This window comes from Dendrobates tinctorius, unplaced genomic scaffold, assembly GCF_039654945.1.
Source record: "Dendrobates tinctorius isolate UK_male_01 unplaced genomic scaffold, ASM3965494v1 ptg000028l, whole genome shotgun sequence".
Taxonomy (NCBI): Eukaryota; Metazoa; Chordata; class Amphibia; order Anura; family Dendrobatidae; genus Dendrobates; species Dendrobates tinctorius.
This window is the reverse complement of record NW_027361696.1, coordinates 74,394,793-74,683,150: the sequence shown is the minus strand read 5'-3', so window position 1 is coordinate 74,683,150 and position 288,358 is coordinate 74,394,793. Positions and strand designations below refer to the sequence as shown.

The window sequence follows — 288,358 nt, the reverse complement described above, 5'->3', positions numbered from 1 at the left end:
CATTTTGTGTTGTTATATTGGTTTACCTGGTGAAAATAAACAAGTGAGATGGGTATATATTTGGTTTTTATTAAGTTGCCTAATAAATCTGCACAGTAATAGTTACCTGCACAAACAGATATCCTCCTAAGATAGCCAAATCTAAAAAAAAAACCCACTCCAACTCCGAAAAATATTAAGCTTTGATATTTATGAGTCTTTTGGGTTGATTGAGAACATAGTTGTTGTTCAATAAGAAAAAGAATCCTCTCAAATACAACTTGCCTAATAATAATTATGCAAACAGTATATATATATTTATATATATTTATATAATTACCTTGTAATGTTTTCATTTCCTGTTCTGTCCAGATGTCACCGTATCCCAGAATTCCAGGCGAAGGAAGTTCACTGACCGCCATATTGGGACACCCAAGTGTTGGATGTCTCAAAATGGAAACTGCTGCTGGTACCAACCTATTGTGCGGTGCCACCAGCGGAACACCTTCGCACCACACACACACACACACACACACACACTCATACACTCTATATGCCGTACGCACCACACACACACTCTATACGCCGTACGTACCACACACATTCATACACACTCACACAAACACACACAGTCTATACACCGTACACACCACACACACACTCACTTACACAGTCACACTCTCATTCACACCGTCATACTCACAGTCACCCTCACAAAATCAGTCACACTCACAGTCACACACGCACACTCACACACTCATACTCACACACTCACACTCATACACTCAGACACACACTAACATTCACTCTCTCACACTCACACTCAAACTCATACACTCACACTCTCACTCACACACTCACGCTCACACTACACTCACACTCACACACTCAATAGGGCAGAGAAAGTACGCCTGCGCAGGAGCCGCAGCAAAAGTAAGAAGGAGGACGTCATCGCTAGAAGATGGGAAGCGTCGGACCGGACAGCAACACCCATCGGACCAGACCCGATCCCGGGGTGAGTATAATCTAACTCATTTTTCTTCTCTTTCAGGTAACATCGGGGGCTTATCTCCAGCATTACAGAATGCTGTAAATAAGCCCCTGATTGTGGTGGCTGCAGCTTATAGGCCGAAAATGGGGTGACAGATTCCCTTTAAGTAGAGTTGAGCGAAACGGGTCGAAAAATTTCAAAAGTCACCGACTTTTGGTAAAGTCGGGTTTCATGAAACGAAACCCGACCCTAGGGTGAGGTCGGCCACGAGCTCGGTGACTTTAGCGCCAAAGTCGCATTTTAAAAGTTTGTTTTCCGCCCTTTTTCAGCCAATCAGGATCCACGGACACTGTGGGCAACGTGATGACATAGGCAGGGGTCACCACCATCTTTGAGAAGGGCATGCAAGTGATTGGCTTGCTTTGGGGGGCGTCACAGGGGGTACAAAAGGGCGTGCACGTTGACCGCCATGTTACTCATGCTGATCTCAGAATAGGGAGAGCTGCTGATGATGATTCTGTAGGGAGAGCGTTAGGCAGGGAAGAAGACACCAAAAACTGCTTCTGCTGCTAGCGATTTTGCCTGTACAACACACCAGTCACTGTGTGTGCAGTGCAAGTGGAGGCTATATTTTGCTGGATCAACTGTGTTGGTTGTTAGGCTGCCTTATAAGACTTCCTTATAGCTGCATTGCTGTTTTCCCACTGCTCTGCAAACTGCTTTTTTAAAAGCAATCCAAATTTTTTTTTTTGCCCAGGTGAGGTACTGAGCGTGCATTTTTTCACACCATACAGCGGTGTACGCTCCTCACACAGTACCGTGTAACGACTGCTATGACTGCCACAGTGAAGCTATCTGTGTGTGACTCTGTAAGGATAAGTCGAGGACATGTTCCGTTATTACAGACCTCCACCTTCTAGTTTTGTCTGGTTTTCAAACAGATAAGTATATTTGCGGTTTGATCACATTCAAAACTATAGAGAGACAGCGTGTGTCAGTCCGTATACTTAAAAAACACGGAGCTTGACAATTTTACGGACACCGGACAGCGGTGTACGTGCACGCTCCTCTCTCAGTACCGTGTAATGGCTGTTATCACGGCCACAGTGAAGCTATCTGTGTGTGACTCTGTAAGGATAAGTCGAGGACTTGTTCCGTTCTTACAGACCTACACTCTAGGGAGATTCCTATTCTGCCCAATTATATATACACCTTGTAGTTTGTCATACACTAGCCAATTTCTGCCTGTGACATAGCAGTGTGATATTCACTGGGCCTCACACAATCCAACAGTGTCCACAAGTGTGTTCAGAAATTCTACATCTCCCCTGTCCTATAGTGACATTTTTTCACACCTGCGACATTGAGCCTGTGACATAGCGGTGTGATATCCACTGGGCCTCACACAATCCAACAGTGTCCACAAGTGTGTTCAGAAATTCTACATCTCCTCTGTCCTATAGCGACATTTTTCACACCTGCAACATTGAGCCTGTGACATAGCGGTGTGATATTCACTGGGCCTCACACAATCCAACAGTGTCCACAAGTGTGTTCAGAAATTCTACATCTCCCCTGTCCTATAGTGACATTTTTCACACCTGCGACATTGAGCCTGTGACATAGCGGTGTGATATTCACTGGGCCTCACACAATCCAACAGTGTCCACAAGTGTGTTCAGAAATTCTACATCTCCCCTGTCCTATAGTGACATTTTTCACACCTGCGACATTGAGACTGTGACATAGTGGTGTGATATTAACTGGGCCTCACACTATCCAACAGTGTCCACAAGTGTGTTCAGAAATTCTACATCTCCCCTGTCCTATATACACCTTGTACCTTGTTTTACATTACTATATAGTTTGCGGGATTTTGTGTACATTTTTACCAAAAATGAGGAAGGCTTGTGGAAGAGGCCGTGGAATTGGGCGGGGGTTGCCAGCTGGTAATGATGGTGTAGGTGGTGGATCTGATGGTAGTGGCAAAAGCAAAATAGGACCGAATGCAGGAGGAGTTGAGCCTGCGTCATCGTCTGGCTCCACAAGGCCTCGAAGGCTTAGATTTCTAGGAGTTGGCAAACCGCTTTTAAAGCCAGAGCTTCAGGAAAAAGTTTTGTCTTACATTGCTGACTCAGCCACCAGCTCTATCGCCTCCTCTTCTGAAGTTGTAAAAAATAAAAGCACTAAGTCGTCATTGGAGGCTCATGTTCATGAACCACACCTTTCCTTGTGTCCTTCACCCCAACCAAGATTGAAGGATGACGCAGGCCATACAACTGATTACTCCATGGAGCTGTTTTCACATACCATGCCTGGGTTATCAAGTGAAATGGTGAATTACCCAGGCCAAGATGAATCTGACATGGAGTGCACTGATGCACAGCCACTGATAGATGACTCTGCTGGTACATTCACTCAGAGCACTACATTGTCCTCGCAGTGTAATGAGCCAGATTCTGACCCTGATGAGACTCAGGTGCCCCTTCCCGCATACTATACCACCATACACGGTGACACAGAGGGAGGTGCACATGACATTGAAGAGGAGGTGATGGATGACCCAGTTGTTGACCCAGATTGGCATCCATTGGGGGAAGAGGGTGCTGCTTCCAATAGCTCAGATGAGGAGGAGGAGCATCCACAGCAGACATCGACATCGCAACAGCTGTTATCTGGCAGGCCCGGAGCACTCCAAAGACAGGTTCCAAAAATCAAAAGAGTTGCTGGACAGCTTGTCCAGACGGTCAAAATAGCACAGCGTGCTAGGCCGCAAAATGTCTTCCAAAGTAGGAAGAGTGCAGTGTGGCACTTTTTTGAACAAAATCCTCATGATCAGGCCAAGGTTATCTGTAAGAAGTGCGCAAAGACCTTTAGCCGAGGGAAAAATCTGAAAAACTTGAATACCAGTTGCATGCTTAGACATTTAACCAGCATGCACTTGCAAGCGTGGACACAACACCAAACCTCAAGTACCACATGTGCAACTGATCACAAAGAAGGTAGTCAGCAACGCTACATTGTTTCCCCCACTGTAAGCCCACCGGTTAGCACAGCAGCAAATGTTGAGGTGTCATTGCAAGGCCAAAGCAGTCAGGGAATCCCACTGTTATATCAATGAAAGACTGAATCTAGGCCATCAGAAAGAACACCAACTCCATCACCATCATCAACCCTCTCTCAGTCTGCCCTGTCCACCGCTAGTTCCACCATATGCAGCTCTCAAGTCCAGCGCACCCTCCCAGAGACTATGAGTAGGTCAAGAAAGTGCTCAGTCTCTCATCCGCGTACACTGGGTTTGAACGCCCACATTGCCAAACTAATCTCGTTAGAGATGATGCCCTATCGGTTGGTGGAAAGCGCAGCTTTCCGCGAACTCATGGCCTATGCAGTACCACGCTAAGACCTACCCAGTCGCCACTTCTTCTCTCGCAAAGCCATCCAAGCCCTCCACCATCATGTGAAAGACCGCATTGGCCATGCACTCAAGCAGTCAGTGAGTGGAAAGGTGCACCTCACAACAGATGCATGGTCCAGTCGGCATGGCCAGGGCCATTACGTGTCCACCACTGCGCACTGGGTTAATGTGGTGGATGCAGGGTCCACAGGGGACAGCGGTGGTGGGACAGTGCTGCCTAGCCCACGGTATAGGAAACAGTTGGCTGTAGGCGTTCGACCCTCCTCCTCCTCCAGAAGCGAAAGCTCGTCCACAGAGCGCAGTCGTACGAGCACTCCATCTGCAGCTGCCACTGTTGCACACGAGGTGTCCCCCTATCGAGCAGCTAGTGGAAAGCGTCAGCAGGCTGTGTTACAGATGATGTGTTTGGGCGACAGACACACCGCGGAGGTGCTGGCCGAGTACTTTCAGCGACAAACTGAGTCATGGCTGGGCAGTATAAATCTTGAGGCAGGCAAGGTAGTTAGTGATAACGGCCGTAATTTTGTGGCAGCCATAGCCCTTTCAAAACTCAGCCACATACCTTGCTTGGCTCACACCTTGAACCTGGTGGTGCAGTGCTTCTTCAACAATTATCCGGAGTTAACAACCCTGCTCCAGAAGGTGCGAAGACTGTGCGCGCACATCCGCCGGTTGCCTGTACACTCCATTCGTATGCAGAAGCTGCAGCGATTGCTCCACCTTCCCAACCACCGCCTCATTATCGACATTGCAACAAGGTGGAACTCCACCCCGCACATGGTTGAGCGGCTGTGCGAACAGAGGCAGGCCATAATGCATTTGTGGGAGGATACACGGCCAGGCACTTTGAGAGCAGACTTGGAGTTGACAGGTGTGCAGTGGTCGAAGCTGAAAGACCTCTGTAAAGTCCTTCAGTGTTTTGAGGAATGCACACGGCTGGTAAGCGCAGACGATGCCATCCTAAGCATGAGCATCCCACTTATGCGTCTGCTCATGCAAACTTTGACGCACCTTAAGGAGCAGGCGTCTGCAGCCAATGTTGACGAGGAGGAAGAGGAGGAGGGAATCCTTGATGACATTCAGTCATTGTCTGCTCAGGGACCTCTCCTGGACGAGGTGGAGGAAGAAGAGGAGGAGGAGGATGATGATGGGGATGATTACTTAGGGGAGGAGGATGCATCTCGTGGGGCAAGTGAAAATGTTGGCATGGCAAGGTCTGGTACAGGGTTTGTGCGTGACTGGAGGGATGTGGATTTGCCAGAAAGTGCTCCTCCAACCAGCACTCGCAGTGCATCATTGACACCGGGAACATTGGCCCACATGTCAGATTATGCCTTGCAGATCCTAAAAAGGGACCCCCGCATTGCCAAAATGATGAACGATGATGACTACTGGTTGGCCAGCATCCTGGATCCACGCTATAAAGGCAAATTACAGAACATCATGCCACACGAGAACCTTGACCTAATATTGACTAATAAACAAGCAACTCTGGTAAACCGGTTGGTTGAGGCATTCCCAGCACACAGCAGCGGTGATGGTTCTCACACGAGCCGTACGGGCCGGGGGCAGCTTGGCAGAGGTGTTCATGGTGCACACAGCAGAAGTGGCGTTGGAGACAGGGGTTTCATGACAATGTTCTGGACTGATTTTTCAAGTACCGCTCACACAACTGGTAATACTGCATCGATGGAAAGTGACAGGAGACAGCAGTTGTCAACTATGGTTACAAACTACTTTTCCTCCCATATCGATGTTCTCCCGCACAGGTCATTCCCCTTTGACTATTGGGCCGCTAAACTGGACACCTGGCCTGAATTGGCACAATATGCCTTACAGGACCTCGCTTGCCCAGCTGCAAGTGTGCTATCGGAAAGAGTCTTTGGTGCAGCTGGATCAATCCTGACAGAAAAAAGGACCCGTCTGTCAACCCAAAATGTGGATGATCTAACCTTCATTAAAATGAACCATGCATGGGTTTCCAAGGATTTTGTCCCACCTTCCCTTGATGACACATAGGTTGCCAGAAAAATGGCTTGCTTTGGTCCTCCTCCTATTCCGCGAACTTGACCTATTTCGCCTTTTGCAGCAGCTGAATGTCCCACATCAACATATGCCACTTTGTAAACCACCCTAACTGGGCTGCCCCCCCATGGCCGGGGTCACCACCTAGCGCACGAAACCGTGCAAGTGCCGTTGCCCTGGACAGATGGGTAGGCCGACTCTTGGGCGCGGGCATTGGCACAGGGTCCCTCATAGTGCAATCAAGTGTCTCTGACGGTGGTGGTGCACACCCACCGTCAGACACACCGCCGTACTATGAGGGGCCCAGTGCCAGTACCGACGCCCATGAGTGTGCCCCCCTTGCTTGGGCAGAGCCCCAGCATTTGCAATGTTTACCTCTCCCTGCTCCTCCGCTGTGTAGTCTGGGCTGTCAAATCCTTCACTGGGAGTGCCACTACAAATTAATTGAACTGAAAGATGATGGTTAAGATGTAGCTATGCCCTGTCCTGCTGGCCGGGCTCTAGCTCCAGATGATCAATGACTTCCATTTCTTATGGACGTCGACTCACAATGACATGCAGTGGTGGTTTATCATCAGTTTTCGCAGTTTTCCTACTCACAAACGTGTGACATTCCGGCGCACATTATAAAATGTGCTCTCTCATGCCAATCAAATAGAATCGCCTACGACCTGTGGCTTCTGTCTTTTGCACTCCAAAGTTACGTGACAGATCATGATAGCCAGTGTGCACTATGTTTACATCGCTCCCTGTGATAAAAATTGGATTGAGATGAGTAACAGCGATGGAATCAACGGAAGTGCGATACAGCAAGACTTTATTCACAAAAAAGTGTTTTCACTGTCTCAACACACAAATTAATTGAGGGTCAGCATCGCCTATGAGAATTGTGATGGAAGTTTTTCCCGTGAATAGTAATTCCTAGATTTCTGCAATCACTAGCCTTTATGTCAGTAATTGTATGCATCTCATTTCCTATTGCGGAGAGGCTGGACTGTATTACTGAGACAGAAATATATATGAAGATTTAAAAATAACACCAAAAGTATATAGTTGTGTGCGCCTCAAATGCATTTCCTTTTTTCCACTTTTTAGATTGCTGTGTAATCCATACTGAGAACACGTAGATGTTACATGTTTAAACTATGCCATATATACCTGCTATCCAGTGATAAAGTACCCTTTCTCAACTTTGTACAATCTGGTCAAATCCATACTGGGCCTGAGAACATCTGAGTCTGCCTCCTGATCTATAGACATATATTTTTAATGTGTAAACTAGGCTACATATATACGTGTTATCCGGTGAAACTATACCCTTTATCAACTTCCTACAATGTTGTTGAATCCATACTGGGCCTGAGAACGGCTGCCGAGCTGTTAAGCAAGCTACAGCATCTGTGGTTTGGACACGTAATTTTTTCAGGAATGACGGTTAGGCCTAACTCCGGAATTGTGGTTGACCTGAACTTACTGGGAAATCATCGTTCACGGGGAATAATCTGAATCCCAGATCCCCATCACTAACGGAGTTCAGCAGGTTATCTGCACCTGTAAGCGACAAAAGCTGGTCCTTTCAGTGTAGCGTGCATGCAGCCCTGGACATGTACGGGAATGCTAGATCTATTATTGCTCGATCTCATGTGCCAGAGCCTCGCTTATCCCTCTAGTAAGCTTGACGCGTACTGCGGGGGCATGCCGGAGTCTCGTTTGTTAACGGAATAAAGCTGAGAAATCACAAGCACAACTACAAACACACATACCACACCACACACAGAATCGACAAAGCTTTCAAAGTGTGCATCTTTTCTTTAGGTGGCATGGTTGTGGTTTCCCGGGTGGAGTCCATTTAAGCCACAGGCTCCACTCCTGGTGGTGCCCTTTTGGACTTGCCTTTAAGGTTCAGCTTTGCAATCATACTGCCCCCGGAAACCAAAAACTTTGCCTTCATGGACGCTGTTTCGAGGTTCGTGGGAATAACGCCGCTCGATCAGCAGTCGGCATATGGGTCGCCCTCCCAGGGCTGTGGGGTACTCGGTACCGGGCCGGTGTCAGTGGGATGTGTCACAGCAGCGGTGACCCGGACGGTGGCCCTGGGCGCCCATGTAAATGGCGTGGTATAATGGTAAAGAGTTTATATAGATAGTTTGACACCACCTGTGGTGTTCGGCAACATAGATGTTAGGCCGACGCTGCATGCAGATCCTCTGGGACTGATGGTGTTGTGCAGCAAAGATGGTGAAGCTCCCCACAGGTGGAGCTGGAGTCCCAGGGAAGTGTAGATGTAGTGATGGGGGAAAGGCACAGGCGGTGTAGGTGCTGGTACCCAGATGTAGCGGTGCTGGAATAACTGTAGGACACCAGAGCGTGCAGTTCCAAAGCTTTACTCACAGTCTGCAGGTTACACAGATGCCTGCCTCCGTGCTGTGTCCTCTGGGTCAGGACCTCAGTCAACCTCCAGGACCAAAATGGAAAGCTCCCTTCCAACACTCCGCCAACATGTACCTTCCTGAACGTCTCCTTTCTAGCGCTTGTGGGGGAAGCACTCACAGGACCGTGGTTCACTGAAGCGCCTCCTGTCTAACAGATGTTCCTCAGACTTTACTTGTATGGCAGACAGCTGTAGCCTTTTCCTTCTGGCTCCCACACGTTGATGCTGGGGCCTCCAAGCCTTAGTTGGGTACAGAGCATTTATAGCTGCTACTTCCCCCGGTTTCTGCTGCAGGAACGTCAGTGTCCCTACAAACTCGGAGACCGGAATCCGGACCATGCGCTCCAGCTAGGAGTGAGCCTTAACTCTGTTCATCCTCCAGCTCCCCTTCTCACGTCCACACACTTCCCCTTCCCTGCACAGAGTGCCCTAACTTACCCCCTCCCGACCACAGAGAGCAGCTCCTCAGCAGTCAGGTTCAGAGGTCTCCCTGCTAGCCTGGAGTTGGAAATGTGTTGTGTGTTGGTTTCACTGCTAGAGAGATCCTTCGTTGCTCCCAAGCTTGACAACACACTCCCTAGGAGGAAGGTAATGCTACAGTGGCGACAGTACTCTTGGGGACACCACAAGTGCACTGAGGCCCAGCCACTGCTGGATGCTGCTGCTGGTACATTGACCCAGACCACTACATTCCCCTCGCACTCTACACTGCCAGAATCTGACCCAGAGGAAACTCAGGTTCCCCTTCCCACATACTATACCACCTTACACGGTGACAAAGAGGAAGGTGCAGATGAAAGTGCAGGTTCCTTGAGCAGGTGGGGGGGGCATACTCATGGGCGATGGCACTGGCACAGGGCACCGCATAGTACGCAAAAGTGTCTGCCGGTGGGAGAGCCTAAACAGCCAAGTGCAGTGAGATGGAAGATGGGGACGACAATGAGTTCAGAGTAGTGCAGGGATTCCCTAGCAAGGAGACTTATGTAATTGTTTTCAATGTTGGGACAGCAATTTTTGGGGAGCACTATACTCTGGTGAATGATATATGGGGCCCACCATACACTGGAGCATTCCAAAGGTGGACATCAGACACTGGAGCAGCATTTACAGGGCCCATTATACACTAGAGCAGTAGAAATGGGGCCCATTATATATGGAGCATTATTTGGGCCCATAAGACAGTGGAGCTTCATCCATTGGGACCAACATATACTATAGAATTATGTGGAGCTCATCATATACGGTTTGTAACATTATATGGGATCAATGATTCCATATGGAGAAATATATGGGCCTCATTACTCTGTATAGCGCACTAAGCACTGGCCATAATACTGTATGGAGTTATATACTGTCCGTTTTTGAAGGTACTGGAGAATTTAAAATGGATATCAGTCATGAGATGTAAGAAGTGAAGTATTTTTCATTGTAATATACTGCTATTTCTCTGCCGTATCGAAGCATCATGAGTTGTGGTATGTGTTAAAGGGGCGCTCTTTGGCCCTGGGCCCACGAAAACCTGGAGTCAGCCCTACCCCCCCACAACTGTAGCCAAATAACCCCCATTTTTCAGTGCGTAACTAGTATTATGAAGTAAATTAAGGTTGACAAGCTTAAGTAATAAGAATTGATGCTTTTGGCATTCAAATGGGCACTGTTGGTGTGTTTCCTGTCCTCCTCTCACTGCCGACTTTAATTCCCCATTGACTTACATTGGGTTTCGTGTTTCGGTCGGACCCCCGACTTTTCCCTATAGTCGGCCGATTTTGCTCGACCCGACTTTTGGAAAAGTCGGGTTTCATGAAACGAAACTCGACCCTAAAAAACCAAAAGTCGCTCAACTCTACCTTTAAGGTGATACCGATATATACAACATATGCCATGAATGGCGTCAATCGGATGATTATACATTGCGCACCTTGTTTACCAGCAGCTCATAAAGCATCCATATAATGTTATACAGGCTAGATGGAGATGACCACCAAGCGTCATCACCTGACTGCTAGCTGCACAATTCCAAGCCATGCTGATATTGTACAGTTTGTGTTTTCTAATAGAGGTACATAACAAGTAATATAATAAAATATCACATTCACAAACACATTACAAGTAAAGACTAAAGACTATTTGATATAAAATACATTAATTGCACGTAACCCTAATAAAGGAGCATAGATTGCAGAAGTACAGTGAATGTAATAATTCTGGTTTGCACATTACATTATTTGTCTCCTGCAAACGACACAATAACAACATTAATCATCACAGATACATTAAGGTTTTTCCTCTAATCTATTTATGCACATTGTCCAACTATCCCATGAGTACAGATCTGTCTTCTGGAAACTACACTGCGGAGACATGTAAAATAGGACTCTGTACGCCCGGGGAAGTGATATATACCGCCTTAAATCATCACTTCTGACTTTATTGCTATCCAGACATTTTTCGGTCATCACACTCTGTGTCCTAGCTGCGGAATATATTGTAAGATCGATTTACAGACGATGTCATGGTGACTTCAAAAAAGTAAACTTTATTACTTTGTACCTAAAGTTTAAAGAGTAATTATATATCTTGATCAGCCATAACTTTAATACCTCATATCCTGTAAGCCTATTTGGTTTCATCAACATATCTCTACCCTAATGAGATATTGACGTCACAAGACCTCAGAAGGAGTCATGTACTAGCACCAGGACATCAGCAGCAATGTAGGGGAGTTGAGCTCTGACAGTTGCTGTTAACCATTTAGATGCTGCTGACAATCTCTGGGTTAGCGTGGCAATTGGGGGCCTGCTGAACGCCCCAGGCACTGCCGACCTGTGATGCTCAGCCTCAAGCCGGGGTCACACATGCGTGTGCAATGCGAGAAACTAGTGCATCAATACCCGGCACTCAGACCGGAGTGTACAGCTGCATAGAAATACATGTAGCAGCACACTCTGGGCCCGAGTGTTGGCGGCAGTGCCAGGTATTGATGCGAGAGACTCGCGCGAGTTTCTTGCATTGCTCTTGCAAATGTGACCCCGGTCTCAGGCTGAGTTTCATAGGGAACCTCCATTTTCGATATATATGGCAATATTGTGGTCATTAGATGACTGCAGGTTCAAGTAATCTAAGGGGACTAAAAAAAATGTAATGAAAAAAATATTTTTGAAAATAAAAAAATATATAAATAATTGAAACATCTTCCTTTTCACACGCAATGAAAAGAAGAAAAAAAAAGGTTTTGAAAATAAAAAATATATAAATATTGAAACATCTTCCTTTTTACACGCAGCGGGGAATACTCATGAAGAATGCAGGATGCAAGTCATATAGTGGCCAGAAATTGTCTTAGTCCTCATGTACTTACACAAGTAATAGTCCCTACTTATTTTAGCACCTTTCCTCTTTTTGGTCAATTTACTGACGAGCTTAAAAAAAACTTTCTCCACCCAATCGTTGGTTTATGAGATGGACGATTTGTGGCTGTCCTGGTCAACCACTAGAGACTGCCGGTGCCAAAAAGTGCCCCATGTTGCCCTAGGAGACTAGCATTGCCCCAGTGTAGCCTATGTCTCTGATAATGCAATATTTCAGAACTTCTTGAATTTGGTCTGGACACAAGTGCCACAAAATTTAAACAGAATTTTTTTTAATATTGCTAGTATTATGGGCATTTGGAATAAACTTTCCAATACATTTTCATTAAGAAAAAGGTTTATTTGCTGAAACCAGAACGCTAGACTATCTTCTTAGATTGTATGTAGAAAATCTTCTTAGATTGTATCTAGAATATTATTCTATAATTGTCAGTAACCATAGACCAGCAGTGAAGCAGATAAAACAGAAGTGAACCTTAAACCTATTACATCATCCTCCGGCTTTTAGTAAAGTCTCAGTTTTCATTGTTCCCGGTGACATAGGAGCCCCGTGCTCAGCGCTTGCCTTCAATGTGATATGTTTGCATTATTTGTAGATAGTAGCAGATGCTCGGGGAGTAACAAGCTCCCCATAGATAGAATATACACAACCACCGAGGCGCAGCTACGGTATTTATTGGGGGATCAGGCAAGCAGCGATTCATTACAAAGTCAGCGGAGTGTAATGCCGGGGTGTTCGGTGTGGGATTAGGGCTTGTTACTGGAGAAAGCGGCTACTGAAGAACTGCTCCTAAATAAAAGATATAATCCTGTTATAATGCACCCAAGTCCAAGGAGCAAAGTCAGGGCATTGTGACATGACTTCACGATATAACTCATAACAGTCACCATCTGCCTGCCCTGAGAAAGATATGATATAGAGAATATGGGAAGCAAGATGTGCCACAGTCCGCGCTGCTGAATCCACAAAATCACCTGGGATGCAAGATGTAGTAACAAAGTACTGCTTTATTCCTTCCTACACGTTTCGGCGCCCTTCCTGGCACCTTCCTCAGGGATATTACACCAGCCATAGGAGCAGGGAATTTATAGCCCCTTCCATTAGCAATTATGGGTGTGTTCTGTTTACATATGATGTCATAATGGTCATCACTGGGGGAGGGGCCAGCATTTTTGGCACAATTTCACACAAATAACATAATAAAACAAGAAAATCCTTCAAAATACTTGCTAAAATGTACATAAAAATCCTACCAGTAAAATGATATAAAGACCTTCATAAAAATTGCAGCGGAAACATTGCCAAAGTATCCAGACTGTCAATGCAAAAACAAAAAAATTTTTTTTTAAAAATATCTGAAGAGACAATTTGCATAATTACCATATTATAAGATCATCTCTTTATTCTTCATGGGTTTTTGCTATAGTGTCATTTCTCCATCCTTTATGGGTTTCTTTCATAGGATCACCTCCATGTTCTTCATGGCTTTCTCTTATAGGATCATCTCCATGTTCTTCATGACATTGTCTTAAAACAGGATCATCTTCATATTCTTCCTGGCTTTCTCTTATAATAGGATCATCTCCATGTTCTTCATGGATTCCTATTATAGGATCATCTCCATATTCTTCATGGATTCCTACTCTTTCGTATCTGTTTCCTGATGCCCTATATCATATCTTTATCAATACAAAAAGGGTGGGGGAACAAGAGGTGCAATAGTGCCCTATCACTAGTGACACTACGATGTGAGTGGTGTAATGCAGTTCCACTCACCTATTCCGGTTGTGTGACCCACAACTGGCTTGAAGACATAACACAGTATCAGCTGCTGCAGGACCTCCACCGACCACTCCAAAGTGGAAAAACTGCCAGAGAATATGGGAAGCAAGATGTGCCACAGTCCGCGCTGCTGAATCCACAAAATCACCTGGGATGCAAGATGTAGTAACAAAGTACTGCTTTATTCCTTCCTACGCGTTTCGGCGCCCTTCCTGGCACCTTCCTCAGGGATATTACACCAGCCATAGGAGCAGGGAATTTATAGCCCCTTCCATTAGCAATTATGGGTGTGTTCTGTTTACATATGATGTCATAATGGTCATCACTGGGGGAGGGGCCAGCATTTTTGGCACAATTTCACACAAATAACATAATAAAACAAGAAAATCCTTCAAAATACTTGCTAAAATGTACATAAAAATCCTACCAGTAAAATGATATAAAGACCTTCATAAAAATTGCAGCGGAAACATTGCCAAAGTATCCAGACTGTCAATGCAAAAACAAAAAAATTTTTTTTAAAAAATATTATCTCCCGACTTTCAGGGTAGTAGAACCCATGTGTTTACTGGTTTCATTTTTTTTCTCTTGTGACTTATGTTGAGCGCCACCGTTCTGCTGGTATCAGTGCCTTTGGAACATAGGTTCTATGAACTATTTTTTCACAAAACTATCCTGTTAAATATGTGATACTATGGTTTGTTAAAAAATTATTATAAAAAATTGCAATGAACAATTTTCTTTATTTTTGTTTTGTAGGAGGGAATCAAGGAGCGATGCCACTATTAAATAAAATGGATTATTTCTAAAATTAACTGCTTTTAAAAAACTTATTTTTATTTTCATTTTTATTTTTATTATTTATTATCAATAAAGAATTATCTAAAAATTACTATTATATAATCGTATTATTAAAAATGGCCTGAAGAAAGTATCTATCATCTTCCGTATAGTTATGGTCACTATTTTATATATTAATTGTGGTGGTGTCACCCATGAAACGTGTGTCTTTTGGTCTAGCACACCTGGGTTCAAGTCACAGGTCTCCATGCAGGCATAAATGACATTGTCTTTTGTAATATCAGGAAAAATTATAAATTGTTATGAGCTTATGCATATTAAATTAGGGAATTGTGAAATTCTAGATAGGATACCAACTTTGATATATATTTAAACAAAATAAATGTGTCATTAGGTGTATGTGAGACATTAAGTGTTTAGATATACCCGTGCGATCAAAAAAGTAGTCAGATGAAAAAATAAATAAAATGAAAAAAGATAGAATGAAAAAATAAAGTGAGGTTTGCTTAAGTGTGTGACATAAGGATGCAGGAATTCCTCCTACTATGGTGCGCCTTTCTTACCCACTCAGGATGTGACCAAGAGAGGGGGGGGGTTGGGGGATTATAATTTATATTAGTTCTGAAATTATGTTTAGCCCTCTCGGTTTTAATGTGTCCAGTTTAAACATCCAATATTTTTCACGTTTTTTGAGCAGCTCGAATCTGTTGGGTATATTCACTGCTATATGATCGATCGGGGTTATCTTGATTGCTGTTGCATCTCTGTTATGATACGTGTCATAATGGAATGACACTCCATGTGCTCTATACCCACTCTTATGTGGGTCACACAACCGGAATAGGTGAGTGGAACTGCATTACACCACTCACATCGTAGTGTCACTAGTGATAGGGCACTATTGCACCTCTTGTTCCCCCACCCTTTTTGTATTGATACAGTGAATCATCGTTTCTGTGGGAGAGTGACGGTGGTTGGGGCTTAGCATCCCGTTTTGGAACAGAGTGCTGCATAAATTTTGCGTGATAAGATGGACTATTTGCGTGGAAGATTTGCTTCCAGAGAGAAGTTGATACAACGCACCATAGGTACTGGTCGAACATCTTCTGAGGATAATGTGACTGGTGGTGAGAACTTTGGCGATGAGGAACTTAAGACTATGAAGGAACTTTTGCATGCTTTGGAGGATGCCCTCAAAAAGGAGGTGCAGTATGGCATTGATGCCCGGTTTTTGGCTGTTTACATAGAGGAGAACATCTGCCCCAGGGGGCTAAGATTGGTATTGAATTCTCCATTTCCTGATGATAATGACTTTACTACAAATTGGAACTTTGTTTTGAGAAAATGTATGAACACGCTGTTGAGTATTTTATGTGATAAAAGGTCAAAACTTGCAGATGCTGCAACAGAAGAAATTAACATAATCAGTGCAAGCTTGAATAGGTTTAATGCATGTACTGAATTTAAAAGAATATATTCTAATATCAGCACTAGTTTGACGCAAATCGAACACGATACAGTAATTAGGAAGTCCAGGAAGCTCAACAGAGATAGACAGGACTATTCCCAGTACAAACCTGAGATGGAGAATAATACATATAGGAGGAATAGAACTCCCACACACCACAAAGAGCATAGAGGAAGGAGTTTCTCCAACAGCTCCAGGAGGGGTAAGACCCCTGGTGAGAGAGATACAAGAAATAACACTAGTAATAGTCAAGACAGTCAAAATACTATAGATTTTAGGAAGAATAATACGGAGATAGCACCTATTGGGAACAAAATGCAGACAGAGACAAAAACAGTGTCTAGGCACGGTCCTGAAAAATCCAGCACACAGGGACTGAACCTAAGATCTACGGTGACTGTGAGCACTAATGAAATTGAGACAATGGATGAGGAGGAAATAGATAGCAAAGAGGAGTCAAGCCTTTTTCCAGATGAAATATTGGATGATGAGGGTTTCATCGTGATAGAGAAATTACCTAGCAGCATGACAAGATTAATCAATGGGGATAGGAATATAAACAAAGAAGCATCCAATAACGAGCCAGCTAGCAGCAATCAAGTCATTACTGTAGCACAAGTACATAATAATGCAGAGGATCCAAAACCTGTTGGAACTGGAACAGTTAATGTTGATGAACATCTTAACAAAATCAAAGAACTCATCGATAGAATCAACAGAGAGAGGCCCCTAGACCCAATCATATTACATGACAATAATAAGCCATTGAAAAACAATAAAAACTCTGTACCCGACTTAATGATTATTACAGAAACTGATCAGAACCAGGAGGATTTAATCAGTATAGTAACACCAACACCTATAGAAACAGGTAGCAATACCCCTACACAAAAGGTTATATTAGACAACTCAAAAAATCAAAATAATGGCATAGTTCCTTTTTTAGCTGCTGTAAACGTAACAAATCAAAATATAACGAAATTTTTCAGTCCCGCTCTTGGAAAAAGAAAAAAAGAGGAAAAAGAGGAAGAGGAAATAAAGAAAAAAGCAAAGATCACTTTCCGGGATTGAAACAGATAACGGTAACTAATAATAATGTCATTAATTTATCAGATTATTCATTGACAGAAGAAGAAAAGGAGCTTCTGAATAAGGGCTTACTTTTCTGCCCCACGAACCAACCAGACGATTTTAAACTTTTTATAGATGTGCATCAGTATATTAGGAGGTTGACTCTCAAAAGGCATTTCTTATTAAAGCCAGATGACACGAAAGATAACAAAAGTGAAGCACCATCTGATCCTACTCTGAAAACAAAATCCAATTTCTATCCCTTGGAAAGTAGGGGTCATATACTAGAGACGTTCCAAGACTTACTATTAAAAGATCTTAAAAAGGACACCTTAATGAAGAAAGCCGGCAACTTAAGGGGGGATAAGAATAATCTCACGAAGAAAGAGAGAGAAGCCCTGAAAAATTTGGGTAAGAATAGTGAAATAGTAATTCGGGCAGCCGATAAGGGGGGCGGCATAGTGATACAAAACACCAATGATTATAAAAAAGAAGCATTAAGATTATTGTCGGACACTAAATACTATGAGAAAGTAAAAAATAACCCGTACCCCACATTAACAAAAATACACAATCAAAAAATAAACATGGCATTCCAATAGGGGATAATTAATAAGGACTTAAAGAAGTTTCTAATAAAAAGGCAACCCCCCATTCCATTCCTATACCACTTGCCCAAGATTCATAAAAGCTTGGACAATCCCCCTGGGCGACCAATAATCTCAGGAATTGATTCCCTGACAAGTAACCTTGCCACCTATATTGATAGAAATTTACAGAAATACGTGGTGAAATTAGAAAGCTATATTAAGGATTCTACGGATATGATCAGGATTTTGGGAAGAATCACATGGAAAAAATCATATAGATTTGTCACCATGGATGTTACATCATTGTACACGAATATAGGTCATGAAATAGGATTACTCTGTATTGAATACTACCTAAAAAGAGACATACAATTGGATATAAGGAACATCAACTTCATTCTGGATGGCCTAAATTTCATATTAAACAATAACTTTTTCACCTTTGATGGTGACATGTACCATCAAAAGTATGGTACAGCTATGGGTTCGAAAACAGCTTGTTCGTACGCTAATCTTTTTATGGGTCTTTTTGAAGACATACATATATATGGAAACAAATACAAGAATGGCTTGGTTTTATATAAAAGGTTTATTGATGACTTATTCCTGATCTGGGACACGGAAGTTGGTGACATGGAGGAGTTTTTCAGTGACATCATTAATAACCACTGGGGGATAAATTTTGAACGAACAATACATGAAGAAAGCATCAATTTCCTGGACCTAACAATTTTCTCTGATGGCACAAGGATACATACAAAAACATACTTTAAGCCTACGGACAGGAATTCATATATTGACTTCAGGAGTGGACATTACACAAAATGGCTGCGTAATATACCGGCCAATCAATTTAGAAGGATTAAGAAGAATTGCACTTCCAAGGATGACTACGCTTCTCAATCTGAAATACTCAGAAAAAGATTCCTAGAGAAAGGATACCCAAAAAAATTGATATCCAGCACACAAAAGCACAGTGGAGAAATCCCGCAAGAAACCCTCCTTATACAGAAAGACAGAAAAGGGACAGAGAAGAATAAAGCATTTAATTTTATAACGACTTATAATAATTGTCACAAGTCAATCAAAAAATGCCTTCATAGACACTGGCACTTACTTCTAAGTGATCCAATATTAAAATCCATTGTACCTGATAGACCAGGAATTACTTTCCGCAGGGCGCCAAACATTAAAGGGATAATAGCTCCTAGTAGGCTCAAACAGAAGACAACCACGAATTATGCCAAAGTACTGCAGAAAAAGACATCAAAATGTAGAAAAAATAGATGCCTTTGTTGTCGGAGCATCCAACAGACAAGCAGCTTTAAATCCGCATCAACGAATGAATCCTTTACCATTAAACATGACATGAATTGCTCTACAGAGTTTGTAATTTACCTGCTTGAGTGTCCATGTGGCATGCAGTATGTTGGCAGAACTATCAGACCACTTCATGAGCGGCTAAACAAACATCGTTCAAATATAAAGAGTGGGTATAGAGCACATGGAGTGTCATTCCATTATGACACGTATCATAACAGAGATGCAACAGCAATCAAGATAACCCCGATCGATCATATAGCAGTGAATATACCCAACAGATTCGAGCTGCTCAAAAAACGTGAAAAATATTGGATGTTTAAACTGGACACATTAAAACCGAGAGGGCTAAACATAATTTCAGAACTAATATAAATTATAATCCCCCAACCCCCCCCCTCTCTTGGTCACATCCTGAGTGGGTAAGAAAGGCGCACCATAGTAGGAGGAATTCCTGCATCCTTATGTCACACACTTAAGCAAACCTCACTTTATTTTTTCATTCTATCTTTTTTCATTTTAATTATTTTTTCATCTGACTACTTTTTTGATCGCACGGGTATATCTAAACACTTAATGTCTCACATACACCTAATGACACATTTATTTTGTTTAAATATATATCAAAGTTGGTATCCTATCTAGAATTTCACAATTCCCTAATTTAATATGCATAAGCTCATAACAATTTATAATTTTTCCTGATATTACAAAAGACAATGTCATTTATGCCTGCATGGAGACCTGTGACTTGAACCCAGGTGTGCTAGACCAAAAGACACACGTTTCATGGGTGACACCACCACAATTAATATATAAAATAGTGACCATAACTATACGGAAGATGATAGATACTTTCTTCAGGCCATTTTTAATAATACGATTATATAATAGTAATTTTTAGATAATTCTTTATTGATAATAAATAATAAAAATAAAAATGAAAATAAAAATAAGTTTTTTAAAAGCAGTTAATTTTAGAAATAATCCATTTTATTTAATAGTGGCATCGCTCCTTGATTCCCTCCTACAAAACAAAAATAAAGAAAATTGTTCATTGCAATTTTTTATAATAATTTTTTAACAAACCATAGTATCACATATTTAACAGGATAGTTTTGTGAAAAAATAGTTCATAGAACCTATGTTCCAAAGGCACTGATACCAGCAGAACGGTGGCGCTCAACATAAGTCACAAGAGAAAAAAAATGAAACCAGTAAACACATGGGTTCTACTACCCTGAAAGTCGGGAGATAATATTTTTTAAAAAAAATTTTTTTGTTTTTGCATTGACAGTCTGGATACTTTGGCAATGTTTCCGCTGCAATTTTTATGAAGGTCTTTATATCATTTTAATGGTTGGATTTTTATGTACATTTTAGCAAGTATTTTGAAGGATTTTCTTGTTTTATTATGTTATTTGTGTGAAATTGTGCCAAAAATGCTGGCCCCTCCCCCAGTGATGACCATTATGACATCATATGTAAACAGAACACACCCATAATTGCTAATGGAAGGGGCTATAAATTCCCTGCTCCTATGGCTGGTGTAATATCCCTGAGGAAGGTGCCAGGAAGGGCGCCGAAACGCGTAGGAAGGAATAAAGCAGTACTTTGTTACTACATCTTGCATCCCAGGTGATTTTGTGGATTCAGCAGCGCGGACTGTGGCACATCTTGCTTCCCATATTCTCTGGCAGTTTTTCCACTTTGGAGTGGTCGGTGGAGGTCCTGCAGCAGCTGATACTGTGTTATGTCTTCAAGCCAGTTGTGGGTCACACAACCGGAATAGGTGAGTGGAACTGCATTACACCACTCACATCGTAGTGTCACTAGTGATAGGGCACTATTGCACCTCTTGTTCCCCCACCCTTTTTGTATTGATAAAGATATGATATAGGGCATCAGGAAACAGATACGAAAGAGTAGGAATCCATGAAGAATATGGAGATGATCCTATAATAGGAATCCATGAAGAACATGGAGATGATCCTATTATAAGAGAAAGCCAGGAAGAATATGAAGATGATCCTGTTTTAAGACAATGTCATGAAGAACATGGAGATGATCCTATAAGAGAAAGCCATGAAGAACATAAAGATGATCCTATAGGAGAAAACCATGAAGAACATGGAGGTGATCCTATGAAAGAAACCCATAAAGGATGGAGAAATGACACTATAGCAAAAACCCATGAAGAATAAAGAGATGATCTTATAATATGGTAATTATGCAAATTGTCTCTTCAGAGAGGAAGAGGACTAGAACTCTAGTGCCACCTATTGGAGTTAGCAATCCTAAAAGTCAATGTTGACCCTTTAACGAGCCTAGTTGCATGACTTAGGATAAAAGTCAAGCCAGAATCTCCATTTGCAGACACTGTGTTTCGGGGTACTGCCCCTCATCAGTGCAAAGTGGGAGATCTGGTTTGGCTGTGAGAGAGGCGTCTGACCGATATCCAAGAAGTATCATTTCTCCTTGCGGAGAATGACATGCTAAGTATGTTGAGGTGAGGAGACTTAAAGCCGCAATGCTCCTCTGGGAAATATGCTAATTATGCTCTTATAATAGAAACACATGAAGAATAGGTAGACAATTCTATAGCTAAAACTCATGAAGAATAAAGAGATGATCCTATAGCAGACCCCATGATGTATAGGGAGATAATCTTATAATAGAAACAAATTAAGAACAAAGAAACAATCCTATAGTCGAAACCCATGAAGAATAGGGAGATGAGCCTAAAGCAGAAACCCATGAGGAATAGGGAGTTGGTACTTTAGTAACCCATTAAGAATATGGAGATAATCCTTTAGTAGAAAGCCATGAAGAATATGGAGATGATCCTATAATAGAAACCCATGAAGAATATGGAGATAATCCTGCTGCTGTGTTTTCTTTTTCTATATAATGCAGCTATTATAGCTGGGACATGTTCACACCTAGGAGGTGCTGGTCAGGTTTTTTCTTTATATTTTACTATTGGAGGTGTGACTGCCTCCATCCTGACTCTCCCATTGACCAGTAGGTGATGTACTGTATATCAGTTCTGCTTACCCATTTGAATTATAGGCTCATGGCTCAGGAGAGACATGTTTTGTCCATTTAACTGTAGGCTAATAGCTCAAGAGAGGTATGTACAGTAGAACAAGGACCCAACAGAGGGAGGTCACCTTGCTGCAGTTGATGGGCATAAATAGATTGGCCAATTTATGCTCTAAGAACCTTCATTTTTGTAAGTTCATCTTACTGAATAATAATACAGTTTAGATTCAATGTTTTCAGTCAGCGTCGGACTGGAGCACCTTGGGCCCACCAGAGAAAATCATTCTTGGGGCCCACTATGTAGCTACATGGAGATAAATACAAGACCACCAATTGTGCGGTAAAACACGCTAATATCTGGGTATAATATAAGGTAGTACATGTCTTAATTATGTAGCAGGAGTTGGGGTAGCCTCCCTCATAGAATATAAAGCAGCCCCCTCATATAGTATAGTGCAGCCCCCTCATAGAATATAATGCAGCCCACTCATAGAATATAATGCTGCCCCCCTCACAGGGTATAATGCACCCCCTCATTGGGTATAATGCTGCCCCCCCCTCATAGGGTATAATGCCCTCCCTCATAGGGTATAATGCTGCCCCCTCATAGGGTATAATGCTATATATATAAATAGATATAGATAAATATAGAGATAGATATGTGATAAATAGATCTATGGATAGATAGATAGAAGATAGTTAATGTATAAATAGGTAGATAGATAGAAAGATAGATAGATAGATAAATAGATAGATAGATAGATACAGTTAGGTCCATATATATTTGGACAGAGACAACATTTTTCTATTTTTGGTTCTAGACATTACCACAATGAATTTTAAACAAAACAATTCAGATGCAGTTGAAGTTCAGACTTTCAGCTTTCATTTGAGGGTATCCACATTAAAATTGGATGAAGGGTTTAGGAGTTTCAACTCCTTAACATGTGCCACCCTGTTTTTAAAGGGACCAAAAGTAATTGGACAGATCAAATAATTGTAAATAAAATGAGATAGATATAGAGAGATATGGAGATAGAGAGATAGATAGATAGATAGAGATAGATAGATATAGAGATATATAGATAGAGAGATAGATAGATAGATAGATAGATATAGAGAGAGATAGATAGAGAGAGAGATAGAAAGAGAGATATAGAGATAGATAGATACAGAGAGAGATAGATATAGAGCTAGATAGATAGATAGATAGATAGATAGATAGATAGATAGATATAGAGAGATAGATAGAGATATAGTGTCATGATCCAGGCTGGATCTGACAGGTTAAATGGATAAGTGAACTTTTTTTTCCTTTGGCTAGGTGCCAAAGTGATGTGATTGCCCCCGGTGGCCATTAGAATTATCACACGTGGTGTCGTTCATTCTGAGTTGCCCCGGTGGTGGTGAGCGGTAGTGCCCTTTAGTTTCTTTGGTTTAATGTGCACTTAATTACAAATCAGGTGTTAGGCTCTGTAAAAGAGAGTCAGGTGTGTTCAATCACTGTTGGTGATATTGTGTGTTCATTTGGCAAGTAAGCCTGGGTGAGGAAGGAGCTGAACACGAGTCCTGCGCAGCCCAGCCAGAGGGGATGAGTGGCAGCTATGTGGTCTGCAAGAAGGGCTGGCATGGCGTGGTGGAGTCACAGTTTATGGTTTCGGCAGGAAGTGCTTGCATGGCTTGGTGGAGTGGCGACTATGGAGAGAGTTGCACTCAGCATGCAGGACTTGGTTGCTGGTAGCTGGACTCAAGCATGCTTGACTTTTTGGGCAGGAGCTGAACTCATCTTTGGGACTCTGTTATTGGACTTCTGCAACTGGTGGTGGACTCTGCTCCAAGGCTGCACTATGGTGAAGGATCCAGTTATGGTGATGGATCTGGGTGGAGGAGAAGATGCACGCAGGTGGTGGCTCTGTTGCTAGGAGCGTACGCAACAGAGCAAAGCTAAGTGGTGTTTCCCCTGTTTGTCATCTTTCCTCATGTGTGTTTTAGTGCAGTGGTGGGATTAGTTTCCGCACCGACCAATTCCCTAGTGAGGGTTTAGGTCAGGGCGAGCTAGGGTTTTTAGGTTCCTGTTGCGCGCCCGGTGCAGAACCGGCATAGGAAACGTTAGGAGTGCAGGGACACTGGCTCAGGGGAGCTCAGGAGGTCTCCACTTCCCTATTCCCTATCGCAGGGCCCACCATTGTTAATGTTTCCCAGGTTTCCCTTATTGTTTAAATTCACCTTACTGGAGGCGGGGTTTCCAGACTTGTATATACGTGTAATGTCTAAATTCGCCAGTTGGAGGCAGTGTATCCAGCTGCACGTGTTTATTATTTAAATTCGCCCCACTGGAGGCGGTGTATCCAGGGTCACGTGTGTCATATGGGTTCGCCTTGCGGTACTCGCTGCGTCCAGACACACGTGACCATGACATTATCACCAACCATACTTTTTTTTTTCTGGTGAGCCTTGGCCATGTGGAGACCTGTGAGTAACTGCTGCCGGGCCTCATTGAGGTGAGTGAGGAGCGGCATGGTGTGTTAGAGCCGCTGCAGCAGCAGTTAGCAGGGTCTGGGGCCTCTGCTCAGATAACCAGGAAATCAAAATGGCGGCTGCGGTCTTGCAAAAAGCCCCTAGAGTCGCTGCTAGGGAGCGGGACTTGTTCATACAGGTGGACGTAACCAGACAGGTGGGTGGAGTTGGTGATCCCCATGGTGCTGTCTGGGGTTCCGCGAGGTGAAGGGGTACGTCCCTGTAGTGAGCAGACTGGTGTATAGTCCGCGGGGCTCACGCCAAATCTTCAATACCACTGAAGAAGCCGCCCCTCCTGGTCATGTGGAGGCAACCAGAGAGTGTATTTTTCCTCCATATTCCTGCGGCTCTGGCAAAGTGCCCCCTAGAGTCGCTGCTGGGGAGCGGGACTTGTTCATACAGGCGGACGTACCCAGACAGGTGGGTGGAGTTGGTGATCCCCATGGTGCTGTCTGGGGTTCCTCGAGGTGAAGGGGTACATCCCTGTAGTGAGCAGACTGGTGTTATAGTCCGCGGGGCTGACGCCAAATCTTCTATACCACCGAAGAGGCCGCCACCTCCTGGTCGTTTGGAGGAAGGCAACCAGCGAGTGTATTTTTCCTCCATATTCTTGCGGCTCTGGCACTGAAGCCCCCTAGAGTCACTGCTGGGGAGCGGGACTTGTTCATACAGGCGGACGTAACCAGACGGGTGGGTGGAGTTGGTGATCCCCATGGTGCTGTCTGGGGTTCCCCGAGGTGAAGGGGTACGTCCCTGTAGTGAACAGACTGGTATATAGTCCGCGGGGCTCATGCCAAATCTTCAATGCCACCGAAGAAGCCGCCCCCTCCTGGTCGTTTGGAGGAAGGCGACCAGCGAGTGTATATTTCCTCCATATTCCTGTCCCCTTCTCCTCCAGGTGTGAGCAGCAGGCGCGCTGCGGGGGAGTAGGGACAAGTCTCACCCCTCACCATTGGCCACCTCTAGGAGGCGCAGACCTCATGGTGAAGGGGTTGGAGGGTGGTGTCCCTTGGTGAATAGCGGGGGTGTGAGTGTTGTGGCACAGGGGGACCCCTCTGTTGTCGAGTCCAGAATGAGTTCACCAAAATATGACAAACGAATGTGTGGCAATAAACGTTCCGGTCCGGACCTGTGTGTGAACGAGCATGTATGGGTGGCCACCAAAAAACATCTTGTGGAAGTGTGTTGTGGAGTCTGATCAGCTCATAGCAAACATACACATACATAAACTCGTTCCCCAGGTCGGCGCTGTGGAGATGAGTGGTGCCTCCAGAACATATATTGCCAATACCAGCGGTGCGTTTGTCATTAACCTGAAGTGTCTGGTAGTGGTGGGGTGAAGTCAGGATCTGGGCGTCCCCACTGTAGGTGTTTCCCTAATGAGGAGTGGTCTTGAGGGTCCAGAGGCCTCTCATTAAGGAGTGGGTACTGTCATGATCCAGGCTGGATCTGACAGGTTAAATGGATAAGTGAACTTTTTTCCTTTGGCTAGGTGCCAAAGTGATGTGATTGCCCCCGGTGGCTATTAGAATTATCACACGTGGTGTCGTTCATTCTGAGTTGCCCCGGTGGTGGTGAGCGGTAATGCACTTTAGTTTCTTTGGTTTAATGTGCACTTAATTACAAATCAGGTGTTAGGCTCTTTAAAAGAGAGTCAGGTGTGTTCAATCACTGTTGGTGATATTGTGTGTTCATTTGGCAAGTAAGCCTGGGTGAGGAAGGAGCTGAACATGAGTCCTGCGCAGCCCAGTCAGAGGGGATGAGTGGCAGCTATGTGGTCTGCAAGAAGGGCTGGCATGGCGTGGTGGAGTCACAGTTTATGGTGTCGGCAGGAAGTGCTTGCATGGCTTGGTGGAGTGGCGACTATGGAGAGAGTTGCACTCAGCATGCAGGACTTGGTTGCTGGTAGCTGGACTCAAGCATGCTTGACTTTTTGGGCAGGAGCTGAACTCATCTTTGGGACTCTGTTATTGGACTTCTGCAACTGGTGGTGGACTCTGCTCCAAGGCTGCACTATGGTGAAGGATCCAGTTATGGTGATGGATCTGGGTGGAGGAGAAGATGCACGCAGGTGGTGGCTCTGTTGCTAGGAGCGTACGCAACAGAGCAAAGCTAAGTGGTGTTTCCCCATTTCTCTTTAGCAGCGGGGACAGGGGGTCCCTCCGTGCTTCCCTGCGACCCCCACAGCAGCGCGATGTGCAGCGCCGCTGCAGGGGTCGCCTTCCCTGTAGGTCCCCGGATTCAATATGGCGACGGGGACCTTCAGGGGCCTGCAAGGAGCTGGCTTCCTCACTGCCCGCAGAGCACAGGCATGAGGAAGCCTGCAACAGTGCCTGTGACAGATCGCTGATCTATCACAGCGATCTGTGATGTGACAGATCAGCGATCTGTCACAGGACAGTGATGTCCCCCATGGGACATTATAATAAAGTAAAAAAAAAAAAAAGGGTAAAAATAATTTAAAAAAAAAAATCCCCTAATAAATTCATTTTTTGAAAATAAAAAAACAAAAAAACAATAAAAGTACACATATTTGGTAACTCCGCGTCTGGAATGACTCACCCTATTAAACTGTCCCATTAGTTAACCTCTTTAGCGAACCCCTTAAAAAATAAAAATAAAAAACGAAGCAAAAAATAATGATTTATTATCATACCGCCGAACAAAAAGTGTAATAACGCACGATCAAAAAGACGCATATAAATATCCATGGTACTGCTGAAAACGTCATCTTGTCCCGCAAAAAACAAGCTGCCACACAGCACCATCAGCAAAAAAATAAAAAAGTTATAGCTCGCAGAATAAAGCGATGCAAAAATAATTATTTTTTATATAAAATTGTTTTCATTGCATAAAATCGCCAAAACATAAAAAAAGACATAAATGAGTTATCGCTGTAACCGTACTGACCCGAAGAATAAAACCGCTTTATCAATTTTACCGCAAGCGGAACGGTGTAAATGCACCCCCCAAAAGAAATTCATGAAACGCTGGTTTTTGTTCATTCTGCGTCCCAAAAATCGGAATAAAATGCGATCAAAAAAGTCATGTGCCCAAAAATGGTACCAATAAAAACGTCAACTCGTCCCGCAAAAAATAAGACCTCACCGGTGGGTCAAAATATGGAAAAATTATAGCTCTCAAAATGTGGTGATGCATAAACTATTTTTACAATAAAAAGCGTCTTTTAGCGTATGACAGCTGCCAAAAATAAAAACAGCCATAAATAGTAAATCAAACCCCCCGTTATCACCCCCTTAGTTAGGGAAAGCTAATAAAATTAAAAAAAATGTATTTATTTCCATTTTCTCATTAGGGCTAGGGTTAGGGCTAGGGTTAGGGTTAGGGTTGGAGCTAGAATTGGGGGATTTCCACTGTTTTGGTACATCAGGGGCTTTCCAAACGTGACATGGCATCCGATCTCAATTCCAGCCAAAAAAGTTAAATGGCGCTGCTTCCCTTCCGAGCTCTGCCATGTGCCCAATTAATGGTTTACCCCCATATATGGGGTATCAGCGTGCTCAGGACAAATTGCACAATAACTTTTGGGGTCCTGTTACTCTTGGGAAAATAAAGATTGGGGGTGAAAAGATCATTTTTGTGGAAAAAATATGATTTTTTAAATTGTATGGCTGTACGTTATAAACCTCTGTCAAGCCCTTGGGGGTTCAAAGTGCTGACCACATATCTAGATAAGTTCCTTGGGGGGTCTAGTTTCCAAAATAGTGTCACTTGTGTGGGTTTTTCACTGTTTAGGTACATCAGGGGCTCTCCAAATGTGGCATCGCGTCCAATCTGAATTCCAGCCAATTTTGCAGTGAAAAAGTCAAACGGCGTTCCTTCCATTCTGAGCTCTGCCATGCGCCCAAACAGTGGTTCCCCCCACATATCAGGTATCGGCGTACTCAGGACAAATTGCACAATAAATTTTACAGTCCAATTCCTGATACCCTTGGTAAAATCAAAAAATCGAACCTGAAGTAATTTTTTTTGTGAAGAAAAGTTAAATGTTCATTTTTTTTTTTAAACATTCAAAAAATTCCTGTGAAGCACCTGAAGGTTTAATAAACTTCTTGAATGTGGTTTTGAGCACCTTGAGGGGTGCAGTTTTTAGAATGGTGTCACTTTTGGGTATTTTCTATCATATAGACCCCTCAAAGTGACTTCAAATGTGATGTGGTCCGTAAAAATAAAATGGTGTTGTAAAAATGAGAAATCGCTGGTCAACTTTTAACCCTTATACAGTGGGGCAAAAAAGTATTTAGTCAGTCAGCAATAGTGCAAGTTCCACCACTTAAAAAGATGAGAGGCGTCTGTAATTTACATCATAGGTAGACCTCAACTATGGGAGACAAGCTGAGAAAAAAAAATCCAGAAAATCACATTGTCTGTTTTTTTTTCATTTTATTTGCATATTATGGTGGAAAATAAGTATTTGGTCAGAAACAAAATTTCATCTCAATACTTTGTGATATATCCTTTGTTGGCAATGACAGAGGTCAAACGTTTTCTGTAAGTCTTCACAAGGTTGCCACACACTGTTGTTGGTATGTTGGCCCATTCCTCCATGCAGATCTCCTCTAGAGCAGTGATGTTTTTGGCTTTTCGCTTGGCAACACGGACTTTCAACTCCCTCCAAAGGTTTTCTATAGGGTTGAGATCTGGAGACTGGCTAGGCCACTCCAGGACCTTGAAATGCTTCTTACGAAGCCACTCCTTTGTTGCCCTGGCGGTGTGTAAATTACAGACGCCTCTCATCTTTTTAAGTGGTGGAACTTGCACTATTGCTGACTGACTAAATACTTTTTTGCCCCACTGTAAATTCCTAACAAAAAAATTTTGGTTCCCAAATTGTGCTGATGTAAAGTAAACATGTGGGAAATGTTAGTTATCAAGTTTTTTGTGTGCCATATCTCTGTGATTTAAGAGCATAAAAATTCAAAGTTGGAAAATTGCGAAATTTTCAAACTTTTTGCCAAATTTCCATTTTTTTGCACAAATAAACGCAAGTTATATGAATGAAATTTTACCACTAACATGAAGTACAATATGTCACGAGAAAACATTGTCAGAATCACCGGGATCCATGGAAGCGTTCCAGAGTTATTACCTCATAAAGGGACAGTGATCAGAATTGTAAAAATTGGCCCGGGAGTTAACGTGCAAACCACCCTTGGTAGTGAAGGGGTTATTGACCTTGTAGGGGGCATAGAGAGTAGAATTTAAATATTTGCAGATGACACTAAACTCTGCAGGGTAATCAATACAGAGGAGGACAATTTTATATTACAGGTGGATTTATGTAAACTAGAAGCTTGGGCTCATAAATGGCAAATGAGCTTTAATGGGGATAAATGTAAGGTCATGCACTTGGGTAGAACTAACAAGATGCATAATTATGTGCTTAATTGTAAAACACTGGGCAAAACTGTCACTGAAAAAGACCTGGGTGTATGAGTGGACGACAAACTCACATTTAGTGGCCAGTGTCAGGCAGCTGCTGCAAAGGCAAATAAAATAATGGGGTGCATTAAAAGAGGCATAAATGCTCATGAGGAGAACATAATTTTACCTCTATATAAGTCACTAGTGCAACCACACTTAGAATACTGTGTACAGTTCTGGTCTCCGGTGTATAAGAAAGACATAGCTGAACTGGAGCGGGTGCAGAGAAGAGCGACCAAGGTTATTAGGGAACTAGGGGGTCTGCAATACCAAGACAGGTTATTACACTTGGGGTTATTTAGTCTGGAAAATCGAAGGCTTAGGGGTGATCTTATTACAATGTATAAATATATGCGGGGACAATACAAACACCTTTCTAATGATCTTTTTACTCTTAGACCTGTGACGGGGACAAGGGGGCATCCTCTACATCTGGAGGAAAGAAGGTTTAAGCAGATGCGGATTCTTTACTGTAAGAGCAGTGAGACTATAGTACTCTCTGCCATATGATGTAATGAGTGATTTCGGACTAAAATTTAAGAAGGGACTGGATGCCTTTCTTGAAAAGTATAATATTACAGGGTATATACACTAGTCTCTTTAATATTGTGTTGATCCAGGGAGCTAGTCTGATTGCCGTATGTGGAGTCGGGAAGGAATTTTTTCCCCAATGTGAAGCTTACTGTTTGCCACATGGGGGTTTTTTGTCTTCCTCTGGATCAACATGTTAGGGCAAGTTAGGATAGGATATGGGTAGAACTAGATGGACTTAAAGTCTTCCTTCAACCTTAATAACTATGTTACTATGTTACCTACTGATCACTTCTTGGACCATGGATTCTGACGAGAATGTTCAGCTAGGCAAGGATCTAATATGCTTCATTCGAGTTGTGCTTCAACCCTACAACAATTCCTATAGGTGAACACTTGTCTATGTTACTATGTTATACTCTGCACCCCATCTTGACTGAAAAAATACAGAAATGTATAAATTTTTGCAAATTTATTAAAAAAAGAAAAACTGAAATATCACATGGTCATAAGTATTCACACCCTTTGCTCAGTATTGAGTAGAAGCACCCTTTTGAGCTAGTACAGCCATGAGTCTTCTTGGGAATGATGCAACAAGTTTTTCACACCTGGATTTGGGGATCCTCTGCCATTCTTCCTTGCAGATCCTCTCCAGTTCCGTCAGGTTGGATGGTGAATGTTGGTGGACAGCCATTTTCAGGTCTCTTCAGAGATGCTTAATTGCAGGGGTGGGCAATTAATTTTCCTGTGGGGCCACTTGAGAGACCATGACTGTGGTGGAGGGCCGAGCTTGAAATTAATTGTACTCAATGTTAATTTATTATTATTAATTGTATCACTTAATATTGAGCAGAATTAAGTATGCTGACACCCCCCTATATATCTTTAAACCCCCCACAGCCCCTTATATACAGCATGAGCCTCACACAGTGTACTACATATGCGGCATGAGCCCCACACAGCCTCCCTCATATGCGGCATGAGCCCCACACAGCCATCCCATATACAGCATGAGCCCCATACAGCCTCCCTATATATGGCATGAGCCCCACATAACCTCCCTATTTACAGCATGAGCCCCACACAGCCTCCCTATATACAGCATGAGCCCCACACAGCCTCCTTATATACAGTATAGGCCCACATAGCCTCCCCATGTACAGCATGAGCCTGACACAGCCTCCCTATACATGGCATGAGCCCCACACAGCCTCCCTATATACAGCATGAGCCCCACATAGCCTCCTTATGTGCAGCATGAGCCCCACACAGCCTCCCCATGTACAGCATGAACCACAAACACCGTCTCAAGTACAGCATGAGCCCGACACAGCCTCCCCATGTACAGCATGAACCCCACACAGCCTTCCATATACTGCATGAGGCCCCCACAGCCTCCTCATATACTGATTGAGCCCCACACAGCCTCCCCATATATTGCATGGGCCCCACATGGCCTCTCTATATACTGCATGAGCCCCACACAGCCTTCCCATATACTGCACGACAGTATACATAGCCTCCCCATGTGCTGCATGTCACCCCAATGGCCTCCCCATGTGCAGCATGCCACCCCTATAGCCTTCCCATGTGCTGCATGCCACCCCCATAGAATCCCCATGTGCTACACATCACCCCCATAGGATCCCACAGCCTTCCTATATACTGCATGACAATATACAGCCTTCCCATAGCCTCTCCATGTGCAGCATGTCGCCCCCATAGCCTCCCCATTCCCCATGTGCTGCATGCCACCCCCATAGAATCCCCATGTGCTGCATGTCACCCCCATAGAATCCCCATGTGCTGCATGCCACCCCCATTGAATCCCCATGTGCTGTACGTCACCCCCATAGAATCCCCATGTTCACCCCCATAGAATCCCCATGTTCACTTCCATAGAATCCCCATGTTCACCACCATAGAATCCCCATGTTCACCCCCATAAAATCCCCATGTTCACCCCCATAGAATTCCCATGTTCACCCCCATAGAATCCCCATGTTCACCCCCATAGATGCTGATACAGTTGACCCTGCGATGACGAACGGGGGCCCACTGCTGACATCGGGCTCCCCCACCTGCTCAGGGGACTCTTAGCGGCCGGGTGGCAGAGCAGGGAGATCGATTCTCCCTGCACTGCTGCAGAATGTAACTGTATGGGCTCGCTGTGCATGCAAATACAGTTACAGTAGCATAGCTCTGGGTGGGCCCCCTCAGAGCATGGGGCCCTGAGCGACCGCCCCCTTTGTCCCCCCTGGTAGCTAGGCTACTGGTCTGAATACTTATGACTATGTGATATTTCGGTTTTTCTTTTATAATAATTTTGCAAACCTCTACATTTCTGTTTTTTTCAGTCAAGATGGGGTGCAGAGTGTACATTATTGAGAAAAAATGAACTTTTTTGAATTTACCAAATGGCTGCAATGATACAAAGCTTGAAAAATTTAAAGGGGTCTGAATACTTTCTGTACCCACTGTGGATAGATAGATAGATGATAGATAACAGATAGATAATAGATAGATAACAGATAGAGAGATAGTAGATAGATAAATAATAGATCGATACCAGATAGATAGATAATAGATGGATAAATGATAGATTCCTTGCTTTGTACATGAGGATATTACAGTGGAATCATTACATTTACAGCACTTTTATGTCTGTGCTCATATGCCATTTTCTCAGAATCTGCCGGGGACACCAGAACCAATTAGTTCTGCCTAAGTGTTTTCTGATTCAGAGGGAGTATGTGTGTCTTGTGATGGGTGGGAGGGCTGCTTGTATATACACAGATCCTTGGGGGGATCACTGAGCACTCAATGAAGTGTGGCACGTCTTGGCAATCCCCCAACACCTACGGGCAATGTTTTTGTGAGCCCTTAGTCTCCCTAAGTAATTACCCTGGAGACTAGGGATGTGATGAAAATATCCTTCATTACATTGCGCTGACAGGGAGCAGCTGGGAGCTGGACCACACTGATGAATAACATTTTTGGGCACATCTTATGTGATCATGTGTTCTCTCCCTCTGATTGATATTCATTAGGCTGGTGAAACACAATGCACTACAGCTTTGAATTTCATTTATTTGATCATTATATAGGATTAAAAAAAATCTGCAACTGATATGGAACTGATACTTGCCCCTCAACCTGAACCTTATATTAATTTGACTTGTGACCCTTATGACCTTCTTAAAAATATCTAATATCTAATTTTTGACCTTGACAAGGAACTCTGACCTTGATGGCTAGTTATTAGGGTTTGGTTTATTTAATCTGTGTAAGTTATCAGAGACCGTCAACAGGGTATCATGTTTGTTGGGCAAATCTATGGATCAGATACCTGGGCCAGAAATTAGTCTGTAGGTCAAATATCAGGGCCATGAAACATGCTGTGAATCAGAAATCAGATAGGAATTGGGCTGTGAGTCAGATATCATGGCTAGGAAACAGGTCGTGGGTCAGATATCAGGGCCTGGAATTGGGCTCTGGGTCAGATATCAGGGCCAGGAATCAGAAGGGGTCAGATACCAAGGCTGGGAATCAGGGTGTAAGTCAGACATCAAGGCCAAGAATTGGGCAGTGAATGAGATCAGAGCCAGGAATAGGGCTATGGGTCAGATATCACGGTCAGGAATCGGGCTTTTGGCCAAATATATGGGTCAGGAATTAAGCTGTGGGTCATATATCAGGGTCAGGGATCAGGCTGTGGGTTAGATATCAAGGACAGGAATTGGGCTGTGGGTCAGATTTCAGGGAAGGGAATTGGGATATGGGTCAGATACAGTGCCTTGTGAAAGTATTCGGCCCCATGGAACTTTTCAACCTTTTCTCACATATTATACTTCACACATAAAGATACCAAATGTAAATTTTTGGTGAAGAATCAACAACAAGTGGGACACAATTGTGAAGTTGATCGAAATTTATTGTTTCTTTACATTTTTGTGGAAATTCAAAAACTGAAAAGTGGGGCGTGCAATATTATTCGGCCCGTTTACTTTCAGTGCAGCAAACTCACTCCAGAAGTTCATTGTGGATCTCTGATCCAATGTTGTCCTAAATGACTAATGATGACTGTGTGTAATCAAGTTTCCGTATAAATGCACCTGCTCTGTGATAGTCTCAGGGTTCTGTTTGAAGCACAGAGAGTATCATGAAGACCAAGGAACACAACAGGCAGGTCCGTGATACTGTTGTGGAGAAGTTTAAAGCTGGATTTGGATACAAAATGATTTCCAAAACTTTAAACATCCCAAGGAGCACTGTGCAAGCGATCATATTGAAATGGAAGGAGAATCATACCACTGCAAATCTACCAAGACCCGGCCGTCCCTCTAAACTTTCATCTCAAATAAGGAGAAGACTGATCAGAGATGCAGCCAAGAGGCCCATGATCACTCTGGATGAACTGCAGAGATCTACAGCTGAGGTGGGACAATCTGTCCATAGGACAACAATCAGTCGTATACTGCACAAATCTGGCATTTATGGAAGTGGCAAGAAGAAAGCCATTTCTCAACGATATCTATAAAAAGTGTCATTTAAAGTTTGCAACAAGCCACCTGGGAGACACACCAAACATGTGGAAGAAGGTGCTCTGGTCAGACAAAACCAAAATCGAACTTTTGGCAACAATGCCAAACGATATGTTTGGTGTAAAGGCAACACAGCTCATCACCCTGAACACACCATCCCCACTGTCAAACATGGTGGTGGTAGCATCATGGGTTGGGCCTGCTTTTCTTCAGCAGGGACAGTGAAGATGGTTAAAATTGATGGGAAGATTGATGGAGCCAAATACAGGACCATTCTTGAAGAAAACCTGTTGGAGTCTGCAAAGAACTGACACTGAGACAGAGATTTGTCTTCCCACAAGACAATGATCCCAAACATAAAGCTAAATCTACAATGGAATGGTTCACAAATAAACGTATCCAGGTGTTAGAATGGCCAAGTCAAAGTCCAGACCTGAATCCAATCGAGAATCTATGGAAAGAGCTGGAAACTGCTGTTCACAAACGATCTCCATCAACACTCACTGAGCTCGAGCTGTTTGCCAAGGAAGAATGGGCAAGAATTTCAGTCTCTCAATGTACAAAACTGATAGAGACATACCCCAAGCGACTTGCAGCTGTAATCACAGCAAAAGCAGGCGCAACAAAGTATTAAGTTAAAGGGGCCAAATAATATTGAACGCCCCACTTTTCAGTTTTTGAATTTCCACAAAAATTTAAAATAACTAATAAATTTTGTTCAACTTCACAGTTGTGTCCCACTTGTTGTAGATTCTTCACCAAAAATTTACATTTTGTATCTTTATTTTTGAAGCATGATATGTGGGAAAAGGTTGAAAAGTTCCAGGGGGCCGAATACTTTCGCAAGGCACTGTATCAGGACCAGGAATCAAGCAATGGATAAGATATCAGAGCCAAGAATCAGGCTGTGGGTCAGATATGAGGGCTATGAATTGAACTGTGTGTCAGTTATCACAGCCAGGAATCAGGATGTGGGTCAGATATCAGGGCCAGAAATCAGGCAGTGAGTCAGATATCAGGGCTAGCAATCAAACTGTGAGTCGGATGTCAGGGATAGAGATTGGGCTGTGGGTCAGATGTCAGGGACAGGATTTTGGCTGTGGGTCGGATATCGGGGCCAGAAATTGGGCTGTGAGTCAGATATCAGGGCCAGGAATTGGGCTGTGGGTCAGATGTCAAGGTCAGAAATTTGGATGTGGGTTAGGTATCAGACCCAGGAATTGAGCTGTTGGTTAAGTATCAAGGCCAGGAATTGGGTCAGATGAAAGGGCAAAGAATCGATTTTAAGGCCCCGTCACACACAGCGAGATCGCTGATTTTGTGATGCCACAGCGATCTCACCAGCGACATCGCTGTGTGTGACACGCATCAGCGACCGGCCTCCTGCCGGGTATCGCTGATTGTGCAGGAACGTCCTGGGCCATATTTTGATCGTTGGTTTCCCGCTGACCAGCGTGCATCGCTGCGTGTGACAGCGAGAGACCAACAATCAGTGACGCTGGGAGCTGGTATCCAAGGTAAACAGCGGGTATCTAAGAGCCGTGCGGCTCTTAGATACCCGCTTTTTACCTTGGATTCCAGCTTGCTCACTGGTTCTGATCGCTGGTGAGTCTGTCTATGTGACAGCTCAGCAGCGATCAGCTAACTATGTCCCAGCGATCCCATCCACGTCGGATCGTTGGTGGGATCGCTGGGACATTGAAGCGTATGACAGGGCCCTTAGGTCAGATATCAGGGCAAGGAATCAGGCAATAGATCAGATATCAGGGCCAGAAATTGAGCTGTCCATTAGATATCAAGGTCAGTTATTGGGCGGTACATCAGATATCAGGGCCTGGAATTTGCCTGTGGGTCAGATATGATGAGGGCCTGGAATTTGGCTGTGTTTCAGAAATCAGGGCCAGGATTCACATTGGTGAGTAATGGATCAAAAGCTAAAGTTATTCAGGAAAACTAGATTTCATGACCAGTTGTGAAGATCAGATTTAATGGTTTTGGAGAAATGTCGATGACACTCTCCAGCTCTGAGACCTGAGGATCAAGTTATCTGGCTATTGATCAGATTTGAAGGACATTAGTAACCTAGAGCTCAAATAGAAATCAGATTTGAAGTACACGGGTGAAGTGTAGGTCAGATTCTATAGAATATACTGTATTTGATTTGATGGACATTTGTGAAAATCAAATTGTACGCCACCGGTGAACCATGGGTGAGATCCTCTGGACAATGGAAGGAATAAAGGAAGTGTTAAAAGAGGGACTATAGCAAATGGTCAGTTTTCTACCTTAAAAATGTGCTGATTATTCATAAAGATGTCACATTCTTTTTGATTTGATTCTAACAGGATTTATCACCTATAGTAAATAATTGCTATTTTTGCAAGAAAACTTTGACAAATACAAGATCAGTTGCCTATTTCAATAATGAGAGACAAATTGTTTTTTACAGATTCTTTTATGTCGCCTTCAACTGAATTCTTGTTAAGCTGTAAAGGCTACACTGATGTCACAAAAAAAGCCCACAATGGTAGATAGGGCCACAGCAGGCGCAGCTAGAGTAGGACCGGACGTGACTGACAGGGGTTTGAAAGTAGTTTAGGTAAGGGTTAACTACTAGTTTTGCAGAAGGGATGACTCAGAGGTCAGGTGACATAGAGTGGGTCTGGGTCAGGATTGCTTAATTGGGTTATGCAGGGGTGGAGTATTTGAGGTACCGTATAAGAGGAAGAGGTTCACAGGGGTGTGGCTGCCATTCAAGATACGGGACCAGGAAACATCCCTCCCTTCTTTTTGGTTTCCTTGGTATTGATCAAACTATATTTGTGGGTGAGGTATTTTCGTGTTACAATTTATGTCATAGAAGTCAGAGGTGAGGAGGTCAGAGATGGCCTCAGATAAAGAGACCGGGATACCATTGGAGGTATGGCATGGTGACCCCATATTATTATGTGTGGTTAGTTCCTGCTGGGACGGTTCCCAAGGAACAGGAAAATTGTTATACAGGCAGTACTATGACGGTTTATCAACCCCGAGTTGCAGTGGTGCTACTGGAGAGTGTTGTGCTCCAGTACTGACAAGGGTTGGGGCCCATCCAGGATCTCCTCAGTGAACTGAAAGGTGTTATACTTATTCAAGTAATTGTTCTGTTGAATAAAAGTTGCTGTGGCCATTTATGTTCCATCATCACTCAGTGTTATTTTGTCAATTATTAATGCCGTAGACACTTTGCAATAACCTAGTCAAGACATTTGAAGGGTGCATTGAAGGTGATGGTAAAGAATTTACCGGGAAAGTCAAGAATTGCCAAGTCTTCTGATTCATTGTGTTTATTTTTTTATTTTTATAAATTTTGCTTAATTGCATGTAATACACTTCCTATGGCCTGATAACTTGAGCTTTTGGGTGGATTAGTGGTTGTCTCCTGTAAAATAGTTACGTGACTTAACTTTTGTTAACCTATTTGATTTCTAATTTATGACAGGCTGTGAGCATGATCACCATATTACTTTTACTCTTATGGCCTAACTACCAGGATATTCTTTAAAGCCCAAAAAGTCAATACCAACCCCACTTTTCTAACTGGTTTCTCAGATACAATGAACTCAGTTGTTATTAGCCATCATCTTTTAGAAAACACCCCCTCTTTGAGAAGACCACCCTTAAATCTCTTGTGAAAAATTTGGAGTTCCACCACATCATTTGCATACTGACTATCTTTGGGAAGACAACCCCCAAGAAGAAGACAACACAATTTTGGACAGTTATCTGGTTGCACTATAAATTCGATAAAATATTTTTGGCTGGAATGTCTAAATAAGTTACAAGAAAATAAGAGCAAAAGTTTTAGGCACGTGTTGGAGAAAAAAGGCAGTTGAGGGAAAAAGTGCTGGAAATTAAGAATGCTTTTAAAATAGAAATAGAATATTTTTATTATTGTCACTTAACAAAATATAATGTAAGTGAATGAACAAAAGAGAAATATTTGGTGTGACCGCCCATTGCCTTCAAAAGAGCAGCAATTCTTCTAGGTACACTTGCGTACAGTTTTTGGAAGGAACTCAGTGGGTAGCTTGTTCCAAAGAACTTGAAAAAATAAACACAGATCATGCAATACCATCATCAAGGCATCTGATGGACGCCAAATATATTTTGCAGCAGAACAACGACCCCAAACATCCAGCCAACATCATTAAGACCTCAACTTATAGAAGAACAAGTAGCCCTGGAATTGATGATCTAGCCCCCACAAAGCCCTGATCTCATCATCATCCAGTCTGTCTGGGATTACATGGAGAGACCAAAGGATTTGTGCAAACAACGTCCACATAAGATCTGTGATTAGTTCTCTGAGATGTTTGGCACAAAGTCCCTGCTGAGTTCCTTCCAAAATCATTTGCAAATACCTAGAAAAATTGATGTTTTGATATTATTTTGCAGGGTAAGGGAGGTCACCAAATATTGATATAATTTAGATTTCTCTTTGGTTCATTCACTTTGCATTTTGCTAACTGAGAAAAGCAAACTGTTAACACTTCTATTTTTGAAAGCATTCTTTCTATGCAGCATTTTTTCCTCATCTTCATAAAATTGTTGCACAGGTGATCGCAATGAACCAGAACAATATAGAAAAAAAGCTGGACAAAGAAGCTGCTGAAATTCACCATCCAGAGGGGAGAAGATGTCTTAAGGTTCCTTTATTAATAATATATTGGTGTTTTGATACAGAATTGGTATCTTCATCAAGCCAAGGACTATGAATCCGAGACAAGGTAATGTTCTTCTGAGCGTGAGATAAGCAATGATGCAAGAAGAGCAAAAGAGGATAGCAAAATTACCAAACCCATTAGCAAAGTTCCCATCTGAGCTCAGGTGCCCCATGGCTACCATCTAGAATAATATTACCACCTATTCAACGATATGAAGTCCATGTAGTCAACATACATCTCCTCAAGGTCAATGCATAGTCTACATTAAGACATCCAGCAGGTCATGACTGAAGTCAAATAATTCATAATAGTGGTGAATGGTGAAACATTATAGGCTACAACTTCGATCTTCCGCATGAACCACTGACCCAACTCTGCCTTCGTAACCCTCTAATTGCACCGTCCTCTGCTTGAGCGAGCACAGCTGGCAAATCAGCAACCAATTAAGAAGTGATTCATGGAGAGCAATTGTACCAGTTGTTAATGGGACCTTGAGATGGAAAGCCCAGATACAATGACACTAACTGTTTAATTATTGACCAAAGATTGATTATGGTTCCCCAGGGTGTGGAGGCACGGGTGCATTGTACTGTGACTTGTCAGGAGCTGTAACATAGTGTTAACAGATTCATAAACCTGCACTAGGACACCACGAGCCCCATTAATGACACAGACAATAAACTAGTTGGCCAGGGAAAAATGTCAGCATTCAGTCAGATAAGATCTAAAATTAACAAGCCAAATGGACTAATAACATAGAGAGCCGCCATTTTGTATGTTGGTTTTACTCCAGAATATACTGGCATAAAATCCTGTCATGTGTGTGTCCGAACACCAGATAGTGTGCATAGATTTAGTCTTTAATTTACATGTGGTAGAGGGCAGATTACCACTCCATTTGGCTAAGCCCCATTCATTTAAAAAATTGTGTAAAAAGCAGATGAAAAACAAGTACATTTTCAAATTTTTCCGTAAAACAGATGTACGCCACCAGAATAGGATGAGATCAGCTAGGATTAGATCTGTAAGGACTCCAAAGCACCTGATTGGCCTGCTTTCATAGTACATGCAGCCTTGAATTTCTGTCCTGTTCCTCTGGGAAAATGCTACTTCCATAATTAAATTCCCAGGAGAGCATTGCATGGTCTACAAGTCTCGCTACGTCTACTTTGCGCTCTAGACAAGGAAAAACTTTAGTCATTACATCTCTATTCAGAATTCATTCATCGAGACAACCAGTTCTCCTGCTTTGCCCTGATGATGCGTAAATACCCTGAAACCCGTGTCTGCAAATTTTATGGTTTGGCTGTTTCACCTAGGTCATGTGACAAGGCCCTTTAAATGTTTGAAATTTACCCCTTACATCTCCCTTCAAAAAGTAACTCATACAGCCAACCAGTTCTCTCCTGCTTTGCCCTGATGAAGAGCAAACACACCGAAATATGTGTCTGAAAATGTAGTATTTGGTTTGTTTTCTTTATTCAATTCACTTTTTAAGGTTCAATATTAATTTTTAGAAAATATCCATCTAATAGGTGGCCGTATATACAAATTTTCTTCCTCGCTGAAGTGACTACTTGCATCTTTGCTTCTATGAAATTCCTAAATGATATTCAAAGGCTGACCCTCAATGTGGAATTCATTTATCATCATCATATTTTCAGGTAGAGATACAAATAGCTATAATTGTTAAAGGGGACCTGTGAGCATTTTACTCCAATTAAAGCTATACCTTTTTTTGTAGCGATTTGATGTGCTAGTCATGATAAATCTATTATAGAAGCCATTTCAGGCTGGGAGTCAACAGGGGGCTTGTCAGTGTACTCAGACTGTTTCTTAACCGCTCTCAGTGCAAGGACGTGGTTGAATCAGACTTTTATGCTAGATTTCTCATGACTCGAACATCGTATCTCTGCAGAAAATACCATCTTTATTGAGGGCAAACACTTTCACAACCTCCCGACTCCTTCCGAATGTACAAACGTGTCACAGTTTTCTCTTTAAAGAGTAACTAAACAGTGGAAAAAAAACATTTTTTAGAATTCTATCCAGCACTGAAAGTTATTTAAGTCTGCAAATCATTTTATTATGTGATGTGGATTCAGTCCTGTAAAAAATGTATGTCTATGTGTCAACTTACACCCCTTGAGAACTAAGGGTCAATCAGCTTAAAACTCCACCCCTTCATAGGAGTCTTTAGCCGAAGATTTGGGCCAATGGTATGACCAATTCTATTTCTGACCAAGATAATTGGTTCCAAATTGTCCATGAAGTGATTTGTGTCAACAGATTTTTGCAACCTAATCTTAAAGCAGTATAATGTAGGGGCAGTGACTCTGATTCCATTACTTACTGGGTTGTTTGTTGTAATTTTGATAAAATCATAGTTTTATCAGCAGGCGATAATCGTTTCAGTACTAGTAAACCTGCTGCCAGTTAGTCCAACCACGCCCCCTCATTACTGATTGGGTGTTGGGGGCGTGGTCAGACTACAAGGCAGCAAGTTTACTAGTGATAATCTACCTCTGATAAAACTATGATTTTCTCAAAACTAAATCAAGCAGTCCGGTAAGTGACACATCATTGGAATCGGGGTCTCTGCTCCCATGTCATGCCGTGGTCAGGTTTGGTGGCAAAAACTTGGTGCCATTTAAAATGTACCTGTCACCAGTGTGTAGCTTCCTTTTTGTTTAAGAAATAAATGGGCTGCCATATACTGATATCTTTATTAAATATTACCTATTATCAAAAATAGTGCCATGTGTCCCTTCAAATGAACCATCCTTGCAAAAGTCAGGTCCTAACTTCTGGGTTGGGGGATCCCAGGATGCAGAACGGAATCTCACAACAATCTGACCCACCATTTCCATGAAAGCAAGAAATCTCACATGTTATCATGAGATCTAACGCTTTGAAGGAAACCAGACTTCTGACATACTTTACTAAGCATTTACCGATCAATAACTGCTTAGTACATAATGCATCAGTGCTGATTTCGCTCAAAGCGTGAGATCTCATGATTGAGAAACAGTAGTGGGGGTTAATGCCTAAGGGTTAAGATGTATTTTAATGCATTTAGTGTGGTAGAAGTATAATATCCCCTGGGGCTGCAGTTAGCTGGGATGGGGTTAGCTGTAGTGGTCAACCCAGATGGGAGGGGGAAACTGAGTGCTAGTGACAGAGGCAGGAAGTGACAATTCAGTTAAAGGGAATGTGTCACCCTATTTTTCACCTATCAGCTGCGGCCACCGCCATCAACAGGGCAGAGCTGTGCGCCTGCACAGGAACCAAAGAAGAAGACGTCACCATTAGAAGATGGGAGGCGCCGGACTGCAACACTCATCGGACCAAGACCAGACCGCCCCTGGGTGAGTATAATCTAAAGGCCCGTCACACACAGCGATCTCGCTAGCGAGAACGCTGATTTTGTGACGTCACAGCGAGATCACTGTGTGTGACAGGGATCAGCGACCGGCCCCCCCGCCGGGTATCGCTGATCATGCACTATCGTCCTGGGCCGTTTTTTGATCGCTGGTCTCCCGCTGGCCAGCGCGCATCGCTGTGTGTGGCAGCGAGAAACCAGCGATCAGCGACGCTGGACGCTGGTTTCCAATGTAAACATCGGGTATCTAAGAGCCATGCGGCTCTTGGATACCCGCTGTTTACTGAAATAGCACAAAAAGAGGACTTAAAAATCCTCCAATAATAGAAGAAAATAGCAAAACAGCAGAAAGGTTTACCCGTCCAGGCCTCCAGACAAATGCAGTGGACCCATATAATTAAGATGGCAACACAGGTGCAAGAATACCGATGAAACAACCGCTCACAGCCTACCAATGCATGGAGGGGGCGGCTGCCTGGTATGTTAATGCACAACAAAAAACTTGTATGCGGCGCTGTTCACACTATGGCAATACACAGCATCCAGGCCAGCCTAGTAGTGACACCCTTCTATTAGCTCAGGCGAGCTGCCCAGCGCTATCAAAATGCATGCCATGTGAACAGACACTGCAGTTTACAAGACCAAATGGGCCCAACTGCACCCTGAATAAAAAGTGCAAAAAACACATTAAAAAATGAGTATTAGCTGATATTTTGGCCAAAATACGTGAGCCAGTAACCTGCGCCAAAGGTCTCCACGTTTGGTTTTGTAAACTGCGGTGTCTGTTCACATGGCATGCATTTTGATAGCGCTGGAGGCCTAAACATACCCGTTGTTTACCCTAGAAACCAGCATGTACGCTGGATTCTAGGGTAAATAGCGGGTATCCAAGAGCCGCGCGGCTCTTGGATACCGCTGTTTACCTTGGAAACCAGCATACACGCTGGTTTCTAGGGTAAACATAAGGTATCCTAGAGCCGCGCGGCTCTTAGATACTCGATGTTTATGTGGCGCCCCCAGGAGTATGGTCGCCACAGTGGCATTGCCTTCCTCCAGGGAGGGTGATGTCAGGCTTGGAAGCAATGAAGGGTCTCTCTAGCAGTTAAACATAACATGCAGCACAGTTCCCACTCCGGGCCAGCAGAGGGAGCTCTGAACCAGAATTGGGGGAGGAGTGCTCTGAGGGCCAGGAAGGGAAAGAGGAGTTAGTGTGAGGAGGCCGAAGTGAGTAGACGTGGAGAGAGAAGCTGGAGGTTGAGCGGAGAATAGAGAGCTCACTCCTAGTGATAGCGCATGATCTGGAGCCTGGTCTCCAAGGTTGTATGGATACTGAAGGTCCTGCAACAGAAACCAGAGGAATAGGAAGCTGTAAATGCTCTATTCTAGGGATGGGCGAATCCTGAAATACTCGGAATCGCTAGACTGTGACGAGTCCGAGTCGGCAACTCGCTATTCGTTGCAAGTCTAGCGAGTCCAATGTTAATGAATGGGGATGCGAGTATTGCAGCGATTCCTGTGCTGAGAGAGAGAGATACCTAAGACTCCTATTTTTTTTTTCAGAGTTTAATACAAGCAATTCTAGTTTCTTAGCGATTTTGTGTCAGCAGGGGGACACAAAATCGCTAAGACTCCTATTTTTTTTTTTTTTCAGAGTTTAATACAAGCAATTCTAGTTTCTTAGCGATTTTGTGTCAGCAGGGGGACACAAAATCGCTAAGAAACTAGGATTGCTTGTATTAAACTCTGAAAAAACTAGGATTGCCATTGATTTGTATTGGACTCGTTACTGTGCGAGTAATCGCTTGGAAACTCGCAGAGTACCGACTCCTGCGAGTCCCCTACTACTCGCAGAGTAACGAGTCCTAACGAGTAGATTCGCCCATCCCTACTCTATTCCCAACTAAGACTCGGAGGCACAACAGCAATGGGTGAGCCAAGAGAAGAGATAGAAGGCTACAGCTGTCTGCCTTACGAGGTAGATCCGAGAGGAAACAAGAAGGAGGGACTTCAGTGTAACACAGTACTGCATGTACCTCAAGTAAGCGCTAGGAAGGAGACTACACAACCTATCTGCATAGAGAGATTCCTGAGTTGCTTCCAGGCTAATCAGCTCCTGTGCCATCTGTAATCTGGACCCTGGACTGCACTTACAAAGTAAAGGTAAAGAAACTACATTCCGCTGTGTCCTTGCCTTCTTTCTGCAACTTCTCCAGCACTGCTACATTTCTGTGCCAGACACTACACCCTCTTCCCCAACACCGATCTACACTGCCCTGGGACTACAGTCCTGCCTGTGGAGGGCTACACCATCATTGCTGCACCACACCATCTGTCCCAGAGGATCTGTCTGCAGCGTCGGCTTAACATCTTCATTGCCGAATACCACAGGTGGCGTCACGAATAGTGTTGAGCGATACCGTTCGATACCCAAAAATATCGTATCGCCCGATACGAAAAAAATATCGGGTATCGCCGATTCCGATACCGGAAGTCCCATTCAAGTCAATGGGACTTCCGGTATCGGAATTAATAAAAAGCCCTTTATTTCCTTGTTGGCTAATTCTACATAATTGAAAACAAATAAGAATCATGTAGAATGTATTGTGGGAGGTGGAGGAGACATTAAAAGCATAGTGGTTTATTCAAATCACATGGCATAGCATTAATTCCAATTTTTTTTTTCAATACGTTCGGAGTTAAAAAGATATTGACTATGTTAACCTTTTTTATATTTCGTCAGATATGTACTGTATGTTTCACAACTTCCATGCTCTTCACCTTCTTTTGTACTTCTCCCACACTTTCTCCTTCATGATCCGCAGCAGTAGCATTTTTTTCATCAACTTTTTCTTCACCTTATTCATCTTCTTCTTCTTCATCTTCTCCCCATTAATTTTTTTTTCCATTCTTCATATTCTTCTTATTCAGCTATTATTAATTTTAATATGCTATTTCTTCATCTTCTTCCTATTCTTCTTTGTCTTCATTTTCTTATGGTGACAGGCATTCCTCTAGTACTTATCTATAAAAGTTATAAGATTACACCTTACGTTCTGCCTGTCACAAAAGATTTACAACAGGATTTGTCCGCGTTCAGTTTGGCCTGCAGCAGCAGGCATTTTCCAGGGGCACCACCAGGAGGAACGGACTCACCCCCATTTACTGCTTAGTCTTCTTCTGCTTATAATTTTGATTTCTTCTATGCTGATTTTTAGTCTTATGCTTAATGTTCTTCTGCTTTCTGTTCTTCTGCTTTTGCTTCTTCTGCTTCTTGTTCTTCTGTCTTTTGTTCTGTATCTTGATGGTTGTCTTCATGTTGTTTGTCCTCTTGGTCTTATTATTTAGGGTCATATTTCTGGTCTTCTTTGGTGTGGTCTTCAGGGTCGCCTTCATCAGGGTCGTCATCATGGAGATCACTGGCACCCGGATGGGTAGCAGAAGGAACAAGAGCCAATGGCACTACCGAGGACCAACTGACGGTGCTGGACCACGGTTACTAAGCAGAAGGTACCTGTGCTAAAAAGCACTACCAAGGACCAGCTGACGGTGCTGGACCTCGGATACCGAGATGGAGGCACCTAGGCCAAAGGCTGTGGCGAGAACCAGCAGACAGTGCTGGCACCCGGATGGGTAGCAGAAGGAACAAGAGCCAATGGCACTACCGAGGACCAACTGACGGTGCTGGACCACGGTTACTAAGCAGAAGGTACCTGTGCTAAAAGCACTGCCAAGGACCAGCTGACGGTGCTGGACCTCGGATACCGAGATGGAGGCACCTAGGCCAAAGGCTGTGGCGAGAACCAGCAGACAGTGCTGGCACCCGGATGGGTAGCAGAAGGAACAAGAGCCAATGGCACTACCGAGGACCAACAGACGGTGCTGGACCACGGTTACTAAGCAGAAGGTACCTGTGCTAAAAAGCACTACCAAGGACCAGCTGACGGTGCTGGACCTCGGATACCGAGATGGAGGCACCTAGGCCAAAGGCTGTGGCGAGAACCAGCAGACAGTGCTGGCACCCGGATGGGTAGCAGAATGAACAAGAGCCAATGGCACTACCGAGGACCAACTGACGGTGCTGGACCACGGTTACTAAGCAGAAGGTACCTGTGCTAAAAAGCACTACCAAGGACCAGCTGACGGTGCTGGACCTCGGATACCAAGATGGAGGCACCTAGGCCAAAGGCTCTGGCGAGAACCAGCAGGCAGTGCTAGAACCCGGGTGGGTAGCAGAAGGTACCCATTCAAAGCAAAGTAGCCAGGCCGCAAGCCGGCCGCAGTTACCGAAACCCACAGTCCTACAGGGGGTCCATGTCCCATTGGCACTACGGATCCAGCCTTCAGTGCCAGTTCCCGCAGCCCACATAGGAGTCACCTAAACTGCAGGCACCGTAGAGTCGGCTAACCCGGCCGCAAGACGACAGGACAACGGATTGGTGGCCTAGTGACCTTGACACTATCCGGAAATAGCAGGCATGCTGGAACCAGGCTGGGCAACAGGGAGTACCCGTGCCAAAGACACTGCTGAGAACCAGCTGACGGTGCTGGAACCCAGATGGGTAGCAAAAGCTACAAGAGCCAATGGCACTACCAAGGAACAGCTGACGGTGCTGGACCATGGTTACTAGGCAGGAGGTACCTGTGCTAGAAAGCACTACCAAGGACCAGCTGACGGTGCTGGACTTCGGATACCGAGATGGAGGCACCTAGGCCAAAGGCTCTGGCGAGAATCAGCAGGCAGTGCTGGAACCCGGGTGGGTAGCAGAAGGTACCCATTCAAAGCAAAGTAGCCAGGCCGCAAGCCGGCCGCAGTTACCAAAACCCACAGTCCTACAGGGGGTCCATGTCCCATTGGCACTACGGATCCAGCCTTCAGTGCCAGTTCCCGCAGCCCACATAGGAGTCACCTAAACTGCAGGCACCGTAGAGTCGGCTAACCCGGCCGCAAGACGACAGGACAACGGATTGGTGGCATAGTGACCTTGACACTACCCGGAAACAGCAGGCGTGCTGGAACCAGGATGGGCAACAGGGAGTACCCGTGCCAAAGACACTGCTGAGAACCAGCTGACGGTGCTGGAACCCAGATGGGTAGCAAAAGCTACAAGAGCCAATGGCACTACCGAGGAACAGCTGACGGTGCTGGACCACGGTTACTAGGCAGGAGGTACCTGTGCTAGAAAGCACTACCAAGGACCAGCTGACGGTGCTGGACTTCGGATACCGAGATGGAGGCACCTAGGCCAAAGGCTCTGGCGAGAACCAGCAGGTAGTGCTGGAACCCGGGTGGGTAGCAGAAGGTACCCATTCAAAGCAAAGTAGCCAGGCCGCAAGCCGGCCGCAGTTACCGAAACCCACAGTCCTACAGGGGGTCCATGTCCCATTGGCACTACGGATCCAGCCTTCAGTGCCAGTTCCCGCAGCCCACATACGAGTCACCTAAACTGCAGGCACCGTAGAGTCGGCTAACCCGGCCGCAAGACGACAGGACAATGGATTGGTGGCATAGTGACCTTGACACTACCCGGAAACAGCAGGCGTGCTGGAACCAGGCTGGGCAACAGGGAGTCCCCGTGCCAAAGACACTGCCAAGCACCAACTGGCGTTGTTGGAGCCCAGGGACAATCATGGTGTAGGCCGAGGCCTACTTGGTGATAGTTTTAGATTGTTTGTAGGCTACAACAGACTGTCAACGTGCTCCAATTAGGCATCTGTCTCCACTCTGTTTCCAGGATTTCACGTGACCACCAACACCGCCAGTTTATGCGTACAGTAGCCGTCTGCCCAATCCACACGTGTTCCTGGGTTACTGGTGTTCTGTAATGTCAGCAGATCCCCTGATGTTTGTCTGCCAATGTCTCCTGCTCTGTCCACCTTCCCACCGCTTGCAGTGGGAAGGTGGACAGCGCAGGAGACAGTGGCGGACACACATTGGGGGATCTGCTGACGTTACAGAACCCCAGTAACACAGGAACACGTGTGGAATGCGTGGACGGCAACTGTGAGCAGGAACTGGCGGTGTTGGAGGTCAGGGGAAATACTAGAGACAGAGTGGAGACAGAGGCCAAATCAGAGAATGTTTAAATCTGAAGTAGTTACAATTTGGAGGCAGCAGCAGTTTGCCCTCCACACAGCAGGGGATCAGCTGACGTTACCGAACCCCACTTTCACATGAACGAGTGTGTTTTTCTGTGTGGACAGCACTTCCGAGCACCAACTGGCGTTGTTGGAGCCCAGGGACAATCATGGTGCAGGCCGAGGCCTACTAGGAGCCAGGTGTAAAGCTGGGGTATTTTGACTTTGGAGGGAGCAGGACACTTTGCCCTCCACACAGCAGGGGATCAGCCGACGTTACCGACCCCCACTTTCACATGAACAAGTGTGTTTTTCTGTGTGGACAGCACTTCCGAGCACCAACTAGCGTTGTTGGAGCCCAGGGAGAATTATGGTGTAGGCCGAGGCCTACTTGGTGGCAGTTTTAGATTGTTTGTAGGCTACAACAGACTGTCAACGTGCTCCAATTAGGCATCTGTCTCCACTCTGTTTCCAGGATTTCACGTGACCACCAACACCGCCAGTTTATGCGTACAGCAGCCGTCTGCCCAATCCACACGTGTTCCTGGGTTAGTAGTGGGAATGTAGACAAAGCAGGAGACATTGCCGTGCTCACCTCTGGAGATGAGCAGATGTTACAGGACCCAGGTAACACAGGAACAAGTGTGGATTGTGCAGACGGCACTTGAGAGCAGAAACAGGCGGTGTTGTAGGCCGGAGGAAATACTCAAAACAGAGTGGAGACAGAGCAAATCAGAGAACATATTAAATCAGAGGTAGTCAGAAGTTGTAGGCAGCAGGAGAGTTTGCCGTACACACAGCAGGGGATCAGCTGATGTTACTGAACCCCACTTACACATGAGCGAGTGTTTTGTCTGTGCGCACAGCACTTCTGAGCACCAACTGGCGGTGTCGGAGCCCAGGGAAAATCAGGTAGCAGGCCGAGGCCTACTTGGAGCCAGGTGTAAATCTGAGGTTGTTTGACTGTGGAGGGAGCAGGACATTTTGCCATACACACAGCAGGGGATCAGCTGACGTTACCGAACCCCACTTACACATGAGCGAGTGTTTTGTCTGTGTGGACAGCACTTCTGAGCCCAACTGGCGGTGTCGGAGCCCAGGGAAAATCAGGTAGTAGGCCGAGGCCTACTTGGTGGCAGTTTGCGATTGTTTCTAGACTACTACTAACTGTCAACGTACTCCAGTTAGGCCTCTGTCTTCACTCTGTTTCGAGTATTTCCTCTGGCTTCCAACCACGCCAGTTGCTGCTCTGAAATGCCGTCTGCACAACCCACACTTGTTCCTGTGTTACTGGGGTTCTGTAACACCAGCTTCTCCCTAGAGGTGAGTCAGGCAATGTCTCCTGCTCTGTCCACATTTCCACTACAAGTAGTGGGAATGTAGACAAAGCAGGAGACATTGCCGTGCTCACCTCTGGAGATGAGCAGATGTTACAGGACCCAGGTAACACAGGAACAAGTGTGGATTGTGCAGACGGCACTTGAGAGCAGAAACAGGCGGTGTTGTAGGCCGGAGGAAATACTCAAAACAGAGTGGAGACAGGGCAAATCAGAGAACATATTAAATCAGAGGTAGTCAGAAGTTGTAGGCAGCAGGAGAGTTTGCCGTACACACAGCAGGGGATCAGCTGACGTTACTGAACCCCACTTACACATGAGCGAGTGTTTTGTCTGTGCGCACAGCACTTCTGAGCACCAACTGGCGGTGTTGGAGCCCAGGGAAAATCAGGTAGCAGGCCGAGGCCTACTTGGAGCCAGGTGTAAATCTGAGGTTGTTTGACTGTGGAGGGAGCAGGACATTTTGCCATACACACAGCAGGGGATCAGCTGACGTTACCGAACCCCACTTACACATGAGCGAGTGTTTTGTCTGTGCGGACAGCACTTCTGAGCCCAACTGGCGGTGTCGGAGCCCAGGGAAAATCAGGTAGTAGGCCGAGGCCTACTTGGTGGCAGTTTGCGATTGTTTCTAGACTACTACTAACTGTCAACGTACTCCAATTAGGCCTCTGTCTTCACTCTGTTTCGAGTATTTCCTCTGGCTTCCAACCACGCCAGTTGCTGCTCTGAAATGCCGTCTGCACAACCCACACTTGTTCCTGTGTTACTGGGGTTCTGTAACACCAGCTTCTCCCTAGAGGTGAGTCAGGCAATGTCTCCTGCTCTGTCCACATTTCCACTACAAGTAGTGGGAATGTAGACAAAGCAGGAGACATTGCCGTGCTCACCTCTGGAGATGAGCAGATGTTACAGGACTCAGGTAACACAGGAACAAGTGTGGATTGTGCAGACGGCACTTGAGAGCAGAAACAGGCGGTGTTGTAGGCCGGAGGAAATACTCAAAACAGAGTGGAGACAGAGGGCAAATCAGAGAACATATTAAATCAGAGGTAGTCAGAAGTTGTAGGCAGCAGGAGAGTTTGCCGTACACACAGCAGGGGATCAGCTGACGTTACCGAACCCCACTTACACATGAGCGAGTGTTTTGTCTGTGCGCACAGCACTTCTGAGCAACAACGGGCGTTGCTGTTGCCCAGGAAATAAATTTCAGGTCATAGAAACATGAACACAACAGGAGACCTGGATCCTGTTGCCAGCCAATTATTTAATCTGGAAGAGGACTGGCAAATTCAGGTGAGATCCAGGCCTTGTTCATTTTCACAAAAGTAAGCCGGTCAACATTATCGGCGGATAGTCGCGTGCGACGGTCTGTTACCACACCACCTGCAGCACTAAAGACACGTTCCGATAATACACTGGCAGCAGGGCAAGCCAGCACCTCCAATGCATTCTGGCTAAGCTCTGGCCATGTATCCAGCTTAGAGACCCAATACTTGAACGGGGAAGAGCCGTCTGGGAGAACACTAACAGGGCACGACAAGTAGTCTGTCACCATCTGACGGAAACGTTGCCTCCTGCTGACTGGAGCCGTCTGTGATGGTGTAGCCGTTTGTGGCGGTCCCACAAAACTTTTCCACATTTGGGCCATACTGGCCTTGCCTTGTCCTGCGGCACTGCCTCTGCTACCTCTTTGTGCAGAGCTTCCTCCACTGCCTCTACCCACATGGCTGCTTTGAAAAGCACTACCAGCAACACTTGCGGGGGGAATGGAGAACATGATGGCCTGCACAAGTGTTTCTTGGTACTCCCGCATTTTTCGCTCCCGGTTCAACTGTGGTATGAGGCTTTGTAAGTTGTCCCGGTAGCGAGGATCTAGGAGGGTGTACACCCAATAATCAGCCGTGTGGAGAATGTTGGCGATGCGTCGGTCATTTAACAAGCACTGCAGCATGAAATCAACCATGTGCTGCAGACTGCCAACTGGACCGGAAACGCTGTCCCCAGCTTCAGGCAGCATCTCTGCCTGCTCAGCATCACCCCACCCTCGCTGTACACACTGACTACTAGAGCCTTGTGTACCTCCCTCCTCTGGAGAGATGTGTTCCTCCTCCTCCATTTAAATCAACAGCCGCGGAGACACCATCACATGTTTCTCAACGCAAGCAATGACTAGCCAGGTCTTTCACCGGGAAGGAACAACCACGGGAAGGGCAGTCTCCAATGAAGGAAACCACCTATGCCAAAACATGGTATCCATCCACAGACAGCTGTTTCGGGATATTGCCCCTCATCAGTGTGGAGTAGGAAACTGGCTAGTAGGAGCAATGCCTAGTAAAAGACTGCGAAAATGAGGATGAGTGACCTCATGGAGATCAACATCCAACACTGCGGAGACACCATCACATGTTTCTCAACGCAGTGATTCTAGAGCAATTCCCCCATCCCTTATGGGAAATATGCAAAAACATGTAAATCAACAGCCGCGGAGACACCATCACATGTTTCTCAACGCAAGCAATGACTAGCCAGGTCTTTCACCGGGAAGGAACAACCACGGGAAGGGCAGTCTCCAATGAAGGAAACCACCTATGCCAAAACATGGTATCCATCCACAGACAGCTGTTTCGGGGTATTGCCCCTCATCAGTGTGGAGTAGGAAACTGGCTAGTAGGAGCAATGCCTAGTAAAAGACTGCGAAAATGAGGATGAGTGACCTCATGGAGATCAACATCCAACACTGCGGAGACACCATCACATGTTTCTCAACGCAGTGATTCTAGAGCAATGCCCCATCCCTTATGGGAAATATGCAAAAACATGTAAATCAACAGCCGCGGAGACACCATCACATGTTTCTCAATGCAAGCAATGACTAGCCAGGTCTTTCACCGGGAAGGAACAACCACGGGAAGGGCAGTCTCCAATGAAGGAAACCACCTATGCCAAAACATGGTATCCATCCACAGACAGCTGTTTCGGGGTATTGCCCCTCATCAGTGTGGAGTAGGAAACTGGCTAGTAGGAGCAATGCCTAGTAAAAGACTGCGAAAATGAGGATGACTCCATTGACTCCTCGTCATCCTCCTCACTAAGTGTCCCCTGCCTGGGCCTTTGTGTGGAAGCACGTTGCGGAGATTTGCCAGAAGCAGATGGCATTTCTGACTGCTCATCCTCGACCTATTCAAAAACCTCCTCACTTAGTGCTTGTAAGGTTTTTTGAAGCAGACAGATGAGGGGGACAGTCATGCTGATTAGTGCATCATCTGCACTGGCCATCCGCGTGGAGTCATCGAAGGCACGCAAAACTTGGCAGATGTCCCTCATAGTGGCCCACTCAGTGGTGGTGAAGTGTGTCCGGCGCACAGTGCGACTTGTTTGCGCCTGATGCAGCTGGTACTCCATTACTGCTGCCTGCTGCTCACACAACCGCTCCAACATATGTAATGTTGAATTCCACCTGGTGGGGAGGTCACATATGATGCGATGTTCTGGCAGGCGGAATCGGCGTTGCAGAGATGCAATGCGCGATCTTGCCATGCTGGAACGCCGCAAGTGAGCACACTCTAGGCGAACCTTGTGCAGCAGTGCATCAAGATCCGGATAGTCCCTCAGAAAGCTCTGCACGACCAAATTGAGCACGTGTGCCAGACATGGTATGTGAGTGAGGTTGCCTAGGCCCAGAGCTGCCACTAGATTTCGGCCATTGTAACTCACTACCAAACCTGGCACAAACCACACATCGCTCTCCTGCTTGATGGCATTCCAGAGCTCCTGTGCTGTGTGGCTCCGATTCCCCAAAGAAATTAATTTAAGGACGGTCTGTTGACGTTTGGCCACACCTGTGCTCATATCTGGCCTAACAGGCTCACGCAGTGCTGATTCCGAGGAACTAGAGTAGGAGGAGGACTCAATATGTACAGACTGCATTACTGCAATCCTTGGAGTTGGCAGAATACGTACAGAGCCACTCTCCAGATCTGTACCCGGCTCCACAACATTGACCCAATGGGCAGTGAGGGAAAGGTATCATCCCTGTCCATGTCTACTGGTCCACGCATCGGTGGTCAGGTGGACCTTGCTACTGACGGCATTTAGTAGCGCATTTTTAATTTTTCCCTCCACATGCTTTTGCAGGGCAGGGACGGCTTGCCTGCTGAAATAAAAGCGGCTGGGCACATTGTATTGTGGAACTGCCAATGACATAAAGTTCCGGAAGGTGTCAGTCTCCACCAGCCTGAATGACAGCATCTCAAGGGCCAGTAGTTTGGCAATGCCTGCATTCAGAGCCAGTGCTCGGGGATGGTTTGCCGAGTATGGCCGCTTTTTCTCCCATGCCTGTGCTACTGATTGCTGGTGAGTGGCCTGGGAGTGTGCTGATGACTGCGAACGTGGTTCAGTGGGTGGAATTTCACTGGGTCTCTGGACAACAGTGGCAGTGGTTCTTCCATGGCGTTCCAGTGAGGAAGCCGAACCAGCTGTGTGTGAGCTGGAGGAAGAGGCCCTAACACGAGCTGAAGAGGTGGTAGGTGCTGCTGAAGGTTGGCCTACATCTTCAGTGTGTAACTCCACCTCGTGCTTGGTACGCACATGTTTCCACATATTTGTGGTATTGAGGTTGGTCACATTTTTCCCTCGTTTCACTTTCTGATGACACAGCTTGCATTTGACAAAGCAAATGTCATCTGCAACTGTGTCAAAAAAAGACCACGCACTGCAAGTCCTGGGAGCGCCCGTTTTGTGTTTTGGAAGAGGATTGCTCCTGACGGGTGCCAAAGTGGAGGCTACAGGCAACCAAGTCTGCCCCCGCCCTCTCCCTCCTCTTTTGGCCGTTCGGGGAATTTTTTCCTCAGAGCTGCTCCCACCACCTTCCTGTGGCTGACGCCATGATGGGTCAAGGACCTCATCATCTCCACTCCCCTCTTCAAGCACCGGCTGGTCCTGGGTTGTCTCGCCAGCAGCGTACGCACCAGAAATTGGCAACTGAGTCTCATCATCATCAGATGAGCACTGAGGTGTGCTGACAATAGGCACTGGCCCACCCGCCTCTTCAGATTCAGAGGGACAAAGCAGTTGCGCATCACTGCATACTCCCTCTTCTTCACGCTCTAGAATGCTGCTTGGCTGGCCACCTCTTTCCAAGCCAACAGATTCTGAGAACAGAAGTAAAGATTGAGATGGCTCCTGTCCAGGGCTCTCCGACTGCCTGGGCAATTTGGCAGGTGGTGAAGAGACAGATGGTTGCTCTTCAGTGCTCTGGCCTTGGGAGGATGCGGAAGTCATTGAAGTGGATGCGTTAGCTGCCATCCATCCGACAACGGCTTCAATTTGTTCGTCACGCAGCAGTGGGGTACGGCGAGGTCCTACAAAGCTGCACATGAAGGACTGTTGCCTGGTAAAAGTGGGGGATGCCGGGTCACTGGTGGCCGCAGCAGACACCGAATCCCCACGTCCTCTCCCTGCTGAATCCCCCCGTCCTCTCCCTGCTGAAACTCCACGGCCACGACCACGTGCCTTACTCCCTGCCTTCTTCATCTTGGTAGACTGATAAAGATAGGCAGAAAAGTAAAAAAGGGGTGGCTTAGTGTTCTTATTCCTGAACACCTGCTAACCAGTATAAGAAACACTAATTTGGCTAAGAGTGTGTGTACTACACTTTAATATGATCTAATGTGGCCTAGACAACTGTAAAGTGGAGTGTTTGGTGAACTTTATTTCCTTTTTTTTGGGGGGGGGGAAAGAAAAGGATGTGACCAAAGTTTGAAAGCTATAGTATCACAAACTTTTTGGAGCGATTACAATGCAGGAAGCTAACCTACAATGCAATTGATGAGGCTCCAAAAAATAGGGTGATACTAGTCTGGCTGGCCCTGAAGGGCACAAGCCAGCAAAAAGGCTCCTCTATCTAATCCTATATAGTGTTTGCAACCAACCAATGACAATGGATGCGGTTGGAAGCACACTAATATAGGAGCAAAAATCTGGCTAAATTAGCTGCAAAAAAAGGACTATGTATGAGGCAGTGACGCACGCTGAGCGGACTACAGCTAGCGGTGGCTGTAGAACACACTGCAACGTGAGCTGCACTCACACACAGAGAGACCTATCAGACAGCCAAAAACAGTGCAGAGAAATGGGCTATAGCACTGAAAGGCTGCTGAAAGGCTCCGCTGTCCACTCCTTTAGTGTTTGCAACCAACGTATATGGATACGTATGGAAGCACACTATACAGGAGAAAAAAAAGCAGCAATAAAAGTAAAATGTGTATGAGGCAGAGACACACGCTGGGCGGCCTACAAGCAGACGTGCCTGCAGGACACACTACACAGCGTGGGTCTGCACTCACACAGCCCTTGCAGACAGCTGTGAACACTGCTGCTAGGCAAAAGAAATCTACAGTGGTGGTTTATGTAGCCTGGATAAAGCACAATATTGTTTTTAGAATCGCTATTTCTAACTGTCCCTCATAGTCTTCAACAGCAGCCTGTCCCTAACTGAATTCACAGCAGAGTGACCAGAAATGGCGGCTGCAGCGGTTTTTATAGTGCATCATGGCATCATTTCAGCAGCCAATCACAGCCATGCCAGTAGTTAACATGCCTACATGCCTAACAGGATGTGCCCACACTTCTGAGGATCCCCATTGGCTGAATCAAATCGAGCGGGCTCCTAGCATTATGGGAACTTCCGATTCCGGTATTCGATATGAAAAAAGTATCGGAACTAAGTATCGGAATTCCGATACAGATAATATCGGCCGATACCCGATACTTGCGGTATCGGAATGCTCAACACTAGTCACGAAACATTCATTAATAAACTTTATTCCATCACTCAACATTCACCCTTTTACATGGGCGCCCAGGGCCACGGACCGGGTCACCGCTGCTGTGACATTCTCCTCTAAGAGACTGGCCCGGTACCGAGTACTCCACAGCCCTGGGAGGGCGACCTATTTACATTGGAAACCAGCTTGCTCGCTGGTCCTGATTGCTGGAGGGGCTGTCTATGTGACAGCTCACCAGCAATCAGCCTAATGATGTCCCAGCGATCCCATCCATGTTGGATAGTTGGTGGGATCACTGGGACATTGTTATGTGTAACGGGACACTAACTCTTTTTTCTTATCTTTCAGGCTACATTGGGGGCTTATCTACAGCATTACAGAATGCTGTAGATAAGCCCCTGATGTTGGTGGCCGCAGCTGATAGGCGAAAAATAGGGTGACAGCTTCACTTTAATGGGAGGGCAAGAGAGCACATGCAGCAGGAATAATGGGCTGCTAGGGAAGAGGTGAGCTCAATATCCCATCCCTAACCCACCTCTTCAACCTTTCACTAACTTCCGGTACCTTCCCTTCTGCTTTCAAACATGCCACAAGCAAGTCTATCCTTAAAAAGCCAACCCTCAACCCAACTGCTATGTCCAGCTATTGCCCAGTATCGCTGCTCCCATTTGCTTCCAAACTCCTGGAGCTGCACGTCCACGCTGAACTTTCCTCCCACCTTTCATCTAGCTTGCTCTTTAACAATCTACAATCTGGTTTCCACCCCCATCACTCCACTGAGACAGCCCTGAACAAAATTACTAACGACCTACTTACAGCCAAAGCAAACGGACAATACTCTATACTCCTGCTTCTAGACCTGTCTTCTGCTTTTGACACAGTTGACCACTGCCTCCTACTACAGATCCTCTCCTCCTTTGGCATCAAAGACCTCGCCCTATCCTCGATCTCCTCATACCTTTCCAACTGCACATTCAGAGTCTCCCAATCCCACACTACCTCCTCATCCCACCCTCTCTCTGTTGGAGTCCCCCAAGGCTCTGTTCTAGGACCCCTACTCTTCTCAATTTATAATCTTGGCCTGGGGCAACTCATAAAGTCCCACATATTCCAGTAGACACTACTGGATTCTGGCCCAGACGTCCCAACCTCAATCTATTAAAATGCTTGTGCATGCCCTCATCATCTCCCACCTCGACTACTGCAACATCCTTTTCTGTGGCCTCCCTGCTAACACCCTCGCACCTCTCCAGTCCATTCTTAACTCTGCTGCCCGACTAATTCATTTCTCTCCTCGCTACTCCTCCGCTTCTCCCCTCTGCAAATCTCTTCACTGGCTCCCATTCCCTCAGCGTATCCAGTTCAAATTACTAATACTGACCTACAAGGCCATCGATAACCTGTCTCCCCCATATGTCTCTGAACTAATCTCCCGATACCTTCCCTCACGTAATTTCTGGCCCTCCCAAGACCTCCTTCACTCCTCCACACTCATTGGCTACTCACCCAACCGTCTCCAAGACTTCTCCCAAATATCCCCCATCCTCTGGAATTCTTTGCCCCAACATGTCAACTATCAACCAGATTCGGATCCTTCAGACAGAACCTGAAAATCCACCTCTTCAAAAAAGCTTGCAGGCTGCAATGACCCCGCTACCTCCTCACCACTTCCAGAGATATTGCCTCAACCAACACCGGAACTGCTGCAACCCCCCCAACCTACTGTCTCTTTCCCCACCATCCTGTAGAATGTAAGCCCGAAGGGTAGGGTCCTCTCTCCCCTCTGTATCAGTCTGTCATTGTTAGTTTGTTTACTGTAATTAATATCTGTAATTTGTATGTAACCCCTTCTCATGTACAGCACCATGGAATAATAATAATAATAATAATAAAATTCAGGACAGCAGATTGCCGTAAATACCTTACGTCTAATGCAGAGGCGTAGCTAGGGTTTTGGTTCAGGGGGCGAAACTTCTGAGTGGGCCCCTAACCAGGTAACTTTGATTACAACTCGGTGACGCACCCTAATAGTGGATGTAAGAGATGACTGCGCTGTTACTGAAAATAATCTCTATATAAAGACCAATAGTGTTGAGCGACTTTTGATTTTTTAGGGTCGAGTTTCGTTTCATGAAACCCGACTTTTCCAAAAGTCAGGTCGAGCAAAATCGGCCGACTAAAGTCGGGGTCGTCCCGAAACACGAAACCCAATGTAAGTCAATGGAGAATTAAAGTCGGCAGTGAGAGGAGGACAGGAAACACACCAACAGTGCCCATTTGAATGCCAAAAGCATAAATTCTTGTTACTGAAGCTTGTCAACCTTAATTAACTTCATAATACTAGTTACGCACTGAAAAATGGGGGTTATTTGGCTACAGTTGTGGGGGGGGAGGGCTGGCTACAGGTTTTCGTGGGCCCAGGGCCAAAGAGCGCCCCTTTAACACATACCACAACTCATGATGCTCCGATACGGCAGAGAAATAGCAGTATAGTACAATAAAAAATACTTCACTTCTTACATCTCATGACTGATATCCATTTTAAATTCTCCAATACCTCCAAAAACGGACAGTATATAACTCCATACAGTATTATGGCCAGCGCTTAGTGCGCTATACAGAGTAATGAGGCCCATATATTTCTCCATACGGAATCATTATTCCCATATAATGTTTCAAACCGTATATGATGAGCTCCACATAATGCTACAGTATATGTTGGTCCCAATGGATGAAGCTCCACTGTCTTATGGGCCCAAATAATGCTCCATATATAATGGGCCCCATTTCTACTGCTCTAGTGTATAATGTGCCCTGTAAATGCTGCTCCAGTGTCTGATGTCCACCTTTGGAATGCTCCAGTGTATGGTGGGCCTCATATATCATTCACCAGAGTATAGTGCTCCCCAAAAATTGCTGTCCCAACATTGAAAACAATTACATAAGTCTCCTTGCTAGGGAATCCCTGCACTACTCTGAACTCCTTGTCATCCCCATCTTCCATCTCACTGCACTTGGCTGTTTAGGCCCTCCCACCGGCAGAGACACTTTTGCTTACTATGCGGTGCCCTGTGCCAGTGCCATCGCCCATGAGTATGCCCCCCCACCTGCTCAAGGAACCTGCACTTTCATCTGCACCTTCCTCTTTGTCACCGTGTAAGGTGGTATAGTATGCGGGAAGGGGAACCTGAGTTTCCTCTGGGTCAGATTCTGGCTGTGTAGAGTGCGAGGGGAATGTAGTGGTCTGGATCAATGTACCAGCAGCATCATCCAGCAGTGGCTGGGCCTCAGTGCACTTGTGGCGTCCCCAAGAGTACGGTTGCCACTGTGGCATTGCCTTCCTCCTAGGGAGTGTGTTGTCAAGCTTGGGAGCAACGAAGGATCTCTCTAGCAGTGAAACCAACACACAACACATTTCCCACTCCAGGCAGGGAGACCTCTGAACCTGACTGCTGAGGAGCTGCTCTCTGTGGTCGGGAGGAGGTAAGTTTGGGCACTCTGTGCAGGGAAGGGGAAGTGTGTGGACCTGAGAAGGGGAGCTGGAGGATGAGCAGAGTTAAGGCTCACTCCTAGCTGGAGCGCATGGTCCGTATTCCGGTCTCCGAGTTTGTAGGGACACTGACGTTCCTGCAGCAGAAACCGGGGGAAGTAGCAGCTATAAATGCTCTGTACCCAACTAAGGCTCGGAGGCCCCAGCATCGACGTGTGCGAGGCAGAAGGAAAAGGCTACAGCTGTCTGCCATACAAGTAAAGTCTGAGGAACATCTGTTAGACAGGAGGCATTTCAGTGAACCACGGTCCTGTGAGTGCTTCCCCCACAAGCGCTAGAAAGGAGACGTTCAGGAAGGTACATGTTGGCGGAGTGTTGGAAGGGAGCTTTCCATTCTGGTCCCGGAGGTTGGCAGAGGTCCTGACCCGGATGACACAGCACGGAGGCAGGCATCTGTGTAACCTGCAGACTGTGAGTAAAGCTTTGGAACTGCACGCTCTGGTGTCCTACAGTTATTCCAGCACCGCTACATCTGGGTACCAGCACCTACACCGCCTGTGCCTTTCCCCCATCACTACATCTACACTTCCCTGGGACTCCAGCTCCACCTGTGGGGATCTTCACCATCTTTGCTACGCAACACCATCAGTCCCAGAGGATCTGCATGCAGCGTCGGCCTATCATCTATGTTGCCGAACACCACAGGTGGCGTCAAACTATCTATATAAACTCTTTACCATTATACCACGTCATTTACATGGGCGCCCAGGGCCACCGTCCGGGTCACCGCTGCTGTGACACATCCCACTGACACCGGCCCGGTACCGAGTACCCCACAGCCCTGGGAGGGCGACCCATATGCCGACTGCTGATCGGGCGGCGTTATTCCCACGAACCTCCAAACAGCGTCCCTGAAGGCAAAGTTTTTGGTTTCCAGGGGCAGTATGATTGCAAAGCTGAACCTTAAAGGAATGTCCAAAAGGGCACCACCAGGAGTGGAGCCTGTGGCTTAATTGGACTGCACCCGGGAAACCACTACCATACAAGCTACAGAAAAGATGGACAGATTGCAAGCTTTGTCGATTCTGTGTGTGGTGTGGTATGTCTGTTTGTAGTTGTGCTAGCGATTTCTCAGCTTTATTCCGTTAACGACCGAGACTCCGGCATGGCCCCGCGGTACGCGTCAAGCTTACTAGAGGGATACGCGAGGCTGTGGCACGTGGGATCGAGCAATAACAGGTCTAGCATTCCAGTATATGTCCGGGGCTGCATACACGCTACACTGAAAGGACCAGCTTTTGTCGCTTACAGGTGCAGATAACCTGCTGAACTCCGTTAGTGATGGGGATCTGGGATTCAGATTATTCCCCGCGAACGATGATTTCCCAGTAAGTTCAGGTCAACCGCAATTCCGGAGTTAGGCCTAACCGTCATTCCTGAAAAAATTACGTGTCCAAACCACAGGTGCTGTAGCTTGCTTAACAGCTCGGCAGCCGTTCTCAGGCCCAGTATGGATTCAACAACATTGTAGAAAGTTGATAAAGGGTACAGTTTCACCGGATAACACGTATATATGTAGCCTAGTTTACACATTAAAAATATATGTCTATAGATCAGGAGGCAGACTCAGATGTTCTCAGGCTCAGTAGGGATTTGACCAGATTGTACAAAGTTGAGAAAGGGTACTTTATCACTGGATAGCAGGTATATATAGCATAGTTTAAACATGTAAAATCTCCGTGTTCTCAGTATGGATTACACAGCAATCTAAAAAGTGGAAAAAAGGAAATGCATTTGAGGCGACACAACTATATACTTTTGGTGTTATTTTTAAATCTTCATATATATTTCTGTCTCAGTAATACAGTCCATCCTCTTCGCAATAGGAAATGAGATGCATACAATTAGTGACATAAAGGCTATTGATTGCAGAAATCTAGGAATTATTATTCACGGGAAAAACTTCTGTCACAATTCTCATAGGCAATACTGACCCTCAATTAATTTGTGTGTTGAGACAGTGAAAACATTTTTCTGTGAATAAAGTCTTGCTGTATCGCACTTCCGTTGATTCCATCACTGTTACTCATCTCAATCCAATTTTTATCACAGGGAGCGATGTAAACATGGTTCTCACTGGCTATCATGATCTGTCACGTAACTTTGGAGTGCAAAAGACAGAAGCCACAGGCCGTAGGCGATTCTATTTGATTGGCATGAGAGGGCACATTTTGAAATGTGCGCCGGAATGGTACACGTTTGTGAGTAGGAAAACTGTGAAAGCTGATTATAAACCACCACTGCATGTAATTGTGAGTCGACATCCATAAGAAATGGAAGCCACTGATCATCTGGAGCTAGAGCCCGGCTAGCAGGACAGGGTATAGCTACATCTTAACCATCATCTTTCAGTTCAATCAATTTGTAGTGGCAGTCCCAGTGAAGGATTTGACAGCCCAGACTACACAGCGGAGGAGCAGGGAGAGGTAAACATTGCAAATGCTGGGGCCCTGCCCAAGCAAGGGGGGCACACTCGTGGGCGTTGGTACTGGCACTGGGCACCTCATAGTACGGCGGTGTGTCTGACGGCGGGTGTGCACCACCACTGTCAGAGACACTTGATTGCACTATGAGGGACCCTATGCCAGTGCCCGCACCCAAGAGTCGGCCTACCCACCTGTCTAGGGCAACGGCACTCGCTCGGTTTTGTGCGCTAGGTGGTGACCCCGGCCATGGGGGGGGCCGCCCACTTAGGGAGGTTTACAAAGTGGCATATGTAGATGTGGGTCATTCAGCTGCTGCAAAAGGCAAAATAGGTCAAGTTCGCGGAATAGGAGGAGGACCAAAGCAAGTCATTTTTCTGGCAACCTATGTGTCATCAAGGGAAGGTGGGACAAAATCCTTGGAAACCCATGCATGGTTCATTTTAATGAAGGTTAGATCATCCACATTTTGGGTTGACAGACGGGTCCTTTTTTCTGTCAGGATTGATCCAGCTGCACTGAAGACTCTTTCCGATAGCATACTTGCAGCTGGGCAAGCGAGCTCCTGTAAGGCATATTGTGCCAATTCAGGCCAGGTGTCCAGTTTAGCGGACCAATAGTCAAAGGGGAATGACCTGTGCGGGAGAACATCGATATGGGAGGAAAAGTAGTTGTTAACCATAGTTGACAACTGCTGTCTCCTGTCACTTTCCATCGATGCTGTATTAACAGTTGTGTGAGCGGTCCGTGAAAAATCAGTCCACAACATTGTCATGAAACCCCTGTCTCCAACGCCACTTCTGCTGTGTGCACCACGAACACCTCTGCCAAGCTGTCCCTGGCCCGTACGGCTTGTGTGAGAACCATCACCGCTGCTGTGTGCTGGGAATGCCTCAACCAACCGGTTAACCAGAGTTGCTTGTTTAGTAGCCAATATTAGGTCAAGGTTCTCCTGTGGCATGATGTTTTGTAATTTGCCTTTATAACGTGGATCCAGGATGCTGGCCAACCAGTAGTCGTCATCGTTCATCATTTTGGCAATGCGTGGGCCACTTTTTAGGATCTGCAAGGCATAATCTGACATGTGGGCCAATGTTCCCGGTGTCAATGATGCACTGCGAGTGCTGGGTGAAGGAGAACTTTCTGGCAAATCCACATCCCTCCAGTCACGCACAAACCCTGTACCCGACCTTGCCACGCCAACATTTCCACTTGCCCCACGAGATGCATCCTCCTCCCCTAAGTAATCATCCCCATCATCATCCTCCTCCTCCTCCTCTTCTTCCTCCACCTCGTCCAGGAGAGGTCCCTGAGCAGACAATGGCTGAATGTCATCAAGGATTCCCTCCACCTCTTCCTCCTCGTCAACATTGGTTGCAGACACCTGCTCCTTAAGATGCGTCAAAGTTTGCATGAGCAGACGCATAAGTGGGATGCTCATGCTTAGGATGGCATCATCTGCGCTTACCAGCCGTGTGCATTCCTCAAAACACTGAAGGACTTTACAGAGGTTTTTCAGCTTCAACCTCTGCATACCTGTCAACTTCATGTCTGCTCTCAAAGTGCCTGGCCGTGTATCCTCCCACAAATGCATTATGGCCTGCCTCTGCTCGCACAGCCGCTCAACCACGTGCAGGGTGGAGTTCCACCTTGTTGCAATGTGGTTGGGAAGGTGGAGCAATCGCTTCAGCTTCTGCATACGAATGGAGTGTACAGGCGACCGGCGGATGTGCGCGCACAGTCTTCGCACCTTCTGGAGCAGGGCTGTTAACTCTGGATAATTACTGAGGAAGCACTGCACCACCAGGTTCAAGTTGTGAGCCAAGCAAGGTATGTGGCTGAGTTTTGAAAGGGCTATGGCTGCCACAAAATTACGGCCGTTATCACTAACTACCTTGCCTGCCTCAAGATGTACACTGCCCAGCCTTGACTCAGTTTGTCGCTGAAAGTACTCGGCCAGCACCTCGGCGGTGTGTCAGTCGCCCAAACACATCATCTGCAACACAGCCTGCTGACGCTTTCCACTAGCTGCTCGATAGGGGGACACCTCGTGTGCAACAGTGGCAGCTGCAGATGGAGTGCTCGTATGACTGCGCTCTGTGGACAAGCTTTCGCTTCTGTAGGAGGAGGAGGAGGGTCGAACGCCTACAGCCAACTGTTTCCTATACCGTGGGCTAGGCAGCACTGTCCCACCACCGCTGTCCCCTGTGGACCCTGCATTCACCACATTAACCCAGTGCGCAGTGATGGACACGTAACGGCCCTGGCCATGCCGACTGGACCATGCATCAGTTTTGAGGTGCACCTTTCCACTCACTGACTGCTTGAGTGCATGGACAATGCGGTCTTTCACATGATGTTGGAGGGCTGGGATGGCTTTGCGAGAAAAGAAGTGGCGACTGGGTAGGTCATAGTGTGGTACTGCATAGGCCATGAGTTCGCGGAAAGCTGCGCTTTCTACCAACCGATAGGGCATCATCTCTAACGAGATTAGTTTGGCAATGTGGGCGTTCAAACCCAGTGTACGCGGATGAGAGACTGAGTACTTTCTTGACCTACTCATAGTGTCTGGGAGGGTGAGCTGGACTTGAGAGCTGCATATGGTGGAAGTAGCGGTGGACAGGGCGGACTGAGAGAGGGTTGATGATGGTGATGGAGTTGGTGTTCTTTCTGATGGCCTAGATTCAGTCTTTCGTTGATATAACAGTGGGATTCCCTGACTGCTGTGGCCTTGCAACGACACCTCAGCATTTGCTGCTGTGCTAACCGGTGGGCTTACAGTGGGGGAAACAATGTAGCGTTGCTGACTACCTTCTTTGTGATCAGTTGCACATGTGGTACTTGAGGTTTGGTGTTGTGTCCACGCTTGCAAGTGCATGCAGGTTAAATGTCTAAGCATGCAACTGGTATTCAAATTTTTCAGATTTTTCCCTCGGCTAAAGGTCTTTGCGCACTTCTTACAGATAACCTTGGCCTGATCATGAGGATTTTGTTCAAAAAAGTGCCACACTGCACTCTTCCTACTTTGGCAGACATTTTGCGGCCTAGCACGCTGTGATATTTTGACCCTCTGGACAAGCTGTCCAGCAACTCTTTTGATTTTAGGAACCTGTCTTTGGAGTGCTCCGGGCCTGCCAGATAACAGCTGTTGCGATGTCGATGTCTGCTGTGGATGCTCCTCCTCCTCATCTGAGCTTTTGGAAACAGCACCCTCTTCCCCCAATGGATGCCAATCTGGGTCAACAACTGGGTCATCCATCACCTCCTCTTCAATGTCATGTGCACCTTCCTCTGTGTCACCGTGTATGGTGGTATAGTGTGCGGGAAGGGGCACCTGAGTCTCATCAGGGTCAGAATCTGGCTCTGTACACTGCGAGGACAATGTAGTTCTCTGAGTGAATGTACCAGCAGAATCATCTATCAGTGGCTGTGCATCATTGCACTCCATGTCAGATTCATTTTGGCCTGGGTAATTCACCATTTCACTTGATAATCCAGGCATGGTATGTGAAAACAGCTCCATGGAGTAATCAGTAGTATGGCCTGTGTCATCCTTCAATCTTGGTTGGGGTGAAGGACACAAGGAAAGGTGTGGTTCATGAACATGAGCCTCCAATGACGACTCAGTGCTTTTATTTTTTACAACTTCAGAAGAGGAGGCGATAGAGCTGGAGGCTGAGTCAGCAATGTAAGACAAAAGTTTTTCCTGAAGCTCTGGCTTTAAAAGTGGTTTGCCAACTCCTAGAAAATTAAGCCTTCGAGGCCTTGTGGAGCCAGACGATGACGCAGGCGCAACACTTCCTGCATTCGGTCCTATTTTGCTTTTGCCACTACCATCAGATCCACCACCAACACCATCATTACCAGCTGCCAACCCCCGCCCAATTCCACGGCCTCTTCCACCAGCCTTCCTCATTTTTGGTAGAAATGTAGACAAAATCCAACAAGCTATATAGTAATGTAAAACAAGGTACAAGGTGTCTATAGGACAGGGGAGATTTTGAATTTCTGCACACACTTGTGGACACTGGACACTTTTGGATTGTGTGAGGCCCACTGAATATCACAGCGCTATGTGACAGGCTCGATGTCGCAGGTGTGATAAATGTCACTAGAGGATAACGGAGATTTTGAATTTCTGCACACACTTGTGGACACTGGACACTTTTGGATTGTGTGAGGCCCACTGAACATCACAGCGCTATGTGACAGGCTCGATGTCGCAGGTGTGAAAAATGTCACTAGAGGATAACGGAGATTTTGAATTTCTGCACACACTTGTGGACACTGGACACTTTTGGATTGTGTGAGGCCCACTGAATATCACAGCACTATGTGACAGGCTCGATGTCGCAGGTGTGAAAAATGTCACTAGAGGATAACGAAGATTTTGAATTTCTGCACACACTTGTGGACACTGGACACTTTTGGATTGTGTGAGGCCCACTGAATATCACAGCGCTATGTGACAGGCTCGATGTCGCAGGTGTGAAAAATGTCACTAGAGAATAACGGAGATTTTGAATTTCTGCACACACTTGTGGACACTGGACACTTTTGGATTGTGTGAGGCCCACTGAATATCACAGCGCAATGTGACAGGCTCGATGTCGCAGGTGTGAAAAATGTCACTAGAGGATAACGGAGATTTTGAATTTCTGCACACACTTGTGGACACTGGACACTTTTGGATTGTGTGAGGCCCACTGAACATCACAGCGCTATGTGACAGGCTCGATGTCGCAGGTGTGAAAAATGTCACTAGAGGATAACGGAGATTTTGAATTTCTGCACACACTTGTGGACACTGGACACTTTTGGATTGTGTGAGGCCCACTGAATATCACAGCACTATGTGACAGGCTCGATGTCGCAGGTGTGAAAAATGTCACTAGAGGATAACGGAGATTTTGAATTTCTGCACACACTTGTCGACACTGGACACTTTTGGATTGTGTGAGGCCCACTCAATATCACAGCGCTATGTCACAGGCTCGATGTCGCAGGTGTGAAAAATGTCACTAGAGGATAACTGAGATTTTGAATTTCTACACACACTTGTGGACACTGGACACTTTTGGATTGTGTGAGGCCCACTGAATATCACAGCGCTATGTGACAGGCTCGATGTCGCAGGTGTGAAAAATGTCACTAGAGAATAACGGAGATTTTGAATTTCTGCACACACTTGTGGACACTGGACACTTTTGGATTGTGTGAGGCTCACTGAATATCACAGCGCTATGTGACAGGCTCGATGTCGCAGGTGTGAAAAATGTCACTAGAGGATAACGGAGATTTTGAATTTCTGCACACACTTGGTGACACTGGACACTTTTGGATTGTGTGAGGCCCACTGAATATCACAGCGCTATGTGACAGGCTCGATGTCGCAGGTGTCAAAAATGTCACTAGAGGATAATGGAGATTTTGAATTTCTGCACACACTTGTGGACACTGGACACTTTTGGATTGTGTGAGGCCCACTGAATATCACTGCGCTATGTGACAGGCTCGATGTCGCAGGTGTGAAAAATGTCACTAGGGGATAACGGAGATTTTGAATTTCTGCACACACTTGTGGACACTTTTGGATTGTGTGAGGCCCACTGAATATCACAGCGCTATGTGACAGGCTCGATGTCGCAGGTGTGAAAAATGTCACTAGAGGATAGCGGAGATTTTGAATTTCTGCACACACTTGTGAACAGTGGACACTTTTGGATTGTGTGAGGCCCACTGAATATCACAGCGCTATGTCACAGGCTCGATGTCGCAGGTGTGAAAAATGTCACTAGAGGATAACGGAGATTTTGAATTTCTGCACACACTTGTGGACACTGGACACTTTTGGATTGTGTGAGGCCCACTGAATATCACAGCGCTATGTGACAGGCTCGATGTCGCAGGTGTGAAAAATGTCACTAGAGGATAACGGAGATTTTGAATTTCTGCACACACTTGTGGACACTGGACACTTTTGGATTGTGTGAGGCCCACTGAATATCACAGCGCTATGTCACAGGCAGAAATTGGCTAGTGTATGACAAACTACAAGGTGTATATAGAATTGGGCAGAATAGGAATCTCCCTAGAGTGTAGGTCTGTAAGAACGGAACAAGTCCTCGACTTATCCTTACAGAGCGACACACAGATAGCTTCACTGTGGCCGTGATAACAGCCGTTACACGGTACTGAGAGATGAGCGTGCACGTACACGGCTGTCCGGTGTACGTAAAATTGTCAAGCTCCGTGTTTTTTAAGTATACGGACTGACACACACTGTCTCTCTATAGTTTTGAATGTGATCAAACAGCAAATATATTTAACTGTTTGAAAACTAGACAAAACTAGCAGGTGCAGGTCTGTAAGAACGGAACATGTCCTCGACTTATTCTTACAGAGTGACAAACAGATAGCTTCACTGTGGCCATGATAACAGCCGTTACACGGTACTGAGAGAGGAGCGTGCACGTACACGGCTGTCCGGTGTACGTAAAATTGCCAAGCTCCGTGTTTTTTAAGTATACGGACTGACACACGCTGTCTCTCTATAGTTTTGAATGTGATCAAACAGCAAATATATTTAACTGATTGAAAACTAGACAAAACTAGAAGGTGCAGGTCTGTAAGAACGGAACATGTCCTCGACTTATTCTTACAGAGTGACACACAGATAGCTTCACTGTGGCCGTGATAATAGCCGTTACACAGTACTGATAGAGGAGCGTGCACGTACATGGCTGTCCGGTGTACGTAAAATTGTCAAGCTCCGTGTTTTTTAAGTATATGGACTGACACACGCTGTCTCTCTATAGTTTTGAATGTGATCAAACAGCAAATATATTTAACTGTTTGAAAACTAGACAAAACTAGAAGGTGCAGGTCTGTAAGAACAGAACATGTCCTCGACTTATTCTTACAGAGTCACACACAAATAGCTTCACTGTGGCCGTGATAACAGCTGTTACACGGTACTTTGTGAGGAGTGTGCACCGCTGTATGGTGTGAAAAAATGCACGCTCAGTACCTCACCAGGACAAAAAAAAAAAATTGGGATTGCTTTTAAAAAAGCAGTTTGCAGAGCAGTGGGTAAACAGCAATGCAGCCATCAGGAAGCCTTAGAAGACAGCCTAACAACCAACACCGCTGATCCAGCAAAATATAGCCTCCACTTGCACTGCACACACAGTTACTGGTGTGTTGTACAGGCAAAATCGCTAGCAGCAGAAGCAGTTTTTGGTGTCTTCTTCCCTACCTAACGCTCTCCCTACAGAATCAGCAGCAGCAGCTCTCCCTATTCTGAGATCAGCATGAGTAACATGGCGGTAGGCGTGCACTCCCTTTTTTACCCCCTGTGACGCCCCCCAAAGCAAGCCAATCACTTGCATGCCCTTCTGAAAGATGGTGGTGACCCCTGCCTATGTCATCACGTTGCCCACAGTGTCCGTGGATCCTGATTGGCTGAAAAAGAGCGCAAAACAAACTTTTGAAATGCGACTTTGGCGCTTAAGTCGCCGACCTCGTGGCCGACCTCATCCTAGGGTCGGGTTTCATTTCATGAAACCCGACTTTGCCAAAAGTCGGCGACTTTTGAAATTTTTCGACCCGTTTCGCTCAACTCTAAAGACCAACATGGATATTACTGCCATATGGTCAGTGGTAAATACCAGTCCTACAAAACATATAAGTGATTACTGCACAGTTATAGTTGGTGACTTACAGCTGACATTCTTTCTGATGGAGTCGTTCACTTTTCACGTCTTTTCCATCCGGCCCAGACCGACACTGACAATTCTCCAGTCAGGACTCGGCTACAGAGATTACAAGAAAGACACGTTTCACTTCTCATATTACAGCTCCATCACCATCTATCCCCAACCTGCGCAAACCCCTCATCCTGCTGATACCCCAATGCTGAGCCGCTGCTGCCATATGTGTCCCTATTACTGCACCTGATACCCCAATACTGAGCCGCTGCTGCCATATGTGTCCCTATTACTGCACCTATTGTGTGGTTCTGTGTGACCTCTAAACTCTAAAACATCCCTCTATAATATAGTAATGCTAGGTGCAAGTGCCCTAGAAAACAGTGCCCACATTTTCCCCCCTAGAATGTAATATTGCCCTGTGTGTGCTCCTATGACAGTCACAGTAACCTGAGTTCCCCTATAACAATTAATGCCCACTTTACCTTAAATAATGTCCTGAGTCTCCCCCCAGTACAGCTCTCCTATACACAGTACAGTATAATGCCCCCTCACTGTATACATACTGACCCCTTAATATCCCCCAATGATGGCTCCAACACTGTATGATGTCCCCCTCACTGTAATCCCCACACTGTATGATGGCCCCCTAGATAGCCTCCATATAGTATAATACACCAGATAGTCCTCAATATAGTATAATGCAGCCCCCATAGGCAGACTCCCCCTTAAACAGCCTGTAATGTAAGGCAGCACCCCCCAATAGGCAGACTGTAGTATAAGGCAGCCCCCCATCCCCTATAGGCAGACTGTAGTATATGGCAGCCCCCCATCCCCTATACGCAGACTGTAGTATAAGGCAGCACCCCCATCCCCTATAGAAACAGAGAGAGAGAGAAGAACAGAGAAAGAAAGAAACAAAGAGAGAAAGAAATATTCTATAAAGATACTATACTCCTACTACTGCAGGACATATCATGATCCGCTCACATGGCTGGCATCCCTGATTCCAAGGCGATCCCGCTGTCCACGCTGTCAGAGGACATGGTGATGGATCTGAAGCATTCCCTGAAGTGCCTCCATGGTTCCATCACAATCTCCTCCTGAAATTACCTCATTTCCGCTTCCAGCACATCACTTCCAGTGGAACATCACGTGCAAGTTTTAAAGTGCTCCTTGGGGCTCCGCCGTGTACTCCTGTGTCCGTGGGAAAGTAAGCTCCCAGCCGGGACAGCAGGGCAAACTCTCAAAATCGTGACTGTCCCGCTGGATCCGGGATGTTTGTTACGTATGAATGCTCCCCACCAAACACCTTGCACACGCACGCCTCCGCACACCTCATACACACACAATTCTGCTTTGTATGCTTCGTACACACACGGCTCCGCTCCATACATCTTGCACACACACGGCTCCACTCAGTACACACAAGGCTCCACTCGTGAACCTTGTACAGACATGGCTCTGCTCCGCTCCATACACACACGGCTCAGCTCTGTGCACTTCGTACACACATGGTTCCACTCCATACACCCCGTACACACACGGCTCTGCTCTGCCCCCCCTATACACACACGGCTCTGCTCCATACATCTTGCACACACATGGCTCTGCTCCGCACACCCCATACACAGGCGGCTCCGCTCCGTACACCTCGTACACACATGGCTCTGCTCCATACACCTCATACACACATGGCTCCGCTCACCCCATACACACAGGGCTCCGCTCCGCACACCCCATACATACGCGGTTCCGCTCCTCCATACACCTCATACACGCATATCTCTGCTCTGTACACACGCGGCTCCGCTCTGTACACCTCGTACACGTGCGCTCCGCTCTATACACCTCATACACACACAGCTCTGCTACATCCACCCTGTAAACCAATCCTGACCCCACACATAAACTTGCCCTCATCCAGCACCATGACAACCAGCACAGCCGAGTCCTGCATATAGAGGCCCCTGATCATGTTACCCCTGACTCCGCCCCTTCTGTGACCTCATCACAGGTCCTGTGCACAAAAAATAGCCCAGCAATGTCATTGCTGGCTGTGAGGTGGGGGCCCCCTGCTGGCACCGGGGCCCCCCTGCCTGCTAAGGGGCCCATAGCGGCCGGGTGGCAGAGTGGGGAGATCGATTCTCCCTGCGCTGCCACAGAATGTAATGTACTACAGTTATAGTAGTGTAGCTCCGAGTGGGCCCCCTCAGAGCGCGGGGCCTGGGGCCACCGCCCCCTCTTCCCCCCCCCGGTAGCCACGCTACAGGTCTAATGGCAAAGGGCAACCTCGACATGGACGTCGGGGGCCAGGGGCACACTCAACTCGGAAAGCTAAAGATGGAGTCTGATAGGAACTGAAGGAGTTAAATTGAGTTCTGTCTATGTTGCATTCTCTTGTTTAAAACCTTATCTGTTCTTCGAGGAGATGTCTCAGACATCTCCCTTGTGAACCAAGGTCAAATACCTCTGCTTTTTAGCCTACATAACTTTCTTTGTAGAAAACAAGTTGTGAAATCATTTTTTATACTGCGCATGTCTGTAAATGTCTAAATTCTTTACTATAAAAGACGGAAGCCTAACTGATAAGCCAGAGGCGTCTTGATAGGCATCCCGAGTGGTTTTATACAGCTTGTGTCTGTGTTATCCTTCTCGACGGAGCAATTGATTAGAGACATATAGTGCTTCACACCTAAGAACATCGGTCCTTCAGATGAAAGAGTAATCTGAGGGATCCCGACAGTTTCCTGGCGCCCGAACAGGGACCTGATATAGGCACCTCTCCAAGACTACCCGATCTACAGACCACTCCAGTTACTGATGAAATTGTGAACAGCAGACCTAAACACCTGGCCAGGTAAGAGATCAATTTTTCTCTTCTCTGCTCTTCATAATCTATCATCATAACTAAGGTCTGTATAAAGGGGAATCTAGTAGAGGAGGGGGCCGTAAAATCAGGTCCATATAAGAACTCTGAGGAAATCGGGTGTGACACGCATATGTAATTTCTGCTCGAATGAGAGGTTACTGTAGGTTCTGTGTGTGCACAGCTATTTTTAGAAAAAGAGCTGATGCAAATCAAAATGGGAGAGGTCTGACATTACGGAATATAAGGCTGGGTGAACAGTCCATACTGCGCAGCCCGGACGGACAAGTTTTTCACAATAGACGGTTCCGCACTAGGAATAGAGGAGGTTGTTGAATGGCTACTTTGATTTGAAAGGTTGTGGAAAGTAGAAAAATAAGCTGCACAGTAGGTATTCGTTCAAAGAGTGGTGATATTGCCTAACTGGGCCATGTGACAGCGTCCTTTCGGGGAGGTCACCGCCTAAGCTTAAATCAACACCCTTTACGAATAAACCTTGTGACAGATAAGAGTGTGACCGAATGAGCACAGGACCGTGAAATGAGCCTGTGACAGGATATGACTGAAGAACCCCGATAGATGGACACTTTGTTTACAATCCTGTGTGTTGTGGGAGTATTTCTGTTCGGATGCTACATAGCATATAAGTACACGAAACACGTAGTACACCGAGGAACAGACACTCCATTTAGCCTGTTAGCACCTTAGGAAGAAGGTAACGAGGTATAGTAGAGCCTAGTCTTGAGCTTACCCAATACACCACCTAAGGCAGGGGACTAACAGGAAGACAACAAGAGAAACAGGATAAGAATAAAAGATAAAATGGGGAACAGTCAGGGAAAGACACCTGAAGAAGGAAATCGGTTATGTGATATAATTGAGGATAGATATGGAAGTAGTGCAGCAAAGAACCTGGAAAAAGTATTAATCAAATCCAAAGTGCAAGATAGTCAGGCTGTGTGAATCCTTGTATATATGTCTATGAGAACCTCTGAATAAGATGAGAGATGAGTAATTGAGTATAAAAAAAAAAAAAAATCAGTGAATGAGCACGTATGAATGAATCATCACACATCATTTTTGTGTCAAGAGATTTGTGACCTTTCTAGTTGTGGTGGAATCCCGGACAGATGCGTTATAGATATTTCAAATCTACATCTGAGACTGAATGAATTGAGTAATGATATAGTTCGTGTTATATGTGGCATTACATTGTAAAGTTTCCTGAATGTATTTGGCCAGAAAAAGGGCAAGGCATGGTTAATCTCATTATACAGTTATCTGCCCTTACAGTGAAATCCCGTGATTTTGAGTTTCTTTGTAGAAATTGATTTTGATAAGTCTAAAGAACTACAGAATTCTGTGAAGGACGACGCTGCATTCTGATGGGAGGAGGGAAGGATGGAGCTGCGTAGTTTTTCTTCTCCCTTCGCTCTTATCTCTGCTGAGTGTGAGCTGTGCTCAAAATTCTCTGTAATTCTATCCGTAAGGTACGCGCTGAAAGATTTGTGCATTTTAAAGCAACAGTACTTAATTGAAGATTGGAAGTTAAAAGTAAGATATGGTGCCTAATTTAGAAGGGAATTGTAAGTGATTGCTTGGTCATTAATGTGTTTGAACCTGCTTCTAGTTGTGTGATTGATTTGTATAGCAAATTGTGTCAAATTACAAGAGACAGAGAAGGAAGGAAGCAGTAAAACAAGTGGGACAAATATTGAAAAAGGCAAAAATACCAGAGTGTGAATGTTTGGATGTACAAAAAGGCACAGACAAGGGAAGAAAATAGCAAGTGAATAAATGATGCTTGAGAATGTGCAGCAGTGTGGAAGGTGTATTATGAATGTTTGATTGACAAAGTGTAACCAGAGACCCAGACAAAACAGATGGACTTGTAAACACTGTGGTCAGACTCAGACAAATCCAGACTGAATAGCTATTTGTGTGACCTGTGCTACTGACCTAAGAGAATTGCACTAAATCCTATCCAGACAAGATCATAAGAAGCTGACATAATAGTGTGGATAGTGGGTAGTGGGGACATTGACCTTCGAGGAGTAAGCTGACAGTAGACATCAGACGGCCAACCCCATCAGGACCTAGAAGTGTGACTAGAATAAGAAAGATACAGGTGTATTATCCCTGGAGCCCCTCTGACCAGCTAGCTTTGCTGAAGCAGCTGCCTGCCCCTGAAGACCAACCATTCCCGTTTTACAGACACATAAAGGAAGTACAGCAGACATATAAGTGTACCTGGGCAGACCTAGAGAGGTTGGTGAGTTTAAAGGCAGGTGACGCACTAGATCATATAATTAAGACACACAGATGTGACAAAGAATCAGGCTTGGGGCATGGATGATAAATCTGCACGATCTGGGGAGACGTACTGTGAGTCACTAAGACAATGGGCTGCAGTGGAACAATCAGAGCAGTCTGTACTCCTGACTAATGTGACACAGCAAAAAGGAGAGAGAGTAGAGATGTACTTTGGACGGTTACAGCTGAAATGGGCAGACATGGGGTACATTTGCATAAACCCACTTGATGTTAGAATACTGGTGAATGCATTCATTGACGGTATGAACAAAGACTTACGAGACGCAGTACAGACAGCCAGACCTGAATGGAGACATGTAGATCCGAAAGACCTCCTTAAGGTAGCTAAAGAAGTTGAGCAAACAAGGACAATAAGACAACCTGTCATGTATGCTGGAGCACAAGGAAAAAAGTGGAGACGTAATAGGGAAGACATGTGAGATGACACTGACGTTTCTTTTGACAATCTATTCCCCACATGACATCCATGCCATACTCCTACAAGTTCAACCAAAACATCTGTCTATGCCCAGATAGCTCTGACTTGAGTGTGCTCTACTAATTCCTGAGTATGTCACTCCTCAAAAGATGTAACGTTCTGAATCCAGCCACCCTCCTGCCTGTGGATTCAGAAAAGGGGGAATTGGTGACCGTATTGGCAAGTGAGGAAGGATACTTTGACATGACGCATGAACATGTCTGCAAAGAACTGATGAGTCAGGAGACAGTTGGGTTTGCACACATTCATGAAAAACCTGTTCCTAATGCAGACTTTGAGTTTCTTTTTTGTAGATGGCCCCAGATACCACCAGGATGGACGATTCTACACTGGATATGCAGTAGTATCCTCACATGAGGTAATCCAAGCGGAACCACTCTCTCCTCACATGTCGGCGCAGGAGGCAGAGTTGAAGGCACTCACTGAGGCGTGTAGAGCCGCTGCAGGTAAAGTCGCTAATATTTTCACAGATTCGAAGCCCATTAAAAATGCAGAGCTGGTGAAACAATTGATGGAGGCATTGATGTTACCAGTCCAGGTTGGCATTGTCAAGGTAAAAGCACACACAAAGGTGATTCCGTGGAGGTAGAGGGCAATAGAAGGGCGAACGAGGCTGCTAAAATAGCACAAGGCGGCCTAGAGAGAGCAGTGGACGGTGGCGGGGAGTCAGCGTATTCCAGCCACATTGGGTCTAGATGTCCTGAAATCCCTCCAGCAAAAGGCTGCCCAAACAGAGAAGGTACACCGAGGGAGACTGGGAGCTGAGCTGAACTCAAATGGAGTATGGGAGAATAAGGATAAAATGTGCCCACCAAAGTCCCTGTTCCCAATCATGGCGCAAGCAGCACATGGCCCCAATCACACCTCAAAAAGTCACATGTGTGCCATGGTAGATGCCTTCTGGATCGCTCCTGGCTTCAGTTGCGCAGCCGCGAAACTTGTACAATCATGCCTCATCTGTGCACAGCACAACCCAGGTAAAACAGTAAAAGTCCCTAAGAAAGCGACACCTAGGCCTCTCTACCCGTTTCAGAGACGGCAGATTGACGACATACAGCTACCAAGGTAGGAGTGTATGCAAATATCCTAGTATGTGTAGATCTCTTCTCTGGATGGCCAGAGGCCTACCCGGTGAAAACGGCTACAGCTCGAGCCACTGCAAAGAAACTGGTGATGGAACTAGTACCACGATTCGGTGTCCCTGAAACAATTGAATCAGACAGAGGTACACACTTTACTGCTGAGGTAATGCAAAATGTAATGCAAATGATAGGTGTAGAACAAGCATTTCATACACCCTACCACCCACAGAGTTCAGGGAAGGTAGAGAGAATGAACGGGACACTAAAATTGAAAATACAGAAAACCATGGAACAAACCCATAAACCATGGCCAGAGTGTCTCCCATTAGCATTATTCTCAGTAAGGTACACACCCACGGGGAAAACTAAACTGTCACCCTTCGAGATACTGTTTGGAAGACCACCGAACACAGGGTTGTACTACCCACAGGTCTTAACACTCAATGTGGATAATTTGACAAGTTATGTAATCCAGTTGCAAAAGCATTTAACTCAAATGCATTCTCTAGTTTTCTCTTCCATTCCAGATCCAGATAGTGTGGAAGGAACTCACTGTCTACAACCTGGTGATTACGTATATGTCAAGAAACACTCCAGAAAGACCCTTGAACCCCGATATCAAGGACCTTACCAAGTACTCCTAACAACGCCTACTTCTGTTAAGTTGGAAGGACGACCAACCTGGATCCACGCATCGCATTGCAAACTAGCCACAGGAATTAACAAAGCATAAGAGTGCATAATGTTTTGGCTTGGTTTTGTTGCATTATCTGTAATAATGGTAGCTGCGTGGGACAATCTAAATTCTCCAATGTCCTTGAATAATAAGTTTATACAACATCATGAAAAATTACTGAATGATTGGTCAAATCATTTGCTGGATCTGCACACATTCACCAGTATCAGCCACTAGTATTCCGTTCCTTGTTATTCCTGTGCCACCCGAGGAATTATTTGCCTGGACCAGTTGTTCTGATACACTTGCTAATAATGCCACAAATAATGTGAAGTTATGGAACACAACTGTTGGAATACCTATTGTGGGATGGGTAGGATACCCTTGGTGGCAGGGTAATCTTTCAGGAGGTAATACATACCTTCAATATCTGGCATATAAAGGGGGGGCTTGGGTACCCAGGAATAGAACTCGATTATCCTACCTGGGGCAAATTCCAATGTATGGCCTACAAGTTAGTTTTAATGTAACTTCCCACTCTACTGATGCCTTCAAACCAATACTGCTAGAAAGAAGGTTGCATAACACGTCCTGGGAGTATTCCAATTTATTTCCCCAGGGCAATAATGAAACTTGTTTTAATATTTCAGGTAATATACCTTGCAACGAGTCATCTGGATATGAGAAAGGAACTCCCACCTGTAGAAATCCCGATGTAGGGTATTGTAGCCCTTTAGGACAACTTCCAAATTGGTGTATGCTTCAGAATGTATCTGCGTTCATAGATTTAGTTCATAGACTGGTATTACAACATTCAGCCCTATGGGACCTACCTAGTGACATGTACTGGATATGTGGAGACAATGCATATAAATGGTTGCCAGTAGGGGTAAAAGGTGCTTGTACTCTGGGTCGTTTGACTCCAGCTACCTTTGTTATTCCGAATGACCAGTTGAATACTCAGAGCATACCTAAACACACGTTGTACAAAAGAGCTGCTGACAATACACCTCGCCTCTCTGGGAGACCACATATAGTGCAGATGAGTGTGGCTAATAAAATTGTCAGTTCTATTTTTATTTATCCTATGATTACTCAAATGAGGGATAAATTAGTCAGGGCTACAGATTACTTAGATGACCAAATATGGGATATATTGGATATATTGAACACCACCGTTGCTGACCAAAATCATTGTTGTTTGTATCTTCGTAATATATGTGCTATTGAAACTTGTTTTTTGGTGTATCTCTGTATGCAAGAAAAGATGTAGAAATAGATAAGGAAGTTTGACTGTAAACAACAAGAATTTAACTATTATTCCTTTGAGTCCTAAATTGACATCTCATTTCTGGCATGAAGGAGCGTACTCTTGCAATGATGGACGTGGCTTCAGTATCTGGGGGATGGAGAAGGTAGAAGACCTGTCTCCCTTGGGCAACCCGTCGGCCTGGGATAGTACCTGGTGAACGAGCCACTATCCGCTGTTGTTGCAGGATCCAGTGTTCCAGATTGTGGAAAATGAAGATGACAAAGGGGGGAATGATAGGAACTGAAGGAGTTAAATTGAGTTCTGTCTATGTTGCATTCTCTTGTTTAAAACCTTATCTGTTCTTCGAGGAGATGTCTCAGACATCTCCCTTGTGAACCAAGGTCAAATACCTCTGCTTTTTAGCCTACATAACTTTCTTTGTAGAAAACAAGTTGTGAAATCATTTTTTATACTGCGCATGTCTGTAAATGTCTAAATTCTTTACTATAAAAGACGGAAGCCTAACTGATAAGCCAGAGGCGTCTTGATAGGCATCCCGAGTGGTTTTATACAGCTTGTGTCTGTGTTATCCTTCTCGACGGAGCAATTGATTAGAGACATATGGTGCTTCACACCTAAGAACATCGGTCCTTCAGATGAAAGAGTAATCTGAGGGATCCCGACAGAGTCAGACTACATGGGGGGAAGGTATCGCCATACAGAAATGCTGCTAGAGGTGAGGAAGATCCCCAAGGGCTAGGAAAGCCAGAGAAGGGGATGTGCTACCTAACCCGAGAACCAGGGCTGAAGTTGTATCCGGTACCTGTGGGAAAGATGACAACCTGTTGGGCCTTATCCTTTAAACCTGCTTGTAAATACTGGACAAGCAGGTTTGGTTTTTATTAACCATGTGTCTCCTGGATTGTTTGCTGCACTGGTTCCAGAAGAAGGATTCCTGGTCCCAGAAGGATTCCTTTATTTCTTTTCGTTAAAAGAGCATGTTACAGGTAGTGGATACCCCAGTGGATCGTAAAAATTCCAACTCATTTCAACTCAAAAGAGTCTCAATCATGATTAAGACTCTTTTGAGTTGATTTTTTCCATCCACTGGAGTATCCACTACCTGTAACATGCTCTTTTAATGGAAACAATTAAAGGAATAATTTTTATAACCACCTTCCTGCCTGAGATCGCTGGAGATTACTGTGTATTAGAACATTATGACTAATTTATTGCCAAATGGATCCCAATTAGTCCCAATGGATCATATTTACCGTACTTATAATCAAGTTTTCTAGGTTACTAAAAAGTATCAGAACCCCTGAAATTAAGGGTAATACAAAGATGTGAACAGAGGCTGAGCTGTATATGACTTCGAGTTATTTTTAAATAAAATATAAAGAAAAAGTATATATATATACATTTATTTTTATATATATAAATATATGTGACTGTAAATATATATATATATATACTGTGTGAGTACATATATATTGTGGTGTAGTGACCACTGTGTCCGCTAGGGGGCGCTGTGTGGGTGTCCCAGGACGGGCGTATAGCCATATCCAGGTTGGTAATAGGAGCAGGGTCCTAAATGACCGTTATGTATCCCAAGGTGGGTGGCCTTGGCATGAAGGCTTGATTATGTGCTAATCAGCAGAGCTACTGCTGATGTTCTGTTTCAATGTGTTAAGGAGAAGCCTTCAGGTGGTTGGTGAGACAGGTGGGATCAATCACCTACAAACCCACCTAGGGGCGGGTGTCTAAATCGCCCATAATAAAGTATGTGTATGAATGGTTGTAGGACCTGTGATGAGGTCATAGCCATGTGATCTGGTGGGTGTGGCTATGGACCATATAAGGCGACCAGGGTAGGTCACATGAGGGAATGCTTGGACCAGGTTGGTCCGTATGAAAGGTCTCATCAGACCGACTGCAGGAAGGTAAGTCTGCCTTCCTGAGTGCACGTGGGGACGCTGTGTATCATGGCTGCATATGTCTGAGAGTTCCCAGGAGAGGGAATGAACGCCTGCACTGAGCAGCAGCTGTGAGGTAACCCGGACAGGGGAAATAACTGTGAGGCTAGAGAGCCTGTGTACCGGAGATAACAAAGCCTGTGTGACCACAGGGTTAACAGAGTGGAGCTCTGTCATGGATGTTATACTGTTTTAATATGAACTTTCTCTTGCTATTGATGGTTTATGCTGCATAATAAACCGAATGGACTGAGATATGTTGAGAAACCTGTGCCGGACCTGATTTATCGGCTGCCTAGCGAGTATCCCCTACCTGAATGACAGTGCTACTTTACAATATATATATATATATATATATATATATATATATATATATATACAGTATATATATATATATATATATATAAATAGTGAAAAATGTCATACTTTGTCAAATATAAATAAAACAAGCACTACGATCTGAATCGGAATATCTTTTTATTATGTACATTTACTGCACATGTTTAAGTCATTTTATCTTCAAAACCATCACCCCTCCCAGGACACCTATCCTTCCGCAGCTCCAGTTCTCCCCTCCGCTGTAAGCTTTATGCGTAGAATGCACCAGATTAGGTTGATGACTTAGTGGACGCCAATGTAACGATCGCTCTATTGCTTAGGATCATGCTTAGATAAGACTGTAAAGCCTCTGATCACAAAATCTGCATCGAAGACATATGATATTATAGCTCTTATACTGCTGGAGTTTTAAAAATTGCCGAGAACTGGAGAAAACCTACAGCGCTTAACAGGTTAACATCTGTCATCTTTGGATAAGGTCTGAAAAGTCCATAAAAGGGCTTTGGCATGAGAGTCTAAAATGCTTGGTATTTATTAAAAACGGAAACAATGAATCATTTTTTTCTTGGTGAGGGCACAATTTACGCCAAATTTACTGCAATGTACAATGAGGCCACACAGAAAACTCTAATGTAATGCACTTTTCATTCTCTGGACAAGGGGACGCTAACTTAATCCTTAGAATGAAAAAAAAACAGATAAAATAAAATATAATTGACAAGTAATGTAAATGGTTTTGATATTTTTTTTGCTTTTTTTTGCCACCATGTTGGTCCAAGAGAGAACAAAGCATGCCATGAGTTGACCCACCATCGCCAAGCACACAACAACACACAACAGGTACGCGATCACTTTCACCAATCACAAAGTAAGCCCCAAAGACTGGAAAATGACAATACCCACCACAATGGCAAATAGATACCACTCATCCCCTACCCAAATGGACATTTACCCCCCCAACACATACCTAGAGGTAAAGAAACCACCCCTTTGGAGGGACTTCCATAGGTGATCATATATTGTTCCACGTGAGGAGACCTCTTTTTTCCGTATACATATTTATTTTTTTCTATATATACTTTTAAATAATATTTATTTTACCTTTTAAATAAATACGTTTTAGCTTTATATGTTTTTGAAAATAAATAGAAGTAAGAAATAAAATGTTCCATAATATTTTGGTGTCCAGCCTTGTCTGGAGTGGTGTGCATTTTGGGGGAGAAGTGCCCATCTCTTTTTGATCTCTGGCTCGCAAACATTTATTAGCAACCAATGGCTCACAAAAATTAAGGTAAATCAGTGTTCAACTCAATGATAAACCTCACGCATTCGCTAGTTATTGCTTCCACACATAGACGAGTGACGGAACATTGGATAGACGCGTGCCTTGTGACGATCTACACAAGAAACAAGCAAATCACTGATACCAGAAACAGAATGGACCCTTGGACACCACAAAAAAAATGATAAGGTTGGTTGTGGGACACTACCAGCAACCCCTTATGGTAAATAATAATGCAATAAAACAATAGAGAGGAAGCCATGATGATCATGTAAAGTGGGGAGGCTTGGCAACACTGGTCACCTTTCAGAAAATTCTTGCTCACTCTCACTTGGAGTGGAGACATTGCTATTGATTTACTTAGACTTCTGTATGGGTTTTATTTTCATGATAAGTCCCTTTCTGTTGCTGTCCCATAAAGGTAGGGGTCTTTTCCTTGGTCCTGAATGTATTCTTCCTTCTTCTCCCACTCCGCTGGCCAACCGCCATTGTGGAAGCTTGTGCTTTTGGTGGCGCCATAGCTGCCGTACCCCCCGTAGCCTTGAGGTTGATCTTCACTTTCCTCAGCAAGCTCATCTTCATCTATGAACCCACATTTCTCATCAGTGGTTTCTTCTGGTTCTGCCCATGGCTGCTTTTCTCCTGATGCAAATATACCGTAGAAGATCACCCCACCATAGTGAACGAGGGACGCGATAAGGAAGACATACTGCCACTCCTCTCGAGTCTACATCGGTCAGGAAGTTGAAAAAAGAAGACAAAAAGTTAGCGTCATCTTAATTAATACAATCAGAATATGTTTACAACAACCTTTTTCATGGTATAATTATATATAAGAAGAACTTCTAAAGAAGTAAGAAAAAAAAGATAACCCTTTGAAATTACATTATACAAATGAATGTGCTCTAATCAATCATGGAAGACTAAATATTATAGTAGCAATAGGACGGCACAGGATGTGATAAGTTACAACAGCTGGAGCTTCTCACTAGCTGTTGTAACTTGACCTCAGCATCAGCTCTGTTTAGATGAAAATAATAGAAGGAGATTTCTGCAATGAGCAGTTCAGACAAGAATTATGGTGTACTCACTATATCTGGGATTTATCAGTCCGTGTGCTGTGCATGTACGTACAATATGTATAGCTGGTGAAATCAGTATTAAACCCATCACAAATTTTCTAAGTAAATATATTTCTAAAAGAGCTATTGACATGAAATCCTCACCAGATGTTGGTAAAAACCCATCCAATCCTCACAGGCAAGGAAATCAACCCATAGGTGGCCATATATTATGTTATGTGTAATAATGATAAATAACACAGGAAAAAAGTATTGAACACGTTTAGGCTGTGTGCCCACGATGCGATTTTTAAGCGTTTTTGCTGCGATTTTCGGCGCGAAAACGTTTAAAAATCGTGTACAGAACGCACCCCATGCATTCCTATGGCATTCCGCACATGCTGTGCTAATGCTGTGCTTTTTTCCATGGTGGAATTGCATTGCGGAAAAAATCGCAGCATGCTCATTCTTTTGTGCGGAATCGCAAAGAATTGCCGCGATTCCGCACCCATAGGAATGCATGAGAATCGCTTACTTCCCGCATGTGGCTATGCCCATCATGCGAGAAGTTAAGCGTCTCATATGCAGTTGGTACCCGCGGTGTGGAGGAGAGGAGACTGTCCTCCAGGCCCTGGGTACCATACCCCTGTAAAAAAAAAGAATAAAAAATAAAAAATCAGGGTATATTTACCTTCCGACGTTCCGCGCTGCATTCCCGGCCTATGCGTTCCCAGTAATGCCTTGCGGCAAGGTCCTATGATGACATAGTCTCGCGTGACTCTAGCGGTCTCGCGAGATCGCTATAGTAACGCGAGACCAGCGTCATCACAGGTCTCGCAAGGCATTACTGGGAATGCTGAGGCCCGGGATGGCAGCGCGGGACGACGGAAGGTAAATATACTCCGATTTTTTAATTTTTTTATCATTTTTAACATTTTATCTTTTACTATTGATGCCGCATAGGCGGCCTCAATAGTAAAAAGCTGCTCACACTTGTCAAACACTATGTTTGACGAGTGTGACCAACCTGACAATCACTTTCCAAGCGATGCTTCAAATCGCTTGGAAAGTGCTTGAATATCGCACGCGAAAATCGCGGCAAAATCGCAAACAAAATCGCGGTGAAATTGCGCGGAAAAAAACGCGCGATTTCTGGGAAGAAGTCCGGTTTTCAGTGTGCGTTTTAACACGCAACGTGGGCACATAGCCTTACTGAAATGTAATTAATACTTCATGCAAAAGTCTGTGTTGGTGATGACAGCTGCAAGATGCCTCCTGTATGGAGAAACTAGTCACATGCATTGCTCAGGTGTGATTTTGGCTCACTCTTCCATACAAACACTCCTTAAATCCTGGAGATCCTGTGGACTTCATCTATGAACTCTTGATATTTCCAGTACTTTAAAAACAAGCACCAGAGATAGTCGTGTCCGTGTGTCAGTGTATACGTGTGTTTCATAAGTGTGACAACCCTGTACCACATCAGTATCACATGTAGCAGCGCCTGAGAAAAGCCAGTACTATTCACACTGTTCTCAGGCACTGGGTGCTTAAGACAACTCACTTCATTGAACCCTGCTCTGCCTGCGATCAGAGTGAGCAGGGGACAATGTTGAGAGTTGCATTCATGAGTAAAATTAAGAATAAAATAAAAAATCACTTTATACTCACCTGTCCGTAGTTGAAAGAATACATAGTGTCCCACACCGTAATCATTCTGTGCGACATTTGCTCATTAGCATGAGTGGTTGCCAGAGGCAATTGCTCATGCTGAAGAGCTGGGGAGAATGACTCGATGCAGCAAGAGCGGACCTCAAGGTGATCTATGGTGACCTCAATGACATCACTACTAGCACCGTTAGAAAAAGTCTCACAGTGCAGTGCTGAGCTCAGTGAGTTCACTGCAGTTCATCGTGAGAATTTCTCACTGAGCTCAGAGCTGCACCACAAGACTTATTCTTATGCTGCTAGCGGTGATCTCATTGGGGTCACCACAGTTCATCGGCCCGGCTGGGAACACAGCCTCAGTGACTTGTGGTAACCTCAATGAGGTCATCAGTATTCACTGATGCTCTGCATGCAGCAGCTAGCTCTCCAGAGGTTTGTAGCCTGTACAGTCGAATCTTGGCTCCGTCCATGTTGAAACTATTTATTGCAGACATGGATTACAGCGTGGGACAGAATGTCGGACAGGTGAGGAATATGGTCATTTTTTGTTTTTGGTATATTACTGGAGACGAGGGATTCAATGGAACGGGCGTTAGGTGAGTATTTTATTTTCTGATTTTTTTACAGAAGAAGAGGTCTTCAATGGAATGGGCATTAGGTGAGCATAACTGTGCTTGTCATTTTTAAATAAAAAGTAAAAGTGTGTTTTGTTTTTATTTCAAATGAAGGACTTTATACTGTGTATTTATTTACACTATAACTATAGGATTAGTAATGGATGGGCTTGATGTCATCTGACAATATAAAGGTGACATCAACCCCACAAATATGAACCCCACTTGCCACTGCCTCAGGGCAAGTGAGAAAAGCCAGGCAAAGCACGAGAATTGGTGCATCTTATAGATGCGCGTTTTCTGGGGCGGTTGCGGGTTGCTATTTTTATGTATGGTCTCTTACTAGCTTGAGAACACCAGCCTGCAGCTGTCTGCATTAGCTTGACTGGTTGTCAGAAAAGGGAGGGACCCCACATTGTTTTTTTTAAATGATTTATTTGAATAATTTAAAGAAAAAAACAGCGTGGGGACCCCCCGCAGCTGTCAGTTTTGCCTGGCTGGCTATAAAAAATACAGGGAAACCCACGTCATTTAAAAAAAAAAATTATTTATTTAAAAAATAAAATAATTTATTTACAGCGCAGGTGCCCGCTGAATACCTTTGTGCCGACACCTGTGAACAGAGATAACATTTCAACTTCGGACAGGTGAGGGATATTGTTGTTTTTTATTTTTGTTTGCTTACAGAAGACAATACTTTCAGAGGATTAGGCATTAAGGTGAGTATAATGTGATTTTGTATTTTATTCTTAATTTTACCCTTAGAAAATACAACTCTCAACATTGTTCCCTGTTCGCGCTGATAGCAGGCAGAGCAGGGGACAATGATGCGCGCTGTCTTCAGTACCCGTCGCCGAGGAACAGCATGGACAGTACCGCTGCTTCCCAGGCACCAGTTCATGTCACACTGATGACACACAGATGTCATTCATGTGTCATTAGTGTACACGTGTGCGGGACATTTTGCGGGCTGTGTTGCTGATACAAAGCGGATATGTCAGCAAGTTTTGCCCACTGACACAAAGTCCATGGAAACACACTGACATGTGTAAGTGTCTCTGGTACATGTGAAGACTGTCACCACACATACCGGGCACACTGACATGTGTAAGAGCCTTAAGTTGCTTCCATAAGTTTTCTATTCTATTTTCTACATAACTTCAATGTTGGTATTGTGTCTTCGGGGCCATATGCAGTGCCTTTTGGCCTCCAAACATGGTGTGTATTATGGTATCCAAAGAGTTCAATTATGATCTCATCTGACCAGACTATATCCTTCCAGCATTTCACAAGCTTGTCTCAATATTATAAAGCAAACTTTAAATGCACTTGAACATGCTTTTTGTTCAGCAATAGAGTCTTGCTGAGCGTGCATACAGACTATACAGTTTCAGTGCATTACTTATTGTTTTCTTTTAAATAATTGTACCTGCTGGTTCCAGGTCTTTCTGTAGCCCTCCTCAGGTTGTCCTTGGCATTTGGACAACTCTTCTGATCATTCTTTTCACTCTTCTTATTGAAAGCTTGCAGGGAGCACCTGGTCGGTTTATAGTGAAATGATGTTCTAATGGATTATGACCCCAACAGCGTTCACTAGAACCTTCAGTAGTTTAGAAATTCTTCTGCAACAAATGCCATCAGTATGTTTTGCAACAATAAGGTTGCAAAGGTCTAAGTGGTACTTCACACTAGGCGAGATCACTAGCGAGATCGCTGATGAGTCACCGATTTTGTGACACAATAGCGATCTCGCCAGCGATCTCGCAATGTGTGGCACGCATCAGCGACTGCCCCCCCCCACCGGGTATCACTGATCGTGCAGTAATGTCCTGGGCCATTATTTGATCGTTGATTTCCCGCTGGCCAGCATGCATCGCTGCATGTGGCAGCGGGAGACCAACAATCAGCGAGCTCCCAGCGCTGTAAGCAGGCGCTGGGAGCTGGTATCTAAGGTAAACAGCAGGTAACTAAGCGCCACGCGCGCTTAGTTACCCACTGTTTACCCTGGATACCAGCTCCCAGCACGAAGACACGCTGGTATCCAAGGTACACAGCGGGTAACTAAGCGCACGGTGCTTAGTTACCCGCTGTGTACCTTGGATAACAGCGTCCTCGCTTGTCCTGATTGCTGGTGAGATCTGCCTGTTTGACAGCTCACCAGCGATCATGTAGCGACGCACCAGCGATCCTGACCAGGTCGTATCGTTGTCGGGATCGCTGGTGCGTCGTTTAGTGTAACGGGTCCCTTAAGCCAGATCACTGGTTTTACCCTTCATGAGATGTTTTTGTGTGGCACCTTGGTAATGAGACACTTTTTTATACGTCATCAGTTGAACCAGCTGATATAATTTTTCCTTAAGTAGCAGGATAGCTTTCTAATCACTGATAGATTTCAGGTGGCGTCATGACTTCCCATGGATTTTTGCACTTCTCTTTCTTTCTATGTTCAATACTTTTTCCCTGTGTCATTTCTCATTATTAAATGTAAAAAAAATGGTCTGCACTCAAAATTTAAAGGAGAGGTGCAGGAGTGGTGGGTTGAGGTCCCAGTGCATACAAAAAGGAAAATCCACTGCACTCTCAAATTGTTTATACTATGCAAGGTGATTTTATTGGTTAGCATATACACATAAGGTGAATAAGATGGGAAACATAAGCCACAAAATAAAGAATGTTTTGACCCGTCTCGCTCGGGTCTTTGTCAAAGTCACAGAATAACTAAAATAAAAATACAACATAGTAGAACATAATACAAAATATAAAAAAATTGTGGACAAAACATAAAATATATCTCCATATATAAACAATGTTATGTACCCCACCTGATTTACCTTATGTATACATGCTAACTAATAAAATATCCTTGCAAAGTACAAACTTTTGAGAGTGCAGTGGAATTTTTCTTCCTGTATGCATTTCTCATAATTACACATAACTTAATTTATGGACATCTATGGTTTAATTTCTTTGCCTGTGTGGATTGGTTGAGTTGTTACCGACATCTGGTGAGAATCTCATGTCAATAGCTCCTTTAGAAATATATTTGCTTAGAAAATTGCTGATATGTTCAATACTTATTTCACACGCTGTATGCATGAGTGTGTAATGTGTGCATGTATGTGTGTATCACTCATACCATACAGTATTATATATTTGCTTATCCAAATTGTAGCCGTAATCCTTGATGGGTTTTCAAGAAAACCCATTATTAGCACTTGCAATAGTTATACATAAAGTGGCATGTAAAATGTTGGGTATCCCTAGTTAAAGTTACTGTTATTGTGAACAGTTAAGCAAGTTGAATATTAAATGATCTTTAAAAGGCCTAAAGTTACAGATGACACATTCCCTTTGTATTTCCGGCAACAACAAAAAAATCTATAATATAACGCTGTAAGCGTCACTCTGTCCGAAGCCTTTATAGACTGCACAAGCGCGACGCGCCTGCGCAGTCTGGCTCCAGACAGAATGAGGCAGCCAGTGGTGAGGAGTGTGTATGGCGCCGGAGATGGCAGTACCATACACACTGCATACCGCCATCTCCAACGCCATACTTACCTGACCTGGAGGAGCGTTGCCGCGGCGCTTCTCTTCGCCCGGAGACCGGGGCTGGAGTGCGGCCGGAATCGCACTGCGCAGGCGCAATCCGGCGCCATTTTACTGAAGACACACTTGCAGTGTGTCTTCAGCAATATGGCGCCGGGCCAGAAATGCGCACGCGCATAGCACGATCTGGCGCCATTTTACTGAAGATACACTTGCAGTGTGTCTTCAGCAATATGGCGCCGGACAGCGCTATGGGCATACGCGATTCCGGCCGCACTCCTGCCTCGGGCTCCAGCAGAACAGCGCTGGAGCACAGGAAAGAAGGGTGAGTATAAATGTTTTTTTTTATTTGTGTACTTTTAATAGGAGTGAGGGTACCATGCATACCAGGATAAGGGGTGAGGGGGCCACGCATGCCAGGATTGGGGGATGAGTGGTACCATGCATACCAGGATTGGGGGGGGTGAGAAGACCATGCATACAAGGATTAGGGGGTGAGGGGGCCATGCATACCAGGATTGGAGGGTGAGGGGGCCATGCATACCAGGATAGGGGGGTGAGAGGACCATGCATACCAGGATTGGAGGATGGGGGGGCCATGCATACCAGGATTGGAGGGTGAGGAGACCATTCATACCAGGATTGGGGGGTGAGGGGTACCATGCATACCAGGATAGCGGGGGTGAGGGGACCATGCATACCAGGATAGGGGGGTGAGGAGACCATTCATACCAGGATTGGGGGGTGAGGGGTACCATGCATACCAGGATAGCGGGGGTGAGGGGACCATGCATACCAGTATTAGGGGATGAGGGGTACCATGCATACCAGGATTGGGGGATGAGGGGGACCGTGCATACCAGGATTGGGGGATGAGGGGTACCAGGCATACCAGGATTGGGGGATGAGGGGCACCATGCATTCCAGGATAGGGGGTGAGGGGACCATACATACCAGGATAGGGGGTGAGGGGGCCATGCATACCAGGATTGGAGGGTGAGGGGTTCCATGCATACCAGGCTGGGGGGGTGAGGAGACCATGCATACCAGGATTGGGGGATGAGGGGGACAGTGCATACCAGGATTGGGGGATGAGGGGTACCATGCATACCAGGATAGGGGGGGTGAGAGGACCATGCATACCAGGATTAGGGGATGAGGGGTACCATGCATACCAGGATTGGGGGATGAGGGGTACCATGCATACCAGGATTGGGGGATGCGGGGTACAATGCATACCAGGATGGGGGGGTGAGGAGACCATGCATACTAGGATTGGGGGATGAGGGGGACAGTGCATACCAGGATTGGGGGATGAGGGGTACCATGCATACCAGGATAGGTGGGGTGAGAGGACCATGAATACCAGGATTGGGGGATGAGGGGTACCATGCATACCAGGATAGGGGGTGAGGGGACCATACATACCAGGATAGGGGGGGTGAGGGGACCATGCATACCAGGATTGGCGGATGAGGGGTACCATGCATACCAGGATAGGGGGGTGAGGAGACCATGCATACCAGGATTGTAGGGTGAGGGGGCCATGCATACCAGGATTGGAGGGTGAGGGGTACCATGCATACCAGGAAGGGGGGGGTGAGGAGACCATGCATACCAGGATTGGGGGATGAGGGGGACAGTGCATACCAGGATTGGGGGATGAGGGGTACCATGCATACCAGGATAGGGGGGGTGAGAGGACCATGCATACCAGGATTAGGGGATGAGGGGTACCATGCATACCAGGATTGGGGGATGAGGGGTACCATGCATACCAGGATTGGGGGATGCGGGGTACAATGCATACCAGGATGGGGGGGTGAGGAGACCATGCATACCAGGATTGGGGGATGAGGGGGACAGTGCATACCAGGATTGGGGGATGAGGAGTACCATGAATACCAGGATGGGGGGGTGAGAGGACCATGCATACCAGGATTGGGGGATGAGGGGTACCATGCATACCAGGATGGGGGGGTGAGGAGACCATGCATACCAGGATTGGGGGATGAGGGGGACAGTGCATACCAGGATTGGGGGATGAGGGGTACCATGCATACCAGGATGGGGGGGTGAGAGGACCATGCATACCAGGATTGGGGGATGAGGGGTACCATGCATACCAGGATAGGGGGGTGAGGGGACCATGCATACCAGGATTGGAGGATGAGGGGTACCATGCATACCAGGATAGGGGGGTGAGGAGACCATGCATACCAGGATTGTAGGGTGAGGAGGCCATGCATACCAGGATTGGAGGGTGAGGGGTACCATGCATACCAGGATGGGGGGGTGAGGAGACCATGCATACCAGGATTGGGGGATGAGGGGGACAGTGCATACCAGGATTGGGGGATGAGGGGTACCATGCATACCAGGATAGGGGGGTGAGAGGACCATGCATACCAGGATAGGGGGGTGAGGAAACCATGCATACCAGGATTGTAGGGTGAGGGGGCCATGCATACCAGGATTGGAGGGTGAGGGGTACCATGCATACCAGGATGGGGGGGGTGAGGAGACCATGCATACCAGGATTGGGGGATGAGGGGTACCATGCATACCAGGATTGGGGGATGAGGGGTACCATGCATACCAGGATTGGGGGATGCGGGGTACAATGCATACCATGTTAGGGGGGTGAGGGACCATGCATACCAGGATTGGGGGATGAAGGGTACCATGCATACCAGGATTGGTGGATGAGGGGTACCATGTATACCAGGATTGGGGGATGAGGGGTACCATGCAAACCAGGATAGGGGGTGCGGAGACCATGCATACCAGGATAGAGGGGTGAGAGGACCATGCATACCCGGATTGGGGGATGAGGGGTACCATGCATACCAGGATTGGTGGATGAGGGGTACCATGCATACCAGGATTGGGGGATGAGGGGTACCATGCATACCAGGATAGGGGGTGAGGGGACCATGCATACCAGGATAGGGGGGTGAGAGGACCATGCATATCAGGATTGGGGGATGAGGGGTACCATGCATACCAGGATTGGGGGATGAGGGGGACCATGCATACCAGGATTGGGGGATGAGGGGTACCATGCATACCAGGATTGGCGGATGAGGGGTACCATGCATACCAGGATTGGGGGATGAGGGGTACCATGCATACCAGGATAGGGGGTGAGGGGACCATACATACCAGGATTGGGATGAGGGAGTACCATGCATACCAGGATTGGGGGATGAGGGGTACCATGCATACCAGGATAAGGGGTGAGGGGACCATGCATACCAGGATAGGGGGGTGAGAGGACCATGCATACCAGGATTGGGGGATGAGGGGTACCATGCATACCAGGATAGGGATGAGGGAGTACCATGCATACCAGGATTGGGGGTGAGAGAACCATGCATACTAGGATTGGGGGATGAGGTGTACCATGCATACCAGGATAGGGGGTGAGGGGACCATGCATACCAGGATAGGGATGAGTGAGTACCATGCATACCAGGATTGGGGTGAGGGGACCATGCATTCCAGGATGAAGAATGGGGTGCCATGCATACCAGGATTGGGGGGCGGTACCATGCATACAAGGATAGGAATGAGGGGTGCAATGCATGACAGGATAGGAGGGTGGCAGCACACAGCAGGATAGGAGACCATATACCAATAAAAATGCTCACCACCCGGGCGTAGAACGGGTTCATAGCTAGTATATACACTCACTGGCCACTTTATTAGGTACACCATGCTAGTAACGGGTTGGACCCCCTTTTGCCTTCAGAACTGCCTCAATTCTTCGTGGCAGAGATTCAACAAGGTGCTGGAAGCATTCCTCAGAGATTTTGGACCATATTGACATGATGGCATCACACAGTTGGCGCAGATTTGTCGGCTGCACATCCCTGATGCGAATCTCCCGTTCCACCACATCCCAAAGATGCTCTATTGGATTGAGATCTGGTGACTGAGGAGGCCATTTGAGTACAGTGAACTCATTGTCATGTTCAAGAAACCAATCTGAGATGATTCGAGCTTTATGACATGGCGCATTATCCTGCTGAAAGTAGCCATCAGATGCCTGTTCTTAGCTGAGAGGAGTGGTACCCAGTGTGGTCTTCTGCTGCTGTAGCCCATCTGCCTCAAAGTTCGACGCACTGTGCGTTCAGAGATGCTCTTCTGCCTACCTTGGTTGTAACGGGTGGCAATTTGAGTCACTGTTGCCTTTCTATCAGCTCGAACCAGTATGCCCATTCTCCTCTGACCTCTGGCATCAACAAGGCATTTCCGGCCACAGAACTGCCGCTCACTGGATTTTTTTTCTTTTTCGGACCATTCTCTGTAAACCCTAGAGATGGTTGTGCGTGAAAAGCCCAGTAGATCAGCAGTTTCTGAAATACTCAGACCAGCCCTTCTGGCACGAACAATCATGCCACGTTCAAAGGCACTCAAATCACCTTTCTTCCCCATACTGATGCTCGGTTTGAACTGCAGGAGATTGTCTTGACCATGTCTACATGCCTAAATGCACTGAGTTGCCGCCATGTGATTGGCTGATTAGAAATTAAGTCTTAACACACAGTTGGACAGGTGTACCTAATAAAGTGGCCAGTGAGTGTATATATTGTCATTTATTACATTTTAAAAATTACAAAAAGGAAAATGGATGCAAAATTTTGGGATCCCTGCTTGGTTAGTACCTAGTAGCACCCCCTTTTGCAAGTATCACATCGATTTTTGTAGCCAGAGAAGAGTCTTTCAGTTCCTGTTTGAGGGATTTTCATCCGTTCTTCCTCAGAAAATTCTACCAGTTCTGTGAGATTCCTGGGTCGTCTTGCATTCTCTGCTATTCTGAGGTCTAGACACAGATTTTCAATGAACAGATGAAGGAATTGTGAGGGCAATTGTAAAACCTTCAGATTGAGGTAGTCTGTTGTGGATTTTGATGTGCGTTTAGGATCATTCATTATCCATTTGTATAAGCCATCCTCTTATCACCTTCAGCTTCTACAGATGGTGTTATGTTTGCATCAAGAATTTGTTGAAATTTCATTGAATTCACTCTTCCCTCTCCAAGTGAAATGTTCCCCATGCCATTGTCTGCAACACAACCTCAAGCATGATTGATCCACCACCATGCATAATGGTTGTCGAGATGTTCTTTTCCTGGAATTCTGTGCTCTTTTTTCCCCCATACATAACTTTGATCACTGTGGTCAAAGAGTTCTATTTTAAACTCATCGGTCAACAGGACTTGTTTCCAAAATGCATCAGGCTTGTTTAGATGTTATTTTGCATACTTCTGACTCTGAATTTTATGGTGAGGACGCAGGAGAGGATTTCTGCTGACGACTCTTCCGTAAGGCCATGCTTGTGCAGGCGTCTCTCAACAATAGAGCAATGCACCTATCAGGATTTGAACCCATCAGTTCTTGTGCACCAGGCAGCAGTGCTTCCCTCTGAGCTATTCAGCTCGCTGGACAGTTCCATGCTAACCCAGATCCTTGTACCTGTGTAGTTTCTGATTGTCTCCTCTCCACCCTGAGTTCGGATTGTCTCCATCCTGATTGAACACCCTATTTAAACCTAGCATAGCACTCTCTTCCTTGCAAGATTATTTAGCTACCAGCTTTTAGTCAAGCTTCCTTTCACCTGCTCTTTCATTCTAAGATTACATTGCTGCTCCTGTGTACTGACTCCTTGGCTATTCCTGACTATGCTACGTGCTGCTCCTTTAAACTACATTGCTGCTCCTGTGTACCGACTTCTTGGCTATCCTGACTACGCTACCTGCTGTTGCTGCCTCTAGTGATTGCAACTCCAGAGTCTCCTAAATCTTTCTGAATGTCTTTTTCAGTCAAGTAGGGGTTCTGATTTGCCTCTCTAGCAATCCTATGAGCCGCTGTCACTGACATTTTGCTTGGTCTTCCAGACCTTACCTTGACCTCCACTGCTATCTTCTTAGAGCCTTCTCCTGCTTTGTGGGCCTCCACCATTTTCATTTTCAGAGTGCTAGGCAGCTGCTTAGAAGATCACATGGCTGCTGTTTTTTGGCACAAGGTTAGCGGAGGCTAGGTTTTTATAAAACCGGGAAATTTGCATCACCTGGCCTTTCCTAATGATGATAGTGAACAAGGCATAACCCTAACAGGCTAATTAAGGTCTGAAACCTTGGTCAAAGTTATTTGAGCACACAAATCTCAAAAGATGCCCAAAATTTAGCATTGGCCCATTATCCTTTCTGTAATTTTTAAAATGTGAAAAATGACAATTATTTTCTTGTTTGCCTAAAATGCAAAGTAAAAGTGTCATCTTTAACTTTTGGCCTTTTAGAGATCATGTATTATTTTATTTGCTTAACTGTTAACAATAACAGTCGTTTTGACCAGTGGGGCCTAAAATTTTACATTCCACTTTATAAGCAGTATGTGTGCATTTAGATACATCTTATATGGGGATGTCAATAAATCTTTTCTCTGGTGGCACACAGCCTCAGACTCTATCCATTATTCATAGTTAAGAGAGTGTAATTAAAAATGTATGAATTTCTTATTTCCATACCTTGTGCTTTGTCATGGCTCCTACAATCAAGGGACAAACCATTCCAGAGAGGGTTCCCACACCATTGGAAATACCCATGAGAATACTGGCGTATCGAGGTGCAATGTCCAAGTGATTTACATTAAAACCTAAGACATTGGGTAAAAGGGCGAGTATCATGAGTCACATTTTGCTCAGGTTTTTTTATTCTCACTGATTGTCTGTCTTGTTACTCTACTGTGTTTTCCAGTTGTTGTCTCTTGATTGTATATTTCCTTTTGGATATTCGTGCAGAGGCTCCAGAAAATAAATATACTGCAAGCTACAATATCTAGATGGCCTCTACGGGGGTGTACAATCTGGTTACACTGCTTTAGAAGGTTTTAGGAATTCCCTATTATTGACTTGAACAGTTGGGTTGAAGAATATGATTCGAAAGGAATCTCTTAATGATGTCATCCAGTGATATGTCTATATCATGTTAGGACCTTTAGGTTTGTCTTCTTCTCATAGTTGGACATGGCCAACAGTCTAATGTCTACAGGGGCCTCCCAACTCTCTCCCAATAGATGACGTTGGTGGATATATAGACTGAAATTTTCCTATTTCGGACAGCTGACCCTTTTGCTCTCTAAGAGATAAGCCTCAGCCACGAAAGTCCGACAGTGACTTTCTTGTAGAGAACACGATAGCCCTTGGCAGAGTGTATGGAGGAGTCAGGAGAGTCAGCAGAACCATCGTAAAGCCACCAGATACCTATTGTGTATGGGGCCCCTTAGCTAGGTTACACTGATTAGTTGGTCCCTTATTCATGCCATATACATATTTTCTTAACAAATTAATCGACATTTGCCAGACAAAATGTAATGATGCCCTTTATTATACTGCTATCGACCAATAAAACCTAATATAGAAACAAAATGAGCATAAACCCTGCTGTAAGTAATGCAAGACTTTTACGTTTTTCAGATCAAAAACAGTGTTTTCTAAGTACCCTATGTTATTTACATGAACTATTACTATTTACTTACTTACTACAGGGTATATGCTCATTTTGTTTCTATCGTAGGTTTTGTCTGTGAAATGGCCACAGTTTGAACATGCTCTCATATGTCGCATGTAAACCAACTTGTGCTATGGCTCATTTCTTTGGTTTTGTTATAGACTAATGTATAGCTAATGACGTAACTCCATGACCCACCTGATATAGCAAAGCCACTGAATCCTACTGCCAGAACAAGGAAGGAAATAGCTACTCCACGGGTGTGTGAATAGCCTACAACTAGGAGCAGAGTAGCTTCCATGCCAAAGCCTATGGAAAATACAAAGAGATATCAATGCTGTGCAATTAATATGTATTGCCCTACCAAGCTCATCGATTTACCAGATAAAACATATCTAAAATTACTTTCTTTCATAGACTTAAAGGGAATCAGCCACCTTAAATTTGCATGGCAAACTAACCACATTGCCTTGTAGGAGATGGAGCAACAGTAAAAAAAATTCTTACAGTTTTTAAAACTGTTGACCTTTGCCCCAAAACTATCTTTATTTAATATAAAAGTGAGGATAGTCAGTACACCCTTGGCATGGCTACGTGCCTTAATGCACTGTTACACCCACTTATTTAGATTGCCACTCCTATGATGATTGCCAACGTTGGCTTTCCCAGAGTCAAAGCAGGTTGAAGAGAAACCTCCATTATGTGATCACTGTCCCTGTGCAAGAGCAAGAAGACACATCACTCTCATCTCTCTGCTGACATTGCTCAACTCTTCTGCTATCACCTTAGTGCATGAGCGAGCATAGAATTCACTCTCTCCTCGCTGCTGACATCGCTTAACTCCCTTGCTATCACTTTAGTACATGAGCTGGGATACAAATCATTCTCTCCTCGCTGATGACATCACTCGACTCCCCTGCTAACAGTTCATTGGAGGAGTAAGCGCATACATCATTGTCTCCTTGACGCTCTTATTGCTCGGGTATAGCTGTGTAGGAACAGCGAAGAGAGAGTAATTTGTCTTCTTGCTCCTGCACAGGGACAGTGATCACATAACTGAGGTTATTCTTGAGATAGTGCTGGCTCTGGGAAAGCTAGAAATGTCAATCAACATAGGAGTGGTCACATTCTATATAAGAGGGTGGAAAGGTGAACCAAGGCTTTTATCCCCATCACGGGTGCACTGAGTGTTCTCATTTGCATATTAGATTACAGTTATTTTGGGGGGCAATGGAGGATCAGATTTAAAAATGAAAATACTGATTGTTATTGTTATTCCATCTAATACAAAGCTATGGGTTGAGTTTGAAGTGTGAATTTAGGGTGGCAGACTCCCTTTAATTGTACATTGATCTCTATATATCGGCAAAAGGGGCTGAATGTCAAATTCCAGTTATACAAGAGACCAGCAGAGCCACCTTTGGATGCTCGGTTGCGTGATAACTATCCAATCTTGTAGAATAGCTGATAGAGTATATACACGCCAGGCCCTTATAAATATACAACCAAAAACAAAACCTAGAAACTTATCTTTATTAAGTGTTAAATTAAAATTAGGTACAAGCAACACACAGATGCAAAAGTACAAATATATCACTCAGATTAAAATAAAACATAGGGAGGAGAGAGATTTAAGGACTGAATTCGCCCTACAAAGTTCTTTTCCTAATCGCAGAGGTTGGCACCCATTCGATGTGGTGCTCCTACTCATTGAAGAAAGTCCCTATTTAACCCTACATAAAGCCAAAAACTAGCCTGGTGGCCAGCCGCGATGTCCCACGTGTCTGGATAACTCATCCAGGGAGTGAAAAGAGTCCTTACAGACAGACTAACAAAGGACCACCAAGGCGATGTATAGACCAATATCTAACCATTAGGTTTGTACTAAAGTGAACTGAGGTTGTTGATGCAGGTTGATGCAGAGGGATACCTTAAAAAAGAGATACTCATACAGTAAATATCCATAAGTAAGACTGACAGATCTCAATAAGCACAATAAGACCATGTGAAACCCAAATTTAAAAAAATATGTTTTTCTAACTGCTAGACACCAATAAAATACATGTGGAAGACAACCAAATACATAGCAAGCCCCTTGTGGAGCCTAGGCAGCCAATCATTAGATAATATTCGGCTTCTATCATTGCAGTATCTTCCTAGTAGATAAGTATGTCTTAGATAGTGAACATCAGTAGATCATACATGAATGACATACTTACAAGAAAGAAAGTCCATACTGAGCCAGAGTGGCCTGTAATTAGACAGAACTTAGCATATACAATTGTTTCTTTGCAGGATAGTTCCAACGCATTTCACCCCTCTTATTGTCATCCATAGGTTCATCAGGGGTATTTCTAAGTGGGGAAAAAGAAAAGGAGCAGTGCTGCAATGATCACAGCGATTCTCCAGGGCGTGAGTAGAATAGACACAGGCAGGTGCCTTCTCTTTTCCTCACTGAGAGTTACCCTGATGAACTCCTGATTGACCAAAAAGGGGGGAAAAGTGTCAGGACTGACTTTACTCTTACTATGACCAAAAAAGGGAGGAAACTTGTCGGGCCTGACTTTACCCTTACTATGATACTGGTTACTAGTTAGAGATGAGTGAATCAATTAAATGGAAATTGAATTTGCACCAATTTTAAAGGAATTCACTGAACCTGGCAAATTTGAACAATTTGCAATTCACTTTTGCACAAATCTCCTAAAATGCTTGAAGCCATTTTACACGTTGTAGAAGACTACATCATCTAGAGAAGCTTCATATGCCAGAGCAGATTAGAGAATGCAGCAGCCATTATATGGTGAATCTGGATAGTGAGAGGACATCACAGCTTAGAGATTAGACATACAGATACAGAGAAAATCATAAAATACTAAATAAACATTACTGATAGTGTGTGCCAGGACTGGAGTGAATAACAGTTACCATCCATTTACCCGTAGCCATATGTGTTGAGGTCACTTTGGTATTATTAAGGCTGTGTTGGTGTTAAAGAACTTAGGGTTGGATTTAGCCCTAGGAGACCTCAGAGTTTTACACACATCTTTTTCATAGTCATTGGATGCTTTGCAGTACTTGCAAATTGCATTTTTTAAAGAGAAACTCAACAAAACTGGCAAATTTGAATGACAAAAGATTCTATCATATCTAGTCACTGTAGATCTTCACCATCTTAGCACAGATTTTCACATACCTCCACAATTCATCATCTTACGGACATTCGTTGTAGACATTATTCTCTTGGTACGCAAGAAGTCAGCAATCTGCCCTCCAATGGGCACTATGATTGTCATAACCAAGTGTGGAAGTGCAGAGAGAAGTCCGACCTGCAGAAAAAAATTTATGCAAAACATGAAGTAAATTGGGAGCTGCCAAGCACCATCTGCATCCGCTCCCTCTCCAAATCTTCCTATGTTCCTGAAAGTCAAAGGCCATACATTGTATTTGGAATGTAAGGGTTAATTCTAGCACGGCCGGTAAGAAGATAGACGAGAACGCTATCCAAGAATGAGGTTCATTAGTCAACGCATTTCGAAAGTTCCAAACTCCTCCATCAGGAGAAGCTACAGTGGTTTGTCATGATGAAGAAGTTTTGAACTTCAAAACATGTCAATTGGTGCAAAAATTTGACACCAAACTGCAAATATGATTTTTTTTAGGTTCAAATAAATGCATGAAATTAAAAGGCTACGCGACACTCCAATCATTAGGGGTGCACGAATAGGATACTGAAATTTGGCACAACCAAGTCAGATGCAAAAAAAGGAAACAATTGCATTGATGTTTGGGTACATGCACTATTTGAATACTGGGCAGTGGAGGTTTGAGATGACCAATTAAGGCGCTGGGGATACGCACTACCGTGCACAGAGTGAAGGTGTACCTGACCTTTTTCTGTGGTCCGCAAGAGCCCAAGATAATTTCTGAGGTAGACCTAATTGTGGGGCCGAAACATCAAGTGTTCAATTAGTGGATGTTCCCAAACATCAATAAAATTGTTTCCTTTTTTCACATCTGACTTGAGTGTGCCCAATTTCAATATCTCAAATAAATGCATTTACCGTAAGTAAAAAAAAAAATAAAAAAATAACCCCAGAAGTGGACAGCCCCTATAATAATACAGTATGGGGAAGCAGCTGATAAATGAATGGTGGATTCACTCATGGTAATAAAGGGCTAGTTGGGAAAGAAACATGTTACAGCCAAAGAGTAAAGAGATTTTATGGTTTTGCAATTATTATCCTGTTTATGCTAAAAAAAAATCCAACACCAGATGATGAAAAACCACAAGAGGGTTAGATTACTTCTTTCATCAGATTACATGAGCCGTAGATAGAAGTTTCAATCCCGTCCTGAAATGACCCCATTAAACTGACTTTTAGGCTGTGTTTATGGCTTTAATGGTTCTCTCCAAGGTTTTCGTGATGCTACAATTATTTATTTAGGCAGACTATTGATCTCAGCTAGATTTAGCAAGTCAATAATGCATTGTCCGCCGCAGAATATACGTACCTTACTGATTTCAAAGCCAAACACTTCTTCAAAGTAAGCTGGCTGGCTAATTAGCAGGAGATAGAATGTCCAACTACGGCAAAAGTTGGCGACAATGATTGCATACACTGGCATCGAGGTAAAGAACTTGCGCCATGGTGTCTTAAATTTCTGTAATCAAGCATATAGGACCGGGGTCATTATTTAGTAAAAAAAATATTTCTGTATCTGAAGAACCGGCCTTTAACCTCAGCTCATGTTGGTTCCATTCCTCCTCTCATTTGACCATTTTATAAACTCACATTTTTATCATCTAGGACTACATTATGTTTTTTACTTTGAACCAGTTAGCAACTACCTGCCAATTGTATCCGGAGCCAGTTCAGACTGGTCACTGACTGCTCCTGCCGGTAATTCAGCTGCTCCACTTTAACAGAGCAGCTCTTCTTCTTCCCAGCTGCTCTCCGCAGTTAGGCAGCGGGGAGCCAGCTGGCAAACAGCATGAAGTCAGCAGTCAGGCTCTGTCAACAGAGCAGAGTGAAAGAGAAGCTGACACTGAAAATTGGAGCCCATCACAAACCCATTAAAGGGGTTATCCATTACTAGGACAACCCCTTCTTAAACTAAATGTTTAGCCTCGATAAAATAATAAAGCCTATACTCACCTCTCATGCAAGCTCCGTTCCAGTGGTGTCGGCACTCAACCCGGGGCTGTGATGTCATGGACTGACACGTGATGTCCGGCACCCATTCAGCGCTTGCGTCACTGTCTTCGCTTCAGGCAAACTAAACATGAAGAGGAAGTCCGGGATCAGGTGCAGCACTGGCTTCCTCTTCATGTTTAGGCAGAGACAGTGATGCCAGTGCTGATTGGGTGCCGAGCATCACATTCCATTCCACTGCATCACAGCCCCAGGGAGAGCGTGTGCTGACAACGCTGGAGCGACGCCGGCACGGGAGGGGAGTATAGGCTTTATTATTTTATCAGGGCTGAACTTTTAGTTTAAGAATGAGTTGTCCTAGTGGTGGAGAACCCCTTTAAAGGACATAACAGAATTAGTATAAGCCAATATCAATGAGTTTGTCCAACAGTCTAATGTGTATGCCCCTAACAGGCGATAGAGATTACTGACAATGCTTTTGTTCTGCCAAAGATAAGCCAACACCAGAAATGCTTGGCAGTGTCACTCCCATAGAGAACACTGAAGCGTTTAGTTGCACTGTGCGAGATAGATGATGCCGGCAGAACTATTGTCGGCTGACAGTCTTTTCAAGTGTACGGGAGGGGGGGCATTAAGGAAATAGATCTATACAATAAATTATAACTTTCCTCTACTATTAGTGAATAAGAATTATGGATTCACCATTAATGGGTTCATGAAACTTGTAGATTCTCCGATGCTTTCTTCAATGTACTTTCTTTCTTCCTCTGAAATGGTGGGATGCTGGGCCGGACTTTCGTAGGACACAAGAATCCAGAACATATACCACATGAGCCCAAAGCTCCCTGCAGGAAAAGTGTGTATAATATACTGCTCAAAAAAATAAAGGGAGCACTATTCCATTTGCAACAGGCTGTTTGTGTTCCCTTTATTTCTTTGAGCAGTATATAATGTACAAATAGAAAAAGAACATTAATATGCATTAAGAAATATTTCTAAAATAAAAAGAAATATTCAAAAGTATTTCTATATGTAAAGTAACTGTTTTTGCCCTTTTCTTAAGTGTCAAATGCTTGTTTGGTATTATTGCTATGTATGTCTTTGGATAACCCATTTTTGTCAAAAAGTTTAACTGATGACCCTTGAACGAACAACAATTAGTTCTGATCTATGAAGATAACCTTGTACTAAGTATCTCATTTTCCTCTAGCACCACCACAGGAGAAATAAAGCATTACGTCATGCTCATTAGATTAATATGAAGTCCACGTAATGCAAGGACAAGCCCTCCATAAAGAGAGAGACACTCTTTGTAGTAGCTCCCCATGCTCAGGTATTAAAGGACTTCCTACTGTATAATAGAGACCCTCATCTATTACCGTATATACTCGAACATAAGCCGAGATTTTCAGCCCATTTTTTGGGGCTGAAAGTCCCCCCCCGGCACCTGACACCCAGCGACAGAAAGGTGAGTATGTCATTTTTTTATTTTTATTTGCAGCAGCGACAGCATATGGGGGCATATTGTATAGAGCATCTTATGGGGGCAGCATATGGGGGCATGATATATGGAGCATCTTATGGAGGCCTAATATATGGGGGCAGCATATGGGCCATGATATCTGGAGCATCTTATGGGGGCAGCATATGGGGCATAATATACAGTATGGAGCAGCATATGGGGGCATAATCTATGAAGCAGCATATGGGGACATAATACTGTATATGGAGCAGCATATGGGGGCATAATATATGGAGCATCTTATGGGGGCAGCATATGGGGCATAATATATGGAGCAGCATATGGGGGCATAATCTATGGAGCAGCATATGGGGGCATAATATATATGGAGCAGCATATGGGGCATAATATATGGAGCTTCTTATGGGGCAGCATATGGGGGCATAATATATGGAGCAGCATATGGGGGCATAATCTATGGAGCAGCATATGGGGGCATAATCTATGGTGCAGCATATGGGGTATAATGTATGGAGCATCTTATGTGGGCAGCATATGGGGCATAATAAATGGAGCAGCATATGGGGGCATAATCCATGGAGCAGCATATGGGAGCAGCATATGGGGGCATAATCTATGGATCATCTTATGGGGGCAGCATATGGGGGCATAATCTATGGAGCATCGTATGGGGGCATAATCTATGGAGCATTTTATGGGGCCATATCCTTTATGGAGCAGCATATGGGGCATATTATTCTAGGGAGCATCTTATGGGACCATTATTAACCTTTGTGCAGCATTATATGGGGTGTATTTTGTATGGAGCATCTTATGGGGCCTATCATGAACTGTATGGAGCATTATATGGGGCTCCTGATTCAATATGGATATTCAAAAACATTTATCCTACTGATGTCTCAATTAATTTTACTTTTATTTGTATCTATTTTTATTTTTGAAATTTACCAGTGCTGCTGCATTTTCCACCCTAGGCTTATACTCGAGTCAACAAGTTTTCCCATTTTTTTGTGGCAAAATTAGGGGGGTCGGCTTATACACGGGTCGGCTTATACTCGAGTATATACAGTAATTCACACTTTCTGTCTAGGATATGAAACAATGTATTTTCTAATTATAAAAAAAATCTCAAAATATTAACTTACCATAGACATAGAAAACTGAGCTCCATCCTGTATACTGGACTAGTACCCCTGCCAATGGCATAGCCACCACTGCTCCGGCGTAGGAACCTACAAAATATGGACATTACTAACCTACCTGGAAGCATTTTTTGGATGTTCCAGTAAGTTTTAATTTAACAACATTGTGTGTACGGTATATATATATATACACACACACATATATATATATATATATATATAAAAGTTTGGGTACCCCTGGTCAAGATGACTGTTATTGTGAGCCGTTACTCAAGTTGAAGATGAAATTATTTCTAAAAGGCCTAAAGTTAAAGATGTCACATTTCCTTTGTATTTTAGCCAAAAAACATACAGAAAAAATTAAGAGACCACCCCATCAAAACCCTGTCATGGGCAGCCCATTCTCCACACCTGAACCCAATTGAAAACCTCTGGAATGTAATCAAGAGGATGATGGATAGTCACAAGCCATCAAACAAAGAAGAACTGCTTAAATTTTTGCGCCAGAAGCAGTGTGAAAGACTGATGGCAAGCATGCCAAGACACATGAAAGCTGTGATTAAAAATCATGGTTATTCCACAAAATACTGATTTCTGAACTCTTCCTGAGTTAAAACACTAGTATTGCTGTTTCTAAATGATTATGAACTTGTTTTCTTTGCATTATTTGAGGTCTGAAAACACTGGGCTTTTTTATTTTGATCATTTCTCCTTTTCAGGAAAAAATAAAACAAAATTGATTGCTTGGAAATTCAGAGACTTGTCAGAAGTTTGTAGACTAAAAGAACAATTTACATTTTACTCAAAAATATATCTATAAAGAGAAAAATCAGACAAACTGAACATTTGAAAGTGGTCTCGGTCTCTTAATTTTTTCCAGAGCTGTATTTTCATCTTTTACATTTTAAAAATTACAAAAAGCATATGGGCAGATACAAAAGTATGGACACCCTGCATGGTTAGTACCTAGTAGAGCCCCCTTTTGCAAGAATCACAGCTTGTAAATGCTTTTTGTAGCCAGACAAGAGTCTTTCAATTATTGTTTGAGGAATTTTCACCAATTCTTCCTTGGAGAATTTTCCCAGTTCTATGAGATTCCAGGTTGTCTTGCATCCTCTGCTATTTTGAGGTCTAGCCACAAATTTTGAGTGATGTTCAGTTCAGGGACCGTGAGAGCCATTGTAAAACCTTCAGCTTAGACCTTTTGAGGTCATCTATTGTGGATTTTGACATGTGTTTAGGCTCATTCTCCATTTGTAGAAGGCATCCTCTTTTCATCTTCAGCCTTTTTACAGATGCTACTGTGTTTGCATCATGAATTTGTTGAAATTTCATTGAATCCATTCTTCCCTCTACTCATGAAATTTTCCTAGTGTAACTCATTACAACACGACCCCAAAGCATGAATGATCCACCCCCATGCTTAATAGTTGGTGAGATGTTCTTTTCCTGAAATTATGTGCCCTCTTTTCTCCTCAGATACCTTTCATCATTGTGGCTACATAGTTCTATTGTAACCTCATTGGTCCACAGGACTTGTTTCCAAAATGCATCAGGCTTGTTTAGATATTCTTTTGCATATTTTGTCACTGAATTTTATGGTGAGCGCACAGGAGAGGTTTTATTCTGATGACTCTTTCATGAAGGCCATATTTGTGTATTTGTGCAGGTGTCTCAGAGCAGTAGAACAATATACCACAACTCCAGAGTCTGCTAAATCTTTCAGAAGTTCTTTTGCAGTCAAGCATGGGTTCTGATTTGCCTCTCTAGCAATCTTATGAGAAGCTCTCACTGAAATTTTGCTTGGTCTTCCAGACGTTATCTTGACCTCCATTGTTCCTGTTAACTGTCATTTCTTAATTAAATTTCAAACTGAGGAAAGGGCAAGTGTTATGATTAGGTCACCGAGGAAGATAGATAGGAAATAAGCTTGGCAACTAGAACACCAGAAAGGTTGGCAACTTAGTGGATTGCAGACCCCTAAACCTAACAACACAACTAGAATTAGCCGTGGGACGTACCTACAATGCCCTAGTTGCCTCGGCACAGCCAAAGAGTTAACTAAGCCTGAAGCAAGAAAAGGGAAAGCTAAACTGCCCCGGAGCAGAACCCCAAAGGAATAGATAGCCCCCAAGCATATATTGCCGGTGAGACAAGACGAGGCACAAACGCAGGCCGAAAATAGAGTAAGCAAATGATGGGGCCCAAACTGTCTAGATAGCATAGGACTGAAAAGATACTGTCTGCAATCATGCAAAAACCCTAAAAAATCCAACACGTCTGATATGCAAAAATACTGAGGCCACACGACCTCTCCCCCACTAGATCAACATTGTGAGCTGGAAGCAAAACCAAAGACACTGCTATAACAAGGGATTAGCAATACTGAACAGAATGGCATAAGCGGTGGCATATGGAGCGGGGTCCAGCACTGGTCCCAGCAGGGAACAATGCCGAACCCAAACAGCAAAGCAGAAAGCAGAGAAAGGCAAAACTGGATCAAATGCAAAAAGATTCCAGCAAACAAATAACTTATCTGAATGATGCAGGACCCAGCAGGGGACAAGCGGACTTCAAGATACACAGGAAGAAAACAAATCACCAGCAGCAACTGAGGGAAGCTTGCTCACTTAAATCTTCCCAGTCTGTAGCACCTGACTTCCACTCATCGTCTTCAGGTGATGAACTTCTGTCAACCCGACGAGCTCCACTACCCGCAATAACGACCAGAGGGAGCCCAAACTCAGAAGTCAGGTTAAGAGTGTTCACAACAGGCAAGTTGAAAACACATTGCTATCTTCTTATAGCCTTCTTCTGCTTTGTGGGCCTCCACCATTTTCATTTTCAGAGTGGGTGGTAGGCAGCTGCTTAGATGAACCCATGGCTGCTGTTTTTGGCACAAGGTTAAAGGATGCTGGTTTTTATAAAGTTGGTAAATTTGCATCACCTGGCCTTTCCTAACCATGATAGTGAAAAAAACATAACCCTAAGGGTATGTTTCCACAGTCAGGAAACGCTGCGGGTTTGAGGCTGCAGCTGTACCCGCAGCGTCCAGATGTTACGGCATAGTGGAGGGAATTTCATGAAATTCCATCTCCACTATGCATTAAAAGATGCAGGCGGCAGACCCGCGTAAACAGACATGAGGCGCGTCTTTTCAGAACGCAGCATGTCTGTTTATGATGTGGCGACGCTCCATCGCAGCACCGTAATTTGTCCATAGACAATCATTAGATGCGGTAAAACCACATCTAATGATTAGTCACATGCGTAATAACTGTGTAAATGCAGCTTACTATGCATGTCTAGTATTTTACATAAAGTTCTTACCTGTCTTACCGCCGGAAGTCCGCATCCACTGCAGTTCTCACGATAACTGCCGTATTACCGCGAGAACTGCCGTGTACGTGACCGTAGGTTATCTCCGGTCACTAGGCTAGTTCTCACGGTCAGCTGATCGCCGGAGATCTCCGGTGGTCATCTACAAGCTCTGCTATATCTGGATGTCATGCATCCAGATGTAGCAGAGCTGGACTCGTCGTGGGACCCTCATTATTAGGACTAAGTCGGACAGGGAGTTGGTTTGTTATTTTTTTTGTTTTTTTCAAGTGATCGATGGCTTTGCTTAGATTTGGGCGTATAATAAAAATATGGAAAACTGTGTAGTGTTTTAATTCATTAAAATACTTTTTTCTGGCTGTGTCTTTTTTTAACCCTTTCATACTATAGGATTAATAATGGATAGGTGTCTTATTGACACCTCTCCATTATTAACCAGGCTTAATGTCACCTTACAATCAAAGGTGACATTAACCCCTTATTACCCCATATGCCACCGCTACATAGCAGTGGAAAGAGAGAGGCTAAGCGCCGGAATTGGCGCATCGTACAGATGCGCCATTTCTGGGGTGGTTGCGGGCTGGTGTTTGTAGCCAGGGGGGTCCAATATCCATGGACCCTCTCTAGGCTATAAATATCAGCCCACAGCTGTATGCATAGCCTTTTTTGCTATAAAATGTAAGGGGACCCCACATCGTTTTTTGGGGGCCACCCTATTTTAATAGCCAGATAGATAGATATATCTATAGATACATAGATATTTCTATAGATACATAGATATAGCTATAGATAGATAGATATTGATAGATAGATCTATATCTATCTATCTATCTATAGATATATCTATGTATCAATCTATAGATATATCTATGTATCTATAGATATATCTATCTATAGATATATCTATAGAGGATTTGATCATGCTTTAACTTTTCTAATTGAAACCGGACAGGGGAATGGGAGGAAGATGGTGGACCTAGGGCATGGACGCCGCAGAAGAGAAAGGCGTATCTGCAGGACGAAAGTTGTCAGAAGGGACAGCGATACAAGCACCTTCAGAATGGAAGTTGTGTCAGAAAAGTCAGGGAAAGCTCAAGGTATGCCACATATATAGTGTTTGCTATAGCTGCATATATGCAATGTGTGTATACATGCAGTGTTTGTATTGTGTATATGTATGTAGAGGTTTTTAATGTGTGCATGTAGTGTTTGCTCTATGTGTCGGTGTTTGTGTGTAGCATGTAAATTTGACTCCCCATTTTCCTTAATGTCGGCATTACTTTTCAGACACTCACAAAGCCCCAAAGGAGACCATAACCTGCTCTTTCCAATCAATGGACGTGCATTATTAATGCTATTATTTTTAGAAAGCCAAGAGGACTGTTCTTCCTTAAACAAAACTATTTTATACAATCTATTTCCTGGCATCCAGAACGTTCAAATGACATTCACGGAAATATCCTGACTCGATTTTTATAGAAGGTGTAAAAAAAAAGAAAATCGTGAAGTGCTAAAACATTTGCTACATAAATAAAAGCTAAAGCAAGTGAATCTCTCATTTGTCCACGTCTGTGCAGTTAACACTCAATTCAGCAATTTCATAGCTTTCTCTCACAGCAATATGGTCAACAATACATCTCTTGCACAGGTTGCCACCTTGCTTTACTATAGTCTTGCATAGCAATACTATTTGTTACAGTAAACCAGTACTTTATCTGTAATAGGCCCTTAACCTACCATGTGTTACTTATAATATCTTATGAGGCAGAGGGGCATGTGGACCCCCTCTAGCCCTAAGCCCATCTACATCTCTGAAGACGTGTCATTCAAGAGTCAGGCAAATCTGTATGATACTGATGAGGTAGTCTTAAAGGGGAACATTCACTGGATTCTTTTTATTTAAAACCCTAGAACGCATACCTGGGGCCTCGCAGGCCCGCCCTGTTAATTGTTTTCTATTTTCTGCAAGATTACTTTAGTTAGAATTTTGAAACTCTAGGTATTCCTCAGGTATATAGTTGTTTGTCATTTCCAGTTGTTCATTTATTTTTATGTTACAGGAATTTCGGTATAACAACTCTTTTTTGTGAATACCCCATATTCACATACCTGGGGCCTTTTAGGCCCGTACTAGGTTTACATGTGATCCTAAGTCTTTTTGTCTTCACTGTTGCTGGGGAAGACTTTGACTCAGTCTTTATGACTCTGCTGTTGCTATGAAGAGTGTGAATTCTGCCTGACTACATGGTCATGTGATCTTGGGAACGTCATGCATCTCTGACATCATCATAGGTCCTGAACACTGTTCATTGTGTGCTACTTGCTGAAGAGACTTTGGAGGAAGGAGTCAGCTTTCTTGTTTCTTGAAAAAGAAACTTTCTGAGTTCCAAAAATCCAAAAGCTTCTACTGCACCTAAAAGAAAGTGGTGACCTGCTGAAGGTGAGAGGAGGGGTCTGCACTTTACCCTTAGCACACACACTAACAAAGAGTGTACAACCCTGATTGTAATCTTTTTTTTTTTTCATTTTAGTTTACTGACTTCTAAGGTTATATTGGCACAGTCTACATCCAGGGGTTTGACTGACCAAGAAATCGAAGCAATCATTTTTGATAGTGATGAAGACAGTGAACTTTCTTTGTCTGATGAAGAGTACATGCCACCAGCTAATGTCTCTCCTTCATCGTCCAGTGATTCTTCAGATGATGAAGAAGTAATGGATCCAGCAGAACGTACAAATAGAACATCCAAAACTAATGTTTTTTGAAACAGTACTGCTGAGGTTCTTGGACGAACCCCATCACATAATATTGTAAGAGTTGCTCAAGGAACTGTAGGAATTCCACAATTCTTTTCCAAAAGAGATATGTTCTGTAAATTATTTTCAGATGATATTGTAGATGAGGTAGTTTTGTGTACTAACTTAGAAGGAAAGCATATTGCTTCAGGAAGAAAAAAACCATGGAAAAATATAACAAAAGAGGAACTGTATGCTTATATTGGCCTTACTCTTCTGGCAGGGAGTACAAAATCATACGATGTTCCTATCAGAGAACTCTTTATGAACCCTTTTTCAGATCCACATTACAAAGCTACAATGTCAGTCAATAGATTTGAGGATATTCGGAGAAGCCTTCGTTTTGATGACAAGAGAACTCGTCCTGTCAGGTTGGAAACAGATAAATTAGCCCCCATTAGCTACATCTGGAATCTTTTTATCAAGAACTGTACTAAGCATTACCATACTAGTGACAATGTCACAGTGGATGAGCAACTTCTTGCATTTAGGGGACGTTGCAATTTCATTCAGTATATGCCCAGCAAACCTGCTAAATATGGTATTAAAATTTTCTGGATGTCTGATTCTACAAGCTATTATGGAATGAATGGTCTGATTTACTGTGGCAAAGATGTTGACGCTCCAGTCCAGAAAGACCTATGTTCTGACGTAGTAAAAACACTTGTGAAACCAATTTTCTATTCTGGAAAAAATATAACAATGGACAACTACTTTACCAATCTTGAACTGGGCAATTTTTTGCTTCAGAAACAACTTACACTTGTTGGTACAATGAAGCAAAACCGCAGAGAAATTCCTCCAATCATGAAGCACAATCAACATCGACAAGATTATGATAGTGTATTTGGTTTCTGCAATCAAGCGACAATGGTGTCTTATAAAGCTAAGAAAGAAAAATCTGTGATATTACTGAGTACAATGCACCGTGATGGAAGTATAAACACCAATAACAGGAAACAGAAACCCGAAATCATCTTGCATTATAATAAAACCAAAGGAGGAGTGGACAAGATGGACGAAATGATTGGAGAGTATACGTGCAAGAGGCAGACAAAACGTTGGCCTGTACAGTAGTTCTTTTTTATAATATGCTAGATGTGTCAGCCCTCAATACCTATATTGTTTATAGTGAGACTCATCCAGAATTCCATGCCAACAGAAAGGACAAGAGACGTCTATACTTGACAGAACTTTGCTATGAACTTTTAATGCCTAACATGATGGAGAGAAGCAGAACAAAATGCTTACAAAGGCAAACAACAGAAGCTATGATCCGATGTGGTATACCTTTTCAGGAACATCCAGAGCCAAGAGATAAAAAAAGAAAGCGATGTTATATTTGTCCAGCAAAGAAGGACAGGAAATCCGAGCGTGTCTGTACTACTTGTGGACAAAATGTCTGCAAGGAGCATTCTTCCGAACAGATAACATGTGAAAGTTGTTGCGGTCATTAGTAAAGTAGAAAAGGAACCTTTGAAAAGAGATATTCCTGCAGCATGTTTACTGCAACTTTTATATAAAAAACTTTTAGACAAAAAAACATTATTATAAAGAGTTATATCGAATGCATATATTGGGCATTTTAAGCCCGTTCAGTTACTCTTTTGTTTTTTTTGCACATAGTAATGTTTTGAATTATTCACATTTTAGGCTGTGTTCCCACTGGCGCTGGGGTCTGTCAGGAGGTGATCCGTAATGGATCTGATCTCTTGGTAACTCCAGTTAAGGCTGCTGGAATGCCGGGATTCCGCCAGCCTTTGCTGGAGTCACCAGGAGGTCAGATCCATTACAGATCTCCTCCTGGCAGACACCAGCGCTAGTGGGAATGCATCCTTACTTTGCAATTTTCAAATAAACTTTGAAAATTATTTTTGTTTGAGTTATTCCATGTTATTTGCACACGGGCCTAAAAGGCCCCAGGTATGTGAAAGTGTAGATTTTTATGGTCATGCGTTCTAGGGTTAAGCTGAGTGTCTCTTCCAACTGCCACCACTCCACTGTTTCTGGAATAGTCATTATTTTTCTTCTGTGCCCTCCATTCCAAAGTTATGCCCTCCCAGTAATAAAGGTGCACATTTTCAATTCAACAAACTGGGTGTATACCACAGAAGTTCTTTGTGGACGTGGCTGTTTTTTGATTGGCCAGCATTAGAGGAAAAAAAGCAAACACCCACAGAGAAGTTTTGTGTTAGGCGCCCAGGTGATTAAAGAGAAAATTTGCACCATTAGTACTTGAGGGCATAACTTTGGAAGGAAAAGGCACAGAAGAAAAAGAAAAATGGTTCAAGAATCAGTGGAGCAGTGGTAATTGGAAGAGATAAAATTAAAAAATCTGTGAAACTTTCTTTTTAATGGCAGCCATGTCCTTCAAATTTTCCAAAACAAATACAAGTACTTTGATATCTGCTCCAAGCCAATGATTTGGAAGAGGGTCACAAGACCTTGAAACTCTTCTTCTTGTCCTGCGGTATATTCAAAACAGGATTTTTCCTGACTTAATTCCTCCTTTGATATATGTGTCATGCCTAATCTTACAGACTTAGGTAAACCCTATGACTGTTTCTGAGCTGTTCATGCGTGGGAGAGCTGCAATCGCAGTGTTGGAAATATTATCGCTCAGTGCCAAAAAACCCACACTGGAAGTCCAGGATGAAATTGTGCTGGATGTGCTCATAAAATCTGATGCAGAGAACTGAAGACCCCAATTCATCATTGCTGTTTCTCCAGTTTTCTGGAGTAATTTTCGCCTTTTCTTGTGGATTTAGTATTTTTTTAAGTTGTCTTTTTTTCCTCTATAACTTTGCTTATCCAGATGTTTTAGGCTGATTCATGAAATGATACAAAAGGGGATGTCCTCCAGCACCAAAAGAAAGTAGTTAATACTTAGCCTGTAATCATACAAGATAAAAAAAAATCATGAAAATGTGCACATATTTAAAAAGAAAACTTATAATTCTCATGCGTTTTGGGTTTTTCTACCTGAATTACCTGAGCATATTGGGTTTTCTTTTCTAATATGTGCACATTCTCCTAAATTTTTTTTATCCTATATGATTGAAGGCTGAGTTTTAAAAACTTTTGTTTGTTGCTGAAGGACATTCCCTTCTGGACCATTGAGCGCTATTTGACATGGAAGGCTGACCAGTGTATACTCTGCGCACCACCCCCAGACCACAGACAGTCTACCCTGGAAGCCTCCTAAGATACTTAACACATAAGTGATGATCTGAATTGACACTTTTTCTATTTTTTTGTAAGTTAATGAAACACAGCTTTTACCAAATGTCACAACTTTCTCACTCTGATCCTTGCCTGGAGCATGGATTCTGGAGGATTTTTCAATTTAGTGTTTTTTTGAGATTTTTTAAAGGATTTGCAATTGTTTGGACTGAAAAGTTACAAAAAATGGTTAAAGAGAAATAAAAGGAGCATTTTTGTACTTTGCCCCAAATTCATTCACCTTATGTGCCATTTTGAAGAACCTGGGGCAAAAGACGTCAATGAAGACTATTGAACTGAACAGGAGACGGATGTATAGTACCCTGTGGTGACCACTACAGGTAGATGGAGGCTGGCACCGATACCAACTGATCGGCGGACCCCGGGTGATCAGACATTGATGTCCTATCCTGAGGATAGGGCATCGATGTAAAAGTAGTAGACAACCTCTTTAAGGGTTTATAAAAAGTTTTCTGGAGGGATTTTTTTTAGAATCAAATTTAAACTGTTCAGACAAATGCAAAAGAAGTGAAAGTAGCGAATGTGAAATTGATGATAATTGACCATTTTGCCTTATTAAGATTTAATCCAACTATCCCTAATGTAGTCAATTTTCAAACGCAATGGATTTCTCTTACGGGGGCAATAAACATTATACATGGTGTCATTAAAGGGAAAGGATGTAAATTGCATTAAAACTACATTACCACAGAACGCTGTTGTAGCCAGTCTACTGCGCTCCAAGGGTGGTGCCCACTTGCTCCAGATTCCATGGCATGCTGGGTATGTTACTCCCTTAATTATAAAAAAAAGATAAAAAAAAACTAAACACTTTTTTCCATTAATTTTGTCCAGCATGGAAAGTTATGAAGCTTTGCAAATCACTTTATTAGGGGAATTTGTGAATGGCTCAGTACTTCTCTCCTCCTATGAGTGTTCTGCCTATTAAAATAATCTCCTGCAACAGATTCTCCCCAGAGCTAGTGAGTTACCCTTTCAGTGCAATCATCTGTACTCCAAATAAGGAGTTACCCTTTCACTGCCATCAACTGTACTCAAATAAGTCCTCTTTGATATCAATGCAGTTGATGGCAGCGAAACAAAAGCAAATCTTATAAGGGGATTTTCATAGTTTCATAGCACCCCACGTGGAACCAAATTATTTAAAAAAAAGTTCAATTACTTTTTAGTAAAACTCCTAACATGGTCTAATGAAATATTGATGGATCTATTTCAATATTGGTCAGAAAACCATAATTATGAAAGGAATATTAACTATCTAGAATAAAGATATTACAGTAATAAAGAAATGTTTTTTTAATAAAAAAATAAATTACTAATTCAAAATTAAAGACATTTATAAAACAAAAAAAATAAAATCTGGTATTGTTGAGTCTGCCTATCAAAATCGAAAAATTGATTAACTCATGTACTAAACATAGTAAAAAGAAAAAAAAGTAAAACATCAGAATTGCTATTTTTTGAACAATGCATTTCCCACAAAAATGCAATAAAAATAGTCAAAACATTGTAGAAACCCCAAAATGGTATGCCCCTATGCAAGAAAAACAAGCCCCCATGCAAGTTTAAATATAAAATAGTCTCTGAAAATGTCCCCAAGAAAACTTTTACATTTGACATCATCGTAATCATACTATAAAAATACAAATCAGGGGCAAAATTGTGGGTTTTTTCAACATTTCACCGCACTTTAGGCTATGTGCCCACGTAGCGTTTCTGAAGCAGAATATTCCTGAGCGGAAAAGCACACCCTCTTCCCGGGAAAACGCATGCGTTTTATGAAGCCCTTTTGTAAGCGTTTTTTATGCTTTTGTTAAGCGTTTTAGCATGCGTTTTCCTATGCGTTTTTGCAATACAATTGTATATGCGGAAACGCACGCGTTTCCGCAAAATTAATGAACATGCTGCGTTTTTTTTCGCTAAGCGTTTCCGCTGCGGAAAAAAACGCACCATTAGCACAACATGTGTGGATTCCATTATGATTACATTGGATGCTTTTCTTAAGCATTTCCGCGGCAGAAACACGTGTCTAAAAGCGCTGCGGAAACGCTTAAAAAACGCAGCGTGGGCACACAGCCTTACAGTAAATGAATGTTGACATTCAAATCTACAACTCACAAAAAAAGTCATTATATTTCTATATCATTGAAAGGGTGAGAATTGCTGTTTTTCTTTTCTTTTTTCTTTTTTACAGATCACTCTACTATTATGTTTAGCAAGGAATTGGAAAACCCCTTAAAGGAAATCCTTAATGATGCTATATTTACCTCTACTAATCCCTGCAGGATCCTGACGAAAATAACACACCCATAATGCACTCTGGCAGCTGACGGGATTAACATATTTAACGTTGACGTAGCTACTATAGCAAATCCAAACACCCTGAAAAAAAAGAGAAAATCATTTAATGCATAATCCAATAATATGTGCAGAACTTATCCTGTCTGCATTCCAACATACGGAATGTCAGGTTTTAAAGAGGACCTTTTGTCTTTGCTTCAATTCCCACTACTTTCCGCCATACGGTTCCAGAGATGTTGTCCTTTATATTTGGTGCTAATTTTTATGGTTTTTGTAAGGGGGCGTGTCTTACATGATAATTATGCAGAGCCTTGAGGCACGCCCCAGAGGATCCTGTGAGTAATGCCTTATTGGTAAAAATTAGCAGCAAATAAAAAAGGTCCATATCTTTGGAACTATATAATGGATTAAAAAAAAACAGAAAACAGAAAATACATGGGAGCAGTAGAAACAAAAAAATGTCCATGTCTTTGGAACCGTATAGCTGATTAAAAAAAAGAAAATTCATGGGAGCAGCGGAAATAAAGTAAAAGCAAAAGCTGATCATTTTTAACTTGGAGATAGGTCCTCTTTAAATATTGCCCAAAAACCGCAACGTAATCCATAATTCTGGTCAATGTTACAGTATTACCACACTTTGAAGAAAATTATTATATTCTTTCTTAAAGGGGAAGTCTGCTGTGGACAATTCCTTTTAGTTAAAAGGATCCTTTGACAATAATCTGATCCCAGGCAGTAGTATAACTTGTAGCTCTTGAGCCCGAAAGCAAAATTTGCAACGGAATCCTCAACTATCACAGGTTTTTATTAATACTGGCCTTCAAATATGAGCCAAAAATAGCTTACAGCCCCCCCCCCTTGACTCCAGAGCTTGGGTCCAACTGCAACATCTGCATCCATTACGGATACGCCCCTGATGACAGGGTATCATCCTCTGAGTTACCGGGAATGAACATCTGGCATACCTGTGTATTACATGAAAAGACTGTGGGAAATTTGACAAGTGTCCATTTTTTCTGCAGTGCCTCCCCAGGAAATATTAGGTATTACATGGTGAAAATTTAAATTAAAGACTATTCATGTTCTACATATATCAGATCACCCCAGTTAGAGAGAAGCTAGCATCTCTACTATCTCTGTAGATTATGGTCATGAGCTGGAGCCTTATGCTTATTATTGTAAAAGCTTTCATTAATTTTTTTGGTTTTTTAAATCGATTTTTAAAGCTATCATCTAATATTTAGACAAAAAAAACAGAAAGACCTTTGCATTTGACATAACCTACTAATGCAAGGTTGAACTTTCAGTTACGTAGACATGACAAAACGGATTAGGAAGACGGGATTCCCAACCGAAAGCTGATGACATAAGTCATCTAATGTGGTGAAGAGTCAACAGTTAAACTGGATCTGTCAGCTTTACATGTACTCCTATGTATAGGGCACAAGGTTACACAGCTATGAGACAAAATGGCACCAAAAATTGTATCCGCTGTATTTTTTCATCACACATATTAGACAAATGGCATCTCTTTTTGTAGCACCATTTTGGCTACTAAAATTGAACACCTAAAGGTAGGGGTGCAACTATCGCGGTGGCAGTGACAGCGACCACATCCGAGCCCATATGGGAAATAAACCTTAGATTACTGTGAGATAGAAGGAATAAGTATAAAAAATAATTACTGAACTTTTCCAGATAATTGAGATTTTCTGCTGAGCTGATCAAAATGTACAATTCAATGTCATTTGCTCATTTCAGATTCGTTCCAGGGACTTGTTTTGACTATTCATATAATTTATTGCTGAAATATTATATTTGATAATGTTTATTGTGACAGTAAAAAAGAAAAGAAAATCTTTTTTACCGTCAGAAATAAGCAAAATCATTAAAATTCAGTCTCTAGCTTCTAATTGTTATTACAAGCTTTTCCAAGGTCTCCCAGTATTAATTCTAAGTTAGACATTGAAATGCACATTGCCTAATTTACTTTTTCACACTTAACACAATAAACAATGAACAACCATATTTTAGAATATTTTTCCTTTTTATAGAAGCATATTTATTTCCACAAGGACCTCAAACACTACATGTCAAAGTAGTCAGCATCAGAGGATGAATGTGGAGTAGGTTGCCACTTCTGCTTGAAGAATTGAGGGTCTCACACCTGCTACCAACAATCCATGAGAAATGTATGTATGAAGTAGGAAATAACAAAGTAGATAATTACTTCTGGGCTCATTACTCCTGCACTGTGACACCACTGCCTGCTTTATCCTCATACTACAAAATCACTGTGTTTATTATCCCTGTACCGTGACATCACTGTGTGTATTAACTTAGTAATGTGACATTACTGTGTATATTATCCCTGTACTGTGACATTACTGTGTGCATTATCTCAGTATTATGACATCACTGCGTATATTGTCCCTGTACTGTGACATCACTGTGTGCATTATCCCTGTATTGAGACATCACTGTGTGCATTATTCCTGTAGTGAGACATCACTGTGTGCATTATCCCTGTACTGTGACATCACTGTGTGTATTATTCCTGTACTGTGACATGACTGTGTGCATTATCCCTGTAGTGAGACATCACTGTGTGCATTATCCCTGTAGTGAGACATCACTGTGTGGATTATATCTGTACTGTGTCATCACTGTGTGTATTATCCCTGTACTGTGACATCACTTTGTGCATTATTCCCGTACTGTGACATCACTTTTTGCATTATTCCCGTAGTGAGACATCACTGTGTGCATTAACCTTGTACTGTTACATCCCTGTGTGCATTATTCCAGTAGTATGACATCGCTGCGTGTGTAAGTGGAAGCAGTGATACCCCTGAAGAGTCCTTGTGGGATTTGACCATAGTAAGGAAAGACTGCAATTTGCTGGCCGAACACAATCAGGTGGAACCAATTTGTACCAAAAGAATTGCAGCAGGAGCAACGTTGTGTGCTGGACCTGGTCAGGTGACTCGCAGGACAGAGTTCTGGGATATAAAACTGCTACACTCCAAACAGCAGGCAGATCTAAAGAGAAGGAGAGGAGCATACGTGGATCATGGATGGTGTAGAAGCCAGCGGGACAGGCCTCCCTGTCTGTCCCTGTGGGGGAAGTCTGCCCCACCAGGGTGCCGGTCACCGCCTGACAAGGTTCAGACTACATTCGGGATGACCTAGAGTTCCAACTGCGCCAAGCAAGACCAGGACCTGCGCCCTGCATCGGTCAAGACACAGACACCAGCCGTCGCCTGTCAAGAGCGAAACCCCAGTCCTCTACGCTCCAGGCCCAGCAGACGTTCGCCGACTGTCAAGCAGCAAAGATCCGCAAGGAGACAACGACTAAAAACGCACGCCTGCAGATACAGAGGGACAGCGCTAGAAAAGCAGGACCGTCACTTCCAGTTTTGACATACGACACCGGAGCTGTCCAGGAACCGGACAACAGTTTGGGAGGGGGCCGATTGGTGTATGCAAGACTTATTTCTGTATTGTGACATCACTGTGTGCATTATCACTGTACTGTGACATTAATATTAGCTTCTCATAATGGAAAGTTGGTCTACATCTTAATAAGTTTATATTTCATATATTGAAGCCTTGGTTGAATAGTTGTAGTTTTTACTATTAAATACAAATTGTTAATTTAATGCATTCCCCCATTGTAGATGATCTGCCATAATGGGACTGTGTAACGGCTGTGTGGTCAGATATGTAAGTTTGTATAGATGTGTTATTTAGATGGTCGTTGTGAGCAGTAGCAGGTTGATTCTCTGTTCTTTTCTGTGTTAACAAGTGATTGCTTTTTCCTCTTTCTCTGAGAACCGGGAACAGATTAACACTGGCAGATTGTGTGACACAACCGCTGTGAAATGAAAATGCACAAAACCTGGACGCCTTACAGAAAACAGGCCTTGGTTTTATTTACTGTACCGAATGCCTGCAGAATAGTGAAAAAATATAGGAAAATGTAACAATCAATCCACGGTTTTGTACTAACAGACCTCGAATGGCAGAAAACCAATGCAGACCCGAGTCTATGGCTCCTACCCTCCTTTTGCTCTTTTAGGGACCAATTACATTTAAAGCTCAGTAGTAGAGATGTGCAAATTGATATGATCCAAAGCAAATTTTTAGGAATTTGCTGACCCAGACGAATTCAAACTATTTTTACATTTTACCTAAAATAGTAGGCACCATTTTATACAAGATTATAACAGCCAGAGAAAGATCATATAACCTTGGGTGAACTTCACAATAATGCAATGCAGTTATCACAGCACAGAGAATTAATAGAGACTATTATAGCTTGTATATAAGCAGAGGCAGGGAATGCAGCAACCATTTTCTGGTGAATCCGGACAGTTAGAGAAAGTCACAGCTTAGCCATAGAGATAAGGGAGAAAAAGTCATAAACAAACTGCACAGATAGTGTATGACAGCAAACAATGAAGAACATTAGTGTGACGAAAAAAGAATAGCGTCATATAGGTTTTTCAGGGCAGTTCAAGGTTTTGGAGTACTTTTCATTCGCTGTAAACCGAACTTCCTGGAAATATTCAAGGAATCTGGCAAATTTAAATATCAAAAGATTAGTTCATCTCAGCAGCATGTTCATTTTTTTCTACACATTTCTGCATTGTGCCATGATTGCAACATTTTGGTAGAATGCAGGGCATGTTGTAGGGTTCTGCAACGTCATAAATTTCAATGCAAAGAGATAAACACATGGCTATCTCTCAATATAGACTTGGCTGTGGGTGGCTACCCCGTCAGGTAGAGCTTCTGTCCCTTAGATAGATAGGTTGGGTCATAGGATAAAGGTACAACATAAAGTTCCACTGTCACAGCCTCTGTCTTCACCCTGAAATGAAGCACCATCAGTGACATCTGTTTCATGGGCTGAGCTACTCCCTAATCTACTGAGCATGTATTCATTGTCAATTCTGACGTATTCTTGTCAGTGGGCACTATTCTTCTCAGTGCAAAGTGACAGTGCGCTCTCCCACCAGCTCTAATGAGAAGTGACAAGCTGGCAACAGAGCGCACTGTCAGTACGAATTGTAAGGAGACGTATGTAACACACATTTTTTCATGGTGGCTGTCTTGGAGCCATTGTAAAAAATAAATGGCCTAAAAAATCAAAGCAAAGAACTACTTGGCTAACTTCATACACATTATCTTTGAAACATATGAAACACATTTATGGAAACCTAATCAGTGTTTCCAAATTCCAGTTTGTTTCTTTTCTTACCTGCCTAGAGCTGATATTTTTCTTAAATTGCTTTTGCCTCCTTGAGTGAGGTGACTTTCTGCCAGCCTATTGTTTTTATAGTTATGATTCTTTTCCTCCTTCATATCTATCATGAAAGTGGGTTTCTAACAAGTAAGGTTTGTGCACAGCCTACTAAATGAAGTGTTCAGTGTACAGTAAACTGTAATGAGTAAGAACTAAGGGGGAAAAAATTGCTGTAAGGTACTGCGGCGTCGAGCATTATTGATTGGCCTTGGGTTTTCATCCTGCTGCTGCCTCATTAATGCAGTTTTATTGAATTGGCAGAGAGATGAAGGACGGAATCTAAATAGGTAATTATAATACATCAATACCCTATTGGCCCTGTACTATCTGTGGCATGTACAGAAGTGAACAGTCGCTCGTCAGATCCCATTAACTTGTGCCGTAGAGCCCGTGTATTAAGATACCTAGACATACCATGATCCCTGTTCTCCAGGATGGCTTCTTATTTTACCTGGATAGCTATCAAAAAATCTGCAACCTCATCCTGAACGAAGCTGATGTGCTCATGTGTGGTCTCTACTACATTCACTGTCTATGGGACTGCCAAGCGCATGACATAAATACTTCTGGCCGTCCCATAGACAATGAATGGAGCGGAGGTCTCCACTCCTTTCAGGACGGGGCTGCAAAGACTCATTCTCTGGATTCCAGAGCATGTATTTGTGGCTAAAAATCATTTTTGCAATTGGACTTCTTTAAAAATGTTGCACCATTTGACTTTTACAGGCTCTTTGTTTTCCTGTACTTTCACCTTGGTTGTGGTCATAAATCAGCTGAGAGAAGCTCAGAAGAAGGCAGATAAAAGAGTTATAAGCTCTGTCACACAGTCATAATGGCACTGGTGAAACACCCCCCTTTAAAGTGTTGTCCATATCACACTCTCTCTATTTATAAGACTGTGACCCTCAACAATAAACTGATCAAAGGCTATCCTACTACAGATCAGCTGTGATATCTGAGGGCAGTGAACAACAAGTGTCTAGTTTCCCTGCAGTGCCTCCACAGGACAAATCGAGTATTTCAGTTATCTATTGAGATCAATATTCTGTCTACGTATAAGAAAAGAATATCCCATACACACAGGACTAAAGAAAATGTGGGACTAAAATAGCTTCAGAATAAAAATGCCTTTATTTATATAAGTGGCAAATAGTAGTACAATATATTAAAAACAAGTGTCTGTGCACAGATAGAAAATTATTTGTAAGTAAAATAAATAAAAAATAATAATTGATATATAAATATACTGTATATATACAGTATGTGACGGACCAATTGAGGTAAATAGTAAATCAATCCATGATCTTATATATTCCAGGTAAAAAATCCCAAATAAATCAAAAGTAACAAGGTTTTTAAAAATATAAATCTAATAATTCATAGAGGAACGAAGGAAGTAATTCCGAAACGCGCGTCTGGGAGTGCGCTGTTCCGGCAACCTGAAGGACCTTAAAGACAAATACCACAGTAATTTATCCCATTTTTGCACCTTCTTTGCACAGTGTCACTTTATGATCTTCATTTGCACTAGGACACTTCAAATGGTTTTCCTTATTGATTGGACTTTTTAACACTAACTGCACTCATATGTGCAACTACTTCCCCTATGAATTATTGGATTTATATTTTTATTTACAAACCTTGTTACTCGCCTTTGATTCATTTGGGATTTTTTACCTGGAATATATAACATCATGGATTGATTTACTATTTACCTCAACTGGTCCGTCACATATATATATGTTAGGAACGGCAGAACACACTAAATAAAAATAATAATAAAGTGCGTTCGCCGCTCGGGGTCCACCGTGCAGCAGGTGTTATAACCACTGCTAAGTGGTGGCGGGAGCAATATGGCGGTAATGTGCACAGGGTTAAACGTCACCCAGGTGCGCAGAGCATTCTCTGTTAAGTCACAGAGATGCCAAAAAAAACACAAATACACAGACTGAGCCTGTTGAGGTCACAGTACTCAGAATAAATACACACACGGTATCAGGTCACAGGAGTAGCCCAAGGCGACGGCACTACGTCCGTCTAGACCTACCATGTGTGCGGCGTCGCAGCTGCGGACGCTAAGGAGAGCTGCTACTGCAGCGCGGTGTGGACACTGCCGCTAAGCGACAAAGTAATGACGCAAGCGCTATGTCGGACGCTAGCAGCTGTGGATGTTGCAGCAGAGGAGCGCTGGTGCTGATTCTAACTCAGTCCCTAACCACATACGTAATATCAGAGGAAAGGGGTTTTATAATGAGTCATTCACCAGAATCATACATCCGTCCTCATACACACAGCAGCAAGTAAGTCTATACTAGCGCATGGCGCAACAGCCATGCGCGCCTTTTATAGCAGCCGGGACCTTCCGCAAGCCTCCAGATCTCTGAGATGGACAAATGAGATCGTCCCATGAGCATGCTCAGTAGGAGGACAGAAGGACATAGCCTCAGGAGAGATTTTCTGCAAGGCAATCTCCTCTGCAGTAGATAAACAGCAGGAGACTGCAGAATGTGAGGGTCTGGATCCCTGCGGAGTAAATGCAGAAATCCGACTCCTAACATTACCCCCCCTCCTAGGGCCCCCTCCTCCCTGAGCGTTCTGATCCACCAACTTGTGCCCATCAGAGATATAGGCCTCAGACTCGTCCGAAGGCAAGTCTGATGTCCCGGTAGGTGACAGGGAGATCCTGGACAAATGGAAGGCATCAGGGGCGGCAAAGTCGCCAGGTTTGAGAAGGGGCCCGTGGGAGACGATGGGAGCGGAAGTTAAAGTGGAACACCAACGTGTGTCGGCAGGCGTCTCCACCCTTCGTTTAGAGAAGCTATTCCGAGCACAAAAGGCGCATGCCCGAATATATTTTTTAACATCCCGAGCCCTGTGCAGCCACCATTAAGACCCTGCCAGGAGTTTTGTAGTCTGCATATAGCCACAGTGACCTCTCCTCCTGGACGCCTGTGCCCATGCGAGAACCTTCGGCCGAAGGCGAGGAGGAAGAAGGGTCTTGCCTGGCGGCACAGATTTTGGCCGTTGCGGGGCACTGTTGTCCTGAGAAACAGCGTGTTGACAATGATAACCGCAACTGGAGTCTTGTGCCGGATGCGCCTGGAGGACGGCGCAAGACACCTCCATGGGCTCTGGGGGTGGAACCTCTGGCTTGGGTAGTTCCAGAGGCTCAAAAAAATTTGGAACCGAGGTAACCTTCCGTTTGGATTGAGCACGCTCCATACCGCGCTCCGAAAAACGGAGGTCAATGCGGGTGGAAATGGCAATCAGCTCTTCCAAACTTGCAGGAACCTCTCTGGTAGAGAGAGCATCTTTAACATGCTCCACCAGACCTCTCCAAAACACAGCGATGAGGGCTTTATCGGACCACTCCAGCTCAGAAGCCAGTGTCCGAAAACGGACGGCATACTGACTAACCGAGAGGGAACCCTGAGTCAAAGCAAGAAGCTGAAGAGGGGTTTCGTGCGTGACCTGTGGACCGAGGAAGACCTGCTTAATAGCTGTTAGAAAGTGAGCAGCAGTCCGAACCTCTGGGTCACCACGCTCCCATAGTGGCGTAGCCCACTCCAACGCCTTGCCCGACAGCAGCGATACAATAAACCCCACCTTGGCCCGTTCCGTAGGGAATCGTGCAGCCAGTAGCTCCAGCTGAATAGAGCACTGGCTGATGAAACCCCTACAGGAGGCGCCAACGCCAGAAAATTTATCGGGCAACGGGAGGTGGGTAACTGTCGGCGCGAGGGAGGACGTGGACATACGGAAAAATGCGTCTGTAATTGCCTTTACAGCAGCATCGGTGGATTGTGCAGCTGAGAGAGCCCTCTCAAGAGTGGCCAAGCGGCCCTCAAGCTGCCGAATACACTGTAAGAGTTGCTGCTGTTCTGCTATCACTAGCCCGACCCTGGCGCTAGTATAATGTTAGGAACGGCGGAACGCACTAAATAAAAATAATAATAAAGTGCGTTCGCCGCTCGGGGTCCACCGTGCAGTAGGAGATATAACCGCTGCAAAGTGGTGGCGGGAGCAATAAGGCGGTAATGCGCACAGGGTTAAACGTCACCCAGGTGAGCAGAGCAATCTCTGTTAAGTCACAGAGATGCCAAAAAAACACAAATACAAAGACTGAGCCTGTCGAGGTCACAGTACTCAGAATAAATACACACACGGTATCAGGTCACAGGAGTAGCCCAAGACAGCGGCACTACGTCCGTCTAGACCTACCGTGTGTGCGGCGTCGCAGCTGCGGACGCTAAGGAGAGCTGCTACTGCAGCGCGGCGTGGACACTGCTGCTAAACGACAAAGCTATGACGCAAGCGCTATGTCGGACGCTAGCAGCTGTGGATGTTGCAGCAGAGGAGCGCTGGCGCTGATTCTAACTCAGTCCCTAACCACATACGTAATATCAGAGGGAAGGAGTTTTATAATGAGTCATTCACCAGAATCATACATCCGTCCTCATACACACAGCAGCAAGTAAGACTACACTAGCGCATGGCGGACAAGCCATGCGCGCCTTTTATAGCAGCCGGGACCCTCCGCAAGCCTCCAGATCTCTGAGATGGACAAATGAGATCTGGAGCGGGAACTGAGCACATGACTCCCGATCTCCAATGTCCATGAGCATGCTCAGTAGGAGGACAGAAGGACTTAGCCTCAGGAGAGATTTTCTGCAAGGCAATCTCCTCTGCAATCTCCTCTGCAGTAGATAAACAGCAGGAGACTGCAGAATGTGAGGGTCTGGATCCCTGCAGAGTAAACGCAGAAATCCGACTCCTAACATATATATATATATTCATATATCAATTATTTTTTATTTATTTTACTTACAAATAATTTTCTTTCCGTGCACAGACACTTGTTTTTAATATATTGTTCTACTATTTGCCACTTACATTTATGCACATGTTATCGAAGTACATGTATCAAAGTACTTCTGGCAGTTATAACATGGATGAATGTGACACGCATCTCTATTCTCTTCATACAGGTAACCAGCTTTTCCAATCTCTGCTCTGAATCCACTCCTGTGTCTCCATTCAATGTCAGCAAGCAGTTAATCCTGAATGCTATCTATGTGTTTTCAACTCTGCAAGCTTATATCTGGTAACCAGCTTTTCCAATCTCTGCTCTGAATCCACTCCTGTGTCTCCATTCAATGTCAGCAAGCAGTTAATCCTGAATGCTATCTATGTGTTTTCAACTCTGCAAGCTTATATCTGGTAACCAGCTTTTCCAATCTCTGCTCTGAATCCACTCCTGTGTCTCTATTCAATGTCAGCAAGCAGTTAATCCTGAATGCTATCTATGTGTTTTCAACTCTGCAAGCTTATATCTGGTAACCAGCTTTTCCAATCTCTGCTCTGAATCCACTCCTGTGTCTCCATTCAATGTCAGCAAGCAGTTAATCCTGAATGCTATCTATGTGTTTTCAACTCTGCAAGCTTATATCTGGTAACCAGCTTTTCCAATCTCTGCTCTGAATCCACTCCTGTGTCTCCATTCAATGTCAGCAAGCAGTTAATCCTGAATGCTATCTATGTGTTTTCAACTCTGCAAGCTTATATCTGGTATATAGTTATTTCAACTTACTCTGCTTGTCCCCTTATGTTGTGAGGTCAAGAAACTTTTCAAAGTGCTTTATGATCCATGTAGTGCTGGACATGTGTTTATTTGACCACAACATTTTATTGGGTCCTGGTGTCTCAATTTAGTGTGATTGATTAACGAGAAGAGAGAGCCAAAAAAAAAAAAAAAAAACTTAGCCTTAACCTCCTATATATTCAGACATAGCTAGGGGGAGCATTTATGCAGGGGTGGCATTTATGCACATGTAATCTAAGTACATGTATCAAAGTACTTCTGGCAGTTATAACATGGCAGTTGGGCAGGAGACAGGTAAGACATTTATATACATCTACTCCCTGTACATTTGGAGTACAACAAATATATACCATATGCATTTGTGTAATTTATATCCTGGCCGCTGCATTCACACACATCCACCGCCCTGGCATTAACTCTCCACACTCCATCCATATTGGCCCCTCGCTCCTTTCCTCTCCTATGTATAGCACTCATGCTCTTTTCACATTGTTAAATTGCACAGATCCAGCCAGTCCCACCATTCAACACCAGAGACGCTCTCACAAATCACTTAACCATCTGCTCACTCTTTCTATCCTCCTTCTCCTAGTTGCAGGAGACATTGCTCCCAACCCTGGTCCCCCATGTTATAGAAAGTCAAACCCCCCCACTGCTACACTCAGAAACCCCTCTAATCTTATTAATATTCCCTGCATGCCATCTGTCTCTCTTAATTGTGCACTTTGGAATTCTCGCTCAGTGTGTAACAAACTCTCCTTCATTCATGACTTCTTCCTTTCTAATTCTCTTAACCTTCTGGCTCTTACTGAAACCTGGATCCAGCAGTCAGATACTACCGCTGCTGCTGCTCTTTCATACGGGGGGCTACACTTCTCTCATACCCCAAGATCAGACAATAGAGCTGGTGGAGGCGTTGGTCTGCTCCTATCACCAAAATGTACCTTTCAGGTTATCCCTCAACTACCCTCACTTGTCTTCCCTTCTTTTGAGGTCCATGCCGTCAGACTCTACACCCCCTTCTCCATGCGAGTGGCGGTGGTATATCGTCCTCCCGGCCCCTCCCATCAGTTCCTGGATCATTTTGCCACTTGGCTTCCACATTTTCTCTCCTGTGACATCCCTACCCTCATCATGGGAGATTTCAACATCCCCATTGCTCTTCCCCTCTCCCCATCTGCTACTCACCTTTTATCTCTAACCTCCTCATTTGGCCTTTCGCAGCTTACTAATTCTCCAACGCATGAAGACGGAAACTCCCTCGACTTGGTCTTCTCTCGGCTTTGTGCAGTGGATGATTTTGCAAACTCCCCTCTCCCGCTCTCTGACCACAATCTTCTTTCATTCTCTATAAAGAACTGCCAGGCTGCTCAGGTCACCCCCACTGTCCAGACTTATAGAAACACACAGGCCATTAACACCCAGAAACTTCTGAAGAACTTGCAGTCTTCATTGGCCCCTATCTCCTCCCTCTCATGTCCTGATTCTGCTTTGAAGCATTACAATGAAACACTTCAAACTGCCCTGGATGAATTTGCACCCCCTATAAATAGAACACCACAACGCAGACGGCGACAACCCTGGCACACGGTGCAAACACGTTTCCTGCAGCGGTGCTCCAGGTGCGCCGAACGTCTGTGGAGAAAATCCAATCTACACGAAGATTTCATCCATTTTAAGTTTATGCTTAGAACATACAACACTGCCCTTCACCTCTCCAAACAAACCTATTTCAACACCCTCATCATCTCACTGTCCAATAACCCGAAACGTCTCTTTGACACTTTTCATTCTCTACTCAATCCAAGAGTACAGGCCCCAACCACTGAGCTCCGAGCTGACGATCTGGCCAATTACTTCAAAGAAAAAATTGACCAGATCCGACAGGAAATTATCTCCAAATCCCCTCATACCATGCACTGTCCTCCCTCCCCCACTGCATCTAACTCACTCTCTGATTTTGAACCAGTCACAGAAGAAGAAGTAAGCAGGCTCCTTGCATCTTCTCGCCCAACTACTTGCACCAGTGACCCATTTCCGTCACATCTCCTCCAGTCCCTTTCCCCTGCTGTCACCCCTCACCTAACTAAAATATTTAACCTCTCTCTCTCTTCTGGTATTTTTCCCTCCTCATTTAAGCATGCCATCATACATCCACTACTTAAAAAACCATCCCTCGACCAAAATTGTGCCGCTAACTATAGACCTGTCTCTAATCTTCCCTTCATCTCTAAACTCCTGGAACGCCTGGTCCACTCCCGTCTTATCCGCTATCTCTCAGAAAACTCTGTTCTCGACCCTCTCCAATCCGGTTTCCGCTCTTTACACTCCACTGAAACTGCCCTCACTAAAGTCTCTAATGATCTGCTAACAGCTAAATCAAATGGTCATTACTCCATGCTAATTCTCTTGGATCTCTCTGCAGCATTCGACACTGTGGATCATCAGCTCCTCCTCACTATGCTCCATTCCATTGGCCTCAAGGACACCGTTCTCTCCTGGTTCTCCTCCTATCTCTCCGACCGCTCCTTTACTGTTTCTTTTGCCGGTTCCTCCTCCTCTCACCTTCCTCTTACTGTTGGGGTTCCTCAAGGATCGGTTCTAGGCCCCCTCCTCTTCTCCTTGTACACTGCCCCTATTGGTCAAACAATCAGTAGATTTGGTTTCCAGTACCATCTCTATGCTGATGACACCCAATTATACGCTTCTTCTCCTGACATCACGCCAGCCTTTCTAGAAAACACTGGCGATTGTCTAAACGCTGTGTCTAATATCATGTCCTCACTATATCTGAAACTGAACCTATCAAAGACTGAACTCCTTGTGTTTCCTCCCGCTACTAATGTACCTACACCCGACATTGCCATTTCCGTCTGTGGTTCCACTATTACTCCCCAGCAACATGCCCGCTGTCTTGGGGTCATACTTGATTCCGAGCTTTCCTTTGCCCCCCACATTCGATCACTGGCTCGCTCTTGTCATCTGCACCTCAAAAACATTTCTAGAATTCGACCTTTTCTTACTTTTGACTCTGCAAAAACTCTTACTGTTTCTCTTATTCATTCTCGTCTCGACTATTGTAACTCTCTTCTAATCGGTCTCCCTCTTACAAAACTCTCCCCTCTCCAATCTGTCTTGAATGCTGCAGCCAGGATCATATTCCTCACCAATCGTTACACCGATGCCTCTACCTTGTGCCAGTCATTACACTGGCTACCCATCCACTCCAGAATTCAGTATAAACTTATTACCCTCACCCACAAAGCCCTCCATGGCTCAGCACCACCCTACATCTCCTCCCTTGTTTCAGTATACCACCCTACCCGCGCCCTCCGTTCTGCTGATGACCTGAGGTTAGTATCCTCAATAGTCAGAACCTCCCACTCCCGTCTCCAAGACTTTACACGTGCCGCGCCAATTCTTTGGAATGCACTTCCCAGGTCAATACGATTAGTCCCCAGTCCCCACAATTTTAAGCGTGTCCTGAAAACGCATTTATTCAGACTGGCCTATCGCCTCAACACATTAACCTAACCTATCCCTGTGTGGCAGAGCCAAAAATTTTACCATAACCAGGTTCCCAGCATCATGTTCCCACATGCTTTATACATCCATTAGCCCTCTGTGTCTGTACTGTTACACACTTAACATTATGGCTGGTCCATACAATCAGGGCAACTGTTACCACCCACCTTTCGTGTCTACCTCTTTCCTCATAGACTGTAAGCTTGCGAGCAGGGCCCTCACTCCTCTTGGTATTTGTTATAATCTACTGTATGTGATTATTGTTATGCTGTAATGTCTATTGTCTGTACAAATCCCCTCTGAAATGTAAAGTGCTGCGGAATATGTCGGCGCTATAAAAATAAAATTTATTATTATTATTACATAAATAAAGGCATTTTTATTCTGAAGCTATTTTAGTCTGACATTTTCTTCGGTCCTTTGTCTATGGAATATTCTTTTCTTGATTCCGACCTGAGTGGTTTTTCACTCCCTCTATCCAGCACACCTGGTGACTAATAGATATCCTTTCTACCTATAGATTTTTTTTTCCCTAGAACTACTGATTTTTATGTGATTTTCATTTGTGTTGTATTTATTTGTCTATGTATAAGACAAAGGAACAGCTATTGATCATGTAAGGCTAGTTTCACTCTAGCGTTTCCTGGAGCTGCGCATGGCTGCCGCTAAGCTCCGTCCCCTCCCGTCAGCTCCTCCTATGGGTGCATGACGCTGCATGCGACCTGCGTCCCCTATATTTAGCGTTGGGGATGCAGGCCGTGCGCTGGTAAGCTTTTGCCGGCGCATGCGCCCTTTTGGCGCTGCGCCGACATGCGCCAAACACACCGTGTTGCATTTTGGAGCTTGACAGCGGCCGTGTGCAGCTCCAGGAAACGCTAGTGTGAAACTAGCCTTAGATTGGAAGAAACGAAATGCAGATGTAGATTTAGGAAGTTTCTGTTGGGCCTGGAGGCACAATGAAGTGAATGCTCTAGCTTTGCCATATAGAAGTTAACAGGCTTCCCAGAAGTAGAGGGGTGTAAGCTTCATCGCTACTGGGGTTCACAAGAACCAGAGATGTTACTGGGTCATTGGGTATTCTAGCCATCCACTTGCTATATTTTGTGCACCACTGATTAGTGGGGTATCAGGATAGCATCGGGACAATCTGTAGAGCAGCACCGTGGTCCTTCCTTGCTGTTTTCTACTTCAGGCGAGGACTCCTTCTGTCCAGACGAGAGACCCATAACAGCTTCTCTAATTCTGCTGCACTTGCTAGTTAGGAGCTCCTAGCTTGGCAATGATACTCATTCACACCGGCACCCTGACAGCTTGCCAGCATGTGCCAACTTAGTTCCATGCCCCACTAACTCAAAGGCATGAAAGGTACTCCATTTATCAAGCTTGCCATGTGTTGATGCCAGAGATTTGGCGCATTTACGTCAGAGATGAAGCAATAAGATGCTGTCCCTCTTGCAACATAGCCCCTGGAGTTGAACCTTCCTCATTGCCATGTGTGTACGGAGATAGACAAGTTAGAAGACGCACACAGTTAATGCCTAACAGAGTGTTTACAAGCAAACTCTTCCACCTGCTGGTCAAAGATGATAGAGGAAAAGCAGAAAGAATTACAATTGAAAGGAAATCAAGAGGGCAGTGCATGTTCCCTAGAGGAAGAGACTGGAGAAGTCACTGGGTCAGGTTACAGCTGTGGAGCAGATAATAATTATAAAAAGCCGAGAAGGGGACGAGTCAGCACCTGGACCTATAGCAGGATGGTCATGTGAATAGCGGAGTTGACTTATAGCCAGCATTACAGGAGATCACCTTGTCAATGGCTGCTGGGCATGTATGAATTGGACAAATGATTTTCTAAGAGTCTCAATTTTTTCTTATTATCTAGAGCAGTAAAGCAATTCATATTTCATATATTTCATGTTTACATGCAATAGCACTACACAGTGCAACTTTATTTGTTAGCATAGCCAACATTATGAGAGACAAGGTCCAAGTAAAGGAATTGAGAGACCAGACATGAGCGAAGATCCAAAAGAGACCAGACCCGAGTGAAGGCCCGAGAGAGACTGGAGCCGGTAGAGTTGAACTGAGTTAGCAGAGTCAGGGACAAAAGAGAGACAACTTGGTCACGCAGAGGGGCATTCGTGTGAGCCATCACTTCCACTGTAGACACATGGTGGAGACTGGGGTGGCATTTCAGGGAACCAAGGCAGCCAGCATGTTGAGTGTGCAGAGTAACCAACCAATGTGGGACTTGCTTCCTGGCGGGTAGTATCGTCTACCCCCATTATGGCCTGTGTGACGTTTTGCATTGCCTAGAGAGTGACAGCTGTGACAGACCCGGTGTTAAGGTCGGCGGAACGCACCAAATATAAATAATAGTAGGTGCGTTCGCCGCCCGGGGTCCACCGTGCGGTAGGTGACAAGACCGCTGCTGAACAATGGCAGATGCACCTAGTAGGTGCGGGACTGCGCTCGGGTTAACGTCACCCGAACGCTAAGGCAAAGGCACAGGCCCTGTTAGCGTCACAGAGGCCTGTGTGGGGCGTCGCAGCCGCGGACACCAATAGTTGCTGTTACTACAGCGCAGCGGCAGAGAAAAGCCGCAAGCGTCGGCGCCGAGGACCGGGCACCGACGGACGCTAGTGTAGGTGTGGAGCAAGTGGCGTGTAGCTTGCCACAACCCTGGAGCTGACTATTCACACTCGGTCACCACTCGTAATGTCAGAGGGTAGGGGTTTCATAATGAGTCAGACACCAGTCCATACATCCATCACCATACACACACAGAATAATATGCTACACTAGCGCATGGCCGAGCCGCCATGCGGGCTTTTTATAGCCATGCGCTTCCGGGACCTTCCAGTACTTTGGGAAGGACCAATCAGATCCGACATAGGACCTGCACATGTGACCCCTGCTCTCCACTGAGAGGACAAGTTGCGGGCATGCCCAGTAGCACGGCACGAGGACTTAGCCTCTGGAGCAGTTCCCTGCAAAGCAGGTTGCGCTACCATTGCTGCACCAGAGGTGGCAGCAACATCCAGGCTCACAGAATGAGTCTGAGGGAAATGCCTGGCTCGCCGTGATTGCTGAGCAGGAGTCTGAGCGGTCGGAGGAGAATGAGAGACCGCAGGCTGCCTGGCTCTGGATTCCCGCTATGCAGTGCCAGGAATCCGACGCCTAACACCCGGTAGTGCTATTGACGCCTTTTTGACTATGGTATTAATACTAAGACCTCACCAACGAGAACAGTTGTATAATGGTAATAATAGAACGATAGAGAGTAAATTGTGTTGTGTCAATACCTTGGTCATCTGATTTACTGTATTCTCCTTGTAACATAACTTGTTTCATTTTTCACTGTTTGCGTTATTTCCCGATATTGTACCGAAGGCACCCCTTTAACTGTGTTGATTGAATAAATTGTTGTTAGTCTAAGTTTCACTGTCTCCCCATTGTCTGCACTGTTGCATCTGCGTACCTGTTAACATATGCATAAAACCATGGCCTAATCTACAGCCCAAGGAAACAGCAACACCAATATGGCGCCCAATATAAAGGACCTGTTCACAAAACAAAGAATACATGCAATACTTCCTGCAGGATGTTACTACTAATAAACAGTATGATTGCATCTCATATACCTTACCTGGAAATAGCGTATTAACCCTATTACTGTTGGTTAATTGCCAACTTTATACCTTTTGAGATTTTCCACCTTTGAGGACATTTTTTTAATTACTTAAATGCAAGCGTTTCGGGCTTAAAATCGTTTTTGCAATTGAGTTTCTTAAAAAAAAATGTTGCCAAATTTTCTTTCTATAGCCTCTGCATTATATTACGTATTGCTGACTGCAGAATGAGTTTTATAAGAATCCGTCAATGAGTTTGTTCTAACTATCTGATGATAGAGTTTGCAACTCCTTTATCTGTCTTTTGCTGAGCTCATCTCAGCTGATTTATGACCACAAGACCACATCAAAGTTGAACATTCAGGGACAAAAAAAATGTGTAGAAGCCAAATGGTGCAACATTTTCAATGAAACCCTATTGTAAAAAAGATTTTTAGCCCCAAATACTTGCATTTAAGTAAAAATATATCGTCAAAAGTAGACGACCCTTGCAAAAAATTTTTAAATCATAAATAATTGACAACATGTTGACAATCTGGAAAGATGTCACTCCTTACACACAGTTTCAGACTGGGGTGCCAGTAACCAACTCCAGGGTGCCGCTTTTCAGCTACATGAAAATGTGACATTACCCTCAATCACAAATTTGTATAACAATGATCTGGGTAGATTGGTAAATGAGTAAGACGCCGCCTCTGTCTGTACATAGTGATACATTTATATAATGCCAAGTACTGCTCATATAATAGGGAGCTGGCCCACCGGAGGATTCTCCTGTTCGCCTGTGGGCCAGTCCATGCCTAATTACACATGCAATATTTGCGCACCCCAGGTTCTGTAAAGAAAAAGAAATGCTCTTTGTGGCTGCTTTCCAACAATATTCCAACACAATATTTTCCAGATATGCTTAATGCTGGGATCCATCCCATCGTACTCTTTGCAATTTTTGTAGGCTAAATGTCTATATCGCTGGATATGAATAACATCTAAGCTAAACCTTCAGCAAAATCTAAAACTGTGAAAGAAACAACCACAGGATTTTCGGCAGCTGGAGATAGTTGTGTAGGTCCCATGGTGAAGTATGTGGACTCTGGAGAGTTGGCTGATACTTTAGAATTTAATATCTCACTGCTGATTTTCAACTCATCACCCTCCTCCAACACCTCCACCGCGATACTGCACAGAAAAATAAATTAGGTTCTGTATGACGAGACTTCAGCTCAGTCTTTTTGATTAGGAAATCTGTCAAGAACACTTTACTGTCTGAGCGATTCGGGGAAGATCCAGTGTCATGTGTTTGCACTGATAGATTTTAATGAAATGACTCACCTGACATCAGTCTACTATTATCAACTTATAAGCAGTTTTTGGATTCCATTCTACATTATAATTAGATACTGCATATACGCATTTACCATAAGTACAAGAGTAATGTATAGTTGTATGCTATGCAACACCTATAGTAATATTACGGTGTTAGTGATTGAGCGAGTATGCTCGTTGCTCGGGGGGCCTCCGAGTATTTTGGCGTGCTCGGACATTTAGTTTCTGTCGATGCAGCTGCATGATTTGTGGTTGCTGGATAGCCTAAATACATGTGAGGAATGCCTGTTTGTTAGGGAATTCCCACGTGTATTCAGGCTGTTCAGCAGCTGTAAATCATGCAGCTGAGGCGACGAAAACTAAATCTCCGAGCACGCCAAAATACTCGGAGGCCAGCCAAGCATGCTCAGGGAAACCCGAGCAACGAGTATACTCGCTCATCACTAGTAATTATGAGATTAAATAGATCGATATAGACTAGTTAAGGTATATCATTGCAACAGAAATAATGGCCATCCATCCACTCCAGTGCCCCTTGCTAAACTCTCTGATTTTTGGACTTTTGCATCAAATAATTCTGGGGGAGGAAATAGAGGGGAAAACAAGCAAGTGGAAGGTGCACGTAAATGATCGGCCAGACCATACAGCACTGAGCACTTGTAATTGGATTAAACAATCATTCTGTACTGACAGACTCCCTTAGATCTCTGTCCTTTACAATGTGGTTTCATAAGATGCTATTCCTGCTGCCATAGAGTTGATGTATTATATTTTGTGTCTTTTGCCTGTTTTCTTCCTACTGTGCTGTGAGCCAGAAAAGAGATGACTTCACTGGTGGACACAAACAGAAGAGGGCCCCTGTGCAAGAACAGTATACTGGCCCTCTGCATTCCAGTAACTCATCATAATGCACAATTACACATGCTTTGGAGGTGGTAGTGGCCCCCTTCCCTCTTGGGCCCCTGTGAAGCTGCACAGGTTGTGCCAATGATATGTCCGCACCCTGTATGCACTCATTCTGTTGGTCTTGATCTATTCTTGTATTACAAGGATGGCCATTTCCCCTGATTTTAAAGGGGTTGTCCGGGCTTTTCACATAATCTCAGTACATATCTGGGCTGCAGAACTCTGACAATAAGTAATTTACTTTCTGTCACTAGTTTGCACGGTTTTCTAGATATTCTGAACAGAACGTCAAAGGGGGGGGTGTTATGGCATTGAAATGAGAACTAGTCGTAACCTCCTACTCTACTCCAAACATGCCCTCTATAGCAACAACCCCACCCTCCATAGCTACAGGCCCTCCCCGTCCATATGAAGAAGCCCTCATCACACAGGAACAAATCCTCCCCCTCTAGCAGCCTCACTGCAGAGAGCAGACCACCCAGCTGTTTCTCCCCCAGACACACGCTGAACAGTGATCTATGGAAAGTGATACTAGTGAGGAGGGAAAATCATCCTGTATTCTGGGCCACTCTATGATTACAATATATAACTCAATATCAGTAATTCCTTCCCTCACTGTCCCAGGCTGCGGGCAGCAGTGAGAATAAACTGTGTGATGGCCAGTGATGGGGGTCTGCAGCTTCTAATCTGCGCAGGGGATGGCAGTCACTGATGTAATCTGTTTGGTGCAGTGTATGTGTGAGCACTGTGTCTCTAATGACACAAATACTGATGGGAGCAGCCTGTCCAATCAGCAGCTGTAACAGTGTGAAGTGTTGGGGGGTGTATGTATGGAGCTATATATCTAGAAAACCGTGCAAACTAGTGACAGAAAGTAAATTACTTATTGTCATAATTCTGCAGCCCAGATATGTACTGAGATTATGTGAAAAGCCCGGACAACCCCTTTAAAGGAGGATTCATGTCATGAAATTGGTACAGTTGTTATGGAAATAAGCAAGTTTGCAACATATTTTCTTTTTTTAATCTATTGACATCCTACTGCAATGATAACTTTTATCTTACATAGTGTACATAGGAGAGCTTTGCAGACGAGAGCTAGAGCTACCAGAGACTGGCCGATTATGCACGAGTCAACTCATAAGATACCAGCCATCATTTTCCAGCCCACTTATTTCTTACAGCAGTTACCTGCTCACCTCCCTCTCAGCTCCTGACCAGTTATCAGTTCTGCAAAATCACAATCCCCTAGGTCCCTAACCACTGCTCTCACTTTCCCAAGCTGTGTGCTTGTTCAAAAGCCATGTTATCTCTATCTGCAAATATAGAGATATTAGTGATATCAGTGTAGATTTCAGTACAAGCGCTGACAGACCGTTTATGTGTCACAGTAGCATAAGCTCTGTCATAATAATAAAGGTATTGAACCAGAATTGTCTCTCAAGGAGTGCCCATCCCCCAACAACAAGGAAGTAAGGGGACTGGGAAGCTGTGTGCCGCACAGAACACATCTAAAGAATACCCCTCTAATTGCTGTCCTTGCACAGGTTTTTGCCTTTGTTAAGCACATTGCCCCATTAACCATGAAATAACTTAACTGTTGGGGGCAGTGATGGGTTGCAATGATCACATTAGATAATTGGGCATACTATCAATACAAGACCATTGCTTCTTTACTTTGCTGTAGTGATGATGTCCCTGACTACCCATTGGATCATTTCAGCCACCAGTACACGACCGGGGACAGTGATAGGCTGTAGCAGTCTCACGAGTATTGCTAGATAAAGTCTGGTAATTCTCATGACAGCACACTGAAACAAAGACTTTTTGAGGGGTGTGACATAGCTGGGGGGACGCTTATTATCATTATTATTACTTATTATGCAGCTATGTATTCTGTTGTAGGCTCTTATGTAAGAAATGCCTCAATTTATACATGGAAAGCCTATACTCGTTAAGGGTATAAATAAATGAGCACTCCAGACACCTTGGGAGAGTGGTGTTAATCACATGCTTGTTTTTTCTTCACTCTCTAAATGCAAGAAACTTTTAAATCAACGTATAAATTAGCATTATAGATGTTCTTACATTCGTCAGAGAGGTTCATCTCTGCAGGACAATCTGGCAGAACGCAGCAGGCACAGAAATCTATCAATATAGGCAGGGCCGGTTTTAGACAAAGTGGGGCCCTAGGCAAAAGTTTAAAGTGGGGCCCCAAATGCTAACAATGTAAAATCACACATTTAGGTTACATTACATGAGCAGGATGTGGATACAGGTGGCAGAGGGGCCTGTGCTGGCACTGTGGCTCCCATATTCAGGGGCCTTATATCAGCCAACGGGTCTGCCACTGTTAGCATTACACAGGAGTGTTGCTAGGGTCAGAAAAGATTGGGGGGCCCAAGCCCCAAGACAAAGAGTTGTCCCCCAACACCCTCTTAATTTTTTTTTTAACACTGCAGATAACACAGCAGGGCTCCCAACTGTCCTGGATCCAGCGGGACAGTCCTGATTTTGACACTCCCACCCGCTATCCCAGCCGGGATTGTAGTTTTCCCGCACTGCGAATCAGCCACCACGCCCACCTGTCATTTCAGAAGGGACTGTGTACCGATCGCCATACAATTCCCTCTATGCACAGCACACTCCAGATCAGAAGCCCTCCCAGCTCATGTGACCAGTCACATGACTGTGACCTTATCCTATGTAACACCAGAGATAGCAGTGATAACTCTCGAAGAACAGATAATGTAGTAGATGTCACCTGCAGTCCTATGTATGTAAATACTATGGCTATGTTCACATACATTTTTTTCAGTAGCCAAAACCTGTTCTATTGGCAGTAAAAATGTTGTGTTCAAAACACCTGTTTTTCAGCTTGTTTCTGGTGTTCTTTACACTTTTTTCAGCTTTTTAAAGTGAGGATGTTTGCCTTGTCTAAAGTATGTTTAAGGGAATGTTCACACGCTGAGTTTTCGGTCAGTATTTCACATCAGTATGTGCAAGTCAAAACCAGGAGGGTGAGAAATCCAGAAGTGGTGCCGTGTTTCTACTATACTTTACCTCTGATTGTTCCTCTCATGTTTCTGCATTACAAATACTGATGTGAAATACTGACCAAATACTGAACGTGTAAATGAGACTTAATAGTTTAATTCACCAAAACCACTTTGCAGCGAAAAATGCCTTTGCAATATCTCCAGCTTTTTTTTATTCTTTCATTGCTTTCTACGGGTGAAAACACACTGAAAGAAGTGGCATGCTACAGATTTAAAAAGCGCTACAGTCCTGAAATGCAGTCAGGAAAAAAACAAGCGCATGCAGCAGATTTCAGAAATCTCATATGTTTTGCTGGCACTTTAAAAAGCCGCTCTTGGCCACGTTCATATGCAGAATTTCACCAGCTTTTTCTTCTGCAAATAAGAAGTTTACAGCATTTTACAGCACAAGCAAAGACTGAGATTTTCAGAGATCTCCTCACACCCTTTTATTTTCTCCTGACTGAATTTCACAACTGCAGCGTGTCTCTTCTTTCAGCAATTTTTTTCACCCATAGAAAGCAATGAAAAAGTTTTTGAAAAGCTGCAAATGTCGCAACGTTGTTTTTCGCTGCGCTTTTGGTGAATAAAACGAACTTTATTAAACGTACTGTAGACAACATGAATACTATACAAAAAAAACAGCAAAAGCTCTAAGGGTCTGTGTGTCCACAATCAGTAAACTGCGTACATCCACAGCGTCCAGATGTTACAGCACAGTGGATAGGATCTCTAGACATTCCATGTCCACTATGCATGCACATACGACAGCACCTCACCCGCAGAGACAGACATGCAGCACGACTCTCCAGACCGCAGCATGTCAATTTATCTTGCATAGATGCGAGTCTCTGCATGAGAAATCTTACCCCTACGATGTATTGGGTGCCGTGATTCTGCACGGTTCAGTGACCACATGTGGAATCACCTGCGTTCAACAGAGGGCAGCACTTTAGATGGAGCACATGTCCGCTGCGCCCAAAGTGCTGCCATTTCCGGATCAACCGCACATACCCTAAAAAATGGGCGTTTTGAAAGCAGTGTTTTTACTGCCAAGAGGGCAGGCATTGGGAGCAAAAAAAAAAATGCACCAAAACCGCTGATTCCTATGCACAGCTGTACTATATATATGGATGGTTTACCCTTATTATTTCACATGGGAATTCATTTATTTCTATATCATAAATCCCCTGATTCAGCAGACAATATCCCTGTCTTGTGTCATCCAGACAGTAGTGACAGGAGGTCGCCCTGTCACGTTACAAGCAGTGATTAGTGACTGTGGTCAGAGCCGATGCTGATCGCTGCTGTATGTGGCTGTGAATCCTAATCCTGCAGCGAACAGCACAGAGCTCTGGGACCACAGTGAGGAAATCACTGCTCTCTGACCTGTTACTGCTGCTCTTACCAGGTTCTGTGGCTTCACTTAGGCATATCCATTCTCAGGACAGTGCTAGGAGCAGCCATGATCAGGACTCAGGAGGAGACATACAGAGCTGCAGTTCAGGCATCTTCCTACACTGTCAATGTGCTGTAATCGGCCCCTCACTCTCAACTTTTAACGGCAGGAAGAAAGAGACAGGGGGGCTCAAGGGGCTTTGCGAGAGACACTCCAAGACTTCAGAGCAATGCACAGCATTATTCACTGCTGTACACCCTCTGGGCGTTTCATAAATGGACTGCAGATGCAGGGGGCCCCCTTTGTAGGTGGGGGCCCCAGGCATCTGCCTGGTCTGCCTGGTCCAATCGCCGGCCCTGAATATAGGGCCACTAATAGAGGTATCTACTATGCAAGTCAATGTCCAATGCATGAATTAGCCAGTTTACATGACCAAAGATATTAGTCAAACCAAATACCCATCTAAGTACTTTTACTCAGAAGCTGGATATCTGGCTTAGCTAACACTAGTGATAGCTCGTTTTTTTCAGAAGAGTGCAAATGTGCATTGTTTTCCCAAAGAGCATTCCCAATACGACTCAGCTGGTCTCCTTAAAGGCGTTGTCTTAAGATGTATGTTCAGGAGAGTACCATTGCCCAGCCTTCAGCTTCTTGCTTGGTCAGGGTCAGTTTAATCCTGAAGATTGACAGTTCGAACCTCCAATTCAAGCTGTGCATTCACTTAGGCTGCTGGTAGAGGTAGTTTTACCTCTGCAGCAGAGGGGCTGAAGCTAATCAGATCCATCAATCTTGCCAACTTCAGTGCTCTTAAGCATAGAGCCTGGTCATGGGGCGTGCTCCTTGCCTAGGTAAGCCACCAATTTAAGGACTTGTGCAGATGACCGTATATTCGGTCAGAGAGCAATCCAACAAAGCATCAGATTGCACTCGGACCAATGTTATTGTAAGGGGCTCACGCACACATTCAATTTTTTTCCATTAACCGCATCTGTTCTAGGAATAAATGTCAGCATGCACAATTTGCATTAGATATTCAGATCGCACTCGGCCATGCAAGTCAATGACATCTGAGTGCAGTCCGATTTTCACTGTTGACAGAATGGAGAATCATGGAATCATAGAATGTTAGAACTGGAAGGGACCTCCAGGATCATCGTGCCCAACCCCCGCTCAATGCAGGATTCACTAAACCATCTCAGACAGATGTCTGTCTAGCCTCTGTTTAAAGACTTCCATTAGAGGAGAACTCACCACTTCTCGTGGCCGCATGTTCCACTCATTGATCACCCTCACTGTCAAAATGTTTTTTCTAATATGTAATCTGTATCTTCTCCCTTTCAGTTTCATTCCATTGCTTCCTCAATTTGAAGAATTCCATTGAAGGAGAACGCTCCACCTCTGGTGGCAGCCTGTTCCATTCATTGGTCACCCTCACTGTAGAAGATGGAGAATATTTTTTTAACCATATTCTCCTCATCAGATCGCACTTTGATCACACTCTGATCAGAGTGTGATTAGGATAAAAAATAGTCGGAAACATGGTTGTGTGACCCCAGCCTAAGACTGTAGCGTAGCAAGTAATCTATGCCATGATCTGCATACTACAAAACTAAAAACCTCTCCATTCTTGAGAAAGGAAAGGATTATTTAATATGCCAATTGTAAAGTTGACTGTTTTCACAAACATTTTGCAATTACACCTATTTATAAACTTGAGACAACCCCTTTAAGAAGGAGCAGATATTTCCTCCAAATCCATTCCATATATACGGTTGTAAAGTTTTTTTACTGCAATTTTTTCTTAGAAATGAGAAATTTGAGGATAATTTATTTCTGCCAGCTTATTTCCTTGACCAGCACTAATAGCGGCTGGGGCTGATCCTTTGTCGCAGTCCGCAAGTTTACTGTAATAGTGTAAGAAGTGCGCAGAGAACACAACTACACAAGACTCCAGTCACGGAGTAGATAAAACGGCTAAATCAATCTCAGTAACATTGCTGCTTAGGGAATATGTGGATGACCAATAGTAAAAATGAAATAGGAAACAATCACCAAAAGAAACCTTTATGATGTCATGTAGAGAGAAAGTGGACATACAGTTGTGGCCAAAAGTATTGACACCCCTGCAATTCTGTCAGATAATACTCAGTTTTTTCCTGAAAATGATTGCAAACACAAATTCTTTGGTATTTTTATCTTCATTTAATTTGTCTTAAATGAAAAAACACAAAAAGAATTGTCCTAAAGCCAAACTGGATATAATTCCACACCAAACATAAAAAAGAGGGTGGACAAAAGTATTGGCACCGTTCAAAAAATCATGTGATGCTTCTCTAATTTGTGTAATTAACAGCACCTGTAACTTACCTGTGGCACCTAACAGGTGTTGGCAATAACTAAATCACACTTGCAGCCAGTTGACATGGATTAAAGTTGATTCAACCTCTGTCCTGTGTCCTTGTGTGTACCACATTGAGCATGGAGAAAAGAAAGAAGACCAAAGAACTGTCTGAGGACTTGAGAAACCAAATTGTGAGGAAGCATGAGCAATCTCAAGGCTACAAGTCCATCTCCAAAGACCTGAATGTTCCTGTGTCTACCGTGCGCAGTGTCATCAAGAAGTTTAAAGCCCATGGCACTGTGGCTAACCTCCCTAGATGTGGACGGAAAAGAAAAATTGACAAGAGATTTCAACGCAAGATTGTGCGGATGTTGGAAAAGAACCTCGACTAACATCCAAACAAGTTCAAGCTGCCCTGCAGTCCGAGGGTACAACAGTGTCAACCCGTACTATCGGTCGGCATCTCAATGAAAAGGGACTGTATGGTAGGAGACCCAGGAAGACCCCACTTCTTACCCCGAGACATAATAAAGCCAGGCTGGAGTTTGCCAAAACTTACCTGAAAAAGCCTAAAACATTTTGGAAGAATGTTCTCTGGTCAGATGAGACAAAAGTAGAGCTTTTTGGGCAAAGGCATCAACATAGAGTTTACAGGAGAAAAAAAGAGGCATTCAAAGATAAGAACACGGTCCCTACAGTCAAACGTGGCGGAGGTTCCCTGATGTCTTGGGGTTGCTTTGCTGCCTCTGGCACTGGACTGCTTGACCGTGTGCATGGCAATATGAAGTCAGAAGACTACCAACAAATTTTGCAGCATAATGTAGGGCCCAGTGTGAGAAAGCTGGGTCTCCCTCAGAGGTCATGGGTCTTACAGCAGGACAATGACCCAAAACACACTTCAAAAAGCACTAGAAAATGGTTTGAGAGAAAGCACTGGAGACTTCTAAGGTGGCCAGCAATGAGTCCAGACCTGAATCCCATAGAACACCTGTGGAGAGATCTAAAAATGGTAGTTTGGAGAAGGCACCCTTCTAATATCAGGGTCCTGGAGCAGTTTGTCAAAGAAGAATGGTCTAAAATTCCAGCAGAGCATTGTAAGAAACTCATTGATGGTTACTGGAAGCGGTTGGTTGCAGTTATTTTGGTTAAAGGTTGTGCAACCAAGTATTAGGCTTTGCTTTTTGCTTCATTCTCTTTTGTGTTTTTTCATTTAAGACAAATTAAATGAAGATAATAATACCAAAGAATTTGTGTTTGCAATCATTTTCAGGAAGAAACTGAGTATTATCTGACAGAATTGCAGGGGTGTCCATACTTTTGGCCACAACTGTAGTTATACCTAGAAATTAGAACCTTATCCTGAAATATAATGATCCATGGAAGTATCTAACAAAGAATATTTGTATCACTAGTTATAATAAGACAAAATAGCACTTTGTTAGGACAGCGTGCGCTGGCGTCCCTACACTAGTCCCCTTCCTCCTCCTCTCAGCAGGGACGTCAGCGTATTCACTTACCCTCCTGCGCTGCTCCAGGCCCCGCAGCGTCTGCTTCCTCCTAGAACCTGCACACAGAACACAGGTCTCCTAGGAGTGTGCTTAGAGCGTGCATGTGTTCTCCCAGCTTCTCAAAGGGGCAACGCAAATGCTTCTGAATATGTTCCCAGCCAATAACTGGGAGATATCAGGCATTTAAAGCACCCGCTCCTATAGGGAGGTGTCCAAGCTACGCTAGTCATTAGTGTTGTACATGTACATCTAAGTAGTAAGGTTCCTGTATCCGTGCTCCCTGATTCTGATCCTGTCTACCCTGTCTGTATCTGATCCCACCCGTCCTCCTCATCCTGATCCAGTCTGTCCTGTTTGAACCCGCTCCTGATCCCATCCTACCCATACCAAATCCTGATCCTGACCCGCCAGGTCTGCACCTGTTATCACCTCCCTCATCCGTCCTACCAGTCGTGCAGTATCCATCCTCTCGCTATCCTGACTCTCCGAGTCCATCTCTGCTTTCCTACACTACTTAGAGGGTAAGCTGGAGTGGTACCTGACATCCACCTGGGTTAAAGTCTAGACACACCATCAGGGGCTCTAGAGAAGAACAAGGTGGTCAAATAGTTATGGCCCTTCATTCTTTCGCCGGACCGTGGCACAGTGGTTCCACAACCACCTGCGCAACACACTTAGGCTGTGTGCACACGCTGCGGATTTTGCTGCGGTTCCGCAGCGGTTTTGGCAGCTGCGGACCCGCAGCAGTTTCTGCTGCGGTGTACAGTACCATGATTCCCTATGGGAATCAAAAACCGCAGTGCAGACGGTGCGGAATTTTCCGCGCGGATTATCTGCGGTTTTCAATCCGCAGAAAGAATTGATATGTCAATTCTTTCTGCGGATTCTCCTGCGGTTTGCCATCTCCTCTATTGAGGAGATGAAAACCCGCAGGGCAAAACCGCAGAGCAATCCGCAGGTCTTTTGACCTGCGGTTTCACCTGCAGATTTTACAAAATCCGCGCGGATGAATCCGCACATAATCCGCAGCGTGTGCACACAGCCTTAGGGTGTGTGCACACGCTGCGGATTCTGCTGCGGGTCCACAGCGGATTTGGCCGCTGCGCGTCCGCAGCGGTGTACAGTACCATAATATCCTATGGATATCCAAAACCGCAGTGCAGACGGTGCAAATTTTTCTGCACGGATGTGGGCGGTTTCTAAACCGCAGAAAGAATTGACATGTCAATTCTTTCTGCGGATTCCGCTGCGGTTTACCATCTCCTCCATTGTAGAGATGATAAACCACAGGGCAAAACTGCAGGCTAATCCGCAGGTCTTTTGACCTGCAGATTTACCTGCAGATTTTATAAAAGCCACGTGGCCAAATCCGTAGAGCATTCCGCAACGTGTGCACGTACCCTTCATGTAGAAGAAGAGGAATGAACCTCTCGCTGCCTCCCTTACAGCTTCCTGCTTGCCACGGCAGGGGTGAGGAGGTGCACTCTTGATCGATTGACAGTTCTGAACAACAGCATGGTTGTGTCGCTGGTCTGAACTGCGTACAGGAGCAGGATACAGCCATCTTCAGAGCAGCTCTTGCAAGCTCTACAGCATGAGTTTGTAAGTGCTACATTTCTTGACTTAGAGACTGTCCACCACTAATAGACTGCAGAGGTGGCTGGTAACCAAGGTAAAACTAAAAAAAAATAAAAATTCCCTCCGTTCATCAAATCGCAGAACAAGTAAATTGCAATGTTGCTCATTTTTAACAAACACTTTTACATTGTACCTATTTCGCAGGCAGACTTTTTAATTAAAAAATGGCCAGTAATATAAATATATTGATTTTTCTTATACAAAATCTGCTCAGAGATATTTATAACAATCAATAACATTAAACCGAAGAGATGCAAAGTAATTATTGTAATAGTGTGATGATACAGAAGTCCAGATATCTGACAGGGCAACATATCATTGATCCAGAGATGATGAGCTGGGATATACTGTACATATTTATAGTGGTTTGAAAAAACCACTATATTGTAATCCGAACGCTGCTAACTTATTCTTCTTCTTATTATTAAGTTGATTTCCGCAATTAATGCGGCCCGAACCGCTACACGCACAGACTCCGTTGAGGTGTCGTTTCGAAGCCAGCGTCCATGAGAGGTGTGCTAAGTATTTTTCGTGTCGATCAGATTTGTAGTTTTTGCGCAATTTGCATTTGAAAATTTTTTTTCCCGTCATTGGAATGCACTGTCTCCAATGCTTTTCAATAGGAAATGGCAAAACTGAAATGACAGTTGAGCTCATTGATATGCGCAGGCAGACCCAGTTACTATGCCAACGCCTACGAACTTCACTTGAACCCCAGCACAGAGCCTCTGCCACATAATATCAGCTCTTAAAGCGAAACTCACAGCACAAATGCAAATCTAGCTTCATCACATGACACATGCCCCTGAGAGAGAATGTCCGCCAAATTTGATTTAGAAGAAGCCCAGTGAGCCAAACTAGCTCTTAAAGGGCCAACGCGCCAAAGTGATTGTTAAAGGGCCAGCGCACCCAAATGAGTCTTAAAGGGCCGACACACCAAATCGGAGACTGAGCCACCCCGGCCTCCAAATCGGAGGCTGAGCCACCCCGGCCTCCAAATCGGAGGCTGAGCCACCCCGGCCTCCAAATCGGAGGCTGAGCCACCCCGGCCTCCAAATCGGAGGCTGAGCCACCCCGGCCTCCAAATCGGAGGCTGACCGACCCCGGCCTCCAAATCGGAGGCTGATCGACCCCGGCCTCCAAATCGGAGGCTGATCGACCCCGGCCTCCAAATCGGAGGCTGAGCCACCCCGGCCTCCAAATCGGAGGCTGAGCCACCCCGGCCTCCAAATCGGAGGCTGAGCCACCCCGGCCTCCAAATCGGAGGCTGAGCCACCCCGGCCTCCAAATCGGAGGCTGATCCACCCCGGCCTCCAAATCGGAGGCTGAGCCACCCCGGCCTCCAAATCGGAGGCTGAGCCACCCCGGCCTCCAAATCGGAGGCTGAGCGACCCCGGCCTCCAAATCGGAAGCTGAGCCACCCCGGCCTCCAAATCGGAGGCTGAGCCACCCCGGCCTCCAAATCGGAGGCTGATCCACCCCGGCCTCCAAATCGGAGGCTGATCCACCCCGGCCTCCAAATCGGAGGCTGAGCCACCCCGGCCTCCAAATCGGAGGCTGAGCCACCCCAGCCTCCAAATCGGAGGCTCATCGACCCCGGCCTCCAAATCGGAAGCTCAGCGACCCCTGCCTCCAAATCTGAGGCTCTTTGACCTCAGCCTCCAAATCGGAAGCTCAACGACCCCGGCCTCCAAATTAGAGGCTGAGCGACCCCAGCCTCCAAATCTTACCCAGAGTGGCCCCACCCACCAAATCAGACCCAGAGAGGCCCTGCCCACCAAATAGGACCCTGAGGGGCCCCGCCCACCAAATCGGACCCTGTGGGGCCCCGCCCACCAAATCGGACCCTGAGAGGCCCCGCCCACCAAATTGGACCCACAGTGGTCCCGCCCACCAAATTGGACCCAGAGTGGTCCCGCCCACCAAATTGGACCCAGTGGGGCTCCGCCCACAAAATCGGACCCTGAGGGGCCGCGGCCACAAAATCAGGCCCTGAGGGGCCGCGGCCACAAAATCGGACCCTGAGGGGCCCCAACCACAAAATCGGACCCTGAGGGGACCCAACCACAAAATCGGACCCTGAGGGGCCCCTGACACTAAATCGGACCCTGAGGGGCCCCGGCCACAAAATCGGACCCTGAGGGGCCCAACCCACCAAATTGGACCCTGAGGGGCCCTGCCCACCAAATTGGACCCTGAGGGGCCCCAGCCACAAAATCGGACCTTGAGGGGGCCCCACCCACAAAATTGGACCCTGAGGAGTTCCGGCCACAAAAATCGGATCCTGAGTGGCCCCGGCCACAAAATCGGACCCTGAGGGGCCCCAGCCACAAAATCAGACCTTGAGGGGGCCCCACCCACCAAATCAGACCCTGAGGGTCCCCGGCCACCAAATCGGACCCTGAGGGGCCCCGGCCACCAAATCGGACCCTGAGTGGCCCCGGCCACAAAATCGGACCCTGAGTGGCCCCGGCCACAAAATCGGACCCTGAGGGGCCCCAGCCACAAAATCGGACCCTGAGGGGCCCCGCCCACCAAATCGGACCCTGTGGGGCCCCGCCCACCAAATCGGACCCTGAGAGGCCCCGCCCACCAAATTGGACCCAGAGTGGTCCCGCCCACCAAATTGGACCCAGAGTGGTCCCGCCCACCAAATTGGACCCAGTGGGGCTCCGCCCACAAAATCGGACCCTGAGGGGCCGCGGCCACAAAATCAGGCCCTGAGGGGCCCCACCCACAAAATCAGACCCTGAGGCCAAAGTGGCCCCTGAGAGGCACCCACAGTTAAATCGTATCCTGACTTGAAAGTCTTGCAGGGGCAGCAGGCAAGTCTCTCTTAAAGGGGCAGCCCGGGCACCATTTCAAACCACTATCTGTACTTCCTTCAGGAAATACACATCTAGTTATAGTGGTTTGAAAAAACCACTATATTGTAATCCGAACGCTGCTAACTTATTATAGTGGTTTGAAAAAACCACTATATTGTAATCCGAACGCTGCTAACTTATTCTTCTTCTTCTTATTATTATTATTATTAAGTTGATTTCCGCAATTAATGCGGCCCGAACCGCTACACGCACAGACTCCGTTGAGGTGTCGTTTCGAAGCCAGCGTCCATGAGAGGTGTGCTAAGTATTTTTCGTGTCGATCGGATTTGTAGTTTTTGCGCAATTTGCGTTTGAAAATTTTTTTTCCCGTCATTGGAATGCACTGTCTCCAATGCTTTTCAATAGGAAATGGCAAAACGTGCCCTGAGGCGATTGAAATGACAGTTGAGCTCATTGATATGCGCAGGCAGACCCAGTTACTATGCCAACGCCTACGAACTTCACTTGAACCCCAGCACAAAGCCTCTGCCACATAATATCAGCTCTTAAAGCGAAACCCACAGCACAAATGCAAATCTAGCTTCATCACATGACACATGCCCCTGAGAGAGAATGTGTGCGCCAAAGTGGATTTAAAAGAAGCCCAGTCAGCCAAACTAGCTCTTAAAGGGCCAACGCGCCAAAGTGATTGTTAAAGGGCCAGCGCACCCAAATGAGTCTTAAAGGGCCGACACACCAAATCGGAGACTGAGCCACCCCGGCCTCCAAATCGGAGGCTGAGCCACCCCGGCCTCCAAATCGGAGGCTGAGCCACCCCGGCCTCCAAATCGGACAATGAGCCACCCCGGCCTCCAAATCGGAGGCTGATCCACCCCGGCCTCCAAAACGGAGCCTGATCCACCCCGGCCTCCAAATCGGAGGCTGATCGACCCAGGCCTCCAAATCGGAGGCTGAGCCACCCCGGCCTCCAAATCGGAGGCTGAGCCACCCCAGCCTCCAAATCGGAGGCTGATCGACCCAGGCCTCCAAATCGGACAATGAGCCACCCCGGCCTCCAAATCGGAGGCTGATCCACCCCGGCCTCCAAATCAGAGGCTGATCCACCCCGGCCTCCAAATCGGAGGCTGATCCACCCCGGCCTCCAAATCGGAGGCTGATCCACCCCGGCCTCCAAATCGGAGGCTGATCCACCCCGGCCTCCAAATCGGAGGCTGATCCACCCCGGCCTCCAAATCGGAGGCTGAGCCACCCCGGCCTCCAAATCGGAGGCTGAGCCACCCCGGCCTCCAAATCGGAGGCTGAGCCACCCCGGCCTCCAAATCGGAGGCTGAGCCACCCCGGCCTCCAAATCGGAGGCTGAGCCACCCCGGCCTCCAAATCGGAGGCTGAGCCACCCCGGCCTCCAAATCGGAGGCTGAGCCACCCCGGCCTCCAAATCGGAGGCTGATCCACCCCGGCCTCCAAATCGGAGGCTGATTCACCCCGGCCTCCAAATCGGAGGCTGATCCACCCCGGCCTCCAAATCGGAGGCTGATCCACCCCGGCCTCCAAATCGGAGGCTGATCCACCCCGGCCTCCAAATCGGAGGCTGAGCCACCCCGGCCTCCAAATCGGAGGCTGAGCCACCCCGGCCTCCAAATCGGAGGCTGAGCCACCCCGGCCTCCAAATCGGAGGCTGAGCCACCCCGGCCTCCAAATCGGAGGCTGAGCCACCCCGGCCTCCAAATCGGAGGCTGATCCACCCCGGCCTCCAAATCGGAGGCTGAGCCACCCCGGCCTCCAAATCGGAGGCTGAGCCACCCCGGCCTCCAAATCGGAGGCTGAGCCACCCCGGCCTCCAAATCGGAGGCTGAGCCACCCCGGCCTCCAAATCGGAGGCTGAGCCACCCCGGCCTCCAAATCGGAGGCTGAGCCACCCCGGCCTCCAAATCGGAGGCTGATCCACCCCGGCCTCCAAATCGGAGGCTGATCCACCCCGGCCTCCAAATCGGAGGCTGAGCCACCACGGCCTCCAAATCGGAGGCTGAGCCACCCCGGCCTCCAAATCGGAGGCTGAGCCACCCCGGCCTCCAAATCGGAGGCTGATCCACCCAGGCCTCCAAATCGGAGGCTGATCCACCCCGGCCTCCAAATCGGAGGCTGATCCACCCCGGCCTCCAAATCGGAGGCTCATCGACCTCGGCCTCCAAATCGGAAGCTCATCGACCCCGGCCGCCAAATCAGAGGCTCTTTGACCTCAGCCTCCAAATCGGAAGCTCAACGACCCCGGCCTCCAAATTGGAGGCTGAGCGACCCCAGCCTCCAAATCTTACCCAGAGTGGCCCCGCCCACCAAATCGAACCCTGTGGGGCCCCGCCCACCAAATCGGACCTTGAGAGGCCCCGCCCACCAAATCGGACCCAGAGTGATCCCGCCCACCAAATTGGACCCAGAGGGGCTCCGCCCACAAAATCAGACCCAGAGGGGCCCCTGCCACAAAATCACCCTGAGGGGCCCCAACCACAAAATTGGACCCTGAGGGGCCCCAACCACAAAATCGGACCCTGAGGGGACCCAACCACAAAATCGGACCCTGAGAGGCCCCGCCCACCAAATTGGACCCAGAGTGGTCCCGCCCACCAAATTGGACCCAGAGGGGCCCCACCCACAAAATCGGACCCAGAGGGGCCCCTGCCATAAAATCGGACCCTGAGGGGCCGCGGCCTCAAAATCAGACCCTGAGGGGCCGCGGCCACAAAATCGGACCCTGAGGGGACCCAACCACAAAATCGGACCCTGAGGGGCCCCTGACACAAAATCGGACCCTGAGGGGCCCCGGCCACAAAATCGGACCCTGAGGGGCCCCGGCCACAAAATCGGACCCTGAGGGGCCCCGGCCACAAAATCGGACCCTGAGGGGGATCCGGCCACAAAATCAGACCCTGAGTGGCCCCGGCCACAACATCGGACCCTGAGGGGCCCCACTCACAAAATCGGACCCTGAGGGGCCCCACCCACAAAATCGGACCCTAAGGGGCCCCAACCACAAAATCGGACCCTGAGGGGCCTTGGCCACAAAATCGGACCCTCACGGGCCCCGGCCACAAAATCAGACCCTGAGGGGCGCCGGCCACAAAATCGGACCCTGAGGGGCCCCGCCTACAAAATTGAACCCTGAGGGGCCCCGCCTACAAAATTGAACCCTGAGGGGCCCCAACCAGAAAATCGGACCCTGAGGGGCCCCACCCACCAAATCAGACCCTGAGGCCAAAGTGGCCCCTGAGAGGCACTCACAGTTAAAACGGATCCTGAGTTGAAAGTCTTGCAGGGGCAGCAGGCAAGTCTCTCTTAAAGGGGCAGCCGGGTATGATTTCAAACCACTATCTGTACTTCCTTCAGGAAATACACATCTAGTATTAATGTTGTAATCCGACCGCTGCTAACTTATTCTTATTATTCAGTTGATTTCCGCAATTAATGCGGCCCGAACCGCTACACGCACAGACTCCGTTGAGGTGTCGTTTCGAAGCCAGCGTCCACGAGAGGTGTGCTAAGTAATTTTCGTGTCGATTGGATTTGTAGTTTTTGCACAATTTGCATTAGAAATTTTTTTTCCCGTCATTTGAATGTATTGTCTCAATGCTTTTCAATGGGGAAATTTTGCCTTAGAGAAAATATGCCCTGAGGCGATTCAAATGGCAGTTCAGCTCATTGATATGCGCAGGAAGACCCAGTTACTATGCTAACGCCAAAGAACTTCACATGACGCCCTCAGGACACAGTTTCTGGCGATAATATCAGCTCTTAAAGCGAAACCCACAGCACAAATGCAAATCTAGCTGCATCACATGACGCGTGCCCCTGAGAGAGAATGTACGCCAAAGTGAATTTAGAAGCCCAGTGCGCCAAACTAGCTCTTAAACAGCCGACGCGCCTAAGTGAATCTTAAAGGGCCGGCGCACCAAAATGAGCCTTAAATGGCCGGCGCGCCAAATCGAATGCTGAGTGACCCCAGGCTCCAAATCGGAGGCTGATCAACCCTGGCCTACAAATCGGAGGCTGAGCCACCCAGGCCAACAAATCTGCCCCGGAGTGGCCCCGCCCACCAAATCGGACCCAGAGAGGCCCCGCCCACCAAATTGGACCCTGAGGGGCCCCGCTCACCAAATCAGACCCAGAGTGGCCCCGCCCTCCAAATCGGACCCAGAGTGGCCCGCCCACCAAATCGAACCCTGAGGGGCCCCTCCCACCAAATCAGACTCAGAGTGGTCCCGCCTACCAAATTGTACCCTGAAGGGCCCCTCCCATCAAATTGGACCCAGAGTGGCCCCGCCCACCAAATCAGACCCTGAGGGGTCCCACCCACCAAATCTGACACTAAGGGGCCCCGCCCACCTAATCAGACCCAGAGTGGCCCCGCGTGAGTGAGTGTGAATGTGTGTGTGAGTGTGAATGTGAGTGTGAATGTGAGTGTGTGTGTGTGTGTGTGTGTGTGTTTCACGTTCCTCTTAAGGAACTGACCTAAAGGGAAGGAGTGCTGATATAGAAAGAGATTCCAGAGAGAGTTAAAACAAACCACAAAATGCAAAATGAAAAGATAAGGCACATGTTGCTAGAGAGTATGCATCAGGCCATGAGGGGCGCCGCCCACCAAATCAGACCCTCATGGCCCCGCCTGCCAAATCATACCCTGAAGAGCCCCGCCCACCAAATCGGACCCTGAGAGGCCCCATCTACCAAATCAGAACCAGAGGAGCCCCGCCCACGAAATTGGACAAGTGGGGCCCCACTCACCAAATCGGACCCTGTGGGGCCCCGCCCACCAAATTGGACCCAGAGTGGCCCCTCCCACCAAATCAGACCCTGTGGCGCCCCGCCCATCAAATCGGACCCTGTGGTGCCCCACCCACCAAATCGAACTCTGAGGGGCCCCGCCCACCAAATCGGACCCAGAGGGGTCCCACCCGCCAAATCAGACCCGGAGGGGCCGTGCCCACCAAACCGGACCCTGAGGGGCCTCGCCCACCAAATCGGCCCACCAATTCAAGCCCTGAGGAGCCCAGTCCACTGAATCGGATCCTGAGGGGCCCCACCCACCAAATCAGACCCTGAGGGGCCCCACAGGCCAAAGTGGCCCCTGAGAGGCACCCACAGGTAAAACGGATACTGAGTTGAAAGTCGTGCAGGGGCAGCAGGCAAGTCTCTCTTAAAGGGGCAGCCCGGGCACCATTTCAAACCACTATCTGTACTTCCTTCAGGAAATACACATCTAGTTCTTCTTCTTCTTATTATTATTATTAAGTTGATTTCCGCAATTAATACAGCCCGAACCGCTACACGCACAGACGCCGTTGAGGTGTTGTTTCGAAGCCAGCGTCCATGAGAGGTGTGCTAAGTATTTTTCGTGTCGATCGGATTTGTAGTTTTTGCGCAATTTGCGTTTGAAAATTTTTTTTCCCGTCATTGGAATGCACTGGCTCCAATGCTTTTCAATGGGTAATGGCAAAACGTGCCCTGAGGCGATTGAAATGGCAGTTGAGCTCATTGATATGCGCAGGCAGACCCAGTTACTATGCCAACGCCTACGAACGTCACATGACATCCCAAGGACAGAGATTCTGCCACATAATATCAGCTCTTAAAGTGAAACCCACAGCACAAATGCAAATCTAGCTTCATCACATGACACATGCCCCTGAGATAGAATGTGCGACAAAGTGGATTTAGAAACCCAGTGAGCCACCCTGGCTCTTAAAGGGCCGACGTGCCACAGTGATTCTTAAAGGGCCAGCGCACCGAAATGAGTCTTAAAGGGCCGGCGCGCCAAATCGAAAGCTGAGTGACCCCGGCCTCCAAATCGGAGGCTGAGCCACCCCGGCCTCCAAATCGGAGGCTGAACCACCCCGGCCTCCAAATCGGAGGTTGAGCCACCCTGGCCTCCAAATCGGACCCAGTGTGGCCCCACTCAAAAAATCAGACCCAGAGTAGCACAGCCCACCAAATCGGATCCTGAGGGGCCCCGCCCACCAAATCAGACTCCGATTGGCCCCGCCCACCAAATCGGACCCTGAAGGGCCCCGCCCACCAAATCGGAACCAGATTGACCCCGCCCACCAAATCGGACCCCGAGGAGCCCCGCCCACCAAATCGGACCCAGATTGACCCCACCCACCAAATCAGACCCTGAAGGGCCCCGCCCACCAAATCGGACCCAGAGGTGCCCCGCCCACCAAATCGGACCCTGAAGGGCCCCGCCCACCAAATCGGACCCAGAGGGGCCCCGCCCACCAAATCGGTCCCAGGGGGCCCCGCCCACCAAATCGGACCATGAGGGGCCCCGCCCACCAAATCAGACCATGAGGGGCACTGCCCTCTAAATCGGACCATGAGGGGCACCGCCCACCAAAATGGACCCAGGGGGCTCAACCCACAAAATCAGACCCTAAGGGGCCCCACCCACAAAATCGGACCCTGAGTGGGCCCGGCCACAAAATCAGACCCTGAGGGGCCCCAACCACAAAATCGGACCCTGAGAGACCCCGGCCACAAAATCGAACCTAGAGGGGCCCCAGTCACAAAATCAGACCCTAAGGGGCCCAGGTCACGAAATCGGACCCTGAGGGGCCCCACCCACAAAATCAGACCCTGAGGGGCCCCGCCCACCAAATTAGACCCTGAGGGGCCCCACCCTTAAAATCAGACCCTGAGGGGCCCCAGCCACAAAATCAGACCCTGAGGGGCCCCAGCCACAAAATCGGACTCTGAGGGGCCCCACCCACCAAATCGGACCCTCAGGGGCCCCGCCCACAAAATCGGACCCTGAGGGGCCCCGCCCTCAAAATCGGACCCTGAGAGGCCCCGCCCACCAAATCAGACCTTGAGGGGCCCCGCCAACCATATCGGACTCTGAGGGGCCCCACCCACAAAATCGGACCCTGAGGGCCCCCAACCACAAAATAGGACCATAAGGGGCCCCGCCCTCAAAATCGGACCCTGAGTAGACCTGGCCACAAAATCAGACCCTAAGGGGCCCTAACCACAAAATCGGACCCTGAGGGGCCCCGGCCACAAAATCGAACCCTGAGGGGCCCCACCCACAAAATCGGAACCTGAAGGGCCCCGGCCACAAAATCGGAACCTGAGGGGCCCCGGCCACAAAATCGGACCCTGAGCAGCCCAACCACAAAATCGGACCCTGAGGGGCCCCGGCCACAAAATCGGACCCTGAGGGCCCCCAACCACAAAACCAGACTCTGAGGGGCCCCAACTACAAAATCGGACCCTGAGGGGCCCCAACCACAAAATCGGACCCAGAGGGGCCCCTGCCATAAAATCGGACCCTGAGGGGCCGCGGCCTCAAAATCAGACCCTGAGGGGCCGCGGCCACAAAATCGGACCCTGAGGGGACCCAACCACAAAATCGGACCCTGAGGGGCCCCTGACACAAAATCGGACCCTGAGGGGCCCCGGCCACAAAATCGGACCCTGAGGGGCCCCGGCCACAAAATCGGACCCTGAGGGGCCCCGGCCACAAAATCGGACCCTGAGGGGCCCCGGCCACAAAATCGGACCCTGAGGGGGATCCGGCCACAAAATCAGACCCTGAGTGGCCCCGGCCACAACATCGGACCCTGAGGGGCCCCACTCACAAAATCGGACCCTGAGGGGCCCCACCCACAAAATCGGACCCTGAGGGGCCCTGGCCACAAAATCGGACCCTCACGGGCCCCGGCCACAAAATCAGACCCTGAGGGGCGCCGGCCACAAAATCGGACCCTGAGGGGCCCCGCCTACAAAATTGAACCCTGAGGGGCCCCGCCTACAAAATTGAACCCTGAGGGGCCCCAACCAGAAAATCGGACCCTGAGGGGCCCCACCCACCAAATCAGACCCTGAGGCCAAAGTGGCCCCTGAGAGGCACTCACAGTTAAAACGGATCCTGAGTTGAAAGTCTTGCAGGGGCAGCAGGCAAGTCTCTCTTAAAGGGGCAGCCGGGTATGATTTCAAACCACTATCTGTACTTCCTTCAGGAAATACACATCTAGTATTAATGTTGTAATCCGACCGCTGCTAACTTATTCTTATTATTCAGTTGATTTCCGCAATTAATGCGGCCCGAACCGCTACACGCACAGACTCCGTTGAGGTGTCGTTTCGAAGCCAGCGTCCACGAGAGGTGTGCTAAGTAATTTTCGTGTCGATTGGATTTGTAGTTTTTGCACAATTTGCATTAGAAATTTTTTTTCCCGTCATTTGAATGTATTGTCTCAATGCTTTTCAATGGGGAAATTTTGCCTTAGAGAAAATATGCCCTGAGGCGATTCAAATGGCAGTTCAGCTCATTGATATGCGCAGGAAGACCCAGTTACTATGCTAACGCCAAAGAACTTCACATGACGCCCTCAGGACACAGTTTCTGGCGATAATATCAGCTCTTAAAGCGAAACCCACAGCACAAATGCAAATCTAGCTGCATCACATGACGCGTGCCCCTGAGAGAGAATGTACGCCAAAGTGAATTTAGAAGCCCAGTGCGCCAAACTAGCTCTTAAACAGCCGACGCGCCTAAGTGAATCTTAAAGGGCCGGCGCACCAAAATGAGCCTTAAATGGCCGGCGCGCCAAATCGAATGCTGAGTGACCCCAGGCTCCAAATCGGAGGCTGATCAACCCTGGCCTACAAATCGGAGGCTGAGCCACCCAGGCCAACAAATCTGCCCCGGAGTGGCCCCGCCCACCAAATCGGACCCAGAGAGGCCCCGCCCACCAAATTGGACCCTGAGGGGCCCCGCTCACCAAATCAGACCCAGAGTGGCCCCGCCCTCCAAATCGGACCCAGAGTGGCCCGCCCACCAAATCGAACCCTGAGGGGCCCCTCCCACCAAATCAGACTCAGAGTGGTCCCGCCTACCAAATTGTACCCTGAAGGGCCCCTCCCATCAAATTGGACCCAGAGTGGCCCCGCCCACCAAATCAGACCCTGAGGGGTCCCACCCACCAAATCTGACACTAAGGGGCCCCGCCCACCTAATCAGACCCAGAGTGGCCCCGCGTGAGTGAGTGTGAATGTGTGTGTGAGTGTGAATGTGAGTGTGAATGTGAGTGTGTGTGTGTGTGTGTGTGTGTGTGTGTTTCATGTTCCTCTTAAGGAACTGACCTAAAGGGAAGGAGTGCTGATATAGAAAGAGATTCCAGAGAGAGTTAAAACAAACCACAAAATGCAAAATGAAAAGATAAGGCACATGTTGCTAGAGAGTATGCATCAGGCCATGAGGGGCGCCGCCCACCAAATCAGACCCTCATGGCCCCGCCTGCCAAATCATACCCTGAAGAGCCCCGCCCACCAAATCGGACCCTGAGAGGCCCCATCTACCAAATCAGAACCAGAGGAGCCCCGCCCACGAAATTGGACAAGTGGGGCCCCACTCACCAAATCGGACCCTGTGGGGCCCCGCCCACCAAATTGGACCCAGAGTGGCCCCTCCCACCAAATCAGACCCTGTGGCGCCCCGCCCATCAAATCGGACCCTGTGGTGCCCCACCCACCAAATCGAACTCTGAGGGGCCCCGCCCACCAAATCGGACCCAGAGGGGTCCCACCCGCCAAATCAGACCCGGAGGGGCCGTGCCCACCAAACCGGACCCTGAGGGGCCTCGCCCACCAAATCGGCCCACCAATTCAAGCCCTGAGGAGCCCAGTCCACTGAATCGGATCCTGAGGGGCCCCACCCACCAAATCAGACCCTGAGGGGCCCCACAGGCCAAAGTGGCCCCTGAGAGGCACCCACAGGTAAAACGGATACTGAGTTGAAAGTCGTGCAGGGGCAGCAGGCAAGTCTCTCTTAAAGGGGCAGCCCGGGCACCATTTCAAACCACTATCTGTACTTCCTTCAGGAAATACACATCTAGTTCTTCTTCTTATTATTATTATTATTAAGTTGATTTCCGCAATTAATACAGCCCGAACCGCTACACGCACAGACGCCGTTGAGGTGTTGTTTCGAAGCCAGCGTCCATGAGAGGTGTGCTAAGTATTTTTCGTGTCGATCGGATTTGTAGTTTTTGCGCAATTTGCGTTTGAAAATTTTTTTTCCCGTCATTGGAATGCACTGGCTCCAATGCTTTTCAATGGGTAATGGCAAAACGTGCCCTGAGGCGATTGAAATGGCAGTTGAGCTCATTGATATGCGCAGGCAGACCCAGTTACTATGCCAACGCCTACGAACGTCACATGACATCCCAAGGACAGAGATTCTGCCACATAATATCAGCTCTTAAAGTGAAACCCACAGCACAAATGCAAATCTAGCTTCATCACATGACACATGCCCCTGAGATAGAATGTGCGACAAAGTGGATTTAGAAACCCAGTGAGCCACCCTGGCTCTTAAAGGGCCGACGTGCCACAGTGATTCTTAAAGGGCCAGCGCACCGAAATGAGTCTTAAAGGGCCGGCGCGCCAAATCGAAAGCTGAGTGACCCCGGCCTCCAAATCGGAGGCTGAGCCACCCCGGCCTCCAAATCGGAGGCTGAACCACCCCGGCCTCCAAATCGGAGGTTGAGCCACCCTGGCCTCCAAATCGGACCCAGTGTGGCCCCACTCAAAAAATCAGACCCAGAGTAGCACAGCCCACCAAATCGGATCCTGAGGGGCCCCGCCCACCAAATCAGACTCCGATTGGCCCCGCCCACCAAATCGGACCCTGAAGGGCCCCGCCCACCAAATCGGAACCTGAGGGGCCCCGCCCACCAAATCGGAACCTGAGGAGCCCCGCCCACCAAATCGGACCCAGATTGACCCCGCCCACCAAATCGGACCCAGATTGACCCCACCCACCAAATCAGACCCTGAAGGGCCCCGCCCACCAAATCGGACCCAGAGGTGCCCCGCCCACCAAATCGGACCCTGAAGGGCCCCGCCCACCAAATCGGACCCAGAGGGGCCCCGCCCACCAAATCGGTCCCAGGGGGCCCCGCCCACCAAATCGGACCATGAGGGGCCCCGCCCACCAAATCAGACCATGAGGGGCACTGCCCTCTAAATCGGACCATGAGGGGCACCGCCCACCAAAATGGACCCAGGGGGCTCAACCCACAAAATCAGACCCTAAGGGGCCCCACCCACAAAATCGGACCCTGAGTGGGCCCGGCCACAAAATCAGACCCTGAGGGGCCCCAACCACAAAATCGGACCCTGAGAGACCCCGGCCACAAAATCGAACCTAGAGGGGCCCCAGTCACAAAATCAGACCCTAAGGGGCCCAGGTCACGAAATCGGACCCTGAGGGGCCCCACCCACAAAATCAGACCCTGAGGGGCCCCGCCCACCAAATTAGACCCTGAGGGGCCCCACCCTTAAAATCAGACCCTGAGGGGACCCAGCCACAAAATCAGACCCTGAGGGGCCCCAGCCACAAAATCGGACTCTGAGGGGCCCCACCCACCAAATCGGACCCTCAGGGGCCCCGCCCACAAAATCGGACCCTGAGGGGCCCCGCCCTCAAAATCGGACCCTGAGAGGCCCCGCCCACCAAATCAGACCTTGAGGGGCCCCGCCAACCATATCGGACTCTGAGGGGCCCCACCCACAAAATCGGACCCTGAGGGCCCCCAACCACAAAATAGGACCATAAGGGGCCCCGCCCTCAAAATCGGACCCTGAGTAGACCTGGCCACAAAATCAGACCCTAAGGGGCCCTAACCACAAAATCGGACCCTGAGGGGCCCCGGCCACAAAATCGAACCCTGAGGGGCCCCACCCACAAAATCGGAACCTGAAGGGCCCCAGCCACAAAATCGGAACCTGAGGGGCCCCGGCCACAAAATCGGACCCTGAGCAGCCCAACCACAAAATCGGACCCTGAGGGGCCCCGGCCACAAAATCGGACCCTGAGGGCCCCCAACCACAAAACCAGACTCTGAGGGGCCCCAACTACAAAATCGGACCCTGAGGGGCCCCAACCACAAAATCGGACCCAGAGGGGCCCCTGCCATAAAATCGGACCCTGAGGGGCCGCGGCCTCAAAATCAGACCCTGAGGGGCCGCGGCCACAAAATCGGACCCTGAGGGGACCCAACCACAAAATCGGACCCTGAGGGGCCCCTGACACAAAATCGGACCCTGAGGGGCCCCGGCCACAAAATCGGACCCTGAGGGGCCCCGGCCACAAAATCGGACCCTGAGGGGCCCCGGCCACAAAATCGGACCCTGAGGGGCCCCGGCCACAAAATCGGACCCTGAGGGGGATCCGGCCACAAAATCAGACCCTGAGTGGCCCCGGCCACAACATCGGACCCTGAGGGGCCCCACTCACAAAATCGGACCCTGAGGGGCCCCACCCACAAAATCGGACCCTAAGGGGCCCCAACCACAAAATCGGACCCTGAGGGGCCCTGGCCACAAAATCGGACCCTCACGGGCCCCGGCCACAAAATCAGACCCTGAGGGGCGCCGGCCACAAAATCGGACCCTGAGGGGCCCCGCCTACAAAATTGAACCCTGAGGGGCCCCGCCTACAAAATTGAACCCTGAGGGGCCCCAACCAGAAAATCGGACCCTGAGGGGCCCCACCCACCAAATCAGACCCTGAGGCCAAAGTGGCCCCTGAGAGGCACTCACAGTTAAAACAGATCCTGAGTTGAAAGTCTTGCAGGGGCAGCAGGCAAGTCTCTCTTAAAGGGGCAGCCGGGTATGATTTCAAACCACTATCTGTACTTCCTTCAGGAAATACACATCTAGTATTAATGTTGTAATCCGACCGCTGCTAACTTATTCTTATTATTCAGTTGATTTCCGCAATTAATGCGGCCCGAACCGCTACACGCACAGACTCCGTTGAGGTGTCGTTTCGAAGCCAGCGTCCACGAGAGGTGTGCTAAGTAATTTTCGTGTCGATTGGATTTGTAGTTTTTGCACAATTTGCATTAGAAATTTTTTTTCCCGTCATTTGAATGTATTGTCTCAATGCTTTTCAATGGGGAAATTTTGCCTTAGAGAAAATATGCCCTGAGGCGATTCAAATGGCAGTTCAGCTCATTGATATGCGCAGGAAGACCCAGTTACTATGCTAACGCCAAAGAACTTCACATGACGCCCTCAGGACACAGTTTCTGGCGATAATATCAGCTCTTAAAGCGAAACCCACAGCACAAATGCAAATCTAGCTGCATCACATGACGCGTGCCCCTGAGAGAGAATGTACGCCAAAGTGAATTTAGAAGCCCAGTGCGCCAAACTAGCTCTTAAACAGCCAACGCGCCTAAGTGAATCTTAAAGGGCCGGCGCACCAAAATGAGCCTTAAATGGCCGGCGCGCCAAATCGAATGCTGAGTGACCCCAGGCTCCAAATCGGAGGCTGATCAACCCTGGCCTACAAATCGGAGGCTGAGCCACCCAGGCCAACAAATCTGCCCCGGAGTGGCCCCGCCCACCAAATCGGACCCAGAGAGGCCCCGCCCACCAAATTGGACCCTGAGGGGCCCCGCTCACCAAATCAGACCCAGAGTGGCCCCGCCCTCCAAATCGGACCCAGAGTGGCCCGCCCACCAAATCGAACCCTGAGGGGCCCCTCCCACCAAATCAGACTCAGAGTGGTCCCGCCTACCAAATTGTACCCTGAAGGGCCCCTCCCATCAAATTGGACCCAGAGTGGCCCCGCCCACCAAATCAGACCCTGAGGGGTCCCACCCACCAAATCTGACACTAAGGGGCCCCGCCCACCTAATCAGACCCAGAGTGGCCCCGCGTGAGTGAGTGTGAATGTGTGTGTGAGTGTGAATGTGAGTGTGAATGTGAGTGTGTGTGTGTGTGTGTGTGTGTGTGTGTGTTTCACGTTCCTCTTAAGGAACTGACCTAAAGGGAAGGAGTGCTGATATAGAAAGAGATTCCAGAGAGAGTTAAAACAAACCACAAAATGCAAAATGAAAAGATAAGGCACATGTTGCTAGAGAGTATGCATCAGGCCATGAGGGGCGCCGCCCACCAAATCAGACCCTCATGGCCCCGCCTGCCAAATCATACCCTGAAGAGCCCCGCCCACCAAATCGGACCCTGAGAGGCCCCATCTACCAAATCAGAACCAGAGGAGCCCCGCCCATGAAATTGGACAAGTGGGGCCCCACTCACCAAATCGGACCCTGTGGGGCCCCGCCCACCAAATTGGACCCAGAGTGGCCCCTCCCACCAAATCAGACCCTGTGGCGCCCCGCCCATCAAATCGGACCCTGTGGTGCCCCACCCACCAAATCGAACTCTGAGGGGCCCCGCCCACCAAATCGGACCCAGAGGGGTCCCACCCGCCAAATCAGACCCGGAGGGGCCGTGCCCACCAAACCGGACCCTGAGGGGCCTCGCCCACCAAATCGGCCCACCAATTCAAGCCCTGAGGAGCCCAGTCCACTGAATCGGATCCTGAGGGGCCCCACCCACCAAATCAGACCCTGAGGGGCCCCACAGGCCAAAGTGGCCCCTGAGAGGCACCCACAGGTAAAACGGATACTGAGTTGAAAGTCGTGCAGGGGCAGCAGGCAAGTCTCTCTTAAAGGGGCAGCCCGGGCACCATTTCAAACCACTATCTGTACTTCCTTCAGGAAATACACATCTAGTTCTTCTTCTTCTTATTATTATTATTAAGTTGATTTCCGCAATTAATACAGCCCGAACCGCTACACGCACAGACGCCGTTGAGGTGTTGTTTCGAAGCCAGCGTCCATGAGAGGTGTGCTAAGTATTTTTCGTGTCGATCGGATTTGTAGTTTTTGCGCAATTTGCGTTTGAAAATTTTTTTTCCCGTCATTGGAATGCACTGGCTCCAATGCTTTTCAATGGGTAATGGCAAAACGTGCCCTGAGGCGATTGAAATGGCAGTTGAGCTCATTGATATGCGCAGGCAGACCCAGTTACTATGCCAACGCCTACGAACGTCACATGACATCCCAAGGACAGAGATTCTGCCACATAATATCAGCTCTTAAAGTGAAACCCACAGCACAAATGCAAATCTAGCTTCATCACATGACACATGCCCCTGAGATAGAATGTGCGACAAAGTGGATTTAGAAACCCAGTGAGCCACCCTGGCTCTTAAAGGGCCGACGTGCCACAGTGATTCTTAAAGGGCCAGCGCACCGAAATGAGTCTTAAAGGGCCGGCGCGCCAAATCGAAAGCTGAGTGACCCCGGCCTCCAAATCGGAGGCTGAGCCACCCCGGCCTCCAAATCGGAGGCTGAACCACCCCGGCCTCCAAATCGGAGGTTGAGCCACCCTGGCCTCCAAATCGGACCCAGTGTGGCCCCACTCAAAAAATCAGACCCAGAGTAGCACAGCCCACCAAATCGGATCCTGAGGGGCCCCGCCCACCAAATCAGACTCCGATTGGCCCCGCCCACCAAATCGGACCCTGAAGGGCCCCGCCCACCAAATCGGAACCTGAGGGGCCCCGCCCACCAAATCGGAACCTGAGGAGCCCCGCCCACCAAATCGGACCCAGATTGACCCCGCCCACCAAATCGGACCCCGAGGAGCCCCGCCCACCAAATCGGACCCAGATTGACCCCACCCACCAAATCAGACCCTGAAGGGCCCCGCCCACCAAATCGGACCCAGAGGTGCCCCGCCCACCAAATCGGACCCTGAAGGGCCCCGCCCACCAAATCGGACCCAGAGGGGCCCCGCCCACCAAATCGGTCCCAGGGGGCCCCGCCCACCAAATCGGACCATGAGGGGCCCCGCCCACCAAATCAGACCATGAGGGGCACTGCCCTCTAAATCGGACCATGAGGGGCACCGCCCACCAAAATGGACCCAGGGGGCTCAACCCACAAAATCAGACCCTAAGGGGCCCCACCCACAAAATCGGACCCTGAGTGGGCCCGGCCACAAAATCAGACCCTGAGGGGCCCCAACCACAAAATCGGACCCTGAGAGACCCCGGCCACAAAATCGAACCTAGAGGGGCCCCAGTCACAAAATCAGACCCTAAGGGGCCCAGGTCACGAAATCGGACCCTGAGGGGCCCCACCCACAAAATCAGACCCTGAGGGGCCCCGCCCACCAAATTAGACCCTGAGGGGCCCCACCCTTAAAATCAGACCCTGAGGGGACCCAGCCACAAAATCAGACCCTGAGGGGCCCCAGCCACAAAATCGGACTCTGAGGGGCCCCACCCACCAAATCGGACCCTCAGGGGCCCCGCCCACAAAATCGGACCCTGAGGGGCCCCGCCCTCAAAATCGGACCCTGAGAGGCCCCGCCCACCAAATCAGACCTTGAGGGGCCCCGCCAACCATATCGGACTCTGAGGGGCCCCACCCACAAAATCGGACCCTGAGGGCCCCCAACCACAAAATAGGACCATAAGGGGCCCCGCCCTCAAAATCGGACCCTGAGTAGACCTGGCCACAAAATCAGACCCTAAGGGGCCCTAACCACAAAATCGGAACCTGAAGGGCCCCGGCCACAAAATCGGAACCTGAGGGGCCCCGGCCACAAAATCGAACCCTGAGGGGCCCCACCCACAAAATCGGAACCTGAAGGGCCCCGGCCACAAAATCGGAACCTGAGGGGCCCCGGCCACAAAATCGGACCCTGAGCAGCCCAACCACAAAATCGGACCCTGAGGGGCCCCGGCCACAAAATCGGACCCTGAGGGCCCCCAACCACAAAACCAGACTCTGAGGGGCCCCAACTACAAAATCGGACCCTGAGGGGCCCCAACCACAAAATCGGACCCAGAGGGGCCCCTGCCATAAAATCGGACCCTGAGGGGCCGCGGCCTCAAAATCAGACCCTGAGGGGCCGCGGCCACAAAATCAGACCCTGAGGGGACCCAACCACAAAATCGGACCCTGAGGGGCCCCTGACACAAAATCGGACCCTGAGGGGCCCCGGCCACAAAATCGGACCCTGAGGGGCCCCGGCCACAAAATCGGACCCTGAGGGGCCCCGGCCACAAAATCGGACCCTGAGGGGCCCCGGCCACAAAATCGGACCCTGAGGGGGATCCGGCCACAAAATCAGACCCTGAGTGGCCCCGGCCACAACATCGGACCCTGAGGGGCCCCACTCACAAAATCGGACCCTGAGGGGCCCCACCCACAAAATCGGACCCTAAGGGGCCCCAACCACAAAATCGGACCCTGAGGGGCCCTGGCCACAAAATCGGACCCTCACGGGCCCCGGCCACAAAATCAGACCCTGAGGGGCGCCGGCCACAAAATCGGACCCTGAGGGGCCCCGCCTACAAAATTGAACCCTGAGGGGCCCCGCCTACAAAATTGAACCCTGAGGGGCCCCAACCAGAAAATCGGACCCTGAGGGGCCCCACCCACCAAATCAGACCCTGAGGCCAAAGTGGCCCCTGAGAGGCACTCACAGTTAAAACGGATCCTGAGTTGAAAGTCTTGCAGGGGCAGCAGGCAAGTCTCTCTTAAAGGGGCAGCCGGGTATGATTTCAAACCACTATCTGTACTTCCTTCAGGAAATACACATCTAGTATTAATGTTGTAATCCGACCGCTGCTAACTTATTCTTATTATTCAGTTGATTTCCGCAATTAATGCGGCCCGAACCGCTACATGCACAGACTCCGTTGAGGTGTCGTTTCGAAGCCAGCGTCCACGAGAGGTGTGCTAAGTAATTTTCGTGTCGATTGGATTTGTAGTTTTTGCACAATTTGCATTAGAAATTTTTTTTCCCGTCATTTGAATGTATTGTCTCAATGCTTTTCAATGGGGAAATTTTGCCTTAGAGAAAATATGCCCTGAGGCGATTCAAATGGCAGTTCAGCTCATTGATATGCGCAGGAAGACCCAGTTACTATGCTAACGCCAAAGAACTTCACATGACGCCCTCAGGACACAGTTTCTGGCGATAATATCAGCTCTTAAAGCGAAACCCACAGCACAAATGCAAATCTAGCTGCATCACATGACGCGTGCCCCTGAGAGAGAATGTACGCCAAAGTGAATTTAGAAGCCCAGTGCGCCAAACTAGCTCTTAAACAGCCGACGCGCCTAAGTGAATCTTAAAGGGCCGGCGCACCAAAATGAGCCTTAAATGGCCGGCGCGCCAAATCGAATGCTGAGTGACCCCAGGCTCCAAATCGGAGGCTGATCAACCCTGGCCTACAAATCGGAGGCTGAGCCACCCAGGCCAACAAATCTGCCCCGGAGTGGCCCCGCCCACCAAATCGGACCCAGAGAGGCCCCGCCCACCAAATTGGACCCTGAGGGGCCCCGCTCACCAAATCAGACCCAGAGTGGCCCCGCCCTCCAAATCGGACCCAGAGTGGCCCGCCCACCAAATCGAACCCTGAGGGGCCCCTCCCACCAAATCAGACTCAGAGTGGTCCCGCCTACCAAATTGTACCCTGAAGGGCCCCTCCCATCAAATTGGACCCAGAGTGGCCCCGCCCACCAAATCAGACCCTGAGGGGTCCCACCCACCAAATCTGACACTAAGGGGCCCCGCCCACCTAATCAGACCCAGAGTGGCCCCGCGTGAGTGAGTGTGAATGTGTGTGTGAGTGTGAATGTGAATGTGAGTGTGTGTGTGTGTGTGTGTGTGTGTGTGTTTCATGTTCCTCTTAAGGAACTGACCTAAAGGGAAGGAGTGCTGATATAGAAAGAGATTCCAGAGAGAGTTAAAACAAACCACAAAATGCAAAATGAAAAGATAAGGCACATGTTGCTAGAGAGTATGCATCAGGCCATGAGGGGCGCCGCCCACCAAATCAGACCCTCATGGCCCCGCCTGCCAAATCATACCCTGAAGAGCCCCGCCCACCAAATCGGACCCTGAGAGGCCCCATCTACCAAATCAGAACCAGAGGAGCCCCGCCCACGAAATTGGACAAGTGGGGCCCCACTCACCAAATCGGACCCTGTGGGGCCCCGCCCACCAAATTGGACCCAGAGTGGCCCCTCCCACCAAATCAGACCCTGTGGCGCCCCGCCCATCAAATCGGACCCTGTGGTGCCCCACCCACCAAATCGAACTCTGAGGGGCCCCGCCCACCAAATCGGACCCAGAGGGGTCCCACCCGCCAAATCAGACCCGGAGGGGCCGTGCCCACCAAACCGGACCCTGAGGGGCCTCGCCCACCAAATCGGCCCACCAATTCAAGCCCTGAGGAGCCCAGTCCACTGAATCGGATCCTGAGGGGCCCCACCCACCAAATCAGACCCTGAGGGGCCCCACAGGCCAAAGTGGCCCCTGAGAGGCACCCACAGGTAAAACGGATACTGAGTTGAAAGTCGTGCAGGGGCAGCAGGCAAGTCTCTCTTAAAGGGGCAGCCCGGGCACCATTTCAAACCACTATCTGTACTTCCTTCAGGAAATACACATCTAGTTCTTCTTCTTCTTATTATTATTATTAAGTTGATTTCCGCAATTAATACAGCCCGAACCGCTACACGCACAGACGCCGTTGAGGTGTTGTTTCGAAGCCAGTGTCCATGAGAGGTGTGCTAAGTATTTTTCGTGTCGATCGGATTTGTAGTTTTTGCGCAATTTGCGTTTGAAAATTTTTTTTCCCGTCATTGGAATGCACTGGCTCCAATGCTTTTCAATGGGTAATGGCAAAACGTGCCCTGAGGCGATTGAAATGGCAGTTGAGCTCATTGATATGCGCAGGCAGACCCAGTTACTATGCCAACGCCTACGAACGTCACATGACATCCCAAGGACAGAGATTCTGCCACATAATATCAGCTCTTAAAGTGAAACCCACAGCACAAATGCAAATCTAGCTTCATCACATGACACATGCCCCTGAGATAGAATGTGCGACAAAGTGGATTTAGAAACCCAGTGAGCCACCCTGGCTCTTAAAGGGCCGACATGCCACAGTGATTCTTAAAGGGCCAGCGCACCGAAATGAGTCTTAAAGGGCCGGCGCGCCAAATCGAAAGCTGAGTGACCCCGGCCTCCAAATCGGAGGCTGAGCCACCCCGGCCTCCAAATCGGAGGCTGAACCACCCCGGCCTCCAAATCGGAGGTTGAGCCACCCTGGCCTCCAAATCGGACCCAGTGTGGCCCCACTCAAAAAATCAGACCCAGAGTAGCACAGCCCACCAAATCGGATCCTGAGGGGCCCCGCCCACCAAATCAGACTCCGATTGGCCCCGCCCACCAAATCGGACCCTGAAGGGCCCCGCCCACCAAATCGGAACCTGAGGGGCCCCGCCCACCAAATCGGAACCTGAGGAGCCCCGCCCACCAAATCGGACCCAGATTGACCCCGCCCACCAAATCGGACCCCGAGGAGCCCCGCCCACCAAATCGGACCCAGATTGACCCCACCCACCAAATCAGACCCTGAAGGGCCCCGCCCACCAAATCGGACCCAGAGGGGCCCCGCCCACCAAATCGGTCCCAGGGGGCCCCGCCCACCAAATCGGACCATGAGGGGCCCCGCCCACCAAATCGGACCATGAGGGGCACTGCCCTCTAAATCGGACCATGAGGGGCACCGCCCACCAAAATGGACCCAGGGGGCTCAACCCACAAAATCAGACCCTAAGGGGCCCCACCCACAAAATCGGACCCTGAGTGGGCCCGGCCACAAAATCAGACCCTGAGGGGCCCCAACCACAAAATCGGACCCTGAGAGACCCCGGCCACAAAATCGAACCTAGAGGGGCCCCAGTCACAAAATCAGACCCTAAGGGGCCCAGGTCACGAAATCGGACCCTGAGGGGCCCCACCCACAAAATCAGACCCTGAGGGGCCCCGCCCACCAAATTAGACCCTGAGGGGCCCCACCCTTAAAATCAGACCCTGAGGGGCCCCAGCCACAAAATCAGACCCTGAGGGGCCCCAGCCACAAAATCGGACTCTGAGGGGCCCCACCCACCAAATCGGACCCTCAGGGGCCCCGCCCACAAAATCGGACCCTGAGGGGCCCCGCCCTCAAAATCGGACCCTGAGAGGCCCCGCCCACCAAATCAGACCTTGAGGGGCCCCGCCAACCATATTGGACTCTGAGGGGCCCCACCCACAAAATCGGACCCTGAGGGCCCCCAACCACAAAATAGGACCATAAGGGGCCCCGCCCTCAAAATCGGACCCTGAGTAGACCTGGCCACAAAATCAGACCCTAAGGGGCCCTAACCACAAAATCGGACCCTGAGGGGCCCCGGCCACAAAATCGAACCCTGAGGGGCCCCACCCACAAAATCGGAACCTGAAGGGCCCCGGCCACAAAATCGGAACCTGAGGGGCCCCGGCCACAAAATCGGACCCTGAGCAGCCCAACCACAAAATCGGACCCTGAGGGGCCCCGGCCACAAAATCGGACCCTGAGGGCCCCCAACCACAAAACCAGACTCTGAGGGGCCCCAACTACAAAATCGGACCCTGAGGGGCCCCAACCACAAAATCGGACCCTGAGGGGCCCCGGCCACAAAATCGGACCCTGAGAGGCCCCGCCCACCAAATCAGACCTTGAGGGGCCCCGCCAACCATATCGGACTCTGAGGGGCCCCACCCACAAAATCGGACCCTGAGGGCCCCCAACCACAAAATAGGACCATAAGGGGCCCCGCCCTCAAAATCGGACCCTGAGTAGACCTGGCCACAAAATCATACCCTAAGGGGCCCTAACCACAAAATCGGACCCTGAGGGGCCCCGGCCACAAAATCGAACCCTGAGGGGCCCCACCCACAAAATCGGAACCTGAAGGGCCCCGGCCACAAAATCGGAACCTGAGGGGCCCCGGCCACAAAATCGGACCCTGAGCAGCCCAACCACAAAATCGGACCCTGAGGGGCCCCGGCCACAAAATCGGACCCTGAGGGCCCCCAACCACAAAACCAGACTCTGAGGGGCCCCAACTACAAAATCGGACCCTGAGGGGCCCCAACCACAAAATCGGACCCTGAGGGGCCCCGGCCACAAAATCGGACCCTGAGAGACCCCGGCCACAAAATCGAACCCAGAGGGGCCCCACCCACAAAATTGGACCCTGAGGGGCCCCGCCCACCAAATCGGACCCTGAGGGTCCTCGCCCACAAAATCGGACCCTGATGGGCCCCGCCCTCAAAATCGGACCCTGAGGGGCCCCATCCACCAAATCGGACCCTGAGGGGCCCCGCGAACCAAATCGGACTCTGAGGGGCCCCACCCACAAAATCAGACCCTGAGGGGCCCCACCCTCAAAATCGGACCCTGAGTGGCCCAACCAACAAAATCGGACCCTGAGGGGCCCCAGCCAAAAAAATCGGGCCCTGAGGGGCCCTGGCCTCAAAATCGGACCATGAGGGGCCCCGGCCACAAAATCAGACCCTGAGGGGCCCCGGCCACAAAATCGGACCCTGAGGGGTCCTGGCCACAAAATCAGGCCCTGAGGGGCCCCACCCACAAAATCAGACCCTGAGGGGCCCCGGCCTTAAAATCAGACCCTGAGGGGCCCCGGCCATAAAATCGGACCCTGAGGGGCCCCACCCACAAAATCGGACCCTGAGGGGCCCCACCCACAAAATCGTACCCTGAGGGGCCCCACCCACAAAATCAGACCATGAGGGGCCCCACCCACAAAATCGGACCCTGAGGGGCCCCACCCATAAAATCGGACCCTGAAGGGCCCCGGCCATAAAATCGGACCCTGAGGGGCCCCACCCACAAAATCGGACCCTGAGGGGCCACACCCAAAAAATCAGACCCTGAGGGGCCCCACCCACAAAATTGGACCCTGAGGAATCCCGGCCACTAATTCAAATCCTGAGTAGCCCAGGCCACCGAATCGGATCCTGAGGGGCCCCACCCACCAAATCAGACCCTGAGGCCAAAGTGGTCCCTGAGAGGCACCCACATTTAAAACGGATCCTGAGTTGAAAGTCTTGCAGGGGCAGCAGCCAAGTCTCTCTTAAAGGGGCAGCCCAGGCACCATTTCAAACCACTATCTGTACTTCCTTCAGGAAATACACATCTAGTTATAGTGGTTTGAAAAAACCACTATATTGTAATCCGAACGCTGCTAACTTATTCTTCTTCTTCTTCTTATTATTATTATTATTAAGTTGATTTCCGCAATTAATACAGCCCGAACCGCTACACGCACAGACGCCGTTGAGGTGTCGTTTCGAAGCCAGCGTCCACGAGAGGTGTGCTAAGTATTTTTCGTGTCGATCGGATTTGTAGTTTTTGCGCAATTTGCGTTTGAAATTTTTTTTTCCCGTCATTGGAATGCACTGTCTCCAATGCTTTTCAATGGGTAATGGCAAAACGTGCCCTGAGGCGATTGAAATTGCAGTTGAGCTCATTGATATGCGCAGGCAGACCCAGTTACTATGCCAACGCCTACGAACGTCACATGACATCCCAAGGACAGAGCTTGTGCCACATAATATCAGCTCTTAAAGTGAAACCCACAGCACAAATGCAAATCTAGCTTCATCACATGACACATGCCCCTGAGATAGAATGTGCGACAAAGTGGATTTAGAAGCCCAGTGAGCCACCCTGGCTCTTAAAGGGCCGACGTGCCACAGTGATTCTTAAAGGGCCAGCGCACCGAAATGAGTCTTAAAGGGCCGGCGCGCCAAATCGAAAGCTGAGCGACCCCGGCCTCCAAATCGTAGGCTGAACCACCCCGGCCTCCAAATCGTAGGCTGAACCACCCCGGCCTCCAAATCGGAGGCTGAGCCACCCTGGCCTCCAAATCGGACCCAGTGTGGCCCGCTCAAAAAATCAGACCCAGAGTAGCACAGCCCACCAAATCGGATCCTGAGGGGCCCCGCCCACCAAATCAGACTCCGAGTGGCCCCGTCCACCAAATCGGACCCTGAAGGGCCCCGTCCACCAAATCGGACCCTGAGGAGCCCCGCCCACCAAATCAGACCCTGAGAAGCCCCGCCCGCAAAATCGGACCCTAAGGGGCCCCGGCCACAAAATCGGACCCTGAGGGGCCCCACCCGCAAAATCGGACCCTGAGGGGCCCCAACCGCAAAATCGGACCCTGAGGGGCCCCACCCGCAAAATCGGACCCTGAGGGGCCCCGGCCCCAAAAATCGGACCCTGAGGGGCCCCAAACACAAAATCGGACCCTGAGAGGCACCGGCCACAAAATCGGACCCTGAGGGGCCTCAGTCACAAAATCAGACCCTAAGGGGCCCCGGCCACAAAATCAGACCCTGAGGGGCCACACCCACAAATCCAGACCCTGAGGGGCCCCGGCCACAAAATCGGACCCTGAGGGGCCCCGCTCACCAAATTGAACTCTGAGAGGCCCCGCTCACCAAATCGAACCCTGAGGGGTCCCGCTCACCAAATCGGACCCTGAGGGGCCCCGGACACAAAATCGGACACTGAGGGGCCCCGGACACAAAATCGGACCCTAAGGGGCTCCACCCACAAAATCGGACCCTGAGGGGCCCCAACCACAAAATCAGACCCTGGGGGCCCCGCCCACCAAATCTGATCCTATGGGGCGATGCTGACCAAATCGGACCCCGAGGGGCCCCGCTCACCAAATCGGACCCTGAGGGGCCCAGCCCACCAAATGGGACCGTTAGGGGCCCCGCCCACCAAATCGGACCCCGAGTGTCCCCACCCACCAAATCGGACCCTGAGGGGCCCCAGCCACCAAATCGGACCCTGAGGGGCTAAACCCACAAAATCGGACCCTGTGGGGCCCCGGCCACAAAATCGGACCCTGAGGGGCCCCATCCACCAAATCGGACCCTGAGGGGCCCCACCCACAAAATCGAACCCTGAGGGGCCCTACCTACCAAATTGGACCCTGAGGGGCCCCGGCCACAAAATCGGACCATGAGGGTCCCCAATCACAAAATCGGACCCTTAGGGGCCCTGGTCACAAAGTCAGACCCTGATGGGCTCCAACCACCAAATCGGACCCTGAGGGGCCCCGGCAACAAAATCGGACCCTGAGGGTCCCCACCCACCAAATCAGACCCTGAGGGGCCCCGGCCACCAAATCGGACCCTGAGGGGCCCCACCCATCAAATCGGACCCTGAGGGGCCCTGGCCACTAAATCGGACCCTGAGGGGCCCCACCCACAAAATCGGACCCTGAGGCCAAAGTGGCACCTGAGATGCACTCACAGTTAAAACGGATCCTGAGTTGAAAGTCTTGCAGGGGCAGCAGGCAAGTCTCTCTTAAAGGGGCAACCCGGGCACCATTTCAAACCACTATCTGTACTTCCTTCAGGAAATACACATCTAGTATTACAATTATAATGCGTCAATCACAAGTTATTCAGTTGATTTCCGCAATTAATGCGGCCCGAACCGCTACACGCACAGACTCCGTTGAGGTGTCGTTTCGAAGCCAGCGTCCACGAGAGGTGTGCTAAGTATTTTTTGTGTCGATCGGATTTGTAGTTTTTGTGCAATTTGTGTTTGAAAATTTTTTTTACCGTCATTGGAATGCACTGTCTCAATGCTTTTCAATGGGAAACTTAAAAAGTGCCCTGAGGCGATTGAAATGGCAGTAAAGCTCATTGATATGCGCAGGCACACCCAGTTACTATGCCAACGCCTACGAACGTCACATGATGCCACCAGGACAGAGCTTCTGCCACATAATATCAGCTCTTAAAGCGAAACCCACAGCACAAATGAAAATCTACCTTCATCACATGACGCATGCCCCTGAGAGAGAATGTGTGCCAAAGTGTATTTAGAAGCCCAGTGAGCCAAACTGGCTCTTAAAGGGCCGAAGCACTAAAGTGATTCTTAAAGGGCCGCCGCACCGAAATGAGTATTAAAGGGCCGACGCGCCAAATCGAAAGCTGAGTGACCCCAGGCTCCAAATCTGAGGCTGAGCCACCCCGGCCTTAAAATCGGAGGCTGAGCCACCCTGGCCTCCAAATCGGACCAGAGTGGCCCCGCCCACCAAAAACGGACCCAGAGTGGCACAGCCCACCAAATCGGACACTGAGGGCCCCCGCCCACCAAATCAGACTCAGAGTTGCCCCACCCACCAAATCGGACCCTGAAGGGCCCCGCCCACCAAATCGGACCCAGAGGGGCCCTGCCCACCAAATCGGACCCTGAGGAGCTCCGTCCACCAAATCGGACCCAGAGTGACCCCGTCCACCAAATCGGATAATGAAGGGCCCCGCCCACCAAATCGGAAGCAGAGGGGCCCCGCCCACCAAATCGGACCCTGAGGGGCACTGCCCACTAAATCGGACCGAGAGATGCCATGCCCACCAAATCGGACCGTGAGGAGCCCCGCCCACCAAATCAGACCCTGAGGGGCCCCTGCCACAAAATCGGATCCTGAGGGGCCCCACCCTCAAAATCGGACCCTGAGGGGTCCCAATCACCAAATCGGACCCTGAGGGGCCCCGGACACAAAATCGGACCCTGAGGGGCCCCACCCACCAAATCAGACCCTGAGGGGCCCCGGCCACAAAATCGGACCCAGAGAGGCCCCACCCACAAAATCGGACACTGAGGCCAAAGTGGCCCCTGAGAGGCACCCACAGTTAAAACGGATCCTGAGTTGAAAGTCTTGCAGGGGCAGCAGGCAAGTCTCTCTTAAAGGGGCATCCCGGGCACCATTTCAAACCACTATCTGTACTTCCTTCAGGAAATACATATCTAGTATTAATGTTGTAATCAGAACACTGCTAACTTATTCTTATTTTTCAGTTGATTTCCGAACCGCTACACGCACAGACTCCGTTGAGGTGTCGTTTCAAAGTCAGCGTCCACGAGAGGTGTGCTAAGTATTTTTCGTGTCGATCGGATTTGTAGTTTTTGCGCAATTTGCGTTTGAAATTTTTTTTTCCTGTCATTGGAATGCACTGTCTCAATGCATTTGAATGGGAAACTTAAAACGTGCCCTGAGGCGATTGAAATGGCAGTAAAGCTCATTGATATGCGCAGGCACACCCAGTTACTATACCAATGCCTACGAATGTCACATGACGCCCCCAGGACAGAGCTTCTGCCACATAATATCAGCTCTTAAAGCGAAACCCACAGCACAAATGCAAATCTAGCTTCATCACATGACGCATGCCTCTGAGAGAGAATGTGCGCCAAAGTGCGCCCCCGCCCACCAAATCGGACCCTGAGCGGCCCCGCCCACCAAATCAGATTCTGAAAGGCCCCAACCACAAAGTCAGACCCTGATGGGCTCCAACCACCAAATCGGACCCTGAGGGGCCCCGGCAACAAAATCGGACCCTGAGGGTCCCCACCCACCAAATCAGACCCTGAGGGGCCCCGGCCACCAAATCGGACCCTGAGGGGCCCCACCCACCAAATTGGACCCTGAGGGGCCCTGGCCACTAAATCGGACCCTGAGGGGCCCCACCCACAAAATCGGACCCTGAGGCCAAAGTGGCACCTGAGATGCACTCACAGTTAAAACGGATCCTGAGTTGAAAGTCTTGCAGGGGCAGCAGGCAAGTCTCTCTTAAAGGGGCAACCCGGGCACCATTTCAAACCACTATCTGTACTTCCTTCAGGAAATACACATCTAGTATTACAATTATAATGCGTCAATCACAAGTTATTCAGTTGATTTCCGCAATTAATGCGGCCCGAACCGCTACACGCACAGACTCCGTTGAGGTGTCGTTTCGAAGCCAGCGTCCACGAGAGGTGTGCTAAGTATTTTTTGTGTCGATCGGATTTGTAGTTTTTGTGCAATTTGTGTTTGAAAAATTTTTTTCCCGTCATTGGAATGCACTGTCTCAATGCTTTTCAATGGGAAACTTAAAAAGTGCCCTGAGGCGATTGAAATGGCAGTAAAGCTCATTGATATGCGCAGGCACACCCAGTTACTATGCCAACGCCTACGAACGTCACATGATGCCACCAGGACAGAGCTTCTGCCACATAATATCAGCTCTTAAAGCGAAACCCACAGCACAAATGAAAATCTACCTTCATCACATGACGCATGCCCCTGAGAGAGAATGTGTGCCAAAGTGTATTTAGAAGCCCAGTGAGCCAAACTGGCTCTTAAAGGGCCGAAGCACCAAAGTGATTCTTAAAGGGCCGCCGCACCGAAATGAGTATTAAAGGGCCGACGCGCCAAATCGAAAGCTGAGTGACCCCAGGATCCAAATCTGAGGCTGAGCCACCCCGGCCTTAAAATCGGAGGCTGAGCCACCCTGGCCTCCAAATCGGACCAGAGTGGCCCCGCCCACCAAAAACGGACCCAGAGTGGCACAGCCCACCAAATCGGACACTGAGGGCCCCCGCCCACCAAATCAGACTCAGAGTTGCCCCACCCACCAAATCGGACCCTGAAGGGCCCCGCCCACCAAATCGGACCCAGAGGGGCCCTGCCCACCAAATCGGACCCTGAGGAGCTCCGTCCACCAAATCGGACCCAGAGTGACCCCGTCCACCAAATCGGATAATGAAGGGCCCCGCCCACCAAATCGGAAGCAGAGGGGCCCCACCCACCAAATCGGACCCTGAGGGGCACTGCCCACTAAATCGGACCGAGAGATGCCATGCCCACCAAATCGGACCGTGAGGAGCCCCGCCCACCAAATCAGACCCTGAGGGGCCCCTGCCACAAAATCGGATCCTGAGGGGCCCCACCCTCAAAATCGGACCCTGAGGGGCCCCAATCACCAAATCGGACCCTGAGGGGCCCCGGACACAAAATCGGACCCTGAGGGGCCCCACCCACCAAATCAGACCCTGAGGGGCCCCGGCCACAAAATCGGACCCAGAGAGGCCCCACCCACAAAATCGGACACTGAGGCCAAAGTGGCCCCTGAGAGGCACCCACAGTTAAAACGGATCCTGAGTTGAAAGTCTTGCAGGGGCAGCAGGCAAGTCTCTCTTAAAGGGGCATCCCGGGCACCATTTCAAACCACTATCTGTACTTCCTTCAGGAAATACATATCTAGTATTAATGTTGTAATCAGAACACTGCTAACTTATTCTTATTTTTCAGTTGATTTCCGAACCGCTACACGCACAGACTCCGTTGAGGTGTCGTTTCAAAGCCAGCGTCCACGAGAGGTGTGTTAAGTATTTTTCGTGTCGATCGGATTTGTAGTTTTTGCGCAATTTGCGTTTGAAATTTTTTTTTCCTGTCATTGGAATGCACTGTCTCAATGCATTTGAATGGGAAACTTAAAACGTGCCCTGAGGCGATTGAAATGGCAGTAAAGCTCATTGATATGCGCAGGCACACCCAGTTACTATACCAATGCCTACGAATGTCACATGACGCCCCCAGGACAGAGCTTCTGCCACATAATATCAGCTCTTAAAGCGAAACCCACAGCACAAATGCAAATCTAGCTTCATCACATGACGCATGCCTCTGAGAGAGAATGTGCGCCAAAGTGCGCCCCCGCCCACCAAATCGGACCCTGAGCGGCCCCGCCCACCAAATCAGATTCTGAAAGGCCCCAACCACAAAATTGGACCCTGAGGGGCTCCACCCACAAAATCGGACCCTGAGGGGCCCCACCCACAAAATCGTTCCCTGAGGGGCACCACCCACAAAATCCGACCAAGAGGGGCCCCGGCCACAAAATCGTTCCCTGAGGTGCCCCAGCTACAAAATCGGACCCTGAGGGGCCCCGGACACAAAATCGGACCCTGAGGGGCCCAACCCACAAAATCGGACCCTGAGGGGCCCAACCCACAAAAACGGACCCTGAGGGGCCCCAACCACAATATCGGACCCTGAGGGGCCCCACTCACAATATTGGACCCTGAGGGGCCCCACTCACAATATCGGACCCTGAGGGGCCCCACCCACAAAATCGGACCCTGAGGGGCCACACCCACAAAATCGGACCCTGAGGGGCCACACCCACAAAATAGGAGCCTGAGGGATCCCGGCCAACAATTCAAGCCCTGAGGAGCCAAGGCCAAGGAATCAGATCCTGAGGAGCCCCACCCACCAAATCAGACCCTGAGGCCAAAGTGGCCCCTGAGAGGCACTCACAGTTAAAACGGATCAGGAGTTGAAAATCTTGCAGGGGCAGCAGGCAAGTCTCTCTTAAAGGGGCAGCCGGGTACCATTTCAAACCACTATCTGTACTTCCTTCAGGAAATACACATCTAGTATTATTATTACTATTCAGTTGCTTTCCGCAATTAATGCGGCCCGAACCGCTACACGCACACAATCCGTTGAGGTGTTGTTTTGAAGCCAGCGTCCACGAGTTGTGTGCTAAGTATTTTTCGTGTCGATCGGATTTGTAGTTTTTGCGCAATTTGCGTTTGAAATTTTTTTTCCCGTCATTGGAATGCACTGTCTGAGGCGATTGAAATGGCAGTTAAGCTCATTGATATGCGCAGGAACACCCAGTTACTATGCCAACGCCTACGAACGTCACATGACGCCCCCAGGACAGAGCTTCTGCCACATTATATCAGCTCTTAAAGCGAAACCCACAGCACAAATGCAAATCTAGCTTCATCACATGACGCATGCCCCTGAGAGAGAATGTGCGCCAAAGTGTGCCCCCGCCCACCAAATCGGACCCTGAGGGGCCCCACCCACCAAATCGGACCCTGAGTGGCCCCGCCACCAAATCGGACCCTGAGTGGCCCCGCCCACCAAATCGGACCCTGAGTGGCCCCGCCCACCAAATCGGACCCTGAGTGGCCCCGCCCACCAAGTCGGACCCTGAGTGGCCCCGCCCACCAAGTCGGACCCTGAGTGGCCCCGCCCACCAAGTCGGACCCTGAGTGGCCCCGCCCACCAAGTCGGACCCTGAGTGGCCCCGCCCACCAAGTCGGACCCTGAGTGGCCCCGCCCACCAAATCAGACCCTGAGGGTCCCCGCTCACCAAATCGGACCCTAAGGGGCCCCGCTCACCAAATCGGACCCTGAGGGGCCCCACTCACCAAATCGGATTCTGAAAGGCCCCAACCACCAAATAGGACCCTGAGGGGCCCCACCCACCAAATAGGACCCTGAGGGGCCCCACCCACCAAATAGGACCCTGAGGGGCCCCACCCACCAAATAGGACCCTGAGGGACCCCGCCCAGCAAATAGGACCCTGAGGGACCCCGCCCAGCAAATAGGACCCTGAGGGACCCCGCCCAGCAAATAGGACCCTGAGGGACCCCGCCCAGCAAATAGGACCCTGAGGGGCCCCACCCACCAAATAGGACCCTGAGGGACCCCGCCCAGCAAATCGGACCCTGAGGGTCCCCGCCCACCAAATCTGACTCTGATGGGCCCCGCCCACCAAATCGGACCCTGGGGGGCCCCACCCACCAAATCGGACCCTGAGTGGCCCCGCCCACCAAATCGGACCCTGAGGGGCCACGCCCACCAAATAGGACCCTGAGGGACCCCGCCCAGCAAATCAGACCCTGAGGGGCCCTGCCCACCAAATCGGACCCTGAGGGTCCCCACAAACCAAATCGGACCCTGATGGGCCCTGCCCACCAAATCGGACCCTGAGCGGCTCCACCCACCAAATCGGATTCTGAAAGGCCCCAACCACAAAATCGGACCCTGAGGTGCCCAGCTCACCAAATCGGACCCTGAGGGGCCCCGCTCACCAAATTGAACTCTGAGAGGCCCCGCTCACCAAATCGAACCCTGAGGGGTCCCGCTCACCAAATCGGACCCTGAGGGGCCCCGGACACAAAATCGGACCCTAGGGGGCTCCACCCACAAAATCGGACCCTGAGGGGCCCCAACCACAAAATCAGACCCTGGGGGCCCCGCCCACCAAATCTGATCCTATGAGGCGATGCTGATCAAATCGGACCCCGAGGGGCCCCGCTCACCAAATCGGACCCTGAGGGGCCCAGCCCACCAAATGGGACCGTTAGGGGCCCCGCCCACCAAATCGGACCCCGAGTGTCCCCACCCACCAAATCGGACCCTGAGGGGCCCCAGCCACCAAATCGGACCCTGAGGGGCTAAACGCACAAAATCGGACCCTGTGGGGCCCCGGCCACAAAATCGGACCCTGAGGGGCCCCATCCACCAAATCGGACCCTGAGGGGCCCCACCCACAAAATCGAACCCTGAGGGGCCCTACCTACCAAATTGGACCCTGAGGGGCCCCGGCCACAAAATCGGACCATGAGGGTCCCCAATCACAAAATCGGACCCTTAGGGCCCTGGTCACAAAGTCAGACCCTGATGGGCTCCAACCACCAAATCGGACCCTGAGGGGCCCCGGCAACAAAATCGGACCCTGAGGGTCCCCACCCACCAAATCAGACCCTGAGGGGCCCCGGCCACCAAATCGGACCCTGAGGGGCCCCACCCACCAAATCACTAAATCGGACCCTGAGGGGCCCCACCCACAAAATCGGACCCTGAGGCCAAAGTGGCACCTGAGATGCACTCACAGTTAAAACGGATCCTGAGTTGAAAGTCTTGCAGGGGCAGCAGGCAAGTCTCTCTTAAAGGGGCAACCCGGGCACCATTTCAAACCACTATCTGTACTTCCTTCAGGAAATACACATCTAGTATTAATGTTGTAATCCGACCGCTGCTAACTTATTCTTATTATTCAGTTGATTTCCGCAATTAATGCGGCCCAAACCGCTACACGCACAGACTCCGTTGAGGTGTCGTTTCGAAGCCAGCATCCATGAGAGGTGTGCTAAGTAATTTTCGTGTTGATTGGATTTGTAGTTTTTGCGCAATTTGCATTAGAAATTTTTTTTTCCCGTCATTTGAATGTATTGTCTCAATGCTTTTCAATGGGGAAATTTTGCCTTAGAGAAAACATGCCCTGAGGCGATTCAAATGGCAGTTTAGCTCATTGATATGCGCAGGCAGACCCAGTTACTATGCCAGCGCCAAAGAACTTCACATGACCCCAGCAGGACACAGTTTCTGGCGATAATATCAGCTCTTAAAGCGAAACCCACAGCACAAATGCAAATCTAGCTGCATCACATGACGCGTGCCCCTGAGAGAGAATGTACGCCAAAGTGAATTTAGAAGCCCAGTGCGCCAAACTAGCTCTTAAACAGCCGACGCGCCTAAGTGAATCTTAAAGGGCCGGCGCACCAAAATGAGCCTTAAAGGGCTGGCGCGCCAAATCGAATGCTGAGTGACCCCAGGCTCCAAATCGGAGGCTGATCGACCCTGGCCTACAAATCGGAGGCTGAGCCACCCAGGCCAACAAATTGGCCCCGGAGTGGCCCCGCCCTCCAAATCAGACCCAGAGAGGCCCCGCCCACCAAATTGGACCCTGAGGGGCCCCGCTCACCAAATCAGACCTGTTGTGGCCCCGCCCTCCAAATCGGACCCAGAGTGGCCCGCCCACCAAATTGAACCCTGAGGGGCCCCTCCCACCAAATCAGACTCAGAGTGGTCCCGCCTACCAAATTGTACCCTGAAGGGCCCCGCCCACCAAATTGGACCCAGAGTGGCCCCGCCCACCAAATCAGACCCTGAAGGGTCCCACCCACCAAATCTGACCCTAAGGGGCCCCACCCACCTAATCAGACCCAGAGTGGCCCCGCCCACCAAATCAGGCCATGAGGGGCACCGCCCACCAAATCAGACCCTCATGGGCCCCGCCTGCCAAATCATACCCTGAAGAGCCCCACCCACCAAATCGGATCCTGAGGGGACCCGCCCACCAAATCGGACCCTGAGAGGCCCCGTCTACCAAATCGGAACCAGAGGAGCTCTGCCCACAAAATTGGACCCTGTGGGGCCCCACTCACCAAATCGGACCCTGTGGTGCCCCACCCACCAAATCGAACTCTGAGGGGCCCCGCCCACCAAATCGGACCCAGAGGGGTCCCACCCGCCAAATCAGACCCTGAGGGGCGGTGCCCACCAAACCGGACCCTGAGGGGCCTCGCCCACCAAATCGGCCCACCAATTCAAGCCCTGAGGAGCCCAGTCCACTGAATCGGATCCTGAGGGGCCCCACCCACCAAATCAGACCCTGAGGGGCCCCACAGGCCAAAGTGGCCCCTGAGAGGCACCCACAGGTAAAACGGATACTGAGTTGAAAGTCGTGCAGGGGCAGCAGGCAAGTCTCTTTTAAAGTCGCAGCCCGGGCACCATTTCAAACCACTATCTGTACTTCCTTCAGGAAATACACATCTAGTTCTTCTTCTTATTATTTTCCAGTTGATTTCCGCAATTAATGCGGCCCGAACCGCTACACGCACAGACTCCGTTGAGGTGTCGTTTCGAAGCCAGCGTCCATGAGAGGTGTGCTAAGTATTTTTCGTGTCGATCGGATTTGTAGTTTTTGCGCAATTTGCGTTTGAAAATTTTTTTTCCCGTCATTGGAATGCACTGTCTCCAATGCATTTGAATGGGGAAATGGCAAAACGTGCCCTGAGGCGATTGAAATGGCAGTTAAGCTCATTGATATGCGCAGGCAGACCCAGTTACTATGCCAACGCCTACGAACTTCACATGACCTCTCCAAGACAGAGCTTCTGCCACATAATATCAGCTCTTAAAGCAAAACCCACAGCACAAATGCAAATCTAGCTTCATCACATGACGTATGCCCCTGAGAGAGAATGTGCGCCAAAGTGGATTTAGAAGCCCAGTGAGCCACCCTGGCTCTTAAAGGGCCGACGCGCCAAAGTGATTCTTAAAGAGCCGGCGCGCCAAAGTGAGTCTTAAAGGGCCGGCGCGCCAAATCGAAAGCTGAGTGACCCAAGGCTCCAAATCGGAGGCTGATAGACCCTGGCCTACAAAAAGGAGGCTGAGCAACCCTGGCATCCAAATTGGACCCAGAGTGGCCCCGCCCATCAAATCGGACCCTGAGGGGCCCCACACTCAAAATCGGACCCTGAGGGCCCCCAACCACAAAATCGGACCCTAAGGGGCCCCGGCCACAAAATCGGACCCTGAGAGACCCCGGCCACAAAATCGAACCCAGAGGGGCCCCGCCCACCAAATCGGACCCTGAGGGGCCCCACCCACAAAATCGGACCCTGAGGGGCCCCGCCCTCAAAATCGGACCCTGAGAGGCCCCGCCCACCAAATCGGACCCTGAGGGGCCCTGCCAACCAAATCGGACTCTGAGGGGCCCCACCCACAAAATCGGACCCTGAGGGCCCCCAACCACAAAATAGGACCCTAAGGGGCCCCGCCCTCAAAATCGGACCCTGAGTAGACCCGGCCACAAAATCAGACCCTGAGGGGTCCCGGCCACAAAATCAGACCCTGAGGAGCCCCAGCCACAAAATCGGACCCTGAGGGCCCCCACCCACAAAATCGGACCCTGAGGGGCCCCGCCCACCAAATCGGACCCTGAGGGGCTCCACGCACCAAATTGGACCCTGAGAGGCCCCGCTCACCAAATCGAACTCTGAGGGACTCCGCTCACCAAATCGGATTCTGAGGGGGCCCCAACAACAAAATCGGACCCTGAGGGGCCCCGGACACAAAATCGGACCCTGAGGGTCCCGACCCACAAAATCAGACCCTGAGGGACCCCAACCACAAAATCGGACCCTGAGGGGCCCCGCTCACCAAATCAGACCCAGAGTGGCCCCCGCCCACCAAATCAAACCATGAGGGGCCCCGCCCACCAAATCGGACCATGAGGGGCCCAGACCACCAAATCGGACCCTGAGGGGCCGTGCTCACAAAATCGAACTCAGAGGGGCACCGCTCACCAAATCGGACGCTGAGGGGTCCCGCTCACCAAATCAGACCCAGAGTGGCCCCCGCCCACCAAATCAAACCATGAGGGGCCCCGCCCACCAAATCGGACCCTGAGGGGCCCAGCCCACCAAATCGGACCCTGAGGGGCCGTGCTCACAAAATCGAACTCAGAGGGGCCCCGCTCACCAAATCGGACGCTGAGGGGCCCCGCCCACCAAATCGGATTCTGAAGGGCCTCAACCACAAAATTGGACCCTGAGGGGCCCCGGACACAAAATCGGACCCTGAGGGTCCCCACCCACAAAATGAGACCCTGAGGGGCCCCAGCCACAAAATCGGACTCTGAGGGGCCCCACCCACCAAATCGGATCCTGAGGGGCCCCGCTCACCAAATCGGACCCTGAGGGGCCCCGCTCACCAAATTGAACTCTGAGGGGCCCCGCTCACCAAATCGGGTTCTGAGGGGCCCCGCCCAGCAAATTGGTTTCTGAGGGGCCCCGCCCACCAAATTGGACCCTGAGGGGCCCCACCCACCAAATTGAACCCTGAAGGGCCCCGCCCACAAATCGACCTCTGAGGGGCTGTGCTCACCAAATCAGACCCTGAGGGGCCCCGCCCACCAAATCGGACCCTGAGGGGCCCCGCTCACCAAATCGGACCCTGAGGGGCCCCGCCCCAAGAAATCGGACCCTGAGGGGCCCCGCCCACCAAATCGGACCATGTGGGGCCCCGCCCACCAAATCAGACCCTGAGAGACCCCGGCCACAAAATTGAACCCAGAGGGGCCCCAGTCACAAAATCGGACCCTGAGGGGCCCCACCCACTAAATCGGACTAAGAGTGGCCCCGCCCACCAAATCGGACCCTGAGGAGCTCCACCCACCAAATCGGACCCTGAGGGGCCCCACCCACCAAATCGGACCCTGAGTGGTTCCGGCCACAAAATCGGACCCTGAGGGGCCCCGACCACAAAATTGGACCCTGAGGGGCCCCGGCCACAAAATCGGACCCTGAGGGGCCCTGGCCACAAAATTGGACCCTGAGGGGCCCACCCACAAAATCAGACTCTGAGGGGTTCCGGCCACAAAATCGGACCCTGAGGGGCCCCGGCCACAAAATCGGACCCTGAGAGGCCCCACCCACCAAATCGGACCCTGAGGGGCCCCGGCCACAAAATCGGACCCTGAGGGGCCCCACCCACCAAATTGGACCCTGAGGGGCCCCGGCCACCAAATCGGACCCTGAGGGGCCCCACCCACCAAATCGGACCCTGAGGGGCCCCACCCACAAAATCGGACCCTGAGGGGCCCCACCCACAAAATCGGACCCTGAGGGGCCCCGCCCTCAAAATCGGACCCTGAGAGGCCCCGCCCACCAAATCGGACCCTGAGGGGCCCTGCCAACCAAATCGGACTCTGAGGGGCCCCACTCACAAAATCGGACCCTGAGGGCCCCCAACCACAAAATAGGACCCTAAGGGGCCCCGCCCTCAAAATCGGACCCTGAGTAGACCCGGCCACAAAATCAGACCCTGAGGGGTCCCGGCCACAAAATCGGACCCTGAGGAGCCCCAGCCACAAAATCGGACCCTGAGGGCCCCCACCCACAAAATCGGACCCTGAGGGGCCCCGCCCACCAAATCGGACCCTGAGGGGCGCCACGCACCAAATTGGACCCTGAGAGGCCCCGCTCACCAAATCGAACTCTGAGGGACTCCGCTCACCAAATCGGACCCTGAGGGGCCCCGCCCACCAAATCGGATTCTGAGGGGGCCCCAACAACAAAATCGGACCCTGAGGGGCCCCGGACACAAAATCGGACCCTGAGGGTCCCGACCCACAAAATCAGACCCTGAGGGACCCCAACCACAAAATCGGACCCTGAGGGGCCCCGCTCACCAAATCAGACCCAGAGTGGCCCCCGCCCACCAAATCAAACCATGAGGGGCCCCGCCCACCAAATCGGACCATGAGGGGCCCAGACCACCAAATCGGACCCTGAGGGGCCGTGCTCACAAAATCGAACTCAGAGGGGCACCGCTCACCAAATCGGACGCTGAAGGGTCCCGCTCACCAAATCAGACCCAGAGTGGCCCCCGCCCACCAAATCAAACCATGAGGGGCCCTGCCCACCAAATCAGACCCTGAGGGGCCCAGCCCACCAAATCGGACCCTGAGGGGCCGTGCTCACAAAATCGAACTCAGAGGGGCCCCGCTCACCAAATCGGACGCTGAGGGGCCCCGCCCACCAAATCGGATTCTGAAGGGCCTCAACCACAAAATTGGACCCTGAGGGGCCCCGGACACAAAATCGGACCCTGAGGGTCCCCACCCACAAAATGAGACCCTGAGTGGCCCCAGCCACAAAATCGGATCCTGAGGGGCCCCGCTCACCAAATCGGACCCTGAGGGGCCCCGCTCACCAAATTGAACTCTGAGGGGCCCCGCTCACCAAATCGGGTTCTGAGGGGCCCCGCCCAGCAAATTGGTTTCTGAGGGGCCCCGCCCACCAAATTGGACCCTGAGGGGCCCCACCCACCAAATTGGACCCTGAGGGGCCCCACCCACCAAATCGACCTCTGAGGGGCTGTGCTCACCAAATCAGACCCTGAGGGGCCCCGCTCACCAAATCGGACCCTGAGGGGCCCCGCCCCAAGAAATCGGACCCTGAGGGGTCCCGCCCACCAAATCGGACCATGTGGGGCCCCGCCCACCAAATCAGACCCTGAGAGACCCCGGCCACAAAATTGAACCCAGAGGGGCCCCAGTCACAAAATCGGACCCTGAGGGGCCCCACCCACTAAATAGGACTAAGAGTGGCCCCGCCCACCAAATCGGACCCTGAGGAGCTCCACCCACCAAATCGGACCCTGAGGGGCCCCACCCACCAAATCGGACCCTGAGTGGTTCCGGCCACAAAATCGGACCCTGAGGGGCCCCGACCACAAAATTGGACCCTGAGGGGCCCCGGCCACAAAATCGGACCCTGAGGGGCCCCGCCCACCACATCGGATCCTAAGAGGCCCCACCCACCAAATCAGACCCTGAGGGGCCACGGCCACAAAATCAGACCCTGAGGGGCCCCGGCCACAAAATCGGACCCTGAGGGGCCCCACCCACCAAATCGGACCCTGAGGGGCCCCGGCCACAAAATCGGACCCTGAGGGGCCCCACCCACCAAATTGGACCCTGAGGGGCCCCGGCCACCAAATCGGACCCTGAGGGGCCCCACCCACCAAATCGGACCCTGAGGGGCCCCGGCCACAAAATCGGCCCCTGAGGGGCCCCACCCACAAAATCGGGCCTTGAGGGGCCCCACCCACAAAATCAGACCCTGGGGCCAAAGTGGCCCCTGAGAGGCACCCACAGTTAAAACGGATCCTGAGTTGAAAGTCTTGCAGGGGCATCAGGCAAGTCTCTCTTAAAGGGGCAGCCTGGGCACCATTTCAAACCACTATCTGTACTTCCTTCAGGAAATACACATCTAGTTCTTCTTATTATTATTATTCAGTTGATTTCCGCAATTAATGCGGCCCGAACCGCTACACGCACAGACTCCGTTGAGGTGTCGTTTCGAAGCCAGCGTCCATGAGAGGTGTGCTAAGTATTTTTCGTGTCGATCGGATTTGTAGTTTTTGCGCAATTTGCATTTGAAAATTTTTTTTCCCGTCTTTGGAATGCACTGTCTCAATGCTTTTCAATGGGAAGCTTAAAACATGCCCTGAGGCGATTGAAATGGCAGTTGAGCTCATTGATATGTGCAGGCACACCCAGTTACTATGCCAACGCCTACGAACACCACATGACACCTCCAGGAGAGAGCTTCTGCCACATAATATCAGCTCTTAAAGCAAAACCCACAGCACAAATGCAAATCTTGCTTCATCACATGACGCATGCCCCTGAGAGAGAATGTGCGCCAAAGTGGATTTAGAAGCGCAGTGAGCCACCCTGGCTCTTAAAGGGCCAACGCGCCAAAGTGATTCTTAAAGAGCCGGCGCACCAAAATGAGTCTTAAAGGGCCGGCGCGCCAAATCGAAAGCTGAGTGACCCAAGGCTCCAAATCGGAGGCTGATAGACCCTGGCCTACAAAAAGGAGGCTGAGCAACCCTGGCATCCAAATTGGACCCAGAGTGGCCCCGCCCACCAAATTGGACCCAGAGTGGCCTCGCCCACCAAATCAGACCCAGAGTTTCCCCGCCCACCAAATTGGACCCTGAGGGGCCCCACCCACAAAATCGAACCCTAAGGGGCCCCACCCACAAAATCGGACCCTGAGGGGTCCTGGCCACAAAATCGGACCCTGAGGGGCCCCACCCACAAAATCGGACACAGGGGATCCGGCCACAAAATCGGACCCTGAGGGACCCCACCTACAAAATTGAACCCTGAGGGGCCCCAACCACAAAATCGGATCCTGAGGGGCCCCACCCACAAAATCGGATCCTGAGGGGCCCCAACCACAAAATCGGACCCTGAGGGGCCCCACCCACAAAATTGGACCCTCAGGGGCCCCGGCCACAAAATCGGACCCTGAGGGGCCCCGGACACAAAATCGGACCCTGAGGGGCCCCGGCCACAAAATCGGACCCTGAGGGGCCCAACCCACAAAATCAGACTCAGTGTCCCCGCCCACCAAATTGGACCCTGAAGGGCCCCGTCCACCAAATGGGACCCAGAGTGGCCCCGCCCACCAAATCAGACCCAGGGTGGCCCCGCCCACCAAATTGGACCCTGAGGGGCCCCGCCCACCAAATCGGACCCTGAGGGGCCCCGCCCACTAAATCAGATTCTGAAAGGCCCCAACCACAAAATCGGACCCTGAGGGGCCCCACCCACAAAATCGGATCCTGAGGGGCCCCGCTGACCAAATTGAACTCTGAGGGGCCCCGCCCACCAAATCGGACCCAGAGTGGCCCCGCCCACCAAATCAGACTTAGAGTGGCCCTGCTCACCAAATCGGACCCCGAGGGGCCCCTCCCACCAAATCGGACCCCGAGGGATCCTGCCCACCAAACTGGACCCCGAGGGTCCCCGCCAACCAAATTGGACCCTGAGGGGCCCCGCCCACCAAATCGGACTCTGATAGATCCCGCCCACCAAATCAGACCCTGAGGGGCCCCGCTCACCAAATCGGACCCTGAGGGGCCCCGCTCACCAAATCGGACCCTGAGGGGCCCCACCCACCAAATCGGACCCTGAGGGGCCCCGGCCACAAAATCGGATCCTGAGGGGCCCCACCCACCAAATCGGACCCTGAGGGGCCCCAGCCACAAAATCAGACCCTGAGGGGCCCCAGCCACAAAATCAGACCCTGAGGGGCCCCGGCCACAAGATTGGACCCTGAGGGGCCCCAACCACCAAATCAGACCCTGAGGTGCCCCAGCCACAAAATCGGACCCTGAGTGGCCCCACCCACCAAATCGGACCCTGAGGTGCCCCGGCCACAAAATCGGACCCTGAGGGGCCCCACCCACAAAATCGGGCCCTGAGGGCCCCACCCACAAAATCGGACCCTGAGGCCAAAGTGGCCCCTGAGAGGCACCCACAGTTAAAACGGATCCTGAGTTGAAAGTCTTGCAGGTGCAGCAGGCAAGTTTCTCTTAAAGGGGCAGCCCGGGCAGCATTTCAAACCGCTATCTGTACTTCCTTCAGGAAATACACATCTAGTTTTATTTTATTATTTGATTTACTGTTTTTGTGTAAACATCTGTTTTAATTAGATCAGGACTCAGAGAAAACAAGATAATCCTGCTTTCTCTACCAACTTATAGAAAAAGCCTGTGAGTCCTGCTCCCTCTGCCTACTTATAGGAAAAGCCTGTGAGTCCTGCTCCTTCTGCCCACTTATAGGAAAAGCCTGTGAGTCCTGCTCCCTCTGCCTACTTATAGGAAAAGCCTGTGAGTCCTGCTCCCTCTGCCTACTTATAGGAATAGCCTGTGAGTCCTGCTCCCTCTGTCCACTTATAGGAAAAGCCTGTGAGTCCTGCTCCCTCTGCCTACTTATAGGAAAAGCCTGTGAGTCCTGCTCCCTCTGCCTACTTATAGGAAAAGATTGTGAGCCCTGCTTCCTCAACCAATTTATAGGAAAAGATTGTGAACCCTGCTTCCTCAACCAATTTATAGGAAAAGCCTGTGAGTCCTGCTTCTTCTGCCCACTTAAAGGAAAATATTGTGAGCCCTGCTTCCTCCTCCAACTTATAGAAAATGCATGAGATATTCTTCCCCAACAATTATAGTAAAAACCTTTGAGTTGTGCGCTTCCTCCATTCACTTATAGGAAAACCTTTTGAGTCCTGCTTTGTCCACCCATTGATAGGAAAAGCCTGTGAGTCCTGGTTTCTCCACCCATTACAGAAAATGCATGAATCATTCATACTCCACCAACTTATAGGAAAAGCCAGTGTGTCCCGCTTCCCTAGCCCACTTACAGTAAGATTTTGAGCCCTGTTTCCTCTACCAACACAGGAAATGCATGAGTCATTTTTCCCCAACACTTATAGGAAAAGCCTGGGAGTCCTGGTTTCTCCACACATTGATAGGAAATAGGAAAAGCCCATAAGTCCTGGCTTCTCCACCCACTTATAGGAAATGCATGAGTCATTCATCCTCCACCAATTTTTAGGAAAAGCCTGTGAGTATTTCTTCCCCATCCACTTACAGGAAAAGATTTTGAGCCCTGCGTCCTTATAGGAAAATCCTGTCAGTCCTGGATACTCTGTCCATTTACGAGTATAAGAAAGCAAAATGAATCCTGCCCCTTCCCACACTAATAGGAAAACCCAGTGAGTCCTGCTTTCCCCACCCACTTATAGGAAAAGTCCGTAAGTCTTACTTTCCCTGCCTACACACAGTGATTGACAATTTTCCATATGTGCAGTTAAATAAAAGGAAATTTGTGGAAATGTCGACTTTGGAATCTACAGATATCAGGAGCAGGAGATGAAAAGCTTGGATTGGTCTCTAGACACAATATAAAATAGGAATATGATTGGAGAGAGGTGACAGACACTAATGATAGAAGCAGCACCTGGAGTAGTTGTACGCAAAAGGGGAACCAAATCACCAGAAGACTCAGCAACATAAAACAGTTGACTATGATTTTGAAGACCAGAGCAAATTACTGAGCCTTAGGGGCTACGAGTTGTTGAAGCCCACATGGAATACAAAGTCGATCCAGCAGGAAGTCAATTCAATAGGTATTATTCTTAGAAAATATAAAAACAACAACCTGGCATAAAGGTATAAAATCCACGCAACACGTTTCGGCGCCAGACCGGTGACTTCATCAGTCTACTTCAATGATCTGGCACTGAAACGTGTTGCATGGATTTTATACCTTTATATGTCCTTTTGTTTTGTTTTTTTTAATACTTTGGGACAACCTCTTTAAATTCTGGATGATATTTACAAACCGCTGCTTAAACAAGTGATGCATTTTATAGATTTGCACAAATATTAATGAAAACAAGGGCATCTTTCTATATAGGGGTAAACTGTAAGCGGTGGTAGAAGATGCCTCTTTTGGAAAAATGCCTTTTTTGTTCTAGCCATAAACCTACAGCGATACATATAAAGATGAAAGCATTGGAATTTTGAGGACTGAAAAACATATACTAAATATTATCATAAAGGGATATAAAAATAGCATATTTCATAGCAGAAAATTCCCATTATCTTTAGCTAACAGTGGAAGCTTTCCCCTCTGCACACAGCCTTATTAGCTGGCACAGCGGCACTGTCATCGGCTTTGTGATGGCGGTGAGCGCTGCTCTATGTTTCGGTGTCAGTAGCAGCGTGACATCTCCTTATTGTACCCGGATTCCTCGCTGATGAAAGTGCATGTTCACAACTTGCAGGAACCTTTCTTCTGCTGGCAACGGATAATGGTTGGAGACCAGCTATTGTTCTGTGCAGCACTTTGTACATTAATGGTCTTTGGTCAATGTATCTCCGATATGTATGGCTCTCCATTTGTAGATCACTGTACTGGTGTTTTTCAAACATTACTTTTTTTATATATATATATTAACCCCTATAATAATTTTAGCTATGAACTGGTCTGATAGTTTAGATGTTGCCCAGTAATAGAGGTAATCTGGGCACGGCATGTAAACTTGTAGCACCGTTGCAAAATTTGAAATTGGGTCTATTCCACCATGTTTTGTAATAAATGTAATACATACAAAGATTTTAGTGTCCACTTTGTCCTATGTGTCTCCCCTAATGCGCAGAAGAAAATAACGTGATTTCACGGTACAAAAATAATGCACAAAGTGATGTCACAAAGTGTAATAATGCACACTGTAGAGATGCAGTAAATGGCCAACTAGGTCAATTAAGTCACAGTAGATGTATCATGCACATAGTGATATCAAAGTACATGATTCATTGGCATAGCAAAGTTACATTCGGGGGAATCATGGGCATAGCAATGTTATAGTACGTGAATCATGGGCATAGCAATGTTACATTAGGTGAATTATAGGCATAGCAATGTTACATTAGGTGAATCATGGGCATAGCAATGTTACATTAAGTGAATCTTGGGCATAGCAATGTTATATTAGGTGAATTATGGGCATAGCAATGTTATAATACATGAATCATGAGCTTAGCAATGTTATAATACGTGAATCATGAGCATAGCAATGTTATAATATGTGAATCATGGTCATAGCAATGTTACATTAGGTCAATCATGGGCATAGCAATGTTATAATACGTGAATCATGGGCATAGCAATGTTATAATACGTGAATTATGTACATAGCAATGTTACATTAGGTGAATCATGGGCATAGCAATGTTACTTTAGGTGAATCACGGGCATAGCAATGTTTCATTAGGTGAATCATGAGCATAGCAATGTTACATTAGGTGAATCATGGGCATAGCAGTGTTATAATATGTGACTCATGGGCATAGCAATGTTATATTGGGTGAATCATGGGCATAGCAATGTTACATTAGGTGAATCACTTAGAGCACCAAGATAACACTCTGCCTACAGTCCCACCCCAGAGCACAGGCATCTCATTAACTGAAAACTTCTAACACTGAGTGATTATACAAGAACCACAAGATGGATTTCTTCACCACAGTTATAATTTTAATCAGCATAACAGCACCAACCTGACAATGTCTGTAGTTTACTTAGCAAATTCCTGCTGACAGGTTCAGTTTAAGTAAATGACACTATCCAAAAATGTTGCCGGCCGTTGCAAAACCCCAAACATTAGTTTAAAGATGATAGTTGCTTTCAGATAATGAAAAAAAGTCACAGTCTGATGATACAGAGCTTACAGACATAAGTTTAGGCACAGCAGTGGCATCAGGATAAGGGGAAAGATCCCCAACAGCCGTCAAGTATATGGTCAGTGGATTCCAGGAACTGGTTAAGGGTGTTTTCTACTTTTTGCAAAGTTGGCCCCCTGTACTGGCAGATGTATAAAATAACAAAGCCAAAAGACACTCACCTTCCTCCTCTCCAGTGCTGCGTCTCCACCACTGTTTTGGTCTCTGCATTTTGGCTGCCAATGTAGGCATCAAGAGCGGCTGAACTCAATGATTGGCTTCAGCAGTGATATGAACTTTCAGAGTAATGTAACCACTGCAAGCAAAATACCGAGACTGAAGCAGCATTGGAGAACCGGAGCGGAGGAGGGTAAGTATCATGAAGCTCTGTTGTCTTACTTGACTGCCAGTGACTTTGATCTACTTTGCTGAAAGGAGCCTGGAAAGGTCTCTGTGCACTCTCCATTCAAAAAAACATCACCCCATCCCCTGCACTAGCATGGCATCTATGCCTTTACAATTGGGGTGTATTTTAGGGGTTACTGCTTTATTTTCCCACTGCATTTTTTCAGCAGTTGTCCACACCAAAATCCACAATAACATTTTTGCTCTTTTTGCTACATTCTCCCTTTTTTTTATTCATTTTTGGTTCAGGTTGCATTTTTTCAGGCAGCCCATATGGGTTAAAAATGCACCAAAATAATGCACAATTCAACAATTTATTTAAACGGACAACGGGCAGGAGTTTTGATGAAATCATGGCCACTTTGCTTGAACTGTTAAATGCTGAAGTTTTTTTGCACAAAAGAAGTGCAGCAGAAAAATCGTAACATTTACGCTACATAGGAACATGGCATTAGGGTATTTTTAGAATTAACTATCAAAGGGGTGAAATCTTTCTGGACTTCATAATAAGAGTTCATTGCTTCTAACCAATAATTTTTAGCACTTATGAAAGGTCAAAGAATATGTCTTTTAACGGGGATGAAATACAACTACAATGACAAGGGATACAATCAGGTTCGGACTGGCCCACCGGTGAACAGGAGAATCCTCCGGTGGGCCGCTCTGAAGGAGTGCTAATGAGCGGTGCTATTACACTTGATTCACAATTTTCAGGAAAAGATATCATCTAATCATTAATTAAACAAGCTAGCCAAATTAATATTACATAGAGTAAATATGTGCATTAGGGTCAGCTTAACAGCGGGCCCCAAGAATCAATGTTATTGGTGGACGTTTGTCAACCCAGTCCGACACCGAATTCGATTCTATTTTATGTCTAGTAATATACTGGCCTCAGGTTGGATACTTTTATATGTTTGCTAGTGATAAAATTGTGCAGAAATTTTTACAAATTTTGTTTCAATTCCAACCATTTTCGAGATCTCGGCTTTTTATATCAGTGACCAGAAACTTTCTTATCTAAATACAGATTGCAAAAATTGCATCAACTTCCTGAGAGAGAAATACATCAGCATCACAAACTCCTCGCCTAACCTGATAATGTGCTACAATATATTGGTTCATATAAAATGTATCAGCTTGGAGGCAAAGCTCTATAGATAAAAGGGAATTGTAGTAAATTATCGGGTGTGAGAAACATTAAGTCACTGCACGCTTTACGCCTCTGGGTGTAAGAGAAGAATGTTCTCATTCAGTGAGAGCAAGATGAGATGTGAAACATCGTATGTTAGAAAATTAAGTAAGCTTTTATTATTTAAAGAGTTTCCAGGAGATGAAAAATGTGGTTGATGTCAGGAGACGTGATACAAAATATATTTATATATAAATCATTACTCACTTGAAACTGTATGTCCCCCACTGCAGAAGCACTATTCCCTTGGTGGTGCTACTAGTCTCCTACTTGCTGATGTGCTGCACATGCGCACAAGTTTAGTGCTGCGCATGCACGCCAGACCAATGCTGCACATGCGCAAGTGACCAATGTTGCACATGCGCAAGTGACCAATGCTGCCCATGCGCATGAGACCAATACTGCACATGCACACCAGACCAATGCTGAAAATGCGCACCAGATCAATACAGCACATGCGCACCAGACCAATGCTGCACTGTGAATGTGATCAATGTTGTACATGCGCACCAGAGCAATACTGCAAATGCGCACCACTCCAATAGTGCAAATGTGCACCAGATCAATGCTGCGCATGCACACAATATCAATGCTGCAATGTGAACAGGATCAACACTGCACATGCACACCAGATCAATGCTGCACAGACGCAACAGAATAGTCCTGCGCAAGGGCACCAGAATAATGCGCACCAGACCAATGCTGCACATGCGCACCAGAGAAATGCTGCGCATGTGCACCAGACCAGAGCAATGCTGTGCACCAACCAATGCTGCATATGCACACCAGACCAATGCAACACGTGCGCACCAGACCAGTGCTGCACATGCACACCCTATCAATCGTGTGCAGCAGATCAATGTTGCATATGCACATGACACCAATGCTGCCTATGCGCACGAGACCAATACTCCACATGCACACGTTTTAACAATGCTGAACACATTTACTGTATGCAGTGGTCATATGCACATCATCACTTCAAGATAAATTAAAAAGAGCAGTAGAGTGGTGGAGTATTTACCAGGTAAGAAATTATTTTTGCCACCCTCAGCTTATTTTTTGATTCCCGGTTAACCCCTTCGAAAAGTGTTTTTTTTCCCTATACAATTAATTACCAATCTATAGTATAGATAAAAAATGCACAATCCCCAATATCTAGGACTCTCTCCTCACCAAGTGTAAGTGTATGTGTAACATCCCAATATTCTGGTTCTCTTCTATTACAATAATCCATATTCTGAATTTATCTTTTTTTTCTTCATAAAGTAACTAAAGTTGTCAAGCCCAATTTAAAATGTACAGGTAAAGCCTCCGTCACACTTAGCGATCTCGCCAGCGAGATCGCTGCTGAGTCACAAGTTTTGTGACTCAACAGCGATCTCACCAGCGAGATCGCTGTGTGAGACACTGACCAGCGACGGGCCCCCCTGCTGGTATCGCTGATTGCTCTTGGAAACCTCTGGACATTTCTTTGATCGCTGGTCTCCCGCTGGCCAGCACGCATCGCTACGTGTGACAGGCGGGAGACCAGCGATCTGCTGGTAACTAACGTACACATCGGATATCCAAGGGACGTGTGTCCCCTAGAAACCCGATGTGTACGTTAGTTACCAGTGCGCTGATGAAGGGTGCTAGTAACTAACGTACACATCGGGTATCTAAGGGACACACGTCCCTTGGATATCCGATGTGTACGTTAGTTACTAGCTCCCTGCATCAGCGCGCTGGTAACTAAGGTACACAGCGATGCCGGGCGCTCGACGGCGCTGGTGCTGATCACTGGTGAAGCTGCCTGTTTGACAGCTCACCAGCAATCATGTAGCGACTCACCAGCGATCCTGACACATTGATATCGTTGTCGGGATCGCTGGTGAGTCGCTATGTGTGACTCCAGCTTTTGCCAAGACAGAGTGATCTTTTGCCCCATGGGGTGACCAGCAGGAATCTAAATTCTGCTACAGGCTGACATATTGTTCATGAAATGAGCAAGGTAAGTATTGCTTGCTTTTTAGAATGTTATTCGATGTAGAATGATTTTATATACAGAACATGAAATAACTTTACATACATAAAGAGAGCAAAGAATAATAATAACAATACAGATCGCTTACCTATTAGCTGCAAATTTTTGTGAAATATATCCTCCCGGTATCTGTGTCACTATATAGCCCCAAAAGAATGATCCATGTATCATTCCAACTGTCTCAGGGTCCCAGGTAAATTGTGCTTGCTGGGAAAATACAATTAAAGAGAACACATTGTAACACTGAAGAAAAACATCCATAAATGCAGAAGAACCTCTTCAAAGTGGAACAGAACAAGGTCTCCAGCAATACTCCCTGACATGAAAGTCTCCTGCTTGACGTTCTCCTCAAAGGCAAATTTTACTCCCTAGACGTCCGTCAAAAAGCCTCCTCCTTTGCGCTGATGAGGAATCAAAACCCCAATATAGTTAATGCCAACAGAATTCTTTTCTTTTGGAGAAATTTCTACTTGGATTGATATTCTAAGTCACTAGGCAATGTTCTTTAAAGGGAATATGTCAGCAGGTTTTTGCTATGTAATCTGAGAGCAGCATAATGTAGGGGGCAGAGGCCGTGCTTCCAGCAATGTCACATACGGAGCTGCTTGTTGCTGCTTGAAAAAAATCAGTATATTATCAGCAGGACTTTATCACTGGAGGACGTTTTGTCTCGCGCCTTCTAGTCCTCTTACTCTGTATAATGATGCCTACACCACTGATTGGCAGCTTTCTGCCTATGCACAGTGTCAATAAGTGATGTGGGCAGGGTTTCATACAGCTCAGCATTCAGAGAACTGCTAGTTCAGCAGCAAAAAAACAGGTATTTCATTAAAACTGCAGCAAGCAGCCCAGTAAGCGATACATTACTGTAATCAGGGTCTCTGTCTCTACCTTATGCTGCTTTCAGATTACATCAGAAAAACCTGGTGACAGATTTCCTTTAACGGATCAATATTGATTTCTAGATTTGGCATGTATAGTGGGTGGCACTATAGACCCGGTTCTTTTCTTCTGTGACGAGCCCTTTTGCATATTCTTTTCTCAAGGAGTAGTGCCTAACCTGTAACTCTCCATATGCCAACTTGGCAAGGAGAAACATTACTCCCTTAACCTTTCCATCTTCATGGTTATGTCTGTTCCAATGGAAATAGAGCTTCAAAATGGTACAAAAATGATATCATGAAAGTCAAAAGGAAGATTAAAACTAAACATAAGTGAATCAATTTGATGCAAATCGAATTTGTATAGAGTTTTATGAAATTTGCAGGTCCTGGTAAATTTGAACAATTTGTGATTCTAATTTTACACATAAGAGATGATTGCATTAGCCACATAAGAGTTCCGCAACTCTAGGAGCAACCATGCAGATTTCCCCATAATACCTTACAGTTACCACATGGTATGGCACAGTCAATCAGGAGGGACTATCAAAGCATGTATAAAAGCTAAGACAGGGATTGCAGCAGCCATTTTAGGGTTCTTTAGAACAGTTACAGGATATCAGATGATAACAACTCAGCAATAGAGATAGGAAAAGAAAGACATTGCGGCATAGAGAACTGTCTTGTACAAGTCCATCCCTGAAGAAAATGAGAGCAGCAGTCTGCAAATAAATCAGACATTCAATTGATAAAGGGAGGGAGAGCAAACAGAGGAGCCATCAGCATTGCCTTGACTCAGTGTAATTGATCAGTGATCTGATGGAACTGGTATCTGCCCTGTAGCATTGACATTATAATTACACATTATTTTTCTTCATTCTAAATCTGCTAGAAAGCAGCAGCACGGCTGCACAATATTTTTTACATTAAGGAAATATCAAATCATTCTCAGAGACAGTCCGCTTGCTAGTCACAAGTGTTCTAAGGTTTTTCATTTCTTGTACAATGCTTTTGGTGAAGGGGGAATGATTGATTTTGAAAAATACAGAAGATAATTCCCTAAAATCCAGACATTTATCTGTACTTGTCTACTCACAAAGTGTGCATGTCACAAACTATTTTTTTTACATATCAAATCCATACATGCCACACCAATACAAAGCTTCGTTACAGGTGCTGGTTTTTGGGATGTATACCTACCTAGCATTTTCTATTATGCATTTTTTGGGGAGAGGGTTGAATTTTCTAAAAAAAAAAAAAAAAATTGAAAAAATGTGAACCTGTAACTGTCTGTTTTTGCACACCTATGCTACAAGTCCAAATTGGCCACTGTACACATACACCTATACAGTCGCTGCTGCCAAATTATATTTTCTGTACATGACAATACCTGTCTAACATTTCTTATTGCATCCCATTTGCCAAGGGATGAGTAATTAAGAATGAAAAGATTCTCAAAAGTTAACTAGAGTGTTGCAAAAAATATATAGCAAAATAAAAATTGCCAATGGCAATTGTTCTGTGGCCAACATTTAATTCATAATCTTTGATTGTCTAGCTGATAATATTACTAGTGAATATCCAGAATGTTCAGTTTCTTCCATAGATTTAATGTTTTCATTGTTTCTGGCTCCATCTAGTGACCAGAGTCATAACTGCAGTGTTATTGTGTGTTTTACTTCCTGAATCTTTTTCCCTCCGTGCGCAATGCACCCTGGTAAGTTTTGCAAAGGATTATGGTTAGTCCAACCCTCATTTTGCCTCCAGTTCTCCATTTTCTCTCAGCCTGCATCCTGGAAGCATCTCATTTCTCTTCTCCCTTTGTGACAGCATCGCTGGTATGTAATCACGCTTCCTGTATCTATTTTCCGTCCCATATTAGCCTGCCTTGTTCGTGTTCCCCTCCTCAGCTAGTAGTGCAGATGTTGCTTCATAATGTATTATGTACGATATATATCCCTGATGTACCCTGTATTGACTCAGTGTATATATATATATGTTTTTGTTTGTAGTTTTACCACGCCAATATACCACCACGTTCAATAAAACACAGATTCAACCTACAGTTTCCTTATTGGACCCCGGTATGGCGGTTTAGCTGCCTTTTTTTAAGCTACATGAAGTCTGCTTCAATTAGTGAGGACAGAACAGCAATAGTCAGGGTAGTGTAAATGAAAAAAACAACATACCATGGCTAAGAAAGTGGCTGCCGCTAGCAGCTTCAGAAGCATCACCATTACTGCTGGCATCAGGGAAGTAGTACTACCAAACCTATGTCCCAATTGACCTAATTTTACTGCTGGCAAGCACTTTATCAGGGAGAAAGTTGAGGATGTTATGGAATATATGGCACATAACTCATCTCACTCACAGCAGGTTAATATTACCTCTGTCAGCAACACTGTCAGTTTGAGGCAGTTTTCTGCACAAAATGATTTGTCTGATCAAAAAAGACTAACAGAGAAAATTTTTGGACTGTTTTTCTTTATTTCAACGAACGTCTAAAATCTATCAGCACAGTGTCTTACTAAATGGTTTGTCAATTATTATGGTATTACCATCTATTTCAATGATGAGATCAATTTGACATAATTAAGGATATATTTGTATTAATCAATTTATAAGAGGTTAGATACAGCCCTAGGAGACCTCGGAGTGTTACACATGTCTTTCTGAAAGCAATTGGAGGTTTTTTAGTATCACAAATCATGGCAAATTGTATTTTGTAGAAAAATTTGTCAAACTAGCAAATTTGATTTTTAAAAGATTCAAGAATTTTTAGTCAAAGCTTAAAACATGAGTTTGTTAAACAAGTTTATGCAAATTGCCTCTTCAGGGAAAGAGGACTTGAACTCTATAGCGCCACCTGTTGGTAGTAGCGATCCTACAAGTCACAATCAACCATTTAACGAGTCTTGTAATATGACTTAGGATAAAAGCCAAATCAGAATCTCAATTTGCAGACACGGTGTTTCGAGCTATTGGTTCTCATCAGTGTAAAGTATGAGAACTGATTTGGCTAGGTGAGAGGCTCTGGACTGAGGTCTAAGGGGTAAGGTTTCTCCTTGTGGAGAGTGACATTCAAGCTCTGGCTTGTCAAGGTAAGGAGGCTTATTCGCCATGCAATGCTTCTCTGGGAAAATAATATGCAAATTGCCTCTTCAGAGAAAGAGGACTTGAACTCTATAGCGCCACCTGTTGGTAGTAGCGATCCTACAAGTCCCAATCAACCCTTTAACGAGTCTTGTAATATGACTTAGGATAAAAGCCAAATCAGAATCTCAATTTGCAGACAAGTTTAGACATTTCTGATTAGAGTTGGAGTTTTGCTGGTCTGCATTATCACCTTGTTATGTGTAAGGAGGTGACATAGGTCTCCCCTTCTTTGAACAGTGTTCACATTAAATACATGCGGTTCCATAGAGTTTATGACTGTTAATGTATTAATTTACTGTTATAGTAATATGTATGCACTTGACATGTATTGTGTATTGGATTAGGGATAGAAGATAGAATAGAAGGTAGAAGTTGCATAGGACATAGGACAATAGTGAGCATAGATTAGTGGGGCACCATAGAGATAGAGAATGAAAGTGTTAGAATAAGCATGGTTAGCATAAGGGGTTTTCCAGGCTGGGAGGTGTTACAGATGGGTGTAGCGCAGAGCAGTGGGCTATAGTGAGAGACTTCCTGTTTAGTGAGAAGTGACAGAGCAGTGAGAGAGAGCAGTGAGATAGCCGTGGGGGTGAAGTTGCTGAAGCAAGAAGGGAACCCATGCTAGGCAGCGTGCAAGTGGTTAATATCTCATGCGGTAACCATCCCAAGGAGGATCCAGGGCCTACGGCCGGGTTTAGGCAGAGCTGAGCGTGCCTTTTACCTTTTCTTGTGGGTATGATACCTTTTAATGGCTAACAAATAATAGTTAATGTTGTTACAAAGCAAGCTTTCGGGACTGCTTATGTCCCTTCATCAGGCTGATATGAAGGGACATAAGCAGTCCCGAAAGCTTGCTTTGTAACAACATTCACTATTATTTGTTAGCCATTAAAAGGTATCATACCCACAAGATTCTTATTTTGTTTCTCTCACTGAGAGCACTTTATATATATTTTTTTCTACTGGCTAACACGGTACCAAACCACTTTTTTCGTTTTACCTTTTCCTATTGAAACCGGACAAAGGGAATGGAAGGAAGTTGGTGGACCTAGGGGCACAGGTGTTGCAGGAGAGAAAGAGTATTCGAGGGACAGAGATTGTGTGGCAAGACAGAGATTGTCAGAAGAGACAGAGATATGAGTGCCTTCAGGATGGAAACTGTGCCAGAGAAGACAGGGAAAGTTCAAGGATTGCCCATGTATGTGAACTGTGCCACGTCTTTAACAAGAACCCTGTTTTCAAGTAAAGTTGAACTGTTAAGTATGGACATGAAGCCTAGAGTTGTTTGTGTGAACCGTGGATCTGGATCTGAGATTGCAGAATCAGGAGGAACCCTGGAATCTAATGTGAGTGTTCTACTTGATACAGTATCTATTACATATGCATGCAAAGAGATCACATAAGCACAACAAGCATCAGCAATCCAAGACACCTAGCCAGTCATGCCATTCCTTCTATACCCCATTATGCATCCTAAAAATATAAAAAAAAATAAAAATAAATTAAAATTGTGCATTTAAAGAACAGTATATTCTTTTCTATCTGTGTCAGGCAAAGAGCACAGGTAACATCACAATTTCCTCGCACACAATTTCACTCTTTTTTCTTGGCTCAGTTCCTCATATTCTAGCTGGTACAATCTGAGGCCTTCGACAAATTATTGGTTCTCTTCTTGACCGAATCCCATACTAACTCAACACTACTTCCTGTTCCTCACACTAACCAGAGATTCCCAAATCTCCTCCCCACAATGGGCCAGCCTTAACTTTCACACTGTCTCTTTTCCGCTGCTGCTGGCAAAACTTAACCTTTCACCTAATTCTAGACAGTGACATCTTGCGACCATGAGTTAGTCTTGCAGCCTACAGAGAAATTAATAATTGCAATCACAAGAAAAAATGTCAGGAACAAAACATTATTCACATTCTATATCAAATCAGCATTAACGTCTTCAAGGGGAACACGGCAGCTGGTCCATCTCCTTACAGGTGCACGTTTATTCACAGGACCCGATCCAGTTTTTAATGTTAGTAATTTGTGACTGCTGGATGGGAGCACGGAGATTCGCCTCCTAAATTCCAGCATTCGCACCTTTTCTTTTGATTATTAAGCCTAGTACAACATTATTCACATGTGATGTCGCACTAGGCCGGCTGATCAAAAAAAAGAGATGGTGATGCCGGGAGGTAAGGGACAGTTCAGTGGCTACAGATTAATAAAATGGTGAGGGACCCGGTCCTCAGAATCGGTTTGGACAAACTTTACTTTTCAGGATTTGCATGCTGCTTTAATTCTACATTCTGATTTGGCTATGTGTGAGGCTAAGACTGGGATCTAAGAGGTAAATTTTCTCTTAATGGAGAGTGACTTGCCAAGTCTGGTACACCAGAATGAGGAGACTTAATCACCATGCATGATCCTCTGGGAAATTAAATATGCAAATAGTCTCCTCAGAGAAAAGAGGATTTGTACTCTAGTGCCACCAATTGAAAGTAGTAATCCTACAAGTCAATATTAACCCTTTAATGAGCCTTGGAATATGACTTAGGATCAGATCTCATACTTTGCACTGATGAAGGGAAATACATTGAAACACTGTGTCTGCAAATTGAGACTCGGATTTGGCTTTTCTCCTAAGTCATATTGCAAGGCTCGTTAAAGGATCGACAGTGACTTGTAGGATTGCTACTTCCAATAGTAGGTTCTAGAGTTCAAGTTCTCTTCCTCTCTGAAGATACAATTTGCATAATTAATTTTGCTAAGGACTATGCAAGGCATTTAAGTCTCCTCATAATGGCATGCCAGACTTGGCATGCCACTTTACACAAGGAGAAACCTTACCCCTTAGATGTTGGATCGAGGAATGTGGAATTTCAAAAGGGGAAACTTGTTCTTTGTACTTCTACCCCATTGCCTTTATTATTTCCCATCCCTTGGTTGAACTTGGTGGACATGTCTGTAAGTTTATAACAGACCCACTTGTTATATCCTAATTACAATGGTTTCTGGGGGTCAGTGTACAAATATGAATATTCTCACCTCTACAACGAGTTTGTTCCCTCTGTACACCGTGTTATTATTCACCATACTGACGATGGCTACACCCAGGTTACATCTGATACCAAAAGAGATACAGAACCCAAGTCCACTCATAATGGCAATAATGTAACGTCGAGGCAATCCAAAGCATGTACAGTCTACGACCGGCTGGCTTTTCTCAGTCTTGATCACAGGCCTTCCTTCCTCTGTCAACTCGATTGTTTCCCCATTTGTCTGACGTTTTTCCAATATCCTTTAAAAAAAGAAAAAATTTAATTAAACATGGTTGTGATCAGGCGAAATATGGTCGTAAAAAGATTTTACAAGAGCAATAGAGCAAATTGAACTCACAGCAGCACAGTGAAACCCAGATAATAAATTGAAGTTACAGAAACACTGTGAGAGCCTGAATGGAGATTGAGGTGGCAGCAAAACAGTGAGAGCTAGAGTGAGATTAGATATAATGAGATCCAGAGAGGAGATCGAGGTGACAGTAGTCAGTAAATGCCAGAGAGGAGATTGAGATGGCAGCAGCACAGGGAAAACCAAAGAGAAGATTAAGGAGGCACCAGCATAATGAGAGCCAGAGAGGAGATAGAGGAGACAGCAGTACATAAGGAGGCACCAGCATAATTTGAGCCAGAGAGGAGATCGAGATGACAGCAGTACAGTAAAAGCCAGAGAGGAGATTGAGGTGGCAGCAGCACAGTGAGAGCCAGAGAGGAGATCGAGTTGACAGTATAGTGAAATTGTAGAGATTTAGCTGAGAAACAGCAGCATAAATAGTTACAATTCCATCCTTACGGGTATGTCCATCTGTATAATATTAGACACAGAGCTGGTACAAGCAGTAAAATTCTATGTGAGCTACAGCTGCATGAGGAAAATAGAAAACAGTTATAATGGTGCAGCACAGCTGGGTTTCAGGGAGAGGACATGGATTTCACTAAGTGTGGGGAGTAAAGGTTATGGACAGCGCAGTGATCGAGTAAGGCTACTTTCAGATTTCCGTTTTGAAGCATCAGGCGCGATGCGGCGAAAAATGTAAAAAACAGATCCGGCGCCTGTTGCCACTGGATCCGGCTTTTTTCCCATAGACTTACATTATTGCCGCATTGCGCCTGATGGCCATGCGGTGTGTCTGGCTATTGCCGGAAACAGCAAAAAATGCCTGTCCTGCATCTGCAAGAAAACGTTCCATGCAACGTTATTTGACAGCGCCGGACCGCTTTTTTGCAGAGCGCACGCGCAAAGACTCTTTCTCCCTCTCCCTCTCCTGCACCGTATCTGGCAGATGATCCGTCAGGCTGCGGCTTCTACCAGATCAGGTTTGACAACTTTTCGCTGCAGCCTGCTGGATTTAAAAATCTGAAGTCTGAAAGTAGCCTAAAGGAGGGACAGGATAAGCTTTGCATGAAAGGGATCTAGCAGCAGCCAAGTCCCGCTGACATTTCCTGTGAGTGTTCTCATATTCTTTCTTACTAGAGACAAAGCAAATCTAGCAATAGACAGCGGACAGAGAGATACAACGGAGGAAGCCAGAATTTTAGGGTATTTTTATAAAGGAAAGACACTTTCTGTGAATAAAGTGGCTTATAATCGTGCTATTTAGCACACTGGCTATCAAATAGAGAAAAGTTTAAGGCAGAGACAGCTTATTCCACTTTGTGTTTGTTTTTGTATTTATTACTTTTTTTGTTAAATTTACATATAAATGACCTAAATGTTTTTGCTCTACTTGAAAGATATGGACACAATTAGAAGATATTCAAAATATTGGCCTATTTGACTTCTAAAGCCTATAGGTATCATAATACAGATGAACCTGTGGCATCAGTTACTAGTCGGTCCATCAGTGAGCTTGTTTTGGCAGAAAAGCTGACTTGTTAGCTTTACTGTGTTGACTGGGACAGAGCCATCAGATATTGTAGAAATGTAATAACAGCTCTATTGTTCTGCTGGAGGTCTAAAAAAAACAGAAGAGTAAATATGTACATGCAGAAAAGGGCATATATCGAATTTGCAATTTATCATTAATCCATGGGATAACTGTCTGATTACTGGGGGGGTCTGACCTCTAAAATGGAGATCATAGAATCATAGAATCATAGAGTTGGAAGGGACCTCCTGGGCCATCTGGTCCAACCCCCTGCTCAAAGCAGGATTCGCTAAATCATCCCAGTCAGATGTCTGTCCAGCCTCTGTTTGAAGACTTCCATGGAAGGAGAACTCACCACTTCTCGTGGCAGCCTGTTCCACTCATTGATCACTCTAACTGTCAAAAAGTTTTTTCTAATATCTAATCTATGTCTCCTCCCATTCAGTTTCATCCCATTGCTTCTAGTCTTTCCTTGTGCAAATGAGAATAAAGTTGATCCTTCTACAATGTGACAGCCCTTTAGATATTTGTAGACAGCTATTAAGTCTCCTCTCAGTCTTCTCAAGCTCTGAAATGCCCTGCTCTGGATCGATGGAGATGGGAGCAATTGAACAACCTAGCAATCAGTAGGTTTGCCAAGTTAAGGGTAGTACTAAAAGGAAACAAAATGCTTTTCTAATATGTCTGCAACCTCTGGCAGTGCACTCCTAGTCTTAAAAAAAAATCAAGAAATATAATGTATATGAACATAATAAAAAGCGGAGCTTAGTGCGTGTTTCATCGGCCATTTTATATCTCTCTTGTTATGAAGCAGAAAATGGTTCTCTGATCATTTCGAAATGACAAGTTTGGAAATGTTAACTTTTTTTTCCTCCATGTTTCAGTGTTTAAAAATGGCTCATTAACAGCTGTGAAACCTTTCACTTCCACATTATAGCTGTGAAAAAGAACCTGAAAAATCAGGAAAAAAAAAATTATCACTTCTTCTCACATATCATCTATTTATAAAACGGGTAAGGAGGAGAACATCTACCAGTTTATCCGGTAATGGCTTCTTTATTAATACTGGTTTATTCACCAAAGTAATGTCAACATTTATTTAATTTACTGTCTTGTATATTCACATCTTTACATTTCGCATGTAAAATATCTACTTATTACTGCCCTGTTTTTTTGTGGTCGCTAGATTGATTACTAATTGGGCACAATCACTTTTTTGGAGGACTTTATATATTAGATTTAATTACAATTTTTACACGTGAAACCAGAAACTCAGAAAAAAAAGGGAAAAAAAAAGTTTGACTATGGGGGCTGAAAATATGCATTGCGCCATTTTTATATTTCAGACATTAAACTACTCATAAATTTAACCAATTACGCCCATTGGTGCTTACCCAACAAGGAACCCTCCTGACAGTTTGTACTGAGTTAAATATCATCTGTCATTAATTACAGTTAATGAGCAAGTAATCCAAATAACCTACAGCTTGTACCCCGTCCCTGGAAACCTGCAGGTCTGTGCTACAAGTAATTATGGAGCATATATGAAATTAGGGTGAATTCCCATAAAGTTGTCTGACTTCGGCAGAAAGCCACTCCACAAATAAACTTACACAGAGCACATTGAAGTGCTGATTTGATTTTAGTTTTCTTGCAATTGTAAATATAATAGGCGATAAGCAATAATATATCCAATGTAAAGCCGCTAACACAATTGCAGTTGGCGTAACTTCTGCTCCTCAGCAGGTAACCCCCCTTCTCATGTACAGCACCATGGAAATAATGGCGCTATATAAATAAATAATAATAATAATGTAAATTCAAGCATCTAATCTAGAATTAAATATCAGTTCATGTAATGTCACATGCTGTTGGCTCAAAAGGGGAAATCTTGGACAGACTTGTAATTAGCCATGTCAAAAAGCAGGTACTAGCGGAACCCTGGCTTTAATAAACCCTTTAAGCGCTACACAGGCATCTTGCCTTACAACGGGTCCCTTGGGTTGCATCCACGGAGTAGTTGCTGGCCAGAGAAGGGTGACAAAGACAAGTTTAGTTAAACTAGCTGGGACAGTAATTGGAGAGATAGACCTTAGGACAAAATAGGGAGACAGACCAAAGTCAGGGAACGAGCAAGTCAATCAATCAAACTAGTTGAGGTCAGGATCAGGGAGAGAAAAAGAGAAAGGTGAAGTTAGGGTCAGTATAAGATGACAAAAAAGCACACCACCAGTATAGAGAAAGCAAATAACCAGAAATTTCCAGCAGACTGTTGAGAGCTTAAATAGGGTGTGGTGCTGCCCTATAGGCCACAGCAGGAAGCTAATTACTCATGCTTAGTAGATAGACAGCACATAAACCCATTCTCCCTGGCTGGGCAGCACCAGAGGTCCCAGCCACACTATCATTCCTAGATAAACAGTGCCTGTGCTGCTCAGTGTTATTATCAGCAAGACTGGCTCGCACTTCCAAGCTAGTGTGAATAAGTGCATAATAGTGTAAAGGGAGAGAGTTCATTGAACGCAGTGGAGAGCCAGAGGCAGAGAAGGGGTCAACAAACGTTTACTGAACAAGAAGTTAGACAAGGAATACTCCACGCAGGGAGACAAGATTGGCTACATGAACTACGGTTATTAAGTACAACCACAATGCACAATAGAAAGATATGCAAAAAACAGGGTAACTTATCGCTTGCACTCCTTGCAGGAGAAAAACTGGAAAATCTCCCGATATCGTCGCAAATCATGAACAAAGTCTCTGGCTCTATTACTGAGAAATGAGAAGCACTGTATTCCAACGTTGCAGATAGATCCGGTCCTGGCTGGCTTGAGTACACTGGGTTGTGGAAACAGTCCTTTCTGTGGATTCCTCAGTGTTGGCCCCGAACGCGAGCTATGTGCTCGCTCACAGACCGTGGTAGTGGGCAGTCCCCAGGTAAAGAAGAACCCCAAGATCACTGTGGCTGAGTTCCACAGATGCAATAGGGAGATGGGAGAAATTACCACAAAATCAACTATCGCTGTAGCCCTCCACCAGTCAGGCATTTATGGAAGAGTGGCATGATGGAAGCCTCTTCTCAGTGCCAGACATATGAAAGCCCACATAGAGTTTGCTAAAAAACACTTGAAGGACTCCCAGACTATGAGAAATAAGATTCTCTGGTCTGATGAGAAAAAGATAGAACTTTTGGTGATTATTCTAAGCAATATGTGTGGAGAAAATCAGGCACTGCTCATCACCTGCCCAACACAATCTCAATAGTGAAACATGGTAGTAGCAGCATCATGCTATGGGGGTGTTTTTTAGCTGCAGGGACAGGATGACTGGTTGCAATTGAAGGACCTCTGGACCTCAGACTTGGCCAAAGGTTCACCTTTCAACAAGACAATGACCCTAAGTACACAACTAAAATAACAAAGGAGTGGCTTCAGAACAACTCTGTGACCATTCTTGACTGGCCCAGCCAGAGCCCTGACCTAAACCCAATTGAGCATCTCTGGAGAGACCTGAAAATGGCTGTCCACCAACGGTCAACCATCCAACCTGATGGAATTGGGGAGGACCTGCAAGGAAGAATGGCAGAGGATCCCCAAACCCAGGTGTGAAAAACTTGTTGCATCATTCCCAAGAAGACTCATGGCTGTATTAGCTCAAAAGGGTGCTTCTACTCAATACTGAGCAAAGGGTCTGAATACTTATGACCATGTGATATTTCAGTTTTTCTTTTTTAATAAATTTGCAAAAATTTCTACATTTCTGTTTTTTTTTCAGTCAAGATGTGATGCAGAGTGTACATTAATGAGAAGAAAAAATGAACTTTTTTGAATTTACCAAATGGCTGCAATGAAACAAAGACTGAAAAATTTAAACGGGTCTGAATACTTTCCGTACGCACTTTAGCACCTCGGTACAGAGAGATACTGGAACTGACCAAGTCCCAGAAACAATGGACTGCTGCATTGGCCGGCACAACTCCTACTTCATTTACCCCGCCTGCAGTGCTGGTCCTGATTATGGTGAAGGCCATCAGGAATGCGAGGTGACAATGAGAAAATTACCCAAGACATGTCTGGCCGAGAAATGATGTCCAAGTTATGGGAACTCGGGACTCAGGGAGTTTGGTGGCCCTGGTCCTGGTAAGAGAAGGGTGTTGGGGTAAGGTGCATCTGTGAAGACGCCAAGAACTATCCCATGGCCCAGGTAGACATACGCACAAACTGTGGCTCCATGTCTGATGAATTTAAAGTGATCATGGACTTGTTGCATGCTATTGTTATTGGCTGAGATTTTCCATGATTGTAGGACTTATGGGCTAAAGCAGTAGCACCAAGTAGTCCAGTACGCTTCCAGGAGTCAGCTATGGTAACAAGATGATGTAAATGATGAATTTCCTTTCACTGTACTGACTAGAAAGGATGATGTAGTGCACTAAGCACAAACCAGCATCAGTGCATGTGTAGCAAAGCTGTGTGTGAGGCTGTGTGTCTGCAGAGCAGTGTGGTACTTTGCAAGAGTTGTGTGTGCTGTATGTTTGCTTGTAGTACTAAACTGACTGCATTTTGTAGGCAGTGTCTTTGTAAAATCCATTTAACAGAGCCTATGTGCATAATGTGCAGGTAGCAGAACGCCTGTGCTTGGTTTGGGTCATCGTTATGTGCTGGCAGAATCCCTTTATAGCCCTGTAGGCTCTGTGTGATGGCAGATGGTGCCCAACCCCAGCAGGGGGGGAGGATATGTAGCAAAGCCAGGTAGGACTGAGTTGAATCCTAGCACGGCAGGTCTTAATTAGATGCACCTGGCCTAGCCTTAACTCAGAATCAGGGTCTGTGTTCACTATTTGTGTCAGTCTGCTGAATGAGCAGGGTTGAGTGTGCTGAAACTGGGGAGTGACCAGCCAAAATGTGAGCTGTAGCTGGGAGAGAGACAAGCCCTTGTCTCTTTCTGAATGGAGACTGCACGGGTCAGCTAGGAAAGCTGAGCAGTCTGTGTATTGGACCTGCGGAGAAATGTGTAGAAGCCACAGCCTGTGACTTGAAGCTGTGGAAGCTTTGGCTGAAGGAGATACTGAGACATGTTACGACTGTGCCTCTTCAGTGTATAAAGTGTTGTTTCAGGAGAAAGGACTGTAATCTGTTTGGGTGAGACCACACCGACATATATGTGCCCTACTAAATTAACTGTTTATTTGCTGTTACCTATGTGCCCAGAAGTTGCTGTATTTCGTTTTTATTCCCTTGGAGCTTTATGAAAGCAAATAAACTGCACATGTTTGAACCAAACCACACTGCCTGTGTGTGAACGCTACCTAACACCTACCTACCTGAGAGAGTGAATCCCTACAATAGATAGTTACGCTTATTATTCTTGTGATTACAGCAGCATCATCACAGACTGAAGTAAAATGTCTGTTTCGACTTTCTAAAATGGTTTGTGACCATTGGCGTGCCTAACAGAGGAGATTGTAGGAGGGATATTGTAATTGGGGAAACGGATACCAAACTTGTACGAGTAGAGACGGTGACCGGACTGCAACGGAAATGAATTTGTAACCTGGCAGACACAGAGAAGTCAGCCAATGTGGGAGCTAATGTTACACCATATTCTAGGTGTTATAGGGGATCTATACAAGCAACTACAGTATAAAAGCAGAAGCTTTAAAAATCAGAAGCTCATAAATACCTATAAATATCTGAAGATTTCCACTGAATATTTCACTCCACTTCCCTGTCAATTCCTGACATTTTTTCCTCTTGTTTAGTCAGCAGCTCTCGGATTGAGTTGTTAATTGAGTGTTTCATTATTTTTTCCCTTGCAGGGGTCCCACATCGTGGGGAGTGTGAACATATGGTGCTGGCACCAAGATCTACAGAATGTGGAGGAGAAGTGTAGCAAGTCCCCACTCTCATAAAATATGCATTAGCAGAGCCACCAAGCCCCTACCCATCCTATAAATAAATAATCTCACACAAAGGCGGGGGGCTGCTCTTACAATTTAGAGCTGAGCTCTCCTTTTGTAAGGAACCTTTAAAGTCGTCCTCAGACCCAGAACGTAACCGCAGCCTGGACTATAAAATATCCCAGAGGTTGTTAAACACCTAATATAATATAATGTAAAATGAACTGAAATGAGTGTAGCAGCAAACTGGTGTAGCCACTGAAAGAGTGACAGGCGAAACACCAGGGAAACGAGTGCTAAGTGGAAAGAGGACTGTAGACAGCAGCTCCCCAGTCACCTCTTCATGCTTCTATGGAAAGATGGATTATTGCCAGTTATGCAGTGTTCACCAATCTGGAGCCCTCTAGGTAATCTACAGCTCTCATAGTTTGGCACTAGCTGGCAATTAAGTGAACAAAAATGTAATATACTACATACTACTATAACTTCCATTAATTTGGCCAGCAAGTATTATTTCAAACCGGCCGTGATACCAAAGGGGAACTTATACCATAACTGATCCCATAGATTTTTATTTGATTATTAAAGGGGTTTGTCCAGGACTATTATATTTTTTTTACTATGAGCCTAAAAACTAAGAGGCAGGTAGTCGCTAACAGAAGCAAAGACCTGCCTGTTCTACCCAGTGCCAGTTCAGAGCGGTCACCGACTGCTCCTGCCAGCGATTCAGCTGCTGCACATCAACAGAGCAGCTCTTCCTCTTCTGGACTGTTCTGTCGATGGGGCGTGACTGCCGAGGTCATACTGATTGACAGCCGGATCCCCGGAATTAGGTAGCAAGGAGTCAGCTGTCAATCAGCATGATGTCGGTAGTCAGGCTTGTCAACAAAGCAGAGGGGAACAGAAGTTGCTGCTCTGTTGAAGTGATGTCAGCGGAGTCTGCCAAATAGCTGGCAGGAGTGGTCGGTGACTGCTGTGTGCTGGCAAAGATCAGAGTTGGGTACAACAGGCAGGTAGGTCGTAACTAGCAACTAGCTGACTGTTAGTTTTCAGGCCCAAAGTAAAAAAAATTATATAGCCCTGGATAACCCCTTTACCAACCACCGAGGACATCAGTTGATATTTGGGATTAGTCCTAGATTACAGAAATGCACAAAAAAATACAATTAAAAAATAACCATCTGGACAAAACGGGGTCCAGTACCTGAATACATTTCATATATTTTCACCATGTTTGCCTAAAAGCGTAATCTTTAATTCTTTTTTATTTTTTTTTCCATAAATCAACAGTACATGTAAAAATAGGAAACTTTGTAATATATTTTATTAATGGGCAAATCTGTCTTCACTAAAGACACATTTTAACTGAGAGTTTTGAGGATAAAAGGCCAGTCCAGAAGGAGAAAGAAGCAAATTTCTCTGATAAGTTATATGTCAAAGTTGGTTATTTACATGTGTATTATTGATTTATGAAATAAAGATTAAAATAACGGTTACTCTCTACTAGAGATGGGCAGACACCAGGATGTTCGGGTCTGGCGGGTTCGGACGAACAGTTAGGCTATGTGCACACGTTGCGGAATGGCTGCGGAGATTTCCGCAGGAATTCCTGATTTCCATTCTGCCGGAAATATGCGAGATAACCGCATTTTAATTCCAGCCTATTTCCCACGGAAAAACTAGCGATTTGCAAGAGTAATTAGCTTGCAGAATGCTAGCGTTTTCCAAGCGATCTGTAGCATCGCTTGGAAAACTGATTGACAGGTTGGTCACACTCGTCAAACATAGTGTATGACCAGTGTGACTAACTTTTTACTATTGAGGCCGCCTATGCAGTATCAATAGTAAAAGATATAAAGTTAAAAATAATAAAAAAAAATTAAAAAATGGTGTTTTTCTCACCTTCCGGCGTCCCGCGCAGCATTCCCGATCAACGCGATGCTCCCGGCAGGTCCCGTTCCCAGTGAAGCATTGCGGCAATGACCTTTGATGACGTCGCGGTCTCGCGAGACCGCTATGGTATCGCAAGACCGCGATGTCATCAAAGGACATTGCCGCAATGCATCACTGGGAACGGGACCTGCCAGGAGCATCGCTGAGGCCTGGTGACACTGCGAGGGACGTCGGAAGGTGAGAATAACACAATTTTTTATTTTAATTCTATTTTTTACAGGGATATGGAACCCAGAGCCTGGAGGAGAATCTCCACTCCTCCAGACCGTGGGTACCATCCGCAAATGTTCTGCTTACTTTTCGCATGGTGGGCACTGCTACCTGTGGAAAGTAAGCAGAACAATGCATTCCTATGTGTGCAGATTTTCTCGCGATTCCGCACAAAGAATGAGCCATAGGATTGCATGGGAAGCTTTTTTTTGCGGCAAAATCGCGCATTTAAAAAACGCTACGTGTGAACACAGCCTTAAAAAAAAGTTAAACTTCGAGAACCAGAAAAGCACCCGAACCCGGACCCCATTCAATTGAATTTGGGGGGGGGCAAGCATTCTGTGTTTGCCTTGCTGTCATTTGCACGACTGTGTGGCAAGCGCTGCCTCTGATCAGCGGTAAAATTATTACCGCCAGTCAGACAGCCACAGTTTCCACACTGTAAAGTGACAGTGTAAGCCCGCAGCTACGATCAGAGGTGAAAAGTTTAAAGTAGGCACGGCTGATGGGAGTATTGATCAGCTAGCCCATACACTATAAATAAATATTGAAAAAAGGCATTTTGATAACCAGCCAGGCAAAACTGAGAGCTGTGGGCTGCAACCCTCAGCTGTCAGCTTTAGCAAGATTGATTATCAAGAATAGAGGGGTCCCCAAGCTGTTTTTGAAATTATTTAAATAAATAATTTAAAAAAACAGTGCGGGGTCCCTTCCATTTTTGATGACCAACCAAACTAAAGCAGACAGCTGGGGGCTGGAACAACCACGGGAAGGGCAGTCTCCAATGAAGTAAACCACCTATGCCAAAACATGATATCCATCCACAGACAGCTGTTTCGGGGTATTGCCCCTCATCAGTGTGGAGTTTTTCCTGGGGAAAGACCTGGCTAGTCATTGCTTGCGTTGAGAAACATGTGATGGTGTCTCCGCGGCTTGTGTTTTGCATGTTTTTGCATATTTCCCATAAGGGATGGGGGCAGTGCTCTAGAATCACTGCGTTGAGAAACACGATGGTGTCTCCGCAGTGTTGGATGTTGATCTCCATGAGGTCAATCATCCTCATTTTCACAGTCTTTTACTAGGCATTGCTCCTACTAGCCAGTTTCCTACTCCACACTGATGAGGGGCAAATACCCTGAAACAGCTGTCTTGGGATGGATACCATGTTTTGGCATAGGTGGTTTCCTTCATTGGAGACTGCCCTTCCCGTGGTTGTTCCTTCCCGGGGAAAGACCTGGGCAGTCATTGCTTGCGTTGAGAAACATGCGATGGTGTCTCTGCGGCTTGTGTTTATAGGATGTAAGACGCCTCAAGGGCCCATACATCTGACCAATTAGAAGTATTAGCTTTGCACCAAGTTTTAGCCTCTACAGTAGATGCAAACAAGAATGTCCCATTCAATAAAAGCAAACAGAAGGAAAGAATAGGAAACAAAGCTCCTCTCAACAAAGGAAAGCTACGTAATGCTACTCAGTGTTAGCTTATTTAGTACATTTCCTGCAGCACTTTGGTTTATTGTGCATATTTGTGCAGTTGTCAGTCATCTATACTGGATACATTTAGCTTTGGGATACAGAACATGCAGCCGCGGTTTTTATAATATTTATATTACACCTCATATTTGCCGATTCCATAGAGAACAGATAGGCAGATCATCTTTCCATTTCCTGTATCGACCACAGAATATCCATTATCTGTTAATTTCCAATACTAATGACCTTAAGTGGAAGTTTGTCAAGGTCAGAAGAACAATCCTTTGGGAATAGTTTGAAAATGTCATACAAGGCTCCGTCCATTTCCCAATGAAATCAAGAGAACTCCGGAAATAGCAGAGCTGATTGAGATGGGCAATGAGAAGGTCTTCGTCCTTTGTATTGACAATTGACAGTGATATTCGATATAGGATACTGGGTGGTCAGGACGAGGGGCATCGGTAATATCTAACTCTTTACATATATGTAAACTGATCGGAGATCATTAAAGTCACATTCACATTTGCAACCAATTAATACATTTCAATGTAAAAATAAAGCAAGAGATATGTTTACAGATACTATCAATATCTGGAGCTTTAGCTATAACTTTAAGTCCCTATTTATTATGGAGTCAAATTAGTGCAATTTAATGATCATCACTGTCACCCAAGTTTTGCTACCTAATCTGAGAGTAGCATAATCTAGAGACAGAGATTTGTATTCCATCTATGTGTCACTTACTCGGCTGCTTGCTGTAGTGTAGTTTTGATAAAATCACTGTTTTATCAGCAGGAGATTATCACAAGAGGACTAGTAATCTTGCTGCTATGTAGTCCTCCATATTCATGAGCGCTATGTAACTACCACTGATTGGCAGCTTTCTGCCTATGCAGAGTGTACACAGAAAGCAGCCAATCAGTGGTGTGGGCAGAGTTATACACAGCTCAGCATTCTGAGCGCTGTTAGATCTGCCACAGATAAAACAGTGATTGTATCAAAACTCCATCAAGCAGCCTATTTTTGCATTCTGTGCCAGCCGGGGTGTGGCCTCCCTCTTCTGAGCTGGAAATTGTATTTAAAAGCTTTTCTAGACTGATGTCCACTGGTTGGCACCCAGTTCTTTTGTCTGCCCATATTCACACATTGAGGTGAACTCTGACACACGGTAAGGTTTTTAACACTAGAACTACTGATGGAGTCATTTTGACTCCTTTCGTTTTTTATTTCTCTTCTGTGACTACATTTTTCAGAATTCCGGCTTGAAACTCGGTGACTTTTCCTCAAATATGATGTGAAAAAAGATTTTGTGAGAATAAATAATTTTGGTGAAAAATTTGCGCGTTTTTTTCAAAATTTACCAAGAACTACTGAAGGGAGTCATTTTGACTCCCTACTATATTTTGAGGTCCTTTTGTCACTAAATGTTGCTATAAAGTTTTGTGCATAATTTTTTCACTCTGTCTTATTTACCCTGATGTTCATATAGATGTAGTTCAATTTACATGTCAACTTTTCACATTTCCTTGTGTTTTACCTGCTTGTATTACTGTGTAATGCTGAACAAAATAGCTTGTTTACTCTAGGCTCTTATCTTATGCTAATGAAGGGTGGTGTTTTTCTAAGGTCCTAGCAGGAGACAGTATTCTGAATAGTAACTTTACTTTCAGTTCAGCTGAAGAGACAAAGAGAACAGACGCAGACATAGGAGCTCTGAAGACTCATACAGGTATGAATTGTTATGAAATAGTTTAGCTGTCTGTCAACTGATTCAGCCCACCTACTTTTGAAGGTGGCAGAACAGTTATTTCTTTTAGTTTTCATTTCATTTCTATTTTTCAGCAGGGAACTATATAGAATTATGGAATTTGTGAGGAATATGGAGAGAAGACGTTTGATAAAGCCTCAGGATATTCTGGCTACTTTGCAATCCATACCGGAGGATGAATCCGAATCCGAATTGCAGGAACATGTATTTGATTCTGACAGTGATGAAGATTTCATTCCTCAGAACATATCAAGTGAATCTGAAGACTCAGAAGGAACAAGTCCACAAGGTAAGTAGTTATGTGTATTTATTTGTTCTTCCACACACTGAGTTAGGGCCTGTGCACACTAGCAGAATTCTGGCTGAATAGCCATCTGGATATTCTTGCCGCAATACAGGCCGTACCTGCCCGCTCATGCCTGAAGCTCCGCTCCGAACCCCGGGCTGGAGCCGCTGTCAGGGACAGAGCAGCGCTTGCTTACGCGCGAGCACTAGTGTTGAGCATTCCGATACCGCAAGTATCGGGTATCGGCCGATACTTGCTGTATCGGAATTCCGATACCGACTTCCGATATTTTTTCAATATCGGAATTCGGCATCGGAATCGGAAGTTCAGTTGATTGACGGCCTGACGTCATCATGATGCGCGGTGTGTGCGCATCATGATGCGCCGTCATTTCGGGCCTTCCGGGGGTCTCTGCCGGCCTGCCGGGGGGCTGTGCCGGCCTGCCGGGGGGCTGTGTGGACTGCCCGGGGTCTGTACCGGCCTGCCGGGGGGCTGTGCCGGCCTGCCGGTGGTCTGTGCACCCTGTGGGGGTCTGTACCGGCCTGCCGGGGGGCTGTGCCGGCCTGCCGGGGGGCTGTGCTGATGTCCGGGGGTCTGTGCAAGCATCGTCCGATGGGACTACAAGTCCCATCTGGCGATGCCTGCTACCATGACAGTGATTGACACATTAGCCAATGATGGGACAGTAGTAGTCCCATCATCCGGCTAATGTGTTAAAAGTTAAAAAAAAAAAAAAAAAATACTACATACATACTACATGCATGCTACATACATACTACATGCTACATACATACTACATATATACTACATACATACTACATACATGCTACATACATACTACATACATACTACATGCTACATACATACTACATACATACTACATACATACTACATACATACTACATGCATGCTACATACATACTACATGCTACATACATACCACATACATACTACATACATACTACATACTACATATATACTACATGCATGCTACATACATACTACATGCTACATGCATGCTACATACATACTACATACATACTACATGCTACATACATACCACATATATACTACATACATACAATACATTCATACAATACATACATAGACATACAGTACATATAACATAGAGTAACATACTTACCAATACTTGTCACATTGTTCCCCGAAGCCATTGTCGTCTACGGAATAAATATTAACATAACAAACCACAAAAATACTCACCCACGATCCGAAGCAGTCCACGAGTGTGTCCCACGACGATCTTGGGTAGAGAACTGCAGCATCAGATGATGCTGCCGTTCTCTACGGGCTGCAGGAATCCAATGACGGAAGGTAGGTATCCTTCCGCACTGTATTCCTCCGCCACTTAAAAAAAAAAAAGTCCCTAGTCTCACTTTATGCCATTGCTGCGTGGGAATTTCCCACACAGCAATGGCATAAAGTGAGACTAGGGACTTTTTTTTTTTAAGTGGCGGAGGAATACAGTGCGGAAGGATACCTACCTTCCGTCATTGGATTCCTGCAGCCCGTAGAGAACGGCAGCAACAGCTGATGCTGCAGTTCTCTACCCAAGATCGTCGTGGGACACACTCGTGGACTGCTTCGGATCGTGGGTGAGTATTTTTGTGGTTTGTTATGTTAATATTTATTCCGTAGACGACAATGGCTTCGGGGAACAATGTGACAAGTATTGGTAAGTATGTTACTCTATGTTATATGTACTGTATGTCTATGTATGTATTGTATGAATGTATTGTATGTATGTAGTATATATGTGGTATGTATGTAGCATGTAGTATGTATGTAGTATGTATGTAGCATGCATGTAGCATGCAGTATGTATGTAGCATGCATGTAGTATATATGTAGTATGTATGTAGCATGCATGTAGTATATATGTAGCATGTATGTGGTATGTATGTAGCATGTAGTATGTATGTAGTATGTATGTGGTATGTATGTAGCATGCAGTATGTATGTAGCATGCATGTAGTATATATGTAGTATGTATGTAGCATGTATGTAGTATGTAGTATGAATGTAGCATGTATGTAGTATGCATGTTGTATGTATGTAGCATGTAATTTTTTTTTTTTTTTTTTTTTTTTTTTTTTTTTTTACATTTAACACATTAGCCGGATGATGGGACTACTACTGTCCCATCATTGGCTAATGTGTCAATCACTGTCATGGTAGCAGGCATCGCCCGATGGGACTTGTAGTCCCATCGGACGATGCCTGCACAGACCCCCGGAGCCTGCACAGACCACCGGCAGGCCGGCACAGCCCCCCGGCAGGCCGGCACAGCCCCCCGGAGCCTGCACAGCCCCCCCGGCAGGCCGGCACAGCCCCCCGGCAGGCCGGCACAGCCCCCCGGAGCCTGCACAGACCACCGGCAGGCTGGCACAGACCACCGGAGCCTGCACAGACCCCCTGGCAGGCCGGCACAGCCCCCCGAAAGGCCCGTACAGACCCCAGAGAGGCTGTACAAGGGCAGGAAAGGGTTTTTCTTATTCCGATACCGGAAGTCCCATAGACTTGAATGGGACTTCCGGTATCGGAATCGGCGATACCGATACTTTTTTTAAAGATCGGCCGATACCATCCGATACGATACTTTGAAGTATCGGACGGTATCGCTCAACTCTAGCGAGCACGGCTCCGTCCCAGACAGCGGCTCCAGCCCGGGGTTCGGAGCGGAGCTTCAGGTATGAAACTCCGCTCTGTACCTGTACCAAAAAATGTCACGCAAGGCATTTTTGCAAACGCTTGTGAGAGAGTTGAGTGGTCCTTATGTCACAGATAGGGAAAAGGGTTCCACGTCCCAAGTTTCTACATGCTCAGAAGTGAGGGTTCAAACAAAATTTTGCCAGGTCAAAGAAAAGTGCAAGAAAAATAGATCTGTCGGCAATTGTAAGACTTGTGGTAAGTCTTTGTGTGGGCAATGTACTGCCATAAATCAAAGGCAATGCCTAAAATGCGAAACACCAAATGTTTAGAAGGTGAATTCTGCGCCATATTTTCATTTTTATGCTCCTCCACCTACATTTTCTCTGCTTTTTGTTCTTCAGTTGTTGTTTATATGTGTGCACTTGAATAAAAAAAAAGTTTGAAAAACGTCTATTATAATTATTGTTATTTTCTGTAGAAAAATAAGAAAAGCAGAAAAAAAACAATCAAAAGCATTACTGTTGGATCTCACAATAATAATACATTACAAAAAATATAATTATTAATAAATAACCACAAATGAAACTCTAAAAATAAACGAAAACAAGCAAGGAGTCAAAATGACTCCTTTCAGTAGTTCTAGGCGGGGTCACGAGTCCAGTAGTCCTAGTGTTAATATTAGACAGTGTTGGACCGTCCCGATCAGACACCTTGCCGACGGTGGGAGGGCTTTTATGCTTTTTTTGATCAAAAACAGTATTACTAAGAGCTCTGTGTTATTTTTAAATGCACTTTTTCCCTTTTTACTTATTTAGTTACAGCAGGATTTTTGCTCATTTTGTCTCATGTAGGTTTTGTGAGCTTTCTGCCTATGCAGAGTGTACACTGAAAGCAGCCAATGAGTTGTGTGGACGGAGTTATACACAGCAGAGCATTCCGAGCTCTGTTAGATCTGCAGCAGATAAAACAGTGATTGTATCAAAACTCCATCAAGCAGCCTAGTAACTGATACATCACTAAAATCAGGCTCTCAGCCCCTACATCATGCTGCTCTCAGATTAAACATTAATAACTTGCTGACAGATTCTTTTTAATGTGTCCATACACAAATCGTCATAGAAGAGACAGCTATCCCTTGCGACTTCCCTCCCATATATACGCAAGCTACACTAAGCCATTTTAAATGTTGAGAGAGCAGTGAGCATCTGGTGGGGAAATATCTACCCTGAGAATGAAGGATTGGGCATGCTGAAATTCAACATGTCCAATCCATCATTCCCTTTGCATGATCTGGTGAAGGGATTCACATAGGCAGCTATTTCCTTGCTCTAATGTGTATGGATACCTATTAACACTTTATAGTATTGGATATATTCACTGTATAAATTCCATAGAGCATCGTGTATATACTGTAAATGAGAACCAATATTTCTGCAGCTCTGAAGGAAAAGCTGAGTGTTAAATCTGTATGTGATTAAAAAAAAAACAGCTCCACCTCTGCTCACAGGTTGCGTTTGATATTACAGTCTGGCACAATTCACTTGCCAAGTAGAATGCCCGTCCAAAAATAGTTATATGCAGGTGCATAGTGATCGCATTGACCGCAGCCAGGCCCATGTGAGAGCAGGGTCCGCAGACGCCAGAGCCTACTTCAGCTGGATATGTGTGGGACATTATACTAGGAAGGGGCCCAAGATGCTGGACATTATCACGGGATAGGGCACAGGATGGGGGATAAAATTAGAAGAACGTGGACAAAAGGGGGGACATTATATCAGGAAGGGGGACATTATTCCAAGAAGGAGCCCAGGTTGGATGTGTGTCCCAGGCACCGGGGACATTATATCAGGAAGGGGCCCAAGATGCTGGACATTATCACGGGATAGGGCACAGGATGGGGGATAAAACTAGAAGAACGTGGACAAAAGGGGGGACATTATATCAGGAAGGGGGACATTATTCCAAGAAGGGGCCCAGGTTGGATGTGCGTCCCAGGCTCCGGGGACATTATATCAGGAAGGGGCCCAAGATGCTGGACATTATCACTGGAAAGGGCCCAGGATGAGGGATAAAATTACAAGAAGGTGGACAAAAGGGGGGACATTAAATCAGGAAGGGGAACATTATACCAGGAAGGGGCCCAGGTAGGATTTGCGTCCCAGGCTCAGAGGACATTATACCAGGAAGAGGCCAAGGATGCTGGTCATTATTATTGTAAGAGATTCAGGATATGGAGCATTATTTCAAGAAGAAGGCCTTAAGGGAGGACATTATATCAGGAAGGGGGACATAATGCAAGGAATGGGCCCAGACTAGGGGACATTATATTAGGAAGAGGCTCCGTACAACCGATATTATAACAGGAAGGGGCCTAGGATGAAGACACTATTACACTTATGTTTCTAAGGGATCTAGAATGCAACAAAGTCCCTTAGATCTGATCGACATGAAAGTGCGGGCCCATTGCCAAATTTTGCACCAGGGCCAATCTGACTCTAGTTATGCCCCTGGTTATATGGGAAGCACAAATCCCATTAAGTGCAACCCCTGATATCAGTACAACTCGCAAATAATCTAATCTTGCCCTGTCAGACTGACACTCAACAAAATGAGAAGGGAATCGCTCCGCAACGAGATGTTAAAGTAGATTTAAAGGTGACATCTAAGAAAGAATTAAACCATGCGGTGTCAGGAAAACATCATGGCCGCTGTCACTAATATGATATCTCAGCTAAACTCAATTTTCACATCTGGTATCTACAATGTGCATCACAGAGATGTTACCACGGATGTGAAGACTATGATTTGGGGGTCTCTTCATTAGTCATGGTATTTTACAAATTACCCTATGTCTACTATAGGGGATGCAGTAGTTGCAGTCACACCTAAATTCACCTAGATTCCTGTAGTCTTAAAGGGAAGCTATCATCAGAAAATCACCAATTGTTTTTTTCTTTCCGCATTTTTGATTTTATACACTATTTTTCATATTTGTTAAAAAAAAGTGTAATCTTGCAATTTTCCCACTGGCCACTAGAGCTTTTTTAAACTCATACTTCCTCATAAGAAGAGTTTTCAGCAGTTTCTTTATCATCAGAGACAGGATTATCTATACGCAGCTGATAACACAGGATCCACCATTCACAATAGGTGATATCACAGCTCACCTCATCATCCTCCTGTACAATGACTGAAAATACCTATATACACAGTTGATATCAAAGGATCCAGCAACCACAATATGTTTATGTCACAGCTCACCTTCTCCTCCTTGTGTACAATGACTGATAACACCTCTATACACAGTTGATAACAAAGGATGCACCAATTGCAATAGGCAATGTCACAGCTGACTCTGCTCCTTCCCCCTTCACAAAGACCTTTGCACCCGCGCATTAGATGTTTCAGTATAAAAGATAGTGTAGAGGTTTGTTCATTGTAACTAATGTAACTGTTTTGTTTCCTGAAACAACAGGAAATTAAAATCTAAAAAGGCCCCAGTAGTCAGTGTGAAAAAGATTATGAATTTTGTTTTTAAATAAAGATCATGATACTGGGGGCACATGTTCCCATTTTATGAATTACGTGGTAGTGAGCATTTGCGACCATGGCTCTGAGAATTTGGGGGTGAAAGGCTCACTGTAGTCTGATGAATTTGAATCTGTGTTCTCATGACTAGTGGGGGTTCCAGCAGTCGGACCCCCAATTCATCATACATTTCCCCCCTATCCTGTGGGGAAGATATGGTGGATAGGTTATAATTAGTGTGTAATAATATCATGACCGTGTCTGACCATCTATTACTATGGAACACGTCAGCCATCAGTCACATTAACTGACCCTTCATTTCCTCGCTATAATCTTTCCTTCTTTTCCGGATTTCAATGATAATTCCCTGATGGTGAAACACTTCCCCCATTGGATTACATGACTCAGATGGTAATCTCCACAGAAGGGCAGATGCAACATCATGACCCTTATAAATACCCAAGAACACTCCTGCTACAAATGCAAAATACTTAGTCTAACACAATCTGACATTTTAACAAGCGCATCAGATGGTACAATCACAATCCTCCGTTATATGCATATAATAGAAGTGAAATGTCACGACTTAAAGGGGTTATGCACTTTGGGCAATCCCTTTTTTTAGAAGGGTCACTAGGTAATAAGCTGATCACAGAATGTCCGCTAATCAGATGGCTTCTGGATGTGACAACAAGTGTTTGATTTTCCTACAGCGCCACCACAGGAGAAATAAGGTATTACACAATTGTTCTTAAAGGAATTGTCCAGAATAATATTTAGGATAGGCATTCAATATCAAATTGGTGGGAGTGCGACAACCGTGACCTCAGTTGATCAACTGTATCCTGAAATAGTGGTAATCAGTTAAGGAGCTGCACAGCATGGCTCCATCAACTGTGTAGTGGCTGTGGTTGGGTACTGCAAATCCGCCCCTATGTGAATGAGTAGGAGTGAATCTGCAGTACCCACTATACAGTTGATGGAGCTGTGCCATACAGCTCTTCAACTGTTCACATCCGACCGCTGTCTGCACCAGTAACAGCTGAGCGGCAGAGACTGCGGTTGTCGCACACCCACCGATCTGACCAGGAAGAAGGCACTGTGCCGAAACGCGCGTTGGGGTAGGTGGCACCGGGGCTCCTCAGGCATCTCCCCAGGTCTTTATGTTAGCTTATATTTTGGGTCTTTGGGTCTTTACCTTTTTCACTTATTTGTTTCTTGGATATCTGTGCTTTAAGCGTATTCTTATTATTGGATTTATTTGCTTATACTTTAAAGTATATTCTTTAGCACTCTGCACTAGCACCTTGAGCTGACCCCTTTGTTTACAATGGTTTTACTTGTCTTGGTGCCTGATGTATTTCTTCCCTGCCATCCTTTTGTCCTGGCACACCTTTGTCATTCCCTGTGTATTGCTTTATATTTTTATTGAGTGTTTTATTGTAATTCAATAAATTTTCTACTTTTATTATTATTGGTTCTATTGGTGCTCTTTTTCTTATATGATTTAGTTTACTCTTGTACTGAACCCTTTCATACATCCTTCCACTTCTACATACTGGTCTCTTGATTAGTAGTTATTAGGTGGTGGCTTGGTATATATGATATTGACATGGGTCATCCTAAGCAAGAGATGATTTCACAGAATCATAGAATAGAATTGGAATGGACCTCCAGGGTCATCAGGTCCAACCCCCTACTTAATGCAGGATTGACTTTCCAATAGATCCTGAACAAGGCATCTGATATCTAGTAATTCAATAGTATTTTATTATACTGTTATATGAATATGTGTTTTGTAGATCAGAAAAACCCTAAACAGGTAACAGAAAATCTGTGGAACTGCAAAGGTTGTGATGTTCCTCTCATGAGATCGTAGGGCTTCCTACTAGAACCACTACTAGAACTTAAAATCCTAGAATGTTAGAGTTGGAAGGGACCTCCAGAGTTATCAAGTCCAACCCCCCGCTCAATGCAGGATTCACTCAACCATCTCAGACAGATGTCTGTGCAGCCTCTGTTTGAAGACTTCCATTGAAGGAGAACTCACCACCTCTCATGGCATTCTGTTCCACTCATTGATCATCCTCACTGTCAAAATGTTTTCTCTAATATCTAATCTGTATCTTCTCCCTTTCACTTTCATCCCATTGCTTCTCGTGTTTCCATGTGCAAATGAGAATAAGGATGATCCTTCTACACTGTGACAGCCCTTCAAAAAATTCATAAAATCCATTGCAATTTACAAACAATTACCTACGATGAATGGGCATCACAGATGCAAAATTTTCCAAGTAATTCAAGGAAGCTGTGCTACTTCTTTGGCTTCATTTTTAGACTGTCAGGGCTCTAATTCTATATCCTCGACACCTCATTAGAAGACTTACACCAGAAGGCGCAGGGATCTATAGTGCTATATATGTGGCTCGGTGGCACCACGGAGTGTCCTTGTGTTACATTCAGAAGGCAGAAAGTGGAACTCACAATACAATCCTCCCATCTGAATGAAGCTCGAGTCAGAACAAAGGTTTTATTGGATTTTACATACCATATAGCACATTCCGGTTTAACAGATTTTCTTATGTCTGTATCAATATTTCTGTATATAGGGTAAATGCGTTTATATCAGAACTTGGAATATGAAATATCTTCTGTTTTCTATGTTAAAACGAAAAATGTTAAAAATAATGGACAAGTCTGAAAATTATTAAAGTTTCGGTCTGTTTACTTATATCAATGCTCAATTTCTAGGAAATGTTTCACAATTGAAGGGTGGAAGTGACATCTGAAACTTCAGAGCAAGAATATCCCCATCTCCAACTCTCCCTTTCTATACCTCTCAATTAGCAATTTTTTGCTTTCTTTTTACTCCCTATTTTTTTTTCTCCTCATTATTTTTCTTTTGTTTCCTTTTTTTCCCAGTGAGGCTTGTGAGAACCAATGCAAAATTTCCAACGGGGCCCCCAACTATAACTACGCTTTAATAGTATAGCTCTTCTCATACAGGCCAAAAGTAACTTTTTGGGGTCCCCTAGACTCCAGTGCTTGGGTGTTAGGTGCAATCTCTCAATCCATTATAGTTGCACCCCTACTCTTTTACTTTTCTTTTTTTCATTTTGTTCCCCTTTCCCTTTTCACCCTTGTCTCTGCCAGAAATCTGTGTAATGATCTTTTTAGAACATGTCCTGTCATGATAACATGGAACTATTCTTTAAGTCTGGAGAAAGGAAGGATTTCCCATACAAGATTCTTTCCTGTAAAAGCAGTGAGACTATGGAGCTTTCTCTAAGTCTGGAGAAAAGGTTTTCCATACAGGATTCTTTACTGTAAGAGCAGTGAGACTACGGAGCTCTCTCTAAGTCTGGAGTAAAGAAGGTTTCCCATACAGGATTTTTTACTGTAAGAGCAGTGAGACTATGGAGTGCTCTCTAAGTCTGGAGAAAAGAAGGTTTCCATACAGGATTCTTTACTGTAAGAGCAGTGAGACTATGAAGCTTTCTCTATGTCTGGAGAAAAGAAGGTTTTCCATACAGGATTCTTTACTGTAAGAGCAGTGAGACTATGGAGCTCTCTCTAAGTCTGAAGAAAAGAAGGTTTTCCATACAAGATTCTTTCCTGTAAAAGCAGTGAGACTATGGAGCTTTCTCTAAGTCTGGAGAAAAGATTTTCCATACAGGATTCTTTACTGTAAGAGCAGTGAGACTATGGAGCTCTCTCTAAGTCTGGAGAAAAGAAGGTTTCCCATACAGGATTCTTTACTGTAAGAGCAATGAGACTATGGAGCTCTCTCTCAAGAGCTTTGAAAGTGCGTGTTTAAAGAAGCCTTCCTCCCATCAAAGTTTTTATCGTCTTAATATATCGCAGTCATCATGTTATACAGCACTGTGTACTTACAATTGCTCATTTTGCCAGTATGGATCCTGTTCACACGATTTGCGACCAGGTGGCGAATTTGATGCAGATGCCTCAGGATCTGGCGAAGGATTGCCAGAGTCTGGTGTCATCGCAATATCAATTGCAGGATCGGATAAATAACTTGAGGAATACACCCCACTGCCGTCAGTGGCTGTGATGTCAGTACCCTCTGATGTACAGTTGGTCTCTCTTGAACCTGTCATATCCCTCCCTGATAAATTTTTGTGAGAGCAAGACCAGTTTAAGGTATTCAGGGAGAGCTGTAAGTTATTTTTTACCATGCGCCCCCCAGTCGTTAGGGGAGGAGTTCCAGCGGGTGGGAATAATCATATCCCTACAGCGAGGGGGTCCCCAGAACGGTTTTCTGTTGATGCCTTTTTTGACAGTTTAGGTCTGATATATGACGAACCTGACAGAATCCAGGTAGCTGAGGATAAGATCATGAACCTGGCACAGGGGGGCTTCACAGTTGAGGACTTCTTTACTGAGTTTCGGCAGTGGTCCACTGAAGTTCTATGGAACGATGCTTCTCTCAGGTGCCAGTTCCAAAAAGGCCTTTCCGAGACACTGAAGGATGCTGTGGTCCTCCTTGTTCTCTGATGGAGGCCATGACCCAGGCCATATGAATGGACCACAGAATCCGTGAGAGACATGGTGAGTAGCAGGCCGCATGTTATTCCTCCCCGGAGCAGGTCCATTTACCCGAGGTTAGAGTTGCCAGTCTTCGAGTTGCGGATAGAAGACAGAGACAAGATCTCGGATTCTGTCTGTACTGTGGTCTCTCTGGACATTTTCTTAAGAACTGCCCAACTCGCTCTCAAGCCACAAAACCATCGGGAGAACATCTGAATCTGGGGGACGGCCGAGGAAGTCACCCAGACTCCCAGGTACCTTTTCCTTCCTCTGATAAAGTACTGATAAATACAATGATTTCCTTGGAGAAGCAGGTGTTATCAACATTTGCGATCATTGACTGTGGGTCTGCTGCTAAGTTTATTGATTCGGGACTGGTTCTGAAGTTAGGTATAGGAACAATTAGTTTAGAAAGACCCATTCAAATGATCGCCTTTGGCAAGACACTGTCAGCTCACAGTTTGGTCAAGAGAGCAATGGTGGATTTCACTATCCAAGTGGTAGCACTCCATTCTGAATCTATCTCCTGTTTTGTGTTGGATAATTTACTTGCTGGATTGGTACTGGAGTTTCAGTGGTTGCAGATTCACAATCCAGTTATTAATTGGTGCCAGAGGGAGATTGTGAAATGGAGCCCCAATTGTTACAAGAAATGTCTAAAAAATGTACAAATATGCTCCACTAGTCTGAAGGGTCTTCCAGGGTACCTGAAGGACTTTGAAGATGTGTTTGCGGAAAAAGAGGTAGAGATACCCAATCATCCCTATGATTGTGCTATTGATCTTAATCCGTGCGCAAAGTTGCCAAAAGCTCGTCTTTACAATTTGTCGGGGCCTGAACGGACTGCCATGAAAGAATATGTTAATGAAAGTTTACTGAAGGGTCATATCCATCCTTCCTCCTCCCCTATAGCTGCTGGATTTTTCTTTGTTAAAAAGAAAGATGGGGGTCTCTGTCCTTGCCTTGATTTCCGAGAACTAAATAAGATCACGGTTAAAAATACTTACCCACTTCCACACATCCCGACCTATATAATCAGCTTCTGGGGGCCAGGGTGTTTTCTAAGTTTAATCTTAGAGTGGCTTACAATTTGATACAAATCCGGAAGGGTGATGAGTCGAAAATGGCTTTTTTAACGTCTGAGGGTCTGTTTGAAAATCTTGTCATGCCTTTCGGATTATCTAATCAACCTGCTGTGTTTCAAAATATGATATTTTCTCTGATTGCATTGGAAGATATGTTGCGATTTACCTCGATAACATTCTAATTTTCTAGCCAGACTTCGACACTTCCCTGGAACATGTCCATGTTGTGTTACAGAGCTTAAGGGAGAATTCTCTGTTTGCTAAATTAGAGAAATGTGTTTTTGCTGTGCAAGAAATCTCTTTCTTGGGGTTTATCTTTCAGCAGAAAGGGTTAAGATGGACCCTGGAAATGCAGGCTATAATTGATTGGGTTCAATCTCGTGTTCTTAAGTCTTTCCAGGATTTTCTGGGATTCGCCAACTATTACAGAAAATTTTTCAAGGGGTTTTCACAGATTGCTAAACCACTTACTGACCTTACACGTAAGGGGGCAAATCTCAAGGTTTGATCGTCAGGTGTTATCAGGGCTTGTGAAAGATTAAAAGAGTGTTTTATGTCTGCACCCATTCTGATCCAACCTGATCTCCAAGAAGTGGAGGTGGATACTTCAGAGACTGGAGTGGGGGCAGTCTTATCACCGGGGCCCAAAACTCACTAACCTGCTTTCATGTGCTTTTCTTTCTAAAAAATTTACAGCGGCGGAGAGAAATTAAGATGTTGGGAACTGAGAGTTACTTGCTGTAAAATTGGCCTTTGAGGAATGGAGGCATTTTTGGAGAGGGCGGTTCATCCTGTAACGGTGATCACGGATCACAAGAATTTAGCTTACATTGAATCGGCTAAAAGGTTACCTTCTAGACAGGTCAGATGGTTCTTGCTTTTCTTTCGGTTTAATTTTTCTATTACATTCAGGCTGGGGTCAAAGAATGTGAAAGCTGACGCTTTATCCTGTACTCCAGATTCCATTTCTCCTCCAGAACCTCCATCCTCCATTATTCTTCAGGGTATTGTGATGTCTATGGTAAACTCGAAGCTGGAAGAGGAGATTCGTAAAGCCCAGTCGTTGGTTCCTAGTACTTCCCCAAGGTCCAGATTGTTTGTGCCTGTGTACCTAAGATTGCGTGTGTTACAGGAATTTCATGATTCAGTTTTAAGTGGTCATCCAGGGGTTACACCATGAAGAAAGCCATTGCTAGACTTTTTTGGTGGCCGTCCATGCATAATGATATTAAAGATTTTATATTTGCTTGTGAAGTCTGAGCATGCGCCAAAGTCAGTCATAGCCGGCTGGCTGAGGAATTGGCTCCATTGCCTATTCCAGAAAGACCATTGGCTCATTTGTCCATGGATTTCATTATAAATTTACCTCTGTCTGATGGGAAGACTGCTATTTGGATGGTAGTTGATCGGTTCAGCAAACAAGCCCATTTTGTTCCCTTGCCAGGATTACCTCATGCAGAGACACTCTCCAGGTTGTTTATTTCTCATATTGTAAGGTTACATGGGATCCCTCTGAAAATTGTGTCTGATTGGGGAGTACAATTTGTCTCTAAATTTTGGAGAGCTTTTTGCAGTTAACTCAGGATTGACTTGTCATTTTCATCTGCTTATCACCCTGAAACTAATGGTCAGACTGAGAGGACAAATCAATCCTTCAAAAAAATGTCAAGGTGCTTTGTGGCAGCACGACAGAAGGACTGGTCTTCATTTTTACCGGATTTTTCGGACCATAAGATGCACTTTTTTCCCAAAAAATTTTGGGGGAAAGTGGGGGGTGCGTCTTATGGTCGCAATGCACGGTACCTGGTGCGCTGGTGGCAGCGGGCGAGGCTCTGCGGTGCGGTGGTGGCAGCGGGCGGCGCTCTGCGGTGCGGTGGTGGCAGCGGGCTGTGCTCCGGTGCAGGGGCGGCGGCTCCGCCGGCATTGCTTTGCAGCCCGGAGGCCCCCGCACACCCCTTGCTGGGCGCAGCCATGTTGCGGTGGCCTCCGGGAGCATGGACGCCGGCAAGATGGCCGCCGGTCCGGGGACGGCGCATGCGCAGCTTCAGATCTCGTGCCGAGATCTTGGGGGACGAGATCTCGTTGCCGAGATTTGAATCTCGCCCCCGAGATCTCGGCACGAGATCTGAAGCTGCGCATGCGCCGTCCCCGGACCGGTGGCCATCTTGCCGGCGTCCATGCTCCCGGAGGCCACCGCAACATGGCGGCGCCCAGCAAGGGGTGTGCGGGGGCCTCCGGGCTGCGAAGAAACGCCGGCGGAGCCGCCACCCCTGCACCGGAGCACAGCCCGCTGCCACCACGGCAACGCAGAGCGCCACCCGCTGCCACCACCGCAGAGCCCACCTGTCCCTGCCACAGCTGCCCCTGCCACAGCTGCCCCTGCCCCAGCACAGCTGCCCCTGCCCACCTGCCACAGCTGCCCCTGCCACAGCTGCCCCTGCCACAGCACAGCTGCCCCTGCACAGCCCACCCGCCCCAGCCCCAGTGCAGCTGCCCCAGCACAGAGCCGCCGCCACCGCACGAGCCTGGACCACTGAATGACCCCTGTGACTACTTCTCCACCTGTGCCGGATCCCTTCCCAGGTAAGCTGAATTCGGACTGTAAGACGGACCCCCATTTGACACATTATTATTTTTTTCCCTATTTTCCTTCTGAAAATAGGGGTGCGTCTTATGGTCCGGTGCGTCTTATAGTCCGAAAAATACGGTAACTCTCGCAGAGTTTGCTTTTAATAGTCGAGTAAATCAATCTACCGGAACCTCACCATTCTTCTGTAATTATGGTTTTCATTCCCATTTTGGTGGTTTTTCTAGAATTAGTTCTGAATGCCCTAGAGTGGAGGTCGCCGTACAGAGACTTGGGGATGTCTGGAGGGAGGTTCAGAAGAATATTGGAACTGCCCAGATTGGTCAAAAATGAAAGGCTGATAGAAGACTTTTTGGTGGGTCCTGTTTTTAAGATTGGGGATAAGGTTTGGTTGTCTTCCAGGATAATTAAACTTAAAGTGCCGTCGGCGAAGTTAAGTCCAAAGTTTATTGGTCCATATGAGATCCTAGAGGTGTTGAATCCTGTGGCATTTAGATTAAAGCTTCCTCCATCCCTTCACATCCCTAAGATATTCCATAAATCCCTATTAAAGGAGTCACTTCTGCAGTATCTCCCTCATCCCCGCCTCCTCCACTTCCAGTAGATGGTGGCCGGGAGTATGAAGTTCAGAGGGTTGTGGATTCTCGGAGGGTCAGTAATTCCCTCCAATACCTCATCCACTGGAGGGAATACGGACCAGAGGAGAGATCCTGGGTCTCTTCTCGAGATGTGAAGGCCGATCAGTTAGTCAGGGCCTTCCATCTAAAATTTCCTGGGAAGCCTTTGGGGTCTGGTGGTCCCCCCAGAAGAGGGGGTACTGTCACGGTTTCTCCCCTCAGTGTGTCTGGGATGCAGTTACAGATAGCTTGGCCAACCGATCTGGTATAGGGGTGTACTGAAGCTGTCAGTACTGTGATTGGCAACTTGGCCTTCTAATCTGGTACAGGGGCATCCTGAGCTGTCAATGTGTTGATTTACAGCTCAACTATCCAATCTGAAACTGTGAGGCATCGGCTGTCTCCATGTGTTCATTATTCCAGTTAATTGCTATGCTTCTTAACTGAGCTGTGTCTCCCAGAACTCTGCCATACGTATATTCAGCTTGTGAGGTTTGTGCTTTCCTGTGCCTTCAGTTCTGTATGCTTGATCTGTTGCCTGACCTTGGACTTCGTTCTGATCATCCATCTGTTTAACCCCTTCAGCTCTGATACGTTATCCTCCTGGTACTCTGACCTCAGATTGTTACCTGACAACGCTTTTGTCTCTTCCTTCTGTTTATGAAATACCCTCCTGGCTTCTGACCTTGGACTCCTTGACCACTCTGACCCACGGCTTTTGCCGTGAGAAGTGACTAGTGTCACAGATACTAGCAGTAAACATTAAAAATTCCTCCATTCTTGAGAACAGAGAGGAAAATTGCAAGGTTGGTGGACTGTGATTTTTTTTGTCAACTTTCTGATATTTTATGACATTTCTGCTTCATGGACAACTCTTTTTCCCAATCTTGGACAACCTCTATAATCTCAATATTTTTCTGTCTCCTGTCGTCCCTAGTTTAGTTGTTTTTTATGTTCTCTCTTTCCTCATCTTTATTTTTCCATCTCCCTCATATATCGCTCTTCCTTACCCTCCTTTCTCTTTTTTATCTTTCCAGACACCCAACCCCAGCTCTTGCTCATTCTCTTCCCCCTCTCTCTTTCCCATCTATCATTCTGTTTATAGCTGTTGATTGAATCCCTTGGGAAGTACAAAGAAATACAATTTTAATTATAATTCCCCGCATGCCCAGGTCAGTCTGGGCCTTAGGCTGAAAAACGGGATCACCTGTGATGTCTTCATAATGTAGGCTAACATGAAAAATAACCGCTGTCCGCAAACCGCCACTGCTGAGCTGAATGCAAAAGGCTGAACCCACTTTTATGTCTGAGGGACCTGAGCTGCATTCACAGCAACGAGAAGCAACTCCAGAGCAGCTTCTAATGAAGCCTTGGATGCTGCTCATGTATAATGTATCATAGCCATCTGCAAGGAAAATCACATCATGGATCATAGAGCTACAGTGGGTACGGAAAGTATTCAGACCCCTTTGAATTTTTCACTCTTTGTTTCATTTTAGCCTTTATAAAAGTTCATTTTTTCTCATTAATGTACACTGCACCCCATCTTGACTGAAAAAAACAAAAATGTAGAAATTTTTGCAAATTTATTAAAAAAGAAAAACTGAAATATCACATAGTCATAAGTATTCCCAGTATTCTAAGTATTCCTTTGCTCAGACACTCATATTTAAGTCACATGCTGTCCATTTCCTTGTGATCCTCCTTGAGATGGTTCTACTCCTTCATTGGAGGCCAGCTGTGTTTAAATAAAATGATAGGACTTGATTTGGAAAGGCACACGCCTGTCTATATAAGACCTCACAGCTCACAGTGCATGTCAGACCAAATGAGAATCATGAGGTCAAAGGAACTGGCCAAGGAGCTCAGAGACAGAATTGTGGCAAGGCACAGATCTCGCCAAGGTTACAAAAGAATTTATGCAGTTCTTAAGGTTCCTACGAGCACAGTGGCCTCTATAATCTTTAAATGGAAGAAGTTTGGGACCACTAGACGTCTTCCTAGACCTGGCCATTCAGCCGAACTGAGCAATCATGGGAGAAGAGCCTAAGGCTGGATTCATATTGCGTTAGGGGGGTGCGTTAAATGCATCAGTTATATAGCGGCATTAACGCTATGTAACGGATGCGTTAATGCACCCATAGACTGCTATAGACAAGCGCATCGCTAATGCATGTCATCGGCATGTGCTAGCGATGTGCCTTCATTCTGTGATGGACCCTCGGACGCAGTCTGCAGAGTCTGGGGGTCCGTCACTCCTAGCGCAGATGGAGCATCTGCGCTAGCGTGATCGCATAATGCAATCATGTTAGGGAGTAGCGTTGATGCAGTCCGTCAATGCTATGCGTTGTGAACCTAGCCTTAGTGAGAGAGGTAAAGAAGAACCCCAAGATCACTGTGGCTGAGCGCCACAGATGCAGTAGGGAGATGGGAGAAAGGTCCACAAAGTAAACTATCACTGTAGCCCTCCACCAGTCGGGGCTTTATGGCAGAGTGGCCCGATGGAAGCCTGTCCTCAGTGTCAGACATATGAAAGCCTGCATATAGTTTGCTAAAAAACACATAAAGGTCTCCCAGACCATGAGAAATAAGATTCTCTGGTCTGATGAGATGAAGATAGAACTTTTTGGTGATAATTCTAAGCGGTATGAGTGTAGAAAACCAGGCACTGCTCATCACCTGCCCAATACTATCCCAATAGTGAAACATGGTGGTGGCAGCATCATGCTATGGGGGTGTTTTTCAGCTGTAGGGACAGGATGACTGGTTGCAATTGAAGGAAACATCGATGCAGCCAAGTACAGAGATATCCTGGATGAAAACATCTTCTAGAGTGCTCTGGACCTCAGACTGGGCTGAAGGTTCACCTTCCAACAAAACAATGACCCTAAGGACACAGCTAAAATAACAAAGGAGTGGCTACAGAACAACTCTGTGACCATTCTTGACTGGCCCAGCCAGAGCCCTGACCTAAACCCAATTGAGCATCTCTGGAGAGATCTGTAAATAGCTGTCCACTAACGTTCACCATCCAACCTGATGGAACTGGAGAGGATCTGCAAGGAGGAATAGCAGAGGATCCCCAAATCCAGGTGTGAAAAACTTGTTGCATCATTCCCAAGAAGACTCATTGTTAGGGTTGGCGGAACGCACCAAATAAGAAATTATAATAAAGTGCATTTGCAACTCGGGGTCCACCGTGCGGTGATGGAGAAACTGCAGCTAGCACAATGGCGGAGTAAGGCTGCGAGAAAACACTTAAAGCACACTGAGTAAAATGTCACTTTGTGTGCACAGAGCGCAAAGTAACAAGCTCTGTTACACCACAGAGCGGTACTATGATATGAAGCAAAGCAAAAAGGACTATACCCTGTTAGACTGCACAGGTGTATAGAAAAATACTAATTGGGGTCCCTATAACTTAACCCCCCTGGGAAGACTAAGCTGGTGGTTGACCCTGCTCTGACACACGGTGTGCTTTAGCATGTGCGCCTGAGGACACCGGGTGCAGATGCTAAGTTCAAGCGGGAATTCCCACCGTACACTGCCAGTCTAGACAAACACTCACAGTGCTATTAGCAACACACGTGCATACAGGATGGTATAGTCGCCATCAGCACACCAAACACACATGATACTAGCACACAGGCGTGCGCCATTGATAGCTTTTTATACCTTGCTCACGTCCAGACAGACAGGACCTTGCCTGTGGACCAATCTGAAGCACCACTGGAAGGATCGGTCTCCCTCCAACATACTTGGCTCGCCAGTTCTTTGGGCCTTGTGGTCCTACTCCTGGGGGTTGGCCCTCTGCCCCAGGGGTTGCTCGTTTAAATAACAGAATCTTGCAAGGTGGCCTGCCTTGTGGCAGTGACGACAGATGGGACGTCCGTCCTGGTCATACCCCTTCATACCCAAAGAATGGGGTTTACAGAGTAACTCAGGAGTATGAGCGGGTATTCAGCAAACACCCTCTAGATTTTGGGAAGGCAAAAGGGGTTCAGCATCATATCCCCACTGGAGATCATCCACCCATTAAAGAAAGGTACTGGCCTATACCCCCAACACAATATCAATGTGCCAAAAGTATGTTGAGAGAAATGAAGGAGGCTGGGGTGATCAGAGACAGTTGTAGCCCCTGGGTAGCTCCAATAGTTTTTGTAAAGAGAAAGGATGGTACCATGAGAATGTGTGCTGATTACAGAAAAATTAACAGCATTACACATAAGGATGCCTACCCATTACCCAGAATTGAGGAATCATTAGTTGCACTTAAAACTGCTAACTATTTTTCCACCTTAGCTCTCACCAGTGGGTATTGGCAGGTTCCCGTGGCAGAGGCAGACAAGGAGAAAACAGCGTTTACAACCCCAATGGGTCTCTGAGAGTTCAACTATATGCCATTCGGGCTCTGCACCTTCCCAGGAACATTTTAACGGCTGATGGAGTGCTGCCTGGAACACAAGAACTTCGAGACGGTCCTGTTGTACCTTGATGATGTCATTGTTTTCTCCAAGACTTATGAAGAGGATCTGAAGCACCTGGCTGAGGTGTTTGAAGCCCTGTCCAACTTTGGCCTGAAGGTGAAGCCTTCCAAATGCCACCTCCTGAAGCCCAAGGTTCAGTACCTTGTTCATTTAGTGAGTGCAGAAGGTGTGGCACCGGACCCTGACAAGGTCACAGTCATCCGTGACTGGCAGAAGCCTAGCAACCTCCATGAAGTACATCAATTCCTCGGGCTGGTAGGCTACTACCGAAGGTTCATCAAGGGCTTCACTGAAATAGCCACTCCTATGCAAAATCTTCTGGTGGGACAGTCCAAAAAAGCCAAACAGAAGAGTTCCACATTTGAATGGACTGAGGAGTTGGAGAGGTCCTTCACCTGACTGTAGATGGCTCTCAGAAGAGATGAAGTTCTGGCCTACCCAGATTATGACCAACCATTTGTGTTGTATATGGATGCCAGCAACGTGGGACTGGGAACAGTACTGTCACAGGTACAGAATGGCAAAGAAAGAGTGATCTACGCCAGCAGGAAGCTTCGTCCCACTGAAAGGAACCCTGACAACTACAGTTCCTTCAAGCTGGAGTTCCTTGCCATAGTCTGGGCTGTGACTGAACGATTCAAGCATTACTTACTGTAGCTTCAGCCAAGTTTACCATCTTCAAGGACAAGAACCCATTGACTCACTTGGAAACTGCCAAGTTAGGTGCACTGGAGCAGCGATGGATGGCTCGGCTGTCTAACTATGAATTTACCATCAAGTACCAAGCGGGGCACAAGAATGCCAATGCTGATGCGCTGTCCAGAATGCCTAATCTACCAGATGCAGGAGAAGACTCTGAGGCACTTGAAGAAATCGAGTTACCTGCCTTCCACCAGCCAATTGCGGCCCAACGTGCCCAAGGAGTGAGAAACAGACGGTCTGGCTTGAGAGAGGCCACCCTAAATCCATTGCCTCATCATGACTGGGCAGAAATGCAGGATAGCGACCCCGCAGTCTGCCTGGTGAAGGAGCTACTGTCACAAGCTGACTCACGCCCAGATGCGGATGCTCCTGAAGAAACCCAACAATTGTGGAAGGAGAGAGGCCGGCTGTTCATCTATGAAGGAAAGCTGTGCCGGAGGAGTATCAATGCCCGCACTCATGAGCTGATCTGGCAGGTGGTAGTCCCAAAGAGGGAAGCATCAATGGTCTTGGAAGCATACCATAATGGAGCTGGACACTTCGGATGGAAGAAGTTGGAAGCCTTGCTCCGGGAGAGATTTTACTGGGCTGGTATGAGGAAAGCCATTGAAAATTGGTGCCGGGAGTGTGAACAATGCAACCTGCGCAAAAAGGACAGTAACAGCCAGCAAACTCCTTTGCAGCCAATAATAACCAAACAGCCACTTGAGTTGGTCGCCCAGGACCATGTGAAGCTGCTCCCAAGCCGTTCAGGCTACATTTATGCTCTTACCATTGTTGACCACTACTCAAGATTCTTGGTAGTTGTGCCTGTCAAGGATCAAACAGCCAGGACAGCAGCCAGAGCATTCCAACAGCACTTTTGTAGACCACACGGATATCCAGAGCGAGTGCTTACAGATCAATGTCCAGCCTTTGAGGCAGAAGTGTTCCAGGAATTCTGTAACTTGTATGGTTGCAAGAAGATCAGGACAACACCATACCATCCACAGACCAATGGCATGTGCGAAAAGATGAACCAGGTGGTGATCGACCTACTGAAGACCTTGCCCTTGGAAGAGAGGAATCTGTGGCCAGAAAAGTTGCCAGATCTCGTAGACCTCTACAACAACGTTCCTGTGAATTCCACCAACTGAACTCCAGCCTACCTAATGAGAGCGAGGCCTGGTAAGCTGCCTATTGATTTGGATATGGGAGTCCTTACACCTGAAGTGACATCACCAGATGCTGACTGGGATACAAGGAGGCAGCAACAGTACAGAAGAGTACAAGAGTGTGTGGAAAAGAGTCTTGCTCAGACAAGACAAAAACAAGAGAGGAACTACAATCAGCATGCACCTGCAGTTCCCTTGTCACCAGAACAAGTCCTAAAGAGGAAAAGAAGGACGCATAAGTTGGATGACCAATGGGAAGCTGAACCCTACACCATTCTACCCTCAAACTTTGACAATACCAAGGTGTGCCTTATTAGTAAAGATGGAGGAGAAACCTCAGCAGCAATATCAAGGGATCATTTGAAATTATGCCCTAACCAGCTAAAGGAAAGAATGGAAGAACAAAATAACATCCAACCCATAGAAGAAGAAAAGGTCAGCACTATACTTGGAGAATTCCCTGCAAATTGGACTAAAGTAAATGATGCCATAGTGGTGCCAGTGTTGACATTTCCACAACTGGTAGTACAAGAAGTGACTCAAGAAAATCCTGAAAATCAGGAAAATCTGGCAGCATCTGCCCACAGTGAATAGAAGTGGTCCTAGGAAATCTAGTATCCCTGTGCTACGCAGAACCACCAGTAGTGTATCCAGTACATCACACACTACACCAGTAGTTAGCTTCAGGCAACCAGTAAGATTCTCAACCACTAGAGTTGAGCGAAACGGGTCGAAAAAATTCAAAAGTCGCCGACTTTTGGCAAAGTCGGGTTTCATGAAACGAAACCCGACCCTAGGATGAGGTCGGCCACGAGGTCGGCGACTTACGCGCCAAAGTCGCGTTTCAAAAGTTTGTTTTGCGCTCTTTTTCAGCCAATCAGGATCCACGGACACTGTGGGCAACGTGATGACATAGGCACGGGTCACCACCATCTTTCAGAAGGGCATGCAAGTGATTGGCTTGCTTTGGTGGGCGTCACAGGGGGTATAAAAGGGCATGCACGCCGACCGCCATCTTACTTCTGCCGATCTTAGTATAGGGAGAGGTTGCTGCTGATTCTGTAGGGAGAGCGTTAGGCAGGGAAGAAGACAAAAAAACTGCTTCTGCTGCTAGCGATTTGGCCTGCACAACACACCAGTCACTGTGTGTGCAGTGCAAGGGGAGGCTATATAGTGGTGTATCAGTGGTGTTGGTTGTTGGGCTGCCTTTTAAGGCTTCCTGACAGGCTGGCATTGCTGTTTACCCACTGCTCCGCAAACTGCTTTTTTAAAAGCAATCCCAATTTTTTTTTTTTGTCCTGCTGAGAAGAAAAAAAAACTGCTTCTGCTGCTAGCAATTTGGCCTGCACAACACACCAGTCACTGTGTGTGCAGTGCAAGGGGAGGCTATATAGTGGTGTATCAGTGGTGTTGGTTGTTGGGCTGCCTTTTAAGGCTTCCTGACAGGCTGGCATTGCTGTTTACCCACTGCTCCGCAAACTGCTTTTTTAAAAGCAATCCAATCTCCCTTATCCTCTAGTCACTTTTGTCACAGCTGTGCCATCGAGCCTGTCACATAGCGCTCAGATATTCATTGGGCCTCACACAATCCAAAAGTGTCCAGTGTCCAAAAGTGTGTGCAGAGATTCAAAATCTCCCTTATCCTCTAGTCACTTTTGTCACAGCTGTGCCATCGAGCCTGTCACATAGCGCTCAGATATCAGTGGGCCTCACACAATCCAAAAGTGTCCACTGTCCACAAGTGTGTGCAGAAATTCAAAATCTCCCTTATCCTCTAGTCACTTTTGTCACAGCTGTGCCATCGAGCCTGTCACATAGCGCTCAGATATCAGTGGGCCTCACACAATCCAAAAGTGTCCACTGTCCACAAGTGTGTGCAGAAATTCAAAATCTCCCTTATCCTCTAGTCACTTTTGTCACAGCTGTGCCATCGAGCCTGTCACATAGCGCTCAGATATCAGTGGGCCTCACACAATCCAAAAGTGTCCAGTGTCCAAAAGTGTGTGCAGAGATTCAAAATCTCCCTTATCCTCTAGTCACTTTTGTCACAGCTGTGCCATCGAGCCTGTCACATAGCGCTCAGATATCAGTGGGCCTCACACAATCCAAAAGTGTCCACTGTCCACAAGTGTGTGCAGAAATTCAAAATCTCCCTTATCCTCTAGTCACTTTTGTCACAGCTGTGCCATCGAGCCTGTCACATAGCGCTCAGATATCAGTGGGCCTCACACAATCCAAAAGTGTCCACTGTCCACAAGTGTGTGCAGAAATTCAAAATCTCCCTTATCCTCTAGTAACTTTGGTCACAGCAGTGCCATCGAGCCTGTCACATAGCGCTCAGATATCAGTGGGCCTCACACAATCCAAAAGTGTCCAGTGTCCAAAAGTGTGTGCAGAGATTCAAAATCTCCCTTATCCTCTAGTCACTTTTGTCACAGCTGTGCCATCGAGCCTGTCACATAGCGCTCAGATATTCATTGGGCCTCACACAATCCAAAAGTGTCCAGTGTCCAAAAGTGTGTGCAGAAATTCAAAATCTCCCTTATCCTCTAGTCACTTTTGTCACAGCTGTGCCATCGAGCCTGTCACATAGCGCTCAGATATCAGTGGGCCTCACACAATCCAAAAGTGTCCACTGTCCACAAGTGTGTGCAGAAATTCAAAATCTCCCTTATCCTCTAGTCACTTTTGTCACAGCAGTGCCATCGAGCCTGTCACATAGCGCTCAGATATCAGTGGGCCTCACACAATCCAAAAGTGTCCACTGTCCACAAGTGTGTGCAGAAATTCAAAATCTCCCTTATCCTCTAGTCACTTTTGTCACAGCAGTGCCATCGAGCCTGTCACATAGCGCTCAGATATCAGTGGGCCTCACACAATCCAAAAGTGTCCACTGTCCACAAGTGTGTGCAGAAATTCAAAATCTCCCTTATCCTCTAGTCACTTTTGTCACAGCTGTGCCATCGAGCCTGTCACATAGCGCTCAGATATCAGTGGGCCTCACACAATCCAAAAGAGTCCACTGTCCACAAGTGTGTGCAGAGATTCAAAATCTCCCTTATCCTCTAGTCACTTTTGTCACAGCTGTGCCATCGAGCCTGTCACATAGCGCTCAGATTATCAGTGGGCCTCACACAATCCAAAAGTGTCCAGTGTCCAAAAGTGTGTGCAGAGATTCAAAATCTCCCTTATCCTCTAGTCACTTTTGTCACAGCTGTGCCATCGAGCCTGTCACATAGCGCTCAGATATCAGTGGGCCTCACACAATCCAAAAGTGTCCAGTGTCCAAAAGTGTGTGCAGAGATTCAAAATCTCCCTTATCCTCTAGTCACTTTTGTCACAGCTGTGCCATCGAGCCTGTCACATAGCGCTCTGATATCAGTGGGCCTCACACAATCCAAAAGTGTCCAGTGTCCAAAAGTGTGTGCAGAGATTCAAAATCTCCCTTATCCTCTAGTCACTTTTGTCACAGCTGTGCCATCGAGCCTGTCACATAGCGCTCAGATATTCATTGGGCCTCACACAATCCAAAAGTGTCCAGTGTCCAAAAGTGTGTGCAGAAATTCAAAATCTCCCCTGTCCTATAGACACCTTGTACCTTGTTTTACATTACTATATAGTTTGTTGGATTTTGTCTACATTTCTACCAAAAATGAGGAAGGCTGGTGGAAGAGGCCGTGGAATTGGGCGGGGGTTGGCAGCTGGTAATGATGGTGTTGGTGGTGGATCTGATGGTAGTGGCAAGAGCAAAATAGGACTGAATGCAGGAGGTGCTGACCCTGCGTCATCGTCTGGCTACATAAGGCCTCGAACGCTTAGTTTTCTAGGAGTTGGCAAACCGCTTTTAAAGCCAGAGCATCAGGAAAAAGTTTTGTCTTACATTGCTGACTCAGCCTCCAGCTCTATCGCCTCCTCTTCTTCAGTTGTAAAAAGTAAAAGCACTGAGTCGTCATTGGAGGCTCATGTTCATGAACCACACCTTTCCTTGTGTCCTTCACCCCAACCAAGATTCAAGGATGACGCAGGCCATACTACTGATTACTCCATGGAGCTGTTTTCACATACCATGCCTGGATTATCAAGTGAAATGGTGAATTACCCAGGCCAAGATGAATCTGACATGGAGTGCACTGATGCACAGCCGCTGATGGATGATTCTGCTGGTACATTCACTCAGAGCACTACATTGTCCTCGCAGTGTACAGAGCCAGATTCTGACCCTGATGAGACTCAGGTGCCCCTTCCCGCACACTATACCACCATACACGGTGACACAGAGGAAGGTGCACATGACATAGAAGAGGAGGTGATGGATGACCCAGTTGTTGACCCAGATTGGCATCCATTGGGGGAAGAGGGTGCTGCTTCCAATAGCTCAGATGAGGAGCATCCACAGCAGACATCGACATCGCAACAGCTGTTATCTGGCAGGCCCGGAGCACTCCAAAGACAGGTTCCAAACATCAAAAGAGTTGCTGGACAGCTTGTCCAGAGGGTCAAAAGATCACAGCGTGCTAGGCCGCAAAATGTCTGCCAAAGTAGGAAGAGTGCAGTGTGGCACTTTTTTGAACAAAATCCTCATGATCAGGCCAAGGTTATCTGTAAGAAGTGCGCAAAGACCTTTAGCCGAGGGAAAAATCTGAAAAATTTGAATACCAGTTGCATGCTTAGACATTTAACCAGCATGCACTTGCAAGCGTGGACACAACACCAAACCTCAAGTGCCACATGTGCAACTGATCACAACGAAGGTAGTCAGCAACGCTACATTGTTTCCCCCACTGTAAGCCCACCAGTTAGCACAGCAGCAAATGTTGAGGTGTCGTTGCAAGGCCACAGCAGTCAGGGAATCCCACTGTTATATCAACGAAAGACTGATTCTAGGCCATCAGAAAGAACCCACATCTCCATCACCATCATCAACCCTCTCTCAGTCCGCCCTGTCCACCGCTACTTCCACCATATGCAGCTCTCAAGTCCAGCTCACCCTCCCAGACACTATGAGTAGGTCAAGAAAGTACTCAGTCTCTCATCCGCGTACACTGGGTTTGAACGCCCACATTGCCAAACTAATCTCGTTTGAGATGATGCCCTTTCGGTTGGTGGAAAGCACAGCTTTCCGCGAACTCATGGCCTATGCAGTACCACGCTATGACCTACCCAGTCGCCACTTCTTCTCTCGCAAAGCCATCCCAGCCCTCCACCATCATGTGAAAGACCGCATTGTCCATGCACTCAAGCAGTGAGCGGAAAGGTGCACCTCACAACTGATGCATGGTCCAGTCGGCATGGCCAGGGCCGTTACGTGTCCATCACTGCGCACTGGGTTAATGTGGTGGATGCAGGGTCCACAGGGGACAGCGGTGGTGGGACAGTGCTGCCTAGCCCACGGTATAGGAAACAGTTGGCTGTAGGCGTTCGACCCTCCTCCTCCTCCTCCTCCTCCTCCTCCAGAAGCGAAAGCTCGTCCACAGAGCGCAGTCGTACGAGCACTCCATCTGCAGCTGCCACTGTTGCACACGATGTGTCCCCCTATCGAGCAGCTAGTGGAAAGCGTCAGCAGGCTGTGTTGCAGATGATGTGTTTGGGCGACAGACACACCGCCGAGGTGCTGGCCGAGTACTTGAAGCGACAAACTGAGTCATGGCTGGGCAGTGTACATCTTGAGGCAGGCAAGGTAGTTAGTGATAACGGCCGTAATTTTGTGGCAGCCATAGCCCTTTCAAAACTCAGCCACATACCTTGCTTGGCTCACACCTTGAACCTGGTGGTGCAGTGCTTCCTCAAAAATTATCCGGAGTTAACAGCCCTGCTCCAGAAGGTGCGAAGACTGTGCGCGCACATCCGCCGGTCGCCTGTACACTCCGTTCGTATGCAGAAGCTTCAGCGATTGCTCCACCTTCCCAACCACCGCCTCATTATCGACATTGCAACAAGGTGGAACTCCACCCTGCACATGGTGGAGCGGCTGTGCGAGCAGAGGCAGGCCATAATGCATTTGTGGGAGGATACACGGCCAGGCACTTTGAGAGCAGACATGGAGTTGACAGGTGTGCAGTGGTCGAAGCTGAAAGACCTTTGTAAAGTCCTTCAGTGTTTTGAGGAATGCACACGGCTGGTAAGCGCAGACGACGCCATCCTAAGCATGAGCATCCCACTTATGCGTCTGCTCATGCAAACTTTGACGCACCTTAAGGAGCAGGCGTCTGCAGCCAATGTTGATGAGGAGGAAGAGGAGGAGGGAATCCTTGATGACATTCAGCCATTGTCTGCTCAGGGACCTCTCCTGGACGAGGTGGAGGAAGAAGAGGAGGAGGAGGAGGATGATGGGGATGATTACTTAGGGGAGGAGGATGCATCTCGTGGGGCAAGTGAAAATGTTGGCGTGGCAAGGTCTGGTACAGGGTTTGTGCGTGACTGGAGGGATGTGGATTTGCCAGAAAGTGCTCCTCCACCCAGCACTCGCAGTGCATCATTGACACCGGGAACATTGGCCCACATGTCAGATTATGCCTTGCGGATCCTAAAAAGGGACCCCCGCATTGCCAAAATGATGAACGATGACGACTACTGGTTGGCCAGCATCCTGGATCCACGCTATAAAGGCAAATTACAAAACATCATGCCACAGGAGAACCTTGACCTAATATTGGCTAATAAACAAGCAACTCTGGTAAATCGGTTGCTTGAGGCATTCCCAGCACACAGCAGCGGTGATGGTTCTCACACGAGCCGTACGGGCCGGGGGCAGCTTGGCAGAGGTGTTCGTGGTGCACACAGCAGAAGTGGCGTTGGAGACAGGGGTTTCATGACAATGTTGTGGACTGATTTTTCAAATACCGCTCACACAACTGGTAATACTGCATCGATGGAAAGTGACTGGAGACAGCAGTTGTCAACTATGGTTACAAACTACTTTTCCTCCCATATCGATGTTCTCCCACACAGGTCATTCCCCTTTGACTATTGGGCCGCTAAACTGGACACCTGGCCTGAATTGGCCCAATATGCCTTACAGGAGCTCGCTTGCCCAGCTGCAAGTGTGCTATCGGAAAGAGTCTTCAGTGCAGCTGGATCAATCCTGACAGAAAAAAGGACCCATCTGTCAACCCAAAATGTGGATGATCTAACCTTCATTAAAATGAACCACGCATGGGTTTCCAAGGATTTTGTCCCACCTTCCCCTGATGACACATAGGGTGACAGAAAAATGGCTTGCTTTGGTCCACCTCTTCCTGGTACTTCACCTATTTCGCCTTTTGCATCAGCTGAATGTCCAACATCAACATATGCCACTTTCTAAAACTCCCTAACTGTGCTGCCTCCCCCCCCATGGCCGGGGTCACCACCTAGCGCACGACACCGTGCGAGTGCCGTTGCCCTGGACAGGTGGGTAGGCCGACTCTTGGGCGCGGGCACTGGCACAGGGTCCCTCATAGTGCAATCAAGTGTCTCTGACGGTGGTGGTGCACACCCGCCGTCAGACACACCGCTGTACTATGAGGGGCCCAGTGCCAGTACCGACGCCCACGAGTGGGACCCCCTTGCTTGGGCAGGGCCCCAGCATTTGCAATCTTTACCTCTCCCTGCTCCTCCGCTGTGTAATCTGGGCTGTCAAATCCATACTGTGCCTGACACCGTTTGAGCCTGCCTCCTGAGACATATATTTTGAATGTGTACGCTATCCATACATGTTATCTGGGGATACGGTACCCTTTCTAACCTTTGTGCAATCACGTGCAATCCATACTGGGCCTAACACCGTCTGAGCCTGCCTCCGGAGATATATATTTTAAATGTGTACGCTATCCATACATGTTATCCAGGGATACGGTACCCTTTCTAACCTTTGTGCAATCACGTGCAATCCATACTGGGCCTAACACCGTCTGAGCCTGCCTCATGCTGTATAGACATATATTTTGAATGTGTACGCTATCCATACATGTTATCCAGGGATACGGTACCCTTTCTAACCTTTGTGCAATCACGTGCAATCCATACTGGGCCTAACACCGTCTGAGCCAGCCTCCTGAGACATATATTTTGAATGTGTATGCAATCCATACATGTTATCCAGGGATACGGTACCCTTTCTAACCTTTGTGCAATCACATGCAATCCATATTGGGCCTAACACCGTATGAGCCTGCCTCATGCTGTATAGACATATATTTTGAATGTGTACGCTATCCATACATGTTATCCGGGGATACGGTACCCTTTCTAACCTTTGTGCAATCACGTGCAATCCATACTGGGCCTAACACCGTCTGAGCCTGCCTCCTGAGACATATATTTTGAATGTGTACGCTATCCATACATGTTATCTGGGGATACGGTACCCTTTCTCACCTTTGTGCAATCACGTGTAATCCATACTGGGCGTGAGAACGGCTGGCGAGCTGTTAAGCAAGCTACAGCACCTGTCCAGACAAGTACAGGGATTCCCTAGCGAGGAGACTTATTTGATTGTTTTCAATGTTGGGACAGCAATTTTTGGGGAGCACTATACTCTGGAGAATGATAGATGGGGCCCACCATACACTGGAACATTCCAAAGGTGGACATCAGACACTGGAGCAGCATTTACAGGGCCCATTATACACTAGAGCATTAGAAATGGGGCCCATTATGTTTGGAGCATTATTTGGGCCCATAAGACAGTGGAGCTTCATCCATGGGGACCAACATATACTGTAGCATTATGTGGAGCTCATCATATACTGTTTCAAACATTATATGGGACCAATCATTCTGTATGGAGAAATAGATGGGCCTCGTCATGAGATGTAAAAAGTGAGGTATTTTTCATTGTACTATACCGCTATTTCTCTGCCGTATCGGAGCATGACGAGTTGTGGTATGTGTTAAAGGGGCGCTCTTTCGCCCAGGGCACATGAAAACCTGGAGCCAGCCCTCCCCCCCCACAGTTTGTAGCCAAATAACCCCCATTTTTCAGTGCGTAACTTGTATTATGAAGTTAATTAAGGTTGACAAGCTTAAGAAAGAAGAATTGATGCTTTTGGCATTCAAATGGGCACTGTAGGTGTGTTTCCTGTCCTCCTCTCACTGCCGACTTTTATTCCCCATTGACTTACATTGGGTTTCGTGTTTCGGGACGACCCCGACTTTTCCCTATAATTGGACGATCTTGCTCGACCCGACTTTTGGAAAAGTCGGGTCTCACGAAACGAAACGCGACCCTAAAAAACCAAAAGTCGCTCAACTCTATCAACCACGCCAGTGTTACGTAGATCTACCCGTACTACTCAAGGTATACCACCCCTCAGATTCCGCATATGAATAAGTTAAAGCAATGTAAGTGTCAACATGTATATATGTAACCGTTCAAATTTTGTGCCTACAGATATTCTGTAAGAAATTTCCTTTTTGAGTTTTCCCGTTTGTGTTATGGACATTTTGGCCACTGGACTAGTTGTGGTCACTAACTTTGCACATAGTTCACCATTTGCCCAGGAATAGGCCATGGATGTTGATGCATGGACTTATCATCACAGGACTATTTTTGGAGCTTTTGGTTTTTGTAATTTTTCATTTTTCTAAATCTTGTAATTTTGTATTTGTTTATTGTTTATTATGTTGTGTATGTTTTTCATCAGCCCAGGAGTGCTGAATTGCACTAGGGGGGAGTGTGGCACCCCCAGGAGTATGGTCGCTACAGTGGCATTACCTTCCTCCTAGGGAGTGTGATGTCATGCCTGGAAGCAATGAAGGGTCTCTCTAGCAGTTAACCATGTCATGCAACACAGTTCCCACTCCAGGCCAGCAGAGGGAGCTCTGAACCAGAATTGGGGGAGGAGTGCTCTCTGAGGGCCAGGAGGGGAAATAGTCAGTTAGTGTGAGGAGGGCAGCGAGTGTAGATGTGTGGAGAGAAGCTGGAGGTTGAGTTGAGGATAGAGAGCTCCCTCCCAGTGATAGCGCATGATCTGGAGCCTGGTCTCCACGGTTGTATGGATACTGAAGGTCCTGCAACAGAAAACAGAGGAACAGGAAGCTGTAAATGCTCTATTCCCAACTAAGACTCGGTGGCACAACAGCGAAGGGTGAGCCAAGAGAGATAGAAGGCTACAGCTGTCTGCCATACGAGGTAGATCCAAAATGGAAGAAGGAGGAGGAACATCAGTGTAACACTGTACTGCATGTACCTCAAGTAAGCGCTAGAGAGGAGACTACACAACCCATCTGACAGAGAGATTCCTAAGTTGCTTCCAGGCTAATCAGCTCCTGTGCCATCTGTAATCTGGACCCTGTACTGCACTTACAAGTAAAGGTAAAGAAACTACATTCCGCTGTGTCCTTGCCTTCTTCCTGCAACTTCTTCAGCACTGCTACATCTCTGTGCCAGACACTGAACCCTCTTCCCCAACACCTATCTACACTGCCCTGGGACCAACAGCCCTGCCTGTGGAGGGCTACAACATCTTGGCTGCACTACACCATCTGTCCCAGAGGATCTGTCTGCAGCGTCGGTATAACACCATCATTGCCGAACACCACAGGTGGTGTCACAAATCACTTATAAACTTTATTTCATCACTCAACCCCTTTTACATGGGCGCCCAGGGCCACGGACCGGGTCACCGCTGCTGTGACAATCTCCTATGAGAGGCCGGCCCGGTACCGAGTACCCCACAGCCCTGGGAGGGCGACCCGACAGCACCAGAGAAGGCTTGAGATCCATCCCGTGCAGCAGGAGAATACTGGCGCCTAACACTCATGGCTGTACTAGCTCAAAAGGGTGTTTCTACTCAATACTAAGCAAAGGGTCTGAATACTTATGACCATCTGATATTTCAGTTTTTCTTTTTCAATAAATTTGCAAAAAAAATCTGCATTTCTGTTTTTTTCAGTCAAGATGTGATGCAGAGTGTACATTAATGAGAAAAAAATGAACTTTTTTGAATTTAGCAAATGGCTGCAATGAAACAAAAAGTGAAATATTTAAAGGGGTCTGAATACTTTCCGTACCCACTGTATGTAATCACATGAAGATGCCGACATCCAGACTTATAATATACCTGGAAATAGGATGTACTTAAAGGACCTACCAATATGGACGCCTCAAAGAAGAACCCTCATCCTGCTCTACATGACACATCTGATCACTATAGATACGATAATATCACCACTATCACAGTCTGCCTCTAGAAATCTATAGATAGATAACATAGACATCTTATAAATAAACAGTGTAGTTAGAAGCATATTAATAGATAGACACTGTAGGGTTTCCACTCGCTTGGTTGAGGTAGGCATAGGAAGTGATTTCATTAAAATATCCGGCCTGGTTTACTTAAGACTTCATAAACCGCTCAGCATAAGCAAACAAAAAGACAGCCTTTTCCAGTACAGAGTGAAGAAACAAAGTAAATAGTCCATACAGTATTCTAGGTTGGCCAGCTCAGGTCAGTGTCCTTTAACAAACACACTGGAGGTCTCCACAGCTTCAGTCACAGACACTGAAAGAGACACTTGGCCTCCATTTTATTTGCCTTACCACACCCCCCCCAGAATGGAGATACGGTATGGCGAGTAGCCGCCATGCCCATCTCTCACAGCTACTCACAAAAAAGCCCAAACCTGTCATGAACGATTAACACCTCAGCACATAACATGCTGGAAAGCTGGGGAGAAACATCTTGGTTTTCACATCATGGAAGATAGCAATCTCCCCTCACATACATTTCAAGTGACCCTGTCATATATCTCTCACTTCTGCCAAAAGCCGGGGGTTTTGGCACCTTCAGACACCAAACAGGGAATTCTGGAGAGGACATCAGCATTACCGTGTAACTTCCTAAGTCTATGTTCTACATAGAAACTAAAATCTTGAAGTGTTAGGAACCAACTGGTCACTCAAGCATTGTTCACCTTCTTCTCCCTCATCAACTTCAGTGGGGCATGGTCTGACACTAGCGTGCAGCTGCATGTATTTCTATGCAGCTGCGCGCTCCACTCCCGAGTGCCAGCAGCAGTGCCAAACTCGTCTGAGTTTCTCGCATGTGTGATCCCGGCCTAAGAGGTAGTACTTTAGAGTGAAGGAAAAAGAAGAATGATGTGCCAGCTCCCATAAAATTTTGAACTTTGCCTTGAGCTGACTCAGAGAGCATGTCATCACATCTAATGCTTTTAATGAATTAATAAAGTTCAAGATTTTGTGGGAGATGGAACGTCATTCTTTTTCCCTCATGTTATATACGTCTGATCCAGCGGAGTTCCGTGCACCCATGGTATACCGGTGAGCTGGTTTGTTTTGATTTATTAGTACTTTAGAGTGTCCAACGCCCACTTAATGGCCAAATATTTCTTGTCCACTATAGAGTAATTCTTCTCGCAGGATGACAACATAATGTAGTCGTCTTCCCTGTTAATCTCTTGTGATAAGACAGTGCCCAGCCCGACATCTGACACATCCGTCTGCCTGGAAAAATCCGGTGTCACCAGCACTGGCTGTTTATCCAGGGCTAACTCCATTCGTGGAAGGCCATTTCAGCTCCTGGGGACCACTTAGCCATAGCTGACTTTGTCCCTTTAAGGAGGTCTGTCAGAGAGGCAGCTATCATGACAAAGTTAAGGATAAACCGGCAGTAGTCACCCATGATGCCTGGGAAAGCTCTGACCTGCTTCTTGGATAGAGGTTGTGGCCAACTCTGGATCACATCAACTTTATTTATTTGAGGTTTTATTTCACCTCTGGATTTGACAATAGCCCAAGCATTTAGCTTCTTCCATGCCTGTGGCACATTTCTTCGGGTTTATGGGAAACCCCGCCTTCCATAGAGCATCAAGTATTGCCTGTACTTTGCCCAGATGGTTTCCCCAGTCCTGGCTGAAGATCACAATGTCATCCAGGTAGGCCGCTGTGTACTTCTGGGGAGCTAGGATCCGGTCCTTGGCTGTCTGGAGCTCCTTGCAGCCCAAACGGCATCCTTGTGTACTGGAAACAACCGACTGGCATTGAGAAAGCCATCTTCTCCTTGGCATCTTGGGACACGGTAATTTGCCAATATCCTTTTGTAACGTCAAAGGTGGTAATGTACCTGGCCTTTCAATTACTTAATCTACCCTGGGCACTGGGTATGTGTCGAACTTTGAGACTTCATTGATCTTCCTGTAGTCATTACAGAACTGCCACTACCCATCTGGTTTTGGCACCAAGACTATGGTACCAGACCAGCCACTCTTGGACTCTTCAGTGACTCCTAGATTCAGCATGCGCTTCACCTCTTTCAAGATCACCTCACAGTGGCCTCTGGAATCCGATATGGTTTCAGGTTGACGTGAACATGAGGTTCTGTGAGTACTTCATACTCTATGACCTGAGTGATACCTGACAACTCAGAAAACATCTTTATTCCTCTGCAACAGCTTTCGACATTGCTGTTTCTGTGAGCCCATTAACTTCTTCCATTCTGACTTCGGACTTGGCCACCAGGTGGGACAGGGCATACAATAATTCACGATTTCTTGGTGGCAATAGGGCCTGTAGAACCTCTGGAAAATCCAATCCTGAGTTTTTTCTACCTCCAGATGACCACCTAACACATGGGTATGGGTCATATCTAACACCCTGCGTTTGTATGACCCTGGTGTCAGTAACTGCTCGATTACCTTCCCTCTCTGCTTGGTGGCCCTGATATTGTAATTCCCCATTTACAGCAAAATACAGATATCGAGTATCAGCCTCCAGCTCTTGAGCAACACCATTACCGTACTTACAGACACAATATCAAACACCCCTTTTAGAGTTAAGTCCTTGAGTTGGGCAGTTCCAAAGTTTCCCCTGGACACCTCCAGCTCAGGGAGGTTAGCCTTTTGGGATGCTACCTCATCCTCATCTCCAAAAAGCACAAAAAAGGGAAACCAGTCAGCTGCGACCTGCGACAAGGTATCTTTAGGAGCGATCTGGCTGTCGTCCGGGCCACCAGACGTCCTCCCTTTCCCCCACAACTCCCAAAACAATGCAAAGCTCCGCCCTATTATAACAGGATAGGTCCTTCACTACGCCCAGCTCATAGGACTCAGTGCCACAGTTAAAGTCTATGACCACTTAGGGTACAGGGTTGTCTTTAGCATCCCCATGGACACAGCGGATGCCCACCATCTTCCCAGGAATCAGCCGATGAGGAATTGTGGCCCTTACTAAGGTTAAAACAGCAGACAAAAAGGCAGCAACTCTTACTTGCCCAGATATTGGAGCACATGTTATTGGAGCAACCCTTACTAAGGTTACCAACAGACCAGTCATTTGCACTCCGTTCACTAATACGGGACATTCCTGTGGTCCCTCACCTGGTTGAGGGACAGCACTGCAGGCAGGATATGCAAAACACGAGCAGCGCCGTCCTATGCTGCAGTCCATTGGCTTGGTGGTTATGGTGCAATAGGCAGCTGTCACGTCGCCATTGGATACAGGGACTGCTGTTCCTGCTTCGGCCACTAGGAAGCACAAGACTGGAACGTCGCTGTCAGACCCGAGCTCTGCTATTCCGGTCTCGGCCTCTGGGAGGCGCTGGACTGTCATGTCACGGTCAAACTTGGGGACGGCTGTTCCTGCCTTGGCCACTGGGAGGCGCCGTGGTCCGCCCGTGGATACTGCTAACAGGGAAGAGGCTCCTCCACAGGCATCTGGCGGCCGCAGGCTGCGCTCCTCTGTCGGTCATGAAGGGGTTGGTGCATCACCACCTGGCCTGGTCCTGGGGGCGGTCCTAATGACGTCATCAGACCGTGAACCTGTGAGGGATGATCTGATCCCTCAAATACCTTGGGGCTGGTCTTGCAGGCCGCCAGATATAGTCTTGGTTTCCCCAGTGTGCTAGTTTGTTATTTGCTATCTTTGATTCTGAACTTTGCCTGGATTTCTGACTCTGCTCCTGCCTGACGATTTTGTACCTCTGCCTCCCTCCCGGTTTATGACTCTGACCTTGGCCTGGATTTGACTCTGCTACTGTCTTCCATTTTTGTACCTCTGCTGCCTGCCTAGTTTAGACTTGGATTCGTGACTATGCCTTTGCTCCCGTTTTTTAACCCCTTTCTGGCGACCGTCCTGCTCTGGTCCGCTGCTCTTATTCAGACAGCTACCTCCTGGGCTCTGCAGTAAATCCAGATCCCTGTATAGGGGTAAAGGGTATCGGGGTTGCTCGGGGTGCTGTCTTACTGCAGCCCAGACTGGAAGACGGACGTGACAGTAGCTATGTGACCTGGGGTGTGACAACTCCAACAATTTACGTTATTATATAGGGCCCTTGGTAACAAGTCAGATGCCTCCTGGGCTCTTGGACACCCCCAGATGTGGATCTAGTTCCCCTCTTTTGGGTGTCAGCCCTCCTTTGGGAACCCCAATGTGGAGATGCTAAGACTTCTTGCTTCCCCAAGGAACTCTCGACCGACTGTTACCTTTCTACCAGGTCAACAAGTCATCAGCATTATGGGGATCTCCCTGGGCAACCCAGGATTGCACCAGCCTAGGATGAGTACATTAACCTGTCCATGATGACCCTCTCCACTATCTGTGCTGGGGAGGAAGATTCAGGTTGCAACCACTTTTGAGGCAGGTGTAGAAGGTCGAACATTTACGACTGGAGAGGTTTGTCACTGCAATAGGCCCAGTGGTGCACCCATTGCTCCCTCACAGTCATAGTCAATACAAAACAACCAAGATCTCAGTTTTCAATTTGGCAAACTATTTTGCATCCTGAAAGGCCAGTTCTTAATAGGCCTTCTGTGGTTCCTCTGTTAAATATGGCTCTAGAACCTCTGCCCACTGCTACGGAGGCAATTTCTCCCGCTCCACCACCCTCTCGAAAACTGTCAGGAACTCAAAAACTTCACAACCCAGGGTCATCTTTTGTAAGGCTTTTCTTATCGTCTCCTCACAAGTGAGTCATCACCTTGACTTATGGTTTGGGCAGTTGCCCTGCCACAGATCGCCTCGGCTGGGAGTTCCATCTGCTGCTTGTGCTGCTGCTGCTCTTTATTCCAAATCTGTTGCTGCTAGAGCTTAGCCTCCACCAGTTGATTTATCAACTCATCCATGTTGTCGGCTTTTGCTCCTGCATTCACTTCCACCCAGGACATGCAATATCTCTGTGGCAATCACACTGCCCCTCGGGATTCATGCCCACATTCTCCACCAATTGTAGGCTTTCTACTCACTTGGTTGCAGTTGAGGTTGGCACAGGAATCAGTTTAATTAAAATATCTAGGCTTTTTTTAAGACTTCATTAACCACTGAGCATAAGCAAACAAAAAGACAGCTTTTTCCATCCCAGAATGAAAAAGCAAAATAAACCGTCCATACAGTATTGCGGATTCACCCGCTCAAGTCAATGTACTCAACAAACACACTGGAGGCCTCCACAGCTCCAGTCACAGACACTGAATGAGACACTTGGTCTCCATATTATTTGCCATCCCACGTCCACAGGGGGGGGGGAGGTGATTAGCCGCCCCACCCATCTCAGCTGCTCACAAAAAAGTCCAACCCTGTCATGGCCAATTAACCCCTACATACATAACATGAGAGAAACTTCTGGACTTTCACATAACGGAAGAGAGCAATCTATGTGATACATATCTCCCCTCAAATACAGTACATTGCCAGTGACCCAGTCACAACACATACAGAAACCAAAGATAGATGCAGTAGATAGGTAGACTATATTAAATTAGATTAGATAGCTAGATAGATAAATAGATAAAAACAAAGAATGGAGATGGCACACCACCAAAAGAATGGCAAAAAAGTGTGGTTTATTAGCCCACAGTGGCTGGTAACATTTTGGTTCTGAAGTGTCAACCTTCCTCAAGCCAAGGAACGAAACTTTCCAGCCAGCCCCTTGAGAGAGCGAAATGCGTGTCAGGGCAGTGTGGGGCATTGCAATATAACTTTCATTCTTTATCAGTATGGGTCCCTTCATGATATTTACGTGCTCCTCATTCTTTGAGTTTTTGTCCTTATTGAATTTCACACAATTTGTGACCCTGAGGTGACACACATCCACCTAATATCATTCCTATGAACTATTTTGCATTTGTTGATCATACTATGCATATACTTGTTTTTTGATATACGTTGCCCAACTGTTTATGTTCCCATGGGTGACATTTTATACTGTGTGCATGGATTCCCCCTTTCTTGTTCCTCCTGTAAAAGACCTCAATAATAATTGTTAAGTAATTTTTTAATATATTTCAATTAAAGAATATGACTTTTATCCTAATTGGTGGTTTATTGCTACTCCATTTTTCTTTTGAGGTTTGCATGGGCTGATAAACTACACTTTTTTGGTGTGCTGCATCCATTATTGGTTTTTTGCCTGGATGGTTTGGTGTTTGCCTGGGAGGCGCCCATATTGTCTTGGTGCTGCTCCTGTTTTTCTTTTTATTGATATGGTAATAGATAGATGATAGATAGATAGATAAGTAGATAGATAATACATAATAGATAGATAGATAGATAGATAGATGATAGATAGATAATACCTAATAGATAGATAAGTAGATAAATAGATAATAAATAATAGATAGATAGATAGATAGATAGATACCACATTTTTTCACTTTGGACTGGTGTGCTACCTCTGTTTTTTATCTTTAGATAAATAGATAGATCGATAATAGCTAGCTAGACTGAAAGATAGATAACAGATTGATAGATAATAGATAGAATGATAGATAGATATCGAAAGATAACTGATAGATAGATAGATGATAGATAGATAGATAGATAGATGATGGATAGATAGATAATACATAATAGATAGATAGATAGATAATAGATAGATAATACATAATAGATAGATGATAGATAGATAGGGGGAAGAGTCTTGAGGAGATCATTTGCATATTCCCAATGCCTTCTGGGATAAGTGAAGAGTCTCCGCGAGCTCAACGATCACTGGGTTTTGGCCGTTGCAGCTGAAAAGAGGAAATCGGAAAACCAGGGGAAGAGTCTTGAGGAGATCATTTGCATATTCCCAGTGCCTTCTGGGATAAGTGAAGAGTCTCCGCGAGCTCAACGATCACTGGGTTTTGGCCGTTGCAGCTGAAAAGAGGAAATCGGAAAACCAGGGGAAGAGTCTTGAGGAGATCATTTGCATATTCCCAGTGCCTTCTGGGATAAGTGAAGAGTCTCCGCGAGCTCAACGATCACTGGGTTTTGGCCGTTGCAGCTGAAAAGAGGAAATTGGAAAAACCGCGCGCCTATCGGTGCGCGAAATTTGGCTCATCTTTCATCGTTTTTAAGAAATCTCAAGATGGAAGAGGCCAGGAGCCATTTGGTGAGCTGCATTTCTTGCTACATGTTCACAGATTTACCAGTGGAAAAGCCAAACTTCACATGCCACAAATGCAAGCTTGTGTCCCTGTTGGAGGAAAAGTTGCAAAATCTCGAAGAGAGGTTAGCTACGTTGAAGATCATTAAGGAAGGTGAAGAGTTCTTGGACAGAGCAGAATTATCTCTTCATGTTACAGAAAGAGAAGAAATTCGAAGTGCACCTGAAGAAACAGAGGAATGGAGACATGTGACCCAGAGAAGCAGGAGGATCAGGAGGCAGTCAGCACCCATACTGCTCAGGAACCAGTACCAGGCTCTCACGCAGGAAAACGATGAAGAAATACATCAGGATAAGACTTTGCCAACAAACAGCAAGCTTGTACGCCCTCAGAGTCCTCCTGGATGGAGAAAGAAAAATGTTGTGAAGAAGAAACGGAGAGTGGTGGTCATGGGGGATTCCCTGCTGAGAGGAACAGAGGCCGCTATCTGCAGACCGGATATAACTACAAGAGAAATGTGCTGTCTTCCAGGTGCAAAAATTAAAGATGTGTCTGACAGGATATCAGGACTCTTCAGACCTACAGATGACTACCCATTCCTGCTACTACATGTGGGGACAAATGACACCGCAAGAAACGACCTGGAAACCATCTGCAGAGACTTTGAAGACTTAGGCAAGAAAGTGAAAGAACTGGGAGCGCAGGTGGTCTTCTCTTCCATCCTCCCAGTGGATGGCCATGGAACAAGGAGGTGGAATAAGATTCTGCAGGTGAACAACTGGCTACGTCGATGGTGCCGTCAGCAACGATTTGGATTTCTGGATCACGGAGTGAACTACTTATACGATGGACTACTTGCTAGAGATGGGGTGCACCTTACGAAGACTGGAAAGCATGTATTTGGAAGTCGCCTTGCTACACTTGTAAGGAGAGCTTTACACTAGAACAACATGGGAAGGGAAGCAAAAGACCAGAAAAAGCCATACACCTGACAAATGCTATTGAGAACTCTGCTATTAGAAGTGGAAAGGAAGAACAAAGACGAAAGAATCTAATTAATAAAAATATTGGAGAAAGAGAAACCAATCACAAACTAAAATGTTTCTATACTAATGCACAAAGCATGGGCAACAAACAAGGAGAATTGGAACTACTAACACAGGAACAGAAATATGATGTCATTGGAATCACTGAAACTTGGTGGGACAATACACATGATTGGAATACAAGACTAGAAGGATACAACTTATTTGCAAGAAACAGACTTGATAAACGAGGAGGGGGTGTCGCATTGTATGTTCGAAACGCGTATATCTGCACAGAGATTGAAGCTTCAGAGACTGGGAGTTCTGTGGAAACTGTTTGGGTAAGAATACAAGGACAGAACAATGGAAAGGACACCATTGTAGGCATTTACTACAGGCCGCCTGTGCAAGCCGAAGATATAGATGAACTCTTTATGTATCAGATGGCCAAGTTCTCCAAAAAATATGACATAGTTGTCATGGGAGATTTCAACTATCCAGACATTTGTTGGGAATCTCTCTCAGGCAAAACTAACAGGTCAAGGAAATTCTTATCCTCTCTTGCTGACAACTTTATCTTCCAAAAGGTAAGGGAGACAACAAGGGGAACTGCTACCTTGGATCTAATCCTTATAAACAGGGAGGAAATGGTTGAGGAGGTAAAAGTGGCTGGGACCCTAGGAGGTAGCGACCATGCTATTTTAGAATTTTGGATTACTAGAGGTGGAAGACCTGTGAAGACTCAGACGTCAAGGTTAGATTTCAGAAAGGCAGATTTTAAGGGATTCAGAAAGAGAATTGGAGGGATCCAATGGCTGGATATCCTTAAAGACAAAAATGTCCAGGAAGGATGGGAAATCTTGAAAAATGAAATTCTCAAAGCACAGTTGTTAACAATTCCGAAAAGAGGGAAGAATAGGAAGCATTTAAGGAAACCAGGATGGATGAACACAGAACTTAAGCACATGCTAAAAAGGAAGAAAAAAATGTTTATAAAATGGAAAGAGGGAGGCATATCTAAAGAAGAATATAATGCTGTCTGCAGAACCTGCAGGGCACAAATCAGATTAGCTAAAGCTGAAAATGAACTGAGGCTTGCAAGAGATGTCAAAAGCAATAATAAAGGATTTTGGGGATATGTCAAAAGTAAAAGAAAAGTCAAAGATGCTATAGGATTTTTACAGGATGAAAATGATGAAATGGTCAGACAGGATGTTGAGAAGGCTGAACTTTTAAATTCCTATTTTGCATCTGTTTTCTCTCAGAAAGGAAATGCAACATCAACTGTTATTCACTGTCCTATTAAGGGAATAGAAGAATCCAGGATATCTATAAACAGAAAGATAGTGAGGAAAAACTTAGCTAACCTAAATGAATTCAAGTCTCCAGGTCCAGATGAATTACACCCCAGAGTACTGAAGGAGATAGCAGAAGAAATTTTTGAACCCCTCTCCATAATCTTTGAAAATTCTTGGAGAACAGGAGAAGTGCCAGAAGACTGGAGAAGAGCAAATGTTGTTCCTATCTTCAAAAAGGGGAAGAAGGTGGACCCAGGCAACTATAGGCCGGTGAGTCTGACTTCTATACCAGGAAAGATCTTTGAACAAATTATTAAACAACATGTATGTCAATACCTGGATAAGAATGAAGTGATTAAACAGAGTCAGCATGGGTTTCTAACTAATAAGTCATGTCAGACTAACTTAATTTCCTTTTATGACGGTATCACTGATTGGGTGGATCAAGGAAATGCTGTAGATATAGTATATCTTGACTTCAGCAAAGCATTTGACAAAGTCTCTCATACAATCCTTATTGAAAAAATGACTAAGTATGGAATGGACAAGGCAACTGTTAGGTGGATTCATAACTGGCTTAGTGATCGGACCCAAAGAGTGGTCGTAAATGGCTGCACATCCAGTTGGAAGAATGTCTCAAGTGGGGTACCACAGGGCTCTGTCCTGGGCCCTGTATTGTTCAACATCTTTATCAACGATTTAGATGAAGGAATTGAGGGTAAACTGATTAAATTTGCTGATGACACAAAGCTAGGAGGGATAGCTAATACTAGAGAAGAGAGAGAGAGGATTCAAAAAGATTTAAATAAACTGGAGAAGTGGGCAGCAACTAACAGAATGGTTTTTAACAGGGAGAAATGCAAAGTACTACATCTGGGCAATAAAAATGAAAAAAGCATATATATAATGGGAGGAATAGGGCTAAGTGACAGCACATGTGAAAAAGACTTGGGTATACTAATAGATCACAGACTGAATATGAGTCAACAGTGTGATGCAGCAGCAAAAAAGGCAAATGCAGTTCTAGGATGTATTAACAGAAGCATACAGTCTAGATCACGTGAAGTCATTATCTCCCTCTACTCCTCTTTGGTCAGACCTCATCTGGAATATTGTGTCCAGTTTTGGGCACCACATTTTAAAAAAGACATCAACAAACTGGAGCAAGTTCAGAAAAGAGCGACCAGAATGGTGACCGGTCTGCAAACCCTGTCTTATGAGGAAAGGTTGCAGGATTTGGGAATGTTTAGTTTGCAAAAGAGAAGACTGAGAGGAGACTTAATAGCTGTCTACAAATATCTAAAGGGCTGTCACATTGTAGAAGGATCAACTTTATTCTCATTTGCACAAGGAAAGACTAGAAGCAATGGGATGAAACTGAATGGGAAGAGACACAGATTAGATATTAGAAAAAACTTTTTGACAGTTAGAGTGATCAATGAGTGGAACAGGCTGCCACGAGAAGTGGTGAGTTCTCCTTCAATGGAAGTCTTCAAACAGAGGCTGGACAGACATCTGACTGGGATGATTTAGCGAATCCTGCTTTGAGCAGGGGGTTGGACCAGATGGCCCAGGAGGTCCCTTCCAACTCTACGATTCTATGATTCTATGATTCTATAGATAGATGATAGATAGATAGATAGATGATAGATAGATAGATAATACATAATAGATAGATAGATAGATTATAAATAGAATTACAGTATTATTTACTAAATAAAGATCAGAAGGACATTACCAGTCACCGTGTCCTGTACAGTGCTACTGTGGCTATTTGGACCTTTGTGAGTTGAAGATAGTATGCAGAAGAAATTTCAAAATCTCTCTCATTGGAGTGGAAGAATTTTTTTTTTGAAGATTGGTATAACATGGAGAATTTTGCCGAAGTAATGGAGATGAGCTAGCCGGCAGGATCGGTGTGTGGCGCCGGCCAGGAGTTCCTCCCCTGGGCATCCCTCACTCTAGAAAGAATCTAATCGCTCTGTACAATTTCCAGCCTTGCTATCTAGAGCCGGGTGATTCCTGTGCTCAGCCCTGCACGTAATGTCCTCAGGGGCTAGAGGTGGTCCCACACACGGTGCCCACCGGGGAGACCGCAGCGTAGTGCCCCGGTATCCTGCCGCCAGCCGCGTGCTCTGCAGAAGAGTCCCGGCCCTACCGGCCGCCGCCGGATCCCCTGTGCGCGAGGAAGAGATCCACTGCAGAAGCGTGGAGATCACCTGAAGAACAGAGAAACCGAAGTGCCGCATCCTCCCTGCCACCGGAGCAATCACTACATGCAGATTTATATATATCTGGACTGCAACATCTCTCCTTGATTCCATAACATTATCTATGTATACATACACGTATACAGTATACACACAGCTTATATATATGTATAGTGTGTGTTGTATATATTTATTGTATCATGTGTATATATATATGTATTGTGTGTGTTGTATATATATGTATTGTGTGTATATATATATGTATAGTGTGTGTTGTATATATTTATTGTATCATGTGTATACATATATGTATGTATTGTGTGTTGTATATATTTATTGTATATATACATGTGTATATATATATATATGTATTGTGTGTATATATATGTGTATTGTGTGTGTATATATATATATGTATTGTGTGTATATATATATGTATTGTGTGTGTATATATATGTATTGTGTGTATATATATATGTATAGTGTGTGTTGTATATATTTATTGTATCATGTGTATATATATATATATATATGTATTGTGTGTATATATATATGTATTGTGTGTGTATATATATATATGTATTGTGTGTATATATATATGTATTGTGTGTGTATATATATGTATTGTGTGTATATATATATGTATAGTGTGTGTTGTATATATTTATTGTATCATGTGTATATATATATATATATATATATGTATTGTGTGTGTATATATATGTATTGTGTGTATATATATATATGTATTGTGTGTGTATATATATGTATAGTGTGTGTTGTATATATTTATTGTATCATGTGTATATATATATATATGTATTGTGTGTATATATATATGTATTGTGTGTGTTGTATATATTTATTGTATCATGTGTGTATATATATATATATGTATTGTGTGTGTATATATATGTATTGTGTGTGTATATATATATATGTATTGTGTGTATATATATATGTATTGTGTGTGTATATATATGTATTGTGTGTATATATATATGTATAGTGTGTGTTGTATATATTTATTGTATCATGTGTATATATATATATATGTATTGTGTGTATATATATATGTATTGTGTGTGTATATATATATATGTATTGTGTGTATATATATATGTATTGTGTGTGTATATATATGTATTGTGTGTATATATATATGTATAGTGTGTGTTGTATATATTTATTGTATCATGTGTATATATATATATATATGTATTGTGTGTGTATATATATGTATTGTGTGTATATATATATATGTATTGTGTGTGTATATATATGTATAGTGTGTGTTGTATATATTTATTGTATCATGTGTATATATATATATATATGTATTGTGTGTATATATATATGTATTGTGTGTGTTGTATATATTTATTGTATCATGTGTGTATATATATATATATGTATTGTGTGTGTATATATATGTATTGTGTGTGTATATATATATATATGTATTGTGTGTGTTGTATATATTTATTGTATATATACATGTGTATATATATATATGTATTGTGTGTGTATATATATGTATTGTGTGTGTATATATATTTATTGTGTGTGTATATATATATACACACTATATATATTATAGATATATATACTGTAATTAAGAATTAAAATTAAATTATATGTACAGGTTAATCCAAAATAGATATATATTGTCCTCATCCCCAATTCAGAAGGTATACCCTGAAACATTTGTTTGCAAATAATAATAATAACTAAATATATATGTATGTATAATTTTATAGCATAAAGAAATGCCTGAGATGATGTGTTTCCCTATTTCTACGGTGATTTGAAGGCTCCAACTCTCTCTGCTGCCCAGATCCCTGTGGATGGAGGGTCTGCACTGTATGGAGCAGATGTGAGGGTCTTACATGCAGTGCAGATGGTAGAATGATATGTGATGCTTGTAATAATACATGTGCATGCTACAGGGTTCCTGGCTTTGGAGAACATCATGGAAGGCTGCAGCACTTTCCTGGGTTCACCTATGGAGGCTGAATCAGGTAATGCTGTTGTGGAACAATTGTTGCGGTTTTTCCTCCTGGAATGCCGCCCTGGGTCCGCACAGTGTGAACTGCTCCCTGCTCCTGGCGGTTTTCACTGCTTTGTCTGCAGTTTGGGGTTTATGCGCAGATTGGGAAGGAGGCGAAGGCGAGGTTAATGGCATGAAATATAAATGAAGAGTCTCCATCTATTTGCTGCACTGATCAATTATTCAATCTGTTTTCGGCAAGGTTTCTTTTAAAAGTCATCTGAGCAATGCCATGCATGGACTCTGCAGCCACCGAGGGACCAAAGACAGATAGTATGGGAGTATGGAGCCACCGAGCCCTGAAAGTGGCTGCAAAAATACTATACAGGACGAATAACGCGTCTATGTGTGTGTATCATCTACATGCATGTGACTGTAGCTTTATTATAAATATATATATATTTATATATGTACATATACATATCTCTATTTTTGTGTTTACATGCAGGTGTATGTATATAGTCTCTCTCATATTTATGTATAATATATATATACACACATATATACATATTGTGTCTATGTATAAATCATATGTTATGTATAATATGTATCTACATGTTTGTGTATGTATGTAGCATTATGCATGTGTTTGTATATGAATGCAGATGTGTGTTACAAAAATAGTGAAAAAATAAAGAATTAAAAATAGCAAAGAAGGAATAGATACAAAGAGTTTACATGCTATTATTCGTCTATTGGAAGATGCACATTATATTATATATATATATATATATATATATATATATATATATATATAGGTTTTTTATTATTTCTTTATAAATTGTTAGCACTTGATAGTCGTTTTAAAGTTGTTATATATATATATACATATATACACACACATTGCTTTATCTTTCAACAACTCTTATGTGATAAAGCAATGCACAGCCAATAAAAGACAGGATGAAGTTAGGGTTGTATGGGGGAGAGGAGTGGCTGGAAATGACTGGGCCACCACACCTTGTGATCAGTCATTATCCTGAGTCAGCAATCAATGGGACAAGGTTATGTACAAGGTGACTTTGAGAAGAAGGGAAAATGACTGCAGTACGGTAAAGTGGAGCACTGATCTACCAGAGTTTATGGCAAGAGAAAAATGCAGGGAGCAGAACTGCAGAACTGGCCTATGGGGAAGAAGCATACGTAGATAGATAGATAATAGATAGAGATAAATAGATAGTAGATGATAGATATATAATAGATAGATAGAGATAGATAGATAATAGATAGATAATAGATATAGATAATAGATAGTAGATGATAGATAATAGATATAGATAATAGATAGTAGATGATAGATAGATAGATAGATAGATAACAGATAGATGATAGATAGATAGATAAACCGGTAGACAGATAATAGATATATAATAGATAGATAGATAGATAGACAGATATTTAGAATGCATGGATCTATTTCTTTATATGTCCTTTTTTGAGTGAAGTCTAGAATAGGGGATTGAGAACCCCCTCCATCAGATTATCCCTAACCTCACAGTGGGATTACAGGATAATATACTTTGCAGGCCATCAACGTAATCACTTCTCCCAGTATTTCTCTCTCCTAAACCCATAAGCACATTAAGATCTTCTGTGCCCACTCCTAGGACAAGCAATGGACAGAAATTAATCAAGATAAAAAAAAAATATATATATATACCAATGCCCATGAATGGAAAAGCCGCTCTGATTTTGCTGGGATTAATGTTTGGATGAATGAGTGGGGAGCCACATTAGGAGGAGAGTGTCTGCAGCCCTCATCCACCCCTTGGGGGTTACTACTACATTGCACTGGGGGCATTAAGATGCAGCGATGAATGGCACAATGAGATTTTGATTACATTTTGCGTTCTAGACATAAATCAAGATTTTCAGGATTATAAATAATTCAGCCTGTGTGTTACAATGTATCAGCCTAAGAACAATAGAGAGCAGGGTTCTGTTCTGCCACCAGCGAATAAGAGAGTAATATAACGAATATTAACATTGATCCATATTCTATAAACCTTTATTACTGATATGTGTGAATACAAAGCTGCAGACCTTGTATCTCTCTATCCGGAGATGTAGCAGAGCTGAATTCGTTAAGGTGTAAGGAAAGGTCATGCAGATGCTCTTTAAAACCACATTAACGCCATGATATTTTTTTGCAAGGTGTGTTCTAGAAATGTATATAATATTACTAATACATTTGGTGCAGTTCAATAGATACCTGTGCAGATGTCCTAGGGTATTACCCGCCAGCTTCTTAAATTCCTCCTTTCTAAACTCCATCCCGATCCTTTTAATAAGTCCAGTTATAAAATCTGTGCTTTCAAGGAAAAGTTCTCATTACGAATTTTAAGGCCAAAAGAAATGATCGTTGATTTGATTATTATGACTTTTTTCCCCTTAATCCGGATACATGGAGCATTCAATTAAAATAAACCAAAAAATAAAAAAGGAAGAATGTCTATGGCTTGGCCTCGTAAGAGACAGACATAAGTAGGCATCGGCTTATGTAGTGATGAGCAAAGCCATAGGAGTGATAGCTGTGGAGCTCAGGCTGTGCTATGCAGCATAATATCCAATAAATATCCTGCTTTCTTGCGTGGGATGGCCATGAACGAGTGTGGAAAAAAGCACTGGAGTCAGAGTTCTGGTGAGATGCTTCTAGCAGTAGTCAGGGCTCTTCTGCAGTGTAACCATTTCTTTCAGGATTCCAGGCAGCCTTGAATCTCATTTCAGCACCATGGACAGCAGTGACAATGTCATCATTCTGCTCCAAGGACAGCGAGGACTTTGTTGTCAGGAATTCAGGACCCCGGTGGTCATATAGTTAGTATTTCAGGACCATGGACTGCATTGGATTTGTAGTCGGATTTTCCGGACCATAGACAGCATTGAGTTTGTAGTCAGATATTCTGGACCATAGATAAAAGTGAACTGTGGTCAAGATTTTAGGATTATAGACAGAAGTTACTTTGTGGTCAAGATTTCGGGACCATAGACAGCAGTGACAGTAGTCAGAAAATTGTAGACAGTGGCTTTGAAATGAGGAATTCAAGATCGTGTACTGCAGTAATTTTGTAGTCGGCAGTTCAGGACCATGGACAGCAGTGACTTTGTAGTCGGGAGTTCAGGACCATCGACAGAAGAGACTTTGAAGTCAGGAATTCAAGGTCATAGGCACCAGTGACTGTAGTCAGAATTTGTAGACAATGGCTTTGAAATGAGGAATTCAAGATCATGTACTGCAGTAATTTTGTAGTTGGCAGTTCAGGACCATGGACAGCAGTGACGTTGTAGTCGGGAGTTCAGGACAATCGACAGAAGAGACTTTGAGGTCAGGAATTCAAGGTCTTAGACAGCAGTAACTGTAGTCAGAATTTGTAGACAATGGCTTTGAAATGAGGAATTCAAGATCGTGTACTGCAGTAATTTTGCAGTTGGCAGTTCAGGACCATGGACAGCAGTGAAGTTGTAGTCGGTGGGGTCAGGACCATGACAGAAGAGACTTTGAAGTCTGGAATTCAAGGTCATAGACAGCTGTGACTTTGTAGTCTGGAATTCAGGACCATGTACAGCAGTGACTTTGCAGTCTGGAATTCAAGTCTGTAGGCGGCACTAGCGCTGTAGTCGGATTCTAGTGCATGGACAGCAAAGACATTGTAGATAAGTATTCAAGACCATGAACTGCAGTGTCGCTGTAATTTGGTATTCAAGACCATGGATAGCAGATTCTTCTTCTTCGGGCACCAAAAACAGCAGTTCTTATCTGATCAGGTAACATAGGAGCTGGAGCATCATTGACAGCAGCGATTTTACAGCATGGGGGGTCAGCTTCAATTTCTAGTCAGGATAGACAGATCCACAAGCCTTATCTTCTTTCTTCATCATTCATGCCATTGCTTTTTTAAATCCTTATCACACACTTAAAAGAGCAAGGTGTAAAGAAGATGAGTTCCTTACTCAGCTGCAGACTCCTCACCCCCCACCTTTTCCTCCCAGTGTTCAGCACCATAGACAGCTCCACTCAGATTGCTATATTTGGGAGTGGATTAGAAGACGCTTTCCTGTTAGTCCCAGCTGAGCTCCACTGAGGGAGGGGGGATGAGGAGAGATGGGAGGTGGGGGGGGAGTTATAAGCAGGAGACATTGCTTATTATAATCTGCAAAGGTGCTTAGCAAGGGGGATGGGTGCAGGTTGGCTTGTTTAGTAGCAGAGTTCAGGAATTTATATTAGCAGGTCAATGGATTTTGTTTCACTTTTTCAGCAAAAACTAAAAGGCAATAGGAAGGAGAAATGAATTGTGAAGGACTTGGATTTTATTCTTTTAGTGATGTCATGATGTTTTCTATTCTAGTAAATTTCCATTGTTTAGAATAGAATTCTTTAAAGTACCCAATAATTGTAATTTATTCACATGAATATTTATAAACCAAATGATGTCCTAATAGTAAGAATTTATTGTTTATCTCAGTAGCTAAAATAAATGCAAAAGGGGTTGGATAGCAATATCAATAAGAAAAAATAGAAAAGAATAAAGGGAAGTATGTTTTTCAACTCAGATATTGTGACATTTCACTCAATATAATATATATATATATATATATACAGTCTGTATATAAATGTGTATACCTATGTGCTCAATAATAAATATATATATATATATATATATATACACATGCACACACACATATATACTGGTTTTAATAAAATAACTATATATAAATAATATATATATATATATATATATATATATATATACAGTATATATATATACACACACACACACATATATATACTGGTTTTAATAACAAAGCATATATATATAAAAAAATATATAAATAAATAAAAATACTGGTTTTAATAAAATACACATCCATTATGATGTTATGATGACCAACATAACAGTATAATGATCTATTAATAGCACATCATTCAGTCTGGTTGCAACAAATTTGTGAATATTTTCATAACCATGTTGCATATTTTAGGTGACAATGATTATGTATGTAATGTATATATTTGCACTCATTTTACTTAAAAAAAATCTAAGATCGGATTGTCCCAATCTGCAACTTAATAGTAACAGCTTCCAGATGTTGCAAAAATGAGATTTCTTAAAAATGAGAAGAATATTATTTATTTTCCTATTAAGTTAGATGCTGAAAAACATAACAGTCACAATTTGCTTTTTTATATGTGATAAAGTGATCGTGGTTTTTAATGGAAGCAATTTTAGGTGGGATATACAAGAGTGACTTGTGCAATGAAAATGCAGAAATAAATTAATTTAAAACTTATATTTTTTATTATTTTATCTTTATTTATTCCTTATAGAGAAGATTAAACAGGCTTATAAGATTTCCCACAATTCGTGCATCATAAGTTTAGCTAAAATCATAACAAATTTCATTGGCAAATTCTGTAAGAACTGTACAGTCATATGTAAAAGTTTGGGCACCCCTATTAATATTAACCTTTTTTCTTTATAACAATTTTGGTTTTTGCAACAGGTATTTCAGTTTCATATATCTAATAACTGATGGACTCAGTTATATTTCTGGATTCAAATGAGGTTTATTGTACTAACAGAAAATGTGCAATCTGCATTTAAACAAAATTTGACCGGTGCAAAAGTTTGGGCACCCTTATCATTTTCTTGATTTGAACACTCCTAACTACTTTTTACTGACTTCCTGAAGCACTAAATTGGTTTTGTAACCTCATTGAGCTTTGAACTTCATAGCCAGGTGTATCAAATCATGAGAAAAGGTATTTAAAGTGGCCACTTGCAAGCAGTTCTCCTATTTGATTCTCCTATGAAGAGTGGCATCATGGGCTCCTCAAAACAACTCTCAAATGATCTGAAAACAAAGATTATTCAACATAGCTTTTCAGGGGAAGGATACAAAAAGTTGTCTCTGAGATTTAACCTGTCAGTTTCCACTGTGAGAAACATAGTAAGGAAATGGAAGAACACAGGTACAGTTCTTGTTAAGCCCAGAAGTGGCAGGCCAAGAAAAATATCAGAAAGGCAGAGAAGAAGAATGGTGAGAACAGTCAAGGACAATCCACAGACCACCTCCAAAGACCTGCAGCATCATCTTGCTGCAGATGGTGTCACTGTGCATCGGTCAACAATACAGCGCACTTTGCACAAGGAGAAGCTGTATGGGAGAGTGATGCGAAAGAAGCCGTTTCTGCAAGCACGCCACAAACAGAGTCGTCTGAGGTATGCAAAAGCTCATTTGGACAAGCCAGTTACATTTTGGAAGAAGGTCCTGTGAACTGATGAAACAAAGATTGAGTTGTTTGGTCATACAAAAAGGCGTTATGCATGCGCTGTATTGTTGACCGATGCACAGTGACACCATCTGCAGCAAGATGATGCTGCAGGTCTTTGGAGGTGGTCTGTGGATTGTCCTTGACTGTTCTCACCATTCTTCTTCTCTGCCTTTCTGATATTTTTCTTGTCCTGCCACTTCTGGGCTTAACAAGAACTGTACCTGTGTTCTTCCATTTCCTTACTATGTTCCTCACAGTGGAAACTGACTGGTTAAATCTCTGAGACAACTTTTTGTATCCTTCCCCTGAAAAGCTATGTTGAATAATCTTTGTTTTCAGATCATTTGAGAGTTGTTTTGAGGAGCCCATGATGCCACTCTTCATAGGAGAATCAAATAGGAGAACTACTTGCAAGTGGCCACCTTAAATACCTTTTCTCATGATTTGATACACCTGGCTATGAAGTTCAAAGCTCAATGAGGTTACAAAACCAATTTAGTGCTTCAGGAAGTCAGTAAAAAGTAGTTAGGAGTGTTCAAATCAAGAAAATGATAAGGGTGCCCATACTTTTGCACAGGTCAAATTTTGTTTAAATGCAGATTGCACATTTTCTGTTAGTACAATAAACCTCATTTGAATCCAGAAATATAACTGAGTCCATCAGTTATTAGATATATGAAACTGAAATACCTGTTGCAAAAACCAAAATTGTTATAAAGAAAAAAGGTTAATATTAATAGGGGTGCCCAAACTTTTACATATGACTGTATGTGCTAACAAATCACAGCCAGAAATGTTGCAAAAGCGTGAAGTTTTTTCCTTTTTTGCTACAATTTTCCATTGCTATCATAGTAACATAGTTTTGAAGGCTGAAGGAAGACCTTATGTCCATCTAGTTCAGCCTATTTTTAGTGCAGCTGTTCTGCATTGTTGATCCTGGGGAAGGCAAAAAACCCACAGAGAAGAAGCCAATTTTCTCCATAGGGAAAAAAATTCCTTCCCCTAAGCTGGGTCAACCATCTACCTATAATATTCTTTCCTCTACCTATAACATTCCTTCCTCATTGTCTGATCAAAGTTTATTCACATAGTTCACATTAATTTGATGCATTTTTTAGGATGCACTTTGTATTTTTTTTTTCACTAAATGCTTTGGGGAAAACTGCAACACTAAACATATAGGAGACATGGTAACATGATAGGAATAATTATCAATATTTTCAAGACAGACATCGACAAAATTGCAGCAACAAATAATGGAAAACCCATGGCATGATTTTTACATGATTTGGAGGCGCAGTGTGAACCTGCTCCTATACTGGATGATATGTAATACTTTGTTTGAAAAAAAACACCAGACTATAAGTTGTACCAACTTGTCTACCATGACCATGTCTTGAATTTACAGTTCACCTCAATGCTGATTCAGTACTTTATTATGACATGCCAACAAACTTTGTCAGGCTGCAACTCATATTCCAACCACTAGGTGGCCACATAATAGATACATATAGTATAAACATCTCCCAACAGAATATCACAAAATCAATTTTTTTTTCCCTGCTGGCTAATTCATACCCCCCATCTTAGGATGTGTGGAGTCCCGAGGAAAGGAAAGGAAGGGAACATATGCTGGTCCATGATTCAAGCACATCTATGGGCTGCACACTACTGACTTTTTACATATTGCTTTACTATGTAAGCAACATTAGGACTCATGCATGTGTCCAAAATGGGTCCAAGGAGCTATAGAGAGGTACGTGGGAGTCATTACACGTCTATGCTTCAGTTGGCACATATGGAAAGCTTTAAAGAGAGATTAACCCTGTAAAACAACATATAGTGGAGCATACCACGTGTACTTCCATATAATTCTAAGTGTCAATTGGGTGTCAATATAGATGAAAGTTATTTATATTTTTAACTGCCAACAACTAAGTGAAAAATAACAAAATTCACTAAATAATAAAGCGTAATTAGATATTCATAATCAATACAATAACCTACTCAAAAAATAAATACACCAAAAGGAGTCTAAAACTTAAAGACTCAAGTAAATTTCTTTAATAGTTACAAATGGATAAACAGAACCAAAAAGACATAGTGAAATACCATAATATGTAATTACGGAAAAATACATATAAAATGGACATGGTGACCACAATAAATAAATAATCATACAAAAAATGATAGGGATAATAATACCAATAAAGTGCATAATATATATGGGCTGAAAAACCAGCTACTCATAAAATGCATAAAAATAGTATATAAACCCAAATCAAGGGGGTTGGACCAGATGGCCCAGGAGGTCCCTTCCAACTCTACGATTCTATGATTCATATATACCCGTAATGTGTGGCTCAATGTGTCCAAGCTCCCTCCAAGGAGCCACACATTACGGGTATATATGATTTGGGTTTATATACTATTTTTATGCACTTTATGAGTAGCTGGTTTTTCAGCCCATATATATTATGCACTTTATTGGTATTATTATCCCTATCATTTTTTGTATGATTATCTATTTATTGTGGTCACCATGTCCATTTTATATGTATTTTTCCATAATTACATATTATGGTATTTCACTATGTCTTTTTGGTTCTGTTTATCCATTTGTAACTATTAAAGAAATTTACTTGAGTCTTTAAGTTTTGGACTCCTTTTGGTGTATTTATTTTTTGAGTAGGTTATTATATTTTTAACTGCGTCAAATTATATTTATATGAGAATTGGGGGAGCTGTTGTACATATGTCTTTGGAAAGAATTCCCCATAGAGTGGTGAAAAGCGGTATTACAAGTTCTAAATCTGACTGTAAGTGGCAATAATTTCATTTATTTCTTTATTTCTTATTTTGCAGAGCTGTTTAGTCACAATCACATCAGCCCCTGCCTCCAACTCTTTATACCTTAGACTGAATTGGAAATATATAGGTATAGGTACCCACCGGGGTTTATGTTCCCCAAACAGAGATATAAGAGATACGGCGTTTGCAGTGCATCATATGTGACTGTTACATGTAGATTTAATTGTGTACGCAACACATCTGCTTCATCCTGCAATTGTTCAGACAGGTGCAATATTATATTTACTACCCCGTGCATTAAACAGGAGTAATGCAATTTGTAGAGTGATCCGCTGACAGAATATCCATCCCAATTTAATTATGAGCCATTACTGGAGTCATCCAGATTTCAGGCGCACATGCTTCTGATCGGAGTGTGTTAACACTGCCAAGTGGAGATAATGAGATTTGCCAACTCCATGTTATTGTGAATCAGATGGATCCCTGACAAAGAGAGAAAGATAGTTACAAATGAAATCGACAATTCCTGGAGTCTGGCCAAGTTGTATTAATTGGTAGTAGTGCGAATATTTGCTTATTGTGATATTTAATTAACAGGACTGGAAAACTGGAATGATTTGTCAGTTCAATGCTGGACAATAGAAATGAGTAGAGTTGAGCGACTTTGGTCGGATCGGGTTTCATGAAACAAAATTTGAGTTGGATGAAACTGGTCCGACTAGGGCAAAAAAAGTCGGAGTTTCGTCCGAAACCCGACCCCAATGCAAGTCAATGGGGAATAAAAGTCGGCATTGAGTAGATGAATGTCATCCGCTCAATGCCGACTTTTATTCCCCATTGACTTGCATTGGGGTCAGGTTTCTGACGAAACTCCGACTTTTTTTGCCCTAGTCGGACCAGTTTCATCTGAAACAAATTTTGTTTCATGAAACCCGATCCGACCAAAGTCGCTCAATTCTAGAAATGACCGATTGGAAGCTTGCATTTTAGCAAGGAATTATGGGATTTGCATATGGGGTTTATAATATATGTATATATGATATATTATATAAATAAATATATATTATTAGTCCTATATGCAAACTGGACTCACTAAAGGGGTTGTCCGGCCTTAGGCTACAATTCTGCAGTCACTCTATTCTCCGGTGTCTGCGCCGGTAGCGTGTAGTAATGCTACTGAAAGTATGCAATTTGCATACTTCCGGACACATTTCGAACAAACATGTCAGTCCTCACCCTTCTAGTCTGCATGTGACCACATGCATGCAAACCACAAACTTACGGTCATGCACACACCATTCCCGGAACTGGAGAATCCTCATGGCGCACAGTGCACGTCATAACAGACAATCGGCAGTCACTCTATTCTCCAGTGACTGGGTTGGTAGCGTGTGGTCATGTGACTGAAAGTATGCAATTAGCATACTTCCAGCCACTTTCTGGCTAAACATGTCAGTCCGCACCCTTCTAGTCTGCATGTGACCACATTAGGACTATTACATATATAAATACACTCCTCAACATTAAAATTGAAGCAGCAAGAAGCAAAAATCATGGAGTGATGAAACTCACATGATGGAGACAAATAAACAATCTGCAAATTATAAAACAATGAAAACAAATTTTCAAAACTTTTCAATTTATTCAGTCTGTAGTATGAGTGCCATGAGAAGAAATCCCGACACTTACAGCCTCTGCTGCTATCAGTGAGGTTAATAATGGAAGTCTGAGGAAGGTTCTACTGCATTGCATGCACTTGGGCATGAAAATCATCAAGATCCTCTTCTGGCAGCTAATGTTTAATCACTTCGATGGGAGACAAATCTTACAACGTTTAGGCCATGCAGGCTGCTCGCTGTAGTCGAGTTGAAAAATGTCTCCTGGAACACATTGGACAAATGGCCACACAACTGGTTCCTCCAACAAATCAATATATCACCGATCTGTTAGTGTACTTGAAATGAAGATTATAAAGGGGTTCAGGTTTAGAGGAAGGCAAAAACCCTACAAGGCAGATGCACACCAAACATAGGACTAGAGCCCCAATCCCAAGACTCAGTTGTGTGTCTAAATGGGCCTTAAATAGGTCTAGGGAGATGATGTCATTTCATTCTGCAAAACCTATCGTGGAGCACAGCATAAGGCAGTGGACCCAGTGGATGGAAACGAAGCACCGGATACCTTGAACATTTTGGCTACCAAAAGGATCATACAGCTATTCTGACATGGAATTTGCATTGATATTGAATGTAGATTTCATTGGAAGATCTGGTGACAGATCCGTTTGACTTTACTAACATGGGAATGAAAAATTAATGGTCGGTCTCACCTATCCAATAAGCAAGGCAGACTTCATCCATTAGCTGCATTTTCATTGTTGACCTCTCCTTAAGGTCACACTGCCCTTAATCAGTTATGCCTTTTTCTCTTTTGAAGTGTCAAATGTTCCTTTTGTGTTCTTGCATGTCTAATTTCTGTAGCAAGTGATTGATTATATCCTGTTACCTGTCAAGCTAGAAAAACCCAATAATTATGCAATGGAGCAATTCAATGTTCAACTACATACTAAGGCAAAGCACAGTGGTAAAAACTATTAAACTATTCATCATAGTGCCACTTTATCCACCTCAGACTCCTAACTCACACTCATTATCACAGTGTATTGTCTTAATATGCTTTAATATCCCCAGAAGTCATTATTCACAGGTTTGGTGGAGGTAAACCCTGCAATTTGTCATTTAAATGGGATGTAACAAGGGTACCGTCTTGGGTTTTAGCACCATATGGCATCTGATCTGTCATTCATTGAGTCACTGGTGCAGAATAAATGACTGGTTTTATTTAAGCCTTGTCATATAGGCTAGTTAACATGTGCTGGTTGATTAAGGTAGTGAAAATCTCGTTTGTCAATGCTATGTACCAGATTTTTAAGTATAACGTGACCTTCTTAAAACAGGTGTCCATATAGACCTATGATTCTCAAGTCTTGCACTGAAGAAGGGCAAAAAGACAGAAACAACTGTACATGCAAGTTATGGATATCTGTGTTTGTGCTGTACTCAAGAAGGGGTGTATAGTGGACCAAAAGGCATAAAAGATCAATTTGAATATCTCAAATGTACGTGTTTCAGCCCATAAAACAGATCATGTACAGTGGGGAAAATAAGTATTTCATACACTGCCGGTTTTGGAAGTTTTCCCACCTACAAAGAATGAAGAGATCTGTAATTTTTATCATTGGTACACTTCATCTGTGAGAGAGAATCTAAAAAAATAAAAAAAAGAAATTCACATTGTATGATTTTTACATAATTAATTTGCATTTTATTACATGAAATAAGTATTTGATCACCGACCAACCAGCAAGAATTCTGACTCTCACAGACCTGTTAGTTTTCCTATAAGAAACCCTCCCTCTCTGCACTCATTACCTGTATTAATTTCACCTGTTTGATCTCGTAACCTGTATAAAAGACACCTGTCCACACACTCAATCACACTCCAACCTCTCCACGATGGCTAAGACCGAAAGGCTGTCTAAGGACACCAGGGACAAAACGGTAGATCTGCACAAGGCTGGGATGGGCTAAAAGACAATAGGCAAGCAGTTTGTTGAGAAGGCAACAACTGTTGGCACAACATTAGAAGATGGAAGAAACAAAAGATGATTGTTAATGGGAGTCTGTCACCCCATTTTTGTCCTATAAGCTGTGGCTACAGCCATCAGGGGCTTATCTACAGCATTCTGTAATGCTGTAGATAAGCCCCCGATGTAACCTGAAAGATAAGAAAAAAGAGTTAGATTATACTCACCCTGGGGTGTGATCCGGTCCGATGGGTGTCGCCGTCCCGTCTGACGCCTCCTATCTTCATACGATGATGTCCTCCTCCTTGCTTCTCCCTCGGCTCCTGCGCAGGCATACTTTATCTGCCCTGTTGAGGGCAGAGTAAAGTACTGCAGTGCGCAGGCGCGGGACCTCTCTGACCTTTCCCGTCGCCTGCGCCCCCCGGTGAGTATAAAATAACTCTCTCCAGACCTGAAACTATTTGCATCAGTAAGCTGAGAGCGCGGCTGTGTGTGACTGGTGGTAACCTTAATGATGTCACCACAGGTCACACGCAGCTGTGTTCTCACACTCAGCTTAGTGTGAGCTGGTTGCTAGGCTGAGGGTTAGCAATATTGATGTCACCGCTCAGCAATGCAACCAGATGTGGCAGAGTTGGTGCTTGTCGTTGGACATCAGCATTATGGATTATCAGCGGACAGGTAAGTATAACTTTGATTTTTTACTTTTATTTTTACATTAATAAATGGGTAAAAGAGGGTCGTGAAGTGTTTTGATCGAATAAAGGACTTTGCTCTGTGTGTGTTTTTTTTATTTAAACTTATGGGGTTTGTAATGGTGGTGTTCTATAGAAGTCTCACCATTACTAACCCTTGGGCTTGATATGAGTGAACAAAAAACAGCTGACAACAACCCCAAAACCATTACTCCACATGCCAACACACCAGGGCAAGTAGGAAGAACCAAGGCTAAGAGACAGCATAGGCGCATCTAATGGATGCACCATTTTTAGTGAGGCTGAAGGCTGATGCTATTTGTCTGGGAGTGGGCCAATATCCATGGCCCCTTTCCAGCCTATAATAAATATCAACCTGCAGCTATCTGTTTAGCATTTGCTGGTTATTACATACAGTGGGGAAAAAAAGTATTTAGTCAGCCATCAATTGTGCAAGTTCTCCCACGTAAAAAGATGAGAGAGACCTGTTATTGACCTCATAGGTGGTAGACCACAACTATAAGAGTCAAAATGAGAAAACAAATCCAGAAAATCACCTTGTCTGATTTGGCAACATTTATTTTGCAAATTATGGTGGAAAATATGTATTTGGTCATTAACAAAAGTTCATCTCAATATTTTGCTATATATCCTTTGTTGACAATGACAGAGGTCAAAGGTTTTCTGTAAGTCTTCACAAGGTTGGCACACATTGTTGGTGGTATGTTGGCCCATTCCTCCATGCAGATCTCCTCTAGAGCAATGATGTTTTGGGCCTGTCACTGGGCAACACGGACTTACAAATTCCTCCAAAGGTTTTCTATGGGGTTGAGATCTGGAAACTAGCTAGGCCACTCCTGGACCTTCATATGCTTCTTACGAAGCCACTCCTTCATTGTCATATGGTGTGCTTGGGATCATTATCATTCTGAAAGGTCCATCATCTTCAATGCCCTCGCTGATGGAAGGAGGTTTGCACTCAAAATTTCACGATACATGGCCCCATTCATTCTTTCATGTACCCGGATCAGTTGTCCTGGTCCCTTTGCAGAGAAACAGCCACCCCTATGCTTCACAGTAGATATGGTGTTCTGTGGATACAACTCAGCATTCCATCTCCTCCAAACACGACGAGTTTTGTTTCTACCAAACAGTTCTACTTTGGTTTCATCAGACCACATGACATTCTCCCAACACTCTTCTAGATAATAAAAATGCTCTCTTGCAAACTTCAGATGGGCCCGGACATGTACTGGCTTAAGCAGGGGGATACGTCTGGCACTGCAGGATCTGAGTCCCTGGCGGCATAGTGTGTTACTGATGGTAGCCTTTGTCATGGTGGTCCCAGCTCTATGCAGATCATTCACTAGGTCCCCCATGTGGTTCTGGGATTTTTGCTCACCGTTCTTATGATCATTTTGACCCCATGGGGGAGATTTTGCGTGGAGCCCCAGATAGAGGGAGATTATCAGTGGTCTTGTATGTCTTCCATTTTCTTATTGTTGTTCCCACAGTTGATTTCATCACACCAAACTGCCTGCCTATTGCAGATTCAGTCTTCCCAGCCTGGTGCTGGGCTATAATTTTGTTTCTGGTGTCCTTCGACAGCTCTTTGTTCTTCACCATAGTGGAGTTTGGAATGTGACTGTTTGAGGTTGTGGACAGGTGTCTTTTATACTGATAACAAGTTCAAGCAGGTTACAAGTCTGTGAGAGCCAGAAATCCTGCATGTTTTTAGGTGACAAAATACTTATTTTCCACCACAATTTGCAAAATAAATGTTGGCAAATCAGACAAGGTGTTTTTCTGGATTTGTTTTCTCATTTTGACTCTCATAGTTGTGATCTACCTATGATGTCAACTACAGGCCTCTCTCATCTTTTAAAGTGGGAGAACTTGCTCAGTTAGTGACTGACTAAACACTTTCTTTCCCCACTGTATAAGGTGACCACATGTCATTTTTTTTGGGAAGTCCACTGTGACGCTAGTCACTTCTCTCGGCCAATCTGTGAGTCGGAGTGGTCAAGGAGTCCAAGGTCAGAAGCCACAAGGGTACATCATAAACAGAAAAAAGAGACAAAAGCATTGTCAGGTAATGTTTCGAGGTCAGAATACCAGGAGGTTAACTGATCAGTACTGAAGGGGTTAAACAGGTGGATGGTCAGAACAAAGTCCAAAGTCAAGCAACAGATCAAGCAAACAGAACACAAGGCACAGAAGAGCACAGAGCACAAACCTCACAAGATGAATGTACATCTGGCAGTGGTCTTGGAGAAGCTGCTCATTTAAGTAGGCATTGAATTTACCCGGAATAGTGAACACCTGAGACAGTCGATGCCTCCCAGTCCCAGATTGGCTAGTCGCGCTGTCAATAAACACACTGACAGCTCAGCACACCCCTGTACCAGATTGGATGGCCATGCTGTCCATCAAAGTACTGACAGCTTCAGCATGGCCCTGTACTGGATTGAACGGCCGAGCTGTCAGCTACTGCATCCCATGCAAAACACAAGCCGCGGAGACATCATCACATGTTTCTCAACGCAAGCATGACTAGCTTGCATTGAGAAACATGTGATGGTGTCTCCGTGGCTTGTGTTTTGCATGTTTTTGCATATTTCCCATAAGGGATGGGGGCATTGCTCTAGAATCACTGCGTTGAGAAACATGTGATGGTGTCTCCGCAGTGTTGGATGTTGACCTCCATGAGTTCATTCATCCTCATTTTTCACAGCTACTGCATCCCAGACACCCTGAGGGGTCCTGTAACATCCTTGATTTTAATAACTAGTAAAGGCTATGCAGACAGCTATGAGCTGAGATTAATAGCCTGGGAAGCTTCATGGATATTTGCACCTTCCCAGAAAAATAACACCAGCCATCAGCTGTCTGCTTTCCCTCAGCTGGCTAGTGCTGTGACCGACAGTATTGTGCAAGGTTACTATAGATCACACTTGGTGTTTACCATAATGTCACACAGATGACAGCGTGGGGACCACCGATGTTTGGACCCCTCATTTGAATGTTGTCCGGGTACCGTTCTAGTAACCGAACTAAAGTTTTTTCTAAAGTTTGGCGGAACCCGATGTACCCAAACATGCACAGGTCCACCCATCCCTAATAGTCATGGCATTATTTATGGCACAGTATTAAGGTCAAATGGGGCAGCAACATGTACAGAATTGGGGGTATCAGAAGTATGGAGAGTTGTTATAGGGAGTTGAAAGGTGGGGGTGCTAAAAATGTGAGAAGTCTGTGTTAAAAAATCTGCAGGGCTGGAAGGAGTCTTCCTAGCGGTCTGGGCCAGATGAAAAATAAATAAAAGTGTCTAAATACAATAAGACAGATCCTCCCCACTCCCACTACTTGTCTTAAACTATATACATTCTCATGCACACGATACTTTAAGCAGAACCTCAAGAAGGTCATAAAATAGAAGATGGCTTTACAATGTTCTTCCAGTGAAGGCTTCATTAAAAAAAAAAGGAGGAGCGGAGAACATTTTTATGGCTGTGTTAATGGTCTGTGCCGCTGAACCACTGAAGGATTCCTCTTAGAACTGTTCTGTCATTTTTCTGGTTGATTTCCATTTCATTGATTGAAGAGATAAAAGAAGAAGCATTAGGTTTGAGGTCAGTAAGAGCCACATATTTTTATCCTCCTTGCTTTTGTATGTAGCCAGAATTGCTGATCCTGGGGAGGAGGTGATATCTTTTAAACGAAAAAAGAATAAAAAAATACCATTAAATGGAAAATATTTAAAAAGTATCCAAGACATCACATACCAGCATAGAAAAAACATACAAGGTTGTATAATATAGGAACCAATGGAATAAAACACTTATTTAACCTCGTCAATCCCCAGCCTGTTTTCACCTTCATGACCTGGTCAATTTTTTCATTTCTGACCAGTGTCACTTTATGAAGTAGTAACTCTTGAATGCGTGATATCCCACTGACTCTGAGATTAATTTTTCGTGACATATTGTACTTTATATAAGTGATTAATTTAGGTTGATATGATTTACATTTATGAAGTTTTGTCAAATTTGTTTTGAAATTTTACATTTGCATATCCTTAAACCAGAGAGTTACGTCACTAAAAAATAGTTAAGAAATAACATTTCCCACATGTCTAGTTTACATCAACAGCATTTTTGAAACATAATTTTTTTGTTAAAAAGTTAGAAGGGTTAAAAGTTAATCAGCAATTTCTCATTTTTCCAACACAAATTATAAAAACCAATTCTTTTAGGAATCAGATCAAATTTGAAGTGACTTTGAGAGGTCTATATTCGAGAAAATACCCAAAAGTGACACCATTCTAAAAACTGCATCCCTCAAAGTGCTCAAACCCACATTCAAGAAGTTTCTTAATACTTCAGGTGTTTCACAAGAACTAAAGCAATTTAGCAAAAAAAAAAAAAAAAAAAAATGAAAATTTCACTTTTTCCCACCAAAATATTGTTGGTGGGAAAATTTTACTCAAATTTCACACCACGCCGATACCCCATATGTGGGGAAAACCACTGTTTGGGCACACAGCAGGGCTTGGAAAGGAAGGAGCACCCTTCAACTTTTGGAGCGCAAAGTTGACTGGAGCATATAGAGGATGCCATGTCACATTTTCAGAACCCCTAATGTGCCTAAGCACTGGAACCTCCCCACAGGTGTCCCCATTTTGGAAACTGCATCCCTCAAGGAACTTATCTAGATTTGGGGTGAGCACCTTGATCCTGCAGGTGGTTCACATAATTTTTTGATGTTAAGCCGTGAAAATAAAATATTCAAAATTTTGCCCTAATCAAAATTGAGTTTTGCCACAATTATTAATTTTCACAAGGGTAATAGGTAGAGTTGAGCGATACCAGCCGATACTTGAAAATATCGGATCGGAATGGATCGGCCGATCTTTAAAAAAAGTATCGGTATCGCCGATTCCGATACCGGGAACCAATGCAAGTCAATGGGGCCAAAATATCGGAATTAAAAAAAACCCTTTCTTTCCTTGTAGGTTAATTCTACATGAAGAAAAACAACTAAGAATAATGTAGAATGTATTGTGGGAGGTGGAGGAGACATTAAAGCCATAGAGGTTTAGCCCAATCAAATGGAATAGCAGGAATTAAACTTTTTTTTTTAAAGATGTTAGGAGTTACAAAGATATTGACTATGTTAGCCTCATTTATATTTTGCCAGACATGTATGTCTTCTTCTTCTACTTCCTTTTTTTACATTCTTCTTCTTCTTCTTCTTCTACTTCCTTTTTTTACATTCTTCTTCTTCTACTTCCTTTTTTTACATTCTTCTTCTTCTTCTACTTCCTTTTTTTACATTCTTCTTCTTATTCCTTTTTTTACATTCTTCTTCTTCTTCTTCTACTTCCTTTTTTTACATTCTTCTTCTTCTTCTTCTACTTCCTTTTTTTACATTCTTCTTCTTCTTCTTCTACTTCCTTTTTTTACATTCTTCTTCTTCTTCTTCTACTTCCTTTTTTTACATTCTTCTTCTTATTCCTTTTTTTACATTCTTCTTCTTCTTCTTCTACTTCCTTTTTTTACATTCTTCTTCTTCTTCTTCTTCTTCTTCTTCCTTTTCTTACATTCTTCATATTCTTCTTATTCAACAATTATTATTCTACATATTCAGCTTCTTCATCTTCTTCCTATTCTTCTTCATCATATTCTTGTTTGTGTCAGGCATTCCTGTAGTTGTTATCTAGAAAAGTTAGAAGTTTACACCTTCCGTTCTGCCTGTCACAAAAGATTTACAACAGGATTTGTCCGCGTTCAGTTTGGCCTGCAGAAGCAGGCCTTTTCCAGGGGCACCACGAGGAGGAACGGACTCACCCCCATACACTGCTTAGTCTTCTTCTGCTTATAAATAAGATAATATCATTTGCTCAGAGTATTAGTCTTATGCTTAATGTTCTTCTGCTTTATTTTTTTTATGCTTCTTTGTCTTCTCTCTCTTGTTGTTCTGCATCTTGGTGGTTGTCTTCCTGTTCTTTGTCCTCTTGAACCAGCTGACGGTACTGGCACCCGGAGGGGCAGCAGAAGGAACAAGAGCCAATGGCACTACCGAGGACCAGCTGACGGTGCTGGAACCCGGTTACTAAGCAGGAGGTACCTGTGCTACAAAGCACTACCAAGGACCAGCAGACGTTGCCGGAACTCGGATACCGAGATGGAGGCACCTAGGCCAAAGGCTCTGACGAGAACCAGCTGACGGTGCTGGAACCCGGAGGGGTAGCATAAGCTGCAAGAGCAAATGGAAATAGCGAGGACCAGCTGACAGTGCTGGCACCCGGAGGGGCAGCAGAAGGAATAAGAGCCAATGGCACAACCGAGGACCAGCTGACGGTGCTGGAACCCGGTTACTAAGCAGGAGGTACCTGTGCTACAAAGCACTACCAAGGACCAGCAGACGTTGCCGGAACTCGGATACCGAGATGGAGGCACCTAGGCCAAAGGCTCTGACGAGAACCAGCTGACGGTGCTGGAACCCGGAGGGGTAGCATAAGCTGCAAGAGCAAATGGAAATAGCGAGGACCAGCTGACAGTGCTGGCACCCGGAGGGGCAGCAGAAGGAATAAGAGCCAATGGCACAACCGAGGACCAGCTGACGGTGCTGGAACCCGGTTACTAAGCAGGAGGTACCTGTGCTACAAAGCACTACCAAGGACCAGCAGACGTTGCCGGAACTCGGATACCGAGATGGAGGCACCTAGGCCAAAGGCTCTGACGAGAACCAGCTGACGGTGCTGGAACCCGGAGGGGTAGCATAAGCTGCAAGAGCAAATGGAAATAGCGAGGACCAGCTGACAGTGCTGGCACCCGGAGGGGCAGCAGAAGGAATAAGAGCCAATGGCACAACCGAGGACCAGCTGACGGTGCTGGAACCCGGTTACTAAGCAGGAGGTACCTGTGCTACAAAGCACTACCAAGGACCAGCAGACGTTGCCGGAACTCGGATACCGAGATGGAGGCACCTAGGCCAAAGGCTCTGATGAGAACCAGCTGACGGTGCTGGAACCCGGAGGGGTATCAGAAGTTACCCCTGAAAAGCAAAGTTGGCATGCCGCAAGCTGGCCGCAGTTACCGAATCACACAGTCCTACAGGGGGTGCTTGTCCTACTGGCACTATGGAACAAACCTTTCTTACCAGAACCCGCAGTCCACATAGGAAGCACCTAAACTGCTGGCACCCTAGCCTCGGCTAACCCAACCGCAACACGACATGGCAACTTGGGGTGGCAAACTGACATTGACACTTCCCGGAAACAGCAGGCAGGGCTGGAACCAAGCTGGGCAGGAGGGAGTACCCGTGCCAAAGTCAGTTATGAGCAGCAACTGGCGATGTTGGAGCCCAGGACAAGCACTTAGCAGGCTGAGGCCTGATGTGCTGTCAATTGGGAGGCAGCAGGACAGATTGCCATCAAAACAGCAGGGGAACAGCTGACGTTACTGAACCCCACAAACACAGGAGCTAGTGTTTTACTCTGTGAAGACGGCACTTCCGAGCAACAACTGGCTGTGTTGAAGCCCAGGGACAAGCACGGAGCAGGCTTAGGCTGCATTGAAGAAATTTTAAGATCGGTTGTAGACTACTAATTTGAACCAAGCTCCACTTAGGCCTGTGGCTTCACTGATTTTCGTATTTCCCCTGTCCTCCAACCCCGCCAGTTACAGCTCCGAAGTGGCGTCTGCACAATCCACACTTGTTCCTGTGTTACAGGTGTTCAGTCCGGTCAGTTAATCCCCTGATGTGTGTCCGGCAATGTCGCCTGCTCTGTCCACATTCCGATAATGGGAATGTGGACAGAGCAGGCGACATTGCCGGACACACATCAGGGGATTAACTGACCGGACTGAACACCTGTAACACAGGAACAAGTGTGGATTGTGCAGACGCCACTTCGGAGCTGTAACTGGCGGGGTTGGAGGACAGGGGAAATACGAGAGACAGTGTAGCCACAGGCCTAATTGGAGCACGGTTAAAAATCAGTAGTGGTACGACTGTGTAGGCAGCAGGAGACTTTGCCATCCACACAGCAGGGGATCAGCTGACATTACTGAACCCCACTGAGACACGGGAGCAAGTGTCTCTTTCCGTGTGGACGGCACTTCCGAACTACAACTGGCTGTGTTGAAGCCCAGGAAATAGGAGGGTGTAGGCAGAGGCCTACTGTATTTTGAATGAGTTTACAGCAGGAGAGACTGCCATCCACACAGCAGGGGATCAGCTGACGTTACTGAACCCCACTGAGACACGGGAGCAAGTATCTCTTTCCGTGTGGACGGCACTTCCGAACTACAACTGGCTGTGTTGAAGCCCAGGAAATAGGAGGGTGTAGGCAGAGGCCTACTGTATTTTGAATGAGTTTACAGCAGGAGAGACTGCCATCCACACAGCAGGGGATCAGCTGACGTTACTGAACCCCACTGAGACACGGGAGCAAGTGTCTCTTTCCGTGTGGACGGCACTTCCGAACTACAACTGGCTGTGTTGAAGCCCAGGAAATAGGAGGGTGTAGGCAGAGGCCTACTGTATTTTGAATGAGGTGACAGCAGGAGAGACTGCCATCCACACAGCAGGGGATCAGCTGACATTACTGAACCCCACTGAGACACGGGAGCAAGTATCTCTTTCCGTGTGGACGGCACTTCCGAACTACAACTGGCTGTGTTGAAGCCCAGGAAATAGGAGGGTGTAGGCAGAGGCCTACTGAATTTTGAATGAGTTTACAGCAGGAGAGACTGCCATCCACACAGCAGGGGATCAGCTGACGTTACTGAACCCCACTGAGACACGGGAGCAAGTGTCTCTTTCCGTGTGGACGGCACTTCCGAACTACAACTGGCTGTGTTGAAGCCCAGGAAATAGGAGGGTGTAGGCAGAGGCCTACTGAATTTTGAATGAGGTGACAGCAGGAGAGACTGCCATCCACACAGCAGGGGATCAGCTGACATTACTGAACCCCACTGAGACACGGGAGCAAGTATCTCTTTCCGTGTGGACGGCACTTCCGAACTACAACTGGCTGTGTTGAAGCCCAGGAAATAGGAGGGTGTAGGCAGAGGCCTACTGAATTTTGAATGAGGTGACAGCAGGAGAGACTGCCATCCACACAGCAGGGGATCAGCTGACGTTACTGAACCCCACTGAGACACGGGAGCAAGTATCTCTTTCCGTGTGGACGGCACTTCCGAACTACAACTGGCTGTGTTGAAGCCCAGGAAATAGGAGGGTGTAGGCAGAG

The 288,358-nt window shown here is 45.9% G+C and overlaps 1 protein-coding gene across 1 annotated transcript; it reads right to left on the bottom strand.

Moving 5' to 3' along the window:
• Positions 1–82,424: 82,424 nt before the first annotated feature.
• On the bottom strand, positions 82,425–268,368 carry SLC17A7 (solute carrier family 17 member 7). Its single transcript, XM_073571000.1, has 12 exons — positions 267,943–268,368; positions 206,003–206,255; positions 199,015–199,133; positions 117,414–117,528; positions 115,833–115,920; positions 105,772–105,858; positions 103,846–103,988; positions 102,503–102,652; positions 101,184–101,316; positions 98,186–98,296; positions 97,006–97,133; positions 82,425–84,312 (listed from the first exon to the last, which is right to left on the bottom strand). Exons 1-12 carry the CDS (start codon positions 268,002–268,004, stop codon positions 83,971–83,973), a joined length of 1,731 nt encoding a protein of 576 aa, XP_073427101.1. The 5' UTR covers positions 268,005–268,368; the 3' UTR covers positions 82,425–83,970.
• Positions 268,369–288,358: the final 19,990 nt, after the last annotated feature.

What these genes read in the sequence shown, in the direction of transcription:
- SLC17A7 (XM_073571000.1), bottom strand. Translation starts at nt 268,004, where the DNA reads ATGGAGTTTAGAAAGGAGGAATTTAAGAAGCTGGCGGGTAATACCCTA. An exon ending in GGCTACAACAGCGTTCTGTG is followed by an intron (nt 105,859 to 115,832) that starts GTAATGTAGTTT and finishes CATATTTTGTAG; the next exon opens with GTTCCTACGCCGGAGCAGTG. An exon ending in TTGGCTTTGAAATCAGTAAG is followed by an intron (nt 101,317 to 102,502) that starts GTACGTATATTC and finishes TTTTTTCTGCAG; the next exon opens with GTCGGACTTCTCTCTGCACT.